This window comes from Rhyacophila brunnea, unplaced genomic scaffold (assembly GCF_057557595.1).
Source record: "Rhyacophila brunnea isolate RB1 unplaced genomic scaffold, BYU_Rbru_1.0 scaffold_12, whole genome shotgun sequence".
Taxonomy (NCBI): Eukaryota; Metazoa; Arthropoda; class Insecta; order Trichoptera; family Rhyacophilidae; genus Rhyacophila; species Rhyacophila brunnea.
This window is the reverse complement of record NW_028232774.1, coordinates 12103856-12392213: the sequence shown is the minus strand read 5'-3', so window position 1 is coordinate 12392213 and position 288358 is coordinate 12103856. Positions and strand designations below refer to the sequence as shown.

General features: G+C 32.3%; 1 protein-coding gene across 1 annotated transcript; it reads right to left on the bottom strand.

Moving 5' to 3' along the window:
* Positions 1-99826: 99826 nt before the first annotated feature.
* Neto (Neuropilin and tolloid-like) lies at positions 99827-247386 on the bottom strand. Its single transcript, XM_085940136.1, has 10 exons — positions 247009-247386; positions 164990-165075; positions 162460-162634; positions 161512-161672; positions 160077-160174; positions 153606-153751; positions 141182-141297; positions 132509-132649; positions 100107-100980; positions 99827-100070 (listed from the first exon to the last, which is right to left on the bottom strand). The coding sequence occupies exons 1-10, from the start codon at positions 247178-247180 to the stop codon at positions 99985-99987; spliced, it is 2055 nt and encodes a 684-aa protein (XP_085796262.1). The 5' UTR covers positions 247181-247386; the 3' UTR covers positions 99827-99984.
* Positions 247387-288358: the final 40972 nt, after the last annotated feature.

The window sequence follows — 288358 nt, the reverse complement described above, 5'->3', positions numbered from 1 at the left end:
CTCTTCGTTAACGCAATCGATTATATATTAATCTACAGTAAAAAAGGGATCACTGAAATTTTCATATATGCCTTTTATCTTTGTAGGATATACCTATATACTGTGAATTCCCTGACAATTGACCTCCCAGAGAAACGCATATAAATGTTCACAAGATTATTGAAAAAACTTTAGAAAGGTCTTAACAGCCAAAATGCGCCACGTAGGTCAAAATGGACGGTTTATGGTATTTTAAGAGCATAACCCTGGACATTCCTTAAACGTTGTAGATAATCTATTTATATAATTTTGAAGCCCTATTATCCTTCATATTTATTTTAAACATTTGATGACTGCATAATGTATTTTTATTACATAAAATAGTATTCTTTTAAACTTCTCGATCTAATGTTTAGAATATAGTCATATTTCAGTACATCCATGTGCAGTGCTGTTAAGATTTTTTAGATTTATTAATTTTTAAACGCATTTATAAAACCATAAGTAAAATTGTTGTTAACATTATAAAGTGAAATATTTACGATAGATCAGATCCCAAGTTTGACAAGAATTAAGCATTTTTTTATTCGAATAATGGGCACGATTAACAAATTTGAAGATAATTATAAAGATACGGTTTATAAGCTAAGTCTCTGGCCATTCAAATGTACTAAAACATCCTACGAATAATGATTGTTTTATAATAATTATTGATCTAAGAATAAGGTAGTATTTTTTTACATTTTGCATTTCATTACAGCAAAAAAGCTTTAAAATTATATAAATAGATTATCTACAACGTTTAAAGAATGTCCAAACTTATGCTCTGAAAATACCATAAAAACTCGATTTTGACCTACGTGGCGCATGTGCGCCCTTAATGTCACCTTTAAATTGACGACAAATGACACGACAAATTTTCAAAATTCAACAAAATAGGCTTCTGTAGCCATCCTGGATGGCCCGATGGGCCCGATGACTATTTGGTTTTCTCTTTCCGTACACATTTAAGAACGTTTATACAGAGGCTGTGGGTTGCATCCTGTATTTATCTACTATACAGACATGTTGGACGGGCGAGTCCAAGCTCATAGAACCTGTCAACAAAGCTACCATGTCCAATCAAGAATTGACTGGTGTGATCGTCCGAAGACAAAACGCATATCTCCATTCAATATTAATATATAATAATATATAATAGCAAAGGTCGGAGATAGGCTATTAGGATTCAACATAAATACACAGAGTGTATGGCAACCTCAGTTTTGGGTAACTGCTCCTGAAACATTTTCAGTCATAAAAATACTGGTGTTTCACATCAAGCTTGGATTTACGTGACACCCGATTAAGACCGGGTGTGTTGCGGTGTGATTTGATGGGGCCAATATCTTCAATGTTCTGTGCCACTGATGATGTTTGTTAGCTGAATGTCGCGGATATGTATTGTTGTATCGGAGAATCGGCACGGAATGTTTTTTTTGCGTACCTAACGAAAGCAGGTAAAAAGTTTAAGTGTTCGCGCCTGAAAATGAACTTTGTGTTGGTACTCACGAAGCTCGGCAGAGTGCCGGATGTAAGCCGTAACGTCGCTCAGTCGAGATTAGGAAGTGGGGTGTACCCAAGAGTTGCGTATCCTGACTTCTCCAGCAATGGGCTTTCCTTTTTTTTAGACTTTTCACTTTTACGCAGGGGTGAATTTGAGCGAATGAAAATATACGTAATGTGAGTTCTTTCATATATCTTGATTTTTATTATCTCAATATACATGGGATTTAGCGCTGTTGAAAACTGAGAGCAGGCAGCAAATTAATACTTTAGGCAAATGATTGAAGATAAGGGCCCATATTAAATTATATTAATATAAAATAAACATAATGCTCTTGTTTCAGGTCAAATTCATAACGTATTTAATTTAAGAGTAAAAACTGTACATATCATTATTAACATCGACTAAATTGACCCTTCATGGATTATGCAGGAACCGGCTTCTGGCAATCTCATAACTAAGATTTAATTCTTAAATGTAAATAAGAATAATCAAATTTTATTTATTTTAGATAATATATTATAGTGAAAATTATATTTGGTTTGACATGCCTCATTTGCACCCGCGACCCGCAATCCGCGCATCGCCTAGCGACGATCTTTTTAGACCGTGTCTCAACTGAGGTATGGCCTTAAGGCTACACTTCAGCTGGGACACGTTCTAAAATTATCGTGAATGCGCGACGCGAAGATTGTGTAAACGACGCGTGCACAACAAAACATAATTTGTCATAAAAAATCAACAAGCGTCCATTTAGTGTTATGTTTATTGTGCTATTTGTAATAATAATAATATATTCATTGACATGTTTTCTTTTTCAAGTAAATGGGTAACGTTTTTAAGTCATCTTTACATGATTAAAGAATTAATTCCCCCGACGCCATCACAAAACAAATTGATGTATTCACAGCTCGACTTTCGCTCTCCGATTGGCAGCCAGTCCGAAATTTTGTCGCACCAATAGTTGAAAATTATTTGCCGTTTCACTGAAGTATGCTCTTAAGTTAATAAATAGTAGAAAGAGTTAAAACAAAAATTATAAATTATATACACGGAAGTACACCGAATGAGCTAAGTAGACCTTATTTTAGGAATTTATGCTCACGTAAGTGGAATATATCATCATCGGATGCGATTTAGTTAAACAAAGTTATTGGCATTAGCAATGGCAAGAAGTTCTGCACCTTGGGAGAACAATCAACTGATGCTCCAGATTTCTAAAATAGTTATTAGGGACACACATTTCAATACTAAAAAGAATGGCAGAATTCTCATTTACACCGCGTGTAAGTCAGAAAAAATACGTGGCCAAATAAATATAAATATCATCTAGTGTTTAAACTACAGTATGCATGTATACAAAAGAGAAAGAGAAAGATAATCATAATCATTATCACCCGCGGTCGATCCACTGCTAGACGAAGGCCTCTTTTAGCTTCCCTACTTATTTTCGGTCCGTAGTAATTCGCTGCCACGTACATCTACCGAACGTTATGAGTTTGTCTGTACAGTAAGTAGTAACCATCATCTGAGGGGCCAGTTTTTTTTATAATTACAAATTTATAAAATCAATTTTTATTTAAATTTGTCTTGTTTTGTGTTTGAGACAGTAAAAAACATATACTGGCCCTCAATCCTCTTTATATCTAGAAGAGTATTATATTTAGCTCCAGTTTTAGTATATATTTCTGTTATCATTTATTTCTATCATAGACTTTTTATCGATGTTATTTTGTACAAAATAAGGTAAAAAAAAAACCAAAAATGTATATTTGACAATACGTTTTCTTCACTTCACTGATACACAAAGTTTTTTTCCGACCATATCCGATCCTAATAGAATCATATGGGTCTCTACAGAGTGAAGGTTTGTATGAACAGATTTTGTTTTTTACGAGAAATGGATGTCAGTCACTCGCTCAACACAGTGACGTCCCTAGATAAAATGCCGCCCCTAGGCAGCGCCAAAATGCCGCCTCATTTGTTAATAGATTATTTTTATCATCCTTTCATGAGTCCAATATCTAAGAAATGTGTTGTATGAATACATTACTAACCAAACATCAGATTAATTTTATTATTCGCAAATCTGCACGTGTCGTTTCTGGTCACCAAGGACGTCGAAGGGCAATGGAAGTAAATTAGATATCGCGAACCCGACAAAACCAGTGAGCTGATTTTTTAATGGAAAGATATTTTCGTTGTTACTGAGTTAAGGTACTTAGCTATTTCCATATATTTCAAATGATTTTCCTTGATTTGCCGCTCTTCGAGTAACTGCCGCCCCCAAGCGACGCTCAATCTGCCTACCCCCACGGGACGTCACTGGCTCAACATATTAGGTCCATACTCTGGCTCATACAATTGAAACACGATATGTGTGGTTGCCAGACCCAGGATTCAAACCTGGGACCCACGACGCTGAATGCCAACGCTTAAATGATAGAAGAATTCAATAGCCATAAACATTTAAAAGATTTATTTGAAATAAATGAATAATAAATGAGTTATATCAATTTAAGTAATCAGTGTGCCTTTTTAAGTGATCCTGAAAAATTCACGCTGTCTTAGGAAAAATATTTTATTTACGATTTTTTTTTCATCGGTAAACACGGCATGAATACAGTCCTGAGACGCCGTCCCGCGTAAAAATATATTTGTACTTTTTCGAAGAAAAAAAAAACGTAACGAGTTCCCACTCCAAGGCACTTTGTGCAATGGAATATGCAATTTAATCATAATCCACCAAGTTGTATCATGCTCGCAAAGCACCCATAAATTCGTGGAAACTTCCAGGTAGGTAAATAATATGTGAGCATTTCGTATTTCGAATGTGTACAATTTAGATGACGAAGAATTCGCGCCATTAGTATCGGTTCACAGAGATGTTCTTTGTTAATGAGTTGTTTAAAAGCAAAAACGCCACTGTCCTTGTCATTTTTTCATGAAAAATCAAATTTGCATGTCATTACATAATTATTATGCACAGTGGTGACGGCATGTAAACCCAATTTTTAAATTATTTTTTTACTGTTTTCTCCTTATTTTGTATTTGATCTGTTGGGTTTTACATGTAGACAAGAATATAAAATTATTTGGTACTGTTCGGTTATCAGGAATACAGCGGAAAACACATTTTAAAAATACCCGATAAACTGGATTATTTGTAAGGTTAACCTAACCAAACCTAACCTAACCCAACCTAACGTAACCTAAACTAACCCAAACTAACAAATAATTCAGTATATCGGGTATTTTCAAAATGTGTTTTCCGCTGTATTCCTGATAACCGAACAGTACCGATTATTTTGTACATGTGTGTCATCTTCGTATTTTTATGGACAGTGGCGTTTTTGCTTTTAAACAACTCAAATTATTCAATAGAAAAATCATTCGGTTCAGTACAATGTTTCATGATGCTGTATTCCGTGTGGTTAATATATTATGTGATAGCACCATTAGGGTTGATTTATAATACTTAAATTATTACATTTATATGTTGTTGTATGTATAGGTATATATTTTTTTATTAATTAAAATAAAACACATTATGTAGTGCTTGTTCAACTTATTCTTATATTAATCAAGACCGGTTTTAACCGCTTTCAAAGGGACATTGTCAACGCGTAAATAAAATACAGTAATACCACAGAACACATTAACAAATAGAAATCCGATAGGCTATATACCAATACATTAAATTTTGACGCAGGATTTTGAATGTGTGTCTTACGAAAATGAACCAGGCGTTATAGACGTGCAATAGTGTGTGTAATACACCAATATTACATGAGCGTCAATGCGTAAACCGAGACCAGTAATAGTCAGTATTCGACGTATGACATAATCTTGACACGTGTTTAAATTTCTCCCATATTCTTACTTACTCGAAATCGATTGCCTGCTTCTCCTTACCCGTTAGGTATTTCAGTTCCCATTATTTCTATACAGATATTTAATAACAAATTTTAAAAAGCAAAATTATTTATTGACTAATAATTAAATGAAATTCTAAGAGTTTCAATGGTTTTACTACGGATTGCTTCGATAATAATGTCATTAAATTAATATAAATCCGAACAGAGAAATAAAAACAACTGGCATTTCGGAATTTAAATGGCTGAATAAAAATTAGCTGACAATGTACAAGATGGATGGATACTGTTGAGTGCAACATTAAGCCGGCTCGCACATTACAACTTACCTTGTGTGCCTGACGGCCATAAATCAAAACCTCTGAGACTGCCGGCGAATGTTGCATGATCACAACCTCGCACATCTGCCTAGCGCTGCTAGCTCTAGCTCTGCCAAACGCGGCGACAGTCTGGAGAGAAATGACCGATCCGCCAATTGTGCGCTTGCGCGGAGTCGACTTTTTTTAGATACAACATGCAGGATGTAGCAAATGCGTCATGTTGCATCTGGGGATCGTCTCGCGTCGCAGTTGAATCGGCCAATCTGCGAAGCTCCATCTGATAACGTTTGTTTCTTGGTTTACGATGACGTCACATCGACGAATTCATCGTAAGACGCATATGGCGAGTTCTGATGTGCGAGCCCACTAAGGCTCTGAGTAGAAAACTGAATAAAAACTGCACAAGATAGGGTTTTTGAAGTTGGATTTTGAAGTTGGCTAAGACCCACCCTGCGATGTGGTTTAGGGAGAGGAGCAAAACAGAAGGACCTCTAACAAAATCGAATTATTATAAAATTATATTTCGGTATTGGTCAAATAACATTATATCAATATCGGCTGATGGATGTTACCAAGTTTGCAACTAACTTTCGATTTTAACCCAATTTTGGTAGTGGAAACAGCTAGTTTTGACAGTTAACGAACTAACACGTAATGCTGGAAAAGTCTACTCAAGAACAACATTCTTAACAGATGTGAAACAAATTAAAGTAATTCTTAACTTTAAAAGTTTAGGTAATTGACTTTGTAACTAATTATTCTCAAATGGCAATTTATTATTTTATTCTTAATCTTGTTTATTGCAATAATAATTATTGTTTTCGATTTTCATAATATTATACTGTAGAATAATAAAATTAGTATCTTGAATTTACCAGTTCAGTAATGTTAATTTAAAATCAATTAATGTTTTGTTTTCTTAAGGTAAACTAACAGGTGATTTCACAGAATTATAAAATATTGTTGAATATAATAAAATTATATATGTTGCAAAATTATTAATATAAAAATATGATAAAAATATCTATTTATTATGAATGATAAGCATGTAGCTTTAGAGTTGTGGCGCATAAACTATTTGAAAGAAGGGCCAATTATTTATCTGTTTTCTAATTTTTCACCAGCCGCAGTGGGTAAAAGTGTTATATAAAGTAATGATGAATTCTAGACGAGACATACATTTTATTATATTACATTTAAGAGTTACACATCAGCTACTCCAATTACTCTACACTCTGCATTACGTACATATTATGTATTTACACGATATAACTTAGTATATAGGAAATTAGAATTTTTTCGTATTCAATGAAAAATTTGGTGATAAAAAATAATGGGAACTGAAATTCCTAATGGGTGTGAAGAAATAGCCAACCGATCTCGAGTGTGGACAAATATGGATACACTTAAAAAACGTGTCAAGAATACGCTTGTATTTCGGTCTGACAACTGGTATCATTTTATGCACTGACGCTCATTGGTGTATTTTAAGGTTGCAACACGCACGTCTATAATGTGTGGTTCATTTTCGTAGGACACTCACACATTCAAAACCCTGCATTAATATGTAGTGTATTTGGGTATAGCCTATCGGAATTCGATTTATTAATTTGTTTGTGGTGATAAAGACTCGCTATATTGGGCCGCATGCGTAATTTATTTTGAAAGAGGTAAGAGAACAAAACAGTTCATCTCGATCAATATGATAATTGTGTCGCTGAGTTTCAAAACCCGCTATGTTAGTGTTATAGCGGGATTTGATAGACACGTTGATTTTGTTTCATAAATGACAGTAAGTAGTAGAACTTTTTATGTTCAACTTTTTTATGTTTAACTTTATGTTCAAAGTTGGCCTTTCCATGCCACGTCGCGCTACTTGTAAAATTTGGATTTCTCTTACATAAAGAATCAACGTTTCACACACATATGTGACCACTGGTAGCACATACTTTTGAAGAATGATGCTATTCACTTCACACCAGATTGGTTCTGTGAGAAATTGACATTATTTGTCCAAGATAAACACAGCTGTTGACTTGATCGATTTAAGTGTCATTGATGAGGATCGCATTTGATTCAGTAAAGTAGTTTATCATTACTTTTGTCTTCGAGACTTTTATCTTTATACCTACCTTGCAGCTTTTGTAAGCTCCTGCATCCTGTTCTGAAGGTCTTTAGGGTCGTTTGCAAAGACAACAATATCGTCTGCAAACCGCTACCATTATATCGAGGGCTTAGTGTCAAACAACACTATCTACAAAAGTGAAACTTTACAGGAGAGCCAAAAATCGTTATTTTAGATTCTTGTAACTCAACAAGGGAAATGTTTATTTAAAACCTAATGTTAATATTTTATAATTTATTGTGTATTGTGTATTGTACATTTAACCTGCTTATAACGATGTTAAAATTTATAGGGATAGTTTTAAAAAAATATAAAAACAAGGGTAACTTATGTAGTAAGCGTTAAACTTTACTGACGATTTAATAAGAAATTAGAAAAGATTGACATAACGTTGTTTGACTATCATGTAGCCGTAAATGTAAAATAACGTTATCTCAAAAAAAAGAAAAAAACACTTTTTTGTAGATAACGTTGTCTGACTTTAAGCACTCGATATGTCTTTAAAAACTTACATAAGCTGGTGCTACAGGCCCAATTTAGATCCATAGCCGACTGCACGATCATCTCTATCCTAAGCTCTATATATATCTCCAGTCAGTTACACTCAGCCTCTCTGCATTTCTATGATAGAGAACTTACGGGGGTTCCTTCACAAACTTTATGGAGAGCTCTAAATTCATCGCATCGAACATGACCGGCCCATCTGAGTCTTCGCACCCTCAAGCCATTGATTATATTGCTCATAAATTGTTCGCAACACTTAGCATTCGTACGGATGCGTCATATTTCGTATTCGTTATGCGTAACTTACATTGAGCTACTTTACGAGCTGTTTGTTGGCGAATTTAAATGCGGGCGATTCAGCTACTGCGATTGTGATGATGACATACAAAACTTTCCATTCGCTGAGAAGCCAACAAGCTAACGACTATTTTGACAGAACGTAGCTCGTTTTTTACGGGGAGGTCGCTACCATCGCTTTACTGCGCAGACGCAGTAGACCCACACGCCAGCGTGTAGCATGTAAAGTTGACCGGCTTTCAACTTTTCTCGGTAGATTGTTTACAATCTGCTTGTTAGCTTGTTAGATGATGACACTGGGCGACTTTACAGGCAGATTGTAAATTCACCAACAAGCAGCTCGTAAAGTAGCTCAATGTCATTGGTCCATTAATCAGCCTAATTATTATTCGGAGAATTTCGTTAAAAAAAAATATTTAAAGTATCTTTTTTAAATATGGCAGCACTGTTCATCGCCAAAAGCGACGTTGCCATATAATTTATTATTCTTCCTGTCAACTATACATAGTGTTATATTATAACGTTAACGTCCTTGAATTTGTCCCTAAGTTTCGTTTCAAATGATTTAATGTTTAAGTATTTCAAGGTGATACTAAGTTATAAACAATCCAGACGTATAAAAAGTCGCAACACACAACCATTGTTTTCTGCCTTCCAAAGTTTGTAATGGAAAGTGTAGATGAAAGTGATGAAATGACTTTCAAAGTAAATACAGCACGTAAGTTTAGTACTATCGCGAACTGGGCGCGAGAATTCAAGCGGAAATTGCGACACTGTGGCAATTAATCGAACACAACGAAGTGTCAACCAATATATTGTGTAACTCTAAAGATACCGATTGTAAAAATTACAATAATTTAAACTATATTATTGATTGAAATATATTTTTTGTGGAAGAACAACGATGTAATTCAACGTGGTTAATTATACCAATCAATTATAATATAACTATTCCAATCTATTCACAACACTATTGTATAGCAACCTAAAGTGCCTACCTACCAACATTTATTATGTTGACCTTTATAAATATATTGTATAGATGATCTATTCTATAGATCATCTAGACCATTCGACCAATAGTTATAGAACAATAATTATTATTAGTTAATTAGAAAAATGTTAATTCATCGCAACAATTCTATAAGTATATTTGAGGGATTTTGTTTTAATATTATTTAACTTTTGTTGGTTTTAGTCAATGTATTTGCATCTTGGTAGCATAAATCTTATACATTAAATTTAATATAAAATATTTAATAGTAAATAATCAAAAACTAACATTAAATTCATTTTTGAAAACCATAAACGTGTAATTGACAGGTGTATTTTCAAAGTGAACTTATTCCACTACTTGACGAAAATGAGTTATGAATGCCAGAATTTAAAAGATAACATTTTGAACAAGTATTTTTTGTATAGAAGAACCTAATAGCATTCAATCCGGTAGAAGAAGCAACTTCAAAATCGGTGTTAGTAACAAAAGTAACTTATTCCAATACAAAAAGCATATATTATTATGTAACATCAAAACCGTAAAGAGTTTTTTGGCTTTTGCCAAAAATTTGTTTAAGTGGAATAAGTTCACTTTGAAAATACACGCTTTAATTATGCTTTCTTAAAACCGAAAATACCGGTATTTTTGAAACCGGTATCGATGAATAATTGAATACTGGTTTGGAAATCCCGGTATGAGCAATCCCTAGTTTGAGGTGCTTCCAATTATGTATATAAAAATTGTGTTGTAATTTACATTTAACTATCCTGACGTTCTAGCAAGAAATAACAATAATTAAAAATTAATAATATAATTATTATTCTTAAAATAATTTGCAAGGGTATAACATACACCTACCTACGGTTATTTATAGATGCCGAAGGTTAAAGTTAGATAAATTATATATCTGTGGAAGACAACTAATTATTATTAAATTCTACGTTATTATAAATAGACTGACAATAATATTATTTTATTTATTATGCTCCTGATTTTATTACGAGATTTTGACAAATGCAAAAATCTCTCGCGACTTTGTTGATTAGGTATATTAGATTTTCATTTCGATTTATATACAGACCGTGAAATTTTCCAATGTTAAAAATCAATTTTGATCAAGTTGGATCCAACACAATATGTCTGTTACTTTTAGTATAAGTAGGTACCTACTTCAGCTAATTGAATAATCGGCTCAAGCTTATTTATTGCAAGATTTATAATAATGTAATTGAATTTAAATCAGGTAAAAAAATCTTTGGTCGAAAGGGTTAAATCGAAAACTGTTTATATTGGTATCGGAAAGCCGGGAAAGTTTTCAAAGTTTGCGTTCATTTGAATCGCATTATTTGAAAACTTTCAAGATGGCGCATGTTATTCCAGATTAGCTATCGGAGGCATTTCAGATAAGTGTTATTCGGAATTAGTTTAATTTGTATTGCGGCTACAAATGGCGTTTAATATTTCAGGACAACTTTGAATGTCAAGCGTAAATTTAGAAAATGTTCAAGAATAACGAATTTATGCTATTGGCAGAGATTTTTAAAAGTTATATTAGGTACCACAGACAATGCTGAATAATGTGGCTGTCATCGGATTCCTGTACCACAGATCTCAATTATAATATTTTTTATTAAATATTTATTTTTCACGTACAATCAGTCAGTACCTATATATTACAATATGATTTCGTAATGTTATGAGATAGCGGATTTGCAATTTCATAATATTGCGAATTAATATTATTTCATAATAATTTCAAAATATTATTTCATAATGTGGCCGGTCAATAAATAGCGGGTCAGAATCGATTGGACATGTCACTCGATTACAAGTTTCCCTTAAAAACACATCGCACCAAATTACCGTTATAATAATGTATTATATTGCATAGATTGTATCCTTAGACTATAGATACATCTCACCCATTGCATTGCTAAATGAAGCTGCGTGCCGTGCGTTTGGGTTGTGGGCGAGCGAACGCATTCGTATACAAATGTTTGAGACCATTTCGCTAATGCTCGCCCAAAGTGCTCGTACGAGACGCTCAGAATTAAGATATATTTTTATATTTTTTTGTACGTTATATAGTATTTTTAAGCGGGCAAAATGCAACCATTGGGTAAAAATATACAACACACTGAACCATCTTTCCTACTTAATTAACTAAAAATATTTACCACTGACTTTATGTTAAACAGAAAAAATATCAATTTAAGCAACACGAGCTCGCAGGCTATCGACGCTTAGTTAAGCAACAAACTAAGATTTGGTGGCAACACCCATAGCAAACGATCTCACATATCTGTATACCTTTTATCTTACTCTAGCGCGTATCGCAGAGATTATAAAGGATGCCGAATACTTTCTCACTCGCACGTATGCATCGTTTTTGTTCATGCCTTGATTGTATCTTTGTATTTTTATTTGAAACAGTAAATAACGTCTCGCCTCTTCCAACATCACGAACGACTACTACCGTCTTTCATCTGCAATACATATCCTCGGCCTAACCACAGAATACTATAGTATTCTATAGATATACTATATTATATAGATATACTATAATCTTTTTTTTTTAATAATATCAGACAATCTTAATTCACTGCATTGATACACCTACTGTCACTACAATATCAAAATATTTTAGGTATCTAATTCACAAGTAACTCACACGAAAGTAAAAGTAGCTTTAGTGGTGTAGTGTGTTAGGCACTAGCCTTTCATCCGGTAGCTCCGGGTTCGACCCGGTGAAGACATAATAAATTTAAATTAAAGTGTAAAAATATTTACGATAGACTCGAGAAATGTGTTGATTTGATAAGTTTTCACAAATATTTATCATTTTCTTATTTCAGATTTTTAAGGGATTTATTTTTTTCCAAAAATAACTGGCCTACAAGCGCCTACCTAGTAAAAATTGGCTGGCAGTAAACAATACGTATCTTAAACATTGAAATAAAAAAACATGTTTGATTTAAAGTCTTACAATTTAAAGTAAACTTTTTTTTCGACCATGTCCGATCCTGATATGATCATATGGGCCTCCATAGAGTGGAGGTTCGTATCGATAGATTTTGTTTTTTACGAGAAATGGATGTCAGCCACTTGCTCAACCTATTAGGTTCATACCCTGACAGACACAAATTGAAAAACAATATGTGTACTTGCCAGACCCAGGATTCTAAGCTGGGACCCACGGCTTTATATTCCAAAAGGGGGGACATGCTCGTCGAAGGTCAAAATTGAGTTTTTATTGTATTTTCAAACCATGATCCTGGACACTCCTTAAACGTTGTAGATAATCTATTTATATAATTTTGAAGCCTTATTATCCTTTATAGTTATTTTAAACATTTGATGACTGCATAAAGTATTTTTGTTACATAAAATAGTATTCTTTTAAACCTCTCGCTCTAATGTTTTAGAATATAGTCATATTTCGGTACATAACTGTGCAGTGGTGTTAAGATTTTTTCCATTTATTAATTTTTAAACGCATTTATAAAACCATTAGTATAATTTATTACGAGATAATTTTTGTAAAATATTCACGATAAAAAATTATATTGATAATCTCTGTGATCCCAAATTTGACAAGAATTAGGCATTTTATTATTCAAAAAATCGGCAAGATTAACACATTTTAAGATGATTCTAAAGATACATATTATAAGCTATGTCTTTGACCATTCAAGTGTGATAAACATGTTATGAATAATGATTGCTTTATAATAATTATTGACCTAAGAATAAGGTAGTGTTTTTTTGAAATACGCCATTTCTTTTGTCATTCACTAGTAGTTAAGCTACAACATACGGCCGTAGCCATAAATTGACAAACTATAATTAAAGTAGGGAGTAAAATTATTTTCAAACGCGCGTGTTTGAACATGTACCTAACCGATTTATTTTTTATTTTTTTTAAACGGTACATGTTCAAACACGCGCGTCAATATTTATTTAAATTATTTATTTAGTAGTATTTATTTAAAAAAATCGATTTTATTAAAAAATAAAAATGTATTTAACTGTAATTATTTATTATTTATATCCAGATTAAGATTTATTTTAATCAATTAAATATTCGAATGGTACTCATTACTTTTCTTTCACTGTAAACATCTGTTCAAATAAATATAATAAAAAATTAATTAAGTTCCATAGGATATGCACATTCTAAACTAAACAGTTAAAATATGTTATTCACGATGGCATCGTTTTGTATAGAAAAGAAACCATTGGCAACGGGAGACTTATTTATTTTGTTCACCATAATATCCAAAGTGTTTTGAACTACACCTATAAGGAAACATTATTATTAACTTTTTGTATTCAAATATTTGAATTTGGAAAAATAGTATAGTTGAATTGATTATAATAATAATTACAAGATAAAAAGAACTATTTATATACAACGTTTTTAAATTTTCTGTTGAATCATATAAATTTGACTTGACTAGCTTAAACGATCAAAAAAATTTGTACTTGATAGAAATAATACTGAAATGTCATTTTGACATTTCATATTGATTTCCATAGTAAGGCACGTATATATTAATAATTTTGTTGCTAGGACCCCAGACCTCTAGCAACCAATAATAGTGGATTAAATTACGGATTTCTTCCGAAATAACTTTTCATACAAGACAGAATAAACTGAAAATGAATTCAATTCTACTTAAAGATGGCTAAAACATATTTAAAAAATGCATTGACATCGTGTTCTGATATATTCTAAAAGTTTCAAATCTCTAGCTAGTCGGGAAGTTAGTTAAAAATCGATTGCAAGATTTGTACTGGATAAACAACCACCGGACAAATAAGAACACGACCTAATAAAAACATTGTAAAATATGATATTCTTCACGTTGACAGCATTGCCTATAAGAAAACCGCAGAAACATGTTTTTACATTTTACTTCGGAATTTGTAAGTCGACGTAGAATAGTGATCTTTTTTTTATATGGACTAAAGGAAACTATTAAGTTGAACCACGAAGCCTCAGTTTGTAATTAATTTTAACATATGTGTTGAATTTATATTATTGCATTCTTGCTTATTGTTAAAATATTCATAAACATAAACACACTCTGGGAAGATAGTCATACGAAGGTAAAATTACGTGCTGGAGATCTAGATTTATAATATAAACAAGGTACTGGTAATTTTATGAATTTGTAATTTGATGCCATTCGCAGAGCCTGATTTAAAAGTTCGTGATATCTTTCGATATGTACCTACTTCCAATAAAAAGACGATCGTGTGGCTTTTCTCATATATCGTAGATTCAATCCGCTTCGCATTGTCTTTTGTAACTTATCTCGTTTTTTTTTGTAAAAATACAAATATACCCACTGTTACTTTTATTGTACGGAGTGACGGGAACATTTAAGGCGATACTTCAGTGAAACGGAAAATAATTTTCAACTATAGGCGTGACGAAATTTTGGACTCGCTGGCATTCGGAGAGAGAACGTCGAGCTGGGAACACGTCAACTTGTTTCGTGATGGCGACGGGGGTATTAATTCTTAAATCGTGTAAAGATGACTAAAAACGTTACCCATGTACTTGAAAAAGAAAACATGTCAATGAATATATTACTATTGTTACTAATATAACAATAAACAGAACATTAAATAGACGCATGTTGGATTTATATGACAAATTATATTTCGGTCGGCATGCGTCATTTGCACCCGTGACCCGCAATCCGCGCACCGCCTAGCAAAGCCTCATTCTGGAATTAATTTTGATTTGTGTTCAATTTGTGTTGTATTCTTTCTTACAGTAAAAAAATATTTGTATAAAAACACGGTTTGGCAGGATCGTCCCACGTTTAAAAAAATACGTATTATATTTTAAAACTCATTCCCTCGTAAAGAGAACCTAACCTAACATTCATAACTTCTAACATTAATCGTCTGTTTAAAAAAGACCTTACGTTATAAGATTTCAATATACTTATAAAGAAATGCGTCTAGAGTTTATTGACAGCATAATATATCATTGTGAGATTGAAGGAAATAGTTATACTATAGTTCTTTTACAATCACATATAAAAATTACATTATTGCGCACTGATTTTATACAAATTATGAATATGCATTTATACGCCAATGGTCAAACTATCATTGCCAAGAAATAGCAAAATTTTTGAAACGGCTTCTTTGTTACATCGCTCGGAATGGCCAAATATTCTGCAGAAGGCGCCTTGTATATCGATAAGTCTGGGTTCAATTCCGACATCGCTCCAAACAAAACAATAATGGTAAAAATTTTAAGATTAAGTTTTCCAATTGAATTAACTCGAATTGCCTCGAATTTCGTGAGGACCACTTGACTTCGTGGTGTTTTCATCATAGAAGACCCAAAAACCCTCTTCTAACAGGGTCGAAGTGTAGATAAGTAGCCATTTACCGTCACAAAAAAGTAAACCTGACTATATAATATCTAAATGTGTTATGTAATCAATGATTGTACTTCCAAGACATTGTGATAATTAGTCTGTATCTCGGTTGTTAATATGAATATAAATTTATACTATTATTTAAGGCGATGTCTTTACCTACCGGAGGCACCTAGCGGAAAAATACGAAGCTTACAATTGAGATATTTATTTGATAATTTACAATTTTAACTGTAAAGCTTTGAGCTTCAATATTGGGACCATACCTAAATAAAATTTTATATAAATAAAAAGGATTTCAAGTTATACACATTTATATTTTTATAAATATCGATGTTTTTTAAAATAAATATAAAAAAATAATACAACTATGAATTAGTCAAAAATCTCTTAGACGATGCTTAGAAAACTTAATAAACTAAATTTTAATAATAAATATGACCATAAAATATAATATGTAATAATAAGATGGGGTCCAATTCAACAAATTCACATTTTATTAAATTTTTTACAATTGTAGTTTATCTTTGACTTAAAATAAAAAATATTTTTCTTTTAATGTTTTCAGATTGTAAATTATCAAAAAAATGTCTCAAATTGCAAGCTTCGTATTTTTCCGCTAGGTGCCTCTGGTAAGTAAAGACATCGCCTTAATGGGTAAAAAGATTATTAATTATGTCAGTATACTTTTTCAGATCATGCAATGCTGGAAAAAAACACATTTATATCAAAGTGAACGATTATCAATGAACGTATTTTGCATTCGTTTATCGATCCACTTATGACTCATGTGGATCGGTTAATAAGTACCTTAAAAGATAAGAACACCCACCCAGACAGTGGAAGATGTGAGTTTGAATTCTATCTAATATTTTTCTATATTTTTTCTAATAAGCCTACCTACATAATTATTATGTTTCGGAAGTTTTCAAAATCCCAAAATCTGGTGTATTTGTATTGAATAAAGAAGTTCAAAATATAATAAATAGCACATTTATAAGGTTGTAGTTAAAATATATATTCTGTATTAATTATTAAGATTATGGGGTAGGAATAAGGACAAGGGCAGTGAGGTTGAAATGACAATAATCAGATAGGATGAGTGTGATTGAGAAAAATACCCAGTTTATTCCTCCAACGAAATATTTTAACAATATTCGTATAATATAATATATCATATTTGTAGTAAAAATATATATTTATTTACTAGATAATCTATTCTGGAGTCATAAAAGACAGAACACCAAAGTGTCAAAGTTATGACATATGATAACAAATATCTTCACAAAAGCAGTCAGCCATTATATAGTGATGACGAAAGGTCCGGAATCTATTCGACTTTCCAGAAGATCTCGCCTATGGCCATGCAATAAAACATCTCTCCGACAATACTCCTACACAGATCTATTTCCCCCCATATAAAACATAAAAAAATATCAGTTATTTTATATCAGAGATATAAAATAAATGGCCGCCCATCATTTCGTTATTTATGGGGGACGTTTTTTTTGTAAAGATATGGGTCGTACGTTTTCAGAAGATATGTCGGTTTTCCCAATACAGCGAGTGTGATTTTCCACAATATATATACGATATATGAATATTGTTATATCTTAATACGTACCTTATAATATTATGACACATTTGTTTTTACGATATTCTTTATTTTTTATAGAGATAATAACGAGAAAGTTGTAAAAAAGGTAAATCTAAAGAGTTTGAACTATGTCTGTAAGGGATAATATGAACATTTTGTAATACAATATAGTAATAATATTATTAAGGGGCTGCATAGCAATGACGAGAGATGGAGGTAGGATGTTAAGATTAGGTATACATAAATAGTACACACTAAACTTCGTAAGTCATACTTATTTGTCATCATTACACTAAGAATACAATTTGCAGATGGTGCACGTTAATTTTAAAAATTTCATTAATAAACCTTGTCTTAACCAGGACATAATAGTTTATGTATGCTAGCTCGTTCCAAGAAAAATAGTGCAAACTTTTTCAGTGATACGTTAGTCACTTTAGTAGGTATTACAGGGATGGCGAACCTTTTTACGAACGCGTGCCAAAATTTCCCAAATAATATTTTTCGACTGTCTGGCGTGCCAAGCAGTTTTTCGCGGCGAAAAAAAGTTTTTAAAAGTAAAAAAAAAAAAAATAGTTTTAAAGAATTCTATTAAAAAAGTTTAAAAATTACAATTAAGTTCTTGATATTCTATTTTTCACCGTATTTCTAGTCGAAGGCATATATTTTATTCTATGAATATTTCTGTCTTGTTTTCAAAATTCTCAAAGAGATCGTGGAAGCATTTGAACCAATCTTCTTTAATATTATATTCTCCATCACTGAACGGTTTTCCATTTTTAGAGATTATCTTTCAGTAAAAATAAAAAGCAGTTTTTACATTTGAATGACTGCCGATAATTAGTTGCATAAGGTTTTTTGATTGAATATTTTTATTTTTAATTGCCGGATCCTAAGGACCGACCTATCCAATTGTATATTTACATTAAACGTAATGATTATCTTGAAAAAGATTTGCCTGCTATTTTTTATACAATGCGATTTTTCATTTATGCATGAATTTTGTCGTTTTCGTTTGCGCATCGATTGGTAAACATAATATATATATATAATATAATATACATAATAAAAAACGAATAAAATACACATGCATATGTCGTCATTATTTTTAAAATATATAATATATAGTAGTAATATATTTTCTCTTCAAAATGAAACATTCGCGTGCCATAGGTTTGCCATCCCTGGGATATTATATGCATGACATGTTTTTAAAAAATGTATCTTAAATATATTGGTAAGTATTTCTATATTTTTTCTAATTTTTGAATTGGTATAAGTAAGCCAGCCCAGAACATTCCAATTAAATACGTAGCGGCGATTTTCTTTGACGCAAATGACGACACCGTTTCATCAGAAAGAATAAAAAGAGGCCTCTTAATTAATAGCTCAAAACAATAATACAGTTATTCAATTATACCATAATCTATACAAATATGCTTAGGTATTTATGACAAATTGAGCATAAAATATTACTCAACACATATAAATTTATGACCAGAAATTTATGCAGCGGTTACAGTACGGTTACTTCTAAAAAAGATTTTTTTCTGTTGAGGATCCTTACAAATTATGTATGTTTAATAAATATAGAATGTTACATTCTCAGAATAGTTTACTAACATATTTTTTTGCATAGGAATAATTATTATATATCATTTGAGAAATAAGCCATATTTACAAAATGTTGCAAACAGTTATTCTATTTACTTGGATCCATTTGATCCTGAAGTTTTAAATTATTATCGATAAAGATTCCATGACATTTTGTACACAAAAGTTCAGTATCATCCAATGGTAATATCTCATAATTTAAAAAAAAAGAAATTACATACTTGAATCCTATTTGGTGCATACATATGTATTTGTTTATGTTTATATATAAACTGTTTCTAACTATTTTTGTATATTTTCAACTAATAATTATTATATTCCTCTAATATAATATCATTTATAATATAAACATATACTTTTATCAAATCAAATTAATTCAAGCATATATTATATGAATTATTATTAAAACAAATTAACCTCAACGCAGCATATTATAATATAACCGCACACAAAATATATAGGTAATTAATTCTTAGATATAATTTACGATATCAATATCATTATTTTGAAGAGCGCCATGTTACATAAACATAGAAGTTTTATTTCTTCATTATGATGAAAACCGATAATAACGATTTACAAAATTATAACGAAGCCAGTAAGCCTTGAGTATTGTGTCAAAATTACACGAAACGATTCACTAAAGGTATAGTTACACCAATAGACTTGCAGATCCAACCAGATCTGACGATCCCCGCCGATCTAAAGTCTTTAATTAGCAATTACATGAAACTATTCAGCAGTGGCGGCCGGTGGTCTTCAGAATAGCATTTTCTGGTAGTGCGCAATGGTTTACCTTCTATAAAGAGAATATCTTCTTCTTTCACCCTGTCACGACCCAGCATTGGGGCATAGGGCAAGCACAAGTTCGCGCCACTTCCCTCGGTCCATCGCCAACTCTCGCGCCTCCCGCCATGTCAGACCTGCAGCACGTAGGTCGCTTTTGTGGCACCGCTGCAGGGTGATGGAGGGCCGGCCATGGCGACGGAACCCTTGAGGCTGTGCCATAAGGGTACGAAGTATCACACTCTTTGGCGGCATCCGGAATACGTGTCTTAGCCACGTAAGGTCGTAAAGTGTCTTATCATGATTACCTCAATCACCGAAGGCTACCGTGTTCTCTTACCGACTTCTCAGAAGGTAAATTAAATATGTCTGTTTATTTATAATATTTCTCAAAAAAGTTTTGAACATCTAGAATGATTTAATATCAATAAAGAAATATAAATGTCACAGTTTATGGCTTTGCGTTCTGAGCGAACAATGCGTTAGCCAAATAAATAACCGCTGTTGTGTTTTTTTAATATTTAGAATGTATTTGAGTGGTTTAGAAATAAATTCGGCAGTGTAACATGTTGGCGATTCATTACATATGTTAACTGTAAAATTGTTAAAAATTATCTCGCCAACATTGTTATAAAACAGAAACTGGCATTTTCATTTCTAGAGTCCTTCGTTTCGTGGGCCGATCTAAAAGTGTTTAAAAAATTCTACACAAAACGCCATTACAGGAACATTCGGTCACCGTTTAAGTAGTATACAATGACCTCATTGTAATCCTGTGCAAACTGAAAATCTATTTGGATCGCAATCGCTTTGCGCTCATGAACGGAGTATTGTTCATAGTACTGCTGCATGTTCTACTTCGCGAAGTGAGTGATACACGTATGAATAACGATGAAAAGTTGAGCGATATCTTCAAAAATGCAGGCAGTGCGTAGCACTTACATGGTATTAGAGGAGCCGCCGCTGCTATTCAGTTACCAACTCGATTGTATTGACGTATCATTTAATTGGTTCATAAGATACGGTCGGTGTTTACACCACATAACAGATTAATACATATAATTATGATAGGCTATAATGCCCCAATACACTACATTTTGACGCAAGGTTTTGAATGTGTGAGCATGACCCCTACACCCTAAAGCAGGCCCCCCGGTCAGGATCTTTGGCGGCCCCCCTACCTATCGTTAAGTTGACTGGCATGTGTGACGCACAACAGAAGCGTTTTGTATTAGAGGTGAAAGTAAGGGCCTTCAGTGTGTTTTAAGTGATTTTTTTGTAATTTTGAAACATCTACATACTTCAATTATAGAGATGTCGAGTATTAACACAAAATAGTCGAAAATTTCACCGCACAACCTCATGTCGTGTAATGCGACTTTTTTTATTATTAGAGCAAATTCGTGATGTGTATCTCACATATTATGTCATCTACCCGCCACGTCGGGCCCCCTGAGACCGGGCCCATAGGATAGAGCCCTGTCAACCCCTTGTGGGGGCCATGTGTGTGAGTGTCTACGAAAATAAACCACACATTATAATATACGTGCAATAGTGTGTGTTGCAACCTTAAAATACACCAATATTGAATGACCGTCAGTGCATAAACCAAAACCAGTTGTCAGAACGAAGGACAAGCGTATTCTTGATACGTGTTTGAGTTTATCCCATATTCTTCCACACTCGAAATCGGTTGGCTGTTACTCCACATCTATTGGATGTTTAAGTTCCCATTATTTCTGAGTTTCCTGGTTAATATTATAATATTATTTAGTATGGTGGCAACATTAAACAGTTATCCGTCATAATATGTTGTTACTTTAAATGTCAATATAAATAATTGAGGTTTACATTTAGACAAGTAACAAGTTGCTGATTGCATTTACTAATGTATTATTATTGTCAGTAAGTTAGTGAGTATGTTTTATTATTGTCTGTTAAAATAATGAATAAGGTGAACCAGCCTGCATTATGTAAACGTCAAATTTGTAGCAGATATTTCAAAAGCAGAATATTTAAAAACTGTATTTCTTCAATGATGGCGAACCTATGGCACGCGAAATGATTTTGCATTTTAAAGAAAAAAAAATGACCTTGTAAAAAATATAAAAGTGTTTTACAAATAAAATTAAAAATAATGACGACATTGCCATGCGTATTTTCTTCGATTTCGATTATTATATTTGTGTCGCTAGATTTCAAAATCAGCCAAGTCCACAATAGATGAATAGGAGAAAAACAGCTTTTTGTTTTCTCAAATACACAGTCACAAGGGTGAAAGTTAATATTATTTCGAGTATAGAATATTTAAAATTAATAAATTACACATTTTGATAATACAAAAATATTAGAAAGCAGTAGTTCTTCAGCAATTCACAAAAAAGTCAAAAATACCTAAAGGTGGACTTGGCTGATTTTGAAATGTAGCGACACATTTACGAATAATATTTATCTATCGATGTGCAAACGGAAACAACGAAATGCGTAAATGACTGATCGCATTGTATAAAAAATAGCATGCAAATACTACAAATTTCAAGAATAAGCGTTACGTTTGAAAAATGAATGTACATATATATATAATTTTATGTCCTTAGGCTTTATGCGTCACACATAATATTATTGCACTGACCTCATCAGGCGGCGGGAGTAGCCGTCTCGTGAAGCTCTGATTTTGATCGATGTACAATGCTATTAAAAATGAAAATATTCAATTAACAAACCTGATGAAATTTATCGACATTCGTTCAAATACAAACAGCTGATAGCTATTTTTCGTCAAACATTATCGCTAAAAATGGAAGGATTTGAGAAGGAAGCGCTTTCACAATCTTTTTGACCATGGAAAAAAATATTCAAAGAATAAAATATATAAAAAGGCTAGAAACACGGCGAAAGATAGAATCTCAAGAACTCAATTGTAATTTTCCAACATTCTTAACAGAATTCTTAAAAATATATTTTTTCATTTCTTCCTTATGAAAAACTGCTCATCACAGTCGAAAAATAATATTTGTGAAATTTTGGCACGCGTGCGTAAAAACGTTCGCCATTCCTGTTCTAGGGGTTCTACATTGTTAATATTAGGTAAATATTTTTAAATATTCAAGAGGTATCACTTGATCACACACCGTATTACTGAATCAATTAGTTACAACAACTTACGTAGGGGATAATATAGAAAATTAATATTAGTTACATTAATATGTTTTTTTTTCTTAGCTTTCCTACATGTAAACGTCTCCGCATGCTACTTGCATTAACACCGTTTATAATTATCATTGCTTCCGATGTCTTACGAATTACAATTTTTACGATTATAAAGTTAGTTCTAACTTTTTTTTCAAAGCTGTCTCTCAAATTATTTTGCTATTTTTCACACCTTTTTCATTGCATTTACAATATTTTTTATTACTTTATATGTCTTACACCAAAAAAATGAAAGTATCTTTTATTATCTACGATTTAATTACTTAGTTTAATATTTTCGTCGCTGTAGAATTGGTTTGTCGAGTAGAACAAATGTCAAATGTTCAGGAGATGAAAAACAAATGTTATTATAATATATTTAAATACATGGAGGTATTTAAATTGTTGTTTTTACAGCATATGAATGCTATATTCATTACAAATTAATTTAAAGAAAAGGATGATTCTGGTCCGTTTAGATACAAAAAATCATTTTGCATTAAAAGGTCGATTTCGACAAAAACGGATATCCAACAAACCAATCCTATAGCGACGTTTAGTATCTGCTATCTCCAACTAAATTACATTATATACATTCCCAAAAATGTAAGTATCTTTCACTCGATATTCATTACATATTATATTTTGTAATATGTGATAAAATGGATTATAAATATGTGAATAAAAAAAGAGAGATTAGCGAAATTGAAAGTTAAGAATAGAGCGTGATTAAGATGTAAGCGTAAATAGTAAAATGGGATGATTAAATTATTCAGGGCATGAGATCGCGCTGACAAATGTATGTGATTATCAGAGAACTAGCATATATAGAATATAATAAAAAAAAGGAATTTAAATAGACTAAGAAAACTATGTATAAACAAGACTTGTAAGTGTATGATAAAATTGATAGATAATAAGGGCGCCAAGTGCTTTTTAAGTGTGTAAATAACGAAATACCATTAAATAAAGAAAACACTAGATTTAGAGTTAACAATAATTGTTTATTATGGGCTAAAAAACATTGAATTTATTTTAACAAGTATAATAATTACAGAGACATGAAATTACGGAGACCTGTGACTTTTTTTACGAGAATAGTACTATTTTACAAAAACATTATAATAAAAGATAATAGGGTACTCATCTGCTGGATGCTCGTTCATTTGAAGTTGAAGACACTGATTTTGGAAATTAATGTTAATAAAAGTTCAATAAAAGTGAAAGAAAAACTGATTTTTATGTGGCCGGCGTCCGACCGGCCATGAACCAAAAGTAGGTTAAGTTGAAAGATCCATCCAGTTGAGAAGTCAGGGTAAAAGTGATCGAAATCGATGAAGGTCCAACCCTCCTGCCCGCCAAAGTACAAGTAGGATCTCGTCCTGCCGCATGGTGGGGGTTTGTATGAAAGACAAACAATCTTGCGAGGATGCATTGCATTCTATCGGTCAGAATTTACCTACTTTGAATATAGGTATAGGTACGTATCCACAACGTGACAATTTGTTTAACGACACGCACACAGAACAGATTAATAAATAGAATTCCGATAAACTATACACCAATATACTAAATTTTGAAGCAGGGTTTTGAATGTGTGAGTGTCCTACGAAAATGAAACACATATTATATACGTGCAATTAATAGTGTGTATTGTAACCTTCAAATATACCAATATTAAAGAGCATCAGTGCATACATCGAGAGCAGTTGTCAGAACGAAGGACAAGTTTAGAATGACGTATTAATTCTTGACTAGGGATTCCAATCCCGGGATCCCGAGCTATTTTAGATACATATGAATCCCGGGATTGATAAACCTAATCCCGGGATTTCGGGATTGATTTTTTTTATCAATTTTTTGGAAAATAAAATAAAAGCGAAAATATAACAGAAAAAATACTTTTAATAAAAAATAACTACATAAGAAATAAACTGAGTTTGAATGAAGTTTGATATATACCTATGTGTAGGTTGCCGATTCATTTAATTTTTTTCACATAAATTATTAATAATGAGAAAGATTGGAACAAAACAATGCTTCGCACTTTTAACAAAGTAATTCCACAATGATATCATACATTTTACGGCAGTTTCATATTTTGCTGACTAATTAGATTTATGAAGCGGAAAGGCCATAAGGCCGGATAAGTACGCCACGATTATTTGCTTTACTATTTTAAATCTCGCTAATCCATTCATTATGTCTTTACTATCAGAAACAGCAATCTCATATTAAATTCACATTATTATTTATATTACAATATTATTTAATCCATTAATCTTATGTACGTCCAAGATTGAACGTATACAATATTAACAATAAATGTCTTAAATGGTATAAATTATACTAGATTTATTTTTGACCGATTTTATCAATGTTATTTGTAAATATAAAAATTTTATATTAACAATGGAAAAAAAATGTCAATCCCGGGACCAGTCCCGGGATCCCGGGATTGTCAAATTGTAATCCCGAAATCCCGGGATCATGATTTTGGCTCGGGATTGGATTCCCTATTCTTGACACGTGTTTAGGTTTATCCTATCCTGGACACGTATTTTACTCACACATTAAGCTATATAATAATTTGTATATTACATTATCAATCGTTAAGAATAAATTTCTATCAAGTTGATGTTGCAACTCTTGAAAAAATATGTCGATGAAATTTATTTCACCATGCGTAATTCATCAACTGACAAGAAGGTCAATTTTCTCAGTACCAAGGTTTTTAATAAAATGAAACTGTTTTTTTTTTTAATTCTACGATTCTTTATCATTATTTTTTTTATTAAGAATTGAATATCTGGTATCATAACAAAGACTTTCCAAGAACTTGTTTTTCTGTTTTTTTTATTTGAATTATATTTAAATAATTATCGGTACTGAAAAATAAGTACCTGCCTGTCCAGAATGCCAAATGCCTGCCTCCCACGCGGAATTGAATTTACCAGGTATTCTTTCTGTTGTTTTCTAATGATAGATAAACATTTTCAATTATAGATAAATACTGGAATTGTTTTATAAGTAGAAAGACAATTCCCCAGCGTATATTATTGTAACAGCTTCTCTGGGCCACTTTTCATAAAAAGAAACATGGAAGCATAAAGGTTTAGACAAGTACGAATTTGTCATTTTGAGCGGCGAAACGTGCTGTACGCATCTAATATTCATAAACGACACAACCATAACCCACCAGCTTTGAGACATATTATTATATACGTCAATATAAAGACATCTTTTCATATATTATAAACCATAATACGCACATTTTAATACACAACGTCAATTTAAGTATAATCTATATTCATATGGCGATAGTAAAAAATAAATAAAAATAATTACAAGATAAAAAGAACATTTTTATATACAACGTTTTTAAATTTTCTGTTGAATCATATAAACTTGATTTGACTAGCTTAAACGATCAAAAAGAATTGTACTTGATAGAAATAAAACTGAAATGTCATTTTTACATGTCATATTGATTTCCATAGTAACGCACATATATATTAATAATTTAGTTGCTAGGACCCCAGACCCCTCTAGCAACCAATAATGGTGTCGAAATAACTTTTCATACAAAGCAGAATTAAATGAAAATGAATTCAATTCTACTTAAAGATGGCTAAAAGTATTAAAAATGCATTGGTATCGTGTTCTGATATATTATAAAGGTTTCAAATGTCTAGTTAGTCGGGAAGTTAGTTGAAAATCGATTGCAAGATTTGTACCGGACAAACAACCACCGGACATATAAGAAGACGAGCTAAGAAAAAGTTGTAAAATAAAATAAGTAAATCATTTTGCTCAAAAAGAAAAAGTCATTTGTAAACAATATCACAAATACAATCTTTTCGTATCTAAGATGGAGCATATGGCCACCACACGACACCTCCTAGAAAACTTGTTGCTTGCCAGTCTTAGTGTCATTGGAATTCATAGAAAAATCATCATCAACAAAGGTTTTTGCTCCTGGGACACTCTATCATGTATGGAGACGTGGCGGGTGGGGGTCTACGACGATTTGGCACCGGACAACTGGACGCCACGAAATTCGAAAATAAAGAGAGGTTAGGTACTTATAGGTACTTTAAAAAAATATTTAATATTATTATTTATATTTAAATGATTATATTATGATTTAATAGTTGGTGACAATGTAAATATGCAGACGTAAATAATGATTTAATCGTGCATATGTTTAAGTTCCGACGAAAAAAGAGTTTTTTATTTTATATAAAGCCTTAGGTATGGTAATTCTCAATCCGCAATAAAGAATACATTATGAAGAATTAAAACTACTAAGTAGTAGATAGAAACTGATTAAAATACCTCGTCTACGTTTTGTATACGTGTCTACGACAGTGCGGCGTCCAATTGTCCGGAGTCCAGTTGTCCTATTCCCGGCGGGTGGTGTAAGGAAAATAAAGAAGAGACTAATAAATATAATTCAGATAGGCTATACCCCAATATCCTACATTTTGAAGCAAGGTTTCGAATGTGTGAGTGTCATACGAAAATGAAACACACATTATAGACGTGCAATAGTTTGTTTGTTGCAACTTTCAAATACACTAATATTAAATAAGCGTCAGTGCATAAACCGAAAGCAGTTGCCAGAACGATAGGCTTAGAATTACGTTATCTTGACACGTGTTTAAATATTCTTCCACACTCGAGATCGGTTGCCTGTTAGGTATTTCAGTTGCAATTAATTCTGTGTTCCCTGAGGGAAAAGCAAGACTTAGTGTTTTCAAATTAGGTTCATATAAATACTAAAATAAATTATTACTATTTTTTATCATCAATTGATTGTTTAAATACGCTGCTTGTATATCTGTTAACTAACTTAACTTAAAAAAACATCTTAATTATATTGTTGAATTGATAGGAACGTATCATGCATTTTATTTATTGTTTCATCGGTTATCGGTTCTATTTCATTAAAAAGTTTTAATGATTTTTTGCACCCACGTACTACACTTTTTTGCGTACTGTATCTTTGTGAAAAGTATTATACATTGTTTATATGCGTCTTCTTCTTATCGTGGTTACAGGATGTTGCTCCAGAAAGTTAGCATAGGCAATACTATTTTCCTCAGCTTATAGAATCTCGAGGTAGTTGGATTTTAGTGGGCATGCATAGCTTGAATGGAAATAACGGTTCAATCCTTTATATTTCACCGCAATTACTAGCTTGGTCATTTATTATAACGTTTTTCGTAGCTCGTATTCTTATTTGTCCGGTACAAATCTTGCAATCGATTTTTAACTACCTTCCCGACTAGATAGATATTTAGAATATGTCAGAACACGATGCCAACGCATTTTTTTAATACTTTTAGCCATCTTTAAGTAGAATTGAATTCATTTTCAGTTAATTCTGTTTTGTATGAAAAGTAATTTCGACACCATTATTGGTTACTAAGCGGGTGGTCCTAGCAACTAAATTATTAATATAAACGTGCGTTACTATGGAAATTAAAATGACGTTTCAGTATTATTTCTATCAAGTACAAATTTTTTTGATCGTTTAAGCTAGCAAGTCACGTTTATATGATTCAACAGAAAATTTAAAAACGTTGTATATAAAAACTTATTTTTATCTTGTAATTATAATTATTTATCTTTTTGTGGTTTATATTTTATTACATTACTTGAGACTGACGCCAGAGGGAGGAAATGCTTTACTAACCGATTCTTCAAAACCGTCAGACACGATTTTCGCTTTCCATACTCTCAGGAGTACCTACGGTTGCTGTCACAAAGCTTCTTGATTTAAGCCTTGTTTTGCATATTATTTGATATCTATGCTTAGCGTATCGCAGATCCTTCTATAGGTCTGCAGTTTGGAATCAAATAAACGTTGGAGAAATTCCATAAAGCGCATGGACTTCAGTGACAAACATGGACTACAGACACCAGCTAGTCACGATCCAGCAGTTTTCGTTGAGCGTGTTGCCAAAGTGTCTCGTCTCCAAAGACTCATACTTTACCAGGCAGGCGCACCCGGCTGTCAAATTAAATAGTGCAAGAGTTGAGTATTGCCAACTCTCGTTGACATAAATACCTCAGACGGGGTAAAAAAAAATAACAACGCTAGATTTCTTGAAAACAAAAATATCGTCTGAACAAAATATATACCATATGGTTGCCAGAAGAAAAATCAATGGTGAAGTAAAATATTTTCTTCTCAAGATAAAATATGAATATATTTTATGATAATATGTTTTTTTCATGATGGAACTGCATTGTATTATTAAATTAATCAATAATAATAATATCTGTGGCTCAGAAGTAAACTATCATCGCATGTCCACATTTTAGGTAAGTATTTTTAATTTTTGGTATATTCTCTATCAGCCGTATTCAATTCTACATGGTGGCAAACTATGGTATGTCTAATATACATAGGAAAGAAGATAACCATTTAGATTATATGGCAAGTTCTCTTTTAGTCTAGAGGTAAAGAATTGTAAGTCCCACATACAATAGTAAATGTTATTGAAAAATCAACATTGAAATTAGAATGTATTGTTTAACAAAAGTTCCTATTCAGGATTGATCGTGAGCCTTTTTTATGTACCAAATAAAAAAAAAATAAACGCTAAATTTATCGCTACTTGTCAAATACTATTTTTGTACACTAGATGGCTACTGAAAAATGCCAGATATGGCAAGAAAACCGGCAATACTGGCTGAGACCCTGAGAGTGTGGGAGTCGGGTTGAGTGTTAAGAATATTATTGATATTTTTGAGGGAGAGAATAAAATAACAGATTCTCACCCAAGTAACGACTTTCTCTCTTAAAGGTAATCGCCTCTGCAGTGAGTTTTAAAATGGCTTCAAATTATTAGGTAAGTATATAATATGCAATAACAGCAAGTATTTTAATAAAAAATCTAGCAAGTATTTTATTAAAAAGGTGGGAATTATTTAACATGAAGAGCAAGTAAAAAAATGATTATTGGTAAGTGTTAAAATAATAAGAATGAAAATATCTAAATTAAAATAGGGAATTATTTAAATAATTATCGGGAATTATTTAAATAATTAATGGTAAGTATAGATATCAATTTGTCAGAATAAAATCTATTTTGGACAGATTTTTTCTTTTACAGAAATAACTTATTTAGTAGCTTCCTTATTATGTTAAATTTAGTAGGATAGTATTGTTCTTTCTATCTGGCTCTCTAGTATAGATTGTACTACCTATTAGAATAGTATTTCTCTATTATTTCATCCTTTACGCCCATTTAGTGTAGCAGCATTTATGTATCTATAAAATGGCTCAATGATGCAATGTGAGTCTCCTGAACAAGCTTCTAGTGCCTTTAAGATACTATTTCATTTTAACTATAAGATCTGCTGTAACTTAACATTCCGAAACATCAGTTGTAGGTAGCTGTTAGGCATACACTCTTGATCTAAGAGCACTTCAAAGATATATGTAACCTTACCTTGTGAGATTCAAACCCTTAATCTCTACTTCATTGCGGAGTTAAATACAATTGTAGTGACTATTATATATATATTTTCAACTTAGCAATAATAACAAGACATACTTCAGACTTATTTAGTGGTTATTAAATATTATTTTCAATATCAGAATTAAATAATAAGACAGACTTCAGTTGTTTACAATAAATATATTTCTTATGTTCATAAATTCACAATAATAATCAATGGTAACAAACATATGACAGAATAGAACGTTTCCTTCAATTACGTATCAATTACATACAACCTATTACTAAAAACGACCAATGTCGATCAATGTGAATGAAAATGATAATCTAGAATACACATCCCTCGAATAAACAATGGGGAACAAATTATTTACAGTCAAACGATAACATAAAAATCTTGTCCTTCAATTTCAACATTCCGATAATCGCAACTTTTGACAGCTCGACTTTTTTGTTCGTTCGTATCAGAGCATAGACAAATCAGATGACTTAAGTTTCATGGTCTTGTTTACATACATACTATAATAAATTGACAATATTAAATTATTATCTGATTTTGTATTTACACCAATAGTAAAAATAATAATATACATATATAAATAATTAATATACTTACTTAAATTAGTAATTTTAAAAGACGTTGAAAAATATCATTTTTGTAGTGATGAGACCAAAACATGTGAAAATATAAAAAATCCACGAACACTAACTAATTCACTTAGCATACAATTTTAATTGAGATACATTTAATATCATACTATTAATTATTGTTGTACCCAAGCTGAGATTCATTTTTTTTTTTATAAAATTAGACAATAATAGGTAATAAAAATGTACTAAGTTTAAAAAAGAAAAATTATTAATATGATTTATGTAATATTTGTAGTAGGTACCTACCTAGATTACCTATATTTTTGATCAATTATTAATTTAATCTTTAAGGTTATTCGCATTTCTTGTGTGAAATGTCCATCTAGGTCTTATTTCTGCACCTGTGCGACTTCTTAGTTGATTTTCTTTAAATAATAATGTAATCATAAATAGTTTGTTCTTACCAATATTCATGAATGCATAGACTAATATACTTTATATGCGATAATGGTAACCCTAAGATACCGTGCGCCCCATTGAAGGTTTTTTACTTTTCATACTATCAAAGTAATAATGGATATTGGTTTTATCTATTGGCCCATGTCATTTAAATAATGAATATTTATTTTTACTACTGATATTTGAATATTATTTCTTGCTGTACCAATATTTTACATTCAACATTAAAACTGGCGGGTTTATACCGATACTTTGAAATAAATACTTACCATTCATTTAAAATTCTGACAGTTGTTATTTAAAAACTTTTCAAAATTGTCTATTAATACTTGCTTCAAAAATGCACGCCTTTTAAAATTCCATTTTAATATGTTTTATTGATATTTTTTAGGTTACAGCCAACACCTAAATATAATTAAAAATAAACACCTACCTAATCATATTTTCCCACTAGTTATTATGAATATTATATGACAACTAATAATGTCATTAATTCAGTAATGGAACCACACATTGACTTAAAAAAAATGTTGACCTATGGCATTTGCGAGATTTCAGTGCACCAGGCAAACTTTCAAAATATAATAATATGTAGTTACTTATATATTTTTTTAAAGTTATGAGAATAAGCTTTATCTAACCAAACACTGACATCACCTGCTGTCGTTTGGAGCATCAAATAATATATAATAATGTTGTTTTCCGTGTGTGAAACATTATTCCCCATTAATGAAAACAATATCATTTTTCATAAAATACATATTGGCACGGTATGCTTTGGCGGGCTCGGTATGTGAACTGTAGCGTATAGACAAAAACGGGGAACGGCCGTTTCATATCCGCTACATTAGGCGCGTGTTTTGGCGGCAAAATCTCGCGCCCCGAAAGCGCTTCCGGCCGAAAAAAGCGCGCGAAAGCATGCGCACTGATAATGGTGTATTATTATAAAATAAGTAAACATGCCAGTAGCTGGGGCGAGTGAGCATTATATAAAAAAAAACGCATTTATTTCATGTATGTATTTACAGTTATCCTCAGGATGTTTCAATCCATTACTGAATAAAGGTCTCGTTAAACTTTCTCCAATTTTATCACTACCATGACGTGATTACACCAAACCATTATGGACAATAAGTTAAATATTAAGCCCAAACTGTTTTGGGTAGATACTAGTGTCAGTAACTAACACTGCTTCACAATAGTTTAAGAAGATATCCATAGAAAATATATTATTTCCTTGAACAGAAATCATAAGTTTATTACGACATACGGAACTAAACCGCATACGGTTTCAGTCTATGGATGGCCTCTAAGTCAAACTCGTTAAAAATTTGGTGGTGGAGACGAGTATGAATGTTTCTATTGTCAACAACCTGAACCAGTGACGTCCCTAGACAAAATGCCGCCACATTTTTTTATACAGTACTTTTTATTATCCTTTCATGACTCCAATATCTAAGAATTGTGTTATATGGATACATTACTAACAAGATATAGGTACCTATACTATTAAATCTAACTTAAATTCCATCTCTGCTTCAATAGACAATATTGCGAGTCTAGGGTTTCAGATAGATACATTTAAAAATACACCTGACAACTTCCATAACTCGCGAGTGACTGTGGATAAGACATCGCGAACCCGACAAAAAAATAAAGTCCTGTTGAAAATTGTATAGTACTTACCTAATTAATAGATAGGTATTGTAATGTTCAAAATGAACATAACCAACATTCCATACCTCTGGCAACCCCGACGATGATCTATGGTAACGTCGATGGAGCAACGCGATTAATAACAGATGTCGCTGTTGGAATTTCCGGCCGCAACGGAGGTCGCAAGGTGCGAACGCAGCAACAGGGCTTTTGATTCTGTCTGTCATCCAGTATAGTCGTGCTCTGCTTTGGTTTTACCCAACACTTATAATGGACGTCACTTAAAGCAGTACGATTGCAGCCGCAGTGCTTTAGGCCTCTGTGTCGTTCCAAGTTTGGTATTTTAAAACTATTATTATTTGATTCACTTATCTTCCAATGTTTCTTTTAAAACTTAGCTGCTTGCCTTTATTATAGTATTTCCTTAATAACCTTTTAATGTAATATTCTTGTTTTTTGCTATAATATAGTTTCGGTCAAGTACATAAATTGCTCTTTCATTTATTATTTCCCCTTTATTCCACACTGTTATAAAATTATTATCTTCCACGGTTTCAATATCGTGTGGCGCCCAGGTACATCTTTAACCATAGATTGCACGTGCCTTCAGCCGTGCAATCCCTTTTTGTATTCTAATTTATTTTTTACAGTTGTCAGTTGCGAGGTTACGGAAGTAATTATTGTTCAGCTTGAAAAGGATGCAGGTAACCCATGGCCTTTGCTTATGTCTCATGCTCAGCTCTTTAACTCTACTTTATTTTCCATCCTACCTGTCGACTTTTCTTCTTTTATTTTGTAGTTGTGACGATAAGGATCACAACTACAAAATATTAATATATCAGTATATTTTGTTTCCAACCAGTGAGCTGATTTTTTTAATGGGAAGATATTTCCGTTATTACTAAGTTTAGGTAGCTTTCTATATATACCTAATGATTCTCCTCGATTTGCCGCCCTTTGAGTAACTGCCGCCCCCAAGCGACGCTCAATCTGCCTACCCCCACGGGACGTCACTGACCTGAGCATTCGCGTTCGATTCTTCACGACTTAAACTTCGATATTTTGTCAAATTTAAGAGGTCAGTGAAGACGATGAAAAACGTTTTTTCAGATGGATTGCCCAAATTAAGAGTGACTGTTCATCGTTAAATACCGACAGAGGTGTAGCTGAGCAGGAAATTGCTAGCTGAGAGCATGCGAATCTGGAAAAGGAGCATCTCAATCATTTCAACCAGTGGTACCCGCACATGCAGGTGTTAAGGCGGGAGAGTGGTGAATCCAATAATCAACAACGGACAATGATCGGTTTATATTTTAAAGATACAATAATTATTATGTAAATGACACTCACGGTGGCCGTGCGGCTTAAGCGTTGGACTATAACGCCGTGGGTCCCAGGTTCGAATCCTGGGTCTGGCAAGTACACATATTGTTTTTCAATTTGTGTCTGTCAGGGTATGAACCTAATAGCTTGATCAAGTGGCTGACATCCATTTCTTGTAAAAAAAATCTGTTAATACAAACCTCTACTTTGTGGAGACCCATATGATCCTATTAGAATCGGACATGGTCGAAAGAAGAAGAAATAAGAGAATTAAAATAAAGCGGCTTACCCGAGGGTTTTCTATAATTCTCAAGTGACCAATAAGTGATGTCAGATATTTAATCATCGATGGCTGATGTCGGTGTGACCTTTTCGGAAATGGCTCACTGGCAAAACATTCAATTTAAGAAATTTTATCATTTTACCACAAAATATAACTAAATATTAATATTATTACATATAAAACTCTTAGTTAGAAGGCCATTAGTAGTTTGTTATGTTATACTAATGGGAACCAATATTATAGTGAATGTTAGAGGCTACTGACTAAATAAAAATGAGAATTATTATTTAACATGACTAGGATTTCCTAAATTAAATTAATATATTAAATTGCTTATGTAAATTCGTTATTTACTGCTGTTAAAACATATTATTATAGCATTGATTTACGCACATTGTAAAGTTTTATTATTTGTGCGCGGCGCATATAATGATGAATATGCACCAAATTGTGAATTTTAAAAATTAGCAGTATTTTTCCGTAGCTGTATTTATTATCTAATATATATATATGCTGTGCGGCCCCGTAAACAATAACTATTATTAATATAAAACGATGAAATGTTAAACTGATTTAAACTTACTTACATGTATATCTACATAATATTTTCTGAAACAGGTTTTTTGTCAAATGAAGATAATGGAATTGTTTAAAACATTTCTGATACCACCTGTCTGAGACACTGTCCAGTGTAAAAGTGTGAATATATTCGTGAAAATAGAATACATAAATGCGATAAAGGTGATTTGTTTGTTGTTTTTAACATTTTTTTTTATTCTCTTTGGTGTTTTTTTTATTCCCGACTCTTTGTTTTTGATGGTAGATTCTTTATGGTCGATTGAACGGCCTTTACAGTATTATGTGATCATAATTTGAACATCGAAGCCTTGACACTGGAAACGACAAAGTCAAATGTTATAGGTATATTACAGTATTTTAACGCGAAGGCGAAAATAAAAATACTGGAACGAAAAACAACAATGAGAGAATTGGAGATAGTATGGGATAAAGTGAACGAACTGAATTCTATCTAAGTACATAACAATAACAGTTTGTTCACTTCTTGTATTCTATAGTGAAATACCTGACAGATATGATGTAATCATACCATTATCAATTCATTATGATGAATACAAATAGGTTGCACTATATTATAATATACTATGAGAGCTCTAAAAATGTTGGGCTTTGTCTTGGGTACTTCCCAAGTTATGGTACTAAAAATTCTTTATAACTCCTTAGTTGGAAGCAGACTTGAGACTGGGTCTACTGTTTGAGCCCCGCACCAGTAGAAGTACGGACTTATGGTGGAGAGGGTACTGGATATTTTTTTGAAACTCCTTTACTTTCGGTTGTATGGATATTATCCGTGGCTCCATCTGACTGACTTTCTTTTAGGTATGCTTATTATTACTGGTTATTGCCCTCCCAATTGGCATTACTAATGGCAGGTTAGTTCTGCACCGTGGGAGAACAAACAACGGATCCCCTCGATTCCTAAGGTAATTATCAGAGACACACAAGCCAAAACCACCAAGAATGGTAGAGTTCACATTTACGCCGCGTATAAGTCTGAAAAAATATGTAGCCAAATAAAGATCCCTTCTAAATTTTAAGCTACAGTATGTAAGCATCCCTAAAAGAAAATCAGTCGGATAGAGCCACGGATAATATCCATACAACCGAAAGTAAAGGAGTCTCAAAAATTTCTGTTGGACTCTCTCCACTACAAGGCCGTACTTCAACTGATGCGGGGCCCAAACGATAGACCCACTCTCAAGTCTGCTTCTAACTAATGAGTTATATAGAAGGATCTTTGGCGGGTCCCCCTCCCTATCTCTAAGGATAAACGCAGTGTGATACTCTACAGTAGCGTTTTATAAATGGTGTACGCGGTAAAATTAATGTGTATATTTAGTGTTTTTTTGTTGTAAGTATATTTTAATACATTCATTTGAATTAAGGAGTTGTCGAGTGTCGATAGACAATTAAAATTTTTATCGTACAACCATATAATTTTAAGCAATAATAGTATTGAAGGAAAATAGCGCCGCAGGCGACTTTATTTTACTATTAAAGCAAATTTGTGCTCTGTGTTTATCTCACTTATCTGGCGACTGGCCTCGCCGGGCCCCACCTGAGCCCGGGCCCCCAGGCTAGAGCCCTGTCAGCCCTCCCCTTGTGGGGGCCATGATTAGTTCTCACCACTCGCATTAATACCACCACGGCACGTGTAAATATATCGAATTAGTAATAAGCATTAGTGTTCGATAGCCCGTATAAACAAGCCGTTATACTAAAGTTTGGGGTTCGCCTTTTTATCATTTTTCTTAATTAGATTCAAGAATTCTAGAATTCAAAAAAAAAAATTCTCAAGAAATATTAAGTATTTTAACTAACCCAGCCCAAATTTTCTGCTAGCAGAATTCATTTGAGATCAAAATTGAGACCCTTTTTAAGTGTTTCTTGTTAAAAAAAAAATCCACAGGCGAATTTAGAAAATTCAGATACTGTTCAAATGTGGTACCGAAGAAACTACGGAATATGACCTTGTCGTTTGCTGCTGACTGTAAATCCAGTTTCTCCAACGATGATATGTTTAAAGTTAATAACGCCATCATCACAGTGACTCAAGCGTGGCTAGAAAGAATCTAGGCGTATCTCTTGTATGGAAACGACAGAAAAAGAAGAAGAAGAATCGATCAGCCATCGTCACAAGCCGTTTAACTCTTTTGTACAATAAATAATTAATTTTAATATTATATTATATTAAAAGCATTTGATAATGACGTATAAATGAGCATTTCCTCAAATAAATCCCTGCCAGCCAGATTATTATATCGTGGTATTTGGAAGCATTCGCAAGATTATGAATAATAATGCTAAATGTGTAACCACGCTTCATTGTTGAAACATTATCTGTAACCCATGTTCAAAGTTCTGATAAGCTATGTTTAGAAATACGGTTTTAACGTGAAATAGAATTGTGGTCATATTTGTGTATGAATACCAAACGGATTAGTATTTATGAGCTCTGGTCAAACCATATTCAATAGTAAAATTATAGACAATTTAAAGCCATGCTTAAAACCGAGTCATTGTAGGTATATCATTCACTAAGACGATTTTAATGATATACCATTATTCAAAAATGGAAATCTGTAATAATCTCTGGAATGTTAGTATTTTGAATACTCAAACAACTTCCGGTAACCGTTCTATCTACTGGCTTATAATAATATTATTATGAATAATGGTGTGTTCGAAAATTTTAAGATATTCTTTTGTTTTTCTCCTCTATCACTCTAGTTATAACGTCAAGAGATTTTTAAGAACTAGCAAATTTTAACGTTAGCGTGTATTTGTTGATTATTTTACCACGTTTTTATTAGCTCGTATTCTTGTTTGTCCGGTAAAGATTTTTTCTTGTGCAGTAGGTACAAATTTTTTCTTGTTTGTCCAAGATTTCCGACTAGCTAGACATTTGGAAATTTTGAATATATCAAAACACGACGACAATGCATTCTTTTAATACTTTTGGCCATCTTTAAGCAGAATTGAATTCATTGTCAGTTAATTCTGTTTTGTATGTTTCGGAAAAATTTGTTAAAAGTAATATTTACTACTCACTATTATTGGTTGCTAAGTGGGTCGTAGCAACTAGATTATTAATATATACGTGCGTTACTATGGAAATCAATATGAAATGTCAAAATAACATTTCTGTATTCTATAATATTTATTCAGTATTTCTATCAAGTACAATAAAAAGTTTTTATTAATACATAGAATTGTCAAGTTTATATGATTCAACAGAAAATTTAAAAAAGTGGTATATAAAAAGTTCTTTTTATCTTGTAATTATTATAATTTCACTTTGATTTTGTCACATCGATGAGATTTCGCTCAATTTGCAAAAAATGAACAAATCAAATAAAAATCGACTTTTTAGTTTAAAGTCGTACTCCTCTGCCGCTGTATACCTAACCACTTGTCAAAAAAATCATAAAAATGTTCAAATATCTATACCAAGCAGAAAAACAATCAATATTTTTGAATGGTAGAAATCTAAATAAATAATAAGTGTTAGTGATTAATAACATTATTAATTCTAATAGCACTTCACTCCTTAATATGCCGTTTACACGTGCATGGATTTATAATATTATATGTTATATTTTTATTATGATCGTTGACTTGAATTGTATTAATTTATTATATAAGTTAGAATAATTGACTGTATTCGTAGTCAGTGTGTATTTATCTTTTGGTGAGTGTACAAATAGTGCCTGAAGATGCCGAAAGGCGAAACCCGGGTCGTAAATAACGACTCAAATGGAATAGTAGAAAACTTAAATCCATTAGAATTTATATGGAAATATTGAATGAAGATCTATACCGTCATTTGCTAGGTCAGAATAATGTGTAGGTGACCTTTCTTTTAGGTCAACATAAAATAAAAATAAGATAATATAATAAAGAAATAAAACTGGAAATAATTTCCCTGAAGATGAGACAACTCAAATTTTTACTTTTTGGTTATAAGTATGAAAAGTCTTTACTTTAAGAGAATAAGTAAAACACTAACATGAGTGGACGAAATGAAATGACAATGAGTTTTTTCCTTCTGGCGTGTGACCAAAAAACAGGGAAACATATTTTAAAACGAAGATATTCTTATGCTTTGCCATTAGCATGCGTCTGATAGTAGGTATATAAAAAGGCGTTGTAATTATTATACCCCATATACCTACACGTGCATGGATTTACTGCTGACAGTACGTATTATCGCGGCCATAACATGAAAATGCATGTGTAAACATATACTTTATTATTATCCTGAAAGTCGCAAGATTACATGCATGATTCAAAAAATTCGGTAGCTTCTGAATTTTCACGCAACAGATTTGTTCGATATCTGCGCCTGTGCATTAGAACGATAGTGGCAAACCTGCCGGGAACATTTTGAGGTTAACCGATTTTCACGACTGTCAAATAGTCATCATCATCATCAGCCGGGGTCAATCCACTGCTGGATGAAGGCTTCCCCAAGCTTTCTCCAACTCTCTCGGTCCTGTGTCGTTCGCTGCCACGTATTTCCGCCGAACTTTACCAGTTCGTCAATCCAGCGGCTTTTAGGGCGACCCTGTGGCCGTTTCGTACCCCTTGGGTACCACTGGATGACAGCATTTGTCCAGCGGCCGTCCTTTCGGCGAGCAATGTGCCCCGCCCATCTCCATTTCAGCTGTTTGGCAACGTCTATTACATCGCGTACTCTTGTCTGCTTTCTAACCCATTCGTTCCTCTTACGGTCCTTTCGCGTGATGCCCAACATGCACCTCTCCATGCCTCGCTGTGTGACTCTTAGCCTTTGGACATCTCTCGTGTTGAGGGTCCACGTCTCGCAGCCATACGTGAGCACGGGTAGCACACATTGGTTGAACACCCTACGCTTAAGACATAATGGTAGGTCACTCTTGAAGATAATATTCAGACGTCCGAAAGCACTCCATCCCAGCTTTGTTCTTCGAGAAATTTCATCGTGCATGCTTCCGTCTATGGACACCTGCTGTCCGAGATAGACGTAGCTGCTGACTTGCTCGAGTTGGGTGCCAGAAATACAGATAATCGCAGGGTCCGAAAAACAGTTCCTCATCACTTTTGTCTTTGAGTCAAATAGTACTACAATAAAATGACAACATCGCGTCTCGCTTACTCTTGAATAATGAAATTAGTGAGACAGTTAGCACTTTTACGTGTAAAAATTTATTATCGCGATAGTTTAAAATACACACTATTAGTGCAAGTAAATCCATGCACGTGTATTATAGTCGCTATCAAGTTTTAATTTAAAATCGGTAATTGTGCCGCAGATGTCCGCATGAGATTTTATGATTTTTTTTAATGAAAACAGTTTATTCCATGTAGACAATTATATTAAATACCTTTTTCTGTCGGCGCAGATGCTTTTCTATCCAATAATTGTTAAATTAAAATTTGAAATTTTCATACATTTAGATTCATCATTATCACAAACTAAGATTATATTAGGTTATATTATGTTGGGGTGGTTTAGGTTAGGTTAGGTTTGGTTTGGTTTGGTCTAAAAAGAAAGTTACAAAATCTCATGCGGGCATCTGCGGCATATTTACTAGGGATTGCAATACCGGTATTTCAAAACCGGTATTCCAGTATTTATTAATACCGAAATACCGGTTTTAATAATCCAAAATACCGGAATTTTCGGTATTAAGAAAGCACACTCGTTTACGTTTTTGAAAATGAATTATAAGTTATGTGCTGCTAAAATGCAAATATATTGAGTGAATCCAACAGAGGTAAAAAAATAATAAAACAAATTTCATCATATTATAATATATTTACATAAGTAATTGTTGCGATGAATTATCATAATATTATTTCGAAATAGAAAACATCCGTGACAAAAATGTTTAATTATTCTATAATTATTGATGACTGTACAAGCGTTGAATTTAAGAAGCTTTTCCTGCATCCCCACTTATTTGAACTTGATGAACTTTTGAGGGCTTTAGTTAAAATTATCAGTACATTCAAATTATTTGTGAAAAATCACTAGTTCTACAATTATGATCAGTACATATTTTTAAATTCTAATGGATTCAAGCTCTGTAATATTCCAATAGTACAGAGCTTGAATCCATTAGAATTTAAATTCAAATTCCATCAAGTACCTTCGGTCGAAAGTGTTAATATTATACATATTTTTAAAATGTTAACATAATAATTCATGTAGGTATGTAGGTTTTTTCTATAAAATAATATTTTAAAAAGATTTTAATAGCTATATTTATTGATACGCACCTAGGTACCTCTGATTTTAAGAAATATTGGTATTAATATCGGTATTCAATAAGAAAAACCGGTATTGACATTTTCATTCGGTATTCCAATCCCTAATATTTACCTTATAATTGATTCCGTTGAAATCGAGTGGAGAGAGAAAAAAAACAACTACTCACCCACTTTATTTCGGAATTCGTCCGTCATATAATTTTATTACGGCGCTACTATCCGCATAGATCTCGACCCGTCACTCCACTATCAATCTGCCGGGGGCTGAAAGTTTGACAATGACACGCGTTTTCCCACACGCCCGAGCGGTACTTACAAGAAAAGTCGCTCTGAAATGCACTAAAATGCGGAAAATCACAGCGCTTTTATTCTCCCTCCAGGCATGCATTACGTGACCCGACTTTCGCATCAGGTAGACAACAACAGGCTGCGGAGAATGAGTTTTCCGACACGTCACGTGGCCATTTGGTCCAGTGGAAGCATTGGGAGTAATGTATCCCGGCCAAGTAGCTGTGCGGTGTAACCTGGCCGCAAAATACGTGATTTAGACTCTATGATTTGACCGGGATTACGCGAATAATATTTGTTCCTGAATGCAAAGCTAAAACTGATAGAAACTAGAGGTGGGAAAACTGGTCGATTTTGAAGACTAAGTATTACTACCAGTATAAAAAAAATACAGTATAGTCTCAATAATCCGCCGCTCGCAGTTGTCCGACAACTTCTATAATCCGTCGTTATTTTTACTGGTTGAAAGCACAAAATCAAGCTCTATGATCCGCCGGTATACGTATGTAAAATTCAGTAGTCCGCCGCTTGCCAATATTATGACTTGCGACTCTTATGAGCTGTCCTCCTTCTAGCCCAGTTCTGTTGACCATTAAATTTAACCCGAGTCAATAATATTATTATCGTTCTCTTTCAGTTAGTCCCATAGGTTAGTCCGCTGTGTATTCTAGCAACTGACGCATGTGTTTCTATTCGTTTATTCTGCTACGTTCTTTATTCGAATAAGTTAATAAAATGGAGTCTTCTCGAAAGCGTACACATGACAAATTAACTTTAAAACAAAAATTGGAAATTTTACGAAAGATAGATAGCGGTGCTTAATTTACTGACATTGCTAAAATGCACGATATTGGTTGGCCGCCCATGGTTTAATACATCTAGGAATAAACTTAGCTTATTTAATATGTATAATTTAATAAATAAGTATTTACAAGTACTTGATTTTGATTATAAAGAAAACCATTACATTGTTGCCAGTACAAATTTCTCAATAAAAATTATTTGTACGAAATATGTACCTGTTTTCATTTTTACCATATTATTTTGTATGTATGCACTATAATCCGCCGTTTTCACTAATTGGACACTTGTCTAGTTTTTGGGATGGCGGATTATTGTGAGTGTACTGTACTTAGTATCGAAATTTGTTCCAAAATACTTACTAGTATTTGGGATATTGGAACTTGTCACCATTTCTGTCCTTCACCATACCAAATTTACAACTGGGTAGAAAGAGAAAGCAATGCCGTCAATGACAGTTGAGTGTATCACGGCTTGACATACGTGTATTATGCTATCTCGCTCGCGCACATTTAATGTCAATAGTATTGAAAATCTACCAACACCAACTAGTGAGTCGCGATGATCTCATCGTATGCATTCTAACAAGTTTCTTGGAACAAGTTTATTGATCCACACGTACTGAGTATGGGTAGTTTCATGCCGAGACTTGAGTACACAAACTGGTGACAGTATTTCCAACTACTTATCTTTAGTAGGAAGCAGTTGAAGATGTTTAGTACGCATGCGCAAATTCGATACAATTTGGAAGATACAAATCGGAGCATATAATTATCATAAACCCTAATGGAGCATTGAGGCCATTGTGTAGTTATTTTTACTTGCTACTAAAATTTCATTAGTCGGGTCACATATCTAACCTAGTTTGACTGCAATACGTCGAATATGTAATGATATAATTTAATATATCTCCGTACACAGCTCGAATGCGACATTTTAGTTAAAAAAAAACAGCTGATGTCGCAAGCACACAATTTCACCTGACATATGGCGCAGGTATAATACATGTTGTACTTAGTTATTCATTTTGGCTATCCGCTTGACGTTACTGTCCCGGCATGGTATCGCCTATGCGCACGGAAGAAAGATTGCGTTTAATTTTGATTTATGGTTATATCATATCCCAGTCGAGACGATTTTCATTGTGCGATTGGGTTTAGATTTACATGGTGGCATCTTTAAATGAATGTAAAAATATTTACAATATAGAGTTCCTATTATATTTCGTAATAATATTATAGATTCTCATGTGGTAAAGAGATTCATGATTTTTTCTGAGGTTTCAATGTTTTAATATCATATATAGGTATATTAGATAAAATCTGTTAATACAAACCTCTACTCTATGGAGTCCCATATGATCCTATTAGGATCGGACATGGTCGGAAAAAAAATAGTGGATAAACTTTTCATAAATATTTTCTTTAAATAAATGGCTGTCACTAAAGTATTTTCAAAATATTTTAAGGAGTTCACTGCTTTACTATATTATCAAGATATACTTTGGTAATGCATCAATGTGATGTATATTTTTAGTGCATTAGTGTATTATTTTGATTTTATAAGTATACAAAAGTATTAAGCTCATACGAAGTTCCTAAACTTACCGCAATTTTACAGTACGGAATTGATTTGTAACTTCAAATGCTTATGTCAAAACTATACTTTTGGATTTAAACACTAAAGTGAAATTTGTTATACGCGACAAGCTGATATTTCTTTTCGACTAAAAATGTCGCACCGAATTAGGCGTTTTGTAGTCGAGATGAGTTTGTATGTAAAACCGGGCTTAGAAGCACCGTATAGTCAAATTATTCAAATAACTAAGAATAAGAAGATGATATCGTCGCCTCAAAAGCAAAAGGCACATGTGCAATTTTTACGGTTTTGAGTTATGAATGCAGTTCTCTTCGTATTTTTTTTTCTCTATATTATAGGCAAAACGGTATTTGTGAAGCAAAACTTATGAATTCACAATTGAGCAAAGAAAATAAAGGTTACTTGTTTATTTGTAAACTGATCTTCATTTAATGTATAGGAAATAGGTAACATGTACACGATTTTAGGAACTATGTGCAATGTTTACAAAAGTAATACAGGAAAAAGGTAACAAGTGTAATTATTTAAAAGTGAGTAAGGGCCTTTATACAAAAAAAATAATTTGGTTGCAGAAAAAGGGCACTTGTGTTGTCAGCGGTTGGCAGCGGACAGATCAGATGTTGGCAGCGGACAAAGATGCCCAAATAAATATTTTGGAAGATCACAATAAGCGTAAAGTGGACGTTCGCAAATCAAAAGATGAAGATAAAGCTATTCATAAATGCATATAGGAAAAAGGTAACATGTGAATTAAAACCTCTTATAAATCAAAAATTGAAAGATTATAAAAAAAATAAAAATTGCATTTAAATCTTGAGTAATTAAGTCACCTGTGTTCTATATTTCATTTCAAAATATTAAGTAATAACTTCTCCACGATTTTTTTTCACTCCAAAAACACTTATAATGCGTTTATCTCAAAATTCAATTTATGCGCAAGTGCCCTTTTGTTTTTGAGGCGACGATATTAAACTGGACAAACTATAAGACTTTTATCAATTATAATAATTTAAATTCAGTACGTACCCTCAGTCAATAGGTTTTTTGGGTTTTTTTTTAATAAGAATGATGCAATTTTCATTACCTAACTCATTTCTTACTTCGTAACTTTTGGATAAAGAAAATATATTATTCTTCCCACGTGATGATAACGCTTTCGATATATATTATGTATGTCTACTTAGCCATAAAAATGAGTAAGAATACAGCGTACAAGACGTAAAACAAATATTAATAATGAAATACCTGGCCGGAATGTATTTCGAGAGATGTTGGAAGAAAGAATGTCATTTCTCTAGTAAGGCACCCACAATTCTGCAGTGGCAAAAGTTAGAATGATTTCACTGTAATGTGACATTTCTGTATTATTATGAGATGCCCAATAATAATATGCTTATCGCAAAAATATTTTGTTATTGTAAAACTTTAATTTCACACTTAAATTAAAATTTATTTTACATTTTGGTGAACTTGTCAAATTACAAACTCATAGCGTTCACAACATAATATTATAAAAAATAAAAAAACAATATTTTTATTTACTTAGGTTTCCCATTGCATATGTAATTTTATTAAGTAGATAAAATTTTTAAATCTATGGTCTGAAAGAAACCGAATAAAAATAATTTATCATTCACAAATCGCTGGATGTTTATAATCAAATTTATTATTTTATTTTAAATAATATTATAATGAACGTAATAATAATAATTATACTAGCTGCCCGGGACTACTCCAGATGATAAAAATTGTAGTGTCGTGTGAGAATTATTGCTGTTTTTTGATGAAAAATAAAATTGGTAAGTATAGTGGAAATTTTAAATTTTGATTTTAATATAACATAAAAATTCAAAAAATATTTTGTAATTAAGTTACATAGTTTTTCCGTTCCACATGCGATTTTTTTAAAAAAATCTGAAAGAAAATTTATCATAAGACACTGGGTATTTAAAATTAAAATTATGAGTAAAAAAAACCATATGGAATTAGGTACACCGAGTGAACTAAGTAGACAATATTTTAAAATTTTATAAAACCACATTCATCTAAATTTACACTCACGTAATTGGAATAAATCAATATCCCAAGCTATATCCGATGCCCGTAGCTTAATTGGAAAAGCACACTGGCGCGAATCCAGCGGATACAGGTTCAAGTCTCTTCGGGTGTCGTATTTTTTCTACAATATTTTTTCTAGTGTTTATATTATGCATGAGATGTTTTCAAATTATGTATGTTCAATATATAGAATAATGAAACACTCTCAAATCTTGTGTCTTATTCGTTGAATAAAAGAAATAGTTCATCAAATTACCAAGAATGGAAGAAATGACTTTTACACCGCGTATAAGTCTGAAAAAAAATATGTAGCTAAATATAGATTTCTTCTAAGCTTAAAACTACAGTATATAAGAATACCTAAGAAGAAGTTAGTCCGATAGAACCACAAATAGTATCCAAAATTGTAACGTCTTTAAGACAAGGCCGTACTCCAACTGATGCAAGACCCAGAAAATAGACTCACTCTCAACTCAAGCCTGCTTCGAAGTAAGGAATTATAAAAAAAATATATCGTAGCATGTAAAAAGACCCGGAGCAAGACGCAATACAGAGCCTAACATTTTTAGCACCTTGTTATAAATGGTAACTAGGTAGGTATATTATTGTTATTAAATGTCATTTTAGAGACCTACAGTGAATCCTACCCCGTTTTCCATCACATCAAGTGTGTAGTGATTTCACTGCAACACAGCGATTTCCAAACTTTCCAAACAAAGAGTCGCGAAAAGTTTAACACAATAATTAATGTAGCCACAGGTTTGCAGTTTGCAAAAGCATAGTTTATAAAACGACCGCTAGTTATAAACTACATAAAAAACAGTCATATAAAAGGCGTTTGCAAACCTGTCTGAAAATATGAAGACTAATTTAATAATACTTCAATTCTATATTATTGTGAAGCGCGCTGGCTATCTCGTGAAAATATTAAATAAAAGGGTCGATGTGAGGCCCATGAAATCCATATGTCAATGAACGATGATAAATTTAGATTGACTACTATTGAAATTGATTGTGCTTATAAACAAGCACATTCATCGCATGAAAAACAAATTAATTTAAAAATGAATATAATATAAGTATGTCGTAAAACCTTGTTTATTTTTATCTATTTTTTTTATTTTTGTATTAAGTAGTACATTGTTGACTATTTAAAAAAGTGTATTAAATAAAGGGTGGGGGGAGGCGCCAAGATAAGATTTTTTTTAAAGGGATGCGTAGTAACATGAAGTTTGGAAATCACTGCTGTAACATGTAAAAAGACCCGGAAAGTACGCAAGACCGAGCCTTACATTTGTGGCACCTTGTTACTTATGTGTCAGCTGAATGCAGAACTATTCTAACTCACATTTCGAAATATTTTGCAGGAGAGTTTTTTGAAACAGCCTTGTACTTTAATTATTTATCATTTATATAAACAAGTTTAGTGTATGCACATTTTTTTCATCAATACTTCAGTGAATCCTATCCCGTTTTACGTCATAAGTCATAATAAATAGTCTCGGAAAACTGAAAAAAATCTTTTATATGTAGGTAATTATAACTATTTCAGATTTCGCATATTTCACTTGAATAAAATAAAAAAATCAAACGTTTTTGACTATGGTAAGGGTGTATTGTATAGGGGTGGGAAAACTGGTCGATTTTGAAGACTAAGTATACATACTACCAGTATAAAAGAATACTTGGTATCAAAACTTGTTCCAAAATACTTACTAGTATTTGGAATACTATATAGAGCGTTTGGCTTGCGTATGCGACATAAGTCACATATTTTTTTTTTTTTGACCATGTCCGATCCTAATAGGATCATATGGGCCTCCACAGAGTAGAGGTTTGTATTAACAGATTTTTGTTTTTACGAGAAATGGATGTCAGCCACTTGTTCAACCTATTAAGTCCATACCCTGACTCACACACAAATTAAAAAACAATATGTGTACTTGCCAGACCCAGGATTCGAACCTGAGACCCACGGTGCGATAGTCCAACGCTCAAGTCTCGCGACCACCGTGGGTGCACATACTTTACTGGAACTAAAACTTAACTCTATATTAGTATTTGAAATATCGGCTTCAATGAAATCGCTAAAAATACACTGAGATGGGCTTTTCGAAATGTCCCATTTATTATAAAATTTTAAACACATTTTAAATTTATGAGTTTTTTTTATTGTAAACTGCGTCACCTCAGTCACCTCACAACATTTCCGAGGGAATTATATGCTGCTACAAAAAATTTATGACCTATCGTTCATACATAAGATGATGTCATTCGCATGCATAGACTAATAAATTAAAATATAATTATTGTATTCAAGTGTTATCTCGCTCGCGCGCATTTAATGTCAGTAGTATTGAAAGTCTACCAACTAGCGAGCGAGACTCGCGATGATATCATCACAAGTTTATTGGGCCACACGTACTGAGTATGGGTAGTTTCATCCGATACTTGAGTACACAAACTGGTGGCAGTATTTCCAATTCACCTCTAGTATTGTATGATATTTTTTATACAAACAGATTATACAACCTGTTTCATGCACGTGTTTTGTAAATCAATGGAAACAAAATACCTATATTATATGAGTGAAAATTTGAAAGTAAGTTAAGTTTATTTAATATAATATTAAAATTCGGTGTGCGCCATCCCTTACTGTATCGAGATATTACTACAGAGGTGTAAGTGATTAAGTCGTTACTCATTAGATAAGCAAAGTTGGTAACGAGCTGAACTTACCTTCGCGAGGAGACATCGTTAGCCACGGCTGCCCAATTAGGTACACGCAGAAAACTGCATTACCGACACGGCGACAAAACTTTGCCGATACTGCCGCCAGGATTGGAAAAACAGGGATATACAAGTAGAGAGTTATGCAATTATACATTATCTACTTCTTTATAATTTAAAAAATAAGTGGTTGAGCTTGACCATAACACCGTAGCAAGTTGACTCTCTCGTTGTCTACTAAAAACTGATTGTTATCAAATCACGGTCGACGGATGACCCGTTGGTTGACATTAATAATAAGGATGTTAGGTGACATAGTTTTGCGGGTTTAATACCTAATGAGATTGGGATCATAATCGGTTCAACCAATACACTAAAATCGGCAATGCTTTTCTAGTAAATTTATTTGGTAACGCTAAATTTTCGTATATCTTTGCACAGAACAGATTAATAAATATAAATTAATATAAAACACAACGCAGTAGATCAATGTTTTGAAACAGGGTATTTTATGGCGGTCAGGCCCTAAAACCCTAATTTAACAAAGCGTTCTGACGTCCCACAATATTGGATGCACGTTGTATTTACGTAATAAACTTTAAAGAGTTTAAAGCATATTATTATCATTTATAGATATTGTAACTTTACTATTAAAAATTACATATTATTTTACACTCGTTTAAGCTTATCTCATATTTTAACACACTTTATTCTGTGGCCTGTTATGCCACACTGAGTAGGGTACGCCAGTTCTCATTAATTTTGTCTTCCTTGATTTTTCGTATACCCAGAGACTTGAAATTCGGTACAAAGGTGTGACAAAGGTGTGTACAAAGGTTGACCCACATGCAGTACACCTCCATAACTTGGGCCGATCGTATCAGATCCCTAACGCATTGGATATTTACCTATATTTGGAGGTCCATAGTCAAGAGAATCCCTTTCAACCTACGTTTGATCTGCTCCTTTCTTTTCTTGCATTATGAGTTGGAACTTACTTCTCATTGCGGAAAATATGGTCGAAGCATGAAGCTTTTCTGAGCTTGGTACCAAGTAATCATAAGTCCTGTTACCTCAGTGATTTGCCTTAAAACCTCCTTATTGGTAATACAAACATGCCAGGATACCTTCTCGTGATCCGGATGATTTAACTGTCAAAAAACCTTCTCAACGGGTTCACTTCACTCCTCTCGGCATTCTATGACATGAATGCCTGTGGCTCGTGGCACTCATAAATTGATGCAAATATCCGGGGCTTTCAATGTTTGATTTAATAGTCTGATACAGAATATCTAAAAGACAACGCAGCGCGGATGACACAAATAGGCACAGACAATCCTAATAATTATGTGACAACTCGCAATAACACGTAGGTGAACACCCTCAGTTATACCTGCAGGTCAGGTGTTTATCGCTAGACTCGATGTGTGGAGTGTCTGGGTATGATAAATGTACATGGACAGTAGTATGTGGGGTAAATGTGGAAGTCCGTGTCCGTTATGAATTATTTTTAACATGGAACACGTTTTACTCATGATCTCAGACGCAAAAGCGTTACAAAAAATAGACGTAGAATAACTATAGACGCGCAACCCACCCACGCAGCCCGCCCGCGGCCTGCGCCCCACCCCGATTACTTACGCGCGTTGATTATTTTCATTTTACGTTCAGTAGCCTACATTCTGTGCGATGTATTGTTCGTCTGTTATCATTACTTCTTTAGTTTTATTAATTGTAATTACATAAATTTCAGAAAAGTAAAATTAGTAAGCAAAGCATGTTCCATGTTTAATAATTTTAGCCGTCAGGGCTTAAGTAACCAACATCTGAGGGGTCCATGGGGGCGGAGATCCCGTGAGGCGCAAAGCGCAGAGGTTTTCGTGCACGCCCATACAGCCACATTTCGAAGCCTTCCAGTCTTCATATTGTCCGTTCCTTTAACGTCCAGAATTTGATACCTGTGAGCAGTACAAGCAATGGTAATACATTCCAATCAAATTTGAGGGCAGTCAGGAACTTCAAACATTGGATCTCTTTACAATGTTTTTCTTATTGCAAATTCCTATAGATGCAGTTTCCCATTCCTTATGTATGGTATGTAATTCAAATAGTATTATTGAAGTGGATAAGCAGCATTTAGTAGTCCTGGTAAATACGTAAACGTTCGGTGATTTGTTGAAGAAATGAAAAAAAGTCCGAGCACGTACTTATTTTTGAAGACACACAAGTGCCAGGACTAAATGTAGCTCCTCTACCGTTCATCCTGTAATAAATTTAACAGCGAGCTTATTACAGTTCGCAGGCCATCGTTTCAAAGCTTCTGCAGTGGAAGCTTTCTGGTGAAAACTTCCAAACTAAAGCTGGCGAAGAAAACTTTTCCGAGAATCTGCAAACGAGAATCGAATGGGAAGGTCTCTGTCTATTCCACCCATTAAGCGTGTTTATAAACTGAGATTTTATAACATAATTATTATGTATTTAAAATAAAATAACGTGTATATTTTCAAGAGAGTATTATGGATATTTTAGATAGTTTGAAACTAATATCAGAAGCATGGCATGTTATTTATAATATCGGTCCCTTGCATCTTCTGTCGCCCGACCAACATCTTCATGTGGTAAACAAGTAACATACGATTCTTTGCCATATTGAAAAAATAACCATTTTATTAGTCAGAAGACACCATAAAAATCTATACGTCAATTATCGTGTCCGGAAGTTTGTACATATAAAATTGACCGTAGGACACTTCTTCGTGAGCCGTTGTTCTTGATACATGTGTTAGTATAGCATTTAATCGAATGGTGAGTTGTACGTTGAATATTTTTACCGTGGAGTATTATTGTATGTATTTTAGTATGTTGTTTGCAAACAGTAATGTTCCAATTAGGTAGATACATGAAGTATTTTCGAGAAATGGGTACAGTTAAGTAGGTACCTATTGGTTAACTGTAAATTATTAAAGTAGATTAAAGATTGTTATTTTCGTTAACCTATAATATTCATGTCAAAATAAAACACTTAAAAATACGTACCATCGAAAAGACAGAAGAAAAAGGTATGTAACTAAATTAGAATAAATTACAATTATATTGTATATATTTTATCCATCAATAAAGTATTTAAAACCAATAAAAACATCTCATAAAATTCGTATTGAATCTATTCGGAAAAGTAGTTTGTAATATACGTACGAGAACAATTGACACTCCACGGTGATATGTTCAACGACCAACTCGTTAATGAGTTGATTAACGACGATTAAATGCTATTATACGAACACATGTTTCAAAGACAACCGCTCACGAGGAAGTGTTCTACGGCCAACTGCATACGTACAGCTTACATGCAACCGTATGTTATCATTTAAGTAAATTAATCATTCGTGATCGGGGAATTTCGAACGGGGAATTTCGATTGCCACAAAAATGATGCTTACGTAAACATTAATGTTCTCTATATTTTTATACGGAGACGAGTCATGGACCATGAAGGCAAGGGAGCGGAAGGCAATTGATGCCTTTGAGATGTGGTGTGGCGCCGAATGCTTCGTATTTCTTGGACAGAATACAGGACGAACCAGTCAATCGTCCAGAGACTGCATATAAAGGGACGGCTCTCGACAATATGTCTGAGACCCATTCTGCAGTTTTTGAGACAACCTGGAGAGATTGGTGGTTTTGGGTGGCCTCCAGGAAAGACGAAACAGACTAAGAGCGTCCGCGCGCTGGAGCGACCAAGTGAAGAAGCTAACTGAGGGCACCATTCATTCTGCCCTGAGAGAAGCGGAAGATCGAGAAAGATGGAAAGTCTTGGTCGCTCAAAGGATGGCAAAATTAAAAAGTGGTCACAATCCTCAGCCACGAGTATACGACAAGAAGAAGAAATCAATCACAATACTATTACATCATAATTATTATATCGCACAATCATAATATATTTTAGCAATATTAGAGCAAATTTGTGTATTTATCTCACTTAGCTGCTTAAGCCCCCCCAAGGGCACAGGATAGAGCCCTGTTTGCCCCCTTATCTTATGGGGGGCCATATCTGTGAACCCGGTGTAATTTTGTAATATTCCTATACGTCAAACATCTTTATAATATAATATATATATATATATATATATATATATATATATATATAACAATAAGTTATGACGTGAACATTATTTGAATAAGTAACATATTCGAAGAACACTAGTCTTGTTTGTAACATGTAACTATGGGATGTACCTATTATATGCAATCTTCCAGTGGCTAAAGGTGGAGATAGGCTGTTAAGATCCGACATAAATAGTGCACAGTACACCTTGTCAGTCAAACGTATTTGTTTTTATTGAACTAAGACTACAATGTGTAGGTTTGCTTTTAAAATTCAATTAAACCTTACCTAAACTCTATCATAGTAGACAATATTATGGTTTAATGGCATAATTTTAGATATTTTATACATATAAGAATATTTTTTATCGATTACTGTATGGTTAGGCAGGGCTTAATGAATTTAAAAAAATCTAACCAATGCCATCTATAATATGTATTTTTAATTCAACGAAAGTAAATAAGTATGATTGAAAAGGTGTGTACTATTTTTGTCGGATTGCCCATAGCGTACCTAAACTATTACGGTTTGTTTAAAGCTGAGTTTATTGAATTTTAAAAAGTAACCAACACAATTTGCAAATTGTATTCTTAGTTCAATGAAAATAAATAAGTATGACTGACAAAGCTTAGTGTGCACTATGTATGCTGAATCTTAATCTTAGTCTACCTCCACCCTTCGTCATTGCAATCTTCTCTACTAAGTACCCCCTTCTCTACTATGTACCTTCTCTAGTAAGTAAGTACTACTAAGTAAGTTGTTTTCATTTAACTAAGAATATAAATTATTGGGATGGTGTTGGATAGTTTTTAAAATTTAGTTAAATACTATTTTATGTAATAAAAATACTTTATGCAGTCATCAAATGTTTAAAGTAAATATAAAGGATAATAAGGCTTCAAAATTACCTATATAAATAGATTATCTACATTGTTTAAGGAATGTCCAGGATCATGGTTTGAAAATACCATAAAAGTTCCATTTTGACCTACGCGGAGCACGTGGGCCGTTAAAGTAGGTGGTTTTACATGTATCGACATTTTTCGATTTTTGCACTTTTTTCGATACGCGAAAACAAAGTTATTGACTTCGTTCTTGGTAGAATATTAAGTAAATTTACTTCCAATTTTATACAAAATTTTGCATTTTTTCATGCCATATAGCTCCTTTCAAATGACACTAACACAGTTACAGCGTGATTTAGTCATAGTCGCAATATCAGAAGAATAATTGTCCGTCCTCCAGCTAAGCGCCTAATTGAAACTAACCATACTAGGTACACGATTACACAAATAAATAAGTTTTATTACTCAAATGATATTAGACTACCCGATCAATATTTCATTTTGTTCGTCCTTGATTTTCTCAAGGAACGATTTATGGTTTGTCTCATAGTAACCTCATGTTTCGCATACAGCTGTCCCAGAATACAACATACATACTGATTTATTGTCTTCATTAAGCATGCCGTACTCATCAGTCCACCAACTTTGAAAGTCTCAGCTGCTTGATTCCAATATTTTTTTAAATTTTCACTAACCATATTGTAATACATAAAATACATGCACTTTTATTCATTGAGCAAGTGTCACTACGGCTAACATCAGCTGGATCTAATAATTATTATTATTGTAACCAATAATAATAATATTGTAATAACAATTAATATAATCTCCAATGATAACTAATAATAAAACAATAAAATACGCATGGTTATGTCCTCAATATTTTTTCATAATATATTATACGTCTTAATATAAGTATGTTATGAAACACGAAAGTCTTTCTCTCTCTATTCCGCTCGGCTGTAGCATGAAACATCCGCTCATTCATGATCATATCATTATGATTATGTAAAAATAAATATCTACAATCTACATTATTCAACAACGATAAATAATTATTTAAACATTATAACTGACCTGTTCTTAGTTAAGTAACTCACAATATAAAGTTTCTTTGGGGGGTGGCATTTTGAAAATATATTATCCATAATATTTTTCTATTGATTATTATGGCGGAGATAACAACATCTAGCATGTGCCATTGACTTCTACATTACCTCGCCCGCGGAATATGGCACTTTTCTGGGTACACTCCCAATACCCAGATACTCCGCAATTTGAGTCTAGCGATAAACACCTGGTCTACGGGTGTATATCGCATATTTATATAAGCAGGCTGTTAGTCTTTTGGTTAGATAGCAAAACTGTTATGAGATTCTGACTAAAAACAATACGTAATATTTTATTTGCCAAAATATATTTTTTCCATTTTGGGGAGGGGGGGGTTCCGGACCCGAAATTTGTCCTGTCGGTATAATTCTTTTTGTATTGTAATACATATTATTGTAATGGTGGTTCATCGCACCTAATATAAATACAATTTATATGTAACCGCGAGAAACATGTCCGCAGTAGGTACCCCGCCAATGAAAATGACTTTAAAAGGTGAATTTTATAACTTATACTAGAAACTGCGAAAGCAAGTTTTTCGAAAGGAGTAGAATTGTGTATGTTTTATTTTATTAATGTTAATAATTATTATGACATTATATCACTGAATTTTAAATGGTATTTTTACAAATAATAATGCAAAGTTTTTTAACATGCCTACTAAATAATTATTAGGAGATAGATGCACTAAGTAATTAGTGAATCATTTTTACATACAAAAAAGAAGACAATCTGTGCCCACCAGTGGCGTGCCGTCCATAGATGCTGCGGATGCGGAACATAATAATTATAATGAAATAGTATGAATTTATTTTCTGATTTCGTAATAAATATTTATTCTTTATTATATTAAAGTATCACAAACACGATCGTTGCCGCTCAATTATGATGCGCACTTAATATGTGGTAGCTTTTCGTTGCGCTCGCGCCGATTACCTACTAAATACTAAGTAAAAACCAGCATGCCCCTAGATATATGGATTGTGCAGTGCTTCCCAATCATTTAACATAATATGCGGAATGATTTCATTAGATAGTATTTAGTTTATTATTATTTTTTAAATCTAATAGCGCCTGTTAGTACACGTGAATGGATTTACTGGCGGCAATAGAGCTTATTTTAAACTATCATGACAATAACTGTTTACACGCAAAAGTGCTGACTGTCTCTCCAATTCAAGAGTGAGCGAGGCGCGATGTTGTCATTTTATAGTACTATTTCGTACTATTTGACAGCTAGTGGAAATCAGTCAACCTGAAAATTCGTTTTTTTTTGCCGGCAGGTTTGCCACTATTGTTCTACTGCGCAGGCGCAGATCGAAAAAAAAATTACTGTCACATGAAAATTCAGAAGCTTCCCAACTTGTTTGATTCATGCATGCAATCTTGCCAACTGCAGGATTATACATGTTTACACATGCATTATCTTACGGTCACAAGTAAACCCATGCACGTGTAAACGGGGTATTATATTAAGGCTATACCTCAGTTGAGGCATGGTCTAAAAAGATCGTGGCTACGCGCAAATGACAATCATGTCAATCAAAGAAAACATGTCAATGAATATATTATTATTGTTACTAATAGAACAATAAACAGAACATTAAATGGACGCATATTGGATTTATATGACAAATTATATTTCGTTCGGCACGCGTCATTTGCACAATCCGCGCATCACCTAGCCACGATCTTTTTAGACCATGCCTCAACTGAGGTATAGCCTTGTAGGGGTCATTATCCTACCATTCGCACGACTCAATTTATAATTACAAGTACCTTGTAACATAATATTGTGAAACAGCAAAACAAGCGATTTATGTGAATAAATCAATTTTTAACAGAAAGCTAATTTAGCAAAATAATTATTTTAAATAATTATTTATAATTTACAAAACACATGATATGCACAAAATTGTTTACATGAAAATCAATCTTGCTAATTATTAAAACTGCTTAATTGACAATTTACAAACAAGCCATGCATTGCAAAATAAACCTAGTAAGCAAGATATCACAATATGCAAATAGTGACAACAGCATTTTCTATTGTATCGAATCTGTATAAAACACTCAATTACATGAAAACAATATGTCAGTCAGTTATCAAAGATTTAACCGTAAGGTTATCGTTCCACTCCGCCCGATCGACTTCGCAATTTCTCATAACGCATAAACTGCTTTCATTCTGCTAAATTATAATCGGTAAACTTATCTGTAATAATTAAATTGATATTATTTTGGAAGGAGATAATAAAACCAGGGTTCATTTCATTCACGCACCAAATTCTGAGTTATTCATTTTGGAGTCAACCTACCCTCTGGTGCCTTATTCCATCTCACTTCCAATAGCCTTAAGGCAATCCTTCATGAGGATCCTGTATGAAATGAATAATGTTTTGAAATAATGCTCTTAAATTTAACATTGACATATTATTATATTTACTGTAACTTACAGTTCATAAATCTTACAAAGGTATAAAAAATTGTCAAAAGCAAAAGGGACAGGTACGCATCCATTTTATTTATATTCAGTATACAAGTATTTATGAAAAATCCATCAAGAGAAATATTATATTGATAATGCTTGGAATTTTTGTCATAGACATTTTAAATTGGTGTTATCATATTATATTTATTTATTTACGGACCGGTAGAAAATCTCTGCGGACCGGACCTGTGGTTGGGAAATACTGGTGAATTAAGAGTCATATTATTACGCAACTTAACTCCCTCTAAAACACTCCGGAGTGGACTTCGGACTCCGGAGTGGACTTCGGACTCCGGAGATGACTTCGGACTCCGGAGATGACTTCGGACTCCGGAGATGACTTCGGACTCCGGAGATGACTTCGGACTCCGGAGATGACTTCGGACTCCGGAGATGACTTCGGACTCCGGAGATAGTAAGGAGATACGACAGTAAGTTATCGTCGTGTCGATTCGTTGATTCGCCTGTGTGCGTGGGTGTGTCTCGGATACATTGTAGACGCGGTTTTTTTGCAACATACAGGTGCTTCGATACGGAATTATTTTTATTGATGACGGCGTCACAATAGCACGGGAGAACGCGCAACAGAGTGAAGTTATATTTTACGTTTTTATTAGCTCGTATTCTTATTTATCCGGTAGTTGTTTGTCCAGTAAAAATCTTGCAATCGATTTTTAACTAACTTCCCGACTAGCTAGACATTTGAAACTTTTAGAATATACCAGAACACGATGCCAATGCATTCTTTTAATACTTTTAGCCATCTTTAAGCAGAATTGAATTCATTTTCAGTTAATTCTGTTTTGTATGAAAAGTTATTTCGGAAGAAATCCGTACTTAATCCAATCCACTATTATACGTGCGTTACTATGGAAATCAATATGAAATGTCAAATGACACTTCAGTATTATTTCATCAAGTTACATTCAGTTCATAATATCAAAGACAATTTGTTTGATCGTTTAAGCTAGTTAAATCAAGTTTATATGATTCAACAGAAAATTTAAAAACTTTGTAGGTATATAAAAAGTTATTTTTATCTTGTAATTATTTCTATTGGTTTCGTTCACACATTTTTTTTTAAATTGCTGTATAAATTTATTTGTGTACTTTATAAAAAAGGTAACTATGTCTTATAAGTTATAAGTGTATATTTTTTCTAAGATTTGAGCAATAAACTTGATTTTATAATCACTCATATCCCCCTGCCAATCAGAGATTTTTTTTTTGTTTCTTTATTAAACACCACAACAGGCCGTGAAGCCCAATAATAGTGGTAAAACACCCAGGCTTGAGGAATTTACATATTAGATTATGTAAATAATATATTTTAACCTCACTGGGAATCGAACCCAGAACTCCGTGATGGAAGGCCAGCGCCTTGCGCACTGCACCACGAGAGCCGCTGACAATTCTAGAAATGAGAAGAGACATATTGACAATTCTACATAACACGATTTGTGGGGAAAAAATAACGCTTTCGATAGAAAAAATGTTTAATAATTTATGTTTTGCAAATAAGTGGCGTATCTCTTTGTACGTACAAATTGCTTTTAAAGCAGTGATTGATAGTATTTGTTTAACTACTGATATGTCGGAGGAAGGCTATAATAAAAAGCATAGAAACAAAGCCACTGATAGAGATCATATAAAAATATAACTTAAATCCATTAGAATTTAAATTGAAATTCCATCAAGTATTAATCGATAGTATTAATATTATATTACCTATAGTTATTTTTAAGCATTATATTTTACACATTGTGTGTTTTTTCATTTACCTACGTATGTAATTACTAAGATAATTAGCATTAAACGTATTTTCATATATTAATAATATGATCTAAACTAGTAAAACTACTAAAAAAATAGTAGGGATTACAGTACGAGTATTTTAAAACCGATATCCCAGTATTTTTTGAAATACCTACTGGTTTTAAAAATCAGACAATACCGAAATGTATACCTATTCTTTATTGAAAGTCGAAACTTTATCAAGACAAACATCAGCATCTCAACCATATTTTACCACTAATTATTTTTAAAGGTTTATATGTACATATTTAGATATTTTTGATTTCAAATATTAATATTTTAAACAGATTTTTATAAGTATCTATGTTTATTGGTAAATAATTCTGTTTTCCGTGTGCCGGTATGAAATACCGGTATTGGTATTTTTATTCGGTATTGCAATCCCTAAATATTAGACATTTCATTCGTAAACTTACTCTTAATGGTAGGTACATACTTACCAAGGCCATACTGTTTTTTTTTATTATTTAATTGACGACGCCGTAGAAAATGTATGACAAAGAAGCAGAGTATTAGGGCAAAGAGTATTAGCTGAGGCATGGTCTAAAAAGATCGTGACTAGGCGATGCGCGGATTGTGCAAATGACGCGAGCCAAATGAAATATAATTTGTCATAAAAATTCAACATGCGTCCTTTTAATGTGATGTTTAATATTATATTCGTAATAATAATAGTATATTCATTGACATGTTTTCTTTTTCAAGTACATGCGGAACATTTTTTAGTCATCTTTACACAATTTAAGAATATATTCCTCCGACGCCATCACAAAGCAGATTGACGTGCTCACATCTCGACTTTCAGTCTTCGATTGGCGACGACTGCGAAATTTCGTTCCACCTACTGTTGAAAATTATTAATTGCCGTTTCACTTATGTATGCTCTTAAGAAACACATAAAATGTTATTGAATTGATTTATATTCGCTGGATTTTATGGAATCACTTTTAAATTTGTATAAAAAAATAAATCTCATGTCGCCCTCACCGCCGTCACCGCATTCGCCGTTGTACCTGGTTCGGTCACATGCTTGAGTAAAGTTAGTACAGGTAGTGAATTAAATGCGATGTATGCAAATGCAAAAGTAAAGCAATGTCTATTGATACTATTTGGTATCATTTTACAATACTGCACATATTTGTGATCACATATGACAATAATTATTAACAAACGTCGATTCTTCTTTATGACAAAATAGGAGTGGAGGAGAAACACATTAACATTTGCATTTTTTATATTACTGTTATATAGGTACCTAGGCAGTAAATTCTTCGTCTTCTTCTTCCACCCTGTCACGTCCCAACATAGGGCAAGCACAAGTTTGCGCCACTTCCCTCGGTCCATCGCCAACTCCTGCGCCTCCCGCCATGTCAGACCTGTAGCACGTAGGTCGCTTTTGTAGCACCGGTGCAGGGTGAGGGAGGGCCGGCCACGGCGACGGAACCCTTGAGGCTGTGCCACAAGGGTACGAAGTGCCGCAGTCTTTGGCGGCATCCGGAATATATATAGATAGTAAATTAATCACAGTATTTATATAAAAATATTTCTATTATACTGTGCCCACAAAGTAAATGTGAAGATATCTAAAATAATACTAGATAATTTTGAGGATTGTATGTAGAAATAGATGCAGATGGCATAAATATATGGACGTGGGGAATATGAAGGAAAAAAATGATACCAGGGAACTATACATAAACATTGTTGTATATTGTTAGGTATTACTTGTCATGTATAAGTTTGATGATATTTTGACAATAATTATTATAAGTACTTAATTTTTTTTTTAATTAATTATTATTAATTACAATAGCACGTAACTATACTTTAAGTATTTTTTTTAAATATATATAATAAATAATCTAATGCATTTAAGTTTTGTACTATTATGTTCAATAATTAGAATGGTACATTCTTATGTGAATTATTCGTTGAATAAAAGAAATAGTTATTCAATGAATGTACCTATATTTATTTTCCAATATCGCCAATCGTTCATTTTTTTACAACGTTTTTCTTAGCTCATATTCTTATTTGTCCGGTACAAATCTTGCAATAGATTTTTAACTAACTTCCCGACTATATAATGTTTGTGGCTTTCACGGTTGTTTTTTATCGTAGTATATTCTTGGGTTTTCACCGTGTCTCCTTCTTCCTTCTTTACTCGACGTTTCGGGCTCGTTGCAGGGACCATTATCAAGAGATATGTTTTATGATTCTAGAACGGTAAAGAAGCGTGTGAGTGAACACGAGAGAGCATACCGACTTAAACATTACACGATGTCGGCAATTGCCGAGCACTCGATGGATACAGAGCACAAATTTGACTTTGAGACCAAGATATTGGGTCGGAATAAAGGATATTTCGCACGATTGGTAAAAGAGGCCATTGAAATCCACAGAAACCCTGAAAATATCAATAGGGATGATGGATTACGGTTAAAAACGTCATGGCTTCCGGCACTATCAGCAAAATCTAATATTCGAGCCAGTATCCCCGGTCGTAATGATTGACAGATTACTCTGAGCAACGTTTGCTCTTAGATAATTGGATTCATTTTGACATTCTTAGAGCAACGTTTACATTCACATACATACACTACATTTCATCATAAAACATATCTCTTGATAATGGCCTCTGCAACGAGCCCGAAACGTCGAGTAAAGAAGGAAAAAGGAGACACGGTGAAAACCCAAGAATATACTACGATAACTTCCCGACTAGCTAGACATTTGAAACTTTTAGAATATATCAGAACACGATGTCAATGCATTTTTTATTACTTTTAGCCATCTTTAAGTAGAATTGAATTCATTTTCAGTTAATGCTGTTTTGTATGAAAAGTTATTTCGACACCATTATTGGTTGCTTGGAGTCTGGGGACCTAGCAACTAAATTATTAATATATACGTGCGCTACTATGGAAATCATTATGACATGTCAAAATGATATTTCAGTATTATGTATATCAAGTACAAAATTTTTTGATCGTTTAAGCTAATCAAGTCAAGTTTATATGATTCAACAGAAAATTTAAAAAGTTGTATATAAAAAGTTCTTCTTAATTCAGATGTATTAAAATAATCAAGACAACATTTTATTTTTTAGTGATTTAATTCACGTTTTATTTTGATAATATTGGACATTAATAAATAGTCCACAATAAACTTTGTCAGTCATACGTATTTGTTTTCATTGAACTAAGCCTACAAATTTATGGATGGTGTTGGTTAGTTTTTTTAAATTTCAATTAAAGACTGCGAAACCCAAGTCATAATAGGAAAAAAAATAATCGTCTATCTATAAAATATCTAAAATTATGCCATACATAGTTTTGGATACAATAATATTTTTTATCTAGTATGGTTTGGTTTAGGCAGGGCTTAATGTATTTAAAAAAACTAACAAAAAACATGTACATATTATAATAATATGTATTCTTGATTCAACGAAAACTAATACGTATGAATAAAAAAGTGTGCACTATTTTGTTGATTCGCCCATAACATACCAAAATTATTATGATTCGGGTTAGACATGGTTTAACACCATCTGTAAATTGTAACTTAGTTCAATAAAAATAAATTTGGAATGTGTGACGAAAGTTATGATTGCGTTAAAACGAGTGCCCGGAGATTTGTACGTATACAGTTAAGATCATATTCATGTCTAAATAAAACACTTAAAAATACGTAATAAAAACTACCGCAATATAATGGAAATATATAAGAAAATAAATAGGTAAGCATATAATAAATATAAGGACATCGTGTACCTATATGTATATACTATTCTGGAAGGTTCTCATATGTATTAAGTCGTAGGTACCTATCAACTATAATAATAATAATGATACCGTTATGGTCAGATATTTGATACGAATCAATATGAAATTAATGTTTTATTTCAATCTAATAAAATTGGTAGAACTTTTAATTGGTAAAATTGGTAGAACCGACGGCGGCCGCGTGGGTCTCAGGTTCGAATCCTGGGTCTGGCAAGTACACATATTGTTTTTCAATTTGTGTCAGGGTATGGACCTAATAGGTTGAGCAAGTGGCTGACATCCATTTCTCTTAAAAAACAGAATCTGTTAATACAAACCTCTACTCTGTGGAGGCCCGTATGATCCTATTAGGATCAGACATGGTCTGAAAAAAATTTGGAATATTTACTGTCTGGAATGATGATGATGAAAGAGAACAACGCGTTATTTTTTTTATCTCAATGCTATACCGCTATATCTTATCGGTAAGCCAGCTCACTACTACTTAATTGTGGTACGGCGAAATGTAATACGTACAATTTACATCTATAAAATATTCATAAAACAGGTAATTAGCTAAACAAATTCAAAAATGAATTATCCTTCCAATAATACCTACTTTGTTATTAATAATTAAATTAAAATGAATTAAATTGGACATTCATGTTATTTCATACTACATCATTAATAAATAAATATGGACTGGTTTCGTCCACCTGTGAGGGATATTTTCAACTGAATAATATTTATAAAACAGGTAATTAAAGTGGTAATATTATGATATATTGAAATGTTATTGTAAGTGCTTATTGCTTCATATTTTGTTATATGTTAATAATTTAGAATATTTTCTTTAGTGTCCCTTAAAATTGGAATAAGTACTAAAAAAAGTTGAAGTTATACTTCTTTTCGCGCGTTTGGGAAAACAGATCAGAGTGTATTTTTGGCGTGTGATGAAGTTGCGCACGCCGATGTAACGCATAATTTATTATTGGCGTGTGACGAAGTTGCGTGCGCCGATGTAACACATAATGTATTATTATGATTATATTCATTTCGGTCTCAAGGGTACATGCACATGCGCATAGTGTCATTTAGTTAGTCGTTCAATACAACCAAGTAAAGAGCACGTGTTGTAAACATAACCAATATTGTGTCATAATAAATATATATGTTTATAAACAAATTTCTGGATACTAAGATTCTATGCTGTTAATTTATATTGATAAAACTTTATTTATATTGGAGTGTATATTTATTTTTCATTGTAAAGATTGTGTATCAAGATTTGAGGCTATATTTATGTATTATTTATGAGTAAAATTATTTTTCAAAAAATAAATAAATTTTGTGAATGTTGAGTTGGTAAATAATTCAAAAAATATAATAAAATTTGATTTTTTATTAATTCATCATAGTTCTGAATCGATTTAATTGCAGTGTGGCAAAGATGAGTTTTGGTCAAATATAATAATGAAATTACAATTATCATGTGTAATGAGACACAGATGAATAGCGTACGTTTTCATCAACCTAATCCACTGTAATATTAATAGACTCGGGTAATGGCTTATTTTGTTTTGTTACGCCAAAGAAGTATAACTTCTAACGCGCGTACATAAGTACACAAACCGATTTTTTAAAAAAATTAAATCAATAATAACTATTACTACCATTGAGGTTTACAGTTTCGTGTCACGGTTTGATTGTTGTGTGCCTTTTGTCACATAGTCATTATCGAAACATATAAGATGATTTGATTCTTATAAAAATGGTTATTTTCTATGTATAATTAAAAACACATAGCACTTCAAAACTGTGCCATACCATTGTTAAAAATTACATCCAAAATGCAATTTTCACGATTCGCCGAGGAAACAATAAAGGCGCAATGGATTGCTAGCCATGTAAGTATTATCTCACCGGAAGCGTTTCTAATAAACATGCCGCCATTTTCTATTTAACTTCAGACAGGTTTGTTAGAAGTTTCCCACTCTAAGGAAAGTTTTATCTTTAGTAGGAACCAATATTATGTATTGCATATTGATATTACAATATTGTTTATATTATAAAGTGGGTACATTATCACCGAACGCAGTAACCTCAGGGAAATTATATGACATACTTATAGGTACCGTTCTCAATAAGGATTCAGATAAAACACATTTGCTTGAATGAAATGCCAATAGAAATGGCGTATTTAAAAAAATACTACCTTATTCTTAGGTCAATAATTATTATAAAACAATCATTCAACAATCGTTATCACATTTGAGTGGTCAAAGACATAGGTTATAATCGGAATCTTTAGAATTATCTTCAAATGTGTTAATCGTGCCCATTTTTTGAATAATAAAATGTTTAATTCTTGTCAAATTTAGGATCAGAGAGATTTCTTTTATTTTGTTAACTGTCAATCCATGGTGGGACTGCATTGTATTGTTGTTTTTATTTAATAAAACGATTTTTTGTAGTACTTATTCCACTTTTAATCAATAGATTAGGACCGGTTTCGTCAGCCTCAGAGGGTCATTTTTAACTGAAAATGTTGAAAAGAGTTGAAAATGTCCCTCTGAGGCGTACGAAACTGGTCCTAATCTATTGATTAAAAGTGGAATAAGTACTACAAAAAAAAAATGCGTTTTATTAAATAAAAACTACAATCAGAGAGATTATAAATATAATTTTTATCGTAAATATTTCGCTATATAACGTTAAAATTAATTTTACTAATGCGTTAATTTTATAAATGCGTTTAAAAATTATAAAAATCTAAAAAAATTTAACACCACTGCACATGGATGTACTGAAATATGACTATATTCTAAAACAGTAGATGGAAAGGTTTAAAAGCATAGTTATATTATATAATAAAAATACTTTATGCAGTCATCAAATGTTTAAAACAAATATAAAGGATAATAAGGCTACAAAATAAATAAATAGATTAACTACGTCCTACGAAGTTTAAGGAATGTCCAGGCTTATGCTCTGAAAATACCACAAGAGCTCCATTTTGACGTACATGGCGCATGTGGGCCCTTAAGATAAGTGAAAGCTCGTCGTTTTTACTTCACCCCCCTGTTTCATGTGATTGCGATTACATCTCATCGGCTGATACAGCCCCGGATTCCGTTCTAGCTTTTGCGATCAGTTAGTAGTTATCTTACTATTATAACATACTACGTACCTTTATTGATTTTGTGTGTGTAATATTTTGATAAATGTTGTTGCTGAAACATTTGCAGTACACTAAGGTACGTCCGATTTGACAAATAGCCTACTTCAGTCAATTGCCAAGTTTTATCGAAACTTTTTTCTTATATTTGCCGAAAACTTTCGCAAAGGGAGAGATTCGATGTTATATTATGTGTGTACCTATCTAACTTAACTTGCTTGTGCGGTGTAATGAAGGAAATGTGAGCTATTGCCGTGTCCACATTGGCAACAATGGCAACATGTCTTTTTTTTCTAGATGCCTTTATGGATACCTCTCATTTACTATCGAGGTTTCTTCTTCTAAGGACTTTGGCACGCAAACTACTCTACTTGATGCTAGTCAAATGAAGATTGTGCCGGCTGAGAAATATGCCTTCTTGAAAACTCTTCATCTACCCGGATCGGGTATTGCTAATTTGAATTCGGCCAGGGCCTATGAAACCGCCTTGCAACTCTGGAAAATTCTTTGTAGCGCAAGGCGGTAGTGATTCTGATGAATATTTTGTCGTATTTTTGGAAACTGAGAATTGCAATTATTTATAACAAACCCTAATTTTTCTGGATAAGAAGTCACACAGGGATAACCGGAAATGAGGAATCTTATTGAGACAGTTGACACGTGCATCACCTCTCTGGAACAGGACTACACACTTGCATATAGTTGCACATAGGAAGCAAGATGAAGACGTGGAATGCATTTAAAGTGCAGTCCTAAGTTATTGGATTCCCGACTCGCATGGCGTTGAAATGGCAAGGCGTTTCATAAACAAGAAACCTTATTTTAATATCTATCATAATATACCTACTGCTTTGTATGTAAATTCTGCGCTGTTTGATTTCAATTGATGTTATATTTAATTATTTTAACCACTCATGTTGCAATATTATTATTGTATTAACTACTATCATAAAAGTTCTACGTATAGTCGAGTCTAGGATGATTTGGTACCATCAACTGGGTGTTGAGACAACTGGGTATCGTACAAATTAATGAAATACGCAAAGAAATACACGTACGTTAGAAGCGGTACCAGAAAATATAAGCCTAAAACTAAGTGTACATATAATATAAACTTTAATAAAGAGACGATTATGATTGTTGCCAAGTCTCAAACGATGGTGTGATTTCACATTCCAATATTACACTGAACTGCAGGTACTTTTGCGCAATAATCGATAGCAAAAAAATAATTGTAATAATTACGTAGTGTAGAGAAGCTGTTTCATAGAGTAGAAGACAGGGATGAGTTCTCACAGTCGATGGAAAACATCAAGGAGATTAAATAATTCACTTAAATATGAACAACATAAAATTAGTTTTTTTTTTCCTTTTCTTACCATCTCCGATCCAAAGAAGGTTATAATATTAATGACCTCCATTGAGTGAAGGTTGTACCCATTAATAGATTTATATTTACGAAAAATGGATGTTAGCCGCTTGCTCACCTATTACCCATACTCTGGGTCCAACCACTTGTGTTTTTTTTGCCAGATTCAACCCGGGGCCCACGACAATATAGGCCGACACATTACCCACACAGCCATCATGCACGTTAAACTAACAAGGTGCAAAAGTAAAGCATAAATCCAGGAGGAGCTTTATGGCAACAACGTCACGTCGTCTAACCGTAGCACCGGGGGAGAACAGACTGTCCGCATGGGAAACTGAATTAGCTTCGAAAACCCTTAACAGACTCCCAACTAAAATAGGGCGTATATGGTGAAACTAGGTAAAACTATCAAGCGGCAGTGCCGTCTGTCAAAATTCTTATCAATAATACTATTATAGGTGTGAACTATATTAGGATCGCCCATAGCATACCTAAACTGTTATGGATTGGTTTTATGCAGGGTTTAATTCAGAGGGTTGGAGTGGACCCTTTTTTTAGTTTCTCCGCTCCAGCTCCGCTCCGAGTAAAAGGTTTTAATAGGTATTGTATGTATACCAACGTTAAAAACGTTATAGGCGTTATAGTCCAACGCTTAAGCCGCGCGGCCACCGTGGGCGATTGTATTCTTAGTTCAATGAAAACCAATGAGTAGGTATGAAAAAAATTAGTGTGCACTATTTATCTCGAATCTTACCAACCTACCTCTACCCCTCGCCACTGCAGTATACATTAATACATTATTGATGTGAATGCGAAAAAAATTGCCAATAATTAAAAAATAGAAACTGGATATAATATACGTAATATTGTTTTAAAAAATATGTGTGAGAGAACAACTTTTTTATCTCTGTCCCACAAAATATAATGAAAATATTATTCAAGAAATATCCAGCAAAACAGGTAAAGGAATTTGCTATTCATTTAGTCTGCAAGTGTCACAGATAAATAAATATCAGAAGTTTGTATTTTGAGACAGATGCTTTCCGCAACTGCTTGGAATTCAGGAGGCTTTTAGGACGATGCTAGGGTATATAGTGTAACTGTGCCATTTATGGCCATTGCCACAGTTTGAAAAAAATATTTGAAAATCCACTCGATTCGCGCCAAAGTTTTTTCTACATTCGTTCTACCTAACTACGATCAAACTAGTATTAAAACAATTGATATATGTTAAAACAAATGAAAACGTCAGGATCTCTTTAAATTACAGTTAAAAGCAAGGCATGAACAAAAACGAACCATAAGTGCGAGTGAGTAAGCATTCGGCACGCTTATATCTCCGCAATGCGTTAGTGTAAGATAGAATTTCTACGGCTGAATTAAAAAAAATGATTTGGCTGATTACATGCATTTAAAAACTGCGAGCACGTATTGCTGAAATTTATTATTTTTGTGTTAAATATAAAGTAAGTGGGAATTATTTTATTATTATTTTAATATAACATTTATGGTTAACTATGTTGTGTTTAAATTTGGTAGTCTTACTGAGAAGCAACACGATGGTATAAAGTTTCATAGTTAAGTTGATAATAATAATATTGTTGTTCTACTGTGCGTTATATGCTAGAAACACGGCTTCAATTTACCTAAAAATAGGCCCTCTCTATACATCATTACTCTGAGGTTAAAACCTTTTTTGCTAAAACATTCATTGAAAACAATAGTTTATCAATACATTTAAATTAAGTATAATGTAAATGTGGGTATAAGTTACCGTTATGCCCCCCATATCCTGAAGCAGGCCCCCCCTACCTATTGCAAATGGAGCAGTGTGATATTTTACAGTAGTGTTCTCCAACTGGTATCCCGTGGAACACCAAGGTTCCGCGAGGTAAAATTAGGGGTATTTTGTTTATTTTTACCGATACTTGTATTTTTAAATAAATCTAGAATTATTGAGTTTTCGGCACTCACATTATAAAGCACTGATCACGACCCTCTTTTGTGGTAGTCAAGTAACATGTGACCCTTCATCATATTGGATAAATAGCCATTTTTATTTGTTAGAAAATACACTATAAATAATTATAAAATCAAATTTTACACATAAATTGATATTTAATTAAGTATATCATTCATCATATAACATGTAATTGCATCGCACAGTCACGTAATTTTAAATGTCAATATTCTTATTAGTAAAATAGCACTGCAGCTGACTTATTTAAAATACTACAACAAAATTGTGGTGTATTTTTATCTCACTTAACTAGTCGAATCACCACACCGGGCCCCCTTTAAGCCTAGCCCCCCAGGCTAGAGCCCTGTCAGCCCACCCCTTGTGGGGGTCATGGTTACTACCTATGGTATGTCAGACCTTGTTAATTGTTATGCATATAATATGTCGCCGAATACCTACATTATTAATAAAACATTTTATTTAAAAAGTCACATAGGTAAGTTGCGCATCCCGAACGTATGTAATACTGAAAGATGAAACTTGAAAAAGATGAAAAAAATATAAAACTTTATGTTATTACCGAATGTTCATTTTTATCATTAATTTCTTGTCATTTTAAAGTCGTTGCAGAGACTATCCTCTGAGTGAGTTTTCGTCAAAATCTATTGTTTTTATTTTATCGTTGTCGATTTTGTGGATCGCATTACGCGCACGCCGTTAGTTAGAAACACCTGTTCGAAATTGAGATATGTCTTGCCAGATCGGACATTGGATTGATCCGGAGGCCATGAAGTTTTCAAACTTACCCCATCGTCCCTATTTATATTGTTGCGATTCCGATGTATTTCAATGGTTTCCTTAGCAACCGCGATAAGAGCCCATTGTTCCGGTCCAGTATCTTGAGTCAGATGTCAAAGTATTCCGAGAATCTCTTGTGAATGACTTGTGCAACGAACCCAAAATATCAAGGAAAGGAAGGAAAATAAAGAATGGGTACAAGGTATCAATCTAAATAATATAAAACGTAACAATATTAGCTGTCTAAGTCTAAAGTCTAGATAAATAATTATACACACATATAATACGGTCTGAATAAAACGCACCTAATGTGCATAAAAGAATGACAATATTATTCATATAATATAAGTAATTTTTAGTTTTATTTTAGAATTGCAATATCCAGCGACTACTTACATTTTTAATACGGAAATAAAACATTGACACAATATAAAAAAAATTAAGAAATAAACTGAAGCGATTTGAATTTATAAAATTCATTAGGATATAAAACGGTTTATATTAATAGCGTCTGTACACGTGCATGAATTTACTGGCGGCAATAGTGTTTATTTTAAACTATCGTGACAACAATTATTTATATGTAAAAGTGCAGACTGTCTCTCCAATTCATTCTTTAAGAATGAGCGAGACGCGATTTTGTCATTGTATGGTACTATTTCGTACTATTTGACAGGTAGTGAAAATTGGTCAACCTGAAAATTCGTTTTTTTGCCGGCAGGTTCGTCACTATCGTTTTACTGCGCAAGCGCAGATAGAAATAATCTTACTGTCCGTTCCATTGATTTAGTCAAAATGTTGATTAAAAAGTAAATATCTCAATATCGCAGGCGGACACTTAAATTGTATGAATAGTATAAGTAATTATTTACAACAAAGAAGTTTCTCTTTTAAAACAGTTGTGTAATCTTAGATGACTTATGGTTTTAGTGAAGTTAAATTCTAAGTTCATTTCTACCAAATATAGTAGCAACGAGGGGGAATTAATCATATACAATTCAGTTACAAAATCATATATCACTGAATGCAACAGTGATATAAATTGAAAAATGTTGATTTTGAGTATGTCAAACGATTGCTGAATGCTATACCTACATAATTTATAACTGAGATTAAAAAAATGGAATACCCCATTTAAAAGAAAAATATTAATGTTTCATTTATCAAATTTAATTAACCGTGGGATAACTGAAATAACCCAGTGGTAATAATGTCATACAAACAATATTACCATTATCATCTATTATAAACCGCAGAAAAAAAAACAAAATAAACATAGGTATAGTAATGTTAACAACTTGATTTGTATGAAACAAACATTAAGGTTCAATCATATCAACTAGTATATTTGACTTATTCCACTGTTGCTTTCAGGTATGAAATTTCACTTATGAAATTTTGGCTTTGTATTCTTTTTACTTAGACACCCACAGACATATTTGTGAAAATAATATTTCTAGAAATATAAATATCGAATATTATTGAAAGAAAATTCAGGACTATTATAAATAGTGTTTTTTTGCGAATATAATTTTTGATCACTGTAATAAGATAATTTTCCATTATAGCCATGTAAACTAGAAATAATTAGATAGGTACATAAAGGTACCTATCAAATATGTTTAAGTCACACTTTTCATTTATCGAGATTCAAGAATATCCGTTTTCTGGAGAAATGAATCGGTATTGTAATATAATTATTATGTCTAAAAAAATCATTAGGAATTTAAAAAATAATTGGGAAATTTTAAAAATTACGTTAAAAATCGAAGTCTCAAAATCGAGAATCGTTTTTTTGCTTTTCCGGTCAATTTTTTTTACCGGTCAAATTCAAATCAATAGCTTTTAATCTTTTATGATACAATTTTTTTATAATAACCATATTTTAAAATTCCGATTGCTGTGGACAGCTTTCTTTTTCTATTTCAACCTTTCCCTTTGGTATTATTGTCTAGTAACAATTTTTTGAATTTCTTGCGATTTTAGATTGATCTTTTCTGATTATTTCTCGAGATTTCTCAATTACATCCCCTAGTTGGAAGTAAATTGATATGTAGGAAAAATTCTACTTGAAATCTGACAGGTATTCGTCTTATGACCAATATAATATGCCAGAGTTAGTCGTTGAGTTTCAAGATATTAAAACTTTTTGACCACTTTGACATGCAAAAGTCAATCAATAATCACAAAGACAGTTGCGAACGGGAAGATGAATATTTCTAGTTTTAAAATCATATAGAATTTTTATACAATAATCTCCATACGCTTTAGTTAGGACATATACTTTTGTGTGACAGACAAAAAGAGGCCTTTAAAGTTAAGAGTTTCCCAAAAAATAATTTCCCAGTATATTGGTTCTGAATAACATGCACTAGAAAATGTAGGATTTATTAGTATGAATATTTTGAACATTATTTTGGTTTCCATTCGCTGTACGATGCAGCAAGTTTACTAATGGTAAGTAATATACAATAAACTTTACTGTACTTAGATATAATATTATAACATCATGAGCGTAAATAATCAAAGAAATACATCGACAACATGCCAACATTTTTTTTTCTTAAAGAAACAATCATGCAATCAGAAAGAATATTATTTAATTTATTGTGATATCAGTGCTTGAAATAGATAATTTTCTGAAAATATTAAGTACTTAACATAGTTGTCTTATTTTATGTATATTTTATAAAAATAAATGTGCTAGATTTTATCTACCTCAGACGGTCAAATTATGGAGTGATAATTTTGCTGATTTCATGAAACGGAACGGCGCTTCGGTTCATTTCGAGCCCTGTATTATATTATACAATTCAATCACACTAAAAACGTCTAATAATCGCTAACAAAGGTTTAAATACGATATAATATATGTGTGTAGGTAGTATTTGTTATTAAAAGCATTTCAAATCAATTTTGAGTAGGCAATAAAATAAAAATTGAAATCGTCCCTCCCTGTTTCTCGTAGAATGCGGACCGGAGTAAGAGAGATTTGTTTGGAACTGTAGAAGTCTTGGCAAGGTGCCAAAGGTATTTGGTTGCTGACTCTCATAAAATCCACCTGTGAAATAAAGGGATACCTCGCATACTAGTAATATAATATAATACGATATCATGTGGCACATTTGCTTCTGAACGAGTCTTGAGAGGAGAACACGGTTCATTAGATTCACATTGTAACGATTACGAAGTTATTACTAACAATTATTATTGTTAGCATACGTATGTTTATTTCTGTAATATTATTTCAAGTGCAGGCATAATATAATAAAAAATAATATAAATATTCATTAGCCCCATTAGGGGGATAGATAACGTGCAGGCCTAATCTAACATATCACTTCAAATAAAATAATTACAAGATAATAAAAACTTTTTATATACCTACCACGTTTTTAAATTTTCTTTTGAATCATATAAACTTGACAATTCTATGTATTAATAATTTAGGACAAATAAAGCAATTCAACAAATATTTTTTTTGCTATTTTGCAACAAACAAACAAATATTAAATGTCATTTTGATTTCCATAGTAATGCACGTATATATTAATAATTTAGTTGCTAGGACCACCATCTTAGTAACCAATAATGGTGGATTGGATTACTGATTTCTTCCGAAATAACTTTTCATACAAAACAGAATTAACTGAAAATGAATTCAATTCTACTTAAAGATGGATAAAAGTATTAAAAGAATGCATTGGCATCGTGTTCTGATATATTCTAAAAGCTTCAAATGTCTAGCTAGTCGGGAAGTTAGTTAAAAATCGATTGCAAGATTTGTACTGGATAAACAACCACCGTAAACCAAGAATACGAGCTAAGAAAAATGTGGTAAAAAGAGCTAACCGTGACAAAAATATATTACATTATCACTTTACGTATTCTGGCGGTTAATTATGTTAAAAGGTTATTAATCGTCTGAACTTCGCCCTTCGCTTAGTCGTGTTAACTTTGAGAATGATATGTCAATTTTACGTATTGAGAATTGAGACGCAAGATCCGAACTGTTTTGCTGCAAACGCAATGACATGAATAATAAAATGTCGTTACGTGAAACGAAGAGTAGAGATAGGCTGTTAACTTTTATGCACTAAAAATTTTCAGTCAAATGTATTTGTATTAATTGAACTAAGACTACAATGTCTGTTAGTTTTTAAAATTCAATTAAACCCTGCCTAATCCATGTTATAGTAGATAATAGTCAAAAAATATTCGTTTATCTATAAAGTATCTACAATTTTTCCATGAAACCATACATAGCATCAAATATTTTATAAATATAAGAATCTATTTTATCGATTATGGTTTGGATAGACAGGGCTTAATGAATTTAAAAAAAAAAACTAACAAATAAGACTTGTTAATATTATGTACTATTTTTGTCGGATCGCCCATAGCATACCTAAACTATTATGGTTTGGTTTAGGCAGGGTTTAAATAAATTTTAAAAACTAACCAGTGCCATTTGCAATTTGTATTCTTAGTTCAATGAAAACAAATAAGTTTGATTGACAAAAAGTTTAGTGTCCACTATTTATGTCGAATGTTAACAGCCTTCCGCCACCCCTCGCCACTGATATAATATTATATATTATGAAAATGTTACCTTTCGTCTATAATTATTCAATATCATCTTTTTTATTTTTCTAACTTTGTATCTTGTTAGGCTTTACTATATTATATTTTATATATGGAAACTTTGCTGGTTGCAATATCTTCTCTCTAATCTATTTTACAATGTTTTTATTAGGTCGTATTCTTATTTTTGTCCGGTGGTTGTTTATCCAGTACAAATCTTGCAATCGATTTTTAACTAACTTCCCGACTAGATAGACATTTGAAACTTTTAGAATATATCAGAACACGATGCCAATGCATTCTTTTAATACTTTTAGCCATCTTTAAGTAGAATTGAATTCATTTTCAGTTAATTCTGTTTTGTATGAAAAGTTATTTCGGAAGAAATCCGTAATCCAATCCACTATTATTGGTTGCTAGAGGGGTCTGGGGTCCTAGCAACTAAAATATTAATATATACGTGCGTTACTATGGAAATCAAATGAAATGTCAAAATGACATTTCAGTATTATTTCTAGTCAAGTTTATATGATTCAACAGGAAATATAAAAACGTTGTACCTATATAAAAAGTTCTATTCATCTTGTAATTATTCATACATTATATTTATAATCAATGTGATCAGTGTTTATTTTCTTTTTATTTTTACTTTATTTCTCTGGAGTGGATTAGTACCGTCTTTGTTATTAAGTGTTGTAAGGTTTCTTTTAGGATTATTTTTAATATATATATTTATTACATTTTAAAATAATATCTTTCCATCTTTACAAATAAATAAATAAATATCTATGGTATCATAATAAAATGCTAAGTACTAGTAGGTACCGTTCACAGGCAGTGTTTGAATATTTCATCCTACGGTGGAGAAAGTTTCGTTTTCTACGTAAAGATAACAATATCTTTGTGGCACTTGAAAATATGCAAAATCGCCGCGAAATATATTAAAATGTATTCAAAATAATACGTAGCTCACTTTTGGCGGGCTTTTTGAGGTAAATTGGCGTGCCATATCCTTTACTTGTTAAAACCGACAGAATTAACACTTGCTCTGCGAAAAATATATAATTTACTTTTACAATATATTTTCATCTAGGCACATTCATAACCGACCTGTATATTATAACTATTAAAATTAATTGTAGGTATGTGTGAATGTGAAATTATTTAGAACAAATATTTTACAATACGCGTTTTCTTCACGTTGTGAACATTATCAAGTACGCCTAACAATATGTATGTTAGTGGTAATGTGATAAGTACGAAGTGATAAACATATATTTTTTTTAAATTATCGTGAATTGCTATAAAAAATATTCATAAATGTGAATTTACCATCGTATGATTGAGGGCCTTGAGCGGAATGCAGAAACATTTGTCATAACTAAAATTTCCTAAGCAGAAAACACTATGCAGAAACATTGTCCTTAGTTAAGATCATTTCTATTGACAATAATATCATATTTAAAAATTCTATTTCCTATAGTTTAGGTAAATTATTTTATAATTGTTAAACGATGACAAAAATATGACAACTGCATTTTATAAATGCAATAACTATAAATACATATTAATATTTAATTATAATACTCTTTTGTTTCCGTTATAAGTCATTATACGTGATTTCACAGGCACCGCAAGATATTTTTTTAACATGGTAACATTAGCGTCAAGTGTCATTCTATCATCTGGCATCATGTATTTCTGCGGGCTGCCGTATAAAAGTAAAATAATATTCTGCAAGTACATGCCAAACGAATTAACACTATCAATATCCATATTGAGATACATAGTTAAATGAATTTGAGAGTATGGACTGTTTTTCTGATCTGTCAGTGGTAAATGGTAATACAGAAGGGGGCGTGTTCATAACAAAAGTAGTCTATGGTTAAGGATTCCTTAACTTTATACTCAGTATAGTGAATAGTCTATAGTTAAGTCATGCTTTTCGGCAACTTATCCTTAAGATCGAAATCTTGGATTCTGCATAGGGCTCCTGGTGATTAAGGGAACTAGAAATGACATGTATGTGAATAAAAATAAAATTAATTGGGAGCAGTTTTCAGATCACTAAGTATTTTTATTTATAAGTAAAAATATTCAATAATATTATATATTTGCTTTGTAAGAAATCTTATAAATATTTAGAACGCATTTTTTGTAGTACTTATTCCATTTTAATAAATAAATTTGTACCGGTTTCGCCCACCTCAGAGGGACATTTTAAACTGCCAACTTCAGTTGAAAATGTCCCTCTGAAGCGGACGAAACCGGTACAAATTTATTTATTAAGGTGGAATAAGTACTACAAAAATGCGTTTTATTAAATCAAACAACAGTACATTTATTTAAGGGGGGACATGCTCAGCGTACGTCAAAATGGAGCTTTTATGCTATTTTCAAAGCATGATCCTGGACATTCCTTAAACGTTGTAGATAATATATTTACATAATTTTGAAGCCTTATTATCTTTTATATTTATTTTAAACATTTGATGATTGCATAAAGTATTTTTATTACATAAAATAGTATTCTTTTAAACCGCTCGCTCTAATGTTTTAGAATATAGTCATATTTCAGTACGTCCATGTGAAGTGGTGTTAAGATTTTTTATATTTATTAATTTTTAAAAGCATTTATAAAACCATTAGTAAAATTTATGTCGACATTATTATAGTGAAATATTTACAATAAAAAAATATATTGATAATCTCTGTGATCCCAAATTTGACAAGAATTAGGCATTTTATTATTCAAAAAATGATTCAAAAAATAAAAATGATTTACACATTTAAAGATATTTTTAAAGATATTGATTATAAGCTATGTTTTTGACCATTTAAATGTGATAAACATTCTACGAATAATGTTTGCTTTATAATAATTATTGACCTAAGAATAAGGTAGTATTTTTTTTGAAATACGCCATTTCTATTGGCATTTCCCAGTGGCTAAGCTACAACATACGGCCGTAACCATAAACTAGCCAACCTGCAAATTGTTGTTTTAGTTTAATGAAAACAAATACGTATGACTGACAAAGTTTATTGTGCACTATTTAAATAGCATCTTAACAGTATACCTCCACCCTTCGCTACTGGCTGTATGTATACCCACGATCGGTCAAAAAGTATAGACAATTTTAGACGGTCTTACGTTATCAAAAGATTATAGAGAATATATTTGGGTATTTCGATCTTTATTGTACGATATAAAAAACCAAACCTTTGACAAAAGTTGATAGATTGTCCTCCCATTTGTAAATCAGTTACAAAATAAATTGGAGCCTACATACAGTACGATAGTTTGGTCTAGAGATCGGCAAACTGAGGCTCTCAAGTCACATGCTATTATTTTGTTATATGCATTTTGAATGTCAAAATTATGGACAAAAAAACACAGACGAAATTAACTAATAATCGCGCGACAGAAGAGTTTATCAAATTTCGGTCAAATACTCGTAATATTGATGACCAGTTTTTATGGTTTGACTCAACGTAACGATAATTGGTATTTAACTTGATTTATAGCCGACGTTAGAATCTCTCCTAATTTTAGTAAAACTAAACTTGCTAATAAATCGATAAACATGAATATTTTTTTTTTACATTTTTATTAAAATTCTCTCTGTTTGTAGCATTGAATCGATTGTTTCTATTTTTTAATATGTAAGTAAATAATGCCATTTTGTCGACATATTGGTTAAGTTTTTATAATAATCCATTACAATAAGATAAGGTAAAATAATATATTATTATTCGAAGGTATTTAGTTGTTATTAACCCTAATTTGATAAATTTAATTTGGATGAAATTCATAGCCTCCACAAGGGGCTGATAGGGCTCGAGCCTGGGGACCCTGGCTTGGGTAGGGTCTGACGTGGTGTGTTGACCAGTTAAGAAACATACACTACAAATTTGCTTTAATAGCAACAAAAATCGCATGTGGCGCACTTTCACGAGTGGAATTTTATTTTATAATTATTTTTACTGTATTTACTGAATTTTAAAGATTACTATTTACTATTACGAAGGGTCGCATGTTACTTGGCTATCACAAAAAGGGGTCACGATCAGTGGTTTATAATATGATGCCGAATGCCGACCATTCAAATGGATTTATTTAAAGATACCAAAAATCGCTAAAAACACAGATTGCCCTTTATTTTACACGGAACCCTCGAGTTCCGCAAAATACCATTTGGAGAACATTACACTTACACATTACTCATGAGCAGTTCCTAGGTTATGAAAAATTTAGTTTCAGTTATCCAAGGATTAGTAGATTGACGATACAAATGAAGATCGTGTTGCATTCTTCTTCTTGTAGAGTTTTTTTTACTGTTAGCTCATATGTGTCAAAAGTTCGTCGACCTCTGTTTTAGTAAAATACAATACAAAATACGAGAAAATAATCCAGATCATTCTGAAAGAATATTCTATTTCCAAGCTGAAAGGGTTGAATCTGAAAGTTATGTAAAAATACTGTTAACAAAATTCAAACTAGTTTAGCACAACTTTATAAAGGGATAAGTATCCCGCTTAAAACTTATCAGAAATGATTCAGATTTTCTTTTAAAGTTTTTTACGGCTTCAAAAGTTTTTTGTTTCTTTTTTTTTACAAAAATTATGAGCCAAAAGTTAATGCGGGACATTGTTTAAAATTGTTTTTTGAAATTTTGTTTAACCTAAATCAGTGGCACACAATCTCCACCATTCATGTCATTTATTGTGATCACATTTATTATCAGTGGATACGTATATCATCATGGAATCGAGCACCATTGTTATCGTAGTCGACATATAGTCGAAAATACATCTGAAGCATATTATATTATGTTAGAAAAAATATAGTACTGCACAGGATTCACACCTGCATCCATCGAATTCCATGCAATTTGCTTAAAAAGTTAGATACCTGCATTACGACAAAATTAACTTGTATCCATGCAAACTGAAACGCTTCTGAAAATAGGTGTTATAGTTTGGCTTAGGTAGGGTTTAGTGAATTGAATTATTATTATTATTATTATTCTTAAATTAACGTAAACAAATAAGTATGGCTGACAAAGTATGTATTATTTTTGTCGAATCTCTACAACTTACAAGATATGAGAATGTAAAATTCTTCATTAAATATACTAATACTATAGTTTCTACCATATATCTTTTGAGGTGTTTGCGAATTATTTACGTTCAATGGAGAATATTGTGAATTATTAGTTGAATAAAAACTTACCATATTTCTCACTTGTGTGTTATATAATATATACGTCATTGGATACCTACGCATATAATATATACAATAACATACTAACATAAACCTTATAATGATGCATGGAGGGTGATTTTCAAGTATTCGCTAACGTTTGTTATGGTAGAAATAATATTTTCATATAGGCGCTTGTCGTTAGTAATTGCCACCCAAATTCTATACATAATGATCCATTTCTCTCCCTTGCATGTGAACAGTATTAAGGGATGAGGAATTTATTGTAAAATCAAATAGAAATTACTATATATATATATAATGACAGGTGAAGTTAGTATTCAACTTGTCGCCATTTAAACATTTCAAACAAATCATTTGAAACAAATACGTCATAAACATACCTATTAGGAAAATAATATTTTTAAGGAATTTGTAAAGTTTCTGGCTGCACAGCAATTTGTCTCGCGTTGGTTTTTAAATCAGGGCGGAGAAAACCAAAGTTTTGACCCACATGTGTCCTGATGCAGATTTTCTCCTGATTAGCGACGGCAAAAACATCGAGATTATTGACATCTTCAAATACCTGGAGGTACACATCACGAGAGATGAAGAGAATGGGCAGAGAGAGCTCGCTATTGGAATAGGAATGACTGTAGCAACATTCAACTCGATGCGGAGTATCTAAGATTCCGCATTGGAGTACCAAACCAAATGCCGCCTATTAGATGTTTGTATTATGACGGTGCTGCTTTACGGTAGCGAATCATGATACCTTACGAAGGCTCAGAATAATCGTATACTGAGGTTTGAGAACAGATGTATCCACGGATGTGTGTGACTTGAGGCACAACGAGAAGATGAGAGAGCAAACCATGCAGTCTTTCATCACGGTGAAAGTGAAGAGGCGATGTTGGACCTGGATAAGTCACGTGCTGCCAACGCCTGAAGAGAACTTCAACCTAGTATGTCTATTCTCCAAGCCAACTGGATTCTGGCATCCTGGAAGGCCGCTAAATACTATGTATAGTGTATACGTCGGAACTAAAGGATGCTGGCATGGTCGAAGAGTGGCGATTGACTGACTTGGAGGCGTCCATATTCTGGTGATATATGTGCGGACATGGTCTAAGAAGAAGAAGATTTTAACAAGGCGGGACTTAAACCTGTGACCATCGGATTTCGGCAAGTGTGCTTAACAAATTAGGTAAATTGTATCATACCTAATCATGCGCACGAACTGTTAGTTAATGTTTATTTTTAACGTAACTACCTAATAGACATGTCTCCGAAGCTTCCAAATGCTATATTAATAATTAATCCGAGGAAAGATTGCTTTGAGTTTTCGTAAGGTACATGCATAAAATGTTTTTTTTTAAATTTATTTATTTAGGTCAACCAACAGGATCAATCACAGAAAATAAATATAACTATAATATATAATAAAATAATATGTGATGGTCCCAATAACAGGCAGACACAACAAGCATAATAAATATTAGGTACAGCTCTAAGCAATATAATTAGAGAGTTATTAAAAATGTTAAAAAAAGAAAAACACATTAGTAGTAATCATAAGAAATAAATACAAGATAAAAAGAACTTTTTATATACAACGTTTTTAAATTTTCTGTTGAATCATATAAAATTGACTTGACTAGCTTAAGCGATCAAAAAAATTTGTACTTGATAGAAATAATACTGAAATGTCATTGTTACACGTCATATTGATTTTCATAGTAACGTACGTATATATTAATAATTTAGTTGCTTGGACCCCAGACCCCTAGCAACCAACAATGGTGTCGAAATAACTTTTTATACAAAACAGAATTAACTGAAAATGAATTCAATTCTGCTTAAAGATGGCTAAAAGTATTAAAAAAATGCATTGGCATCATGTTCTGATATATTCTAAAAGTTTCAAATGTCTAACTAGTCGGGAAGTTAGTTAAAAATCGATTACAAGATTTGTACTGGACAAAGAACCACCGGACAAATAAGAATACGAGATAATAAAAACGTTGTAAAATAGGCAAAAGAACAAAACAGATCCATTCGATCACTGTAAAGATTCAAGGTTCCGCAAAACGAGTTACCGGACAATAATTGTAACTTAGATTGGTTTTATATGTATGCATGTATAAAAAAATGAGATAATGTGAGTACGAATATTCACTCTGGGTACATTCAATTTAATACAACAGACAGTAATTGTGGGGAATCTGAACGGTTATTGATTAATTTGAAGATTGAAATAAGGTTAGAAATCAATGGTACGCCGTGTTTCTAAAGATTCGACTTTGACAATATGTTAAATTTGGGAATATTATAACAGAGAAAATCAGCTTTGAAGTTTTTACCTTTCACATTTTTGTACTGTGATTTTGAAATATGTTTAGATATTGAATGAAGTTTTGACTTGAATTTGATGACTTAGATATATGAAATTTTCGGTACATTTACTATGAACAATAGACAATGAAACGTAGTAATTAACTCAAAACACGTTAATTTGGACTTATGGCGGTTTAGTTGCGAGGGTGCGATAATATTATTGAATGTTACATTCACAAATCTTGTGAATTATTCGTTGAATAAAAGAAATAGTTTATTCAATATTAATGTTGATATAATCAGCTGTAAAATTTTATGAAAATTGAAGATAACAAAGAATAAGAAGAAGAATAAGAACTAAAAAGATTTTATTCCCAGTTTCAACATGACGATGTTTACAAAAATATTGTTTTGTGGTAAATATATTGTATCTTGTCATTTTAGTGTTAATCTATAAGATGAGAAAAGGCATGTTATAATAATGCCATATAATAAAACCTTTTTTAATAAACTATTAAACACAAGATTTGAGAATGTAACATTCTTATATTATTGGAATACATAATTTGAGATCTCATGCATATACACAGACACCTGACGCGACTTGAATCTGTATCTGTGATTTTTCTAGTGTGTATATGCATGAGATGTTTTCAAATTACGTATAGTCAATATATAAAATGTTACATTCTCAAATCTTGTGTCTTACTCGTTGAATAAAAAAATGGGTACTGTTTGGTTATGAGGAATACAGCGGAAAACACATTTTGAAAATACCCGAAATACTGGATTATTTGTTAGTTTGGGTTAGTTTAGGTTAGTTTAGGTTAGGTTAGGTTAGGTTGGGTTGGGTTAGATAAGGTTAGGATTGGTTAGGTTAACCTAACAAATAATTCAGTATATCGGCTATTTTATCCCAATGCTTACGGGCCGCAGAAAATTGTGTTTTTGCTAATTGCTTTTCAAATGCAAATTAACACGTTAATTACAAAATTAATTAAAAAGGCCCGTAAGCATTGGGTTAAAAATATGTTTGCCGCTGTATTCCTCATAACCGAACAGTACAAAAAATTGGTTTATTAAAATTATTAGCATGTCTCAGTACGTTATTAAAACTAAATAGTGGAGTAATCCACGACGTCGGTTAGTAATTAAGGAATTAATTGATACTTGCCTTAATTTACTATATTAAAACTGATAACTAACATTATAACGCAATTTGATAAGTATTACTACTAGTTAAAATCGTCGTAATTAAGCATACTGGCGCGAATCCAGCACATACAGGTTCAAGTCCCGTCGGGTGTCGTATTCTTTTTATACAAAATGATTTTATCTAGTGTGTATATTTATGAGATGTTTTCAAATTATGTGTATTCAATGCCATATACGTTTATCATACAAAGCCTATAGATTATCTAGGCTAAGCTCGCAAAGATACTCCACGTTATTCATTTTCAACCTTCACACAGCACTCAGACCGTTACATATGATTACACTAACACTTACCCATAGCCTACCTCTCTCTAACAGACACTGCTCACTAACGGTATTCAATTGTTGTTTACTGTGTGTATTTAAATACCTAAACGGGCTCGATTACAATATATTATACAATTCACCACCGTGAAATATGCAATGATTTACTAACTGGAATTAATAATATAGAAGCGGCCATCCTTGCTATCGATTATGTGGGTATTGCTCTTCCATAATATTCAGGAGGGTGTTGCCAGGAACGCGAGGAATCCGAGACCTGCAAACGGTCGGGGAGGCATCCCCCTATAACTCCCCCTACGACCCTCTTTCATCATCACCGTTCATATATCACGACGACTATCCGATATTCTCTATTTCTTGGTCACATTTATATAGAAAATACTATAGAGATGTATTCACTTAAGAGCCAGTAATAATTAAAAATAATTACAAGATAAAAAGAATTCTTTCTATACAAAGTTTTTAAATTTTCTGTTATGTTAATTATTATGCTCAATATGCTCAAACTTGTACTTGATATGAAGTAAATAAAAAACAAACAAACAAATATAGAATACTGAAATGTCATTTTGATTTCCATAGTAACGCACGTATAGATTATAATTTAGTTGCTAGGACCACCTTCTTAGCAACCAATAATAGTCTTTTACTTTTTACGGATTTTTCTGAAATAACTTTCATTACAAAATTGAATTTACTTTAAATGAATTCAATTCTGCTTAAAGATGGCTAAAAGTATTAAAATAATGCATTGGGATCGTGTTCTGATATACTCTAAAAGTTTCAAATGTCTAACTAGTCGGGAAGTTAGTTAAAAATCGTTTGCAAGATTTGTACTGGACAAACAAGAATACGAGCTAATAAAAACGTTGTAAAATAGGCAAGAATGTTGTAATAACTACCTACTAGAGATGGGGAAACTGGTCGATTTTGAATACTAAGTATACTTACTACCGGTATACGGTACAAGTCGGTTAAGAGGAATACAGCGGCAAACACATTTTGAAAATAGCCGATATACTGGATCAATTCCACCGACCAATTGATTATCGATCCTATCAATTCCATTTCTGATGAAGAGCCATTTTCTTGAAAATTTTCGACGATACTGGATACTTTTTTCAAAGGCAATTTTATAAATATGATAAAATATCCTACGCGAGTTACCATTTGTCGATTACTGATATGAGGTATAAAGCCTCAGATAATTTTCAAGCAATTCTGATTTAATATTATTGTTTCTTATGATAAATTTTGAGGCGTTAACGGTGTTAAAATGCTAAATTTAACGCCATATATCAGATGTCTATTTTTCAAGTTTGTAAAAAAACAATAAATAGAAACGCCGCATTTCGTGGCTTGTAGCGAGTGCAGCTTCACTGAACTGTTCAGGGTAGCAGATGACAAAGCTACGATCACCCTGATCGCGGCCGACCTCCACTACGGGATGGCACAATAAGAAGAAGAGGTGATTAGACAAGTATATAAGTAGTGATTTCCATATTGTAGATGCCTTCCGAAAACAAGCCAGAACCGACATTTGATGGCTCAATCTCTATTATTAAGTTTGATTTATTTTGTGTATAAAATAACTTTTAGAATTGTAACAAATATTTTACCCACCTACTCGACGAGCTGGACGCGAAAACAAAACACTTTACACACATTCGAACTTTTACCTTCACACGACTGACACCGGGTTGATTGTATTTGAACTACTTACCTACTTACGCCATCTTGATCCTTGATGGTAAAATAAACACCGTTCACCGCAACAATACATTGATAATTCAAACCCTCTCTACTCCAGATACTTTATCAAGGTACGTCAATGGGCGCTTCAAACCTTATAAGTAAATTAAAAAATAAACATAGTAAATAATTATGCAAGTAAAGCCGCTCTATACACTTTTACGTTTACTAACAATTCTGTATAATACTATTATAATATGATACATACATACGTCGTGTTGCTAAAGTAATTATTATCATGTAACGTTTTTCATGCATTGATATTGAGGGAGGAATAGAAAAACCTACAGATAAGTAATAGAAAAACAATTTTGAATAATTACATTTTCATATAATAAATAAACTAGTAGGTATTGCCACCAGATAGAGGAGGTAAAACAGTATGTCACTGGAACTGTCTCTGAACAATTTGAGTTTTATCAAATTCAAAATACGTAATAATAGATGTATGTGTTTTTTTCCAGGCATTTTCACATGTCTTAACGTGCAAAAGTACCATAGTTGTTGAATGTGCATCATGCTATAATACTTTGTAATAAAACCCATCCCTTTCTCTCCGGAAAGTTAAGCTCTATGGTGTTTCTAGCTTTGTATTTACAATGATCATTTGGGACGCGTCCACTACTTCGGTCTTGGTATATTGTATCTGGCTATGGAATTAATAAAATAATTTGTGTAAATAAAATGTCCAAATAAACGTATGCTGTCCAGTCATTTTACACCGTTTCATATCCTCACCAGAGAGACCAAAAATTGTGACCCTTTTCACGTTGGCGCTTTAAAGCCAACTTTTTCATTAATTCTTCAATACCAAGGATTTATTCATTATCTTTCTACTTAATATTCTATTGAAATGTTGAATACCTTCATTCAGGCGCTCAATCACTGCATTTTTTTTGTTATATAGCTTCTCTGTTTTGTTATAATTTAATATGCTGATTTAATTTTAATTATACTTGCCGATAAACTGTATAGTTTTATATTGTTATATTATGAGTGTTTAATAACAAAAACCGACCACAATTAAAAATTATATCGAAAAATTACGTTTTTGTGCGTCGAAAATAACCGAAAGATTTTAACGAGCTTTTTATATCGTAAATATTCATATTTTTTATAATTTAACTAGGTAATCCATTTTGCAATAAATCCATGAAAAATAAAATTGGGTACGGTTTATGTAAATCGTTACGTTTTTATACATTTTTTATGTGAATTTAGGGTGTTGCGTATGTGAAATTGTGCACAGAATTTGAAAGTATTTTTGTTAGATTTAGACTATAATATTATTATATTGCATGATTTTGTTATTAGACGACTCACATATTATGATGGTTACATGTAAATTGTACGTAAAACATTTCACCGTGGCACAGTTCGCCGTGAGCTTTCTATCGGAAAGAGATGACCGTATAGGTACTATGCGGTCTCCAATTTTATTAGATTCAATAACAAACATTAATTCAATTTTCATATGTGATTTTGGCAAAATTTGTGAATTCAAGGATGAAAACCTAACCTGACCTAACAAATAATCCAGTATATCGGCTATTTTCAAAAATTGTTTGCTGCTGGCTTCCTGTAAAGTGTAAACCGACAAGAACCGTGTTTTATTTAGACATAAATTTTATTTCAGTAGGTACTATACAATCCAAAGAGGTTAGACGGTTTTTAATATACGGCCATATATTTCCGATAGGTACAATATTTCACGGTGAAGTGTGATACGGTGAACTGCACACGTATCTACAAGTTTCTAAACAAGGATTATGATACCCGACTGATATATTATATTATTATTTGTTTGTTTGGCTCCGTTTTAATGTTGTATTTTGTATATTATTTTCTCCCAATGCGAGGTTAAATAAATACATAAGTTAATTATGTATAGTGCATTTATTTAAATATACATCAGTAGGTATCTACATCTTCTTTCTCTCTTGTGCCTGTCCTGGCAAAGAGGTATCATCTGTCTGTCCTCTTTCCACTTTAAGGAGTACCACAGATTATGTGGTGACAGTATTTAGTAGCGATGTGCTACGGAAAATGGAAACACACACTCTTACCAAAGCTACTATATGCAGAGCTTTTATCTCGGCTTATGATAGTAGGACTTACAAATTTAATGAACGATAGGTATACTATATTCGGACCAAAGTAACCAGAACCAACTCACGAGGTCTCCTGATGACAGAAATATATTTCTCTCATCGAACATCGTAGTCCGGTACATAAGGCGCTGGTCTTTCATCCGCGGGCTCCCGGTTCAATTCCCAGTGAAGTTAAAATAATTATATTAATATGTATACTTATGGGTATATTCATTGAAAATAAATAAACTAAAAAAGGGTCTTCCAATAATTTGGTGTCGCTTTCGAGCCCTCTTTATGTCATCCCTCTTAAAATATAAATGGTTACCAGCGGCGAAGGGTGGAGGTAGGCTATGGAGATTCGATATAAATACTGCATACTACACTATGTCAGTCATACTTATTTGTTTTCATTTAACTAAGAATACACATTGCATATTTTATTGATTTTTTTTTTAATTGATTAAACCCTGCCTAGGACTAAAACATAATAGTATAAGTAGGCTGTGGAAATCTGAAAAAACATAAAGCACACTTTGGCAGTCATACCTATTTGTTTTCATTGAAATAAGAATACAAATTGCAGATGGTTTTAATTTGATTAAGCCCTGCCTAAATCAAACCCTAAAAGATTAAAAAAAACATGCTTCTATCTATAAAATATCTAAAGTTACGATATTAAATCTTATAGAGAACATCTATCTGATTACAACTATTTATTATGATTTGCTTTAGACAGGGTTTACTTGATTTTTTAAAACTAACCAATACCTACCATAGCCCACGATGGCCGAGCGGCTTAAGCGTCGGGTTATAAGTCGTGGGTCCCGGGTTCGAATCCCGGGTCTGGCAAATACACATATTGTTTTTTCAATTTGTGTTTGGAGTCAGAGTATGGACCTAATAGGTTAAGGACGTGGCTAACACCCGTTTCTCGTAAAAGCAAAAATCTCTTAATACAAACCTCCACTCTATGGAGGCACATAATATGATCCTATTGCGATCGGGCATGGTCAAAAGAACCAATGCCACCTGAAATTTGTATTATTAGTTCAATGAAAAAACAAATAAGTATGACTGTCAACGTTTAGTGTAAACTATTTATGTCGGATTTCCATAGCCTACTTCCACTCTTCGCCACTGATAGATGGTTATGATTATACGACTTCCAGGAAAGCCTGTGAACGTAAGGATTTCTGCTAGTTCGTCAATAATATTATTAACCTTTTCACAGCCTGGTCGTTTTTACTAGGCCAACTAACTGTTTTTAAAATAAATCACTTTAAAATTAATACGAAAAACGCTAATTTAAATTGTAAAATTGACTGAATGAACATTTTTGTATTTTTTTTTATTTAATAATAAATTATTTTAATATCGTTTTAGTGTGTCTTTACATATAAATTTATATTATAATAAAATCCTGTGGAGTATCAAAGGTATGAATGCGCAAGCATCGGGAAAGGAAACTGCGGACCTCTAAGCTACAACCAAATATTCCAATGCTCTCCAAGAAAAAGCAGGCAGAACCCAGTCGTTAAAAGCTTTACATAAAAAAACTGGCAAATTAATAAATAGTTTTAATTAATATTAAATATTTACTATATCCGTGTAAATATATGTATATTATAATGTATGTAAGTATACATTTTAAAGGGTAAACATAAATAAATTTTATTGTTTTCATTTCATTGGTTCACTTTTACGAGGTCGAGAAAAAACAAAAAAAAACGCATTTTTATGTATGTTCCTTAACTGCGGCCTTATTTGATTTAAGATAAATGAATGCGGCCTTCCTATAGAAAAAGGTTGGTCATAACTGGTTTAGTATATACTATGTATGTCGGATTTCTACAGCCTACCTACACTCATCGCCACTGATGGTTACTGACTTTGGTTTATTTTTTATTATTATTTAAGAATGTCAAACAACTGGTAGTAGCCAAAGTAAACGTCTATATTATGTTTGACGTTATTGCAAACATTAAAAATATTTGAAAATTTATATTATGAGAATATTGAATTATACTTGCATGTAGCCCGCTGATCGTTTTTTAATATCGATGCAAATTTTCTCGAAGCTTGAATACTTTATATGATAATTCAGATGGAATGCATGGAAGTAATAACGGATGTTTGCAAAAATAAACGACATACTAAATATTACGCTGATATCGTTAGCGTCCAATATTATTCATGTTAAACTTTGTTATTTGGACCACGTTATACATTAAAGCTATACCTCAGTTGAGGCATGGGTTAAAAAGATCGTGGCTAGGCGATGCGTGGATTGCGGGTCGCGGGTGCAAATATAATTTGTCATATAAATCCAAAATGTCCATTTAATGTTCTGTTTATTGTTCTATTAGTAGATCCATGGCTGTGCATATATGACGGGTGGTAGTGGCCTCCTTAACGTATATTCTATTAGTAACACTAATAATATATTCATTGACATGTTTTCTTTTTCAAGTAAATGGGTAACGTTTTTAGTCATCTTTACAAGATTTAAGAATTAATATCCCCGTCGCCATCACGAAACAAATTGACGTATTCACACCTCGACGTTCCCTCTCCGATTGCCAGCGAGTCCCAAATTTTGTCGCGCCGTTTCACTAAAGTAACGTCTTAACACGCGGGGTTGTACACTCACTGCAAACTATATTGATAAATGAAGCAATTTTCGTATAATATACTATGTATGTCAGTGGTGACGAAGGGTGGAGGTAGGCTTTTTAAGATCCAACATAAATAATTCACACTAAACTTTGTCAGTCATACGTATGTGTTTTCATTGAACTAAGACTACAATGTGTAGTTAGTCTTTGTTAGTTTTTAAAATTCAATTAAACCCTGCCTAACCCAAATCATAGTAGATAATAGTCGTATTATTTATTATTATATTCGTTTATCTATAACATATCTAAAATTATCTATGGTTTAATGACACAATTATTACCGATTTGGTTTGGAATAGGCAGTAACCCAGTGACGTCCCTAGATAAAATACCAGCCCTAGCCAGCTCCAAAATGCCTCCTCGTTTTTCTATACAGTATTTTTATCATCCTTTCTCCAATATCAAAGAAATGTGTTGTAAGGATACATTACTAATAAAATATCAGAATATAATAATACTATACTATAACTCTAATATCATCAAGGACGTCGAAGAGCAACGCAAGTAAACTAGATATCGCGAACCCGATAAAACCAGTTAGCTGATTTTTTTAATGGAAAGATATTATCTTTATTACTAAGTTTAGGTAGCTATTTTTATATAAGTATTCCAAATTATTATCCTCGATTTGCCGCCCGTCGAGTAACTGCCGCCCTCAAGCGACGCTCAATTTTTCTACCCCCACGGGATGTCACTGTAGTAACCAACACAAACTGTTCTTTATTACGTACTCTTAATTCAACGAAAACAATTAACAAGTATGACTGAAAAAGTGTGCACTGTTTTTTTCGGATCATCCATAGCATTTATAAACTATTGTTGTTTCGTATAGGCAGATTTAATTGAATTAAACTGACCATCAACATCTGAAAATTGTATTAATAGTTTAATGAAAACTCATAAGTGTGACTGACAATGTTTAGTGTACACTATTTATGTCGAATCTTAACAGCCTTCCTCCACCCTTCGCCACCGATGTATGTATATTTTGACGTACCTCGTGATGTACAGAGAAAACAAATGAATAGGGAGGAAGCTGAGTTATACACTAGTAGGCAAAATTAGTAAATTATTATCTAATTCGGTACTGTGATGGCAGACGGTTGCAAATGCAGATTTTTTTACTTTTTAAGTTTTCTTCCATAATATGTTCCAAATTTTACATTCTTTGACGAAGAAAAATATTAGAGCTGCAACTTTATAATTGATCACAAAGTAAACGTTAAAAGATATCTGCATCTGACCAAATGTGAAAAAAAATTGATGTAGCAAAAAGAATATAATATATTTGCTTAAAATGCAAGATAAATAAAACCTTATTATTTGTAAAAGAAATGATTTGAGGCTTATATTGGGATGCTGATTTTTCTTATTTTAATATAAAATACTTCAATATATCTTATAAAATAAACTATCTCTTGTCAGTCTGATTTCAAAACTTTGTTTTTGCTCGCCAATAAAATTGTGTAAACAGCAGTTATAACCGTTTGCCATCACAGTACCGCTATATAGAATGGATTGGAAGTATTTTCTGAGTAGCTTTCTTCAAGGCATGCTCACCTTTCACCCTCTTGATTCTTGCAGGTTACTTACTACTGCTCTCTTCTGCTAAAGCTAAAGCATTTTTCCCTGCTCTCACGTGGTATAATTTCCAATCCTGATATTCCGGAAAATTTTAATTTTGATGTCCTCTTCAATTACATGCGTGATGCAATCAAATCACTTTTATGTATGTATGTTGTGTAACATTCTATATTATCATTATTTTTTTCTTGAATTGAGTAGATTAAAAGCAAAACAGCTTTTCTTCATTTTCGAAATGTACAACATTCACTTCTTTTAATATTCAAATCACACCGAATGACTTTATTACTTTTAATTTTAAAATAGTAAAAGTAGCTCAGAACACTATATTAACATATTCGCACATCTATACTCGTCTTTACTGCAACACGTCGAATATGTCAATGTAATTTCACGCGCAGTCGGATTTTGACAAAATTTCGACAGTAGACGAAGGCCATCGAGCCGGAGTGCATGGTGGGGGTCTTGAAGTTCAGATTTAACCCGTTGAACCTCGGGGACAATTTTACGGTTTTTGCGGAAAATGCCGCCGCGTACAGGGCCTTGAAACGCGGAATTTAATGTTGCAATAAAAATATTGCTAGAATGTGTACATTTAAAAATATTGGCGTTTATTTCAGCTTGATCGGAGGTCAAATGGCAAAGTTAGATGCAAATAATTGTGTTATTAGAATCGCTTATCGGCAGGGAGCCAACCAAGCCAGCGCAGCGCGGGCGACGCAGTGCTGCCATATTACCTAGTTCGGAATCTTTATATTTTGGCACCAAATGGAAAAGCCGCAAATATTGTATATCGAAAAACCCTGGAATGATGGATTGGATATTTATATTATGAATAGATATTTACATTATATAGAAAAACCTTAAAATAATAAATTGAATATGTACTACTTTTTAAGATATTTAAATGCAATACATGTATAAAAATATACTATATAATGTAAAAAATAAAAATCTCTAAAGTTATATTTTCTTTTACTTTTTTTAAATTCAATCCTTTGCACTCTACGTATTGCATATTAAATTAAGAATTTTTATTTTTAAATATTAAACCATTCCACTCCTGGGCAGCGCCGGGTGATAATGCTAGTAATTTATATTTTAAAGTGTTTTAAATAGGCTGGCTGACTAGATTGGCTGAATATTGCATAAGACTAAGAGGAATGAGGGAAGAGAACTATTAAAGATGCCATGTATCGATTTGGGACATAAGTACATTAGAAAAAGATAGAATTTTTTTTAAAATCAGTGTATAATTTAAATTTAGCGTATCTAATCAATGCCAGGTTCTGGATAAAAATGTTTTTGGAAGGAAGAGTAAAAAATCAGAAGTACTTTTTTAGGGTTAAAGGTTGGATACTTTATGGATGGTTTTCTATGTTGTAGTGCTATTTTCATTCTGTAAGTTCCTTTCCGTAAAAAAATAAAACTCATTATTCAAAAATCTTACTTATATTTTAATTACAATAATAATATTAATGATACATTGATTTAAAACAAATTAACTCATTCAGCTACAATATTTTATAATAATAATATACATATTTACAGCATTGTTTAAAAACTTACAATTCATTTTTACATAATTTTATTTTACTCATATTTTACAAAATTAAATTTTCTCAAAGACAAAAAGAAAACCAATTTAATTTAAAGTAAGTATGTAAGTAATGTTTCTTTAACCAAAAAATGCGTTATCTTGAAGATTGATAAAACAAAAATATATTAAACTAAACTAATGCCGAATTCACATCTGAGTTTACAAAAAAATTAAAATAATATATCATTTGATTGCAGATTCACAGCAGAATTATTTATTATATTAGATTTTCTAAAGTGAAATTAGTGTCAATTTTAATTACTTATCATTAACGTAATTTGAAAGCCTTGGTTTAAATATGATTATAAAAACCTGAAAGATTCACAAAAATCGTAATTTATCCTATGTTTTTGATTTATTTAGAATTAAACTAAAAACTGTGGGCACTAAGTTGCGAAGTCAGTTATATATATACACTTTTATTTCAAAATACGTACAACAATGTTTTAGTGTACAGAAAATAAATACTACCAAAAGAATATTTTGTAAGTAAGTGAGCAAATAGCAAAAAAACAATTCCCTTAAAAACCTTGTTTTACTATTCTTAAATAATATACTATATTATTTCGTAAAAATAATATATTAGCACTACCGACATTGAGACGAGATATATAATTTTCAATTTAAACCAAATTAATTTTTATTAACAAATGGTAATAGGTAATGATTTATTACGCTGTACAATAAAAAAAATAACAAAGTGTAGATAACTGGATTTGCAACTAAGTTTACGTGTATAGTTTATGATTTTTGTTGAACCATCAAAATATTTATAATAATATTTTATTTTCTATTTTTTGGTGTCTATAAAATGTGTTAAGCTTGATTTAATTCCATTGATAAAATATGAATATGAAGATTTTAATTTTGATCGCATGCGTTCAACGCAACAGGAAAGTTTGCAGTGTGACCCTAGTATTACAATATCTGTGTCACAAAACAGGATTTAATATATCAAAAAAATGAGGTATTGACGTCGTAGCCTGAACTTGAAAAAAAAATATTATATTCATATTATAATCCTGTATTTTTATATATGTATAGAGAGAAGCGATTGGTGAGTGCAATTGCTTGGTATATAAATCAGAATATCTATCCATTATTAATCATTCAGTTACTAAAGCTTAGGTCACCGTCGAAATATTGGAAAATATAATAATTAAGGAATGGGAGAAGAGGCAATGTAAGAATTAAATAACGCTCTTAGTACTGTTACTTAACCCTTAAATTTGGAGCTTGATTCATTTTGAATTTGCGTTATAAAGGGTTATCAAATCATTGGTACTATAGATTTTTAAAACGTCATAGCAGCCATTTTTTGCTGATTCCCACCAACATTGACATTTGTGTTAGGTATTGTTTGAAAAACCATTGCCAATATACAGAATTGTACAGCGTACACAAATTGTTCAAATTTATAACAAATGTAATACGTCCACGGTGGCCGCGCGGCATAAGCGTTGGACTATCATGCCGTGGATCCCAGGTTCGAATCCTGGGTCTGGCAAGTACACATATTGTTTTTCAATATGTGTGTGAGTCAGGGTATGGACCTAATAGGTTGAACAAGTGGCTGACATCCATTTCTCGTAAAAACAAAATCTGTTAATACAAACCTCTACTCTGTGGAGGCCCATAAATGATCCTATTAGGATCGGAAATGGTCGAAAAAAAAAATTCGAGTTACATGAGATGTATGTTCAAAAAAATTGATCTACAGTGCTTACTATTCGTAATTTAAATTGTAAACAAATCAAGTCAAATGGATATGCTTGTGATGTTAAGAATCTAATGAGTCAAACACGTAAACGTGTTGCTGAAATTATCAATGTTGTGAATCAAGATGTGAATGAAAATCCAGAAAATCAATTACACGTCGATCTCAAGAACTTTTTTATGACACATAGAATATTCTTCATAAATTTTTCTATTCGAAGGAGTATAACATACAGTTTTCACAATATTATTAAATCGAATGACCATTTTGTGACAAAGTTTTGCTGATTATGCTTTAGAGCAGCTTGAAACAGACACATTATTTCATGAACAAATCATCTTCAGCGATGAAGCTTATTTTTAGTTAAATGGATTCGTAAATAAGCACAGTTAATTGTCGCATTTTTAGAATTGAAAACTTACATGTTATTCTTGAAACATATTTACATCTACATAAAAATAACCAATTGGTGTGGTTTATGGTCTGAGGTGTAATTTGACCGTATTTTTTTTTAAAACGAAAATGGCAATGAAGTTACTGTTAATAAAGAACGCTACAGAAACATGACTAGGTACTGATTTTTTCTGAAATAAATTAGATGATTTTGATCTGGACAATATGTGGTTCCATCAAGATAGTACAACATGCTATACAGCTCGTGACACAATAAATTTTGTGAGAGAAAAGTTCAGTATATAAATCTCTTATTTGATAACCCTTTATTAAAATGTAAACAATATATACTATAATATATATTATTATATTGACAGTTTGATATACCTGATATAACAATAAATTATATAATGAATTGGGTCTATTGCATGCGTTGAATGCAAGAATAAACTTGGAAATGAGCTGAAGCGCACTCCATAACTGAATGTGTTATTCTATCTTGAACTGATTTTATTTGAGTAATAAATTTTGATGTCTTCAAAATTATGGGAAAGTACTGAAAAGTTCTGAATAGTGTAAACACAAGAAAACTATAGTACCTTGGCCACAATATATCGTCACCGTTCAGGCAAAAGTCACCAACCCTGAAAATGGCAGTTTTGAGTTGAGTATGTCACCCGAAGCGTAAAATTATGTTCTTTAAGATGCAAAACTCACCTCGGTACATTAGTTAGTAAAATTTTGCTTAAATCCGAATTATTTGTTTTTCACTAAATGACTTTCGATAAAATCTTAACAAGCAAAAGTCATTATAGGTGAATAGACATTATTGACTCTATAAAAAAAAAATCCTTCGTTATAAATATACAAGCAAAAGTCACTATACTATGGATGGTGAGTTTTACTGGTGCTTCTTTTGGCTAACATTGTTCAGATTATTAACAAGCAAAAGTCACCAAACCATAATTTGAGCTACCTTGCCTCCTTTAAAACCTTCCAGATGTTTTAATTAGCATCAAAAAGTAAAAATACCTTAAAGAAATTATTAAGAAGACATGAGAAAATAATTTAATGTAGATAAAACCTTAAAAACATTAAAATCTGATTTTTCCTGCATTTTCAAACTTTCAAATTGCGATATCTCAAAACTATGTTTTTAGGGTTGGTGACTTTTGCCTGAACGGTGACGATATGAGAATAAAAGAACAGCATTCTTTAACTCATTGTCTAAAAAAAGATCGAAGGTAAATGTAGAGGAGGACGACGTCATATTTCGTGGTTTATGAACATTTATAATTTGAAGACGTATGGCTCCGCCAAATTGTTTCAGAAAGTAGTGGCTTTGAAGATGGCTGACCTCCAATTGGGGAAATATACGAAAAGAAGAATGTCGAATAATGAATTCTTGGCAATTAATATCGCTTCTGCCTCGTTATATTTTTGCGATCCAAGAAGTTGAGCCATCATCTAGATCTAGCTCAGTTTTCGTGTACGAATTGTAACCCTGACAAATGATCAAAAACACTGAGAGAATTCTCGGAACCTTTCAATAGAGGATGCTGTATGGTGTTTTTAGACCCAATGATAGTCAGTCAGGGTGGAGAAGGAGATACCTACAATAGGCCATGTACAACACACGATGGAGGAGTCACGCTTGGTAAAATATCTGTCATTTTTAGAGGCAAATGGCACCAAGTAGAACACTGTAGAAAACTGGATGACATCACTGTTTAGGACTGCGATTTTAAGAGGAGATCAAGACTTACCCTAATGATAGAAGAAGAGAATGTTATATCATTTTTGAGGTGTTCAAATCTCTGATGTGGCAACATTTGAAATGACAGAAGAAAAGTGCTTCATCGATTCATTGAAACAACAGGCAGTTGAAAGCTCGTTATCATAAAGCTTTACTGCGATGCCTTACGTGTGCGTTGGGCTAAAATTACTGTAAAATTGTCACATCGAGAGTTTTATTAGGTCAACTACCATAATTAATATATCAGTTAAATTTGTTTACAGCTGATATTCATTAAACTATAATATTTAAGAAATAAGAAAATTATGAATGGAAACATCGTATTAAAAATAGTTTATTGTAAGTACTACATAAAAACATACTAGTTTATGCTTTATACCCCGTACATACCTGCGAGTATCAGCCAAGTCAAGCCGAGCATGTAGCGCGGCGTATTCGGAGATGCAAACGGTGCCTCGAACCTGTGCCGCTCCAACCTAAAATCCTCCTCACACATAGCCACCGAACGTGGCCATAGTTTGGTCACTAATGGACGTTGTGGCCAACGTTAGTGTTCGCGCCAGCGTTGCCATGTCTACTGAAATTTCAGTACATTCACTGATATTTTGTGTTTTCCCATATTTGTAAGTTAACTGATGATTATTTGAATAATAAACTTAAAAAATGATTAACGCATGCCTTTATTATGTACGATGCTTCCAAATTGACAAAGAAAGCATTGTAACACTACTCATGAGTGCCATTTTTTCCCACTGATATCATCATCGTTTATAATAAAATAATGTAATTAATTAGGTATTGTTTATATACTTATATAACAATATAATAATCTATGACATATCATCAAATAAAATTGAACAAAGTTTAACAATTATAATGACTCTTGCTATAATAGCAAGAGGCATTATTCAAAGGTTTACAAAGAGCTTATGTCTACTGAATAGTTTATTATTGTTTTTTTTTTCATAATTATTATACGAGCATATTATGAAGTGCATGAAAGTCGTTATCTGCACAATGCGAGTTTTCTCCATATTCTAAAATCATATCTAATATATTGCATTTTCCAAAATCTACTGAAATTTTAAATTTTGACTTAGCAACACTGGTTCGATCACCCTAGGCGGAAACGCCAATTTTCTGTCTACCTCCGAGAGCTGAAAGGCGAGTGCGTGTTTTTTTATGACGTTCTCTTCGTATTCGTAATATTAGTACTACCACTAGTGGCTGGTAATAGAGAATCCAACTCAGATAGTGGCCGTCACAGGTGGCTCGACCCACGCGTTTGTTGCCGCGTTTAGTGGCGGTGTGTATGTAGGCTCTAAATAGATTCATGGCAAACCTCTCGTTGGTCAATTTTTCAAAGAACACAGAGAGATTTGAGGCGGCAGTGTGTCCAAAAAAAAGTTTTTTGCATAAACCATAACAATAATTTGAGACGAAACAATAACGTGACATTTTTATTATTACAATTAAAATAAAATATATATTAATAAAATGCATCTATTTAAAATGAAATTGACTTGAGTAAAGCGTACTATTTTATAGTATTACAAATTAAGCATGTAAACTAATTTAGTTTTGCTATGAAAAATATGACTGTAAAAATGTGATATTTTCCAAAGAGAAAACAGTGTTGTAAAAAAGCTTAAAATCTTGAATTTCATAAGAAATTATAATAAAAACTTAACTTAAGTAGGTAGTAAAAATAGAGATTCATCTATCTAGTATTTACATGAAACTAAAATGACAGAACATCTTCAAATATCACGTATTAAAAAAAAAATCGCAGGCACCATTATTCCCATACATACTCTCAATAGCAAAAAAGTCCTCATCATAAGTTTGAGTCTGACAGTTTCTCACGAAAATAACCGGTGATTTGTAAACAGACAACGGTCCTAAACCATGTCCGGGATTTTTGAGAACACCGCAGCTCCCTTGGTTCATAGTTCTCAAGAAATTCCTCGGCGTTCTTCTTTTGTAAGGTTCCCATTCAGAAATCTCCTCCTGTCAGTGGCTTTTGGTCATGATGATCACATCAGGTGCAGATTTCGTTGTCTCCACACTATAAGGCCTCTTGTCGTGGTGCTTCTTGACTTGTTCCCCTGAGTATAAATCTCCTGGTTTGTTACCGTCTTTTTGATATCTTTTCGCTTGTCTTTCATGATACGAAGGACTCTCTGATCTCATTTTTGTTTCAGTTGGTTGATTTCTATTCTTTCTATCATCTAATGTAAACTGGCTCTGTTCGTTTCTTCTGTTGTCCAAATTTCTGTCCGTATCTGAAAAGTTTCCATTATTTTCTTCACCGAATTGGTCCATTTCTATGACAGCTTCAGCTTTATATTTGGGATCTCTTGTCCTACCACTTAAAGATCTACTATCGACCCTTTGAACTGTGCTACCACTGTATCCAAATGTAGAAAATGGTGTTGATTCAGTTTGGTTATATGGGGTTCTTGCACTTGAAGTTGATGAATTGATATCTCTGTCTCTAGTAGGCTTTCTTGAATAATCTATACTTGGAGGTGGCGGAGAAAAACTGCCATCTGAAGAGTCTCGATGCCCAAAAGCTGAAGTCTGAAATAAACTTTCTCTAGTCTGACATGACATGTCACACATCTCTGGAATATTTCTAGTAGAAGTCATATCATTATTTCCATGATTGTCTGAGCCAGATTTTTCAGAAATATTATCTTGGTTTTGAGTTTCTGCATCTTGTCTGTGTAAACTTTGCTGCCTTACTAATATCTCGTTATCTCTGTTGTTTGCATTGTGTGGAATTGCATCCACGCTGCTTCGTTCTCTTTCTCGATTTCCTTGCAAAATAATAGGGAGAATCTCTCCAATTCCTGGAACGTAGCAGTCAGCGGCATCAAGCTGACGAGACCCTCGGGATGGTAGGCTGTCTTGTTTGATTTGAATCTTGGAGACAGGTTCGGAAATTTTCGTTTGGGTTCGGCCTAATTCATCAAGATCACCTTCGCGGGACTGTCTGATGTGCTCCTGTAAGGAATAAAAAAGAAAATGTTTAAGCTTTTATAAAGATGTCATCATCTTGAAAAATTAAAGAAGATAATTATTACAAAAAATATTTATTTAATTATTTTGTAAAATATCTTTGCACTACAGTTTTGTACCTAATCAAATTAAATAAAAACACAAAATACAGTAACCTTAATAATAAACTGTATAATATTTGCCCTAAGCGTTTATTTGTTTTTATTTAATTTAATTTAATAGTTTTTGAACATAAATCATTTTGAAAACACTTCTGAGAAAATGTATTATAACCAATAGAAAAAATCTTTGAAAAAAGTAAGACACCCCGCAGAAATCGACCCTGCATATCTTGGGCTTCGCGCCCATGCACATTGACCACGATGCTAAAAAGGCGCCGTACTAAATTGCGACAAATTTTAACTTATGGCTCTCCCGGCGGCTCTCGTGGTGCAGTGGGTAAGGCGCTGGCCTTCCATCCGAGAGTTCTGGGTTCGATTCCCGATCATGACAAAAACATTTATGTGTTTTTCTCAAAGCCTGGGTGTTTGTGATTGTTCAAAATTACTAACAACCACCTTGTATGAAAAAGCAAGGACATGGTTATTAATAATTCTAAAAAAAAAAAAAAACTTATAATACTCTCTGAAGCGATTTAACTTTAACCTTAACAGGAAGCCAGCGGCAAACAAATTTAAAAAATAGCCTATATACTGGATTATTTGCTAAGTTAAGTTAGGTTTTCATTCTTAAATTCATGAATTTTGCCAAAATCGGCTAATAAAATTGAATTAATGTTCATATTCATAGAATCTAATAAAATAGGAGACCGTATGGTAATCTCTTTCCGATAAGAGCTCACGGTGAACTGTGCTACGGTTAAATGTAATAAATACAATTTACATGTACCTAACCATGATATTCATAGACACCTTCAATAATTTTCAACTTTATAACATATACATATCATAGGTTGCTGCCAAAAGTTGGTAAGTCGATAATTTACGTATTTAGAGTTAAAAACGGATTAAGTGTCTATATATAAATATGTATGTTAGGAATAAAATCAAGGTCATCCACATAAATCAGAATACGCACATAAATCAGAAAGAGATTATCACTATGGCTGGTTTGAGAGGACGTGTCAAACTTGAAATTACAATTATTACTCCATAACATGATTTTGAGACTTACCAACTTTTGGCAGTAGTACCCCGCGATATATAAATTATTTGATTAATTCTAACCGATTTGATTAGAGTAATATCGTTGCTTTAATTGAATATTAAATTATTTGGTACCTACTACTTAATATGCAGTATAAAATAACGTTACATAATAAGGGGGGTCGTAATAGAATTTGATGTGGACCTGTATACTTTAAGTGCATAATAAGTAGGTACACGATCGTTTAATGGGATCAAATTTGTGCCTTATTTTTATTGCTTACTCGTTCTTGGCTACTTCTTACTTAAACACAGCCCTCCAATTAGGGAAATGGCGCCCGATCTGACAATAACACGGTTAAAAAAGCTTTTAAGTTTGAAATAAAAATGCCAGCTTTTAAATTTTTATCTTTTCACTTGTGAACCCACGCCTCCGCGAAATACCGGGTGACCAACAAATTTTTTGAATATATAAATAAGACGATACATTAAAACCCCCCCTTAAAAGTATATTATGTATAATAAAGTTAAAATTTTAAAATTATAAGAAAAAATCAATATACCTAATATTATTATAATATCGTCGGTGTTTTGTAAAAAGGGCGAATTAACCAAAATTCTATTTTACAGGAGGAGGATTTTTAACTATTGATATTTATTTGTTTATGACCTGTACATGATTATCAATATTTAACAAGTTTATAATAAAGCTTAGAAAAAATACTGTCAGTATAATAGGCATTAATATATAATATTTTAAAAGGCCTAATATGTCACATTCGCTTTTAATTCGTAATTTTAATTAATTTATAGACTGATAATCGACTAAGATTATCGTTTTTAATTACTTTCCTGTGGAGATACAAATTCGCCGTTTTTACACAACAAAGCTAGTGGGGTACATATTATTGTATTTTCATTAAAATCTCGATTTCGCCAAAATGGTTGATTCGCCCTTTTTACAAAACACCGACGATATAGGTAACTCAACGGTATTATAGTAAAATAATGTAACCATTAATAGTATGCCATATCTTTTTGTGCGAATAAATTATACAGTACTAATGTAATTATTGTTGCGGTTACTATTGTCCACTGCACTTACATCAAGCGTATTGTATCGTTTCTCTCGGTCGGCGCATCTTTTACTATGTCTTGTTTCGTGTCAAAACTATCAAACCTCACAGTAATGTGGTAGATGTGTTTATACATAGTAATTAATCATATGGCGGTGTGTCAAAAGGGTTTGACGAGTGATTTTTAATTATTCACGAAGTTTTACTGGATTGAGGACGCCAATAATAATTTATCTTTTTATTGTAAGGGGGCTCTAAAGCATGTCAGTGCGTCGATCATATTAGGATCTCTACTCGTAATATCGGCTCTTCTTATTTGCTGAGTATTGTTTCCCTGTTTTGAAGGTTGTCTCGAAATGTTTTTAATCAGACATTCAATATGGATCAAGGTCGTCGAAATTAAAAGCGATTAAATTCATCAAACCATAAATCCGGTTATTACACGTTCAATCTGGTATCTGGATCACGACCTGACTTGATCGCGATAGAAACTGAACCTCTGACACCTGTCTCAGAGATCGCAAAAGAAAATTATGGTACTGAGTTCATATAAGATACATGGACCAAAATTAATGTGTTAATCTTAATATTTTACAATATTTTTTAGTTTAAAAGACTTTTTTTTATACATATAGCAAAATGTAGAATGCAACACAGAAACTCCAAAAAATATTCACGATATCTCTCGATACGGTTGTCATTATAAACATAATTTTAATCTTAACTACGTTTCTATAAAAATAGTTTTATGTTAATATTGCTTGCAATAATTCTTTTATATAATTCCATCATTGGCGTCATTAATTGAGTAAAACTGGATGAATGTTGAAACTTGAAAACTTCTCCTCAAATCCTTTCAATACACTTGATGAATGATGTGAATAGATCTCAGCATTCGTACAGATGCGTCCGAGTATTCTTCAGAGAATTTTGTATTCAAATACTTGGGTAGCCTTATCTTGTTTCTCCGTTCGGCTCCAGGTTTCACACCTATTTATATAGAGCAATTGGTTTTACGATCACTTTGTATACTGAGAATTTTGGCTTTTTTGATAATAGCTTCGGACCTGAACAGATTCTTTAGTGTGAAAAAATGCTGCATTTCCACTATTCAGTCTGATGGCAAGTTCTAGATTTATCTCTTTCTTTTGGGAGATATTGGTTCCCAAGTACTTAAAAACATCAGTGCTCTCATGATATGTCGAGTTACCCACTAAAAAGTTTCCTGGATATCTATTATTCCTCGTTTTGTCTTTTCAATATCAGCTTTGGCCTACAACCTTTCAACATTGAAAATAATATACAAGTTTTTAAGAATTTTGATTCGTTATTATAGTAATAACATAATTTTGAAAAACCTCAGAAATTTACATACTTATTAGAAAAAATTCCAGAAAAGAAAGGTGCACCGAATTGGATTTAAACTCAAGTCTTACACTTTCCGGGTGAGTGCTTTGATTTGTAAGCTATTAATCCGTCTATAATTCATGAAAATTATCTATGATGTGAGATGTGATGTGATAATACGGTTTAGCGTTTACAGTAAGCGATGCAAAACACAGAGTCAACCGTTTCACTCAGCAGTGAGCTGATTACAATATTTTAATTCGATAAGAATGGTTGGCGAAGAATGATTAAATAACTAGCAGATCAACAATCGAGTAGTAGCGATAGTTATGCGTCAAATACATTATCATAACGTTATGTGATGTCACGTGCTGTCACAGTAAGTTTCCACTACGGTAAAAAGTGTGTAGTGTCATTTTTTTGGTATCTAAAATGTTATTGGACAAAAGCTTCCATCCAGTAGCAAATTTTAAGCCTTTAAACGAACATTGTCAGTTAGCAAAATCTGTCAAAATCGTAGGACAACATTAAGGTAACTTTAACGTACACATACTTAGAAAGTGTACAAATTAATTGAAATTATCGTGAATATCGAATAATAATTCAAATAACTATTAAATTAGTGTTGGCACTTTCCATTATTGAATTTGTAGTTGTAGTGATTATTCAAAATATTCTGCGGAATGACGAAACTATAGACTAAGTTTGTCGCGTACCAGCATGTGATAGCACGTGACGTGATCATAATGTAATCGCAGCATTATTAATTGTATAGAGTAGTGCGCATGAACGATCGCAAAACTGGCCCGATTCAAAAAATTGTGTTCTGTCACAGATCGTCCGGCCAAGTACGTTACGTCATTTTTAGCGCGCGTTTCCAATGATAGAATCGGTTGAATGCTAATACAATGTACGTATCCACAATACATACTGCCAAAATCATTCTATTCCGCAGTGTTTACGTTTATATCGGCTAAGTACGATCCTCCAATTAATTAATTGTTCATACGTGCTTAGCCAAAAGCGCGAATAAAATTGAGGTGCATGTCGCCTACTGTCACGCTGTCGCGGTGACAAATTTGGTCTATGGTTTCGTCATTTTGCAGACTATTTTGAATGATCACCATCTTTGTAAATTCACCGAAGAATGACACCGATAAAGAGTGCCTACTATGATGTATTAGTAATTTGAATTATTATTAATTATTCATGCTAATTTCAATTAATTTTAACAGTTTCTACGTATGCGTGCGTTAAAATTACTTGCAACATGACATCCATAGATAATATTTTGAACAGAACCCAACCTGCAGACCATAGATAATATACAACGTTCTTACATAAAATACATAGTGCCAACCGCTAAAAACGAAAAAACGTGATTTTGACATGAAGAGTGTAGGCAGATAAAAGGTGATAAAAATATTGATTGAATCATGCAGTGTCGATGCAGTGCAGTTCAACGTGAGGTGACCTTATTGTTGTTCTGGTGATTTTGACAGATTTTTCTAATTGAAAATGTTCGTTTAAAAGTTCAAAATGTGCTACGGGATAGGAGAATCAGTCAGTAGGCGACATGCACCTCAATTTGATCGGAACTTACGTGTTTATGTGTGAAAGAGATAGTTTATTTAAGCAATGTACGCAATATGGAAAAGTCTCAAGATTTAATTAAATAATATTTTTTTAGCATTCAATAATATATCAATATTTTTTTAAACACCGTATAAATATTATGGGTGCCATCACTTTTACAGCAAATATAAATCCATGATTAGTGTAAAAAATAATGTAAGCGATTTGCTTGATCCAATTAGCCAGGGAATATTAATTTTTACTCTTGATTACTTTTTTAATAAAAGATTTTTCAATAAACGATACTTGGAATAATAAAACGTGAGTACGTACCTACTAGGAATTTATTGACCCGTAAACATTATTTCGGATGGAATTTCTATTGTAATTGAGAGAAGAAATTTTTCTACTTTAGATTATAGTTTAATTGAATACCAAAAAACCTAAACACTTAAGTATTTATTCATAAAGAATTTAGTGTGTTTTTTATTGCTTAGATACTTGTGGAATACTTGGCATTCATTGCTTTAATAAAACGTTCAACATTTTGTTTGAAATTAATATTATTAATAATATAAACTACTCATTTTAAATAACAATAATCTTCATAATTTAATATCAATCTAACAAGAAAAAAATAAAACTTTGTAAATTTAAGCTAAATATCAATTTGTATTTTACATCGTCACTTAAAAACTACAACTAGGCAACTCTGATTTGGTCATTGTTGGGGAAATGAAATTAAAGCCTTACTCGATTAACATATTAAACCTAGGTTATAATTATTATTTAAAATAAAAAGAGAAAATTGTGTTTGTCTAATTAGAAAGAATTAAATAATGTTCAATTGTATGAAAAAATATTGTAGATATATTATTTTATTTATTTAATGCATATGTTATGTTTTTAAAGTTATCTAATATTTTCAAATGCGGCGCTCGTGGTGCAGTGGGTAACGCACTGGCCTTCCGCCCGAGCATTCTGGGTTCGATTCCCGGTGAGGACACAATATTTATGTATTTTTTATCAAAGCCTGGGTGTTTGTGATTGTCCAAAATTACTAACAACCACCTTGTACGAAAAAGCAAGGACATGGTTATTAATAATTCTAAAAAAAAATGTTTTCAAACACAAAATTAATACAGACCCCATTAACTTATGACTTAGATATTACATAGTCTTATCATGTTGTAGAGAAGGAAACGTAGAATCATACCATTCAATAGATATTTCAAAACTAGTGAAAATCAAGTTATCTAGTTGTAGTATTGAGGTGGCGATATATATTTGTTAAATATACAAATGTTTTCTTGTTATTGATTAGACATGTTTTGTGGGTTTATAGGTATTCCTCATATCTATATTTTTAAATATATTTACATTCCCTTAAAATTATCACTAAGTTGTAAATTATATAATCACCATTTTTAGCCAAAAATAAAAACACGCATATAAATAAAGTAATATTTAATTTATACGGAAACTCAGCTGTTTTCTACCTTTACCTAAGTAACGAGTTCGATTTAATAATTTTTAATATTGCGGAAAATATAACCGAATAACAACAAATTAATTAAAAATAATATACTTTGTGTTGGCAGCATTGGGTGAATGTGTAAATAAAATGAAACTGGCAACCTGTTGTTGTCTCATTTCCTTACTAACATAATTTAATTTGTGATGATATGCAACATTCCATTTAAATTTGAAATTATAATATATTCGTAACAAAAAATCTTAAAATATTATAACAGTAAGTACAAAAATGCAAGTATGGATTTGCAAAATAAATCCCAACGCGCCAATAACAATTATTTTCTTACAAATTAATTTGCCACATACAATGTCTTGTAGCTAACATCATTATGCATCTTAGAAGCAATTTTTCAGCTTCACTTTTGTTTAGAAAACATACATCTCTTTCAACATCATAGCAGTTAAAACGCGACAACGCTGTTGCTTGTAACGCAATGTATCATTTTAGTTGTCGAGTATTATAATAGTCTATGAGTTATCAAAATTGCAGTACCTATTCTTGTTATTTTTTTCGTAGTTTATGTAATTTTATAATCAAATGATTTAATTATTATTAAGTTCGTAAACTACAAGAAATCTTGCTACTTAATCTTATTACAGTAGCTAGAAAACTTTAGAAAAATAGTTAGATTTTTATAAATTATTCAAAAGCAGCGAAAATCAGACATCTCTTGGCCATTCTGTGTATTGTTTGCGGGATTGGGTGTTGTTGTTACAGTAAGTAGCTTTCGTAAGTTTAGGCGTAAGCAAAATTTGTAAAGTGTCCGTAGGATTTTTAGCACAATAAGGCTGAGATATCTTTGCAATTAATCTACCTTTAAGGACCCTTTGAACGTGCTCGCCCTCCTATTTTTGTATAACTCGGTCGCACTAATAATAGGAATTTCACGCGTAATAAGAGATAAAATATGGACAAAGGAAAACAAGCATAGCAAACACATTAAACGAGTGTATTTATAAAAAAATCTTTTCTTAATGGTCACTTAAGACCATTTAATTATTTGGTTTACTGAGGTTATTACTGAAATTCACAGAACAATAATAATGATCATTGTGTACTTTCATGCTTTTGTATTTTTGATTATGCGTTGCTTCATCACTGATGATGTCGTTCACTTTTTCAATAATCTCCTTATTTTTCGCCAGGGTATAAAAACGAGTATTATTTTTTCAATATTCGATACATGGCAGAGTTCGTTCGTGAATACCATCTGTAAGCATTGATATACTACTAGATGAGGAATTCCCATACAAGTGTCATTTTAAAAATGTACCACAATAGATATTACGAATATCGTCTTATAATATTTCCTTGTAGGTATAATGCGTTAAGACCGTTAACATGGATTCCCGAATTTCACCCGTATTGCCCTAGCTGTAAAACTAAATTTGCGTTCTTGGAATAGTGACCCTAAGGGTGTATGCAACAAAGCTTGCAGGCTACCAAAAATTCATGTCTGAGCGGACAGAGCAAGTCGTCATGCGCTGACTATTAGTTAGAGTAAGATGCTAGCTAGATCGGGCTTACTCATAATTATTGCCAGGTCGTTTTCGAGACCAATATTAAGTGAGCTTATATCGAGTTAAGTCCGCTGATATTAAAACAGTAAGTTTTAACACTGGCCGAGTCGCTGAAAATCGGGCGTCATTTTAAGAAGCATATGATTCATCCAGTAGTATATCAATGTCTGTAAGGGATCTTGGCATTACGTTTGACAGTAAACTGATGCTTAGTGGCCATATGAATATTATGTGTAAAAAAAGTGCTACCAATGTTGGGCTACGTCTTGCGCAGTTTAAGGGTGTTTTCGTATTAAAAATTCTTTATAATTTGCTGTATGGATACTATCCGTGGTTTTATCTAACTGATTTTCTCTAAGGTATGCTTACATAATGTAGATATAGATAGATATCTATATTTGTTATGATTATACGCGGTGTAAATGAGTACTCTGCCATTCTTTGTAATTAGAATTGACCTGTTTTCTTTCTATTTATGAAAATGGAAACTGCTTTACATATTTGTTTTCAAAGCCTTAAAATAATGTTAATTTTTTTGACTATGTCCGATCCTAAGAATATCATAATAATATGGGCCTCAATAAAGTGGAGGTTTATATTCACAGATTTTTTTATTTTTAAGTGAAATGGATGATTCCGACATAAATTTAAAAAAAACAATACGTGTATTTGCCAGATTCAGGTTTTGAACCCAAGGATCCACGACATTATAATCCAACGCGTAAGCCGTAATTATTTTGTTTTATCAAAATATATAATATATACATAGATAGGTAAGTAATATAGATAATAATTTATTGAGAATGTTTCAATTAATTTTGAGAAAGAGTTTGAAGAGAGAGTCAAGTTGCGGCTCTAAATTAGATAAGCAAACACGTACCTCATCATCTACTATCTACCTATTTCAAAAATATACGTCGCCAAAGATTTTAATGGCTTATCGAGGATATTAACTCCAAACCAAAATCCAAATTGCTGGTAAATCTAGTTAAAAAAAATGAGGCTTTGTACACAGGATCGTTTTTCAAGTATATTAAATATTCTTCCACTGGTAATGTACCTTCAAACACACATTGAAAAATAATATGTTGATTTTAACATACCTAAATAATATTGAAAACACTTCTGAGAAAATTATATAATATTACCAGTAAAAAAATCTTTTCTGAAAAAAGTAAGACACCCCGCAGAAATCAAATCTGCATCTCTCGAGCTTTGCGCCCATGCACATAGACCACTATGCTAAAGGCGCCATACTTAATTGTAACAAATTTTAACTAATGGCTCATAATAAACTCTCTGAAGCACTTTCCAAATTGAATTACTATTGTAGATTGTAATAATTACTAAGTGTTTTCAATATTTTGTATATTCAATAATTAGAATGTTCTTGCATTCTTAAATCTTGTGAATTATTCGTTGAAAAAAAAAATGTCATGTCATGTTGTGAATTTAGTTTAAGCTAAAGTATTTACTTATTAAATTTACCTTTAAAATAAATCTTAGAGTGTATGAAGCATGCTACAAAAGAATACGCAATGCAAAAGACATTGCAGTTAATTTAATCATTAGCCTCAATAACCTTTTTCAGTTTCACTTTCATACGTTTAGTCTCCATCGTTAACATTCTCGCTATGTAAACATTGTTGTCAGTACATACCTACCATAAGCCCTGTCAAAAGTCGAAGCGTCATGCGTCAAGATTATGGAAGTGTTCAGATAACAAGTCTCAAGTGGATGGCCGTCATCTTCGCAAGACGTTCTGTTGCCATTCAACACATTTCTGACGTCTAGATAAAACAGAAGCCGGGAGGGCAGGGAGGGTGAGGTCCCTAAGCGACCCTCTAACGTGAATTAGTCCCCTGTTCAATGTCTGCTATAGCCAACCATTTTGTGTCAGACGAAAAGGTGTCAAATGTCACGACGTAATATATTATACTGTATCCATGTTATAGCTTGGCCTCGTTATGTCATAAAACTCCTAATAAAATCGACATAATAATAGATAATATTTTGCTAGTTCTTTTCGCTTTTCAAAGAAAACAAATGTGAAAAAAACATATATTTAGCCATTGGTTAGCAACTGTTCAATAAATAATACACACAGAGATTAACTAAATGTGTAGAAATTTTATTTAAAGCAGTTTAAATGTTGGTTATATATATTGACATATTTTGAGATAATCGCATAAAACTGTCAAGCCCATTTGGGATTGGAAATAGAATATTTTATTTTTGCCAGCATGTTAGTAAATACATAATTTTGAAAAACACCTTCTGAGAAAATATATTATAACCAATAGAAAAAGCCATCCCGGCAGGGAATCAAACCCTGCATCTCCCGGGTTCACGCCCCATCCGCGTATTACCTCTATGCTACGCGGTGACATACTAATTGCGACAAATTTTAACTATTGGCCACTTTTAATACCTACTCATCAGCGCTCTTCTAAATCAAGCTACTTTGGCAATCGATTTTTGTTTATTAAATCAAAGTAGATACCTATTACTTCAATTACTAACCGACGTCGTGGATTTCTCCAATATTTTTTATGGTTTACTTGAACTTGCTAATAATTTATAATTAACTATCTCTTTTATTCAACGAATAATTCACAAGATTTAAGAATGTACCATTCTAATAATTATTGAACATACATAATTTTGAAAAACATTTTCTGAGAAAATATACTATAGTATAATATATAGTGTATATATATATTATATATAATATAATATTATAATATATTTTCTCAGAAAGTGTTTTTCAAAATTATGTATGTTCAATAATTAGAATGGTACATTCTTAAATCTTGTGAATTATTCGTTGAATAAAAGAAATAGTTAATTTTGTTAGTAAATAATCAGAAAAAGCAAATAGCTAATGTGAATAACTGGAAACTGGATGTAGTCACGATTTTCGGGGTAGTTAATTGAAAATTATTGACACTTTCTTTATGGTCGCGTTCGACCAAATTTGTGTATTTTGATACTAATTTACATGAAATCGTTATAATATACATATTATGTGTGCTTCATAGGCCAAGTGAACCAAGTTTAATCTGGTTAGTTTTGAGTAAAATAGATTCAAACATAATATTTGAGTATTTCTAATTGATTGCTATTCTGAAGTGTTATGTTGGGTACATTTAAATTATTCTGTTACAGAATTAGAAATACTCAAATATTACTTATATTTGAAGATAATTTACTCAAAACTAACCAGAATGAACTTGGTTCACTAGGCTTATGAACCACTCATATATGGTAATTATACCGGATATAGGATAGACTTTTAAATTTATTGGCCGAGATCATGACATACTCTCTCGGCCCAAAAACAACAAGCCACGGGAAGTTACATTTTTAGATCGGCTACTTATCGACGCAGGCGGATGGTAACTAACCTTTTTCGGGTATCTGCCTGAATTCGGATCGCTTATATTAGGTTTTGCTTTTCCAATGTGAAATCGCATCTTCTTAAAAAACGCGTCAATTTAAAATAAAATCAAACTGGTTCAGTTTTGGTCAAACACAATAATAACAGTAATACATCGATTCACAATATGTACTATCAATATAGTATTGCGATGGTAATACTAAATAAAACTGTATAAAAGTCAATAATAAATATGTTTAAATAGGTCGACAATAAATTATAAAAAATGGATAATGAATATAACCAACTTTTCGTCCACATTTGATGTATTTCTATTGTACCAAAAAATTGAGCTATAAGAACCTATTTGATTGTGTATTAATGTAATTACATACGACGGAAGAGTGCTCAGAAAACGAGAATCAAGAGTAATATGCAGAAAAATCAGAAATAATGGAAACTGAAATACCTAACGGGCAAGGAGTAGCAGGTAACCGATCTCGAGTAAGTAATAATCTGGGATAAACTTAAACACGTGTCAAGAATACGTCGAATACTGACAACTGCTATTGGTGTATGCATTGACGATCATTTAATATCGGCGTATAACACACACTATTGCACTTGCATAATGCGTGTTTCATTTTCGTAGCACACTCACACATTCAAAACCCTGCATCAAAATGTAGTGTTTTGAATATTGCCTATCGAAATTATATTTATTATCTGTTCTGTGGTAATATGGTATTAAAAATGGAACTAACCGTCATTGATACCCATAGGTTTTTTTATGATGTCTTGTGAAATCAGTTAATAATTCGGTGATCCATGCAGAACGCGGAACTAAAACTAAGAACTAAACTTGCTACCACGATATTTTTACCGTCTAAAAAATAGTTCATATATAGAACTTTGTAAAATAATCAATGAAATGTTTATTCTTCCCACTAAGTGGGAATTTAAAACTCTGTCTGGGAAATATGATAGATAAGAAACCAAATCAAAGCTAAATTCATGCGATTTTGTCATTGCAATGGTCGATTTGAGGAATGAGGAATGCAATAAGTCAGAGTTAAGAGTGTTCGTTGTCAGTGTGTGTTTGCCTTTGGCGAGTATACACAGCGCCTGAAGATGCCGAAAGGCGAAAACCGGATTGCAAAAACGACTCAAATGGAATAGTACAAAACTTAAATCCATTAGATTTTTTTTCAAATTTAAATTCAAATTCCATCAAGTACCTACCTTCGGTCAATAGTATTAATATTAATGATTGTTTTATATTTAAGTATGTGGAAATACTTTAATTGATTTGGATAACACATGATTGAAATTATTCATTTACTGCATTACCACAGATTACTGTATTGGATTTAAAAACAATTAATAACTAGTACTACTGTCGTACTCGAAATTCAGTGTCCCAGCGTATCTACAGTCGTTTTTACGCTCCTCATTATACCTTCGTGATTTTATGTATTATATAGGGTCTATTTTCTTTTAACTGAAAAATAGATGTAACAAGAATTATTCGGATAACAGGTCATCCAGATAATCGGCGGTCTTCCGCATATTATAGCTCGCATGTAGATGGTGGGTAAAGTCTGCTCTAAATTATGTCACTAAATTCGCTAGTCCCACTTAATTTAGTTCAGGAGCGAGTCTCGCAAATATAGTGCCAAGTTGTAAATTTAAGGATTTTGCTAAGTACTCTTTTTAAGGGATCGACGTTTTATTGCTGCCAACTTCAGAAAATCAGGATGATTTTACATTTGCAGTTAAATTCGGCGCGTAAAATTCACTTTTAACGACATCCAACCCCTAAATAATAATATTATTTAACTGCTCGCTGTAATTCTTTTATTAAAGGCCTCGTTTTATTAGGGGTCGTTCGGGTGTCTGCTGCAAAAATAAGTATAATGGAAATTCGAGGCTTAATTGAATCATACTGAAATGAGCGCTTTAGTTTGTATTTTCATTTATACGGAAAGATGAAGAATAAACCCTCATTATAATATACAAATAAAACTTTAACATAATGAAAGTGACATGACGTATATAAGTGGGAAACCAGTCGAGTTTTGAAATAATCGCAAAGGGCACTGTCTTTTGTGATTAGAAGACAAGTATTGAACTCTCATGAATATTAATTAATGATTGAGTGAGTTGATTTACATTATTTTTTAAAATACGTAGAATACTCATAAGGTTTCAGACACACAGCACACAATGAGAAATATTACTCCCTGATTGGTTAGAAAGGCCTTAATGACAGAACTCACATTATTCATATGTGAGTTATGACACCAACAGTCAACTTTGTTGTTGTTACACGTGGTTTAAAGTGACCTTTGATAGCGACTATTTTTCTTGATAAAGATTTATGCCTTTAGAATCACTTGGTATATTTAATTAAAAAATTACAAAATTGAAAAATGTTAGTTTATGACTCTAGGCGACTTAATTATGCTAGTTTTTGGTCAACGATGTTGAAGACAACTGATTTGAAAGAAACAATCACAATTAGGACTGCAAATATAATTTTATAAGTAATATGCATATTATAATATAACATACCCAGCGTTGCCAATTTAGCCTTTAGCTTGCAAAAAACATTTTTTGATACCTCCAACAATTTTAAATGTACTGAAAATACGCTAGATATTTAGTTTATTTATTTTCATGCGCATCAAATTTCTGACTATCAGATGTCTATTTAATGCGGGTAGGTCGGTACCTATTTTAGTAGTTTGAGAAATAAAACTACATAATTTAACACGTTGAAAAAATAGGAGCATTCATGGCTTAGTAGTAAAATGGTATCACATAATTTAATGTATGCTTAGGTATGTGACTTCAGTTTGACAATATTATCAGACTAACATAAAACGACACTTGATCGCCGTTGAGACATCTGTTGTCAATTTAAAAATATATTTCTGTTAAAATGTGTAGTTTAATAAGTATGGACATTTTTTCGATTACGGGACTTTTTTCTATAACACGCGAAGGGAAAGAAAGGTATAATTAAATGAATAATTACAAGATAAAAAAAACTTTTTATATAGAACGTTTTTAAATTTTCTGTTGAATCACTTAAACTTGACTTGACTAGCTTAAACGATCAAAAAAAATTGTATTTGATAGAAATAATACTGAAATTTCATTTTGACACTCATATTGATTTCCATAGTAACGTACGTGTGTATATTAATTAATATTTAGTTAGGTTAGCAACCAATAATAGTGGATTAGATTACGGATTTCTTCCGAAATAACTTTTCATACAAAACAGAATTAACTGAAAATGAAATCAATTCTACTTAAAAATGGCTAAAAGTATTATCAAATGCATTGCCATCGTGTTCTGATATATTCCAAAAGTTTCAAATGTCTAGATAGTCGGGAAGTTAGTTAAAAATCGATTGCAAGATTTGTACCGGACAAACAACCACCGGAAAAATAAGAATACGACCTAATAAAAACGTTGTAAAAGGTAAATTTCCTTGCAATTTTATTTTCACAAAATCTAGCTTTTTTTCGTACCCCGTCTGGCATGTTATTGTCAACGACAGTTGGCAACACTAAACATAACATGTCTTCAACGTCATTAAAATAAATTTATATAAAATTTACGTTAAAAATTTGTCGTAAAACATAAAAAAACGGCGGCTAAATGAATATAAACTCTGCAATCAACATTTGCCTTAATTATATTTAACTAACAAACGGAGCTTGATTTGATATTTTATGAATATACCTACATACTATTACGTGTAGTGTCCATGTACATACTTATAGAATCAACTCCAAGAAAAATATTTAATAAATGACAAACAGAGGTTACAAACTTTGAAATTAATACTTAATAATTTACTATTTATAATAATTACAAGAAACGTAAATAATAAAAAACTTGGCTAGCTCCAGACGTTTGTTAATATTAAATCAGTTAAGACATTTACCTTAATTGATCATAAAACAGACTGCCACCTGATTATTGTTATTTGAAGTACATCAGGTAAAACGTAGTTATAAGAAATATGTGTCGCTACATTTCAAAATCAGCCAAGTCCACCTTTAGGTATTTTTGACTTTTTTGTGAATTGCTGAAGAACTACTTCTTTTTAACATCTCTGGATTATTAAAATGTGGAATTTATTAATTTTAAATATTCTTTACTTGAAACCTTTCACCCTTGTGACTGTGTATTTGAGAAAACAAAAAGCTGTTTTTCTCCCATTCATCTATTATGGACTTGGCTGATTTTGAAATCTAGTGACACATATATCGCAGGAATCATAGACAGATCAATAGCTCATATATAGGTGAAAGTAACAACACGGACATTGAAAGACGTGAGTTTGAGTCCCAACTTGGTTAAACTTAGATTTTTTTCTAATACGCATTCTTTTGACGTTGTTTAAAATTATGTTTTTTTTTCAATGAAAAAAGTCATTCCTTTTATTATTATGATAATCCAATCTTATTGCTTATAGTCATTTATACATAAAGCTCGTCTCAATTTGCAGATACGACGTCAACAACAATAATATATAGATCTACCATTATCCTCCACTTCTTTACGTCGTGTGCTATTGTCTATAATTGTCAATCTAACGTAGTTATGGTGTTTTTATGATCTATTTTCTTGTTGTAATTAATTCTTTCTTGACCTTCCTTGCTCGGATATAATCTCGTATTAAGGTGACGCATCAGTGAAACGCCAAATAATTTTCAACTGTAGGCGCGACGAAATTTTGGACTCGCTCGCATTTAGTGAGAGAACGTCGAGCCAGAAACACGTCACTTTGCTGCGTAATGGCGACGGGCCAATTAATTCTAAAATCGTGTAAAGATGACTAAAAACGTAATCCATTTACTTTAAAAAGAAAACATGTCAATGAATATATTATTATTGTTACTAATAGAACAATAAACAGAACATAAAATGGACGTATGTTGGATTTATATGACAAATAATATTTCGTTTGACAGGCGTCATTTGCACCCTCGACCCGCAATCCGCGCATCGCCTAGCAACGATATTTTTAGACCTTGCCTCAACTAATGCAATGCCTTAACATTAATGTGACAAGCCTATTCTCATTGAAGCGTAAATATGTCTACATTAATTTTATATATCAACATTGATAATAACTCTAATATAACAATACAAATTAATACATAAGTGTATATCAGTGGCGAAGGGTGGAGGTAGGTTGTTAAGATCCGCACATTCACTAAACACTAAACTTTGTCAGTCATATATATTTGTTTTCATTGAAATAAGAATACAATTTATAGATGGTGTTGGATAGTTTTTAAAATTCAATTAAACTCTGCGAAAACCAAGCCTTCAAAAGAGATTCTAAGATGTGCACTTTGGTTTGGAAAACTTGTAAAAAAATGTCAGCTCAAAGTTTTTAACCTATGCACTCAAAGGAGCAATGGACTCTGAGAGTTGTACACAGACAATAAAAATGAAATCGACCTCGAAAAATCTCAAAAAATACTAAACAACAAAATAACGCAAAACTACACAAAATATCGAATTCTGGTCATTAAAAAAATTAAAGGAATACGCGGAAAACATTGCAATGACACGGCACTCAATACAGACTATTTCTAAAATCTCCATCGAATAACAGAATCAACTTCAAAATAAAGCAACGGCATACCCTAACCGTAATGAATTAAAAAAAAACTTTGCATTCAGAAATTTTATAAAAAATAGGATGTGATACCAGATTTTTGGTTTGCCTAAATTGATAAAACAATAATCAATTCTTTTCGAACTTGTTTCTCACATGATAAATGTTGATTATAAAAATGCCCTTTAGCGGTATAATAATTTGACGAGTTCATTTATATATGCAGAATATTATTGAATATATAAGCCCTGCCTACTGAAAATCAAAAGTGGATAAAAAATATTCTTCCATAAAATATTTAAAATGATGTATGGTGTAATGGCATAATTTTATTACTGGTATCTACTATGCCATGGATTAGGAAGAGTGTATAAACCAACAAAGACTATCTACACATTGTAGTATTAATTTAATGAAAACAAATGCGTTTGACTGACAAAGTTTAGTGTGCACTATTTATGTCGGATCTTAACAGCTTACCTCCACCCACTGTTATATATTTTAACAAATTTTACTGCTCAAATAAATAATGTTTATGGTTCACTCAAACAATAGAAATAATTACAAGATAAAAAGAACTTTTTATATACGACGTTTTTAAATTTTCTGTTGAATCATATAAACTTGACATGACTAGCTTAAACGATCAAAAAAAATGTATTTGATAGAAATAATACGGATTTCTTCCGAAATAACTTTTCATACAAAACAGAATTTAAAAAATCAAATGAATTTAATTCTACTTAAAATGCCTAAAAGTATTAAAAAAATGCATTAGCGTCGTGTTCTGATATATTTTAAAAGTTTCAAATGTCTAGCTAGTCGGTAAGTTAGTTAAAAATCGATTGCAAGATTTGTACCGGACAAATAAGAATACGACCTAATAAAAACGTTGTAAAAAATAATGGGAACGTTGATCGAGCGGCATTTCCGATTCCTATAAATTTAAGATACAGAAGTGTAGACGTTGAATTATTGTTTATGGTAAGCTAGGCCGTGGCTACAGAAGAACACCCTAGCCATTGCCTACTGAAGAAGGAAGCCGATACATTACACGACTGGTCCTACTTTTCGCCCCTCCCGTTGACTATGGATGACCTGTCATTGTCTATAGAGTGCTCATACTGACGCGTCTGTCGTGTTCACTTGTCGGAGTATTCTTAGTTTCAGATTTCTTTCAGATTATTTTAACGTATCTTGGAGATCTTGGAGTTCATCTGATTTAGTGGTTATGTGTTATTAATAATTGGAAGTGACGAGCAAAGTAAGTAAACTTCTTCTGTGTATAATAATATCATAATACACTAGGACATTTGTCAATGAGACAGTCGATTCTAAATGACAATAACTAATAACTTATTTTTTATACTCTTCAGTCATTATAGAATACCATACTCTGCTTGCAAGTACGTTAGCAATAAATAGCATGGGAGTGGACCACTCATTGCTTGTGAAAAAAATTATGCTCAGGCTTTATTAATCTAAAGATGACGGTACCCTAACTCAACACTACATCTCTATTCAGAGCAGTAACACACAATGAAAATATGTAAGTACGACCAAAATTGTCGCCAATGCAGTGATAACGGATAAGGCACAAAAAGAAGAAGATTAATACAACATTCCAAAGCCTCTATTTGTGACCCCAATAAATTAAAAGACACTTTAAATTTAACCCATTTACGCATAACCAGAACAATGTAATAAACGTGTTTAATATCAGAGAGAGAGAGAGAGAGATTGAGAGTGTGTGTGTGAGAGAGAGAGAGGAATAGGTCACCCTGAATTTATTTCTAAAACTTAATCACTAAGTGAAGCAGGAAAAATTTACGTCCCGAATATGTCAGGGGAGAAGTGAGAGCTAAGTCCATATTGTTCATACGGTCACAAATATATTCCCATTAGGGGTGGAAGCCACAAATTTAAACCGCTATGCATACATTTCCGCAATAAATACATATTTTCGAGGCTTTTTCGCGCAGCCTCGTTAATTATGCAAGGAGCCGCCGGCGACGGGGTGGAGGGATGCTGCGGGACGGGGTGACGGGGAAACCCATTGCGAAAATATTCTTGGGCAGAATCGGGCAACAAATGACTCGTGAAATGAGCGCGGGGAATATTTGGATGGAATAGGTTATGACCCCAACGATACCATGGTAACAAAATATTTTATGAAGAACAAACAGTCTGATTGATGTTTGAAAATTTAAAATTATTTATCAATTAATACGTTCACAATATTATATAAAATATAAACAAAATATAATGTAAAAAAGATTACATGTACATTCAAATATTTTTTTGTAGGTACAAGGAAGTAATCGAAGTGAAGTCAATTAAACCAAAATGGGTGGTTCACAATATTTATGGATCAAGTCCAATGTTCATAAAATTCGATTTTTCGAATTGGATTCGATCAGTCGCTAGATAATACATATTTATATGTTGTGTGTCAATATCACAATCGTAGCTCTACAATTTTCCGCATAAGTGGCAGTACTAGTATTGATAAGACATCAAATTGAACGTGAATCATGTCCATTTAGACAAATCTTTCAGCAGTATAATTTAAAGAGGTATTTGCTAACATTAATTTGCTAATATTAATAAAGCCTGAATATATTTTATGCTACAACTATTTATTTAAATTGATCCATGTACCTACTATCACAATATGGGATACAGTGAAAACATTCCTGAATTTTACAAAAGGAGTTTTAACTTTAGGTCCAAATATTTCAGGTTCCATTTTGATGGACTTGATCCATAATTATTGTGAACCAGCCATATTATAAACGTACCTACCACATAAACGTCAAATTCGATAGTTTTAACAGAAAACATGACGTATTTAGAGCGTTGACGAGTGACAGAAAATGATGCAATAGGCTTCATGTAAGAGCAGTCGGAAATATTGACTGTATCAATAATTACATTTCCTCTGTATAATTCGTGCGCAGTAGTAGAAATTGGAATCTGCGCAATTTCAAGGTTAAGTTGTTCCAATATAAGTATCATAAAAAAACCACGAATACAAACTCGAAGTGATTTATTTGAACACAATTGTTGCCTTCAATTAGAATCACTAATGGGAGGTAATTACTTCTGTTTTTCTTCGACACACACTTCAATACTTGCCAGAGTAAAAATATTTTATGCAGTCATCAAATGTTTAAAATAAATATAAAGGATAATAAGGCTTCAAAATTATATAAATAGATTATCTACAACGTTTAAGGAATGTCTAGGATCATGCTTTGAAAATGCAATAAAAGCTCCATTTTGACTTACGCTGAGCATGTCCGCCCTTAAGCAGAATTGAATTCATTTTCAGTTAATTCTGTTTTGTATGGAAAGTTATTTCAGAAAAATCCGTAAAAAGTAAAAGACTATTATTGGTTGCTAAGGGGGTGGTCTTAGCAACTAAATTATTAATATATACGTGCGATACTATGGAAATCAAAATGACATTTCAGTATTCTATAGTTGTTTGTTTGTTTTTTTTATTTACTTCGTATCAAGTACAAGTTTGAGCATATTGAGCATAATAATTGAACAACAAATTTAAAAACGTTGTATATAAAAAGTTATTTTTTATCTTGTAATTATTATTGTATATTTTTATGTTTAAAACATAAACGCCATTAATTATCTCGTAATCACGTGAAATGAGTAACGGGGTAGTGTAAATAATGAGTATTTAGTGACAGAATAAAAAACATGCAATTTAATAATATAATTTACTATTAATAATATTATGAGAAGAGATGGATTTTTTCTACAGTAGACGCATAAATAACTAAAAGTACATACTGTGACATCTACATTGGTCTAGTAACTAGAATTTATGCGTTATTGCATAGGATTCAAGTTCATGTTAAATTAAAATGTTTCATTATTCAATCAAAACTATTACATATTTGAACATAAACAAAATATATTATTAAGTTTTTTCATACTACAGAGGCCCAATAAAATGTGGTTATATATGTAAGTAGTTTTTAAATAAAAAAATGCGTGACCTACAACTTTTTTGTGTCTACATCCACTTATATATTACATTAAAATATTTTTTTGATTTCATCTGTATATTCGGATTACCCTTTACCTTACAACAAAGAAGTTTTGTAGTGTTAATTTCCATGGAAAAATATGTAGGAATCGTCCCCATTAACCCTAAAGGTCCAAACCGGGGTGTTTTTAGCAGTATTTCGGAATTGCAAAATGTGTATTGAATAATAAAATGTGCACAGTACTTACGTTTTTACTTCAAAATGGATTGAGCATTAGTGTTTGTGGATTAAGATAAGAAAATATATAATATTATTAACATGTGATGACGAAGAACGAAAAACTACGGATAATGAGATATAATTTTTTTTAAAGGAAGATTTTTAACGACCAATGACGGAGGTCGGCAACATTTTTTTCACCGATGGCGCATACGACATAATACAATGGTGTTATTTTAACAGATTTTTTTTATAACAAATCATTACAAATTCTTCAATACGTATGACCAAAAATTAGGGTAAATTTCAAAACCCGCTAAAATGGTTGGGTGTGTTTTTCAAATACCGCTAAAATAGAAAGTCAAAATACTCTTTAGAATGTAACGAAAATAAATACATTAGGTTCACAGATTTAATAGATATGATTTTTTCTCATTTTTCTCAAAACTACCTAAAATCGTTTTTCTCATTTTTCTCAGAACTACTTAAAATCGTTTTAGAGGCTTTTGAAACTAGGCGCTTCAATTATGACGATATGCGGATGATAGGTGACATTCGGTAAGTACAGCTCAGTTTAGCTGACAGAAAAGGTTGCTCAAAGTAAAAAGGAAGAATGTTTATTCTTTTAACTTTTGACAATTACTTCTGCAATGAGCCCGAATTTTGTGGAGAGAAAACGATAATAATATGACACAGTTACAGGTCAAAAGACAAATATAATTTAATTGGACAATTTCACATTATTATTTAAAATTATAATATATTTAATCCGCTTTATTGATATATCTCATTAGTAAGTAACTCTATTATGTCCGCAATATGTTGCCATTGTTTTCCCAGCATTGACGATTTTACACATATTTAATGATCTATTATTAGGGTTTTGACGATTTATACGCCTATTGATTGTATTATTAGTAATAAGGTATGGGTTTTTTACAAACACTTCAACTATTAATAATTTGTTTGTTATATTTTTTATTGTCATCTTTGACTTAATAGGTAGATGATAACGTTTTTATCCATTTTATTGTCACGGTGGTCGCGCGGTTTAAGCGTTGGAATATCACGCCGTGGGTATCAGGTTCAAATCCTGGGTCTGGCAAGTACACATATTGTTTTTCAATTTGTGTGTGAGTTAGGGTATGGACCTAATAGGTCGAGCAAGCGGCTGACATCCATTTCTCGTAAAAAAAACAAAATCTGTTAATACAAATTTCTACTCTGTGGAGACCCATATGATCCTATTCTGCCCTTCTAAGGAAGAAGGCAGTAACTCGCAAAATTTGTGAAATTGAGTTATGAATGCCACCCGTTAGGTAATTTTGAAAGCTACATATTCTGTTCACTTTGAAATCAGAATTATCACTAAAATACCGTTAAAATCCTTAGTGAAAAAATGGACATCTGCTAAAATAATACAAATTTCTTAGCAAAAAGCCAGTAATTGCACCCATTTATTGAAGTTACTGCTTGTTTATTATTAATTTATTTGTATTTTAACATCCTAATAATAAAAATTATCACCGTTTTTTATTAATTCACAGTACTAAAATTGGAAAAAAACCACATTATGTAATTTATCTCGAAAGTGTCTGAGAGTCAGTTACTGCCTTCTTCCTTAGAAAGGCAGTATTAGGATCGGACATAGTCGAAAAAAATTATAAGTTAGAATTAACTGTATTCGTTGTCAGTGTGTATTTAGCTTTTGGTGAGTGCACATAGTGCCTAAAGATGCCGGAAGGCGAAACCCGAGTCGCAAAAATGACTCAAATGGAATAGTACAAAACTTAAATCCCTTAGAATTTAATTCGTTTTGTATTGGTATTGGATCATTTACTCATTGTATTGCTATAGACTTATAGATCCGATACGGTTTATGGTTTGATGGTATGTTCTCTTAAACCTTTTCTATGATATGTATGTATGGACGCTAAACCTAAAGATGTCACGAAGAGTTGAAGCTTCCGAAATGTAGCTGAATAAACACATTATCAAAATTCTTTAGACTGACCGGGCGACAAAACTTTGACGTCTTCACGTATCACGAGGCTTAACGTTTGGATGGGAAGTATCAGCTGTTGTTTACGCCTGGGAATGTCCCAGGAGCAGATACTCAACTCCTGAGATCACCAAGCTCTCAAGTAAACTTATTGAAAGACGTAATTTAATAAAAAGTGCCATGGGAAAGAAATGTACGGTGACTTAACAGAGACAAACAAAACTATGTGAAAAGATCTTCACTCCGCAATAAGACCGCATTTTTTTTAAATGCAATATAATTGATCTTTGTGGCCAATTGATCAGGTAGGACGGCCCCATGGGTCCAACAGCTGGTTATATATTCCCTCTCACCCCATCTCTAGTACAAGCTGTGTAACATAATAAAATTATTAGTAAAAAAAAAATTCATATTCAGTATGAAACGAAAGAAGTCGCATTGCCAATTTTATATGTGCGCCGGGTTGCCGATCACTGCTATGGAAGATACCAAAGAAATAACAATACGATGTGATTGTTTTTATGTCTCACCATTTTCTAGTATGCCGTACTCGTATGCATGAATAGCTTTGATGCGCTACTCCCTGGGAGACCAGAGAGCCATTGCCTTATGAAACCATCACACTGAAGTGAAATAAATGATTTGTACTATCATTTTCATTCATACTCTTGTTTAGTTAGATATTATCGCTTATTTATACTATTACACTATGTTAAGGTTAAGAACGTAAATTTTTTACGCGTATAGACCACTTTGTTGATTGTTTAATACTTTCAATTCTATTTATTTATACACACATATAAACATATTATCCACATGTCGGGGATTACGATATATTGCAACAAGATACTATATTTTTAATGTTAAGACGAGATACTTCAGTGAAACGTCAAATAGTTTTCAACTATAGGCGCGACTCGCGCATTCTCACTCGCTGGCATTCGGAGAGCAAACGTCGAGGTGTGAATACGTCAATTTGTTTCGTGATGGCGACGGGGGTATTAATTCTTAAATCGTGTAAAGATGACTAAAAACGTTACCCATTTACTTGAAAAAAAAATATGTAAATGAATATATTATTATTGTTACTAATAGAACATTAAACGGACGCATGTTGGATTCATATGACAAATTATATTTCGTTCGGCATGCGTCATTTGCACCCGCGACCCGCAATCCGCGCATTGCCTAGCCACGATCTTTTTAGACCATGCCTTAACTGTGATTGCGATGCGCGGATTGTCGCGAGCTGAACGAAATATAATTTGTCATAAAAATTCAACATGCGTCCTTTTTATGTTATGTTTATTATTATACTCGTAATAATAATAGTATATTCATTGACATGTTTTCATTTTTAAGTACATACGTAATTTTCTTTTATCTTTACACGATTTAAGAATATTTTCATCCGACGCCATGACAAAACGAATCGACGTGCGGACACCTCGACTATCGCTCTCCGAACGGCCGAAATTTCGTTCCATATATAGTTGAAAAATATTTGCCCTTTCCCTTATGTACGCTCTTAATATTATCGACCGAGGGTACTTAATGAAATTTGAATTAAAATTCTAAACGATTTATGTTTTGTACCTACTATTCCATTTGAGTATTTTTTTTGAGACCCGGATAAAAACCTTTAGGTATTCTCGGGCACTATGCGCCAGTAGGTGGAGGTAGGCTGTTAAGATTCGTCATAAATAGTGCACATTAAACGTTGTTAGTCATTCGTTTTTGTTTTTATTGAACTAGGACTACAATTTACAGATGGTGTTGGTTAGTTTTAAAAAATCCGTATAGTGGACAGTAATCTCTTTCCGATAAGAAAGCTCACGGCGAACTGTGCCACGGTTAAATATTTTTCGTACAATTTACATGTAACCAAAATTACTTGTGTTTGGAGTATCCTATAAAGTAGAGGAACATGAGATACTTAATATGTTTTTTTAGTCGTAAGCGGCCAATTTATGACTCTATATAATTTAAATATTATGGTGTCATTGATACTATATTTTGTGTACTAAATTTATACCAATAGTAATTTTCGAATTTAGTAATTAATATTCATTGAAATGCTTTCTTTTACGACTGCAAGTATAAAGTTGTTAAGTCATGTTCTTGTAATTTGGCTATTTTCTTTACGATCAAACGGACGAAAAAATGCGACATGAAGGTAATCATGTCTTGGTTGTATGTGAGCGTGCCCTTACTTTTGGATCATGCACAAAAAGAAATGATCCGCTCTAATGGATAGTAGTCCCGTCAAATAATGGTAATGATTAGTAAATCAGTGATTTACTTTCGAAATGAATCATAATATATTAATATATTTTCAGTTATTAATATAATAATACGGTGTATTTGTTATGACAAGATTATACGATAATATATATTAGCTATTCGCTAATGCTGACGACATAGTAATTATAATCAGATTCAAACAGAGAATGATCGACCACTATGAAAATAAAAGCAGAAAAAAGTATATGGTCAGCACACGCGATCAGGTACTGCAGAATATAGACATAAGACAGCATGCATATGAAGGGGTGGACAAGTTCACGTATCTAGGATCCCAAAACCCAAAATAAGACAGCAGAGGAGATAAAATTCCGCTTTATCTGCGGGAATAAATGCTGGCATGCCTGCAAGCGACTGGTGGGTCGAAAATTCTAGGCCGAAGAAGTAAACTTCTAATATATAAAATAATTATAAGGCCAGTGGTCACTTATGGCTGTGAAACTTGGTGCTTAACTCAAAACGAGGGAAAAAAATTAGCTGTCTTCAAGCGCAAAATACTTCGAAAAATCTTTGGACCCACGTTGGAAAATGGGAACTACAGAATAAAAATGAACCACGAGTTGGAAGAGCTGATTGAACAGCTGAACAGCCTGTCAATTACCTACGTGGTCGCAGTCATAATTTATTCTGGATTGGAACCGTTTCCTCGTGTCAAGCCTATCAGGCACCATTAGCGAGGGGTGCAAGACTAGTAAATGCGCTCCCTAAAGATATAGACATTTTCAATGATGTACTTTGCATTTTATTTTTGAAACTGTATTTTTCTATATAAAATTGTATATTTTCCGTTCTCAAAAATTATATTTTTCTGTATTAAATTATACTTAAGTATGTTTTGATTATTTTTTTTTTGTTATTATTATTGTTATTATATATATATTTCTGTTTCTATATTCTCTTCTCTCTTGTGAGGGTAATGTTTGACTTATAATGTAAATCTCATGTTGTGTACGTCTTGAATTTAGATTTGTTATGTCCACAATGTTTTGTATTCCTAAATAAATAAATAAATAAATAAGATACTGTAAGTCCCAAAGACTACGATGGGCGGGACAAGCAGAGAGAATGCTTGAAGTTAGAGCGCCAAGGATCATGACGAAGTGGCCACCCCAACGAAAGAGACCCAGAGGCCGTCCAAGAAATAGATGGGCTGACGCCGTAGAAGGGGACTGGCTTCGTATATGAAGATCCAGTAACTGGAGAAGTGTGGCGAGAGACCGGAGTGAGTGGAGAGCGGTTGTGGATGAGGCCAAATCCCACCCCGGGATGTAGCGCCGTGGAAGAAGAAGAAGAAGAACAAGATTATACAGATGTCGCTTTCATTTCTTTGTTCTTTTAAAGGAAACTTTATAAAATACATCTAAAAATTTGATAAAATCTAAATAATATTTAGTTACAGAAATATATCTATGGATATAATATACGTCTCAATCATGGCCCCTACAAGGGGGGGAGGTTCAGGGCTCTAGCCTAGGGGCTTGGGTTCACGAAGGTCCAGCGTAGCGGGTCGACCACATAATTGAGATAAACACACATCTTAAAAATATGCTCTAATAGTAAAAAAAACCTGCGGCGCTATTTTGTGATGCAATTTTTGGTTATTGCGTGTTTGATACTCGACAACTACATAATTCGATGTGTTAAAAATTGCTAAAAATACACTGAATTTTTATTGACCTCGAATAGCATTTAAAAAAACGCCACTGTAGAGCATCAGACTGCCTTTAACCTTAGTGATAGGTAGGGGGACCCGGTTCAGGATGTGGGGGCCATGGTCTCAATACAATCATACTTTGTTTTAATCATTAGAAGCCATTTTACATAAAAAACTGCTCTAAAAAGCTGCGATTTTTATCGTTTCACTTGGCCTTCTGATACGTCATTAAAATGATTTTTTAGATGTAACATTATCTTCATCGGTTTTTTACATATTTTCCGCGGTCTTGAAATTTGGTACTCATGTGATAATGCGGTGAGTAAGTTACTCTGCGAAACATGTGGATGCTAACCTTCTTAATCTTCTTAGAAAAAAAGTCCATTTTTTGTTACCCTTCCCTTTACGAAGTTAATAAACTCTGTCTGTTCTGGTGATGTCACTTTGGGTTACCGTACGAGATTGCGACTATTCGAGTAGATAAAAGACAATGCCTATTTTAGCATGATACGAGGGTGGTCCCAGAAGTACCCGACCTAACAAAGAAAACACAAAAAAATTGAGTTTTTTTTATTTCTCTACGTAGTCTCCTTTTAGATCGATACACTTTTTTCAGCGATGGTTCAATAGCTTCGATACCCTGTTTATAGTAAGAATCGTCGAGCTCCTCAAAATAGCCATCAGCCGCCGACTCCACCTCTTCATTGTTGAAATGTTGAAACTGAAAATAATCCGAGGGGACTAAATCTGGCGAATAGGGTGCGTGAGAAAGCAATTCGAACTTTAACTCATTGATTTTGGCCATCGCGATATCGGATGTGTGAACTGATGAATTGTCCTGATGAAACGAAACTATCTTTTTCGCCAAATGCGATTTTTTTTTCTTGATTTTATCACTCAAACGCTGCAATAAGTTTGCATAATACACGCCGTTAATTGAGTTTCCTTTCTGAAGATAATCAATGAATATTACCCCACGCGCATCCCAAAAAACTGACGCCATGACCTTGCCTGCAGATGGAACTGTCTTCACCTTCTTTGTAGCCGATTCTCCCCTTCCAGTCGATTGTTTTGACTGTTCTTTCATCTCAGGTGTGAAGTGATGGACCCATGTTTCATCCATGGTTATGAATAGACGCAAAAAATCTGATTTATTGCTGTGAAACTTTGCCAAACACTTGAATTGAAACATCCTCACGATGCTGTTTCTGTTCCATTGTGAGTAATCGCGGCACCCACCTTGCGCACAGCTTTCTCGTGTCAAAATTTTCAGTCAATATGTAATGTACAGCACTTTTTGAAATGCCTACTATATCTACTAGCTCGTGCAATTTCAGTCGACGTTCATCCAGTACCATTTTGTGGATTTTCGTCACCATTTCTGGCATGGTCACCTCATTTGTTCGACCACTGCGATGTGGCAGCTCGTACAGCCTCTCTTAAACTCAGCCACCCAATATGTTACTACTGTAAACAAAGGAGCAGATACCCCCAGAGTAGAATTTAGCGCCGCTTTGATATTGGTTGGACTGAAGCCTATCAAATGAAAGTATTGTATCACATAAATTTGTCCAATTTTTTCCATGTTTACAAATTCACTGAGAGCGTTCACTGTTGATGGCTGACAAATAATTACTGAACAACGTAGTGTCGTCAAACTTCAAACTTAGGCTTTATAAAGTTGGTACTTTCTATCATAGTCACTATTTTCAAACGACAACTTACTGCTATCTATACGTCAGGTCGGGTACTTCTGGGACTACCGGTAAATAAGTCTAATAAGGTTTCAACATAATTATTTACTATTCGTTTTATCTATAAAATTATCAAATAGGCATCAAAACTTTATGAAAATAATACGAGTATTTTTATATATTCTTTCAGCCTAGAACTCATAGTAATATCTTGATCGCATACCTTACATTCATATCTATATCTCACAATAATTGAATATATGCCTTTCTGTCACATTATTATACTTATAGATCTATGTTTTTTGCATTGGATTTTCTATCAATTATATTAGGTACTGTGACAACCCCGTATGGTCCCCATTTGGGGATGTCTTTGTCTATCTTGAGAGGCCCGAATTGGTATCGAAGCCAACAAATAATAATGGCCGATTGCGAAAATAATTAAATAATAATAACAGAGCCGAGCCGGCAATGCCGTAGAGTAGATTATAATAAAACCGTTGAAGATTTACAACGTCGCTTTTTTTTTGACGACGGCTTTCGTTGAAAAAAATCACAAGATGGCGCTCAGAACGCTACAAACAGCTAAATCGCGAGCACGCCACGTATATAGTACGTATTTACTGAAAAATGCCATCGATTTTGAAAATATTAAAATATCAATTTGATTCTAAGAATAGCCAAAATATGAAGATGACTGTATTAAATGAAATATTTGCACTTTAATAAGCTATGTAACCTTAGGTGACATTACAGTAATAGGAGTGTTAATGATTATTTTTAAAATTCGAAGTAAATACATTAAAATAGCAAAATTTTATATCATTATATTGATGATGAGTATGTTGACGTTCTTACGATGTGTTATGATCGTTTTAAATTAAAAATATATCATAATTGATTTACTTATTATAAACTCGTAATATTATCAATTGAATGAGCAAAACTACTTCTGAGTAAAGAGGTTTTTTAACCATCTATTCTTAGACCACAATGTATACTATTTTTATCTTTATTATTTCAATGTGGGAAACATTTCCTAGAGTGAGTAATTTAATATTCATACATATTTTATTAGAATTATTGCACACTTGGTATCATAAAACACCATTGGTCCATGAGGAAGTATTCAAATTTTGGCAATAAAATGTAAAATATGCCATTAAAATAGAGAGCGCTCATTTCGAAAAAGTTGTGAGAGATGACTGTACTATTAAAACTTTCAAAACAACAACTGAACGATACCTACATATTATGAAATTATTGCATAAATAATATTGGAGCGTAGGATGTTAGAAAATTATAATAATTTAAAGTGGAAAAATATTATTTAATGATTACTTTAACAATTAATGTTATATCCATCAACAACATTCGTAGAGATAATCCAAAATATTATTTGGCCATTATGGAGTTCAAAATAAAATGAATCTGACATGAAATTGGATACAAAAATTACCAATGAACCATTGGTGAATCAGCATTGCGAATTTAATGCTTTTATTGCCAGATCTAGCAAAAAACGCATATAGCTTGTGGCGTTTTTACTAGCATTTTTTGAACACTCCAACAGCTTCAATTGTGCAGAAAATACGCTAGATATTTACTTAGTTGAATCATACTGAAATGAGCGCTTTAGTTTGTATTTTCATTTATATGTAAAGATGAATAAAAACCTTCATTATTATACAAATAAACCTTTTACATAATGAAAGTGACATGACGTATATTAGTGGGAGATCAATTATGCTAGTTTTTGGTCAAAGATGTCGAAGACAACTTTTTTGAAAGAATCAAGCTCAATTAAGACTGAAAATATAATATAAGTAATATGAAAATTATACAACATAACCAGCGTTGCCTTTTTTTGCCAGATTTTTGCAAAAAACGCATCTGGCTTGTGGCGTTTTTACTAGCATATTTTATTGATACCTCTAACAGTTTTAAATGTGCTGAAAATACGCTAGATATTTAGTTTATTTATTTTCATGTGCATCAAATATCTGACTATCAGATACATACTTAATGCAGGTGGGTGAGTAGGTACCTATTTTAGTAGCATGAAAAATAAAACAACACAATTTAACACGTTGAAACAATAGAAGCATTCATGGCCTTATAGTGGAATGATATCGTATAATTTAATGAGTGCTTAGGTATGTGATATCAGTTTGACGATTATTTGGAATGAAGGAAAGGTATTGTCTTCATTCTTGGTAGAATAAGTAAATTTACTTGCAATTTTATTTACCGAAAATCTAGCGTTTTTTCCTGCCAGGTAGCTTGTTTTCGTACCCCGTGTGGCATGTTTTTGTCAACGACAGTTGGCAACACTGCTTGGTTTTACTAATATACCCACATTTATATGATTTAAAAGTAAAACAATTTTGGATTTACCTGTATAGTGCGATGGTCACTGATTAGTTTCTTGACACAGTTGAAGACTACAGCTGCACTCAGGCCGAAGAGGATGAGAGAGAAGACGACCAGAATTATGACGATATGATCTGATTGCATCAGCGACGATACAGCATCCGTCTGTCAATTGAAAAAAATCAACATATAAATAATACAATGACACAACATATAGTAACACCAGCAATAGCTTCCGTTAACACGTACTGTACAAGCTATCGTTGGTGCTACTATAGATTAGACAAACTATGCTATACAAAAAACCAAAATGATTTCATTTATAGCACAGTTATAACAATTTATTTCAATAAACAACCAGTAATTATAATCGTCGTTTTGGTTTTGATAGTTTGGTAAAGTATTGGACTAAAAATACATAGACTTTTTAAGTAACATTATTCTGCATTATTTTTATTGAGCATACATAATATCTAACATCCTCAGAAACGTAATTATCGGAAAATTGTTCTTTGTACGAGTGGGACTTATTTAAAAATATTAACATGTATATTCGACCATTTCCGATCCTAATAGAATCATATGGGCCTCCACAGAGTAGAGGTTTGTATTAACAGATGTCAGCCACTTGCTCTAACTATTAGGTCCATACCCTGACTCACACACAAATTGAAAAACAATATGTGTACTTGCCAGACCCAGGATTCGAACCTGGGACCCACGGCGTGATAGTCCAACGCTTAAGCTGCGCGGCCACCGGGGGCCTTATAAGTAGATGTAAATTATTTTACATTGGCACAATAGGCGATTCGTAGGTAATTGGAATTGTTTGATTCAATACAAATCGACAATACCACCAAAACTGCAAGTCACTTTTGCCATATGCATGGTTTCACTGTAGATTGATTTAGCTATACTAAGCAATAACAAACGATTATGTTATTTTACAATTACAACGTTTTTATTAGATCATATTCTTGTTTGTCCGGTGGTGGTTTGTCCAGTACAAATCTTGCAAATGATTATTAACTAACTTCCCGACTACCGAGACATTTGAACTTTTAGAATATATCTAATAGATGCCAAAGCATTCTTTTAATACTTTTAGCCATCTTTTAGCAGAATTGAGTTCATTTTCAGTTAATTCTGTTTTGTATGGAAAGTTATTTCAGAAAAATCCGTATAAAGAATAAGAATTTTATTGGTTGCTAAGGGGGTGGTCCTAGCAACTAAATTATAATATATACGTGCGTTACTATGGAAATCAAAATGACATTTCAGTATTCTATATTAATCGTTTGTTTGTTTTTTATTTACTTCATATCAAGTACAAGTTTGAGCATATTGAGCATAATAATTCAACGGAAAATTTAAAAACGCTAACGTAAATTTAATGTTGTATACTATTTCCATAGTATTATAAACTCTATCACCGATTTCATCCCTACACTATTTTAAATTGGAAATACTTCACAAAAATATGAAAACTAACATAATTAAGCATTAATATATTATCATCATCGGCTGGGGTCGATCTACTGCCGGATGAAGGCCTCCCCTAGCTCTATCCACTCTTATCGGTTGCTATATACAACATTCCATACCTACCTAATTCCAAACGATATCTGAACAGAAGAGTGTGTAATTCTTCAAGAAAAGGTTGTAGAAGATAGTCTAAATTTTGTAAGAATCACACTTATTGCATTGTATGTAGAGTTTAGTTTCAAGTACGTGAAATAATATACTGTTGTTATCGACTACTATGAAATTAACGTACACAAATTAACGCAGTTTGGAAATTAACCCTTATTGAAATGTAGGTAAAGTTCATCTTTCCATCATTTTCATCTATAATTACCTGTATATAACGAAATACCTAATAGGATTTTTATGAAATGATTCTGGCAGAATTAACTTCAGATCATACTAAAATTATATATTCATTTTATTTTTCACACGCCTTGGTTATGTATTAATACTTACGTCAATGAAAATCGGGTACATGTACGTCTTTATAACATATTTTTTCACCAATAAATAACAGTGAAAAAATAATAGTATCTATCAGTACTAAATTTTGCTTCTACGTGCTCCTCTCTTCCATGGGCACTCTTAAATTATATAATTTAAATTCAGTCAAAGAACATTTGAGTGCATGGCGACCTCAATTTTCGGTAACTGCTCATGAGGCATTCCTAGTAATTAATAATGAATATGATTCACATGAAAATGAAGGTTTGCTGAATCATGGCTGGGCGGGTGTGGTCTGATGGGGCCATTAACTTTAAAAAAAGTTGTTGACCCCAACAATTCGCAAGTACGTCAAAAACTTTTTTTTGAGGTTTGGACGATGTATGGGAATCGCATTATAAGTACGTTGATTTAAAATTACAAAAGATGGTCGTCAATATGAACGGAATTAAAAATAAAAAAATGCATAGGGTTGTTGGAAACTTTTCGCGTAATAAACAAAACTCACCCCAAGTAGTGATTGTTTCAAGCCCATTTTATTTTTTTTAATTGGCATGTTTCTGAGGTTGTTTCAAATTATGTAGGTATGCTACATTCAGGATGTTTTATTTTCCATCATGATATCAACTGAAGTCGATTTCCGTAGTTCGGTAGATAACCCACATTTTCAACTGGAGTAAATAATTTTAAATGTCAAAAAAAATAATATACTATTATAGTTAAGTGGTTACTATATTATTTCAATAAAGGTATGTATCGTCCGCTAAAACGTATATGGTAAATAAGTGTTTTTTTTTTGTCTTTAACTTTTCCGTTTCACAGAGCTTTTCGTAAATAAGTCTTTTTTCACGGCGCTTTTAATGGTTTTTTTTGGGAAGCGAAAACTTTTTTTATCCCATCATCAATGTGTTTGCTTCAGAATCACGTCATTTGACATTTTGTTATACCCGAAAAAAATAGCCACCGAAATATACGAAACTATCACTGTGATCGTACATACCCGAGTTATTAATCAATTTTAATTTTATCAAAATCCTGAAGGCACAGGTTTAATAACACTGCTCTAGGCGCGTTTAAAAGATCCACATAATTAAAAGATTGTCAAAATTTTCGGACTACGACACCTTTTTATAGCATATATCTCACCGGCGTCCTCATATGAAGTGAGTCAAGAGTGATATTTGGAAAAAAACTATTTAAATTCGGTATTCGTTCATATACAAGCACATAAAATGAACGTGATTGTAGCAAAAAAAATGTGTGCTCTGTTACATACAAAAACCGTCATGACTTCTTTGGAACTTTTGAGCATCATAATTTTCCCAACTTATCTCTTCGCTTTCATCAATCCCAACCAACCCTTGCTTTACAGCGTCAATATAATCCACTGGGTTTATACGGATATGCTGACACGCCCTGGGAAGGTGCAAGAAGACTGGCGAGAGACAGAGATTCTTGGAGGTACCGTGTCGTGTCCATGTGGTTTAACTGACGAAAGAAAATGGTCACAGAAGAACAAGTATTGTATAGCTAATGTGAACCAATACGCAACATATCATAAGAGGTAAAAATATAAACTACTTATGTAAAAATTAAAAAAAAATTCACAGATCTTAAAATTTTGATATTTTTTGGATCCGAGCGTGCAAAAGAATGCAAATCGAAAAAAAAAACAATATGTAAGCATTGTTTATAGTAAAAATTGCGGAAAATGATATTTTAAGCAATTCAAAAGGTTTTGATAATAAAAACATTCATAATATGATAATTGAAAATGATATGTAACATAGCATCATTAAAATCCTATTTACCATTAAACTGGCTCCAAACAATGCGGTGAAACATGTCAGTATTCGGCAAACACGAAAAGCCATTCATAGAAAATAAAAAATTTCGAGTCTCAACGCATTCATTAGAGCCACTTTTACTAAAGGGTCAAGTCCAATAATATTTGGGACTATAGTAAATTATATAGCAGTAATAATGGACATCAATCCCTTGATGAGATAAAAGACAATTTTACTATAAAAATACCAATAATATATTTTACCATATAGGAATTAATTATGTTTGATGGTAAAATAATCAGGAAGATTTAAATAAATACAGTTATTGCAGATCAATATTTTTGCCATTATGGTATTACCATAGCTCACTGTAGTGAGGCCGTGATACACAGCTATAAACATTCTGGTGGTAGTGCTAGTAATTTCTTATACTTTAAATGCAATATGGTAAAGAAAATGATGATTGTACACGTCCTCTGGGATTGCCCGCTAATGGGATCCGACCGAGCGGAGCTATTTGCCAGGGTCACATTCACGGGCCCGATTGACCACGTCGACTTGATATCTACCAAGGTCAACTTTGTGGCATTTGAAAAATTTGCTGCAGTACACGGGTACTAACAGAGGACACTTCATGTCATTAAAGATAAATGACGGTAGAGCAAGTCAAGATTCTTTTTTATTTTCTAAAACTCTTTCTTTAAGTACCAAGGTGCATGGTTGCTACATCAATCCCGTACAACGTCGTTTCGGGACAAGGAAGTGTGGCACTAATTTTTTTTCATTCTGACACGTTTATAACGTCATGGAAGGCGGCCATGCACCGATCGTGGCTGCATATACATGGCGGGTGGAGATGGGGTAACTCAAATCGTTGTTCCATATTGAAATAAAATGTTAACAATTATAACGAAACATGCAATCGAAAATCTTAATTTATTGTGAATCGGTTACCGAATTGCATCGAATATAAATCATAACTAGCACTAAGTATTATCATAATTCGCAATTCAGTGTCATGGCCTGAATATAGTCGGTCTTGTGGTGTTACCTACAATATCATTTACTTTAATTGTGTTCAATAGTTGAAAGACATTATATTTATATAAATAAACCAATGCATATTCCGGTACTTTATCTACATATTTAAAAAAAATGATAAGGACCGCTTTTGTCCGCTTGTAATGACAAAGGGGGGACATGCTCGTCGAAGGTCAAAATTGAGTTTTTATTGTATATTCAAACCATGATCCTAGACACTCCTTAAACGTTGTAGATGATCTATTTATATAATTTTGAAGCCTTATTATCCTTTATAGTTATTTTAAACATTTGATAACTGCATGAAGTATTTTTGTTACATAAAATAGTATTCTTTTAAACCTCTCGCTCTAATGTTTTAGAATATAGTCATATTTCGGTACATAACTGTGCAGTGGTGTTAAGATTTTTTACATTTATTAATTTTTAAACGCATTTATAAAACCATTAGCATAATTTATTACGAGATAATTTTTGTAAAATATTCACGATAAAAAATTATATTGATAATCTCTGTGATCCCAAATTTGACAAGAATTAGGCATTTTATTATTCAAAAAATCGGCAAGATTAACACATTTCAAGATGATTCTAAAGATATTTATTATAAGCTATGTCTTTGACCATTCAAGTGTGATAAAAATCTTATGAATAATGATTGCTTTATAATAATTATTGACCTAAGAATAAGGTAGTGTTTTTTTGAAATACGCCATTTCTTTTGTCATTCCCTAGTGGTTAAGCTACAACATACGGCCGTAGCCATAAATTCACAAACTATAATTGAAGTAGGGAGTAAAATGATATTGACGCGCGTGTTTGAACATGTACCGTTTAAAAAAAAAAAAAAAAAATCGGTTAGGTACATGTTCAAACACGCGCGTTAACATAATTTTACTTCCTACTTTAATTATAGTTTGTCATTTTATGGCTACGGCCGTATGTTGTAGCTTAACCACTAGGGAATGACAAAAGAAATGGCGTATTTCAAAAAAACACTACCTTCTTCTTAGGTCAATAATTATTATAAAGCAATCATTATTCATAAGATTTTTATCACACTTGAATGGTCAAAGACATAGCTTATAATAAATATCTTTAGAATTATCTTGAAATGTGTTAATCTTGCCGATTTTTTGAATAATAAAATGCCTAATTCTTGTCAAATTAGGGATCACAGAGATTATCAAAATAATTTTTTATCGTGAATATTTTACAAAAATTATCTCGTAATAAATTATACTAATGGTTTTATAAATGCGTTTAAAAATTAATAAACGTAAAAAATCTTAACACCACTGCACAGTTCTGTACCGAAATATGACTATATTCTAAAACATTAGAGCGAGAGGTTTAAAAGAATACTATTTTATGTAACAAAAATACTTCATGCAGTCATCAAATGTTTAAAATAACTATAAAGAATAATAAGGCTTCAAAATTATATAAATAGATTATCTACAACGTTTAAGGAGTGTCCAGGATCATGGTTTGAAAATACAATAAAAACTCAATTTTGACCTTCGACGAGCATGTCCCCCCTTAAAAACCGATAGTAATCATAATATGGAGAATTTTAAATAAATATTATTTTTTGTTTTTCAATTCAATATAAGAATTATATTAATGTAATTGAAAATATTTTGAAAATGGAATTAAAACATATCCATATTAGATTTAAAAAAGGAACGTGGGAATGTCATCAAAATATTTATTTTTTCGAGGCAGAAAAAATACGTTTTTCTCAATAAATATCATTTTGTTTCTATTAACTCTACAGTAACAATCAGATGTGAATTTCGCTACCCGCCTTCCGAAGAAGTATCTTAACAGATTTCTTTTTCAACGCGAGTTGGTTATTAGCCATTTGCTTAATCTACAGACAAATGCCCTGCATCCAAACTTGAAATACATCATGTTAACTTTGTAATTTCATGGCTCGATGTCACGAACCACGGATTCAGAAACTTGTCCATTGCGGACACTAGTTTATTGCATTACATAAATAAGGCATCTATCTTCAAACTACAATTTGATATTTGTACCTATCGAAGAATATGTGTATCAGGCGCGAGTGCTTAGAATAGGTATGCCCATTTTTATTGGACGAGATTGCAATAAATATACAAAAAATAATCCAGTTCAATAAATAAACTATACAATTATGTTTTTTGTCTGGTTTTGTAAATTAAAGACCGTTACATATTATTGTTTGGAATAAAATTAAAAATATAATACGTACGAAAAATTTATTATAGATTATTGCCGCACGTGTACTTATCGGTGTTTGAAAATAAATAACTCAACTCATGTAGTAGTCAGGATATTATATGAGACTATTGGTTTCAAAGTAGGTTACCTCCATTTTTTTGTTATTTTTCTTAAAATATTTTCCATACATACCTAATACTGTCAATAAAATAGCATTACACCAGAGGTCAATTTCATTCTACTGCCGACATTGTTCTATATTCTTGACCAAGTTTAAGCCAAATGTTTTATTGTATGTATGATGTTTAAGGCCATTTGTCTAAATTTGCTTGATTGTTTTTTTATTATTTATTTTGTAGTTCTCAAAATTCGACTGCTATGATTCAACTAAGCAGCCCTTGTGGTTTAGTGCGCAAGGTACTGGCCTATCATCGCAAAGATCGGGTTCGATTCGTGGTGAGGTCACAATAAAATTATGTGATTTTTTCAAAGCCCGGGTGTTTGTGATTATTTCACTTATATTACTAAATACATTGCTGTTTCGCTATACGACTGTCTGAGCCTCTTGGCATGATATAGTTCTATAAAGAATATGGAATTGGAACAAATGGACGCCGCACTGTTAAATGAAATAACGTTTATTAAGTGCGTACTTCAGTGAAACGGCAAATAATTTTCAACAGTAGGTGCGACGAAATTTCTCACTAGTTGCCAATCAGGGACCGACAGTCGAGGTGTCTGCACGTCGATTTGTTTTGTTATGGCGTTGGATGAAAATATTCTTAAATCGTTTAAAGATGACTAAAAACTTTAGATTTGTACTTAAAAAAGAAAACATGTCAATGAATATACTATTATTATTAGTAATATTACAATAAACATAACATTAAATGGACGCATGTTAGATTTTTATGACAAATTATATTTCGTTCGGCACACGTCATTTGTACAATCCGCGCATCGCCTAGCCACGATCTTTTTAAACCATGCCTCAACTGAAGTATAGCCTTAATGAAATAAATAGACGTTTGTTACGATTTGATACATAAAGTAGACGAGGAAGTTCAATAAGTTTCTATCTACTACTAAGTAGTTTTAATTGATTTTGCTCTTAACATAATGTTTTTTTTTTATTGTAGATTGATAATCCTGAAGTTTCATATAAAAATAAAAAAACTGTCTTCTCGTTGGAACTTAAAAAATATTCACAATTAAACAATTATTGACGCTGCATATTTAAATTCTCACCAAGTATTAAATAATATTATAAGTGGTAAATATATATTTTAAAAGTACCTATAATTTATAATAGTCTATTTATTTTCTTTTTGCCTACTGAATATCAATTAATTGCGTAGCGTCCAGTTGTCTCAGCGCCAAATCACCCTAGACTCAAAAATATGTAATATAAAATGGCGAATTATGGGGTAACCGACTTTGAAATTAATAGTCTCACACAATGAGATGTCATATTGTGTTGATTTATTTCTCATTTATATGACACCATACTACCTATTATAATATATTGTCTTAGCACTAAAATTCAACATCAAGGCGTTTTCCACGCCATTGAGATGCTTTACCAAACTGATGCCACGAAGAAAAGAAAACCAAGAAGCGATTACAAAAGCGGTTATTTATGAAAATAAATCATTACTGTCTAGATAGGGAATTGTTCAGTTCTTACACTTACATCGCAGTCATCTTCGTCCCACTTGAGTTTGCAGTTGGGGTGACCATTGCATACCAACGTTTGTGATATACAAGTACTGTCTTCGCAATCATATTCACCTTCAATGCATTCTGGAACAAAACATTAACATAAAAAATAGTAAATGTTATAAGATAGTTTTTATTTATAACAATAACAATACTTTTGGGCCACGTTGGACAACAGTAAAGTTATAGGATGGTTTTATTTATAACTTATAAAAACGTTGGGCCCACGTTCAGGTCAGGTAAGTATCACATTTGAAAACTAGATACCACACTCACCACTAGAAACAAATTTAAATAGTGTAAGGTGCTTAGTCTCAAAATAGAGGACCTGAATGATCAATAGAGTCAGAGCTAATCAGACTAAACTGACTGGCTGTAAGTAATCCGGGAAAGATCTCCGAGAGATGCAAATAATTACGGAGTTTAATCCTTATACCCACGATGGCCGCGTGGCTTAAACGCCGGCCTATAGAGTCGAGGGTCCCAAGTTCGAATCCTGGGTCTGACAAGTACACATATTGTGTTTTTTTTAATTTGTGTATAAGTCAGAGTATGGACCTAATAGGTTGAGCAAGTGGCTAACATCCATTTCTCGTAAAAATAAAATCTGTTAATACAAACCTCCACTCTGTGGAGGCTCATATGATCCTATCAGGATCAGACATGGTCGAAAGAAAAATCCTAATTCGTCTACAAACTGCTTGCGATGTCTAGTCAATAGGCTGCGCCATCTCTCGATCTTTTTCGAAGTTATGTCTGCTATAATATTTAACTACGTAATTAATTACGTAGCTTGTAACTAACTAAATCAGTAGACTAGAAGTACTTTTTACGCTTCATTTACATACATTTAGGTTTCATTTTTATAGAAGAACATTTTTTTAAAATATCTTCAATAAATAATAATAAGTGATACATATGTTAGTAATCGACTGTAAGTGGAATGCTTTTAGTTATTTATAAACAGGTATTTTATTCCTGGGAATATGCAATTAAAATCACAGATCAGGTACTTAATTTCTCGTAAACTTCTGGTTACTAAATATTATTATTATCGAGGGGGGGACATGCTCGTCGAAGGTCAAAATTGAGTTTTTATTGTATATTCAAACCATGATCCTGGACACTCCTTAAACGTTGTAGATGATCTATTTATATACTTTTGAAGCCTTATTATCCTTTATAGTTATTTTAAACATTTGATGACTGCATGAAGTATTTTTGTTACATAAAATAGTATTCTTTTAAACCTCTCGCTCTAATGTTTTAGAATATAGTCATATTTCGGTACATAACTGTGCAGTGGTGTTAAGATTTTTTACATTTATTAATTTTTAAACGCATTTATAAAACCATTAGCATAATTTATTACGAGATAATTTTTGTAAAATATTCACGATAAAAAATTATTTTGATAATCTCTGTGATCCCAAATTTGACAAGAATTAGGCATTTTATTATTCAAAAAATCGGCAAGATTAACACATTTCAAGATGATTCTAAAGATATTTATTATAAACTATGTCTTTGACCATTCAAGTGTGATAAACATCTTATGAATAATGATTGCTTTATAATAATTATTGACCTAAGAATAAGGTAGTGTTTTTTTGAAATACGCCATTTCTTTTGTCATTCCCCAGTGGTTAAGCTACAACATATGGCCGTAGCCATAAATTGACAAACTATAATTGAAGTAAAGAGTAAAATGATATTGACGCGCGTGTTTGAACATGTACCGTTTAAAAAAAAATAAAAAAAAATTCGGTTAACTACATGTTCAAACACGCGCGTTAACATAATTTTACTCCCTACTTTAATTATAGTTTGTCATTTTATGGCTACGGCCGTATGTTGTAGCTTACACACTGGGGAATGACAAAAGAAATGGCGTATTTCAAAAAAACACTACCTTATTCTTAGGTCAATAATTATTATAAAGCAATCATTATTCATAAGATTTTTATCACACTTGAATGGTCAAAGACATAGCTTATAATAAATATCTTTAGAATCATCTTCAAATGTGTTAATCTTGCCGATTTTTTGAATAATAAAATGCCTAATTCTTGTCAAATTTGGGATCACAGAGATTATCAAAATAATTTTTTATCGTGAATATTTTACAAAAATTATCTCGTAATAAATTATACTAATGGTTTTATAAATGCGTTTAAAAATTAATAAATGTAAAAAATCTTAACATCACTGCACAGTTCTGTACCGAAATATGACTATATTCTAAAACATTAGAGCGAGAGGTTTAAAAGAATACTATTTTATGTAACAAAAATACTTCATGCAGTCATCAAATGTTTAAAATAACTATAAAAGATAATAAGGCTTCAAAATTATATAAATAGATTATCTACAACGTTTAAGGAGTGTCCAGGATCATGGTTTGAAAATACAATAAAAACTCAATTTTGACCTTCGACGAGCATGTCCCCCCTTAATAGTTTTAAAAATATGAGCTGTCTGGTAATTTTGTTGTATTGTTTGCAAAAATCAGCGAAAAGTTTTAGTCTTAAATTTAGCTCTTGCTTTGGAAAAACCTAAATAAACAACGCTGACTTTCTCTCCACTGAACGAAGTTAGCGCTTTTTATTTTACTTTGAATCTCATGCTATATCGTCTCAACTTACTTCATCGAGAAAGAAACTTAATAATCAAATCCCATGCTACCCCATTCTTAGGCATATCTTGCGATACACACAATGAAATAATAAGGGATGGGGCCAAAATAAATAATCTTCTTTAAACGCTGTCTCTTTTTATAAAGGTTGGCAAAAATTATAGCCATATTCATATTTTAGACTGTTGACTGCAAGAACGAGGTTATGCTCCTATGGAACCCCTTCTTTAGATTCTTCAGACTTCTGTCCGGACCTCTATTTACTGGAGTTCACTCCCGAATGATAAGTTGTATTAGGTGATATTAATTCATCATCATGATTCTTCATCTTGGTCGTACACTCATGGCTGAGGATCATGACCACTTGTTAATTTTGCCATCCTTTAAGCGACCAAGACTTTCCATCCTTATTGATCTTCCGCTTCTCTCAGGGCAGAATGAATGGTCAGCTCTTTCACTTCAGCACGTCGCTCCAGCGCGCAAACGCTCTTTCTCTGCTTTGCCTTCCGTGCCTACTCTAAACCACCAGTCTCTCGAGGTTTTCCGGTCCGCGCCGGACAATATGTCCAAAAAACTGCAGAATTCGTCTCAGACATATTGTCGAGAGCCGTTCCTTTATCTGCAGTCTCTGGATGATTGACAGGTTTGTCCTGTGCTCTGTCCAAGAGATACAAAGGATTTGACGCCAACATTACATCTCAAAGGCATCAATTCCCACGAAAACCACATGAAATGCAACATCAAAATCATCATGATTAACGTATCCAAAATTGTTCAGCAGTTTTGTATTAGGGTTTGTTAGTAACTACAATTTTTAATTTGGCCTCTACCGTACTCCTCGTTCCCATTCGTACTCTTAATTATTTAAATTAAAATAATGTAAAGTCAGTTAAAGCACACTTGAGTGCATGGCCACCGCAGTCTTGTGTAACAGCTCCTGAGACATTCCCTGTCATAAAAAAATATGCTTAACATTCAAACGTAGGGTCCCATGATACACCCGATTAACTTATTTTAACAATTAATCGCGTCAATAGATAACATATAATAAACTACCATCGATAGCCGTCTATAACCGTCTTTTTTATTGAATGGATGGGATGAAACGGTTACAGTTACGACTCGCTAATGTGTACATTGCTTTATGTGTTTCCTTTTTATTTCAGTATTTCACGCGAACGAGGTCATAAGCGATTGCTAGTACCCAAAAAATACCTACTTAGGTAAATTATTCTACCTATGTATTAATTATTATTGTTTTGATCATGTTAGAGATCCCCCGAAAGAAATTTAATTTTAAAAAGTGCTGCTTAAAAATTAATGCTTATTGAAAGTCTAGATATAATGAGGATCTACATAATATAATTAATCATTTTATGATGGCTTGGCAACAATGGAAAGAAAACTGCGATGGATTGGCCATGACGTAGAAGCTGGAGAATCTGGCAGACAAAGTACTATAAAATACATGGACGGCCAAGACTAATGTGGAAGACGTGGTGCTGGACCTTCCATGGTAGAGAAAAATTCTGAATACCTGTCTTATTAATGCCTTATCCAAGCCATATTAAACAATAGTAAAAAAATAATCGTTTATTTATAAAAAATCTAAAATTATACCATGAAATCATGCACAATATTAAATATAAAAATTAAATGAATTAAAAAAACTAACTAATACCACTTGTAATGTTATGTATTCTTAATTCAACGAAAACAATTTAATAAGTATGGCAGAAAAGGTAGGGACTATTTTTATCGGATCCCTCATAGCAGAAGCGAAGGTTGGAGGTAGGCTGTTAAGATCCACCATAAATAGTGCACACTAAACTTTGTCAGTCATATGTATTTGTTTTCATTAAAATAAGACTACAATTTACAGATGGTATTAGTTAGTTTTTGAAATTCAATTAAACCCTGCGAAAACCATGTCATAATTAATAGATAATAGTAAAAAAATACTCGTCTATCTATAAAACATCTAAAATTATGCAATTAAATCATATATAACTTTGAATATTTTATAGATAGAATAATATTTTTACCTATTATAGTTTGGTTTATGCAGAGCTTAATGGATTAAAAAAAATGAACCAACAATATGTGTAATAAGGTATGTATTCTTAATCCAACGAAAACAAATAAGTCTGAATAAAAAGTGTGTACAATTTTGTCGTATCACCCAAAATATACCAAAACTATTATGGTTTGGTTTAGGTAGGGTATCATTTGAAACTAACCAATACCATCAGCTGTAAACTGTAGCCTTTGTTCAATAAAAATAAATACGTGTGACCAACAATGTGCACTTTTTATGGCGGATCTTAACAGCCTACCTCCACCCGTCGCTACTGTCCCATAGCATACTGACACGGCCCCAAAATGTAGGCCATCAGCCGGCATTTTTCCTTAATGAATTAGTGACGTCACAACTTTTCGATCCGACCGTAATTGTCGATTTTACTTGAAAATACGTGCCCTATCTCTAAACGAAGCTATAGTAATTGTGTATTGAGTCCCAGAGTACAATCTGAGCGACTTATAGCCCCTCAGAATGAACTACGGATGAGTTTTCTTTCAAGGGGACCAAATGGTCTTATAAGGTGAAATGTAAGTAATTGAAAAGTATAGGATTAAGGTTAAAAATAGATAATAAATTGTAAACGACGTATGGGATATCATTTGCTAAACATTGTAAATAAATGTCCATTTCTATTTAATCTGATTTTGAATTTTTTGCGATGTTTTCGCCGCGGCCAAAGTCGAATACCTTAAATAAATAAATTATGATATCAAATATTGTCGTAATTAAAATCTAATGATTACGTTTTGTAAGTACTGATTACGCACACTTAATTTAAATAATAAATTAATATTTCGAATCGTAATAAAAAGGGTACCAATTTAAGTACCTACTTTTGTAAAAGTTAAATGAAGGAATTTCGAAAATGGAAATTCTGATAATGTAAGTCTAAGGACTCGGTTGCTCTTCTAATTTACAAATAAAAATTATTCTTTAGATCTGTCAATTAACCCTGACAGATTGATATTAAATTACCCGAAATAGGTAATTTTCAAACTCAATAAATGAATACTTGTCATAAAAATTTAGACTGACACTAATGTTATACCTTTAAGTTGAAGTGTTCTATAAATGTAATTAAATAAATTTTAATCGTAACCCCTTCGGGCTATCTGTAATTAGCCCGCAAAAGTTCTGCATAAAAGAAACGAACAACTTCGCTTTCTGCCAGTCTTATTATATCCGCGCTCTTGAACAGTAATTTTAATGACTCACGTCGCTACTACGCATTATTTTTAGTGAAAATATTTACATTTTTCCTTTCCGTTAGCTCGATAAACGAACTAACAGATATTTGGACAATTTATGTCGAAAGCACTATAAGGATTTTCACGATTGTTATCAAACTTGTACCGCCTATAGGTATTAACTAATTGTATATTTTTATTCTATTGAATGATCATAATTTTCCGGAAAAGCTGGAAAATAAACGGCTTTTCTGTGATTGGTCCAAAACTTTGGCTATTAGCTCTGTGGAGGAGGTAGAACGATCTCCCATTGGACCATTTTTCAAATGACGTCAAAATCTCGGGGAGTTCCCTTCGTAGTAAAGCTATCAGAGGCCGAAATAGATCAGCCAACAATCAGGATACTGAATTCTTTCCTCACCAATAGACGCTTCGCAGTCAAACTGTATGGAGCAAAATCCTCTATCAGACCAGCAACGGCCGGAGTCCCTCAAGGCTCCGTGCTTGCCCCGACCCTGTATAACCTATACACTCGGGATATCCCAATACCAGTAGATACATCAGCAGATTCCTGCATATTAGCACAATATGCAGATGACACAGCCATCCTGTCAAAATCCATAAACAGAAACAGAGCAACAGAGTTAGTCCAAAGGTCGGCCGACCAGGTTTCCACCTGGTGCGATAAATGGCGTATAAAAATAAATGCAGATAAAAGCAAAGCCGTTTACTTCGCGCGCCGCCATGCAAAGCGAAAGCGCACCATAGATCACCTGGTTATGAACAAGACTAAAATCCCTTGGACCGACTCGGTCAAATACCTAGGTCTTACGCTAGACAGAAGACTCACATTTTTCGAACACATTTGCGATAAAAAACGCCAAGCCAACACAGTATTAGCCATGCTCACACCGATGATAGGACATAGGAGCAAGCTTGCCTATCGCAGCAAGCTGCTATTATACACAGCCATAGTCAGACCGATCATGACTTACGCATGCCCCGTCTGGGCATACGCAGGTCTCAAGTATCTAAACCAGCTACAAATCATACAGAACAAAACACTACGAGCTATCACCAATGCTCCCTGGTTCGTCAGGAACACAACACTACACAGCGATCTTAACATGGAAACCCTCCAAACCCATATCCTCAAGCTCACGAAGCAATTCTACAGCTCCATCTTGAACCATCCCAACACGACAATCTCACACCTATTACAATACGACATACACGCACAGACAGAATTTGACCGGCCAAGAAAGGTTCTTCTACTGATGCCCCTCTAGCTACCCACATCCTTACTTCCCTGCAGACCTTCCATTCTTTCTTAGCGACCGCAATCGGGACCCCATTGTGACACCTGGAGATCGAACTTCCCTCGAGTATAAAATAAACAAAAAAAGATGGTGGCCAGTCTGTCACTTGACTTAAGTGCAAGTCTCAGAACCCACCCACCCTAGGTATTAAAAAATAATAAATACCAAACCACAAAGACAAAGGGCTAAGCAAAAAAGATAAATTGCTACTCGAGGGAATTGCATCAATCATCCTTTAGCCGAGACCCTGAACTCCTGCGACACAAGACCGCAGAAGAAACCAGCCTACCGAGAGGCGAAGACGACGACAACGAAGAGGAAAGACACCCAAACATGTAGGTGCTGAAATCGGACGACAATCGACGGACGGCAAAAGTGAGAATGCGCCAGCAGCTTTTTAAACCACTAGAGACCAATTAACCGAGACCACAAATTGGGCCTCGGCCCGGTCGCGAAGCCACCGAGGCCCAAAGAACTCAACAACGGTATTAAAAACAAATACCTCAAAGCAATCTGAGAGACAGTAACTAGAGATAACGGGGATGACTCCCATTGAGTCGGCGCCCCAGTAAAATAATTGCCATTACCCCAAGCAAGCAGTATGTCGTCAGTCGCCGATTTTCAATTATTGCCGGAAGGTTGTGCCCGGAGGCGGTCCGAATTCGCTAAGTTTTTGGATATTTCTCCGATATTTATTCGGGAGATATTTCTGTCGCGTCATAGTCTGACGTCACGGCGGATGACGTGTGTGATTCGGCTCTTTAAAGTTTACGGTCTGTGACTCATAGTTATAAGAGTGTAATCGTATATAAATTAAATATAAAATAATTATAATTAATTAACTTTACTTACTAATTAAGTTAAATAAGTTTTATAAAATAATTACGCAATTATTTGAAATTAAATTAAAGTGTATAATTGTCAATAAACAATTAATTAATTAAAAAGAAATTAAATTTATTTGTCGAGAATAATTTAATAAATAATTTAAACTGAATTATAACGAGTTTTATTTTGAAAATAATTAACGAAACATTTTACGAAAAACATCTGATACTAAGGAAAGTGACAGATAGTCAGCTGTCTTTGACTTTTACGTAAATATTTACGAAAATAAATTCGATTTGAAAGTCAATCGGATAATTAATAACCCAGACACCAACCTACTGTTAGGTGGTGATCTTAAATATTATAAAGTTAAATAATATTGATTAAGTGTATTCCAAAAGTGTCAATCAAGAACTTTAGTTGATCACCCCCTCCCCGAATAGTACTGAGCTAGCCAAACAAAGGTTCTTAATCGGTCCGAGGGCAGGATCGGTTGAAGATAAAGCACCTTTGAGACTATTCCAGGACCGGGGTGTCGTCAATACCTAAACTCTTATGGTTTGGTCTGGGCAGGGTTTAATTGAATTTTAAAAACTAACCACCACAATTTGCAAATTGTATTCTTAGTTCAATGAAAACAAATACTTAAGTATGATTGACAAAAGTTTCTGAATATGGTCAGAAATTATGATATATATATTTTTTTTAATATTTTTGACCCCACTCTATACAAAATATGTAATAAAAATCATATGATGCAAAGTAAAACATGTATTGATGGTTCTAAAGTAAAATCAAGCTCTCGGGCTGTGCATTAGGAATAATTCAAAATGAATTGAATTATGGTGGTCATACTGGATTAAACTTTGAAATGGCCCGTGTTGTATTTTACTCTATGGTTCATCGGATGATAATATGGAAGCTGTAGGCGGATCTAACAATAAACCTGAGAGATACAGTACAATGCCAGCGTATAAATCCAATTTGAGTTGATACGAATAAAAAAGTTTAATTAGTTACAATTAACTCTTAAATAAAACATGAAAATGCACTTAATGGGTGTAACGTTTACATTGTCGAGATTTTCCTCAGCGTGGGTGTTTTAATGTACATCTAGAAGTGACGTAAACAGACTTTTTTTCATGAAAAATCAAATATTTATTGTATGAACAGCAGAGCATTTCAATTATAATAATAATTAAGAAATATTTAATATAAAACTATATACGCGAGTGGCAAAGGGTAGGGGTAGGCTGTGGAGATCCGACATAAATGATGTACAGTAAATCATGCATACGTATTTGTTTTCATTGAATTATTAATAGTGTAGATTGCAAATGGTGATTGGTGATGGTTAGTTTTTTTAAATCCACATTGTTCCTGCCTAACCAAAGTCGGTAAAATGTATAAAAAATATTTTTCCATCTATAAAATATTGTTTGTCGAATATCTATTATGGCTTGGTTTATGCAAAACTGACAAAATTTTGTGTGCACTATTTATGTTGGATCTCAACAGTCAACCTCCACCCTTCACCACTAATATACGCCATGATTTGTAAAATCAACTCGGCAAGTTTAATTTAATTTTTAATTCCTTTTCTTTCTTTCTTTTCTTAATCAAAATTTTTAGTTCATTACTAATAACCTGCCACTTCTTACACGTGAAACAAAAATGATTTATTATGTTTTAAGAATGAAGAAAATATGGACTGATTTGATTTGATTATTCTCCGTAGTCCTCTCTCCCATGGATACTTTTTGATTAAATTAAGTCTCAGTAAATTCAAGCAAAGTACACTTGAGTGCGTAGCGACCTCAGTCACGGGCATCTGATCCTGAGACACTCCTATGCGTAAAAAACTGCTGATGCTTCACAAGCAAACGTAGAACCTCATGATACGCTTGGTTAAAACCGAGTATGGTACGGGCAGGTTTAGAAGAAACTGCGCCTGGTACACATTTCAAAGACATCAATCAATCATGCACTGTTTTCTCTATGCTAGTTAATGCGAACTTAGTTAATTTTATATTCTATTGATTTTCCATATCTTCTTCTTATTGTGCCATCCCCTAGTGGAGGTCGGCCACCATCAAGGCGATCTTATATTTGTCGTCTGCTACCCGGAACAGTTCGGTGGAGCTGCACTCGTACCAATCACGGAGGTTCTTAAGCCACGAAATGCGGCGTCGTCCCCTGCCACGCTTCCCATTGATCTTTCCTTGAATGACAAGTTGCGGAATGCTGTATTTTTGTCCTCTCATAATGTGGCCGAGGTATTGTAGTTTCCTGGTTTTGATACTACGTAGAACTTCTCGGTCCTTCCCCATTCGATTGAGAACTTCAACATTTGTCACCTGGTCAGTCCAAGGAATTTTGAGGATGCGTCTATACAGCCACATCTCGAAAACTTCAAGTCTCCGTGACATCTCTTGGTTTAGCGTCCATACTTCCATACCATAGAAAAGAGTTGAGAGCACATAACAACGTACCATACGCAGTCTCAGACCTAGGTTAAGATCTCGATTGCTAAGGAGGCGTCTCATTTTGAGAAAGGCGCTCCTTGCGATCTGAATTCTAGTTTTTATTTCCTGAGACTGGTCCCATTTCTCATTGACCCATGTACCTTAATATTTATAATGGGTCACACGTTCGATTGGTTCGCTGCTAATGACAAAATTTGTGTTGGTGTCTGGTGTCGCTGTTTTTGATACTAGTAATAGTTTTGTTTTCTTGAGGTTCATTTTTAAACCATAAGAATTACTGACCTCATTAACCTTTTCTACCAGTTGATGTAAACTCTTTAAACTATCAGCAATCAGCACAGTATCATCGGCATATCGTATATTGTTATTATGTTTGCCATTAACCATAATACCTACAGATTCATCTTGTAAGGCTTCCTTGAAAATAGCTTCCGAGTACATGTTAAATAGCAAAGGTGACAATATACAACCCTGTCTTACACCGCGACGAATTTTTATCTCTCCACTGATTTCGTTTTCAATCTTTATATTCGCTGTTTGATTCCAATATAAGTTAGCTATCAGTTGAATGTCTCTTGCATCGATGCCTTTCTCCTGTAAGAGTTCGAGAAGCTTAGGATGTCTAACAGTATCGAATACTTTCTCGTAATCGATGAAACACATATAAACATCAACATTAACATCTAGGCATCTTTGCACTAGAACATTCAAGCTGAAGAGTGCTTCGCGAGTGCTCAAACCACTTCTGAAGTCAAATTGTGTGTCATCCATGTCTTCTTCGCATTTTCGAAAAATCCTATTACGGATGATTTTTAATAAGACTTTTAACATGTGGCTCATCAAACTTATTGTTCTAAACTCGCTGCACTTCTTTGCATTTGCCTTTTTTGGTAGAGTGATGAATGTCGATTTCAACCAATCATCGGGAATTATACCCGTTTCGTAAATTTTATTAAACAAATTAACGAGAATTTCTAATTGATTTTCCATATATTTCAATATATATATATATTTTATATTTATTAAGAAAAACAACAGAATGTATCAAAATAGATCAAAAAAGATATTTCAACTAGAAAAGTTTCCATATAAAAATTATAATATAGAAAAGCCTAACAAGATAGAAAGTAAGAATAACAGAAAAAGAGAAAAATGAAAAAAAATATATTATATATATATTTGAAATTCTATTAGTGTAAATTATACAAACTTTTGGAGATGGCGCGTTTGCGTTCGGTTTGGTTTCGTTCTGTGTCTGCGTAAGCAGGTGAATTATTGAATAGATCAAGAGTGGAGAAATAAGCATCATAATTTTAAACAAGAACGCGAAACTTAATGAGTTTCGTATGACTAGCATGGTACAAAGCTTGGTTTTGCGTAAATCTTGATGGGCAATGGAAATTCACCCTTTGGAGTAGGTTTGGCATTATTCATAATATATCGTCACCTCAATACTATAACTAGATACCTCTGATTTGGTCATTATTTGGAAAATTAAATTTAAGCTTTATTTGATTAACATGAATCTAAAATAAAATAAAAAATAAATAAAATAAATATTTAAATTGTACTTGTCTAATTGGGAACAATTAAATAATGTCCAATTGTATGAAAAAATATTGTAGATATATTATTTTATTTATTTAATGCATTTATCGTTTTAAAGTTACCTAATATTTTCAAACACATTCAAATACACTTACCTAGTTTTATCATTTTTTGGAGAAGGAAATGTAGAATCATATTCAATAGCTATCTCAAAAATAGTGAAAATCAAGTTATCTAGTGGTAGTATTGAGGTGACGATATTATATTATTTTATTTACCTAATATTAAAGTTAGTAATAGGCATACCTTTATCTTTCTCTCTGTCTCGAACTGCAGTATAAGATGCTTCAAACTTGGACCCCACAGCGTTTGGTTCCACCATAAACCTTACGTGCAGTATATTGCTGGTGGAGTCGACAGGATCTGCCATGGAGCCACAGTAGTTCTTTAATCTGTAACAATATTATATTCTATTATAGTTGTATCAGGCCTCGAAATGGATTGGAACGCACCGGAGCGCCGTTCCGGTTCATAAAATTCCCAAAATTATTGCTCTGTTTCGTGGCAATATTAATTGGACCTAATACGCTATTTCTTTTATTCAACGAATAAGACACCAGATTTTAGAATCTGAATATACATAATTTGAAAACAACTCTAGAAAAAGCATTTCATGTCACCACAACTACCAGTTACAATCGTCGTAGTTCAATAAAATGTCTGTAGCTCAATTGGAAAAGCATAATGACGCGAATCCAGCAAAATCGTCAAATCCTGTCGGGTGTCATTTTTTTTTCTACAAAATGATTTTTTATAGTGTATACATACGATGTTTTTAAATTATGTATATTAATATGACCGCCTGAGCTAGATATGTCATATAATAAAAAATCTAACACACTTCTTTTTATAAAATAAATACAATTAATATAGTTTAAAAATATATAGCTAATATTTTCGTAAGTTATCGAGCGCTCCGGTTCGTAAAATTTTCTATTTCGAGCGCTGAGTTGTATGTAATAATATGATAATATTATATGTGCTAAAATCACATTTTGAAATGTATTTATTTAAAGGTGTTTTGTCACTCGGAAATTTACAATTTTACCCAATTCCAAAATCAGTATTTAAAACAATTACACCCATCTACATTACGCAATGGTGCAAAGTAGGTAAGTTAAATTGTATCATGACGGGACGTAGTACTGTGCAAAGGCAAATGGCTCATCTTTATGCCCTATGCTCTAATGGTGGTAACAGGGCATAATGATAAGTGGGTTGCCTACAGAGTGAGGCTGTAACATGGCTCAATTCTCGAGTGTGAATAACGTGATCGTGATAAACTTAACACGGCGTGTTAAAGAATATGTTATTTTCAATTTTCAATTTATTATGTAAAGCGCATTTGATGTGGTCCATACTCTGACTCATACACAAATTGAAAAACAATATGTGTACTTGCCATACCCAGGATTCGAATCTAGGACCCACGACGCTATAGGCCGACGCTTAAGCTGCACGGCCATCGTGGGTAATTCCGGGTATCGTATCCGAAGATGAATAAACAGGATTTTGTTCGTGTCTTTATATAATGGAGTTAAGATAAAAATATCAAAACCAGCTCCGTTTGTTGGTAAAATATAATTTAACCGGATGTTGATAGAAAAACCGTTTATATATTTTTAGCCGCCATTTTTTTAACAATTTTAATTGTATTTTGCTATTCACCTTTTCTAGTTATTTATTAATATGTTTGATAAAAGAAAAAATATATTTGCAGTCAGTCTTAAAAATGTGCTTAACGATTTTTTACAATCATCTCAAGGCATATGCAATATAGAGGTTACTGACTGATACCAACAGTCTCATAATATGAACTAAGTACCTAAATATTACCTACAAATAATGTAATAATGGTCAGGACTCAGGATACTAGCTTTAATAGTTGATACAAAATATACATTGATCAGTTAAGTAGCTAACAATCAAAATTGGACAAGTCCCATATATATCTAAAATAAGTTAATAGCGGAATATAATTATATCTGGTTGACTTTATTTTGTTGATCAATTTTATTTTGCAAAGGGGGTTTAAAAATGGGGTGACTTTCAAATCAACATTAGACAACGTTAATGACATTCATAATGAGACATGCCATTTAATCCAGCGACGTAAACGTATAACCGACGTATTTAAAAAAATGGAATTATATACTTTTAATAATGTGTAGATCATTTAGAATAATTATTTTTTTATTAAATCATTTAGGGAAAATCGACATCAGAAAAGTTCATTTCTTTCTGAACGGTAAATATTTGACACGTCTAGTTTTGATTTTTAATACCTTTAGTAACAAAATGTATTGTTGTTTATATATTTTTTGTGTGAAAGAAATTTCATTTAAAAACTTATGCATTCGAAAAAGTATGATGACAATTGTTTTTAAATATTTTTATTCACAGGTGCCACTGTTGATTTAAATAATATTAGATATTAAATGTGATCGATTAGCAAAGTAATATGTACCTATTTTAAAGGGTTGTCATCATGTTGGTATTTAAGGGTTAACTACTATTGTTTATTTCGTAGAGCTTTTGAATAATATACTTATACATGAATATTTACATTTTCATACCCGTGGTATTAACCACATAATATGCTACTCATTTATTGAAGATAAATGCTCTGTTGTTGGATTTTTAATACAAAGACCAGAATAGTATCAGATAAGTTAGGAAACTGTTTTATCAACCAAATTAATCCGGACGATGTTCATTGTAGTTTAGATGTCATTTTTGTTGAAGGATGTTGGTAATTCTCAGCCTTCAAGATGTTTCGACATTTAAATACAGGTAAAAAAATATTTTCCTCTAAAATATATATATGCTGAAGTAACTCTTAACTTAACATAGTATTTGTGAAACAACATGAAAAACTGTGTATATTGATCTTTAAAGTATTTTTTATGATACTGTGGGTTTATAGGTTATCATTTTTTTTTGTTTTAAGAGCTTACTGAATATAAAATTTTACATGGCTTTGAACTAACTTTAGATTCTAATGACTCTGACATGGTGAGTGGTTCAGTTTGGGTATCTGAAGAGAAGGATGCATCAGTATTGGAACACAGATAACCACCCATACCTGCAGAAAATCAGCAAGCTGAGCTTGACGTTTGTAGTGACAATAATGACCAACCACTGGCAGAGTATAATTTTCATCGGAGACATTCAAAAGAATTCAACCCCCATCATCGCATTACGATATTATCCCCTTAGAGGCTGATGTGAATGATATCGAATTAAAAAAACCAATGAATATGTTACTAATAATTAAATTTGCATAATAGGTATTCAGAATCCAGAGGTCCAGAGGTATTCAGAGTATTAAAGAGTCCAGTGGGACTCTTTGGAGGAGGACTTCACCCAAAGAGGGGTTCTTACAAACCAAACAAACTAATTACATACCTCTGTCCAATTTATAAACATTATCTAACAGTATTATATACAAAACAATAAAAAAAAATCTTAATATAGGTATATAGGTATGTATTATACGAAAATAGTATTAATTAATTTTATATAAACTAGAAAATAAGTTGATAATACAATCATAGATAGATATATATATAAATATATATATATACATAATATATATTCATAGGTTATATATTAAATATTGATTAGATATAGTCAATTAACTGTCATTTACTTTTGTTTGTAAGAAATAAACAGGCTTTTTTAATTTTTTAATTTTATTTATTTATTTAATATGTTTTCTAAGGAAAGTCTCTGTTACTGAATACTGAGATAGGTATATATTACCTTTTTGACTTCATGAGAAATAGTCAGGGAACTGTGTCAGAAAAGGTGTAAGTATATTACACTACCGACCATTACAATCTTCCCCTGACAAACCCCTAAGACTTATTGTTTTTCACCAGTGACGTGCACCCTGGGGGCGGCTCATGACATCTCTCTTGCGGAAAAGTAAACATAAGACGTCACCTCAGTAACTCAACACACCTAAGTGCGTAGTTTAATCAGCGCAATGACTAAGCCTTTCCGCTTATGGAAAAGTTAGGCCACTATGACTGTGCTAAACGCCACATCTCCACTCTTCGCAAAGCCCTCCCACTCATTTACTTTGCAAGTTTACTCGGAAGAGAATTTATTAGGCAACTAAATTAAATTGTTTTGTTTGGCGAGCTTAAAGCTGGCATACATTACGCCAGTACTCTACGAACATAATGGACTATTTCACCCCTATTTTATTTATTTATTCAAGAATAATTACATAGATTCACAAAAGGCTTTGGCGCCACGTATGGGCTTGTCCATAAATGACGTTGTAAAATTTTCAATGTTTTTTGACCTTTACATTTAATGGTGTTTTTAAACTTCCCATTTAAATTCTGTCACTTTTTTCCTAGATTCACCCCCCCCCTCCCATATCACCTTTGTTATAGCATTGAACAATATGATTACATTATATTAGATCCCTAACCACCGCCTCACCCCGTAGAGCGTGACGTCATATACGAATGACCCATATTGCACGAGATAATATTGCCCATATTTATTACTTTAACTTTCTTTTATTGTGGTAACTGTAAATTCATGGTGTAAATACATTATATTAGTAATTTAAAACATGTTGAAAATATCCTTATGAGGCGGACGAAACCGGTCCAGATATTAATTATAAAAATGGAATAAGTACGATAAAAAAGTTGCGTCTTATTAAATTAAAATAGTAATTAATAATTTAACATTAGTACTCAGCATATGAATGGTAGGGTGCTATGCCTTTTCACTCATATTATATTGAGTGAACAGTATACACTCACAGAAACAAAGCTCAGAGAACTTGGAGCTTTTGAAATGGGTGTACAGTCGCAAACTCTGTATCAGCTGGATAGACAAAGTTATGATCGTTGAAGATGAACAAGTGAAAGAAATAAAAAAATGCAGTTTGCACTCTTTGGCCACATCATAGGCATCCCGAGAAATATTAACTTCGGAATCTTATCATTCAAGGGAAAAAAAAACTCCGGTAAGTGTGGCTCTAAAATGAAAAGAACGTCCTAGCTAAAACTCGGAGACCCGTTGTGCTCAGCACTCCATCCCTATTTAGAGAAACGATGAACAAGGGAAATAATTGAAATCATCGCCGATATGCGATAACGAATATTGCGCAGAAAGAAGTATTTATTATGTATTTAATAATTCATGGACAGTACTACAAAAACGTGCATGTTGAGCGTAACCAGAATAAACCAAAAAAAAAAATAATATAAAAACACAGAAATTAATGCAATACAGTCTGAGGAAAACTTTGGGTAGAAACAAACTTGAAGTATTTAATAAACAATCGCTGACCAAATCTTATTTTCCAGTGATAGATATACTTGTATAGAGACCGTTGGATCGGTAAGATATTTCTTGATAAATACGTGCTGAGACAACGCACTGGTCCGAGAGTAAAATGTTATCGGATTGGTGAGGCCTCCATCAAGAAATAAATTTATCCGGGATAATGATAGTGGCATTAATTATTATCACAAAATTTAATAAAACTGTGATATTATTATAAATTGTTAATAAAAATAATAAATTACGTGTCTATTTATTTAGTATAATTTGAAATTATGTTTACACACCTAAAATCTGTAATAAAATTAGGGAAAAACTGCGAATTAAACAAAACTTAAAGAGATCATTACTGAAAATGTTAATTTAGCTGATATTAATTCAGTTATAGTTTTAAGAGTTGTTTTTTAAATGAACTAATCCTCTTATTAAATAAAAACCCGTCGTTTTGCACGGCCTCGCAGTTCGTAAAACGATCACATTACGCATAGCATAATTGCTGTTTATCTTGTAATATATTATCATTATAATGCTGACAAAAAAATAGCATGTTGAAAATTTTAATTGAGGTATTTTTTAACACCGTGTTTGGTTTTGTGAAGCTTTGGAAAATTTACGCGGATAGAACCAATTACATTTTGTAGCACTCAATAATTATTATTCGATTATATTAGGTAAATGATACGTATTTAATCATTTCAAAGTTAATTAATAAATAATTAATTACACATTCGCCATAATTATCCACGACCTTTTGCAATTCTCTGGAATTATATTATCAGTTTAAAATAATCATGAATAATATATTATTACCGTATAATAAACAATTAACCTAATAAGTGCAATTATTAAAGTTTTATAATATGGTAATGGTACAAACCATAAGGTTGTTCAGTAAAATAGTTGAAGTTCACTGCAATTAGACTAGATTAGTCTTATAGCCATATGCGGAGGCATCGAAGGTGTTGATGTAGATGATATTCAGACGTTGTTAAAATCACACGGCAAACCCTTAATTAATGTAGAGCTGCAGGAAATGGACTGCCATACGTCCCTAGAAAATGATGTCTCCGAACCTGTTCCCGTGCGAAAGTTAAGTATTAAAACCATTGAAAAGGCCCTTTCTCTTCACAATCAATGCATGGAGTTGTTAGAAGAGAACGACGAAGATTACGAGAGAGTGAGTGCTTTAAAACTTGGCTGTAATGCATTACTTGACAGTATTCGCAAATTTTGCATAATATGTAAACGTAGAGAGGCCAAACATGGGAATCCCCCAATTTTCGCTTATTGCGACGATGTCCAGAACGTATCCCCCACGATGAACGGGGAGGGGGGTACCTGTATTAGTTTTAAAATATGATAATCATTTTGCCAAATAATATTATAGTATTAAAAACTCACCTAGATGGTAGATCAGTACGGTTTGTGAAGACGTCAACAAAATTACTGTCACAGTCATTTGGCTTTTGGAGTACGAAATGTGTGAAGTTGAGTTGAATCTGTGTGGAAAAAATAAATAATAAACTTAATTATACGGTAGATATTTTTAAAATTATGTACTCAAATTTGTTCGACATTAAGAAATCAATTATGAATGATAACAAAGCGTAGGAAGAAAGAACTTACTTCTCTTTGCTATGAAATCTCCCTAAGTAGTTCAATGTACAAGGTGCTAGGGATCAGATACAACTGGCCAAGGAAAATGAGGTGTACTGCAAGTTGTACATGTGCATGGATTTACAGTTGACAGTAAGTATTATTGGGACCATTACAAGAAAATGTATGGGTAAACATGTATTATCCTGCAGTCGGCAAGATTGCATGCATGGAGCAAAAAAGTTTGGAAGTTTCTGAATTTTCATGCGACAGTAGGATTGTTCCGATCTGCGCCTTCGCAGTAGAACTTTCCAGCAAAAAAACTAACTAAGAATGAATTTTCAGGTTGACCGATTTTCACTACCTGTCAAATGTACGAATTACTATTAAATAAAAAGACGACATCGAGAAAAATGAATTGGAGAGACAATCGGCATTTTTACGTGTAAACAATTATTGTCATGGTAGTTTAAAATACGCACTATTGCTGGGAATAAATCCATGCACGTATACAGGCGCTATAAAGTTCACTAAGTATATGTAAAAAATATATTATACGTGCACGGATTTATTTGCATCAATAGTGTGTATTTTAAACCATAGCGATAATAACTGTTTACACGTAAACGTGCTGACTGTCTCGTCAAGCTCATTCAGTTAACCTCAAAATGAGTCTCTGCACGGTGTCGCTCGTTTTTTTCTAGCATGTTTATCGTTCTACTGCACAGGCGCAGATGTTGAACGATTCCCAACTGTCGCGTGAAAATTCTGAAGCTTCCGAACTATTTTGAATCTTGCAACTTGCAGGATAATACATGCTTACACGTGAATTTTCTTGTTATGTCCGCGATAATACGTACTATCAGCAGCAAATTCATACACGTGTAAACGGGGTATAATATTACTTCTAATATTAACGCAGTGAAAATGAATCTGACAAAACCTGAGTGGAACGATAATTTTCACCGATGTTAAAAAAATGCAAAAGTATTTAATCTCTAAGTGAATTAAAAAACAAAATAGTGTTGTAAAATAGATAATTCATTACGATGTTGCGGGTACAAAAATTATACGACAATTTTGTATTTGATATTAAGTTTGACATAAGTTAAAAAAAAATCTAGAAGTATTTGAATGAAGAAATACTGCAGATGCTAATTAATATCAAATAAGTAATGGACATTCTTGGCATTATTTATTTTATGATTGATTGTGCTCTCTAAATATTGAGAATTCGTACCTTTTTTGATTTGTCTACAGTGATCACCCACATGCAGTCTAGTGGGATGCCATACTGCACGGTGACCTTCAATCTTTCAGGATCTATGTCTGTTGATTTTATGTGACCTTCTTCTCCGCCCATATCCATTCGGCACACTTCCAATTCTGGCACATAGTAAGCTGTCAAAAAAGAATAACATGTTATTATTTTTGAGTAAGAAACAAGATCGAAAAGTTTGAGGTTAAATACTAAATACTACTAACTCAATTTGGAGAGCGCTTATGAACAGGTATTAAAAAGGCCAATAGTTAAAATCTGTCACAATTAAGTATGGCAGTTGTAGCATAGTGGTAATGCATAGGGAGCGATACCTAAGAGATGCAGGTTCGATACCTGCCGGGTGTCTTACTTTTTTCAAAAAATATTTTTCCTATTGGTTATATTTTCTCATGAGTGTTTTCAGAATTATGTATGTATAGTAATGTCATTATTTTCAAAGCAATGTGTTTATTTTAAGTTTTCATTCTTCAAACGCTAACTACATATCAATTCAAAAGAATAATATATATTTTAAGCGTTAAATTGTCTCCTAGATAAAGACTTCTGTAGTTTCCATGTGGAATTCTTTGAAGTATGTTCCATTTTGATGTGTGTGACGTGTCATTTGAGAGCTTGTCAGAAAATTTATGGTCTCAAAAGTCTTTTTTCTGGCTCATTACAATATATTTAAGCTCTATATCTATAAGGTTTCTTCAATAGTTTCTATTGCTAGCTTGAAATAGTAGATAATAATGGATTATTCTAATAAGACTTTATTTACAGAACATTCAAAGCAGTTATATAGAATTTACAAGCACATACTTTACTTTGAAATCGATTTATTTTAACTTGACCATTAATAAATAGCTCGATAGTTAATATAATATTATCTACTTGTCTTTGTACAAAGTAGATTGTAACACTCACCTGTAGTTGGTTTCGGTATATATTCATAGACTGCTGTAAACCCCCCATACTCTATGCTCTCATCTGATCGGAAATGCAGCCATAAGTAACGACCGGATGACGTAACGATATTGGGGAACTTGTCACCACAAAAATGGCCGATACGTGGTGAGTAGCCGTGAGCTCCGTCGAGTACCTGTGAAGACAATAGTCAGTGACTATATTAATTTATTACTTCATGTGATGACAGTTTGTCATTGACGAGAGAATCGGATGCACTGTGTAAAGCTAATTACAGCTATAGTTGGGTTTCGGGAATTTTGACCGACGGGAATTCTCAAGAAATTTTCGAGATTTTCCATCCCGAATCTCGAGAATTGAAATTTTTAACATTTCGGAAAATCCCGGATTTCGAGAATCTTTTTTCGGGATTCGGGATTTCTTTATTATCAAAAAATATTAATAATTGAAAAATCGATTTTTTATATGAAAAAAGTGGACAGAAAACACAAAACGTTCAAAGACTGATCGGGGCATTTAACACAATTAAGCCAACGTCGACTCAATTGAAGTCGAAATGAGCGCAATTTTTGCAACATCAGGGAATTTTGTGTCTCAAAAGCGTACGCGATTGTCAGACGCAGCGATTGGCAGTCTGTGTTTTTTGAAATTGCATTTTAATAAGTAATGTTTTGAATTATTTTTGTTTTCCTACTTCTATTTTGTTTGTTTTCTTACATAAATAAAAAAAATCATATTTTTTTGAAAATTTGTTTTTACACTGATTTTAGGATTTTTTTTTTAATTTCCAGATATCTCGAGAATTCTTTTCTTGAAATCCTGAATCTCGAGAATTCAAAATTTTCATCATTTCGGGAAATCCCGAATCTCGAGATTGAGATTTTCTCGGGAAATACCCAACTCTAATTACAGCTAATCTTGACGTCACCGTAATATTATAATATTATTGTTTCAGGTGTTATGTGGATATCTCAGCAATATGAATGGATCAATAAAAGGCTTTTGAACATGCTCTTGTACAGGCGGCCTTTCAGACTTTCGTACGTAATTCTTTCCTGGAAATATGCACGAATGTTGAATATACGAAAGTAGTGTAATGTAATGAGATATTTAAAAGTATATTTTAAAATATTTATTTATTAATGGGTATAGAACTTAAGTTGATACTGTGGCAAAGAACAGGATACATAATGGGTAAAAGATTTTATGTCTTCAGGGGAAGAAGCGATTCGCAGCTCTGCGATGAATGTGATGTTTTGGAGGACATTGTACTTATAGCAGTACAGTGCTCTAAATATGAACGATACGTACAGCTGTGAATTGCGGATATCTTTGAAAATGTCGACGATTTATTGAAAGGTAAAAAAAAGAGCTTGGCAGCATTGTAAAGTGATTTAAAACAGAATTGGAGTAAGGGCCTGGATCAGCGAATCTTTTTCTAGATGAGAAGAGGCGATATGCAGCGATTCGCAATTAAAGCATCGGTAAAATCATTAAAAAAAATCAATCAAAATAATAAAGTTAACAAGGTGTATTACAAATGAGGTGTTTACTTCGCAAGAGGTAGTTGAATACCAGCCTTTTTCTTTGTGGAGAAAAGAGTGAATGCATGGAAGCGCGTAGTTTTTACATTATCAATAAAAATTTAATTAAAAAGAAAATGCACAAAATAGCAAATTGTACGAAAGTCGAAGGTTGGTTGTATTTTTATTTGTCTTAAAAGAGATACAAAGTATTGCATTCAGGAAAACAGAGTCAAGAGTAACAGATGGTATTTGAAATGAATCTCCCTTAATAATGGGGTTTACATACTTTAATATATATGTGGCGCTGTAATATACGTATAGATTCAGTGGCGAAGACTCTATACTAGGCGATTATTTAAAGTCTACTTTTAAATTTTAAACTGTACGATGTTTAATTTATATATATTATGCTATAAAAATAATTTAATTTGCCAACGACATCTGTCGTATATGTAGGAATGTATTATAAATAATAATAGTGTACACTTTGTCAGTCATAATTAATTGTTTTAATTGAATCAAGAGTACACATTTCAAGTAATGTTAGTCAGTTTAAAAAAAAATCATGTTGCCCCTGCATAAACCATATTATATTACTAGAAAAATATATTATTGTATCTATAAAATATGTATATAAAAATATTTATGATTTAATGGCATTTTATAGATATACGAATATTTTTTTTACTATTATCTATTATGTATTGATTTACGTTGGATTTAATTGAATTTTAAAAACTGATCAAGCGGATCTACAATCTGTAGTCTTAGTTCAATTAAAAGAAATACGTATAACTGATAAAGTGTGTGGACTATTTTTGTCGAATATTAAGAGCGTAAGAGACTCACAAAATCAATAGATAAAGGATAGTTCAATACGTATCATTTGAAAATAGTCATTTAGTCTACCTCCACCCATCACCATTGCCATGTACCTATACATGTCTACAATATAATAGGGAAATAATAATGCAATAATGTAATATTTAAAAAAGGAAACTTACCTCCAAGTAATCGAATTTGCACCCTTCTGAAGGTTCAATATGAAATTTGTCTCGAAAATCTAACTTGATGAGTTGTCCTTGCCGAGCTGAAACAAAGAAAGGAAAGAATAATTCTTTTATTTAGTTATCAATAATTAAAGAGTGTGCACGAACAACGATAGATGGCACAATTTTGGCATAAGTGAGTTATGAATAGAACATTGGTATATGGCAGCGATTTCCAAACTGGGAGGCGCGGAGTCTTGCAAAGGGAGGCGCGAAAAGTTTAACACAATTAATGTAGACACAGGTTTGCAGTTTGCAAAAGCATAGTTTATACAATGGCCGCTAGTTATAAAATACACAAAAAAACAGTCCTATAAAAGGTTGTTTGCAAACCTCTCTGAAAATATGGGGACTAATTTTATAATACCTCACGTCTTCTATACTATTGTGAAGCGAGCTGGCTAGCTCGTGAAAAAATTAAATAAAAGGGTCAAATCATTATGTTGAAATTTGAGGAAAATTTGTTTAAGAACGATAATTTTGTTGTTTAACTTGTCTATTTGGTTGAAAATTTAAAAAAACTGAGTGAATAAATCAAAGCAAGGACCACTAATGCATTCACTGATTTAAAAAGACAAAGTGAAGGCATTCATAAAAAATTGGAGCTTTGGAAATCAAAATTACGTGGTGATTAAATTAAGTGGTGATTTAAATCGTTTAAATATGAGAAGAAAACGCAAGATAAACATAAACTTTATAAGGATGTTAAAAGAAAAACACTTAAAGATGCTGGTAAATCATATACTTCTAAGAAAGGAGTCGTAATTCCAGGTAAACAGTCGCCAAAAGAAATGAGTGGAATAATGATTAATGTCACAAACACATGACTTATTCTCTACTAAGCTAGACTAAATTCTTAGTTTTGTTGGCATACACAAGAACAACGCTATAAAACATAATATGCTGTTCATCATTATTCTCCTACAGGAATTTTTGTTTATTGATTTTTTAATTAATTTGATTATTTTTATAATAAAATATTAGTTAATTATGTTCCCTGTATAAATAAATACATTTTTGAAATAAAATTCAATAATAAAATCTTTTAACTTGTTGACCGCGGAGCATTTAATTACTGTTTAATCACCGCATTTAAATAACATGCTAATTATATCGAATGACAGATTAATTAGTGTACAACAGATGTTCCGTCCGCGTGGATTTTGGAATTTTATTTACGTTTTATTCATTCCTCAACATTTTGCAAATATGCCATTCATCATTTTTCGTGCACACTCTTCAATAATAATTATAACTAGCGCTTGCATACGTGCATGAATTTAGTACTCATTGTATGGTACTATTAATTTATAGATTGTGAAAATCGGTTTGCCACTATCGTTCTACTGTGAATTCACACGTCATGCAAGTTTTAACTATCGCGTGAAAATTCAGAAACCACTAAACTTTTGATCCATTCATTTTCTTGTTATGGCCGTGATAATACAATATACTGTCAGCAGTAAATCTACGCACGTGTAAAAATGGTATCGCTGATGTTGGAGTAATATAGTAAATATTAAAATAAATATATTTGTTAATATTCATAAAATAGACTAGAAAAAAATCGAATATGTACTGTCATTCCCATAAAACCAGCTAAACAAAGGTAGACAAGATTTGTATTGCGCGCGAGGGGTTTGTTTGTCATTTTCCATACCGAAATACTTACAAAAATACATCTCTATACTTTTGTTTTCAAAAACTTTAGGTGATCTATCAAATATAATCTACCATCCCAAGGGGTTAAAAATACTGTGAATACTAAGGAATTATAAAGAACTAAAGTTAACTGTGAGACGTCTTTCTAACTAGGTAATTTTATCTTTCTCTTTATTGAGTAAAAATAATTGAAAAGTTGTTGGGACGTCTATCGTGTCTATAATAGATTTTTATTACTTAAAAAATAATTTAAAATATTTTGTATTATCTCATTCTTATAGTTTTTTTTTTGCTAATTGCATCTTATATCGTTGGATCCAGACGGAGGTGGAGGAAATAGAAGGTCATTGTTACGTCTTGGTTGTTGAAATGAGAGTTAATTGGTTGATAAAAGAATACATAAGATGATAACCTGAAATTATAAAAGCGGATAATGATGTACTGGTGAGATCGATATGATGAAGAGGTTACTATGTCGAGTGAAGGATTCGTGATAGTAGTAGTACGTCTCGTAACGGACTCGATAAGTTGAGTGAGGAATCATAGATTGTCCTTGTTTATATTAATGCAGTGCATAATATATTACAATTAATTGTCGTAATTACCAATAGAAACAAACACAAGTGATCTAGTTATGATTGAGGAAACACTGTCAATTATTATAGCTCTGTTTTATTTTAATAACAAAACCTGCATATTAAAGTATGATATTCACTTAATACTGAGTAGATCTAATTAACATTGGGTATGTTAATAAAATATTTAATTGAAAAGTAATATAACTACTAGGTACTGATATCTTATAAAATTAATTATGACCGTGGTTTCAATTTTAGAGTGACGTACGAGTATTATGGTATTAATATATATTTTATGTGATTATGATAATCTTATGTTGATTGATTTGATGAAAAAAAACAAGAAATCAGAATAACACATAAACAATTCCTACAAAGTCCACAGTTTTTTCAGACGTAAGGGCGTATGTCTCAAAGACACTACTTTGAATTTAATACGGCACCTGCAAAGCTATTCTTACATAATATCACTTAAAAAGAGCTAGTTACATGTGATAAATATATCACATTTATCACGTTATGTATTCAGGCAGTTTTATTATAATAAGTTAACCGTCTGAAATGTAAAAAAGCACTATATTTTAACAGCCCCTCTCTTGGCTGTGTTAACTTTTAGAGCGAGATGGAGTACGTCAATTTTACATACGCATGCATATGCATTTACGTGAGTAAACGATTAAGTGTAACGCGTATGCGTGGATGCAGCGTGGGTATTATATTTATGCGACAGTGCAACAGACACAAACTCATGTAAATTTACGTGCATCAGAAAGAGACAGTTTATGTGTTACATAATATTATATAGTGGCATATATATATAATAATAATCATATTATAATGTAATTCATTTGTGTCGACTCTCCTTGCTTCTCTTTCACATGGGTATTCTTAACTTAAAGTCATGTAAACTCAGTTAAAGCACACTCAAGTGAGTGGAAAGTTCAGTTTTGGGTAACTGCTCCTGATAAATTCCTAGTGATAAAAAATATGCTTCACGTATAAACGCAGGGTCCCGTGACCGATTAAGACTGGATGTATTGTGGGGCGGGTTTGTTTGAAGAGGACTATATTTGTATTGTCCGTATTTCATCTATCTATCTATCGCTGGTTAATATTATATAAAATAACGCCCGATTTTGAAAGACAATTTAATCGTTTAACAAAGTAAAGTTTTACCCCTCTTACAAACTTTTTGAAAATTCTCGACTTGTTATAACATGATCAAGTTTTGTTTGTCGCCGCAGGCTTTTGGGAAATTATTTCGCACAGGAAAATGTAAGGGATGTGTTGAACTGGGGATTGATCGCCGGCCGAAGTCAAAGATAACTAACTCTTCAAAGGGTAGTTTAAGTACCTACTTACTAAAGCTATCTTGTATCCGAAAATTTCCTGTATACATTTTAAAATAAAGTAATCATTGTATATTATATTATAATAATACAAATTTAAAAAGATTGTTTATTATTTAAGATAATCAAAAATATCAATGAAATAATGTAGTTAAATATAAAGTATTATCAACACTATAGAGCAGTGTCTGTTAAACTGTGTGCTGCGAGAGGTTCAATGTTGCCACGAATAATAATTCTATGATTCTATCCATATTGCGTATTACATTATATTTTTTATTCAAGTATTCGTCGTCGCTAGTATAAACGGATTTAAAGAAAAAATCAGAAGTGAAGAAGACAGTATAAATCCTATCTATATCATTTGCCATCTCTTGATCATCAATATTGTATGAGTGGATCATCAATATTTTTGAAAGATACAACGGTGCACACCTAACAATATTAACAGTGGAAGAAAGTAAAATTTAATAGACTTCAAAACGATCCTGTGTACAAAACTTCATTTTCTGAGCTAGAGTTATCAGCATTTTGGATTTCGGTTTGGAGTCAATATCGTTCATTTACTATTACTGCCATTAAAATCTGTATTGTGCCGTTTAAATTGTCATACTTTTGCGAATTAGTTAGATTGTAGATAAGTAGTTACGTGTTTATTTATGTAATTTAGAGCTACGTCTTGACATAATTTTTCTCAAAATTTATTGCATCCTTCTAACTAAATAATTATTACCTATATAATAATATTATTTTATTATTATCTATACTAAGATTTTTTGTTCAAATTAATACAGTATAATATTTAATTACTTGGTGAGCTATAAAATAAATTCCCCTTCCCCAGTGTGCCACCAGATAAAAAAAAAACTTTGGGAGATACTGGCTATTATAGATAATTTGAATAATTGAAGTATTTAAGGATTGAAGAAATTTAATGCAAATGCAGGAGAGGAAGTTGAATAACTCGACTTCAAAATTAAATATACGATTGTAACTTATACGTAACTGTTTTCAACATTTCGTAAATGAAGAGCGCTCTCAACTAATCCATTATTACTAATGCATAAAAAATATTTATTTAAGTTTGTTAACAATATGTATTAATGGGGACAAGTCAGGCGAAAATATTTATTTTATTGTATTCATAGCTGCACTGGATGAGATTGTTAGTTCACAGTTTTAATATGTGGACAAGAAGCTCTTATTTGATAGTACTTAAAGATCTTTAATACATATTATTAAGCTAGACATTAAGGGTAAGACTTTGAAGGAAATTAGAATAATTATATTATTACTATCGATAGTGTATACCATATAGAATATTTAAACACTACGTAATCGAGTATTCATAATTGTATTATGCCCACTTTGTTTAATGATAATATATCATAATTAGGTTTTAATAGAATCCCTAGGCTCGGCAGATTTGATGATTGAACCATGAACTTGTGATGAGAGTGTAATTATTGAAAAGGTACCTAAACTAAATTCTAGCTGAATTTTTAACTTTTACCGTGTGGCGTCAAGGGAATTTCTCTCGTCGATTCACGACTGCCTTGGTGAAATCGTATGTCTTTCAAACATAATTATAGTGTTTAAACTAATAAAATATATTTTTCATTTGTCACCGTCTTATATCAAAAGTTGGGGTCAAAATTGCAACCCGTCTCCCTATCCTGGACCAGTGGTATCAAATCACCAACGCCTTGGACATTGAGCCACTTACGGAGGTTGCTTAGCCAAGATAACCTCCCATTACCCAAAATATTCTTTTCGATAATACATTAATTTCTCAACTAAACGTCACAATGTTGATTTTTTTAATACTTACATTTAAATTTACACACTATCGATAATTGAGCATATTTTAAAATTATTTGACAATTTCAGAAATGTTTTCTGTTAAAAATTATCTTATTACACAATTCGGTGTGCTTTACAACATTTTACTTGCGATGTCAAAGATTGTTTTCATGCGTTTGTATTGTTTTATAATAACTTTATTCTTCATAGTGTTTAGATGACATTCATGTTATAATCAAACTTTTTTTTAAGGATTAACTTATTGGATAAGAAATAATAATAATTAAACCATCATAATATAAGTTTTATATTACACAAAACGGTTAATCGAAAACTATAAAAGAATTTTTTACCGAGTTAAATTCAATAATGTAAATACATAATGCGCGTGTCGACAAAATAATAATTTATTCTTAAAATTGGGATTGTAAAATGATGAAAACTTTTTATGAGATTTTTTAAAAATAATATACCTAATTGGTATATAAAATATAGTATATTATGTTCATTAATTCTTGATTCGCATGATAAAAAAGATGGCGAATAATAATGAGCCCGAATTCTTCAATTTATATTTTCATTCAGCAGCTGGGATCTTAAATGAGATAATGAGAAGATAAAAAGAACTTTTTATATACAACGTTTTTAAATTCGTTCTTAAACGATCAATAAAAAATGTACTTGACATGTCATATTGATTTAAATAGTAACGCACGTATATATTATTAATTTAGTTGCTAGGACCACAGACCCCTAGCAACCAATTATGGTGTCGAAATAACTTTTCATACAAAACAGAATTAACTGAAAATGAATTCAATTCTACTTAAAGATGGCTAAGAGTATTAAAAAAATGCATTGGCATCGTGTTCTGATATATTCTAAAAGTTTCAAATATCTAGCTAGTCGGGAAGTTAGTTAAAAATCGATTGCAAGATTTGTACCGGACAAATAAGAATACGAGCTAAGAAAAACGTTGTAAAATAAATACATAATGCTATATTTTATATTTAATGTTTTTTGACTATTCGCAGCAGTTTTTTTTAATAAATTATTTATTTTTGTTTATACTTTCAAACACAATTAACTCAATTGAAGTTTGTTTGTTTTCAATACAAAATTCTAAATTGTTCCATATTTATTAAAATCCACCATATTGCATTGGAGTGGCGAAGACTCCATACTAGGCGATTATTTAAAGCCTACCTTCTTAAGAAAATATTTTTTAATTGCATATTGACATATTTATATACTTAATCACTTCATTATTTTATGTTATATAAAAATAAATTATTTTGCCAACGAGAGATGTCGTATATGTAGGAATATATTACAGTATTACACAGTTTACGAAACAACTGCAAAGTATTAAAAAATAAACCACAGCGCGCCGTAAATAAATAATAAACGCCGCGACGTCTCGACGTAAATAAATCTCAGGTTATGTGTGAAATAATTCTGAATTTTTTTCCTATGGACTTTACGTCTCGTAACTTCAGCAAGTCTGATGATTTGTACGAAATAAGGTAAGCTCCTGTCGCAGAGCCTAAAACATTCGCGCATAATTATATTGTCACGACTGCGCACTTTGTCCAAAATCATTAATAATTAGATAATTAAAAAAAAATTTCAACGGCGTTTAATCGAATATTAATAAATAAGTAAGTACAGATTGTTTTTATAAATAAAAATAAATTTTATCTAATGATTTTTGATGGGTTGACACATCGCTCATTTTTATGTCGTCAATGAGTTTTTGAACTTTTATTGAATTAGTGTGTCGTTGTCATTTACTAGTGTGTACCTATTCATTAGTAGTAAATATCGTACTATTCTCGTAAGTATACCTGACAAGTGTGCTCTTTTTATCAGATCTCCACAGCCTACCTCTTTCCAAAAGTCACCCTTCGCCACTGTTGCATTGTATGGATCGGCGTAAATTGATTTGAATTGTTCCAGTGTTGACATTGTAATAGTAATAATGTGCCCTCGAGAAAACTTTCATTTTGAACAGTTCTCCAGCACAATAAAAATATTTTTTGATAAATAGTTAAATAGCAAACAGTCTGTGTAATATACAAAGAGTCATTGGAAAAGGGGTGCTTTGACTTTCATGTAAAGTTGATACACTCTTACTGCTTGCATATCTTCTGAAATAATGAAATTGCTGTAATTCCCACTGTAGGACTCCATGATGGCCGAGCGGCTTAAGAGTGGGTATAACAGGACCAATGTAATTCATATGTCGGTCGAAGAGAGTCCACAGAGCGAGTACCACGTCATTTTAAATCAAATTTACAACAAAATCCCTGGTCATCGAAGATTTTATTTTAAAAACATAATAATAATTATTGTAGGTAGAGCAATTCATTGCAATGATTTATTAGGTTCCGTCACCGTTGTTCGTCGGCCGGCCGAATGTAAAACAATGTGAAAAATAATAAAAGTTTAATGGGGTGCCTCCACGATATTATTTATTTTTAGGCTTTATAAATTATTTCGTGCATTGGCTTTACTCAACCAACAAAATAAAATAATGGTACCTACCTATTGTTTCACTAGTACATATTATAAAAGTAAAGTTGCGTTACTAGTTTGTAAAAGTGTCAGACTAAACTTAAACTTATCACTAGATATTCTACGTTTTTTAAAAATATGCATTAGAATTAAACAATACTTACCTATTTTTTTTTTTAAATAATTATGTAGGTCTTACACATTAAAAATAAATACTAGTCATTAATAATGTATTTTGGATAGCACATGAAATAAAAATGTATGTAGATAATATTATGTATTTCAACATCCTTCGTATGTTTAGTTCTCGTACAATGTCATGTTAAAAAGTTATTAATCTATTTCTAAGTTTCTTAACTACTAAACTAAACTCTAAGTTTAAAAACGTCACAATATCCACCATATTGGTTACAATACTTCCCACCAAACAGCTGATTAACATATTGAATTTAGTAACATTTAAGTATATTAGAAGATACTATTTTTTGGTCACCCCATACTCGCTTAGCTAGAGTGAGTTTGTGTGTTTTAAATTTAATTTAGTGACCATTACTTTTGAGGCACGCATCGGCGGCGAATTTTTAATATTACTAGTAGACCAACTATTTTGAACCACATATAATAATATCATATTTTCAATTCTCAAGGGCATTTCAGTAGAGCGTCCCCTTAAGGCGAAGTCTTCATTGAGTTTTTTTTAAAGAGGCACCTAGCGGAAAAATACGAAGCTTGCAAATTGAGACATTTTTTTGATAATTTACAATTTCAACTGTAATAATGTATAAATATGTATTTGAAAACATTAAAAATAAAAATATTTTTTATTTTAAGTCAAAGACAAACTTACAATTGTAAAAAATGTAATAAAATGTGAATTTGTTCTATCGGTCCGCACCCTATTATTACATATATTTTATGGTCATATTTATTATTAATATTTAGTTTATTAAGTTTTCTAAGCATCACTTAAGCGATTTTTGACAAATTCATAGTTTTAATATTTTTTATATCTATTTTAAAAAACATCGATTTTTATAAAAAATATAAATGTGTATAACTTGAAATCCTTTTTATTTATATCAAATCAATTATTTTTATAAATATAAATAAAATATTTTTATTAATATAAATAAAAAGGATTTCAAGTTATACACATTTATATTTTTTATAAAAATCGATGTTTTTTAAAATAGATATAAAAAATAATAAAACTATGAATTTGTCAAAAATCGCTTAGGTGATGCTTAGAAAACTTAATAAACTAAATTTTAATAATAAATATGACCATAAAATACATGTAATATTAGGGTGCGGATCGATAGAACAAATTCACATTTTATTACATTTTTTACAATTGTAAGTTTGTCTTTGACTTAAAATAAAAAATATTTTTATTTTTAATGTTTTCAGATACATATTTATTTATTAATACAGTTGAAATTGTAAATTATCAAAAAAATGTCTCAAATTGCAAGCTTCGTATTTTTCCGCTAGGTGCCTCTTTAAAAAAGGCTCAGTGAAGACTTCGCCTTAAGCATTGGTTAATAATGTCATGGGTTCCAGGTTCGAATATTGGGTCTGGAAAATATACAATTACATACTGTTTATCAAATTGTGTGTGGAGTCAGAGGAAACAAAATCTGTTAATACAATCCTCTAAGGATCGAACATGATAAAGTAGGATGTAGTAATGGTAATTCTATATTATATCAATATAAGGAATTAACTATTTCTTTTATTCAACGAATAGTTCACAAGATTAAAGAATGTACCGTTCTAATTATTAAACATACATAATTATGATAACACTGATGAGAAAAAATAGCCAATTACGCTTACCGTAACTCAATTTGGAGAGCACTAATGAGCAGGTATTTAAAAAAAGCCAACAATTAAAGTTTGTTGCATTTAAACATGGTAGGCGTAGCATAGTGATAATGCACAGGGCGCGAAACCCAAGAGACGGTGGTTCGATTCCAGCCGGGTGTCTTACTTTTTCGTAAAAAGATTTTGAGTCTAGGACGATTTGGCGCCGGGACAACTGGACGAATTTAATATTATTATTTATATTTAAATTATTATATTATGATTAGATAGTTGGTGAGAATTTAAATATGCACACGTAAATAATGATTTAATCATGCACATGTTTAAGTTCCAACGAAAAAAGAGTTTTTTATTTTATATAAAGCCTTAGGCATGATAATTCTCAATCTGCAATAAAAAACATTATTTTAAGAGTAAAATGAATTAAAACAACTAAGTAGTAGATAGAAACTGATTAAAATTTCTCGCATACGTTCTGTATACGTGTCTACGACAGTGCGGCGTCCAATTGTCCTGGCGTCTAGTTGTCACATTCCCAAAGATTTTTTCTATTGGATATATATTATTTTCTCATGAATATTTTCAGAATTATATTGTATGTTCAATATAAGGAATGATACAATGGGTAAGGTGAATTATAGAAAGCAGATTAGAAGTAATTGAAATTTGTAGAACAAAGAAAGCTATTTAACTGATATTATTTTAAATGCATTTAAATCTCTGTAAAATAGATACGTAGTATTTTCAAATACATTAAAAATATATTTACATTATAATTACATTTAAATAATTGTCAGGGTCCTTTGGTTTATTCTGTATAAGTCTGTGGTTCATCGTCCATGTCTGTAAAACTTACGAGCGAAAAATAATTGGTAATTTACTTTCGATAAATTAAAGACACCTGTCATATTATCATCACTATTTTTTCAGATTGGTCGGTGCCGTCAGTTGAAGATACTGTTGTAAAAGTTTCTGATCTGAACTGTTTTAAACCTGTTTATTTTTGCCTGATTGGATTTGAAGAGTCTCTGTTGATGAAACTTGAAGATGGAGACTTCCGTTTGTTGTTATTCGAAATTGAATGAAGCCTTCCACGTTTGCTGTTGTTTATTTTGTACAACTTCCTTCAGAAGTTTAGATTATTGATTGACGCTTCGCCGGGGTACCTTTAGTAACGTTAGTCCTTCAATTTAACGGGAATCTTTTAACATAATTTGCTCATTAATAGATAAGAAACATAATTTAAAAAAAATGTGACACAATAAACAAGTATATATCTAAGTATTTAAATCTATTAAGTATCATTTTGTTTTACCATTTCAACAATTACAGTTATTTATTTAAACGTTTCTTACACGGTCCCTAGAATGGATTAATCCACCATAAAAAACAGATATTAATTATTTATTTTGTTTTTAGTGTTACTAATGTCAGATCGTGAGTTCTGGGTTCGATCGCCGTGAGGACATAATATCTGTGTTTTTCTCAAAGCCTGTGTGTTTGTGATTATTCAAAAAATATTAACAACCACCTTGTACGAAAAAGCAAGGACATGGTTATTAATAATTCTAAAAGAAATGTCAGATCGTGGGAATTTCCTGTTCTTCGCAGTAAATTTTAAAAATAAATGTAATAAATATGAAAGAATAAAATAAATGTCATTAATACATGATTATTACAACAAGCAAATAGATGTCGTTTTATATATCGGGACGCTGTTGATATATACTCTAAAATAGGGCGGCATATCAGAAAAGTATAAGAAACTATCAAAGATGATTAAACATTTGAAAATAATTACGTGTTTGTATACCCTTTAACCTACATTTACCATGTTCTACTTAAGGTAACCGCACAGCTAAGGTTTTAACGTATGCCTCCTCTCAGCAACGCGTATGTCACTCTCTACACCAGCGTTTTCCAAACTATGTTCCGCTGAACCTGAATAAGTGTTCCCCGACCATTTGGAAAGGTTTTATACACTGCAACACACACAATAAGTAAAACTAAAATAATTAAAGAATCATCTTCATATTGAAAGGCGAGTGATGATCGATCTCCACTGATATTTATGATGTTGAGTATCTAGATAGGTCATGCCTCCCACAAGGGGGGTGGGGGGGCTGACAGGCCTCTAGCCTGGGGCCTGAGCTTACGTGGAGCCCGGCGTGAGAGATCTACCAGCCAAGTGAGATAAACACACATCACAAACATGCACTTATAGTAAAAAAATGTCGCCTGCGGCGCTGTTTGACATCAATCATACTAGTATTTAATAATATGTGGTTTTGCCATACTTGCAACTATAGATCGTCACATTACCTTTAACCTTAGCGATAAGTAGGGGGGCCGCTTCAGGATGTGAGGCCCATGATCTAGGTACAGACGGAGAACCATCTTTCATCATACCGTCCGCATGAAAAAGATGGGGTATATTGTCTTTAACTGACCGGCTGACAAGTTTTGTCAGTTTAACGACAGTTGCCAAAATTGGCAGAACGGTTAGCCGCGCTAATACATAACCTACAAAATAAACTAAGTGTTCCGTTAAATTTTCCGGGCTTGCGAAGTGTTCCATTGCAGAAAAAGTTTGGGAAACAATGGTAACCGCGTACATATTATGGTTTGCCTGGGCCAATATCAAGAGGGGGTATGAAAATAAGCAATTATATTAACTATAGTGGAACTCTTCAACCATGGATATGTGTAGGTGTGATTTTTTCTCGTGTTATTTTGATTATTTTTACGATTGCTATTGTCACTTTTTATTGATCAACACGCGTTCAACTTAATATTTTTTATGCCGAAAACCATCAAACCTTACGATATTATGACATATTTATGTATGTAATTACATACCTAAACTTGTACAAAGCCAGATTTACCATGGGCATAAAGGCCTAAGGGAATAACCCACGGCCCCCGAATTGATAGTGGTCCCGGAGTATGAAAAATAAAATAAAATAATGCTGTTAATAATCCCTCTATGATACTGTTAAACACATACAATTTGTGAGACAATCAAAATATAAAATCTATATTAAGGAATAGTTGTGTTATATTTCAGTGGTTTTTTTACAAATTGAACACACGTAATAAAAATTACTATTATGTACAGTATGTACACAAATATATACTAGTTTTCAGTAGGTTAGCAAATTAATATTTTATTAAGTCATGTATTTAGGAGGCCCAATAAGTAGGTATTAGCCCAAGGTCCCTTCAAGGGAAAGTCCGGCCTTGTGTGCATAAATATAGTAGAGTGCGCTCTCTTATAAATATAGTAGAAGATGGAAAAAAACTATCCCGTCACACCTTTATTGATAATAAATGTATTTTTGTTTTGAAAATAAACAGTTGAAAAACCCTGTTATGGTATTTGATCGGTTTACGCTGAGATTAAAAAAAATGTTATCAAAATCCAAATTCCCAAAATGATGTTTCGAGCGTCCACCATGTTTTGCGTACGGATGAAAAGTGTACCGTTCATTGCCCGTACGTACCTACATAAATCACGAAAGTTGTGTCAATAAATCATTTTAATCAAAAGTTGGGTAATCGAGCGCCATCGTCGGGGAACGCGACAAAAACGGCACCTAATTACTATTATAAAGGGCGCCGAAAGTCACGTGCCTGGGGATTTTAAGTGCAAATTGCTCAGAAACAATCTATTTTTCATATTGAGTAAGCACCCACTTCGTTATCAAAATTTTCACAAAGGAATTATAATAATATTTTACTAACTTTGATAGTGAGATTGCCAACTCAAAATTGACAATTTACAATACAAAATTATTTGGAACTTCTCAGAAACATACTTCACGATTCTTTGAAGTATCCATTTAATATCAAAAATTGCCAGGCCTATAGAAACTTTCAATTTTAATGTATTTTTTTGAATATAAAACACAAAAATATTGGTCAAGAGCGAAGTTTCAACCCGCATCCATTAGATGTAACTAATTAATATTATGTATATGTATTGTATATTGAATGTTTACTGGTACTGGAACTGGTTTAATGGTACTGAAATTATGTTAATATTTATTATTTTCTTTTTTTTTAAATGAAGTTCTACATAAACACAATAAATTGCTTACCATTATTAATAATCAAATCGGTAAGATTAAATCGATGCTCGGGGGGGGGGGGGGCATTCACATAAGTAGAGTTTTAAGATTTTTTTTATATAATTTATTATTATTATTTTACTTGCCTATGATTTTATATTTTTCTAAAAAAATAATGTTGCATAAATCAATGACCTATTTTGAAATCATATTTTTTTTATAAATTAGGGAAAGATTTCTTTGAAAAAAAAAATGTCACCAGACTGCGTCCTGAAAAACATGCAATATTGTCTGATGTGATTTTTCCCCCCGGCCATCGAAATATTACAGCTAATGAGAAGAATAAACATGGTATTCTGCTCCCAATTTGTTTATGGTTTTGTGAGCATAGCTTTGGCCTTGTCTATTTTATGGCGCATGTCTCACCGCGCTTTATGCTCGAGTACCAAATTTATGCTGCGTCCATATAACGCGATTCATTTAGCAGTAAGTAGCAGAAAACTTAAAAGCAAACTCAAAAGTGACATACGGCTCCTTTGCGATTTAATATCTCGCGATATACTGGCAAGATATATTCTCGATATTGTACAACTTAGGTGACGTAATTAATTTTGAAATGGCCATAAAGCTGTCGTTTCAAGCTCTAAGCGGTCGTAATTCATCTTGAAATCGCTATAAAAACATCGCGTTGTCGAGAGTTTGGCGAATGCTTGCGCTTGTCGCGCAACAGGTGACACGTCACGAGTGCATGTGGACGGCTTAATGGAGTCTCATGTAGATGGAATGCGCACGACAAGGCCTTATTGTTCTCAACGCCTATAATATCCCTGCGGCTAGTAACGCCCCGACAGATCCCGTTATTGGACAGTTTAAGAAACCTATACAATCAATAAAAATCATTTACTAACTAATTTCATCAAAATGCCCTAACGCTCTTTTGACTTAGAAACTTGGTATTTTGAAATATGTTTTATTAAATTTAATATCACACTTTACATCAAAGCAAAATTATGATATTCAATATTCTTTCAACTAAAAGATAAACTGATGTTGTGAAGACAAAAAGTATAACTTTTTATTTTAATAGACGGTGTAACACGATAGTTTTACAGTGAAACACTTGATAGCGATTCTTAAACGTTTTTAGTATGTAGTGTAAAGTGTTATTGATAACAATTATTATTTTTTTTAGCAAGTACTAACATTGACACTTCGTAACTGAATATTTTTACAGGAGGAGTAAAATGTTGTAAAAATCCAGAAACGAAATTAAATTAAAAAAAAAAAAATACACTTAGTGTAAAATGTTTTTAACTCAACTATACACTCAGTGTATAGCTGTTTATTTTTAAAGCTAAATTGTATTTTCCTTTTTATTTAAATTGATTAAGATCCTGATATTTTATAACGCCCCCTATGATAGAGTCCAACGTTTCTTTCAACGTTAAACAATGTCAATGTTAAACCATCGTTTGATTACTTGCTTCCATATTGAGCGTCCACCTCAGTAATTATTTATATTGATAGCATTAATCCATGGCGTGTTTTTATATATTAGTAAAATTCTGTTTAATAAATCGCAGAGAATAAATAATAGGATACTTGTGATAAAAATAATTACAAGGTAAAAAGAACTTTGTATATACCACGTTTTTAAATTTTCTGTTGAATCATATAAACTTGACAATTCTATGTATTATTAAATACTTTTTTTTGTACTTGATAAAAATACTGAAGAAATATAGAATACTGAAAGGTCATTTTGACATTTCATATTGATTTCCATTGTAACGCACGTATATATTAATAATTAAGTTGCTAGGATCCCCTTAGCAACCAATAATAGTATTTTACTTTTTACGATTTTTTTACGAAATAACTTTCCATACAAAACAGAATTACCTGAAAATGAATTCAATTCTGCTTAAAGATGAATAAAAGTATAAAAAGAATGCATTGTAATCGTGTTATGATGTATTCTAAAAGTTTCAAATGTCTAGCTAGTCGGGAAGTTAGTTAAAAATCTTTAATTGTCCAATACAAATCTTGGACAAACAAGAAAAAAATTGTACTGGACAAACAAGAATACGAGCTAATAAAAACGTGGTAAAAATAAACACCCATTATCATGCAAGTTGCAATACTGCATGCATGGATCAGAAAAGTTTAGAGGTTTCTAAATTTATGTGATAGTGTGCATGATAGTTGCAAGTAGTATTCCAAATCTGGATGTTGCCTCAACGTCAGGAAAACCGTCATGTGGTGCCCAATCCGTCGATATTTTTTCAATTAATGAGGGCTATGTACTTCAGTTTATTAAAAAACTGAAGAATACTCGCTCTTTGGGACCTGATTATGTTCCTACATTTTTTTTAAAGGGTTGTATTGACTTCGTTAAAGGCACGCTTTCATATATATTTAATCTCGCAATGGAGACAGGTATCTTCCCGGAAACGTGGAAGATGTCGAAGGTTACTCCAATCCATAAGAGTGGTACAGAGTCATCAGTGGAGAATTACAGGCCGGTAGCTGTTCTCTCTGCACCAGCAAAAGTTCTTGAGATGATTATGCACAACATGATTTATCCAAAAATTGAGTCATTCATAATAAATGAACAGCATGGATTTAGAGCAGGCCGATCAACGGAAACTAACCTGATGGTATTTACCGATTATGTGTCATCGGCACTGGATAGAGGCCACCAGGTTGACTGTTCTTACAATGACTTCTCGAAAGCATTTGACAAGGTCGATCATGACATCCTGATGGAAAAACTCCAACTTATTGGATTGTCGGATCGATTTTTGAAACTATTCGGGAGTTATTTTAGGAACCGTCAACAATACGTATCGTACGGCCTTTATCAGTCACAGACCTTTTACACATTTTCTGGTGTCCCCCAGGGCTCAAACTTAGGGCCGTTGCTGTTCACGATTTTTATAAATGACATAGCATTGGTAATAAAAAATGCTATGTTTTTGTTGTTCGCTGATGACTTGAAACTCTTTTTGGAGGTTGTCACCTTGGACGATTGTCGTCAGCTCCAACTTGATATGGATATTGTATTAAATTGGGGCAGGCGTAACAAACTAGAATTCAATATTGATAAATGCAATCTTTTATCGTTTACCAGAGCCTCAAAAGTGTTGTTTTTCCAATACTCGATGCATGGCAGAGTTCTGTCACGAATATCATCTGTAAGGGATCTTGGCATTACGTTTGAGAGTAAACTGACATTTATTAGCCATATAGTTACCATTTGTAACAAAGCGCTTAAAATGTTGGGCTTCGTCATGCGTACTTCCCGGGTCTTTTCAGATGTTACGGTATTAAAACTTTTATTTAATTCTTTAGTTCGAAGCAGACTTGAGAGTAGGTCTATTGTTTGGGCACCGCACCAGTTGAAATATGGCCTTATGGTGGAGAGGGTACAGAAGAAATTCTTGAGACTCCTTTACTTGAGGTTGTATGGATACTATCCGTGGCTTTATCCAACTGACTTTCTCTTAGGCATGCTTACATACTGCAGTCTGCAATTTAGAAGAAATCTTTATTTAGCTACGTATTTTTTTCGACTTATACAAGGTATAAATGAGAACTCTGCCATTCTGGGCAGTGTTGACCTGTGTGTCCCTGATAACTATCTTAGAAATAGAGACCACCAGTTGTTTATTCTCCCAAGGTGCAGAACCAACCTGCCACTGGTAATGCCAATTGGGAGAGTGATAACTATGTTCAACGAAATTGCTTCGGGTGTTGATATATTCCACCTACGTGAGAATGAGTTAAGGTGGATGTTGTTTTATAAAATCTTAAAATAGGGTCTGCTTAGCTCATCCGGTGTACTTCCTTGTACCTATCTAATTCATCTACTGAAATATCTCTTTTTTTATGTAATACTGTTATATTTATATATCTTTGTTTCTAAATGTCATGTTGTGAACGTCTTAAACTTATAATTTGTAATGTCCACAATATGTTAAAAAATAAATGAATTGAATTGAATTGAATTGAATTGAACGTGCGTGACTTATTATGCGCATATGCATGCCGGAAATAATACAAACTATTACAGTCCTACAAACTTATCTAAAGAACGGCAAAAAATGGAACTACGAACTATCATATGGACGTGATTTTAAAAACGTCATTCGAATGTCAGATTCTGTCCAGTTGCGAGTCTTGATTGGGTAGTTTCGACAGTGGCTCCTCATCTATTCTATAGATAAGTTTCTAGGTCTGTAACTGCACAGTTAAGTACTTGATAAACTTGATAAATGATATTGGCAAGACAATCAGTATGTTTGTATATATCTAAAGTAGTTATTGTCGCAAAAATTTAATTAACACTTTATTGCTGGTAGTAAATCCATGCACATGTACAGTTGTGATTATGCTCAATGTCCCATTTATTAGTTATAATATTTAACTTATGCTCTATTTAAAAAATATTTTCTGACAGCTTAAAATTTATTGGTGATTTATGTCCTTGCTGGTGCGAAAAAACGGTATTAAATGGTTATTAAAGCCCATTTTCGACGAAATTGACTTATGTTGTATTACATGAATTCAACAGAAATGCAAACGCTAACGGGCGGAAACACAACCCTTAATGAAAAAATATTTCTCAATTTACATATGTGTAAATGCCTTCGATTTTACCCCGTGTGCAGTATATTAGAGCTTTTTTTAGTCATTGTGTTACATCGGCGCAACCAGAGTCTGCCAATAGATGTTATCCTATATATAGGTACCTAGTATTACCTACATTAGACAGCACCATTAAACTTTTGCACTCCGTTTAACGCGATAGGACGTAAGCAGGTACTTAGGCACGACTAGTAGTGGTTAAAAGCTTCATAAAATCAATGTTACCAAATTTAGTACAAAATTCAGTATTTTTGCAAAAAATGTTCTTTACGAGATTTTTTTTTGGTTTCTTTTCCGTAACAAAAACAGCTATGAGTAATTTTTAAATGTTCCCTTCAGTATCAAATTTGCGAGCTTAAGATATTCCATGATATACATGGCCCCCACATCCTAAACCGGGCCCGCCGGCTAGGATTATTAGCGGGCCCCTTACCTATCGCTGAAGATAAATTTAGTGTGATGCTCTACAGTAGCGTTTTCCAAAATAATGGTGTACGCGGTAAAATTAATGTGTATATTTAGTGTTTTTTGTATATTTTACAACGTTTTTATTAGCTCGTATTCTTGTTTGTCCGGTGGTTGTTTGTCCAGTACAAATCTTGCAATCGATTTTTAACTAACTTCCTGACTAGCTAGACATTTTAAGCTTTTAGATTATATCAGAACACGATGCCAATGCATTCTTTTAATACTTTTAGCCATATTTAAACAGAATTGAATTCATTTTCAGTTAATTCTGTTTTGTATGGAAACTTATTTTGGAAGAAATCCGTAATCCAATCCACTATTGTTGGTTGCAAAGGGGGTGGTCCTAGCAATTGAATTGTTAATATATACGTGCGTTACTATGGAAATCAAAATGAAGCGTCAAAATGACATTTCAGTATTCTATATTTGTTTTTTTTTATTTACTTCAAATCAAGTACAAGTTTGAGCATATTGAGCATAATAATTCAACAGAAAATTTAAAAACGTTGTATATAAAAAGTTCTTTTTATCTTGTAATTATTAATACATCCATTTGAATTATGGAGTTGTCGAGTAAACACAATTAAAAAAATTATCGTACAACCACGTAATAATATTAAATAATAACATTATTGAAGGAAAATAGCGCCGTATGCGACTTTTTTTTACTATTAAAGCAAATTTGTGATGGGTGTTCATCTCACTTGTCTGGTCGACTCGCCACGCCGGGCCCTTCCTGAACCCGGGCCCAGAGGCTAGATCAGATACAAAGACTTTTCTTTGTTTTTCAAAACAATAATATATAATAATAATTATTATCGTACATATTCAGGCACCCATATTATTGTACAAACAATAAATATTATTATAGTATAGCTGGCAACACTTTGTGGACGTAAAACTTTGTATTATATATCATAGTTTACTATTTTATGTAAGTAGATACAATGTATTACATTTGTAAGGGATTTTCTCGAAAACAAAATACTGATACAGGTAGTGAATTTATTTATGTATTTATTAAGAAAACATAATATACAATTATAGCATGATTGTCAATGGCCATGTGTCATAATCATGGCCCTCACAAGGGGGGGTCTGACAAGGCTCTAGCCTGGGGGCCCGGACTCAGGAGGGGCCCGGCGAGACGAGTCACCAGATAAGTGAGATAAAGACACATCACAAATATGCTTTAATAGTAAAAAAGTCGCCTGCTTCCTTCAATAATGTTATTATTTAAAGTTATGTGGTTGTACGATAAAATTTATAATTTTGTATCGATACTCGACAACTCCATGATTCAATAATGAATATATTAAGATATGCAAAAAGAAAACACTAAAATGTACATATTAATTTTACCGCGTACACCATTTAGAAAACGCTACTGTAGAGTGTCACACTCCCTTTATCCTTAACGATAGGGAAGGGGCCCACCAAAGATCCTAGCCTGGGGGCCCGGTTCAGGATGTGGGGGCCATGGTCATAATACATAGTGAAAGTATAAAGTGTGTTTGCATCAACTATTATTAATACTAAGGAAAGACCAAGAAGAGAGATTATGATTTAAGTGTAGAACTATTTTTTTTTATGGCGAGAGTGAGAGGGCAGAATCTAAATTTCGATTATTGCTTCAGTTACTATTCTACAAGTGAGTATAATTCGAGAGCTTAGTGTCAAACAACACTATATACAAAAGTGCAACTTTACAGGAGAGCCAAAAATCGTTATTTTAGATTCTTGTAACTCAACAAGGGAAATGTTTATTTAAAACCTAATAATAATATTTTATAATTTATTGTGTATTGTACATTTATGTTGCTTATGATGATGTTAAAATTTATAGGGATAGTTTAAAAAAAATATGAAAACAAGGGTAACTTATGTAGTTAGCGTTAAACTTTACTGACGATTTAATAAAAAATTAGAAAAGATTGATATAACGTTGTTTGACTATCATGTATCACGTAAATGTAAAATAACGTTATCTCAAAAAAACAAAAAAACACTTTTTTGTAGATAACGTTGTCTGACTTTAAGCACTCGAATTGTGTCGCTACATTTCAAAATCAGCCAAGTCCACCTTTAGGTATTTTTGACTTGTTTGTGAACTGCTGAAAAACTACTGCTTTCTAACATTTCTGCATTATCAAAATGTGAAATTTATTAATTTTAAATATTCTACACTTGAAATAATATAAACTTTCACCCTTGTAACTGTGTATTTGAGAAAACAAAAAGGTGTTTTTCTCCTATTCATATATTATGGAATTGGCTGATTTTGAAATCTAGCGACACAATTATCAAAATTTTGTCATTCTAAATGAGGTCCAAGAAGAATTCAAATAGTGGACAATAATGTAAACTAACATCATTGTAGGAATGTTTTACGATATTACTGCATACTAACCGGTACAAAGTTGTAAGTTCTCAAGTCACATCACTTAAAACTTCGTCACATACTTGCCCAAGTTTCAAACTGTCGCTGTACTAACAAGGTTTCTGCGAAATTCGACAATTTTGCAACTAAATTTAATCATAAATGCACGGCACAATACGATTTTATGTCCATTAGAAGAGAATTAAAATGAGCTGCAAGTAATTCTAGAGAAAATGAACGAGGTCAGCAACATACGAGTATATTATGGAAAAATTTTCCGACCATGTCCGATCCTAACGAGATCATATGGACCTCCACAGAATAGATGTTTGTATTAAGGGGGAGAGGCATGCCAGCAGAGAATCTAGCGGAAAAATACGAAGCTTGCAATTTGAGATTTTTTTTTGATAATTTACAATTAATACAATTCATATTTCAATATTGGGACCATACCTGAAATAAATTTTTGATATAAATAAAAAGGATTTCAAGTTATAGTTTCTATATAGTTTTTTTTTATAAAAATTGATGTTTTTTTTTAAATAAATATAAAAAATATTAAAACAATGAATTAGTCAAAAATTAAAAACTTAATAAACTAAATTTTAATAATAAATATGACTATAATATATAATGTAATAATAAGATATGACCATGCAACGAATTCACATTTTATTACATTTTTTTTACGATAATTGTAAGTTTATATTTGAAATTAAAAAAAATCTTTTTAATGTTTTCAGATACATATTTATCAATTAATACAGTTGAAATTATAAATTATCAAAAAAAAAAATCTCAAATTTCAAGCTTCGTATTTCTCCTCTAGGTTCTCTGCTGGCATGCCTCTCCCCCTTAACAGATGTTTGTTTTTACGAGAAATGGACGTCAGCCACTTGCTCAATCTTTTAGGTCGATACTTTGACTCATACACAAATTGAAAAACGATATATGTCTAATAGCTTGAACCTATGGACCCAATATGTAGAGCAAGTGGCTAACATAGATTTCTCATAAAACAAAAGTCTGTTATTACAAACCTCCACTATGTGAAGACCCAATGATCTTATTAGGATCGGACATGGTTAAACCATTCTGTTGGTTCTCGGAATTTGAAATTCTATGGCTTACATTCACGTACTATTTTTGTATAGAAACACCACACATTTTTTTTATTTAACCTAATCTAATTATGACTAATTATTATATATTAATTATTAGATAATTACTACTTGCATAAAGTTCATTGGTTTTGTTTATTTTATATGTAGCGACCAGTAAATAAATATTTCTGTAATACATGATATAATTGTTAGGAAAATACAATGACATTAATATGGACGAATCATCTGGAAAAAATAATGACACCCACTTTTTCGTCGGGTCTGCCGAATGGCATAATCTGTTCTAACGCCATTACAATAAAGGTGATATTGCTATAAATTCCCAATACTTGTTGTCGGGTCTGCCGAATGGTTCCGTTCGAACGGGTTCGTTCAAATGAACATTGACACTGGAAACACTGTTCTAACGCCATTACAACAAAGGTGATATTGCTATAAATTCCCGATGCGTGATATCGCAAAATATAAATTGCGTGACGTCTACTTATACACGTGCAAATATCGCTATGCAAAGAATACAAGACTAAAATATTCTAACTCAACAGATAATAATTGTCTTATTTGTTAATTAAATATCTGAGAATATGGTGTGTATATATTATATTATCACAAATTTAAATTTTCTATTCTTTTCTCACACAACAAACAAAAAACCATCGAAAGATTTAGAGTGTTTTGAAATGTGGTTGTATCGGCGTATGGTGAATATATTTCCTGGACTGATGACATTACCAATGAGTCGATTTTAAGATTATAAGAGCCAATATAACAAGATAATTTATTAGGTACTATCAAGTAAAAAAGGCTGCATACTTCGGTGAAATTTTACTGAATAATAAGTATCATTTACTCGGCCTCATAATATAAGGAAAGGTGAGGGCAGAAGGAGATTCTTGTGGATACGCAAACTGTATAATTGGCTCAATATTTAAGACATTGATGATCTGACACGAAAAGGGAGATGTACTGCAATTTACTCTATTTTTACAACGTTTTTATTAGGTCGTACTCTTATTTGTCCGGTGGTTGTTTATCCGGTACAAATCTTGCAATCGATTTTTAACGAACTTCCCGACTAGCTAGACATTTAAAACTTTTATAATTTATCAGAACACGATGCCAATGCATTTTTTAATACTTTTAGCCATCTTTAAGTAGAATTGAATTCATTCTCAGTTAATTCTGTTTTGTATGAAAAGTTATTTCGGAAGAAATCCGTAAAAAGTAAAACTATTATTGGTTGCTAAGTGGGTCATAGCAACTTAGTTATTAATATTACCTAATATATACGTGCGTTACTATGGAAATCACTAAGACATTTCAGTATTATTTCTATCAAGTACACATTTTTTTGATCGTTTAAGCTAGTCAAATCAAGTTTATATGATTCAACAGAAAATTTAAAAACGTTGTATTAAAAAAGTTCTTTTTATCTTGTAATTATTTAGATGTAGATAAAAAAAATATATCAAAAATATATTATAAATAAATCACAGAATAAAATTTTATCGTTCGATGATAATAAAATCACCACTTTTCACGTAATTATAATTTGACAAGATTCCATAGAAGACGCAAAACTGATTAAAAATATTGCTAAGTAAAATACATAATTATTAGTTTATAAAGTATGACGTCATGTCTCTTGGAAATGATAATAAATTTTGATCCAAAAACAACCTGTAGTTATTTTAGTCGTGAGTTAATTAATTTCCGATTTAACTTTGAAGTTCAAAACAACCGCATTTGGCAATTTTCAGGTTATTAGTTTTGACTTGATTGAGTTAAATAATATTATAAGTGTATGAATATTGTTAGTTAGCTAATATAAATTATCAATGAATTAAAAGTCAACATTTTGAAACGGAAGTATTATCAATCTGCATCTTAATTAGTCCATAAATTAATTTACGTCACAGAAAATGTAGACAGTTCACAAAAAACACATAATAAATGTATATAAACTCTAGTGCATTCAAGCTCTGTACTATTCCATTTAAGTCGTTTTTTGCGACCCGGGTTTCGCCTTTCGGCATCTTCAGGCGCCGTGTACACTCACCAAAGGAGAGCTCGTTGTCGGTGTGTGTTTACCTTTGGTGAGTGTACATGGCGCCTGAAGATGCCGAAAGGCGAAACCCGGGTCGCAAAAAACGACTTAAATGGAATAGTACAGAGCTTGAATCCATTAGAATTAAAATTAAAATTCCATCAAGTACCTTCAGTCGATAGTACTATTAATATTATAAATGTATATAATTTAGAGATCTCAGAAAACTCAGAAAAAATATTTATATGAGGGGTTAAAAAAACATCCCTTTCTAAAATGTATATTTCTGAGGTTTATAAAATGATGTGTATTCAATAAAGAATACTACATTCTTAAATCTTCTGATGCATAATAATAGATGGAATAAAAAATAGTTCAATTAAAAAAAGGTACTGTTCGGTTATCAGGAATACAGCGGAAAACACATTTTGAAAATAGCCGATAAACTGGATTATTTTTTAGGTTAACTTAACCAAACTTAACCTAACCTAACCCAACCTAAACTAACCCAAACTAACAAATAATCCAAATATCGGGTATTTTCAAAATGTGTTTTCCGCTGTATTCCTGATATCCGAACAGTACCAAAAAAAAATGCTTGGGTTGATATAAGCAGGGTTTAATTGTATTTTAAAACTAACCAACACTAAACTGAAAATTGCAGTCAATGAAAACAAAATACGCATGCCTAACAAAGTTTAGTATGCACTATTTATGTCGGATCTTTACAGCCTACATCCACCTTTCGCCAGTGATAGTTTGTGTATGTAAAAGTAGTATTTATATATTTAAAGTCATCTAAAGTGTCTTTTATTGCTTTCTGATAAATGTTTACAATATCTTGAAAAATATTCCCAATGTAAAATAATATGCAAGAATAATAAAATTAATTAACTAGTTTCAGTCCGTAATGCAAATGACAGCAATTTAAATAGTTACAAGATAAAAATATTTTTTTATATGTAACGTTTTTAAATTTTCTGTTGAATTATTATGCTCAATATGCTCAAACTTGTACTTGATATGAAGTAAATAAAAAACAAACAAATTAAGCGCCTAATTTCAAAAGCCCCTAAAACGGTTTTTGAAAATTTTTGAGTTAGATATGTAGTTAGATGGATATTTTTATGACCTATATGTTGGTTTAAGATTGAACTTTAAAAAACGCCAAAATTCGTCAATACGTATGATCAAAAATAAGGGTAAATTTCATAATCCGCTAAAATGGTTGGGTGTGCTTTTCAAATACCGCTAAAATGGAAAGCCAAAATACTCTTTAGAATGTAACAAATTAAAAAATAAATACATAAAGATCACAAATTTAATAGATATGATTTTTTCCCATTTTTATCAAAACTACCTAAAATCGTTTTTCCCATTTTTCTCAGAACTACCTAAAATCGTTTAGGGGCTTTTGAAATTATGCGCTTCAAATATAGAATGCTGAAATATCATTTCGAATTCCATAGTAACGCACGTATATATCGTCGGTGTTTTGTAAAAAGGGCGAATCAACCATTTTGGCGAAATCGAGATTTTAATGAAAATACAATATGTACCCTGCTAGCTTTATTGTGTAAAAACGGCGAATTTTTATCTCAACAGAAAAGTACTTAAAAACGATAGTCGACTAAAATTAAATTAATTAAAATTACGAAATAAAAAGCAAATGTGACGTATTGGGCCTTTTAAAATATTATATAATAATACCTATTATAATGACAGTATTCTTTCTAAGCTTTATTATAAACTTGTTAGATATTTATAAACATCTACAGGTAAAAAACAAATAAATGTCAAAAGTTAAAAATCCTCCTCCTGTAAAGTAGCATTTTGGTTAATTCACCCTTTTTACAAAACACCGACGATATTAATACTTTAGTTGCTAGGACCACCCAGTTAGCAACCAATAATAGTAGATTGGATTACAGATTTCTTCCTAAATAACTTTAAAAGAATGCATTGGCATCGTGTTCTGATATATTCTAAAAGTTTCAAATGTCTAGCTAGTCGGGAAGTTAGTTAAAAATCGATTGCAAGATTTGTACCGGATAAACAACCACCGGACAAATAAGAATACGAGCTAATAAAAACGTTGTAAAATAGTGTAAATTTTGTTATTTTTTTTAAATTGAATTTCTAAAATAACTATTACACAGTTATAAAATATTATTTATTGTATAATTATTATGAACCGTTTCCCCCAAACATATTATATTTGCTTTTAGTTTTTTCATTGTAATAGTTATGTAAACCAAATAACAGCATTAATTTCATTCATTATTAGTTGGTAATTCAATATTACTAGTAGATGATATGTTGTGAATTTATTTCACAATAAATCATGCATGGAGTTCATTATAAATCATTCAGCAAAGCCGCGGGTAGCGGATAAAATAATATATTATTTTGACACGCCAAAACTAACGTCGCTTATCCTTCCCCTTAAATAATAACAACACCGTGAAACGATGTGACTAATGTTATTTCTACATAGACGTCTTGGGTTACAAAACAATGAGAAATGCGACTTTCTTGTTTAGGCACAACCCGCTCCTTCAGAGTCAGTGATTTGAAAACTTTTTGTCACACGTAATTCACTAATTTTTAAACAAAGAATTTTTATATACCAACAATAAACAGGCTCACCTAGTAGAGGTGAGAAAACTGATCGATTTTGAAGATTAAGTATACTTACTACCAGTATAAAAAAATACTTACTATCGAACCTTATTCTAAAATACTTACTAGTATTTGGAATAATATATAGAGCGTTTGCCGTACAAACCTGTGTCAGTGCTTTTTAAAAGCCATTTTTACACAAATTGTTTATATAATTATTATCCATTTACACAATCACACGTAAAATTTGAATTCAGTTTATAAGTTTCAATTATAATACTAAAAAATCGAGAAACTTGACGTGACGAAACCAGATAAACGCGTAAATACTTAATAGTCTCATACTCAACTGGAACAAAAACTATCTCCATATTATTACTATAGAGTATAGAACGAACTTGTCACCAGTTCTGTCCTTCACTATACAAACTTTAGTTAAATATGTTATTTACATAAATAATCAAACATTTTTAAAACCTTGTGAATATTCAATATTGAATAAAAGAAATATTTCTAAACAATTAGAAAAATAAAATGTCCTTAACGTCATTAAAATTAATAAAACATTTAGATCAAATTAGTTGTAAAATATTATAACGAACTATTTAATGAACAGACGAAGTTAGATTTGACATTTTACATAATATTAGGTACATGATAATATGATAGCAACGTATATACAGAATCAACATAAAAAATATCAAATAAGTAAAAATGGAATCGAGTTTGAAAGAATTGCTTCAAATAAAAAAATGTTCCCTCCAAAGAATTTTGACTACATATTATTATTCCCATTGGTTACCATTGGTAAAACGTGTACCCACAATGGCCGAGCGGCTACCTCGTCGACTTATAATGTCGTGGGTCTTAGGTTCTAATTATAGGTCTGCCAAATATACATATTTTTTTTCGATATGTATTTGCAGTTAGAGTATGGCCTTAATAGATTAAGCAAATGGCTAACATCAATATTTTGTCGTAAAACAAAAATCTGTTAATGCAAATCTTCACTATGTATATAGATGGTTATTAAATAGTTATTTTTTAAATATTTAAAATTGATGAAATATTGCTTTACGTAGGAAATACCTTTTTTGCTTGAAGGGCGAAAATGAAAAAGCCTTCAAACCCCAATACAATTATGACAAATTTACGTACAGATTATTACAACATTTGAACGCCTTTACCTCTTACAGCCTGCCTTTGAACGGACGAAATATGTGACGCTACGCATCTGTAGGGAGATATATTATGAGCACAATTACTTTATATTACGTATCGATAGTTATGTAATGGCCCGAATTCATTACCACCACGTTACGTGCTGTCACGTTCTGGCAATGTGTTCGTGCCATAAGTCTGATACAGAATATTTATAGTATAAGTCAGTGTTATAAAAAATATTTGTATTAATGTAGGCTTTAAATAATCGCCCAGTAAGGAGACTTCGCAACTGACATGTGCAGGTTTATAGCAATGAACTACAAAAAAATAAAAATTCCTAGTTAGGACCATCTGGAAAATTTATTTCCGACAACGGAAATTCCAAAGTATCTTTAAAATGGAAATATTTCACGGCAAAATATTGAGAAGGGTTTTCGAAAACGTCTAAGTGAAGATATGCGTTATACAGTAATCCCTCTATCAATTCATTTTTTAAGGGGGGATATGAAGACAGGTCATCTATCAAGGATGGATGACTTTCCCAACTACCACCTAAAAGGCTCCACTTACTCCAATATACTGGAGGTAAAAAATAAGGGTCGGGAGATTTAAACTGATGTGCAGAAAGCATGCTTAAAGCTCAGTGAAGAAACCTTGCGGTAGACAAAGGATAATGGAAGCGGCCAATACCTAATTGAGTTGTAGTGTCAGTGACGATGATCCATGATCCCCACAAAGGGGGGGCTGACAGGGCTCTAGCCTGGGGTCCCGGGCTTCGACGGGACCTGGCGTGGCAAGTCGACCAGGTAAGTGAAAAAACACACACCATAATTTTTCTCTAGTAGTTAAAAAAGTTGCCTGTGGTGCTATTTTCCTTTATGACATAATTAACATTTTAAAATATGTGGATGTGTGATGTAATTTAAATAGATATAATGATTTATATAAAACACATTGACTGCTGACTAGATAATTACTAATTAATTACCACATTTAATTAGCATGCTAAGTATATCTAATGGCCACATAATCTTCGTCTTTAGCGCTGAAAGACTGAATGATAATTCACTTTTGTATACATTCGTGTACTTAAATTAATATCCTGTTTACATGTGCATGGACTTACTGTTCACAGTAAGAAAATGTATGGATAAACAAGTATTATCCTGCAGTTGGCAAGATTGCGTGCATGAATTAAACAAGTTTGGAAGCTTCTGAATTTTAATGCGCAAGTAAGATCTGCGCCTGCGCAGTAGAACGATAATGGCGAACCTGCTGGTAAAAGAACGAACTACTCATTTTGAGGTCCACCGATTTTCCTGTCAAATAGTAGGTACTATAAAATGACAACATCGCGTCTCGCTTACTCTTGGAGAATGCTATTGGAGAGATAGTCAGCACTTTTACGTGTAAATAGTCATTGTCACGATATTTTAAAATAAGCACTATTGCCGACGGTAAATACATACACTTGTACATGCGCTATAAGTGTGTTTCCTGACTTACAAAATGGCCTTTTATGCAATATGGCGAAGGGTTACATGTGACTTGCTTACGACAAAAGGTCGCAATCAGTGCTTCATGATATTATGCAGAGTGCCGGCAATTCAATAAATCAACTGGATTTATTTAAAAATCAATAAAATTACACGAAATACCCTTAACCCTGGGGTTCCGTTGAAACCACTTGTAGAATACTATTGTAGAAAATCACATTGCCTTTAACCTTAAAGATAGGTAGAGGGACGTAGATCCTGGCCTGGGAGCCCGCTTTAGGAGTTAGGGCCATGCGATTATCAGTAGTGAATCCAATCCCGAGCCAAAATTCTGATCCCGGGATTTCGGGATTACAATTTGACAATCCCGGGATTGGCATTTTTTTCCATTGTTAATAATAACATTGATAAAATCGGTCAAAAATAAATCTAGTATAATTTATACTATTTAAGACATTTATTGTGAATATTGTATACGTTCAATTTTGGAAATACACAAGTTTAATGGAGTAAATAATATTGTAATATAAATAATAATGTGAATTTAATATGAGATTGCTGTTTCTGATAGTAAAGACATAATGAATGGATTAGCGAGATTTCAAATAGTAAAACAAATAATCATGGCGTACCTACTTTCCGCATCATAAATCTAATTAGTCAGCCAAAAATGAAACTGCCGTAAAACGTATGATACTCGTATCATGGTAGAATTACTTTGTTAAAAGTGCGAAGCATTGTTTTTTCCCAATCTTTCTCATTTTTAATAATTCATGTGAAAAAATAAAATGAATCGGCAACCTACACATGGGTATAAATCAAACTTCATTCAAACTCAGTTTATTTCTAATGTAGTTATTTTTTATTAAAAGTATTTTTTCTGTTATATTTTTGCTTTTATTTTATTTTCCATAAAAATTGATAAAAAAATCAATCCCGAAATCCCGGGATTATGTTTATCAATCCCGGGATTCATAGGTATCGAAAACAGCTCGGGATCCCGGGATTGGAATCCCTAATTATCAGTATCATTATTATTGGCCGAGATCAATTCACTGATGGATATAAGCCTGCCCTATTTCTTTTTCTTCTTCTTTTTATGAGTTTGTCAATAGCTTGGCTCTCAAGGCAGTCTTGTGATAGTTCAGATCTTTTGGATACCACTGTAAAACTACGTTAATATCAAGTGGTTATCCACTAGTCAAGTGGCCTTTTAAACTATTTGATTGTTATTGAAGCAACTTGAATACTTGTATTAATTAAGGCGCTAAGTACCAAAAAAATAAAAAAATACATTATTATAGAAAAGTGTTCTACATACCAATGCCAATAATGTCAACTATGGTCTAAGTGCCTCAAGCAAGTCAAAAAAATACAGCAAAATATTTAAATCTGTTGACATTGTAAGTCCGTTGGTATAATGGTGAAAGTACCACTGCAGTGGTCAACGGCATTCAATATAAAATGGCTGACGACGGTGTGTTGATACTTGCCAGTTCTTAATTCCTAACATTATGGAAGCTGCCGAGATTTCTTCACACTGTAAAAACATATTTTTCAAAAGGTCTGCTTCATGCAATTTTACTGCACTGACTCAGTTTTTTGTAACCACAGGCAATACTACTTTTTGGTACTTAGAGCCTTAATTAATACACGTATTCACTTGGTTAGGTCACATTGCGTCGTTTATTCCGATTCGTTATGCTTTTATTATTTTTGTGGTCTTTTCATGGTATGTCCAACATTTCATGTAATATTGGCCTACTACACTACTTAATTTTTGGATACCTAGCAAAATGAGCACTTTTTGGTACATTTTTCTATCCTGCTTAAAAATCGCACATTTTCTATATGCCCAGAGATTTAAAATTCGGTACACCACCCAGGGTCAATATATTTTATAAAATTTTTTAGATCATCCGGGTTTCCTAATACCATACGAAATTCTTTAAAAAAATATATGATTTTCATATAAACATTAATCGTCGATATACTTTTCGAGATATCGTAACTTAACCATTGTATTACAGCACATCGTTGATTTGTGTATGTAGTAAAAGGAAGGCGGGTAAGGAGCTCTCATAGGGAATCGGTGGATGAAGGCGACCAACGGTTAAAACCTCTTCATTGGGAACATCATCACAAAAAAAATATAAACGGTCAAATTTTTATTTGTTTGCTTGGAAACATTTGTTTAGAATATTATGTGCGTACTGCGGATATCTAATATTGTTCTACATTTTCTATAAATAACATATTTCCAGTCGACATCGTGACCCCACCCACATTCATAAGCGTACCTTCGGAACATCTCACAAGAAAACAGCTTTACTTAATTAATTAGGTAAAGTAGAATGGAATTATTCGACGAGAGAGAAAATCACGCACGTGTTGATCCACGCGTCGAGAAGTAAGCATAGTAGCGCCAGCGATGTATTATGTTTGCCGGTATTGAAAGGAACACATATTATAATATTTTGTTCTACGTATGAGAATACGCCATGCTTCTTCTAATTTTTTTGGTGACGTTAGGTTTTTTTCCATATTGTAATAAAAGGATGCTGCTGTTATTAACAAAGTAGCCTGCATTGTTTTTTTTTTTTATATTCTAATATTATCTTCTTCTCGACTATGTCGGATCCTAATAAGATCATAATATATGGGCCTCCACAGAGTGGACGTTTATATTAACAGATTTTGTTTTTACGAGAAATGGATGTCAGCCACTTGCTCAACCTATTAGGTCCATACAAATTGAAAAAAAATATGTGTGCTTGTCAGACCCAGGATTCGATCCTAGAACCCACGACGTTATAGACTGACACTTAAGCCACGCGGCCATCGTGGGTGTATGTATATGTATAATATACCATCATTAACATGATTATTTCTGTTGGTGGTATTTTAAGTATTTGTATGTGTTGTGTAGGTATTAAATATTTCGAGATTTTCATTTTATATATAATTAATAATGTTTTGTTACTCACATTTATATGCGCATATCATTCTACATTTAGATATAGTATGGTATTTGAAATTGGAACAAGTTCCTAGAAAACGATATACAATGTGACAGTGACACCAATACTTCTGTTTTATGTTTGAATTTCAAACTGGTAGCCAGATAGACAAACAAGAATAGGTTATCCAAGTATTCGAAAATAAAATATTGTGAAGAATATAATATGCATCGGTTAAACAAATCAAAGGAGGAACACCCGTATTGTCGCTAAGCTTTTTGAGTTTAAATCCAACATAGTTAACATCATCAGGGGGCGAAGACTCATATGGGTTGGTCACGTTGTTAGATATGATGGTTCAAGCTATCGATATGGTTTATGAAGAAACCCTAGTAGGTACATAGAGATTTCCGGAGGAGATGAGCAGTCAATGCGAAAGGGGATGCAGAGAGGCTGAGTGTGACCAACTGGTACAACTTATTAGGTACATAAGTACTCTGACTCATACACAAATTGAAAAATAATATCGATTTTAGAAAGTAAAAAGGGCGTAGCCCTTAGTGTTTTTTCAAAATAGGGTTGTTTCCATAATACCGTTGTACACGACCAAAAATACACGTTGATGTGAGCTGTAAATGCCGATTTTTTTATTTAAATTTTGTTAGCAATTAAAAAAATGACTTACGTGAGGAAAACGACTTAACCATTATATTAAATTTGTTAATGGTAAAGTCGTTAAAAATTAACTCAATAATTAATATAATAATATTAAGGATATAAAAACCGAATTATTAATTATGATGCACTTCAAGGTTATGTCTATTTTGTATTTCAACTTTGATCGAGAAACATATGTGTACATGCCAGACACAGGATTCGAGCCTAGACCCACGACGTTATAGGCCGACGCTTCAACCAAGCTACCATCGTGGGTGTAAGGTATAGTAGGTAGGTATTACAGAATCGACAACAATATGCTATCGTTGATGTCACTATAAACCTTAGTTTAGTTTCCAAAAGATCCACGTGTCATAAGGGCGCTGCTAGATTATACACTCTCATTGTGACGTTATGATGATTAAGGTTATGTTTACGATGATGGTTTTTTGGGAAAGACAACGTGCTCTGGTTATGGTGGCCATTACAAAACCCGCCATATTGTTCATCTCATTCTTCTGGTGTGCTCAGGATTAATAAAGATCATTTCTTTGAATAATGTACGCACAGCATAGGTTGTGATATTAACTAAATATATTATTTCATAATGTTCAAATATGCAAAATGGACATGTTTTACAAGGCGTCATTATTTTTCGCCTCGTATCCCATGGTGTAGTATTCACGGAAAATTTGGCCACGCAATTAAATAAGACACGTATTTATAGCTCAATGGTACATATGTGTGAATCCCGGAGGGCGCAGTTTCGTATCCCGCTGTGTGTCGTATTTTTTTAAAAGTTTTTTTTAGTTATATATTTTATATCAGAAGTGGTTTGAAATTGTGTATAATATAGTTATAGGTTAATCAAACGATACAGTGCATGAAAAGACAACACATCTGTCCTGCGATGGGATATCATGAAGACTTCAGAGTTACGAGTTTTTAGATAAAACTGCATTTTTTCATCTTTTATTTTGACATCGAATACTTAGATGTGACGTAATCGTTATTCACAAAACGCACGTTATCTTATGGACCTTCGCAAACTTCCGGAGTGAAACACTTTAGTTTGAAAAAAACAACTGGTGTCGCTAGCAACAATTTTCACGCGACTCGCACTGCATGTCGCTCATCACTCCGTGTTGCAGTTACGCGTGCGCAGAAGCTACGAGTTGACCATTTTACCATTTCTATTGAAACGGCAAGCTCGACGGTCGCCTTATCATATCCACGTCCAAAATGGCAGATGAGCGCAACAACATTTACTTCATTCAAGAAATTGAAAAATATGACGATCAGGGAACTCAGAAATAATGGGAACTGAAATACATAACGGGTAAGGCGATAGCAGGTAACCGACTCGAGTAAGGAAGAATCCGGGTTAAACTTACACACGTGTCAAGAATACGTTTTACGTCGAATACTGAAAACTGCTCTCGGTTTATGCATTTACGCTCATTTAATATTGGTGTATTACATACACTATTGCACGTGCATAATGATTGCTTCATTTTCGTAAGACACTCACACATTCAAACCCGGCATCAACATGCGGCGTATTGAATATAGCCTATCGGTATTATATTTATTATCTGTTCTGTGATGAAGATACTAGGAGATGTGCCTAATTGACGGATGAACCGAATATATTAATCTTCTATTTATATTTCTGCGGCTACGAATACATAATACTTCTTATCTCTGCGTCTGATGGCATTTTTGCACAAGGCGTTTGACGACTTTGACGTTTCGAGAGGTTACGTGCGTCACTGTCGCTAATGCTGCAATTACATTATGACCACGTCACGTACTGGCAAATGCTGGTACGGTGACAAATTTCGTCTATGGTTTCTTCATTCTGCAGAATATTTTGAATGATCACTATCTTTATAAATTCAATGATGGAGAGTGCCAACTCTAATGTATTATTATTTTGAATTATTAGTCGTTATTCATGATAATTTCAATTAATTTTAACAGTTTTTACGAGTGCGTACGTTAAAATTACTTACGATATTGCATACATAAATAATATTTTGAACATAACCCAATCAGCAGACCATAGATAATAGATTGTAATTTAATAGAAAATCCATAGAGATAACCATTCAAAACAAAGAACACGCTTTTTTACATGAGTCGAAAATGTGTAGTCACGTAGATAATGATAAAAAAACGTTCATTGAGTTATGCGGTTGTTGATACAGTGCGGTACGCGTGTGCTGACCTCATTGTTGTTCAGGTGATTTCGGCTGATTCTGACAATGTTCGTTTAAAGGTTCAATCTGTGCTAAGGGATGGGAGCATCAGTCTGATAATATTTTAAATACCAATAAAAACGACAATACAAACTTTTCCCCCGTAGTGGTAGCTTACTGTGACAGCACATAAAGTTATCATAATGTATTTGGACCTTAAGCGTCTATGTGTGCAATGATTTGAGTTTCTCCATCTCCACCTGCCATATATATGCAGCCCCAGTTTGTGCACGGCCGCCTTCCATGACGCTATAAACGTATCAGAGTCGAAAATACAACATGTATATGTGACATTCCGAAAGGTTTGATTTATGGCTGCGCCGCAGACGAGATAAGATATGTGAGCCGTTTTAAACTTGTTATTAGTATGCCGATATGAAACAAACACAAAAAAGCGTATTTTTTAGCTTTAAGAATTAACTTTTGGGAGTTTGTCTGTTTATATATGAAGCTACTAAGCACAAAGTACGGAGAGGCCCAAAAATGTAGCACTCTGAAGTGAGCTGACATCAGTATTACACTGACTAATGAAGCTTACATCTTCGCGTTGTTTTCCGAGTGTGAAAACATAAAGTCCCCCACCAACACCCCGGGGGATTACCTCAAACAATTAGGCGCTCTTGTTACATTCGGAGGACAAAGAACTCAGCTTCATACACTCACCCTCGCTTCACGAAATATAGCACTGCATTCCTGCAAACATTAGAGTGCTGTTTATTTTATGACACCATGCAGTAATTTTGTTAATTATTATTTAATTTTCACGCATAGTAAAATTAAATTAAAACACCAAAGATACCTTACAAAATGTACAGTAGAGAGTAGAGAGTGCACCTAAATGTAATATTATGAATATGTTGAGGGGGGACGTGCGCCGCGTAGGTCGTAATGGAGCTTTTATGGTATTTTCAAAGCATGATCCTGGATATTCCTTTAAGTAAAGGCCGTTAAGTAAAAAAAAAAAAAACTATTCTTCTGTCAAGAATGGAGATGGGCTGTTGAGATCTGACATAAATATTGCACACAAAACATTGTCAGTTATACTACTTATTTGTTTTAATTGAACTAAGAATATAAATTGCAGATGGTGTCGGTAAATTATTAAAATTCAATTAAACCCTGCCTCAACTGAACCACAAAAATTCTTATTTTTTGAAATGTTTAAATTATGTATGATTTAATGGCATAATTTTATATATTTTATAGACAGAAAATATATTATTTATTACGGTTTGGTTTAGTCGGAGTTTAATTGAATTTTAAAAACTAACCAACACCATCTGAAATGTTTATAATCTTATAGTAAGTACACACGCTCTTTCTTCCTCGATGGTTTTACGCTGATTCCAACATGTCTCAACGTGTGTACCATCTGACTCGATGGTTTTTTATTTGACATCGAAAAAATTGCGCTATCCAAAAAAGATTGAAGGTCTGTAATTATTGCTCGATCTAATTTGAGTGAGGGAGTCAGGACGCACCGGCAAGGCTAGCGTGGCCTCGCTCTCACTCGTGGTCGAAGTCGTGGCGGTTCGACGGTGGCCTCACAGCGTCTTGTGTCGAGTTGCTCGACTGTGTGGACGCAACAACGAACATGCTTCCAAGCATGTTGCTCGATCGAGCAAAACCGAGTATGTCTGACGTAGTTTCGTGTGTACTAAATATATTAAATCTCACAGTTTACTTCCATTCTTCCTTCGCCACTGCCATGAGCTGTTGTACCAGAAACCGATGGCAGTATAGCATTGATATAAAAAACAACGCAAATTTGACCGCGATGTAGGTAAGGTACGAGTACAAAACCATTCAGAGACGACAATAATTGTTTGCAGACAGTAATGTTTAATTTACGCTCACGGTGGCCGCGCGGCTTAAGCGTTGGACTATCACTCCGTCGGTCCCAGGTTCGAATCCTGGGTCTGGCAAGTACACATATTGTTTTTCAATTTGTGTGTGAGTTATAGGATATGGACCTAATAGGTTGAGCAAGCGGCTGACATCCATTTCTCTTAAAAAACAAAATCTGTTAATACAAACCTCTACTCTGTGGAGGCCCATATGATCTTATTAGAATTGGACATGGTCGAAAGAAAGAAAGAAAGAAAGAAAAGAATGTTTAATTTTATTAGATTCAAAGAACATTGATTTGTCATTGATTTGTATCAAATATCTGATAGTAACACAGTTCTTACAAATATTTGATAGGTATGATTTGATACTTAAGACAATCTTCTTACGAAACATTCAGTATTCTATATACTAAAATATATTAATAAATAAAAATAATTCTATATAAAGATATTATGATTGTATTTCTAATTTACTTACCTAGGTACCTATTTTCTTCTATCTTTATATTGTATTCTAGTAGTGTTTATTATCAAAGAATTAAATGTTTTATTAAGACATGAATTTGATCTCAATGCTATTTATGGCCATCTATTTCCGGTAGAACATCTTGCGGAGAAATGTGATACAGTGAAATATATACATAAAATATTTTCAGGACACTGCCTCCAGCGTCAACGCCTAATTTGGGAAACCTTGACTAGGTTTAGGTTTTGGCAAGGGTTCAGGAATAAGCCAATAAAACTAATATCGTCACCTCAATACTTCAACTAGATAACTTGATTTTTACTGTTTTTTAATATTATTCTACATTTATTTCTCTATAAAATGATAAAACTAGGTAAAACAGAAGCTAATGGGACTGTATTAATTTTGTGTTTGAAAATATTAGATAACTTTATCACCATAAATGCATAGAATAAATGAAATAATGAATAAAATAATATATTTACAATATTTTTTCATACAATTGAACATTATATTTTAACTGTTACCAGTTAAGCACAATTTTCAATTCTCATTTTAAATAATAATTATAGCCTAGATTTATGTTAATCAAGTAAAGTTTAAATTTCAGTTTCCCAACGATGACTAAATCAGAGTTATCTAGTTGTAGTATTGTGGTGACGATACATTTAATGTTGTCACAGGTACCGTAGAAGAAAATTGTCAATGCATATAATATTATTAATATTATTATTATTAGTGGAGTTTTTTCTGCCACATTAAAAATATAATTGCTAGAAGGAACACTGTACTATCCGGTCCACGCCGGTTTACTTAAAACGCCAGTCATATATATATTCGAATATATCTACGCGCTGCCTACCGGATGTGAACCATTAACTTCCTAACCGGTGTGTCGCTTCTGCGATTAAGCGACGGGACGTCGTTTCCGGTACAGCGCCGACCAATCTAAGGGATGTTTTTGTCATACGATTAAAGATATAATTATAACATAAACAATTTTATAGACTTTATCATTAGGTGTGTAACTTTACATTATACGTTTATAACAAGGAACACAACAATAATAGGTTGCATTTTGGATACGGCAGAATCAGGGTTTAGTTCTCGATTGTGGAGAAATATGGGACAAACTTGAAGACATGTTTACGAATATGTGGGATTGGTACTGGTGGGGTATCAGTAGTATGCGTGTAGACTAGAGATGGGAAAACTGGTCGATTTTGAAGACTAAGTATACTTACTACCAGTATAAAAAAATACTTAGTATATATACTCAACTGAAACTAAAACCAACTAAATATTATTAGTATTTTTAAATACGTATCGGCTCAGAGAACTCAGACTGTATCGGCTTCAATATAATCGCTGAAAATACGTTGAGCTCCGCTTGTCAAAAAGTCCAATTTATTATAAAATTTTAAATTCATGAGTTGTTTTTCTGTTAGGTTACAATATTATTGTTAACAAAAATTAATAACAGTAATATTTTTTAATTTTAAACATGTTTTGAGCGGTATATAACAAGTCTAAGCCTGTGCGTCATCTCACCACTGTGCTGCGACACAACATTTATGACCTATTATTATTATTCACAAATTCGAACGAAATAGAATAATAAATTAAAATATACCTATATTCAAGTGCTATTTCGTTCGTGCGCATTGAATGTCAATAGTGTTGAAAGTCTACCAACTGGCGAGTGCACAGAACAGCGACTCGCGATGATATATCATCACAAGTTTTTTGGAATAAGTTTATTGGGCCACAAATACTTAGTATGGGTAGTTTCATGCAAAACTTGAGTACACAAACTGGTGACAGTATTTCCAACTCACCTCTAGTGTAGACACGGTTGGGGATGATGAGGTGAGGAGAGAGAAGGTCGTTGTTGCTTGAATGTTATGAGGAGAGAATTTATTTATCATTATTGTTAAGAATAAATAAATATAATCACAAAAATAACAGCATGAGGTTATACTCGCAAGGGTTTGTGCAAATAGTGTAATAGATACATTTAGTATTTGGAAGTACGATGAGGAGGTGGTAGACAGAAGGTTATTGTTGCTTGTTTGTTGATATGAGAGTTTATTGGTTGATACAAGAATACACTGAATACAATAATAAGCATGATACCTTGAGATTATAATCGCGAGGTAATGATGTAATGGTGAGATCGATGTGATCGAGAGATTGATTATATTCATGAACTGAGAGACTGGACTCGAGTGGAATGCCGGTTGACTATGTCGAGTGACTGGATTCAATGTGAGAGTGGTGCGTCGAGTGACAGACTCGTGACGATAGTAAGAATTTATGGATTGTTCTTCTCATTTATACAAATGCAGTCCATCTATTACAAGATACTTTGTCACAATTACAAATCATAATAGACCCTACTGCTCTAGATATGATTGAGGAAATAATGACGATCATTTCCGCTCTATTGTTTTGTTGTCATATCGTAGCTTTTTAATAATATTTTATACAACGAGCATAGTAAAGTATCCTCCACGTAACTTTGCAATTATACACCGTGAAAAGATTTGTGTTTAATACGCACTGCGTATTAGTGTATTAGTAAATGCCAGGCGATTGGGTGATTTCATCAAATAATTTAAAATAATTCAAAAAAATCTATTCCAAATTGCAAGGTTACGTGGAGGGTAGTTTAAATTGATATGTGGAAATATCATAATAATATTATATGAATATTTGATAATTATTATAATCGTTCGTTGTTTAAAATTTGCATTCGTTGATTTGGTTTTCACAGATTGAGTTTTCATTTATTTTGTCCAACCAAACCAACTATATGTAGACTAATTCACATATAGTTGAACATTAAATTTTGTTACGTAAGTGAAACACGCTTTTAATATAGGTAATAATTAGTGGCGAAGGGTGGAGGTAGGCTGTTAAGATCTGACATAAATAGTGCACATTAAACTTTGTCAGTCATTCGTATTTGTTTTTATTGAACTAAGACTACACTTTACAGATGGTGTTGGTAAGTTTAAAAAAAATAAATAAACCTTACCTAAGCCAAACCATAATAGTTTTTACATGTTATGGGCGATTCAACAAAATAGTGGACACTTTTTCATTCATAACTATTTGTTTTCATTTAATTAAGAATAGGTACATATCACACATGTTATAGGTTAGTTTTTTAATCATTAAGCCCTCCTTAACCAAGCCATAGTAGATAAAAATATTATTATATCTAAAAAATATCCAAAATTATGTATGGTTTACTGAAATAATTGTTGATATTTTATAGATAGCCCTTAATTTATTGTCTATTATCTATTATGGTTTGGTTAGGCAGGTTTTAATTGAATTTTAAAAACTAATCTAAAATTGTATCATTAGTTCAATGAAAATAAATACATATGACTGACAAAGTTTATTGTGGACTATTTATGTCGGATCTTAACAGCTTACCTCCACCCTCGCCACTGGTAATAATAATATTTTGTCTATTATCATTTATTCTAGCATTAATCACATTTTATTTACGAGTAAAGATACACGTTAAATTATTCGCCACAGATGTTCTAAGGTTAATGCTAAATAATAGAGTATAGAGTCAATAGCTGTGTATTTCGTTTGAGGCAATGTGTGTGTTTTTGGTCTGGCGTATTTTCGTCTAAGCCTAAACCAAAATTCTCCGAAAGCAATAATCCCGAAAATGTAACCGAACTTCATGTAACATGCAACCGAATGGATACATGCATACGAAATTACCATCATCCGTGAACAGCATATTGTGGACGTAACACGCTATGCAGATCAAAACCAGTAAAGTGGAAATGTTGCCAGTGATGCGAATAATTGGAAAAACTTTTCCCAACATTTTTGCATACGGTAACGGGTGTTTTCCTGGAAGAGAAAAAGATTATTTTTATAGGTTTTTTTTTCCGAACTGTGCCCTCCAGGTAGACCATTGAGACAGGTGAAAATTTGTCTGTGGCATGTTTAGCCAAGAAGTAAAATGAACGCCAGTACTTTTTATACATTTATTAAGTTCTCTATTTACATTGTGTTATTTTATTAATAATAATTACCTATATTATAATATATGTAAAACTCAAGTAACAATAATTGAGCATTGATGTTAGTGACTTTGAAGAGTCTCATTATGTGTAAAATAGGAGTGTTTACCTGCTTGTTCATTTATTCAGTTATAACTTTTAACTCAAAAACTACTGGAACACAATTGATGAAACTTGCACATTTTAGACTGTTTAGAGAACAACTTGTTGGTAGCAACTTAGCAATATATTATATACTTATAATATCTCAAATGAATCAAAAATAGCGCACATGAAACAATATGAGGTGAAACACTGGTTAGAAGTGTGCGCCTGCAAATCGAATAATTTTAAATTATGAATCAGTCTATTTATTCACTGTATAATATATATATTTATTTATTTATTTAAGAATACAAAACATTGTGGACATAACAAATCTCAATTGAATACGTACACAACATGAGATTTACATTATAACAAATACGAGTATTACCCTCACAAGAGAGAAGAAGAGAATATAGAAAATAATAATATTAATAAGATAAAAAAATTAAATTTTGAAAACAAAAAACATACGGAAAAATAAAGTTTCAAAAACAAAATTCAAAGTGCACCATTGAAAATGTCTATGTCTTTAGAGAGCGCATTTACTAATCTTGCACCCCTCGATAATTGTGCCTGATAGGCTTGACACGAGGAAACGGTTCCGATCCAGAATAAATCATGGTTGCGACCACATAGGTAATTGATTGTAAATTCAAATTCATCAGGACACCATGATTGGAAAACATCCCTCGCGATAACAGGCAAAAGAGTTTGTTTTAAGAGCAGAAGAACCGACGAGATTCCAGAGATTGAAAAGTAAGCATGCCTTGTAGAAAGGCAGTCGGAAAATAATCATTTGACGAATTATTATCGAAAGGAAAATAGTTAAATGTCTTAAAATAAAGACATTGAAGAAAGTTCTTCTGGACGATTTCTTATATAATATGACGTATACTTTTTCTTTGCATGAAAACGCGAATGACGTCGAAAGCAATCGCTAGTTTTAAAATAAATATTTTTTATTTGTCAGGTATGTCCAATGGATTGATCTTTTGGAATTTAGTCATGACAATGTAAAAAGCATGGACAAACTTTCTCAACCAGGTTACGTGGGAGTCTTTTTTAAATTAACCACAAAGAAGTGTAAATTCATCGTATCATTTAATTCTTTTTTTTATCATTCACAGCTTGTCGCAGAAGTGAGAGACACTACGCTTTAAACTGAGGCGTAGTTTCACTTTACCGTTTCGTAGTAGGCTCTTTGCACTTTCGGTAAATAATTTAATGATGAGAGCAATGAGTGCCCAAAAGACTACAATTTATAATTTTATGATTAATGCAAAATTGGGTATTTCTATGTGATGATGAAGGTAACACTGATATTGTTGAATTCATAACTCCCCTGTATTCTCAGCCAAATATAATACGTTAAGAGTGTGATAGATTACTGCCAGTTTTGATAATGGATAGTAAATCACATCCTACTTGAAATTAGACATACCTGCGGGTCTATTCTATACTTATCGACCGCTAAAGTGATAAAGTGATAGATATTATCAAACTTAGGGTAGGTTTGTATCAGCACCAAGAGAGGTGCTGTTAAAATGTAGCGCTTATTGCAATATTTACAACCAACGTATTGTAATTGTTACAATAAGTGCTAATAATTTGATACAAACCTACACCAAGTTTGATAATAATTATCACTTTATCACGTTAGCGGTCGATAAGTATAGAATAGACCCACTGGTGAAAAAAAAAATGTAGTCATGGCCCCCATATCCTGAAGCAGGCCCCATGCCACAATATGAAGCATCCCTCCCCCCAACCTGTCGCTAAAGTTAAGGGCAGTGTAATGTTCTACAGAAGTATTCCCCAATGGTATGGCGTGGAACTCCAGGATTTTGTGAGGTAATATTAAGGTTATTCCGTGTATTTTTAGCAATTGTTTGTCTTTTAAATATATTCACTTAAATTATTGAGTCATCGATACTTAGCATCATTATTTGAAGTACTGATAATGACTCCCTTTTGTGGTAGCCAAGTAATATGCAACCCATTGCCATATCGGATAAATAATTATTTTTATTAGTCAGCAGACACACTAAAAATAATTATGAAATACAATTGTATACGTGAATTATCATTAAATTTAATTATATCACATCGAATTGCATCGCACAGTCTATTTTTTAAAATGTTAATATTCTTTATTGATTAATTTAATAAAACACAATTGTTTTTAGTACTTATTCAACTTTTATTATTTAATAGATTTGGATCAGTTTCATCCGCCTCAAAGGGATATGTTGCGTTTTATTAAATTTATCAATAATATAATGCAGTTCCACCATGAATTGACAGTTAACACAATATAGAAATTAATATTATTCTTTAAGTAAAATAGAGACGCAGGCGATTTTTTTTACTATTATAGCAAAATTATAGTGTGTATTTATATCAGTTAATGATCGAGCCGCCACGCCGGGCCACTTGGCTAGAGCCCTATCAGCCTCCTCCCCTTTGTGGGGACCATGATTGTAGGTATCTATATAATAAATGTTAACATTGACTACCAACTTAAATAATATTATTTAAATAAGAATATTTTGTTATTATTCTATAATCCTAAACCCACTTGATTGTCTTCTTAAGCATAACCGAATAATTGTTCGATATATTGAATGATGCATGTATGTTTAATATCTATATATTGTATTTTCAATAAAGAATTAAATTATTAACAAGTACAAGTACGTTATTCCATAAATTTGGAGAGATCCTGACACGTGTTAGTAATTACTTAGGTAAATTATTAATACTTTGATTTAAAATACAATAACCGATTGCCAAAAAAATCAATAACGCAATCTAGAAAGCGCTTCAGTGCGTATTGTAATAACCACACATTGTTTAGCGGTCAGAGTACATGGATGCGAATTTCAACGGGCGCGGGTTCGAATCCCCTGGGTGTCATATTTTTCCAAGAAGTTTTTTTAATGTTTATATATTTCTCACAGGTATTTAAATTTTTTTTTTTTAATATATTTATTATATATTTCATGACAATAATTGAATGGCATTGTATAACTTTTCATATGCTGTAGAGGTCAATATATTATATTTTTACTATATAATAAATATGGATAAAAAATGACCTCTGTCACAATTTGAGTCGCCGAGTAAATTGGTAGGTAATAGGAAAACTTTCCCTGTCAATTTCTGGATATTTACGTAACGTGAGGAGATAAATGCAAAAAGTTTTAATGAAAGAATCGTATAACTACATTGTGAGTAGGGAATCCAATCCCGAGCAAAAATTCTGATCCCGGGATTTTGGGATTACAATTTGACAATCCCGGGATCCCGGGATTCGTCCCGGGATTGGCATTTTTTTCCATTGTTAATATACAATTTTTATATTTACACATAACATTGATAAAATCGGTCAAAAATAAATCTAGTATAATTTATAATATTTAAGACATTTATTGTTAATATTGTATATCTACGTTCAATCTTGGAAATACATAAGTTTAATGGAGTAAATAATATTAGATATATATATATATATATAAATAATAATGTGAAGTTAATACGAGATTGTTGTTTAAAGACTTAACGAATGGATTAGCGAGATTTAAAATAGTAAAGCAAATAATCATGGCGCACTTATGGCCTTTCCGCTTCATAAATCAGGCAAATATGAAATTGCCGTAAGACGTATGAGATCACGGTGGAATTACTTTGTTAAAAGTGCGAAGCATTGTTTTTTTCCAATCTTTCCCATTTTTTAATAATTTATGTGAAAAAATAAAATAAATCGGCAACTTACACATGGGTATAAATCAAACTTTATTCAAACTCAGTTTATTTCTAATGTAGTTATTTTTTATTAAAAGTATTTTTTCTGTTATATTTTCGCTTTTATTTATGTTCCATAAAAATTGATAAAAAAATCTATTCCAAAATTCCGGGATTATGTTTATCAATCCCGGGATTCATAGGTATCGAAAATAGCTCGGGATCCCGGGATTGGAATCCCTAATAATTGTGAGTACCTAAGTAGGTAGTGCAATGATTTTTGTATGGTTGTTTCATTACTGAGGATTGTGGCTTGTGGCCAGTTGAAAATTATTGACATCAATGAAGATCCTTTCGCATTCTTGATTTGACCGATCCAACATATTATCGTCAGTATTCTTCCTCTTACAATTTTCGCTGCCAAAAATTATCATTTTTTTTAACATGCCATGAGGCCCACTGGTAGTAGTGCTGTGTATCAGTAGCGTAATTAGTAATAAAAGTGAAAGAACACACGGTAAAATGCCCACCACCACCCGTCATATATGCACAACCGTGGATATGCACGGCCGCTTTCTATGACGCTTTAAACGTGTCTGAAAGAAGTGATTTTAAGTGCTCATTCCGTCCCGAGACGGAGCCGCACGGGACTGATGCTGCAACCATGCACCGTAGTGCTTAAAGAAGAAAGTTAGGAAGAAAATGTTTGTTTTTTGGACTGGCTCTGCTGTCCGCTGACGTTAAGCGCTTTGTGTACCCGCATACTGAGTGTCACGAATAACAACCAGCACTGAAACAATTACATGTATAGTGACCTCACCAGGATTGAGCATGGAGACCCCATATGAAAAACCAACGCCTTACGCACTAGACTACGAGGGCCGCCAATCTCTAAAAACTATCAACCTATTAGGTCCATACCCTGACTCACACACAAATTGAAAAACAATATGTGTACTTACCAGACCCAGGATTCGAACCTGGGACCCACGGCGTGATAGTCCAACGCTTAAGCCGCGCGGCCACCATGGGCGTAAATGACTGGGACTAAACATGGTGGCCGTCATCCCTTATTTCTCCACCTACCTCATATTCTTATTTATTATCGTCACACGACCAGACAACCAGCAATTAAGGATCATAAGACGACCGTAATTGCGAATAACATTAAGTTAGCTCAAGACAACGGGTGCGTGTAGGTCTGTTATCGCTTAACCACCGTTTATTGATTAATTCAATTACAGACTGCTTTAAGAGTTAGCTTGAGTGACATCAAGAAAGCAGTCGTGTGCAGGCTTTTTATAGCTTAAACGTCGTTAACTTACCATGGGAATGAATCGCGGATTTTTAGAACAAACTCTGGTGTTCCTCAAGGTTCAAATCTTGGCTCAATTTTGTTTTTAGTTTTTTTTTGATGATATTGTCAAAGATATAACCAATTCTTCTTGTTTGCAATTCGCAGATGATCTTAAACTTTTTCGAACTATTGAAACCCCATTATGTTGTGCCATGATGTAGTCTGATCTAGATGCTATCTCGCAATGGTCTATCTTGAATAAACTTGAATTTGCTACCTCCAAATGTAATATTATTTTATTCGGTCGTTCAAGGCACACCTTATTGTTCCCATACACATTGTCTGGTATAATATTGAGTAGAGTAACGGAGATAAAAGATTTGGGTGTATTGTATGATGCAAAGTTCACTTTCAATCAGCATATTCTTAACATCAGTACTAGATCTAGCAAAATGCTTGGTTTTGTTATGAGGGTTTCAAAATCATTCAAAAACGTCCGAGTACTACGTACATTATACGTATCATTTGTGTTGAGTATTCTTGAATATGCCAGCATTATTTGGAGTCTTAATAGGTCCATCCACACAATTAAGTTGGATCGAGTCCACAATAGATTTCTTAGATTTCTCTACTTAAGAACATACGGGTTCTTTCCTTATGACAATGATAATAAAATGATTTTCCCGACTCGTTTTCTTCTGGGTACGCTATCAATGCAATCCCTGCCTGCTCTTTTAAAGCATTTCTTTTTACTTCTTAGAGGGTTCATTTACAATCCGTATATACTGGCAAATATTAATTTTCATGTTCCCACCAATATCACTCGTAACTCTACGGTCTTCAAGATACCTCGTCGCAGGACAGATGTTATGTTTCATGATGCTGTGTATCGTGGGATTAACTTATTTGATGGCACCATAAAGGATGATTTATTTTTTATTAATTATATTATTTTTGTGGACCTGTTAAATAGGTTAAATTTATAATTATATGTATTATCATGTTTCTTTAATATTTACATAAACACATGCTGTCTTTTCTACTTTCTGGTTATATTAGTTGTTATTTGTAATTAGGATATTTTTATAATTTTGTATTTATTATGTATTTTGTATTTATTATGTAAAACGCAAATCTTCGACCTTCGATGCGCTAAATCTGATACGGTTTGAGCGAACGTCGCGTCTATCATCCATCCTGAACTTGTCATCATCATTCATCCCAAACCCAAGTGAAACCGAGAGAGTGACTTTCCAAACCGTCCGTTTACCAATGCGTGAGTGCGTGATCACCGAACCGGCTCCAGCGCGCGCCAGCCCTCTCAACATAAAAAGGTCAGTCTCTGGCATCCTGGTTAAACCACCCTCCTTTAGATCCGTAATCCACCAACCAGCATCTTCAAATTACAGTCCACTGCTAAAAGCGCAATCATAAATCACTATGTTTTATTCTTTAGATCTATAAACCGATCATATCTAATATATAAGTAGTTTTGTTATAGTTGTCGTAAATTTCAAATAAATTTATTTACTAAAAAAGTTTTTTTAAGTAAATATTTAGACTGGTAAGTACCTACGAACTTTCCGGGATCGGCCTGCTTGTACTAACTACTTCACCGTGTTATACAAAAATATCACTACGATTATACAATTTAAACCAATAGTTAAAAGTGGTGCTTCATTGTTAAGTGGTGATTTTATATGATATATAAATAAATAATTATTGTAATCTACCATTCATTCCACGCCACTTGCACACGCAACTAAAAAAACATTTACATTTCAAAATCCCTCTAGCCGGTAGTGAAAATTGATATTGCAGAAAGTAAAATGTTGACATGAGAGGAAAAAGAAGAAGGAAGAAGACGCGGCATGAGAGAAAAAAAAACGCAAGGGTAAGTGTGGAAAAACTTTTCCCATTTCCCGACTGCCAGAGGAGAAGTTCGGAGGTTACATCTGTCACCGCGAAAATTACTATTTTCACACGTTTTTCCAGGATTTTCATGAAGCGACGACGACGACAACACAGAAAAGCATTTTAAATAAAGAGTGTTTTTTTTAATGGAAAATAATAAAATTTAGGCGTTAAAAAGTTGTGCAATCAGTCAGTAATAGAATGATAATATTGCAAAGACAATTTTAAACCATATATTACTTCGTTACTTCGTGTGTATTATATTATCGTTGTTTACATCGACTTTCATAAATAATTGCTATTATATTTGTCAACAATATTATGCGTACTGACGTATCTGATAATGTTATGTTTTCGGAAATGGATATCCTTACTAACAGGTCCCGATCATTCACATTGTCCAATAGAAGGTGTATGTCAGTAATAAGACTCGATGGATGTTAATCTTCAAATATGTTTATTCGTCATATTTCATTTTACAGTTATATGGTGTAAAAATAAAAATGAAATAACCCTGGAGGGTTCGATCCGAAGTAAAACAACTCGGTGAGCAGAGCTCAGTTATGTTTAAACAAGTTGAATGGTCCGAATTGAATGATATTAGAATCATTTACAATAGTATAAATATGAAAAATAGTAAATAATATTAGTGACGCTTAGGTGCATGTACAAAATTTTATATGTGTGTAGTAATGCATCTAGATAGGGTGGATAAATTGGGGTTGATCAATAATATAACATTGATTAGGTACATTACAATGGTTGAAATTATACCGATCGAATATTCTTAACAATGAGTACATAATTAGTAACCAAGGGTGTCGATGAATTAAGCGAGAGGCAATTTATAACGGGCGGATACATAACAATTTACCCAAATATAAATTTGCCGAAACAACCATTGCGTTGATTCCTAAAAGATAGATAATCATCCAAACCGAATGAAAAATAGTCGACTAGTTCTTATCTAACGTTATAATTTTAAAACAAATGTAGGTATTTATGTATTAGATATAATAATGATTTACTGAAAAATTTCAACACAAGCCAGAGTGTGGAAAATAACAACTAGAAAAATACGTATAACTGTCATTTTTCAATCTGCCAAAACGTGTAATACTATTGTTTATATAAATAACAATTTAATCATACTCGACAAAGGCGTAGAGGTTTTTTTTTTAATATGGACGATTATAGCGGTTCAGTATATTTAAGTAGAAAAGTAAATTTAGAATTGTAGCCGGCACGCCATGACAGTAAATAAAAGTACACGGTCTTACTCATAGATTACTTATGGCTTCAGGTGAGTAGCAAGTGACGACACCCCTTTTCACTATTCGATGGCGTTCTGTTTCCATGAAGTCGTACCGACCTTGTGATCGTTTCGGAAATAGCTCACTGGCACAACATTCAGGTAAAGATAAATATAATAAATTGTACAAATACAACCAAATCTAAATATTTAATGTCACCTAACTCCTAGTTATAATACCCTCAGAAGATTGCCTTAATCTCCGAAGGGAAGTCATAAATATAGTGTCGTAGAGTTGACTACTTAAAAAGTTCAAGACTTGTTATCAAGAAATAATTTTGACACATATTTGTATAGATATAAATTGTACATATAACTAATTGAGAAAATACGTCAACATAAGCCAAATGGTGCGGGAAATAAAAATGCTTAATATTTTATAATAAAAAGATCATTGTTGAATGCGTCAATAAACAGAATTGCCACCAATAATGTTGTAACACTTTGTAACACAAAATTCATCAAAAATAATATTTGGTTCATATAAATAAATTAATTTAAAACACTTACAAACTATTATGCTATTAAATATTCATCCTTAATTCACCCGTTAAATATTCGAGTAGTGTTGCGTTTAGAATCGTTAATCATGTTGGAAACCAACCCGCAGAGGATCCGCTGCACAAAAGGTTGACAATTAGCGGTTATATTATTAGTGTTAAGGGCCTCTCGTAAACAGTGCATTATGTTACTGTATGAAATGTTAACGGGCGAAATAGTTCTCAAACTTCTCAAGTGGTCATTCTCTAAAGTAATTATCGTGACAATAGTCAACATGATTTCAATATTCAAGCATTAAAGCAACCTAATTTAATCAATCTATACATTACGTTTATCGCGTAGTATTCACAACATTTACGAAAGACATCGCTGCCTCAGTACAAGGGTGCACTATTTGACAAAAACCTTTTAAGAGAAAATTCAAAGTCAAAGTTTTTGAATAAAAATAACAGGGTAATTAGCTATATTTATTATTATTATGTAAATATCCCAAAAAATGAACATTTTATCTAAAGTTGTAAAGAAGAACCTTAAATTCCCTCCCATATTTAAATTAAATTAATTTATGTAATATTAAAGTGTAGTATTGCACTAAAACATGTATACTCTTTTGATATTCATCATACAAAATGTATCTGAAATATTATGGTAAAATAAATTTCCACAATAACACTGCAGTCTAGCTCAGAAACATCAACTGATTCTCCATATTTTATAATTCATAAGTAAAAACTGACATTTTGTCAAATATTGTACCCTTGTACTGAGGCAGCGACATAAATTGTCTTTAAGATGTCAGCGACATTAATGAATTAGAATGCAATGACTGTGATCGGGTACATATCGGAAAAACTAAGCGGACCATAATATTACGTCGTTCTTTCTTGTAAGCCTCATAAATCCAAAATAACTTTTTCTTCATTACGGACTAAAAATCGTCCTATCTTCGTTTTAACAATAATTTTGAAATAAATATTCCTTGTACCTATTTACGATTATTTCGATATACGGGAATTTTCCTGTTGAATTGAAGTTTTTAGATATTTATATAACTGATACTATTAATTGACCATGGGTACTTGATGGAATTTGAATTAAAATTTTAATTGATTAAAATTTTGTATTATTCCATTTGAGTTGTTTTTGCAAACAGAGTTTCGTCTTTCAGCATTTTCGGGCTATAAACGCACTCACCAATGATAACTATACACTGACATTTGAATATACAATTATTGGAGTGCGCATTGTGCCAGAAGATGCTGAAAGGCGAAACTTAGCTAATAAAAACAACTCAATTGGAATAGTACAAAATTTAAATCAATTACATTCTAAATAATTTTTATATTATTTATGATCTTTATAAAAATATAATTATAATAATCTACTTAATTCTTAAGCTTTTACTAAACAAATATTTTTAATATTGTGAATATCTCTGAATTGTTTAGGTATGCGTAGCATTCATAACGTAAATGAACCGCACAATTTTTTCTATATACTGACATTTTGTTATTTGTTTGTCTTGTTCATTAGATTTTCCTTTCGAAATTTTGCGATATTTTACGTGTAACTGAGGTTTATTTCCACCGGTAGACATAATTATAAATTTAATAATACTTTCAAACGTATTTTAGGAAATTCGTAGAAGTCTCTTAGTTTGAGATCACCAGGTGTGTAATAGGAAATTGTTCGTATAAACTTTAATGCACTAATTGCTAATATTGTTTAGGTAATACAAACTTGTATGAAGCGAATACAATATGCACCAAGTTTTGCATTCGCTATTACGTACAACTTTGGCTCATAGTATTTTATAGTAAGGTAAATTTTGCACCTAATTGTTGTCAAGAACATTCAGTTAATAATGGCATTTTATGAATATTAGCATTTGTATACTAAATTAAGTGAAATTAATTTCCATGTGTGGTCTTTAGCGGATCATATAGATCACTACACAGCGGATGTTATATTAATATTATATAATTATTATATTAAATACTTATACTATTTTGATTGTATTTTTCTTTTCTTACATTGGCCTGTCTTCTTCATAATATATACTTTGTTATGTTTTTCAGTATTTTTTTTCTATTTTTCATTCTCTCAAGATTACTACGCGTGTGTTTTTGTTTTTTTAGTCATATTCGTTACACCAAACCGTGTTTAATATTTTGATTTAATTTGATTTATTATGCTTTTTGTTTCCGCCTGTTTTTGGGACTATTGTAATATATTCTTTAATCTTTATTAGCATTATACTTATTCTACATGCTTGACTTTGTTGGTTGGACCCAATGACATTATTAATGGACAACGCACTCAATACAGTAGCTAGCTAGTAAATTCGCTCATAGCGACATTCGCACATGTAAAGGTAGACGTCACGCAATTTCCATTATGCGATATCACACATCGGGAATTTATAGCAATATCACCTTTATTGTAATGGCGTTAGAACAGTGTTTTTAGTGTCAATGTTCATTTGAGCGAACCCGTTCGAACCGAACCATTCGGCAGACCCAACAAAAAGCATCGGGAATTTATAGCAATATCACCTTTATTGTAATGGCATTAGAACAGATTATGCCATTCGGCAGACCCGACAAAAAAGTGAGTGTCATTTTTTTTTCCAGATGCTTCGTCCATATTAATGTCATTGGTTGGACCTAAATAAAAAAAAATGCACATTCAAAATACAACTTTACTTTTTTATGCCACGGGATCGAATCTGACCTTCAGTGACGGCCACTGTAGCAACTATAAAAAAGTGTGTGAGAAACACAATATATTCCTCTTTATGGTGCTAATACCCAATATAGATAGTGACCTCCTCCAGCATCTATATCCATCAAAAGGTGCTTCCATACAGCATAGAATGTCTAAAGTTTTAAATTCCAACCCGACAATGGCTCTTACAAGCAGGTTCGATTTAGTTAAACACTTCTGAGAAAACATATTAGCTATAGAATTTTTTTCTCAGAAGTGTTTTCAAAATTATATATCTTCAATAAAAAGAATGTTACATTCTTAATTCTTGTGAATTATTCGTTGAATAAAAAAAATAGTTAATTGAGTGTATTTACAGTAAATGTTTATCATTATTTCCAGCGTCATTATTCCACTGCACAAACTGTGAGTAGAATTTGTCGCGCCGAGATTATTGAGTTGTTTATTAGGTTGGTTACTCTGTGCAATAATTGCCTATCGTAACCAAGTAAGTCAATAATCCCGTTGCGATATATTCCACGAGTCACCATCATGCAGCAGAGCATATTATATTCTTTGAGCAATATTAAACAATTTAATCGATACACCATAATTATTAATATAACCGACTTTATAGTACAGTACGTCAGGTAATGACTTTTTAGCTCAGGGGTTGATTCCTGGTGAAGTCACAATACTTATATGACGTGATTCTTCTCAAAACTTGATTGTTTCTGTCTTTGTTTCATTTATTTTTTTATACCATTTTAGATCCTAAGAAGATCATAGTATGAACCTCCACAAAGTGGATGTTTTATCAATAGATTTATGTTATTTACGAGAAATGAATGTTAGCCACTTACTCAACCTATTAGGTCCATATTTTGCATACAAACACTCATTGATTTTTGTTTTACAGATTTGAGCTTAGAACCCGATACCCTTGACAATATAAGCCATTGCGGTAACATACTTCTTCAATAATATTTCATTGCACTACTCTCATTGGGCCGCATATACTTAAGATAGTTTTTTTTTTTAAATATATATTTCTACCTCAATATCAGATACATTATCACTAATAATTAGGGATTCCAATCCCGGGATCCCGAGCTATTTTCGGTACCTATGAATCCCGAGATTGATAAACATAATCCCGAAGCTTTTGGGATTGATTTTTTTATCAATTTTTATGGAAAATAAAATAAAAACGAAAGTATAACAGAAAAATACTTTTAACAACAAATAACTTAGAAATAGACTGAGAAAATTAGAAATAAACTGAGTTTGGATGAAGTTTGATTTATACCCATGTGTAAGTTGCCGATTCATTTTATTTTTTCACATGAATTATTTAAAATGAGAAAGTTTGGAAAAAAAACAATCCTTCGCACTATTAACAAAGTAATTCCAACATGATCTCATACGTTTTACGGCAGTTTCTTATTTAGCTGACTAATTAGATTTATGAAGCGGAAAGGCCATAAGTACACCATGATTTGCTTTACTATTTTAAATCTCGCTAACCCATTCGTTACGTCTTTACTATCAGAAACAGCAATCTCATATTAAATTCACATTATTATTTGTATTACAATATTATTTACTCCATTAAACTTATGTATTTCCAATATTGAACGTATACAATATTAATAAGAAATGTCTTAAATAGTATAAATTATCCTAGATTTGTTTTTGACCGATTTTATCGATGTTATTTTTAAATATATTTTTTTTATATTAACTATGGAAAAAAATGCCAATCCCGGGATTGTCAAATTGTAATCCCGTGATCAGAATTTTGGCTCGGGATTGGATTCCCTACTAATAATACACTCGATAAGCGTTAAGCAAAACTTAAATCGAATTAGAATTTAAATACAAATTCCATCAAGTACCTTCGGTCGATATTATTATTATACTTCTATCTATAAAACCGAGTATTTTTACTGTTATCTTATATGGCTTGGATTAGGCAGGGAAAAACTAACACTATCTACACATTGTAGTTTTAGTTCAATGAAAACAAAACGAAAGTTTAGTGTACACTATTTATGTTGGATCTTAACAGCCTACCTTCACCCTTCGTCACGCGTTGGTATTTATTATTTTCATAAAAAAAATGATGAACAAAATAAATTTCATTAGCAGTATGTGAAATTTATATACACTGAACTACAAATTCTGACAGGGTAAACTAATCATAATTTGATTGAATTAATAATAAGTATGTGATCAAAAAACTTTGCAGTGGACTTCCAAATAAGTGGTATAATTTTGAAGAAAAAATATCGGTTGGCTAAAGGGAAAATTAAATAATTGGTACTTACGAGTATGTACGTAGATATCACTGAAGGAACGTCTCATGTCTTTGAATATTAAGCTTTTCATTATTCGTTTTAAAAGTTTTGACAGCGTGCTAAATCCAATTCCATAATTTCTTTATATAAGAAATTTTCATTTGTAAAAAATATATTCGGAAAAATTCCAATTTTAAAAATGCCGAGCTTTGTTTTTTTATATCCGGATCCGGTACCTACACCTTCTATTTAAATTGGTTTTCAACTTTGTGTTTGCTCAAAAACCGACGAATTTAATTTGAGAATGAAATTTGCATTAAAATTAAACGGAAATACAATTCATATTCATTCGACAAAACAATAATTACATTACGCCGTTAGTTGTACAAATTATGTTTGACTTTTTAAAAGTTCGGCAAAATCTTTTCAAATTTCAAATTCAAGAATAGCAATGCTTTGAACGAATAAAGTGAAATAATATTCTGCATTCTATCGAATTATTATTAAGATTACTTAAAGTATTTTTATCCATTCTTTTTAATATTATCTTTGTACGAGATGTTGTAAAAGTTAAACAATTATCAGTAAAAATACTTATTAATAATTAATTTATATAATTTTAAAACAGTTTTATAAAAATCTAGTGTCCTTACTGATTAAATAAATTAAGAAACACAGTTTCATTTGTCTTTACTTTTGAATATTATAACATATTGTCTACAAACATTATAATACAATAAAAGGTAATAGATACAATAAAACAATGTTAGATTTCGACAACAATTTTTTTCTTCAACGAATAATTCACAAGATGCGGAATGCAACATTCTTTATTGAAGATAAGACTAAAATTTAGGGAAATTTGGCTAGTATTCAAAGTAAGTATGTAGGTACTTACCAATTATAGGTACCTTGATTCAAAACACAAAACCCAGTCGCCAATACTAGCAAAATTTGTAATAATTAGGTAGGTTATAGGTGGCTAAATTGGTGAATCACGTTTACCGAAATCCGATAGATGCAGGTTCGAGTCCTGTCCAGTGTTATTTTTTTTTTTTTGATAATCAATGCAATTTTGATAAGCATTTTATGTATGACCTACTAGTTGAAGTTGTCGTAATTAGATAGGAGGCTCGTAGCATAATTGGTTAATGCACAGTTGGTGCGACACCAGTAGTAATACGGGTTCAAATCCCGTCGAGCATAGTATTTTTTCAAATATGATTTTTTTAGTGGGTATACCTATATCTGAGGTGTTTTCAAGTTATGTATGTTCAATTACCTAATTGTTGAAATTCAATATTGTTGTATTGTATCAATTTTTTATTATATAAATCTGCTTGTAGATAATAATGTTATAATTAGAAATAATTGCCAGGTAGCAGTGCCACGCCCTGTCAACATTCTTGAATGTGGTTTAGTTCTGAAACATAAATTATTTTGATTATAAGGTTTTCCGAGCATACCATCGCTAAACTCATTGATAGTTCGTCAAGCGGTGACGCTTAGTAAATAGTTGATGGCTCTTCCTCATCCATGATGTTTCCATTGTTTGGTCGATTGTGTATTGGGATAAAATACTAATTTTTTTATCTAAATGCTACTTTGCTGATTTTTAACACATTTGCTTCGATTGGTCGACTCCAGCGCATCTATTCTATACACAAGACTGCTATAATAGGCCGCTATCGTGGGTAGTTTTTCATATGTTTGTATCGAAGTATTATAATTGTTACAATACGTTAGCCGTTGAAACAGTCAAAACTGTCTAACTCGCCGTAAAATTTAGCATACCGGAGAGAGGTGCTGTAAAAACATAGCACTTATTGTAACAATTACAACTAATTTATTGTAATAATTGTTACAATAAGTGCTAATACTTCGATACAAAAATATTAAAAACCACCCTCGATAGCTGCCGATAGCGGCCTATAGTAGTCGTGTGTATAGAATAAATGCGCTGAAGTCCCTTCAATTTGAATCGAGCATAATTTTAGCGCCCAGAATGGCTGAGCGACTTAAGCATCGGCCTATTACGTCGTGTTTCCCAAGTTTGAATCCTGCATACATATATTATTGTTTTTCGATTTGTGTTTGAATCAGAATATGAACCTAATAGCTTGAGTGGCTAATATCCATTTCTCGTAAAAAAATCTGTTAACACAAACCTACACTATGTTGAGGCCCATAATAATATGATCTAATTAGAATCGGACATTGTTTTTAAAATTTAAATTAAATAATCTAACTAATCATATTATAAAGAAAGTGGCATTTTTAGAGATAATTATAATATATACTTCAAAGTCATGTTTTCTATCCGATACAATACTTATTTATACGTTTCCACCAATCTATCACAAATTAATTATTTATTTTTAAAGTATTTGTTATTTATTCATTAAAATATTTTTATGAATAATTGTTCGATGTCTCTCTTTAACTAACATTGGGGTTGAATAGTGAAGTTTGCTAGTAATAAAAAAATAATTTTTAAAATTACAAACTTATAATATAATAATTCGTTAATGGTGGTTATTAAATCAACTTATTCATTTTATAAAGTACAATATTTAAAAAAAAAACATAATATGTATCAATAAACCTCTGAATTGTATTTTGCATAGCTCTTGGTGTTTTGAGGATCAAGTATAAAGCTTTAAGCACTAAAGCTTTCTTAAAAAAACTTGTTATTAAACAATTGTTAATCATTCAGATGTGTGTCAGCACTGTCCCTATTCATTCAAAAGGCTTTTCTATTCACCACCTTCTCATATCTATTTACGCGTAAAATATTTGTAAAATCTGTAGCGTAAAAATAGGTAGTAATGCCAAAGTTCAATTAAATATCTATCAAAAACATGTTTATAGCATAAAAAATAATACTTACAAGATAAAAACAACTTTTTATATACAACGTTTTTAAATTTTCTGTTGAATCATATAAAGTGACTTGACTTACTTAAACGATCAAAAAAAATGTATTTGATAGAAATAATACTGAAATGTCATTTTGACACTCATATTGATTTCCATAGTAACGCACGTATATATTAATAATTTAGTTGTTAGGACCATAGCAAGCAATAATAGTGGATTGGATTACGGATTTCTTCCAAAATAACTTTTCATACAAAACAGAATTAACTGAAAATAAATTTAATTCTACTTAAAAATGACTAAAACTATTTAAAAAATGCATTGGCATCGTGTTCTGATATATTCTAAAAGTTTCAAATGTCTAGCAAGTCGGAAAGTTAGTTAAAAATCGATTGCAAGATTTGTACCGGACAAACAACCACCGGACAAAAAAGAATACGACCTAATAAAAACGTTGTAAAATATTCAAGACTTATTAACTATAATAACATGGTTTTATATAATAAAACCTTTTTTGAAACAACCGAAAAGTTTTTTAGTGTTAGAAAGTAACAATCCATAGGCATCAAAATATAATATTGTATTCGCTTAAATTTTGACAGGTCTTTGAGTTGTTTTGGTGTTGACATGCGAAAAATGATATTAACATTATTAAAAAAATGTGAACTTTGGTTGTGTGAAAATTTGTACTCCATATTCAGTAGTATTCAGAAGTCTACCAATTGTATACATTTCAGAATATTTGAAGCTTTTTACTATCATGCCAGTGTAAGAAATAAAATGTCAATTCAATAAACTGCGCATGTTTATGCTGATTGATTGCATTGTCTTTAAAGTTTCTTTTCAGATAAAGCAAACGAAAAATAACACAGGTGACTAAGCGCAGTGCCATGTACGTGTGGGCGTGTACTTTAGCAAAGTTTCGGAGCACTTAGGAAAGCACATAGAAGAGCTTTCCATTGATGGGTTTAGAGGGCAAATGGTGGAGTGTCGTTAAAAAGTCACGCTTCATCGCATTGAGGCTTGCCGCGCAGTACTAACGTCTAAAAAACAATTTTACGAAGGTACTAGTTCATTAAACCTTTACCGGTTTGAAAAATCGGATTTGTCTGCGCTATTTGTTAGACCCGTGACCTTCTCCGTTATGTTACTTTACGATGAACGGCAGAAAACTATACATAACTTGAAAACATGTCATGCATATATATATATGTACATAGGTACACATATATAAATACGTGTCGTATTTTTTTTATACAAAACGATTTTTCTAGTGAGTATATGCATGAGATGTTTTTAAATTTCGTATATTCAGTATATAGAATGTTCCATTCTGAAATGTTGTGTTTTATTCGTTGAATAAAAGAAATAGTTTATTAAATTTTTTAGCAAGTCTAGTACTTATAAAAATTAAATAATGGAGTAATCCGCAATGTCGGTTAGTAATTCACATATTTCATTCTGGCCAGTTAATTACCACAAATCGGTCACTGCATTAGCATGATAATTAAATGTGGTAATTAACTCGTCAGCAGTGAAAGTATTAGATCTAATCGCATCTGGCGTGTCTTTAGCAGAGAAAGACGTAAGGAATTAATTAATACCTACCTTAATTTAATATACTAAAACCGTTAGCCAATCTTATAACGCAATTAGATAAGCATTTCATGTAACAACTACCAGTTAAAATCGTCGTAATTATCTATGGCGCTCGTAGTTTAATTGGTAAAATATACTGGCGCGAATCCAGCAGATATAGATTCATGTCCCGTCGGGTGTAGTATATTTTTTTTTCTAAAAAACGATTTTTCTAGTGTGCATATGCATGAGATGTTTTCAAATTATGTACATTCAGTATTTATAGAATGTTTCATTTTGAAATCTTGTATCTTATTCGTCGAACAAAAGAAATAGTTTATTAATAGAAAACTATACATCATGAATCTCTTTCGAAGGGATTTTGTGGTAATTGATAACTGGCATTATTTTCATGGTCGGATCCACTTTTAAAACTTTTGACAAAGCACATTTGTAATATTTTGCAATATCGTTATAATGCTCAATTTCCTTATATTATTTGATTGTATATAATAGTAGTAACGATAATACTTCATTTCGCGTTCGTCGCGATCAGTCTTGTATATATTATATTTGTTGATTTTGATAGCTATGGTTTGTTACTCTTATATTTTTGGACTGTCGCCGGTGTTGCCATCTCTGTTGCCACAATAATATGATCGTTTTAGAGAATTATCAAATTAATTTAACCTTCTGAAAATGGGCTTTACAGTAATTATCCAAGTAGTTGGGTTATGTTAATAAACTACATCCATACAATCGGCCGTTGTAGAAAATAATTAATGAAAATCAAACGAGTGAGCATTATCATTTATGGTGTTCAATTCTAAAGTTTAGTAAAGTTAGACATTTATCAGAAGAATCAATAATACGAAATAAAATATTGTTTTCAAATTTCATGATTAAATTTTAATTTTCCCATATGTTTGAAGAAAATTGCAAATCTTTGAATATTTTTATGTGGATTAGTTTCTTTATAATATAAAATAATTACAAGATAAAAAAGAACTTTTTATATACAACATTTTTAAATTTTCTGTTGAATCATATAAACTTGACTTGACTAGCTTAAACGATCAAAAAAAATGTATTTGATAGAAATAATACTGAAATGTCATTTTGACATTCATATTGATTTCCATAGTAACGCACATATATTTTAATAATTTAGTTGCTAGGACAGTCCACTTAGCAAACAATAATGGTGTCGAAATAACTTTTCATACAAAAGAGAATTAACTGAAAATGAATTCAATTATACTTAAAGATGGCTAAAAGTATTTAAAAAATGCATTGGTATCGTGTTCTGATATATAAAAGTTTCAAATGTCTAGATAGTTGGGAAGTTAGTTAAAAATCGATTGCAAGATTTGTACCGGACAAAGAACCAATGGACAAATAAGAATACGAGTTAAGAAAAACGTTGTAAAAAATATAATATAATATAATATATACCTACACGGTGACATCACCATTTCAAAAAAATCAAACTATGCACATACTTGGTTTGTTTCAGAATTGAACTGATAATAAATATATTTATTTTAGACGTCGTATTACGAAACGTATTCATCATGAGCAATACCATGATAATATAATTTTTAACAATCACTTAGGAACACTCGTTAATATAACTTTACTGTCCCAGTGTGTACTTGATGTTCTTATCGGTTTCAAATCGATTACCTTAATTTAACAAGTAGTCTTCGCCATTGTCACAGCATAATGAATATTGAATTATAACAGAAACGTAGCAATGGGCCGTTGCATTCAATTAAGTTAATAATATTATTCTCAAGTGATTACGGAGGGTTGTAATAGGGTTAGCGGATTTCGCTGAATTTGTTGATGAAAAGCGCTGAAGTTTGAAATTTGGCATCAGCTTTATGTCATCTGTCACTGCCTTTCAACCTTTTTCATGTCGTGATGTAGTAAGAATATAAGTGAATAAATGTACATTTTAGCTTTCGAAAATATTAAACAAATTTAATAGCGACAATACTAATAAAAGTACCATTTCACGTGAGAAGTCTATACATAGTTCTCAAACTGGAGATTGCAGTTCAGTATGTGATAGTAATAATTTTTCCAGGGAAACGTGAAATATTTCAGTACTAACACAGCAACTGACAAGGTATATAATATTATATAATTATGTAGTTAGTAAAAAAAGAAAATATTATGTAAGTCAGATTTTTGTGTTAAGTGAAATCGATTCAAGATAAGTGGAATTTAAATTACCTCGCATTTTGCTTACTTCCCGCTCTCATAGATACAAAAAAAAAAAAAAATCAAACATCAGTGAAGTGTTCTCAGATCGTGGGTATGTATAAAGAGGAAATTTAATCCTGGAATGACTCAATTAAGGAGAGAACGATTTTATTCATAAAAAAATTTATTTTACGGTTAAAAAAGTCGCCTTCGGTACAAATATCTATTTTTTCTTTAACCATAATATGTACACCACATGGCGCTTCCAAGAATCATTTTTGCTAATCAGTTTTCTTCCATCATTCTTGATCATCATTGGTTTGAAGATTATGCAATCAAAGTTGAAATTATCTTTAGGCATCTGCAGCACGTGGACGAGCCAGGTCCAATGTTGCCTCTTTACTTTCAGCGTGAAAATAGGCTTTTTGGTTCTCTCTCTTATCTTTTTGTTACTGCTAAAGTCATACCACTGCACATTATTCATCGCAAACAACTTTTTTCGTAGTTCAAGATATGGTTGTTCTGAGCCTTCATAAGGTATCATGACTCGTTACCGTAAAGCAGCAATAAGAACGCAAGTTTCGTATAGACGACATTTTTTTTTACCGAATATAGTCGTGAGTTGAATGTTACTCCGGTCATTCTCATTCAGCTAGCGAGATCTATTATCCGACAACAAGAAATCGGTGATAACAGGAAGTCACTGTACTCGCACGTATAAAACTTCTAGTGACGTACTTGTCATGGCGGCAACGCGTGCTAGAGGCGTATTTAAATAGTGCACCGGCTCTTCTTTTAGATGCAACTTCTTTTCTTCTTCGCAATAAACCAATATTTTACTAATAATAATTCTAACATCACTTCTGATCATTTTAAACATGTTTTTGTTATAAAAATCTTCAAATTACGTAAATTGAAAGATCCGTACACTACGGGAGCGTAAAATGAAATGATAAATTTGGGGGCGTTCTTCAATGGAGGGGATTGTTAGTTCACAGTTTTAATACGTGGACAAGAAATTCTTGTTCGAAAGTGTTTGCAGAGCGCCATCTCCCGTGGTGTGAATACCCGGGTATCTGAAACTGGCCACACTTTCGATCAACGGTGTCGGCGGTACAAATAAACTGCATATTTTATTATGTATAAATAATAGTTTTCGATTATTGTTTATTAATCTTATTTTATTATTTTCACACACAATCATTCACAAATCCAAGGATTGAAACTTCCGTCCATTATTATAATTATTATTGCAATCCCTGGTGATATGCATAAATTATTCTCAACCATTTCCGGTCAATTGAAACCATAAATTATAACTTACAGGCAATTGCGTTTCCTTAATTATTTACAGCCTCTGAGACACAACAAATATACACGTCCCAATAAACAACAGTAATATAATCATTCGGAATGCATTGAATTACTTACTGGCTCGGAAGCTATAAATTGCGTAGCCAGATAGAGGAAAACCGACTCCTAAAATATGTTCTGAAAATAAACGACCCCCGTAAGTAAATAAAGACTGAAATGTCCGAAGGCTTAATCTGTTACGTCTCAGGGTTGAACATTAGGGGTGGATCGGGTTGTTGAGATACTGGGAGGAATCTCGCGAAGAGGTTGATCGCGGAGAATTTTATTTTTTCAAAATTTGTTAAATTATTTTTGGATATTAAAAGACTAATACTTTTTTTTTAGAATTATTAATAACCATGTCCTTGCTTTTTGTACAAGGTGGTTGTTAGTATTTTGAACAATCACAAATACCCAGGCTTTGAGAAAAACACATAAATATTGTGTGTCCTGACCGGGAATCGAACCCAGGAACTCTCGGGTGGAAGGCAAGCGCCTTACGCACTGCACCACGAGAGCCGCCTATAAGACTAAATTATTAGTTATAACATTAAATATCACAACCAGTAATAATATTTTGTAATAACTAGCTACTTACCACTGACAGTAACTCTGTAATCAACCTGAGCTATCGTATACAGACGTCTTTACCTGATCACTACCAGAGCCGAGTTAACTCGTCAAAGCATATTGTATGTCGCGTCAGGCCATTGACGAGTTAACTCATGCGTTATTGTAAACGCCATAACTTATGAATAAACCGTTTGTGCATATTTTCTAAATAATGTTTATCATTTTAGTGTGTGAAAATAAATATGTTGATTTGGTAAATTTTCACAAATATTTATCATTCTGTTCCTATTTTGTATTTTTTTTAAATGGATTTATTTTATTCCGTAAATAGCTGACCTAAAAGTGTCTACCTACTTAGTTAAAATTGGCTGGCAGTGATAAGGTTAAAAAGTTTCCCTTCTAAGTAAAAATATAAATAATTCTATAAACGAATATAACAATATGTTATGTTTCATGTGTAGCCAACTTAGCGTTTTCTTTGACAGATAATAATATGACATATAATTTTTGAATCGGCATCTAGCTTGAAAAAAAAATCTGGTGTATGATATTAAATATATCAATTTCTGCCCTGCAAACAACTTGCAATTTAATATAAAAGCAAAATATAAGACTGGAATTACTTGAAAATCAATATCAGGGTTTTCGTACTCGATATTTAAGTGTTGCTCAAATACCGTTTGAGATCCTCATTTTTAGATATATTTTTTGTTTAATTAATAATATTTAGCAAATTTGAATGTGTTCTGTGATATTACTTATTACAAATTATTAAATCTTTCAGAAAAAAATGGCAAAGATTCAATAGACAGTCAATAATGTATTCGTTCTGGAGAACGGTTAATTCTACTTACTACTAATTATTTTAAAAAAAATGTTGAAATAAAAGGGACGAGACCACGGTGGTTGGAGTGGGTTGGGTGTTGGGTGTTGGGTGTTGGGAGTTGGGTGGCCAGGAGTTGTAGATGGAGAGTCGTCAGAAGGAGAGATGAGAAGTTGTGAGTTGGTGCTTGCTCCGATGGATGGAGAAGCCAGTTTTATTTACAGGAGGTAAACAGTCGGTATAAGAGTATGTTACAATACTTATGATACTGTTTTGAAGTCCGAGTCTCGGTACAATGCGATGCTGTGCGTAACAACACATATGCTGAGATACTAACAGACCGGGATCTGATAATTGAATGACCTGTCCAATCAATAATTATGATCCGCTATTTATCGGCATACTCAGTCAAAATAATATCATGAAAAGAATATATAGGAAATAGTTATTATAATAATTGAGTCATCTATTTTATATGGAGTTTGCAATAATTAAACACTACGGGAAATGGATATTAAGGAATTTGTAATTGCGGTCAGTTATTTAATATAGCTGATCAAAATGCTGATACGGCTTGAGTTGTATATCCCTACAAATGTAATATGTGTGCCTTTACGGAAATATGTCCCACCTGGTGTACCAAGATTACATCATCGCATCCACCCCGTCAAATGGGCGGTTCGCTCCCTCGTGTACTACTTCTTGCCGTCCAAATTTTTAAATAGTGAGCCATAAGGGAAAAGGGTTGAAAAGCACTTAATTAATGGATAAACGAATAGCTATTAACCAACCCTTATCAAAGTATCGTACAAAAACTTTATGTTTCTTGGAAGGCAGGCGATGATAAAATCGATTGGGAAAAATATTCCTTATATTTATTATAAAATCCACTGTTCAACTTTTCAAAGTTTTTCAAAGTCAGCCCTATATTTTCTTTTTAAGCCTAGTTCCGCAAGACACATTTTTTGCCTCGACGAGTCCATATCGTACAATATTTACAGCGGTGAGGGAGTTTTTTTTACCCTTTTTAAATTTATTACCGTGCAACTGTGTGACAGGTAGAGAGGGGGGTGAGGTTTCGTTGCGTCGGGGCTCAGAAATATACTATTTGAAATAGATGGGCTGGGGGCAAAGGTTATAAGAGGCCTAAAGATATGAAACTCAGAAGTCGTGATAATAAAATTACTATTGCAATAAAGGGGGACGAATACAATGGGCTTTTATACGCAGTTTTCTTTTGTTTAAAGAAACGAAGAGTAATAAAAAGATTTTATTTTACTATAACTATTAAATTTGCAGTAAAATAGTATTTACAGCCCACATAAATTTTTCTATATTCATTATTTTCCAGCATAAATAATTTTATTATGTTGATTTTTTAAGTCTGTCTTATTTTGTCATCATATTTTTATTTTTACTTACAACAACTGGCAAAAAATTAAATAAAATATAATTAACTGAAACAGTATAATATTACAAAATTTTACACATTGGTTTATAAGTTGACATCTATTGCGGTTGTCACATTATTATCGATACTACTAAGATAAACAATATGTCTGTGATTAAGTAATTAAATCAGAGACCTCCAACTAAAGATATAATATAAGAAGAAAAGAAATGGTTTATTAAAAATTGTGAGCAAGTTCAAGTAGACGTTATAACTAAATATTTGGCGAGACCGAAAGCAGTAATTCAGGTAATTAATATTCCTTGATTGAAAACGCAAAAACCGATTGTCAATAATAACGAAATTTGATAAGCATTTCATGTAGGACTTACTTGTTTAAATTATCGCAATTTAGTAGGAGGCCCGTGGTTTAATTGGTTATTAAAGCATATTGGCGCGATACCAGTCGATATACGGGTTCAAATCCCGTCAGGTATCGTATTTATTCAAATGTGATTTTTTCTAGTATGTATATAATATCTAAGGTGTTTTGAAGTTATTTATGTTATACTGAAATACATAACGGGTAAGGCGATAGCAAGTAACCGACTCGAGTAAAGAAGAATCCGGGTTAAACTTACACACGTGTCAAGAAAACGTTTTACGTCGAATACTGAAAACTACTCTCGGTATATGAATTTACGCTCATTTAATGTTGGTGTATTACACACAATATTGCACGAGCATAATGCGTGCTTCATTTTCGTAGGACACTCACACATTCAAAACCCTGCATCAAGATGCGGCTTGTTCAATATATAAAAATAATATCCATTGGAAACCGCTTTAAATTTACTTTTACACAGGTTATTAAATATTGTATGGTTTGTTAAAATAATATTACTTTAAAAGCCTACATACATAACAATTAGTAAATAAATAATTATTCAATTAAAAACTAATAGGTACAGGAAAATTATCTTAATATTTTATACCCACTTGATAATAATATTATAATTATTATAATACCCTCACTCACAGCTACATGGCATATATCCACCCCATACTCTTGAAGAAGTAAGTCAAAGAATATGCGCTACAAACATTAGCAGGGAATCATACTTTCCTTAGGTACCAAGTCCAGAAGTGTCAATAGAAAAATAAAGTTTTATCTCCATTATCTTATGCAAGGTGGTGGCGCATGAAATAGGGTCGTGGATACTTGTTGCGAAAACAGCTTGACTCATCAGCACCCTCAAGAAGATAGATTTTACAGTAGAGGTAGGGTAGGGTAGGGTAGGGAGTTGTACCGTATGTAATAGGATTAAAAACTATCCACTGGCTGGTAATTTGATTTTCCCCATCTCCATGCGCCACAGTTGCACTGGGAGGACTGGGAGAAAGAACAACAAGAGATCTTTTCGCAACTAGATGAGAGAAAGGCTGCAGAGGACTGTGGTGATTGAAGGCAGACGGTGGTAAAAGCTTAAGGTTCGATTGCCATCAAAATATGAAAAGGAAGAACTATTTTACAACGTTTTTATTGGCTCGTATTCTTGTTTGTCCAGTAAAAATCTTGCAATCGATTTTTAACTAACTCTCCGACTAGCTAGATATTTGAAACTTTTAGAATATATCAGAACACGATGCCAATGCATTCTTTTAATACTTTTAGCCATCTTTAAGCAGAATTGAATTCATTTTCAGTTAATTCTGTTTTGTGTGAAAAGTTATTTCGGAAGAAATCTGTAATCCAATCCACTATAATTGGTTGCTAAGGAGGTGGTCTTAGAAACTAATTATTAATATATACGTGCGTTACTATGGAAATCAAAATGATATTTCAGTATTCTATATTTGTTTGTTTGTTGCAAAATAACCAAAAAATTATTTATTGACAATTGCCTTGTCCTAAATTATTAATACATAGAATTGTCAAGTTTATATGATTCAACAGAAAATTTAAAAACGTGGTATATAAAAATTTCTTTTTATCTTGTAATTTATTTAAGTTTTAGTCGTTTCATATCAGTTTCAAATAAACTGCCAGTTAATAAATATATCAAATTTCGACTATTTAAATTAGAAAACACTTTAAGTACCTACCTAGTTTCATTATTAAATAAATACTAAGCTATTCATGCGCTTGTTCAATTTAATAGTGGGAATCTACTAGAAAATTTGCACAAATATTTGACATTTCTAACACTAGTTTTATGCTTACTTTTTTACAAAGTATGGATGAGGTATGGTAAGGTGGTGGTCGATGAAAAGTCGTTGTTGCTTGGTTGTTGAGATTATGGTGTATTGGTTGATACAAGAATACACTGAATAGAATAATAAGGATACTGACGTGAGATAATAATCGCGAGGTAATGATGTACTTATGTGAGATCGATATGATCTCTGCACTGAGAGACTTGAAATCAACAAGAGAATCATGTCTGCGAATAAATGCTACGTTGGCTTGTTAAGACATTTTAAGTCCCGCCTACTATCTCGCCGAACTAAAAGCACTCTTTACAAGACACTTGTAAAGCCAGTGCTCACCTACGCATCGGAAACCTGGACATTAACTCTGCAAAATGAACGAGCCCTGAACATCTTTGAAAGAAAAATTCTCCGACGTATATATGGACCGAGCAGGGACAGCACCAATTGGAGGAGAAGATATAATGCTAAGCTCTACGGGCTGTACGAAGATTGCAGCGCAGTTCAATCAATTAAGATTGGGAGACTGCGATGGCTAGGTTATGTGCACCGTATGCATGACAATGAACGGGCAAAGAGAGTGATGGCCAAAGATTCGCTCGTTGGATGGAGCTGCCAGTGACTGCCGTATTCTGAGGGTACCGAATTGGAAAGCGGCCACACTGGATAGGGACAGACGGAGGGAACTGTTGGAGGAGGCCAGGACCCACACCGGGTTTTTGCGCCCCTGATGATGATGATGATTGAAAGACTTGATTCGAGTGGAATAACGGATGTAATATGTCAAGTGAAGAACGAGTGACACTAGCAGTACCTAAACATCGTGACGAACTCTATGATTGGAGTGTTATTTCATAGATTGTTCTTCTTATTGCATTTAAATGCAGTGCATATTATATTATATTGTCGTAATTCTCAATCAAAACAAACAGTTCTAGGTCTAGTTATGATTGAGGAAACACGACAGTTATTATTGCTAATGTTTTCTTTTAATAACAAAACCTACATATTAAAGTGTATTACTAATTTAATTCAGAGTAGTATGATTGGCACTAATTTATTATATAAGACCTAAATGCGAAAAAACTATATTGTGTGTCAGTAAGTATGCCTTTGTCGTTATTGGGTATACATACATAGTGCCCGAAGATAACGAACGGTCGCAAAAATTACTCAAATCCAATAGTCATTATCATTATCAATAGCTTGGATTAATCTACTTCTGTGTGGAGGCCTTCCCTAGTTCTTCGCTATCACGTACATCAACCGGACTTTAGCAGTATGTCTATAAATCAGGTTTTGGAATGTATAGCCGTCTAATATAATAACATAATTAAATATTATAAGTAATAATATAAGAATAAAATAAATACGTGTTTAACTCTAGCACTGGTTGCGCGACGCTGCTAAATACTAATTACTGTTTTATGTTCACTTCTGTGTACGGCGTGATACCAGTTAGTACTCGAAGGTCAATTGTAACGCGCGCATAATAAAATGCAATCTGTTATAATAACTCTGTATATTATTATTCATGAAGTTGATAATAAATAAAGTTATTCATATATATAAAACTACGTTGATAATTTACGATCCTTAAACGATTCACTATTCCCAACATGGAGTATTATTGTGGTCATTTGGTGCCCCTTGGGTACTACTGTATAACAGCATAGAATAGTATAAAACTTAAATCAATTAATATTGAAATTATATTTACTTGTCCTCGTTTTCGATTTATAAATCGAATCAATGATTCTCAAATATACCAGTCGTAGAATAGACACTAAAAGGCCAACGCCCTGACACTTCACTTCAAAGGATTGCCAAGTCCCCGTACCCAGTAACAATGTAAGAATTTACTTGGTTGAATTGATTGGGTGAGTATCAAAGTGACTGGCAGGTACACACTTCTGACGAAGTGTTGAAAGTTTATTGTTATTGACTTTGGAATAATTCTGCAGAGGTGCCACCTATTTCATTCCTTCAGATGTTTGAATCGTCATTGTAATTGGTCGGTGTCTGTGTGGTTTCCCCTTTTGAATAATAATTATTGATGGACTGAGATTGTAATTCAGATAAGTGACTTATAATAAAGTTCTGAAACAATATCCTAAGAGAATAATATATTGAGTCGTATAGTATCAAAAGTAGAACTGTCGCAAATATATCGAAATTTAACTAAAAATGCCAAATTATTCTTCTGACCATAATGTACGACTAGCAATATAATATTCGAATCAAAATCATATCTGTGTGGTATAAAATTGTGATGGAAAATAGGGCTTGTTATCAGAATTAGAACTTTTCAATATTTTGGAAACGAATTTGGACGATTTATTATAATAATATGCTGTCCAGTGTATTGTTATTAATAAGATAGGGTTTTTACTAATTAGGTTTTTTACTGACACTTCAGCTATTCATAATTATTTGTTTATTGTATTTTTTGTTGTAACCTCTGACTAAATAGGTAGGTAATGGAGTTTTTACCTACTTTATTGTATTGATTTACTATATAAGGTAGAGTTAAGGGTGTTCGTTGTCAGTGTGTGTTTGCCTTTGGTGAGTGTACACGACGCCTGAAGATGCCGAAAGGTGAAACCCGGGTCGCAAAAAACGACTTAAATGGAATAGTATAGAGCTTGAATCCATTAGAATTTAAATTCAAATTCCATCAAGTACCTTCGGTCGAAAGTATTAATATTAATATTATAATAGTAGATCTGTTGAATTTGAATTGAATTTCTAAATGTAAAAACATATTTAATGCTATTATAATACTAAAAAACCCAACAAAACGTCTTTCGTCATTTTCTCGAAATTATGAATAACGCACAGATCTACTTTTGATACTACGAGTATATTAAACTTTACACAATAAACTACATGGTAACATAGTAAAGTATCACAAATACTACAGTCACCAAATGAATAAACTGTATTTAAATTGTTTGAGCCGATTTCCTTAAATACCTCTTCAAATAGAAATCATGCTCATCCATGGGCACATTTGGGTTAGTGCCAAATCAATCGCTACCAGGCTAATAATTAACAAATAATTTCAAGTAAACCAATAACCTTAAAGTACAAGAAGACCCACGGCGCGAGTATTCACTAAACTCCACCATAAACATAACAAGTGTGTGAGTGAGTGACAATGAGTCCAGGAGTGCTTTATGAATTCCGCAGTCCCACCATCAAAAGGTTAGTATCTGGAATATCTTCATCTACTCAACTCCACCCAAAATCAATATATTATCCAAATACAGTACATTAATTTTTTTGTTAAAATTGAGCTACGATTGGAAAACTAATTGTTTTCCATAATTTTATAGAGCCGAATTTCAAAATTATAAGTATAAACATGCCACGTTCGATAATTTTGATAGAGAATAAGTCATAGTCGGAGAACGAGCCAAGAGAGAGGAAAACGATGCAATATGCTTCACGTAAATTAAAATTCAATTCGGTCTATGAAATTCGTGCGCACTAGAAGAAAAGGCAACTGCGCACATAAACGTTAAATTGTTTCACTATATTATAAATGTATTTTTAATTAAAGAAAGCTTTTGTAATCATAATTAAAATAATATGTGGGAAAGTATATTATGAAATATATGTCTAAAACAACTGTTTTTTAGACGAGCCAAAAAATAATTGAGTTTGGATAACTTTTAATTTAAAGTTCAATCTTTCTGTGTGAACGTTTCCAATTCAGAGGCGTTGACCGAGGTAATTATTTTTTAAGATTAATTTCGGCATATTCAACTAATTTAATTCAACTAAAATAAGATTTTTAAAGACTTATGCTTCTTTTCTTTCGCAAACATACTTATTGTATTTTTTTCAATTAGTAGATTTTTTGATAATTATATCTTATACCATTACTAAATTAATATTATGATTATAGTAACAACATTTCTTTTCTAATCAGTCAATGTGGAGTAATTGTGTAGTTTATTTCCAAGGTTTAATACTACATTGTATTTGTGGCCCAATAAATGCATGATATTTTCTTTCAATAACAAATAATATTATTCCTTATATTTTTTGTCTGAATAATAATATGTTATTTGAAAACATGGAGTTCTCTCCAGTATGTTTACTAAATATACACGGTTTAATTCATGAGTGCCATACATCATTGATAATACAAAACATTAAATTTATCTTGAATGCAGACGTAATTTGTAACGTTAAAATCATGCACATATTTATTAATTGATATTTACATGCTTAAACTAAATTTTATACATATATTTTCAATCGCAAACATTATCATTTTTTTATATTAAGTTAAAGTATATTATTGTTATATTATAATATGATCACTCATTAGTGTGAAAAATGAATTTTTGAGATAATTTATGAATAACAATATATCTACAAGTATACCTACCTAATTGATTTTTCAACTAGTGCTCTCAAAAAAATATAAAATATGGTCACCTGTCATGTTTAGCAGCTCTTTTGGCTGAGTCCAACAAAGACAAAAAATACGACTGTCCGTCACCAAATTATATCGTTCCCTAGGGACCTCTGCTTTGTTGACAGTGGCTGAGATCGGTCGTTGCGTGACTGATAACACAGGTGAGTGCCAGTCAACTGAGTAACCAAGACAACAAATTAGCATAGAGATCCAAAGAGGTAATGCAGTCGCTGTTTTAGATGGGTACTCTTCAAACCAAATCAAATTTATTTATTTTACATATAATGAACATAAAACAATATAAATTTAAAGCGTTCACGACATGACATAAAATAAGTGTTAATAATTAAAAAAATTAAAACACAGATAAGTGTGAGTTAATAATACAATAAGTAACAAAATAATAAATAACATAAGAAAATAAATAAAATAAAATAACAAAAATAATAAAATAAAAGTAGATGGAAGCACACAGAATGAAATTTGATAGACCATATTTTAAAAACTTATAAAACAACGTCCACCTAAATTCACCCTCACGTAAGTGTAATATATCAATATCCGAAGCGATTTCATTAAACATGGTTATTGCCCCCATAATTGGCATTGCTAATGGTAGGTTAGTTCTCTCTTGTGGTATCAAGGGAACTGGAGGAGGTATTTTATACACTTGGAGAAGCCTAGTATATCAATAGTTTTGTAATTATTAGTTTATTAGTTTATAAATAATAATATAATACTTATTTCGTTTAATTTTACACCACTTTTCACTTATTTTATTACACTTTTTTATAATTATTATTGTTTATCTATATATTACACCCACACACACCCACCTATATATAAGCTTTGTGAGTCCCAGTTTCGAATCCTGGGTCTGGCAAAGTACCTACACATATTGTTTTTAAATTTGCGTATGAGTCTAAGTATGGGTAATAGGTTTAGCAAGTGGCTGACATCCATTTCATGTAAAAAAAAAATCTGTTAATACAAACCTCCAATGATCTTATTAGGATCGGACATGGTCGAGAGAGATATAATATTTATTCTCATTGGAATAAATCGTGTAATTATTTGTTTGCAATAAAATAATATATCACATTCTAATGTTATGTAAAATGAACATATACAACTGTCAATTCATGGTGGAACTGCATTGTATTATTGTTTAATTTAATAAAACGCAATTTTTTCGTAGTACTTATTCCACTTTTAATCAATAAATTTGAACCGGTTTCGTCCGCCTCAGAGGGACGTTAAGAGATGTTGAAAATGTCCCTCTGAGGCGGACGAAGCCAGCCCTAATTTTATTAAATTAAACAACAATTTATTCTGATAAAATATAAATATAAAAAAATTAAAAAATCCATTCACAGGTATTAATTTAAATAATTTAGATAAGGTACTACGTAAAACATTGTTTTATTTATTATTCATATTAAATTTTATAAATTAAATACCTATTTTTAGTGAAAATGTTGTTTTATATAATTTTTAGGGAGTATTCAACTCTACCGAGCTAAGTTAATTTAAATGCTACTGCATGTTGCCTGTCACAATGCAAGAAGCCGAGAATTGTTATTTGATTTAGACTAAACTTGACAGTAATTGCTTGGAAGAGAAGTTGACTTTGAAAATCCGGCAAGAAGTTTAAATATTGCGACACTTTGATAACATTCGTATAAAAAAGAAAAGAGGATTTTTAGCTCGGAGATTTTATATTCTCTTTTTTTTTAAAACATTTAAAGGATTTTTTGGAAAAAGTTAAATAAATTTAACGATTTTAAAAATTAACCTTATTGTAGTATAAACAATAAGTTAGCTTAGGTTGGGATATAATATATTGTTTTTTAATTGAATCAATAACCACGATAACGATCTCAGAATGTGTTAAGTGTTATGATGGCGTATCTTTGGTAACATATTGTCAATTATAAGTACTACATTTCGCCGTAGCACAGTTCACCGTGAAAGAAATGGCCGTACTAAGATCAAAATATTACACGTTGTTTGTAGAGTATAGCAGACAGTAATGTTCCAATTTTATTGGGTGAGTCTTGATTCTTACAATCACATATAAGAATTATATATAAATTATGCAACATGATTGTATTTCCAATTTAACTACTTATTTATTTTTAACTCTTTTCCTTGAATTCCGGTAATTTTTCCGTATTTTACAAGTATCTTATTAATACACGAATTTGAACGAAATACTATACGGCCATATATTTTTGATGCAACATCTTATGATGAACTGAGACTTAACAATTTTCGGCAGTAACCTCATGATATTATATCATCACTTCATTATTATCTTTTTTCTAGAATTTCTTGCCTTCAGAAACGTGGAAAATTAGCAAAAATCCATTATTAGTTGGAATACAAACATATAGGTAGGTATCGACTATGTACATAATAATATAATATATTATTAAATATTATAGAGCTGAAAGTCTGGAAATCACATATTACTCAATATTTTGCAGGAGAGCAGTCTTAACCAAAAACAATCAGTCAAACGTCTCTAAAATAAAACTTTTCAGATATCCTCGATTATTTTGCAAAATTTGTAGATTGAATTGACCATTCGAGGTTAGAATTTTTTTTGATTAGTTCATTCTTGGAAAATTATTAGATTTCAGCACTATTTACTCTAAAGTGTTTATTGTATAATTTCTACACTTTGGACTAGGGATTTAAAATAATATGTAAAAAAATGTTAATTAAAATAAAAATGTTGTAATAATAATCATAAAAGGTATATTTTAAACCGTTACACGTAAAGAAAACATAAAAAAATAATAAAAAACTTGTTTAATATTCTAAAAATTTGATGAATTTTGATTTGCAGATATTTTTTGCATTTATAAGAATTGGTCAAAATAAAGTAGGTAGGTACAGAATAATATAAGTATTATCTATAGATAATACTAACATTATTGGGTACCTACTTAATTACTTTTCACCAATTTTTGATAATATGGCCGAAAAAATATGTTTAACGTAAGCCAACTAAAACTAACTAACTAAACCAACTCATATGTATCAATGTTAGTCATTCATTGTAGAAACAACTTATACCACCAGTTAATCTTTTTGAAGCAAGTTTTCTAGTGGAGTTAAAACAATGTATCCACCTTCCAACCTTGGTGCATAACAATAATTGTTCCCAAGTAAAATCGACCGCGCAGCTAGGGAAATATTTAAATTATTCCACAGTCCAGTGATTTATAACGACCTTAACCCGTCAATGTTCCTCGCGATCTTGACGTGGGTAAGATTCGGTCGGTCTACAAGGTTTGAGAGGGTTGATTTTCAAGCTGTAATGTTATTCCAACAATCTAAGATTGGGCTGCAAGTTTATTAATAACAATTTCAAATCTGGATGTCTAAAGCTAAATGTTTCGATATTTTATGATTATCATCATCATATTCTCCAATCTATTAGTAGAGAATAATTGACTTTGGTGGCATTTTCAAAAAATTACAGCGAACCATGTGGTGAGTCGTATCCATATTTTTCGCGCAAAAATATTATGTCAACATATTATGTGACAAAGAACTTTCTATGCGATGAATTATCGTATCCGAAAATTTGTATGTAAACAGTTCACCGCAGGACACTTATTCGTGCGCCGCAGTACGTGAAACATGAGTTCGTGTAAGATTTAATCAAATAACGAGTTCTTCGTTGAACATTTCACCGTGGAGTATATTTTTACGTATGCTACAACATGTGGCGAATTTTATGAGATGTCTTTACTAGGTTAGGTTAGGTTAGAGTTAATCTAATTGAAACAGTACTATTTTCAAACTACCGCCGCATTTTGTAAGATACGTTCAAATGTATTCCACGGTGAAATGTTCAACGAAGAACTCGTCATTTGATAAAATGTTATACGAACTCATGTTTCACGAACTGCGGTGCACGAATAAGTGTCCCACGATAAGCTGCATACGTACAACTTACATGTAACCATGAATCATAATTCATGGTAAGAATTAAAGGCGCCAAGAATTATGGCAGTTTATATAGAATATCTGTAATATATATAATGTATAACTCAGAGGCAGACGGATGCAACTCCGTTTTTGGGGAAAATGAGTTTTTTTAAGAATCGTCATGCTAAAGGCTTTATCCATTAGTGGCAGAGAGATGAAAGTCCTAGTCCAAGATATGCATAGCATAAAGATGCAAATGCCATACCTACCTTAGAAGCAGAAGGATGCAAATCCAATAATCCACTAAGATAAAATTCTATCAAACCGTCTGCAATATGTACTAGACGAGAACCAGCCAGGAGAACGAGTTTTAGAGGAGGATACAGCACTATGGACCATATTATCTTAGTCATCAGATAAATCAGAGCGGTAACAGGAATACAAGCTGCCGCTATCCATGGGTTTTATAGACTATGAGAAAGCGTTCGATTCCATAAACAAATTTTCAATACTCGATGCACTCAGAAATCAAAGAATCCCCGGGCGCTATATAAATATTTTCAATAATATATACAGTAGCGCAACAACATCTCCATAAACCATCGCGCATTTCCTATCAGCAAAGGAGTCCGACAAGGTGATACAATCTCACCTAAACTATTTACAGCTACATTTGAAGACTTATTTAGACAACTTGACTGGAATGACACAGGTCCCCATAAATGGAGAATACGTGAGTCATCTACGCTTTTTCGATAACAATAAATAGTAGTTTGCAAGACTCAGAAGGCCTCCAAAGCAGAATGCAGTAACTCGCTGGAGTAAGCAACAAAGTAGGCTTGAAAATAAATGTATCAAAGAATAAAGTCATGTTCAACTGCTTTGCGGGCCAAAAAGAGATCCTCATCGATGGCATTCAGCTCGAACAGGTAAAAAACTACATCTATCTGGCACAATAGGTGTCTATAGATGTGTATAGTGTGTATATTTGATGAAATTGTTCGCAGAGTAAAGCTAGGCTGGAGTGCTTTTGGCCGCCTGAATAATTTCTTCGAAAATGCCTAAAGTGCAAAGTGTTCAGCCAGTGTGTACTTCCCGTAACCACATGCGTGTGAACAGCGCTCGAAATGGAAAAGTTTACAAACCGGAGCGCTCGACAAATTTTCTGAAGATATTTACATAGCCATCAAATTGTATGTGTATTTTATAAAAATAAGTGTGTCAGATTTTCTATTCTATGGCTCAGACGGTCAACATATTTTTTCCACAAGACGGAGCGATAATTTTACAAATTTCACGAGCCGGAATGGCGCTCCGGTGCGTTGAGCAATGAAAAATTGAGCCTAAGTAAAAGAGAGATTGAGAGAGAGAAGACCAGAAACTTAGAGTAGCACAACGTGGTATGGAAAGGTGCATGCTGGGCATAACGCAAAAGGACAAAAAAAGGAATGAGTGGATAAGGGAATAGACAAGGATTAATGATGTGATAGAGTTTGCTAAAAACCTCAAATAGAAATGGGCTGGAACATGGCTCGAAGAAAGGACAATCGTTGGACAAATTTAGTCATCCAGTGGTATCTAAGAGGTAAAAAACATCCGCAAGGTAGACCTAGAGGCCGCTGGATCGATGAAATGATAAAGTTCTGCGGAAAAACTTGGCAACGTAACGCACAGGAACGAGAGAAGTGGAATCAGCTTGGAGATTAGCAAGGCCTTCATCCAGCAGTGAATAGATTCAGGCTGGTAATGATGATGATGATTAAATAAAAATTTAAAAAAAAATGTGTTTTGCTTTGTTATATTTATACCTATAAATTTTTTTAACTTACGAATTGTTTTATTTTGGCTAGGTAAATAAGATACAAATCCATTAGAGGCAGAAGTATGCAAATCCACACTACGTTTTTTATTTTATTTTTTTTAGATATAAAATTGTATTATATTTATTCTTTTCTTACATATTCCAGAAAAACTTTAATTGAATTAGAATAAAAAAAATAATTATCATTCTATGTATATTTTCTAAGAAGTTATGAGTATTCGTTTAAAATAAAAATTGTTTTTTGGCTCTCCTGAACAATTGGGTATTTGGATTTGCATCCGTCTGCCTGTGAGGTACAGATATTATAGGTGAAGAATTGTGAGCGAATAATCTCGACGAAATAATTGAAGCCGAGCCATATTAATAGTATTAGTGCTCATTTCTCTTCAAAGGAGACTGACTACAAACCAGGCCACCAAACGTGGGGATGGTGGAATGGACTTACTCCATTTCCTCTTTTCTAGGGATGCTCTGTGGTGAAAATCTATCCACATACTCATTTTCTTTATTGCCTCGTCCATAAACGTTTTTTTAACATTTTATAATTATTTTTATCACAACAAAAGGCTAATGATTGATTGATTTTGGCCATCGCGATAACGGATGTGTGAACTGATGAATTGTCATGATGAAACGAAACTTTCTTTTTCGCCAAATGCGGTTGTTTTTTCTTGATTTCATCACTCAAACGCTGTAATAAGTTTGCATAATACACGCCGTTGATTGATTTTCTTTTCTGAAGATAATCAATGAAAATTACTCCACGCGCATCCAAAAACACTGACGCCATGACCTTGCCTGCAGATGGAACTGTCTTTGCCTTCTTTGGAGCCGATTCTCCCCTTTCAGTCGATTGTTTTGACTGTTTTTTCGTCCCAGATGTGAAGTGATGAACCCATTTTTTATCCATGGTCATGAATATACGCAAAAACTCTGCTTTATTGCTATGAAACTTCGCCAAACATTGATTGAAACATCATCACGATGCTGTTTTTGTTCTATTGTGAGGAATCGCGGCACCCACCTTTCGCACAGCTTTCTCATGTCCAAATTTTCAGTCAATACCTATGTGATATACAGCACTTTTTGAAATGCCTACCATGTTTACTAGGTCGTACAATTTCAGTCGACGTTCATACAATATCATTTTATAGATTTTAGTCACCATTTCTGGCGTGGTCACCTCATTTGGTCGACCACTGCGATGTTCGTCTTGGCAGCTCGTCCGAACTCGTTTAAACTCAACCACCCAATATGTTACTATTGTAAACAAAGTAGCAGACACCCCTTAAGTAGAATCTAGTGCCGCTTTGTTATTGGTTGGACTAAAGCCTTTCAAATGAAAGTATTGTATCACATAACTTTGACCAGTTTTTTCCATGTTTACAAATTCACTGAGAGCGTTCACTGTTGATGGCTGACAAATAGTTACTGAACAACGTAATGTCGTCAAACTTCAAACTTAGGCTTTATAAGATTGCTACTTTCTATCATGGTCATTATTTTTAAACAACAACTGCTATCTATACATCAGGTCGGGTACTTCTGGGACTACCCGGTATTAGTTGAGATTTTCACGGTAGGTAGCTTGTTATTGTATTTGGTTCAGGTATAGAAGGTAATCTCAAGATAAACCTAGAGTATGGTATGTTTAAAGATAGGATACAATAAAGAAAGGCAATATGGTAGTGAAATCTTTTCATTCAGATACATTTATAGTGTCAAATCGCGACTGCATATATGTAAAAGGGTAGAGATGGGGTGAAATAGAGACAAAAATCTCTATTTTACCCCTTCTATCTGCCACTTAAATAATAATGTGCTTACACGCAAGCATTTATTTTTGCTTACTTAGTCTTTCTTCGAAGGGTACTTATCTTGCACACGTTCGAGTGGAAACTCTTATTCCTTCCTTGTCCGCAATCATCCGGGCAATCAATTGCACGTCTACAACTCAGATTTTTAGTTAAGTCACGAAATCGGCTATCGTGATCGGCCTTAAGCTACTTAAGCTGCTTATCAGCCAATGAAGAAAGTAGTTACTAACACAGTGTGAAGTGGGTAAGTGATTATCGAGCAGAAAGTTTGGTAAAAGCTCACAAAGTTTAGCGTCTTCATACTTCGGCATCTGACTATTTGATACATACTTAATGGCTCCTCAGTAGCAATTTTTAAAATCTTTTAAACGTTCTGATATTAATTAATTTAACCATTTCTTTTATTCAACGAATAATTCACAAGATTTTGAGAATGTAAAATTTTATATATTGAACATATTACATAACTTGAAAACACCTCAGATATATATATACCCACTATAAAAAAAATAGTCGAAAAGACGCGATACCAGTGGTTATACGGGTTCAAATCCTGTCGAGCATCGTATTTTCAAAATCAAAATAGCACACTTTTTCAGTCATACCTATTTATTTGTTTTCGTTTAATTAGAAATACATATTACAGATAGTGTTGGTTAGTTTATTTAATTTAATTCATGTAGGCCTATACACAACCATAATCAATAAAAATTATTCTTATATCTATAAAATATCTGAAATTTTATCTAGTTTAATGGCATAATTTTATATATTTTTTAAATAAACATACTTATATATTTTTTTACTATTATCTACATGACTTGGATTAGGCAGGGTTTAACTGAAATTTAAAAACTAATAAACACTATCTACACATTGTAGTCTTAGGTCAATGAAAACAAATACGTTTGACAGACAAAGGTTAGTGTGCACTATTTATATCGGATCTTAACAGCCTACCTCCACCCTTCCATAATGAGAAAAATAGTTTAATAGTCAAGTGTGCTGTAAAAAAACTATGCGAATTACTGTAGTAACAATTAAATGCATTAGATAATAATAGACTCACCTTTTAAAACCGTGACACAATCAGTCTTGTTGGGATAGTTGTCAGGAAAACCAGGACTGTAGAACATCTGCTGTGCAGGATCTCCTTCGGCGAAAGGCTTACACGGACCCTCAATAGTGATGGGATCCGCCACTTCCCTTCTGAACCTCTCAATCATTTTGGCGCGCTCCATCGAGCCGGGGTATATCAGCGAAGTCGCAGCATTGCTCCTGTCTTGCGCCAAACTTTTACTTTTCTGTCTTCTTCCATCACTTTTTAAAACTTCTCTAAATTGTACTTTATTGTCGGATTTATGATGCCAGTATTCACTTGTATCTAAATTGTTATTTAAATTCGGTAATATATTTTTATTCTTTAAAAAATCTTCGTCTGTTTCGATTTCAATTACTTTACTTGGATATGCATCTTTATTTATACGACCTATATTATGATATATTTTCTTTTTTGTATCAATAAAATCGATATTTTTAAGCATTTTTAAAAAAGGATTTTCGTCTTCGTTTAAAACTAAATAAGACACATCGTGTTTATTTTTCTTCTTCCTCCAGTTTCTGACGTCGTCATCACTTGTTCTTACAGTGACTTCGTCGGTTAATATAACATTTTCAGGCGTTTCGTATGCGTCCTGTTTTATTAATTTACCATTATGTTGTCTTAGAGAAAAGTCTTCTAGCTTGGACCACAGGTTTATAGTATCAGGATTACTATTCAAGAATGCTTCATTTAATGTTGGATATGAGTTTCCTTTCTTGTATTTAATAAAATCTGAATTGTACTTGGCATTTTTTTCGACAGTTATCTCAGAAAATACTTCGCTGTTTTTGGTTCGGTCTCTTGAGACTGTATCTAATTGTATTGATGCTTTTGTTGTAGGTATAAAAGAAACACCTGGAAAGAAAAAAAATAGAAATATATTAAATTCAATTTAAAATGAAAATAGCGTGTACATTTTTACATGGGATTATAATAAATTGACAAAAAATAGAGATTGTTTGATTACTTTGGTATAGGTATATAGTTAGCCGTATTGACAATAGATGGCCGTATTATGCCTGAAATATTGTACCATGACGTAAGTTCTACGTCTATTAGATACCTCAAAACAAAATATTTTGTACTTATAAGTAATTGGTGATTTCATGATATCACGTGGTGTACTTTAATGGTTTTAACTGTAATGTGTTGATGGGAAAACAGTATATTTAAGATCGTATTATGTGTGAATTTTGTGTCTGGCAAATACTGTTTTTCAATTTGTGTTTGGAGTCAGAGTACAGACCTAATAGATTAAGCAAGTGACTAACATCCATATCTCGTAAAAAAAATTAAAAAATCTGCTAATACAAAACTCCACTCTGTGAAGGCCCATATATTATGGTACAAGGACATGGTCAAAAGAAGAAGAAAGAATACATTATAGTTAACAAGCTGAAAAGGTCTCGACTTTTGAGCTTTGAGAATCGATGTCTCCGTCGAATCTTATGGGTGATTGGAACATGTGTTTCGGATGCCACCGGAGAGTGCGACACTCCGTAACACATCCTCTGGGATTGCCCGCTTATGGAACTTGAACGAGCGGAGCTGTTTGCCAGGGTCCGTCCTCACACGGGCCCAATTGGTCATGGAGATCTGATAACAACTGAGGCCAACTTTGCGGCATTCGAGAAATTTTCAGCGTCGTATGGGGAGCGGGATAGTTCCGACTCTTCTGTAGACTCATCCATTTCAATTCAAGACACTCAGTATGCGGGTATACAAAGCGCTTAATGTCAGCGGATAGCAGAGCCAGTCCAAAAAAAAAAAAAATTCTTTCTTAACTTTATTCTTTAAGCACTACGGTGCATGGTTGCAGCATCAGTCCCGTGCGGCTCCGTCTTGGGACGGAATGAGCACTTAAAATCACTTCTTTCAGACACGTTTAAAGCGTCATAGAAAGCGGCCGTGCATATCCACGGTTGTGCATATATGACGGGTGGTGGTGGGAACTTTAACTCCGTACTCTTGTGGCACAACCTCAAGGGTTTCGTCGCCATGGCCAACCCTCTCTAATCCTACAGCGGTACTAAAAAAGTGATATATATACATGCTGTAGGTCTCACATAGAGGGAAACGCGAGACGAGAGATGGACTGAGGGAAGAAGCGTGATCTTATGCTTACTCTATGTCTCAACACTGGGTGTGACAGGTTGAAGTAAGTGAGTAAGAAATAGTTTAGGTACATAGTGTTTGTTTATACGTATTCTACAACAAATAATTATTATCTGTTTTTTTATTATAAAAAATAATGCAATCTGAATGCTATACGACCATCTCTGATACCGCAAATTTTTTACATACAATTTACATGCAGCCGAGCTAGGTACATTAACTCATTAGAGACCGAGTGAATTTTTGAGGATCACTTAAAAAGGCACACTGATTACTAAAATTGATATAACTCATATATTATTCATTTAATTCAAATAAATCCTTTGAATATTTGTTTTTATTTAATCATTCTATTATTTATTTATATTTAATTATAAATATATAAGTTAATTTTGCCTAAACACGGAATCAAGAAAACATATAAGGTTAGTTCTGGCGCTCGTGTATTTTCCTAAACAAGTGAGCGTTCGGCGATCGAGCGAACACCAAAATATATAATTTCTTTACATTTTTTAAAGATTTACTCTTGCTGCGTGTGTCCGCCATACACAATGATTAGTTTGGTTAAAAAAATATGAATTGGCAAGAAAAAGGCTTTTAATTTTAGCAATTATTTGATTGCTACGTTTAGAACGCGGAAGGTTTAGCAGTACAGCTTGGGAAAATTTAACTCAATTTTTCGTGTTCAAGAAAAAGCATTCAAAATGAGAAGGGCATCATTGAATATTGAAATTGCGCCTTATTTTTATTGTGCGAATAAACTCAAAGTATTGTTGCTGCCCTGCAGTTTTATCTGTTATTAAATTTGATCCCATATAAATTGTACGTAGAACATTTCACAGTTCACCGTGAGCTTTATTATCGAAAAGAGATGAGCGTATACTATACGGTCTCCAATTTTATTAGTATTAATAAAAACATTATAGCTGGTTTTGACAAAATTAATTAATTCAATAATGAAAACCTAACCTAACCTAACCCAACCTAACAAATAATCCAGTATTTCGGCTATTTTCAAAAATTGTTTGCTGCTGGCTTTCTGTAAAATGTAAACCGACAAGAACCCTGTCTTTAATATACCGATACAACATTTCACGATGAAGTATGATATAATGGCAAACTGCATAAATATGTACAAGTTTCCAGACACGATTAATTTTAATATAAATATAAGAAGCTAATAATTATTTATTTAAGACAAAAGGCAAGAAATATGTGAGTCGTCGAGTCACAAATTTTACATTTAAGTAAAATTTCACGACATTCCTCAAGTATCGTTGTATGCAGTATTTATAGATGTTAGTATCCGGCATTTAATCGAACTAATCGATCGTGTTTTCTCTTTATGAAATATGTATCAAGGACTTGGTAAATCAATATTTTACTCGCAAACCGAGCGATAACGTAATATCGCGTGAGTGTAATCTCAATAAATTACCTATAAGCGCTTATTATGAATTTGACTCCACTTTGTCAATATGAAGGGGTTGTTAAGCACAGCCTCCAGGGGTAGATTTCTATTGAAAAGACGGTCGTTAATTAAACCGTGGGGTTGGATATGCAAGCCTCATGAATGGCGTTACACAACGGAAGATGTCGGGTAGGTACTTAAAACTATACTATTACTCGAAGTTGGGAATATCAATTATTATACAGGAAATTAAAATTCATTCACTTAGCTCTTTACAGTGACGTCTCTAGGTAAAGTTGGAAAAAATATTGGGTCTACTTAATCTCTGTGATCCCAAATTTGACAAGAATTAGACATTTTATTATTCAAAAAATGGGCAAGATTAACACATTTGAAGATAATTCTAAAGGTGCTAATTATAAGCTATGTCTTTGACTATTCAAGTGTGATAAACATCCTACGAATAATGATTGCTTTATAATAATTATTGACCTAAGAATAAGGTAGTGTTTATTTGAAATACGCCATTTCTTTTGGCATTCCTCAGTGGTTAAGCTACAACATACGGCCGTAGTCATAAATTGACAAACTATAATTGAAGTAGGGAGTAAAATGATGTTAACGCGCGTGTTTGAACATGTACCTAACCGATTTTTTTTAAACGGTATTGAGATAAATACTATTGAGGGTACATGACGGAATTAAAATTAAAATTCTAATTGATTTAAATTTTGTGCAATTCGAAATTAGGTACAACACACTATCTTGCGCTGGAAAAAATAAGCCCGAAGAAGTAACATTTTGAATCGGATGCTGCAGGAAGACCATATGCTTCTGAGTTATACAAATGCAAAACCGCACATATCATGTTGGCCGCTTTAACTGGATTTCAAACAAAAATCGAACTGGGTATTCTCTGTTCTATCAATCACCATTATAAAAATACATCGGTTCAAATATGTGTTAGCTCAAAACTCAAAGCTAGTTATCAAATAGCTCAAAGAATACCTGCCGATTCTTGGTAATCTAAACTATTTATATAACATAATATTATTTTGTTTTTAATAAATATTATGTTGTGATATTTATCTCGATAACGTAAACATATTGTTTTGTTGTTTTGTCTATAAATAACAAATAACTAAAAGCATTTTAGTTATCCTATTAGAAAAACAGATTATTCTACAATACATATAATAATGAAAATCAAATTGATTGAACCCATACATATAAGGTTAGGAACGTGTTATAACAAATTTAATGATATTTGTGGAAATAAATCAGTGTTTTTCAAACTTTCTAGCCAAGCGGATAGTTTTTGTCTAAACATATTAATTAAATTATTATTTTTTGATTCGATGCTGAATAGACAGAAGATTTAAAATGTATTTTTTTTTATATCTAGTGAATCAATTAAATTTGAAATATGTACATTAGAAAACATAAGAAAAAACCGTACCAACTAAGGTAGGTCAAATAGAACAAACATTTACATGATAAACAGTTTTGCTCAATAAAAATAAATCCTTAAAATGGTACTTAAATCGAGCAATAAATCCATAACTCCATCCATCTCTGAACATAAATATCAACGGACGGTGGTAAGAGATTACTGTCGTGGGTCGCATTTGGGCGTCTGAATAGTATCTTCAAACGTGTCTTTTGTCTAATGCGTAAATTGTTCAACCAATGTGTGCTATCAATGCACACGTGTCCATGTAAAACATGAACGTTAAGACCACAAGACCAAAAGACCACAAAAGAAGTCAATGTATAAAGAGGCCGACAAAAGCACACAATATGATAGAAATCGCAAAGCAGATGAAATGGCAATGGGGTAGACATGTCGCTCTGTGTCGGACAACCAATGGACAAATGAAGCCTCCCCCTCAATAATGATCTATATTATATATTTGGGCATTTTGAGATAATCAAATAAAACTATTTTATTGTGAAGAAATTATTTATAATTAAAAGGCCTCCCCTGAATTCCTTAATTACATATTTTTATTACTCTTCCAATTTTCTATGTAAATTTTCTGTATGAAGTCTTTTTGCATTCGCAGGGTTAACAAAAACTCTCGTGTCATCCTCCATTTTGACAGTTGCATAGATCGTTATTGTAGGGAGGCCAACATAACAGATAAAAAAGTGACTTAATGTTGCTAGATCAAAAAAATAAATATACAAAAACAGAGGCAATGTGATGTAGATTATTGATATTTAGTTTAAAACTGCCAAAATTTAATATAGATCATTATTGAGGGGGGGTTCAAATGCTGTTATATACGACCACAAGAACATTGCAAAACCCGATATATACTCACATGATATACCTATTATGTATTTTTTGATAATTCCTATGCCAATAAAAAATCAAATAGTACCTACCCAAGTCTTCTTCTGTCGTATTCCTACGAAAAATGTTTAGTTATTTAAAGATAAGGCTTAGGTATTTATATTTTATAGTATAATATAATTTTATTATTTATTAGTTATGTTATGAATAATTTTGATTATAATTTGAGAAACACCGCTATGACTGTTATGAGAGAGGAAAACAGTAAATATTTCAAATGCTAGCGATCACATAACAATGGGTACGTACACTTGGATTAAATCTACATTTAATCGGTACCTACGTACACGTAGAGCAGTGATTCATAACGTTTTTATCGATAAGGTATCCATTTACTAAGTATAATTAATTAGTGTCTTAGGCCAAGCACAGAAATATATTTTCTACGAGTCTTGACATGTTATTTTTTAGGGAACTACCTAGTACTATTATTTTGATTCAAATTTGATGCATATCAATTTACCCTAGTTCTATACGGAAATAACCAAGGCCTGAACAAGAACGAACCATACGTGCGAGTGATAAAGCATTAAGAGAAAGAAAGATAGCAATATCTACGGCTGAATTAAATATTTTTGTAAACGTCGCCGGTAAATATCGATTTGACTGATTACATTCATTTAAAAACTGCGAACACGCATTTATTGTTTTTGTGTTAAATATAACGTTAATGGTGATTAATTTAATTTACTAGAAAATATGATAACCTATGTAGTGTTTAAATTTGGTGGCTGTACTGAGAAAGTAACACGATGTTATGACATTTTATAGTTAAGTTAATAATAATAATAATTAATGTAGGTTCTACTGTGCGTTATAATACGCAAGAAACACGGCTGCATTTTGCCGAACAATAGCCACTCTCTATATTATATTATTACTCTGAGGAAATAACTAATAATTTTGAGTCATTAAGTGATGCCATTTGGTGTAGAAAGATTTATTCTTTATAAATTGGTCGAATGTCTCATAAAGTCGATAAATCTGGATTTAATCAGTAATTCAAAACTGCAAAATTTCGTTGAGTGATTTCTAAAATCTATTCTTCTTATCGTGTCATAATATAACGGAGGTTGCCCACCGTCAAAGTGATCTTTCTTTAATCATCTACTACCCGGAACCGCTACCGATAGAGTTATACACAAGTCCTTATTGAAAATAAATCGTCCACCCGCATCAGGTACTGCTAATTTGGATTCAGCCAGGGTCTATGAAACCACCTTGCAAAAACTCTATATAATTCATTTATAGCACAAGGCGGAAATGATTCTGATGAATATTTTATCGTATTCATTGAGGAAATTAGAACTTTGAAGTTAATGGCCCCACAAAACTATATCCACCCCACACCACACACAATCTTAATCGGGATATGACGAGACCCTACGTTTGATGTGACGCATCATTAGATGAGCACGTAGAGGCAATATTATTAAAAATTGTAGTAAGTAACAAAAGCTAGAAACAAAACTGACGAACATTCTAAATGAAGAGAACTTAACGTTTGCAGTTTGCAGCCTTTGTGGCAACCAGGTCGGACGGTCCGATGAGCTCAACAGCTGGTTGAACCGATTTTAGCAGCTCTTCCCTTTCCGTACACATTTTAGGACATTCCCATAGAATATAGTTTGCATCCTGTATTTCTCCGCCACATGGACATGTTGAACGGGTAACAAGACCAAGCTCAAAGAGCTTGCCAGTGAAGCCACCATGTCCAGTCAAGAATTGACTGATTTATTGATCTGGAGTCGAATTTCCATTCGCCATTTGAAATGAGAACTGTTATTTATAGCCGGTTTTTTCAGCAAAAAGAAATGTTGCATTGCTTGACTTGCATACGGTAGGAAATATTTTATTCGGTAGGCAAAAATGAATGCCACGGATTGTGCATCGCTGCAATAGAGTAAAACACTCACAATTTAAACGCCCACACAAAGTGATCCCTCAAAATGAATTAATTAATATTCGTTTCCCCCCAACTTTAAGATTTACGAATGCGAGTAGGTGCCTAAGTCGAAAGTAATAACTAAGACTTGTTAATACTTCCGCTAAGCTAATTACGCCTCCTTTGCAATATGGGGATTATTAATTCGTAATGAAGCCGTCTCAAGTGACAAAGTTGTGTTCGCGTTACAAAGAAAATGGCATTTACGCCCTCTCGTGTCTATGTCTCATTTCAACAAGAGACATTTCACTCGTCTACATTATTATTAGTTATAATTTTATAACAGAAATAATCCAATAATATTATACAATTCTGAGTTTACATGCTTGGTTTACTTGTTTAGATAATAATATTATCAAGTGTTCCCCAAGGATTAGTTAATCTCGGACCAATTATGTTCCTCATATCTGTCAATGATATTATTCTGAATATTGTCATTGATAGAATTGAATTTTTACTTTTTGTAGATGATTTAAAATTATATGCGCCAATTTGCAATGATTTAGATTGTTAAATATTCACATGAAAGATGGCCAATAAATAATAAACTAGAATTGAATACTGACAGGTGTTTCTGTATTACTTTTTATTGGTCGAAAATCCGAATTAAATATAATTATATAATGTCACAAAGTTCATTAAAGAACCAATCTGACGCGAAAGATCTTGGCATAATTTTTGACTCTTAATTATCTTTTCTTCTCTTGAATATGGGTCTATGATCTGGAGACCTTAATAAGTTGGCTACAAGCTTATTTTAGAGCGCGTCCAGCTTTCGATGTCTTTATTTTAAGACATATAACTATTTTCCTTTTAATAATTCGTCAAACGATTACTTTCCGACTGCCTTTCTACAAATCATGCTCACTTTTCACTCTCTAGAATCTCGTAGGTCACTTCTATTCTTGAAAAAAAAAATCCTGCGAAATGCTTGAAAAATATTGTATCCGCGTAACTATGTTAATCAAAACATTATACATAAGTAGGAATGTAAGAATTTTCTACTCTACAAGAGAACAAACTACAATATTTTCTTCCGATAGTGTCTGCCTCTGAAGGTCAAGAGCCGACGTATAATCGTCAGATCAATGACCTTTTTTCGCCCTGAAGCCGTCGCCGGTGGGGGTGTCATGTGACCTTCTGGGAATCTCGCTAAGTCGATTTTCGGAAGTCTGCTAATATTTGTCTGAGCAGGCATTCGGTTACAATTTATAATTCCTAAAACTAATCAAATTTCTACAGAAACTTAACACAGAATGTAATATTATTATTATTCTTAAATTGCAGCTAATTACTAGTTATCAGACTACCAAAAGCCGGTTTTGGCTAACTTCTAAAGAGACAGTTGATTTTAAAATATATTTTACTAAACGCCCTATGAAAAATCAGTGTATGTATGGCGAGCATATGAAAAATTAAACTTTTATTTTGCTTTTCATTTTCACAATCTTTATTATCATCGTCGTCAATGTATGGCAACTTACTATACGTCATTTGTGATTCTTGTCAACGCTGTAATTTACATGATCAAAGTTGCATTCGTACTCACATAGTTACAATTAGTTACATATGCGTATACATAAAAGACAAAATAGCCTAATCAGGTAACACTGTGATTTATATTTGATGCTTAGAATGGATGGTGTAGGTACTAAATAATTTAAGTGTCATCCAAAAAAAATAATGTCTTATTGATATTGTTGAGATATGGCCGTTTAATAGAATAATATAATAGAATAAAGAAGTACGCGTCGACATCTAGCGCTCGCTCCGCCGAAGCTAGATACAGACTATTGTTTGTAAGAGGGAGACAGATTCTTCTTCCCCCTCTTATGCTGCACCTATGTGTGGCGTGATAGTTGTCATCGGTTATTTAGAGCACACGCGCATATAAAATGTGATCCTTCTGTTTAATAATATTCATGCAGATTAATATAAATAAAGTCAATCGTATATTAAAACTACGTTGCTTATTTACGATCCTCAAAACAATCCACAATTCCCAACAAATATTATTGTCAAAAATGTATTGCCGTGCAAGCTTCGAGCAATTTACTTTGTTGAATCAAAATCAAATCACTCTACCTCATTCATATTTCATGTTCCTAGTTCTCATAGCTATACAACTAACATAACTAAACTTTCAATTTTCGCAATGGTCTCAATGTTGCAGTTGGTAGCGCAGTCGGCTGCTAAATGTACTGATTTAATGCCTATCGTAGCTGGTTTTCGTTTTTCCTTATCTATCAGCCAAATTCTTTATATACGTATTACATAAAATCGTGTCATGTCTTTTGTGACTTTCTAACAAAATAACTTGGTTCCATGAATAAATAGAACAGGAATAAACAGATCATGAAGGAACAGAACAGAACACCGATAAACAGAACTATGACATTTCAGGAAAAATATAATATTTAATATTGAAATGGTCGTATTTCCATAATTATGTTGTATAGATTTTTAATAACACGTGTTTTCAATACGCCATAAAAATCAAATTATATAATTTCTGAATTCCTAATTACTGGAAAGCCTCATATAAACGGGGCTCAACTCAGTGTTGCCAGCAAGCTAGTTATATCCGTATCCGGAATTTGTACCTAAATAGTTCACCGCAGGACACTTATTCGTGCGCCGCAGTACGTGAAACATGAGTTCGTGTAACATTTAATCAAATGACGAGTTCTTCGTTGAACATTTCACCGTGGAATACATTTGTACAAGATGTGGCTAATTTTATGAGATGTCTTTACTAGGTTTGGTTAGGGTTAATCTAATTGGAACAGTACTATTTGCAAACTATCACCGCATTTTGTAATATACGTACAAATGTATTCCACAGTGAAATGTTCAACGGAGAACTCGTCATTTGATAAAATGTTATACGAACTTATATTTCACGTACTGCGGACAACGAATAAGTGTCCCAAAATGAACTGCATACGTACAACTTACATTTAATCAGTTATATCTCGTCTTAATCAATATAATGTTTAAAATGCTGACTAATGAGGACGGATGCGGAATAATGAGTTAAGCAATGCTATGGAGTTGCGCATGATTATCAAAATTAAGCAAATATATTGAGATTTTTACGTGGAATGGCCAACATGAAGTATTTAATTAATAAATAGATACGACAAAAATGAATATTTTATTTTTCCACTAGCTGTTCTGTTTTGTCACTGTTCTGTTTTTTCATGTTTTATTTTATCATATTATGTTTTGTCCGGTTACCCAAGTATCCGGTTTTCAAGGAATTATTAGGATACTAAAATTTTAATTTTGAATAATTACACTCGATATGTCACTATTTTTTGCATCGTATTCTACACTCTATATAATATGATTATTTCGTAATCTCGATTATGGTTATATTTTTTATGGTTCCTATCACTATTAAATTGTGAAATTTTATACCTCCACGTTTGACTTGGGTAATTTAAATATAAAGTATTTATGTACGCCCACAGTATATTTAACATCGTCACAATCTGTTCACTGAAAGTACTGGACTCGAATCTCGTCCGTCATGATTTTAAATCGGAGTGATTTATTTCATCTCTGAAATGTGACGTTTTGCTTTAGTTGAAATACGAAGTCTTCACTCGATAAATCTTATTTGAAGATTTTGAAGACACACCTCTTCTGACACATGGAGCTTTCTATGGTTTTCCAATTAAAGCTCCTGAAGTTTGTTATATGATTTTTCATAATTTCTATATTATGCAACAAACAGCGAGTAATCATATAGTTTGTATGAAAATTATTGGACCATGGTCCTTTTTTTCTTTACTTGCATATTTCGCCTCAAAATGAATACTTCACCTAGGTACCTAGCAGAAAATATGAGGCCTGCAATTTGAAATATTTTTATGAAAATTAACACCTAGCTAAAATGTGAATTCGTTCAAAGATCCCGTCTAATTATTCATATTACTTTATGGAGATGTTTATTATTAAAATTTAGTTTATTTAGTTTTTTTCTAATAGTATAATCCTATTAAATTATCTAATCCTAAATTTTCTAAAAGATTTTGATTATTTAAAAGTTTAATTTTTTTTTTATTTATTAAAAAGTGGATTTATATAAAAATCGTATAACTTAAAATCTTTTTATTTATATCAAATTTTACTCTTTCCATGAGACAACAATACAAACATAGACCCCTCCAAGCCAATCCTCCCCACACCATACTCGGTTTTAATCGAGCGTATCACGAGGCCTTACGTTTGGATGTGAAGCATTAGCAGCTTTTTCGCCTGGGAATATCTCATTAGCAGATACCCAAGTCTTGGTCACTATCAGTCGCTCTCAATTGAGCTTTGACTGAGTTTACTGAAAGACGTAATTTAATAAAAAGTGCCATGGGAGAGAAAGGCACGAAGACTTAAGAGAAATAAATGAATTTAATGATATATAAGATATGTACATTTCAAGTCCGGTCTAGCATATGAGCATGGAGCATGCACATGGTCATGTAACATCCCTGGATCCTTTACCACACCCCGTGCCTTGTAAGTCTTGTACCACATAGGTAGGTCGCTTTTATTGGGTCGCTCAAAATCCATGAAGACTGTCGACTATTGAGGTGTTAAATCGATATTTAAGCCGGTTCTTAGGTATATACTAGTATAATCGCGATACAAATTTTCGACTTCATGAGCTAATATATATCAGTTCGTATTGATTGATTCAATCATGAAGAGGCGTTTCACGTGTCTTGTACATATAATTCGGAATAATGTGATGAGAAATTGTGATAAAAAAATAATGTAATTACAAAAAAATAATATATTCTCTGACCTAATTTGCACGTCCCCAGTTAATCCAATAATTCGTTTCGATGTGGCTAATTAGCTAAGTGTTTATACGAATTTATTATCTCTCATTTTCTAATTTACGTAAATTGCAGCTTTTTTTCAAATAGTGGCATCACTGAGGCGTACTATGCCATTTTAATTAATTGAAAGGTATAACTAATTGGCCAATCCATCAGAGCTGTAAGTGTGTTTTAATCTCCATCACGACACAACGTGGAAAATTATCTCACGATACAGCCCGAAAGTAGAACACCTTTTAATTTAATTTCGTCTATGTAGATGCATCATTTATTATATATTATGAAATTTAAACTGATGAAATCGTACAAGGGCTCAAATGTTTACATTGTCTGAAAACCATTTTATTTTGCAGGTAGTAATATCTAAAATATGTATAGTTATCTAAGACACAGATTCCCAACTAGTGTACAGCAAGATTGTGGTCACGTACATTAAATGATAACCGGACAAAACAGAACGTGACATTTTTTTTTCTATAATCTAAGGTGACAAAACGGAACAATGACAAAACAGAACAGCCAGGGGAAAAATTAAAAAAATCATTTTTGTGGAATCTACTTATTAATTATATACAATTTTGTATGATACGGAAGCTGATGAGCCAGAAAGAATATTGGCAATTAGGAACGGTGATCTGCTCTAAGAATTAAACAACGATGTCATTTATGGAGACGGAACATTTGATAAAGCACCCAGCATGTTTTATCAGCTGTATACATGGCATGCCAAGATTAGAAATTCATATCCTCCATTCATTTATTTTCTTAAGCAAAAAAATAATATGACAGACTTTAATGTATTATTTTTTTTAATGAAAATGATTTATTAAATCAAATTATTTTCAAAATAACGGTTTTACAGTTGATGATTTCACTTAAAATTGAAAAATATTAAACAATTTATGTATATTTTGTTTATAAACTTAAGTACCCTGGCTTTTCTGTTTTGTCAACGTTCTGTTTCTGAACCACATTCAATATCACGCTACTTCTAAATAATGCGTGGTTCAATGCATTTGAGTCTCTTAGTTATAACTCACATTCTACAAAAATCAAGTTTTAAATAAATCATAAAAAAATACAGCACTATTTTTCGTAATCACAAAATAATAATGAAATATCACGAAAATTAACGAGTGACGTTGTTGATTTGATTTTTTAAAGTAAGTTTAAGTATAAGAATCTCATTATGTCACCTACTTGTAAAATACGCCATGACAGTGTGCGAAAAAATACAAATTCCTGATTGGTTATAAAGACCAGATTATAATTTGGGGAATATAATTATATTCGCACAATTTAATAGACAGTTTTTCCTAAGTGCCGACAATATTTAAAAAGGTGAAATTCACATCGAAAATGGATGGTTTCACAAATGATCGACAACTGTCAAATGGTAGATTATCACTATTGAAAGAAATAGTTCTCACTTTTCAATTGATTATTGAAACACTCAAAAATGAATAGGTATATCAACGGAAAATATATTTTGCTCTTCTTTGCGATTAAAATAATTGAAAACATATTTTAACATGAGTGTAATATACTTAATTGTATTATACACATATTATATTATATTCAGATATAATAATATGTAGTATATGAATAATGTCATTCAAAAAGACATGATCAATTTTATGAAAGGTTATAATAAAATTATTATATAGATAAAGATAACAGAATAATAAATACTCAAATATTATATTGGAACAACCTAGCTTACTAAAAAATAAACAGAATGGACTTGGTTTAATATGCTTGTGAACCACTAATTAACAATTAACCATTAATTTAGTATTTTGTATGACTTCAAAATATATTATCTATCCATATTCTATTACAAATCAATAATCGTACTTTATTTGACAGAACTGAGACATGACGTCTCGCGTAATGACGTCACCATAGCCGACCATAATATATACTGACAAGAGACTATGAACTATTTTGCTTGGTGAAATATTGTTTTGCTTTGTGAATTTCTTCCTTTTTCTGTATGAATAGTAGTCAAAACTAAGTTTACTTATATTTTTTAAATGTGATACGTACGTTACTTTTGTTTGGTATTAATTACTCAGTTTATGTGAAAACTATTTTCTAAATGTTTGAATATTTTTTGTTGACAATAATTTTGACTAACGCAATGTGCGATTAATTCACAACCAATAATTTCACCGATGATTGAATTTAGAAAATAGTTCTTAAATAATTAAAAAATATTTTTGTAATTCAACTTTTTTTTATAGATTGATTTATACTCACTCGGTATTATTAACTAAAAAAATAGTAATGTGAGTTATGACTCTAGGCAACTCATTTTGAGAAATATTTATATAATGGTTCTACGCATTGGCCTAATTCAGCTATTTATGACGGATAATTATTAACATGGAATGCTATCGAAGAAATTTAACTATAATCTTCGTCAGAAAAAAACTGTTATTTTTCCAATTTTTAGCATTGTTATGTGAGGAAATTGGTTCAGAAAATCACGCTATTGAATCTTATAGAACACTATTATCATCCTATTACTTTCTTAAGTTTCTAAGGAGTATATTTTTAATACATATAATATAATATGTATTAAATATTGTTGTTACAATAGCAGGGTGTTTTCTCGTGTGAACTATGTAAAGGAAAAATATATCAACAAAGCTATCCGTCTACAATCTACATAGATATAGTGTAGTCAGTTAAGTGGTGCTGTATTCATACCGATCAAAGAGGTTCTTAAGTCACGAAACATGAAGTTGTCATGATGTGTCAGCTCATAAAGTGGCGAAAGTACTGTAATCTGGTTTTGATACCACGTAGAATGTCTCACTCTTAGCCCATTCATTTTAAAGCGTCGATATTTTTCACCTCTTCAGTCTAAGAAATTTCGAAGACAAATTTCTCGCGTTTGAATCTCTATTTTCCGTGATATTTCCTGGTTTAGCTTCCATATCACCATGGCATATGGGAAAAAATAACAGAAAACTCAGATCTAGGTTAAGACTTCGATTATGAAGAAAGCTTTCTCATTTTGCAATAATCTATTCTCTTAAGGGGGGCATGCTCAGCGTACGTCAAAATGGAGCTTTTATGGTATTTTTAAAGCTTGATCCTGGACATTATCTTTAAGTGTGTAAATCTTGCCCATTTTTTGAATACATAATAAAATGCCTAATTCTTGTCAAATTTTGGATCAGAGAGATTATCAATATATTTTTTATCGTAAATATTTCACTATAATAATGTCGATATAAATTATACTGATAGTTTTATAAATGCGTTTAAAAATTAATAAATGTAAAAAATCTTAACACCAATGCACATCTGTGTACTAAAATATGACTATATTCTAAAACATTAGAGCGAAAGGTTTAAAAGAATACTATTTTATGTAATAAAAATACTTTATGCAGTCATCAAATGTTTAAAATAAATATAAAAGATAATAAGGCTTCAAAATTATGTAAATAGATTATCTACAACGTTTAAGGAATGTCCAGGATCATGCTTTGAAAATAGCATAATAGCTCCATTTTGACGTACGCTGAGCATGTGGGCCGTTAACATGTTAAAGATATACATACGGGTTCAAATCCCTTCAGGCGTCGTATTTTTATCAAATATGATTTTTTGGTACTGTTCGGTTAAAGCGGATACAGCGGAAAACGCATTTTGAAAATAGCCGATAAACTGGATTATTTGTTAGTTTGGGTTAGTTTAGGTTAGGTTAGGTTGGGTTAGGTTAGGTTGGGTTAGGTTAGGTTAGGTTTGGTTAGGTTAACCTAACAAACAATCCAGTTTATCGGCTATTTTCAAAATGCGTTTTCCGCTGTATCCGCTTTAACCGAACAGTACCGATTTTTTTAGTAGGCATATATCTGAGGATTTTTCAATTTATGTATGTTGAATACATGGAATGTTATATTTTCAAATATTGCAAATTATTCGTTGAATAAATGAAACGGTTTATTAAACCGTTTACGTTATCTGCAATCCATACTGTATTATCGACATATCGCATATTGTTAATACGTTTCTCATTAACTACTTACTATCACTACCAATGCACTCTGTAAAGCTTTAAAAATGGTTTTAAGTTTATTATGCTAGAGAGTAGATGTGATAGTATTAATATAACCCTGTAGTTGACCGCGATGAATTTCTATCTCCCCACTGATTTAATCTATAATATTTTTATATCGTATAGCTATCACTTGAATATCTCTTGCATCAATACCCTTTTCCTGTAACAGTAAAAAGTAGTTTAAAATATAATATAACTCAGTCGAATACGTTCGTTGAAATAATCTATCAATTTTTTTTTATTCTTTGGGGAGGAGTCCGTCCCGTGAACCATGCCCATAAAATTCTATGATAATACAGTTTTATGCATACTGAAGTTAATATTATATTTATTTAGGAAAACATACTCGTTTTTCAATTAAAATAAATTATGTATAATAATATTCCATCTGTGAGTAAATGCGATAAAATAATATTAAAAATATCTACGTAACCGTAGGCATTATAATGATATAATGTAAGTCTATTAAAATTCATTGTACCTTTCTGAATAATGAAATTGATAATATATCGTATATATAACAAAAGATAATACTTCAGGGGCTAATAATATGTAATAAGGGTGCACCCTTTAATTAATTAAAACAAGACTGTTTCCCGAAACTGTTTTAGATAAAGACTAAAATTTCCCAAAGTAATTCGGATATTTTTTTAATTATCGGAACTCCCCTAAGTAGTTACTTCCAATATCATGTACTTAAGTACTAACGCGCCAATATAGTAACTGTTTTTCTTGCGTGACTAATTATAATAACATTAAATTGTTATAAGTGGGGCCGTCAAAAAACTATTTAAACTTTTTGATACGATACCCATATAGAGTATCTGTACATTTTCTTTCACTTTGAAGACTCTAGTTAGACAAGCTTATAACCCGTGTACACGTACATTAATACACTTCTGGAAGTACGTATTATTGCGGCCATAACAAGAAAATTCAAGGGTAAACAAGTATTATCATGCAAGTTGCAAGACTGCACGTATGGATCAAAAATTTTCAGCGGTTTATGAATTTTCAACACGATAGTTGCAACTCGTGTAGTGGCGAACATGACGGGAAAAAAATAACTCAACTGCTTTGAGCATTTTGACGTTGACCGATTTTCACAACTTGTCCGAAATTGTCAAATAGCACCACAAGACGGCAATAAACGCGTTCACTAATGCTTGAAGAATGAGATTAGCGAGACAGTCAGCACTTTTTTAAGTGTAAACATTTATTGTCGCAATTGTTTTATTTACACGATATTATTACTAGTGAATCCATGTACGTGTACAGGCGCTATTATTTTATTATTTATTTTATTTATTTCTTCGATGTCTTTATTTTATAAAAACCCTGATAAATAAACTGATTATGAAAAATACTAGAAAATAAAAGTTTGGAGCAATTGAAACTCACATCTTTATTTATTTATTTAAAAAAAATACACGTTGAGCACATAACAAATTATTGATTCAGGATGTTTGCAACATGCCATTTAAAATAAAAAGTACAAGTAAATCAATTAGAGAAAAAACAAGGTAGAGAAAAAAAACAAAGCAAAAAATAAATTTATAGAAAAGAAATAAAATTTAAAAAAAAATACAAATTAAACAATAAAATAGAATTTTAAAAACAGAATACATATTGCATCGCTAAAAATGTCTAAATCTCTAGGGAGTGCATTGACCAGCCGCACAGCCTTAGCTATTTGTGCTTGGTAAGCCTGACATGAGGAAACAGCTTTCACCCAAAATAGGTCATGGCTGCGATTGGAAATTATACCAAGTGAGAGCAGGGAAAAATTCTTTAAAAGCAGAAGTGACATAGGAGCTTCAAGAGAATGAAAGACGAGCATGTCTTGAAGAAAGTTAGTCGGAAAATACTCGTTTGAGAAGCTGTCAAAAGGAAAATAATTATAAACTTTAAAATAAAGATGTTAATTTTTTTTTCTGAACACACTCTAAAACAAGCTTATAGGAAACCTCATAAGGACTCTAGATAATGGAGCTATACTCAAGAATACTCCGTACTAACGAAACATAGAGTGTACGTAAAACAATTATTGGATTCTTAAATGGCATTTCGAATGACGCATAACGAAAATCGTTTTTTTTCGGTTAGGTACATGTTCAAACACGCGTGTTAATATAATCTTACTCCCTACTTCAGTTATTGTTTGTCAATTATGGCTACGGCCGTATGTCGTAGCTTAACCACTGTGTAAATGCTAATAGAAATGGCGTATTTCAAAAAAATACTACCATATTCTTAGGTAAATAATTATTATAAAACAATCATTATTCGTAGGATGTTTTATCACATTTGAATGATCAAAGACATAGCTTATAATCAGTATCTTTAAATGTGTAAATTTTGCCCATTTTTTGAATAATAAAATGCCTAATTTTTTTCAAATTTGGGATCACAGTTTTTATAAATATAATTTTTTATCGTAAATATTTCACTATAATAATGTCAACATAAATTTTACTAATGGTTTTATAAATGCGTTTAAAAATTAATAAACCTAATAAATCTTAACACCACTGCACATGGATGTACTGATATATGACTATATTCTAAAACATTACATCGATAAGTTTAAAAGAATACTATTTTATGTAATAAAAATACTTTATGCAGTCATCAATGTTTAAAATAAATATAAAGGATAGTAAGGCTTCAAAATTATATAAATAGATTATCTACAACGTTTAAGGAATGTTCAGGCTAATGCTTTGAAAATAGCATAAAACCTCCATTTTAATCTTTGTAGTGCACGTGGGTCCTATTATTATATCCAATATTGAATAAAAAAAAACTTAATATATTTATATAGGTATAATAATTATAATAATTTATTTCCTACAATTTCTTCAAACGAGTATTTTTCAACTACCTGTCTACAAAACATGCCCGTTTTTCACTCTCAACTTGCAAGTCACTGTTCTTGAAGCAATTTCTCGAGCAAGCAAGCTCTCACGTGGCATGGTTTCCAATATGGATGTTCTGAAAAATGTGATTTTTATGCAGCTGTCAATTACCTGCATGGTCGCAATCTTGACCTCAGGATCAAAACTGTATTCACGTGTCAGATTTCCAGCACCAATATGGAAGACGAGATTAATCAATACGTTACCTAAAGGCATAGACATTTTCAGTGATGTGCTATTTGAAGCGCCAAGTTTCAAAAGCCCCTAAAACGGTTTTTGAAAATTTTTGAGTAAATATGTTTTCAGATGGATATTTTTGTTACCTATATGATGGCCAAAGATTGAACTTTAAAAAACACTAAAAACCGTCAATACGTATGATCAAAAATTTTGGTAAATTTCAAAATCCGCTAAAGTGGTTGGGTGTGCTTTTCAAATACCCCTAAAATGGAAATCCAAAATACTCTTTAGAATGTAACGAATTAAAAAATAAATACATAAAATTCACAGATTTAATAGATATGATTTTTTCTCATTTTTCTCAAAACAACCTAAAATCGTTTTTCTCATTTTTCTCAGAACTACCTGAAATCGTTTTAGGGGCTTTTGAAACTAGGCGCTTCATTTGTTATTTTTGTTATTTGTATTTAAGAGAAACATTATTTTATGTTGTGAATATCTTCAATTAATATTTGGAAGAAAAATAAACATTATAATAATAAAACTAGTTAGGTTGGTTTAATCAATAAGCAGATTTGTAAAGAAAATATGAAAAGAATGGCAAAAAGTATCATTATAATAATATGTGTACTTATTATAACCAAAAAAATACTTTTGACAAAGATAACTAGGTACATAAGTACATAATATAATAATAATAATGAATAAGACACGTCATGATTTGAGAATGTAACATTCTATATACTGAATATATCTACATAATATATCATGCATATACACACTAGAAAAAAATATTTTGTAGAAAAAAATATAACACCTGTCGGGACTTAAACCTGTATCTGTTGGATTCGCGTTAGTATGCTGGGGAAAGAGAACTACATTTTAATATTTATACTAATTTTCTTATTTCGATGTGCTGAGTACATCAATTCGAAGGAAAATCACTATATATAACCAATATTTTCACCTTTTATTTATTTTTCCAGTTCTCGTTTTCGTTCTGACAAAAATATCGGCTTTTTCGGTTTTCAGTTCAGTTCCGGTTCAAAGCCTTAATATTATTTAATCATATATATACCATAAATATATAAATAGATTCATATCAAGTAAATCCAATATCAAAATAACCACTTTGACATAGCAAAGTAATTCAGTAATCTTTTTTTTAATATTTATTATAATGAGAATCAAAAAATCTACATCAGCTGTCATTTATCAAAATTGCTTAAGAGGTAATTATTAATCAAAAAAAGATACAAATAAAATTAAATAAAAATTATGCGATTTTTTTTCGCCAGGTTACTTGCCTTCATCAGTCGGCCCCGGCTCGCTGTCTGACATATCTGTCGCAAAGCTGCCAACTGAAAGGAGAAAAAAAAACAAGAAGAGTTATTCACCATTAATCATTTGGCAAGAATTATTCATTCAGAAATGTGCAGGGCAATATTGTGTATTTAAATCACCAGAATGTTTAATTGCTTTTAAGTTACACAGAAAATCACAGCGTTTCAAGACCTTTCATTTTTAAGAAACGTTTAATAAATGAATAAAAGAAACTATGGAAATTTTAAAACAATATTAATATTATATTTAATATATCCCTCTATGTGCATAGTAACGGAATTGGTAGAGCGCCCGTCTCTATGATACCGTGGATTTGCTGGTACTGTTTTGTGACTGGGTATTTTTTTCATGGGCTCCAGAATCCGATGTGAATCTTGACCGCTTCGCAAAGCTCCTCCTAGTCCAAACAATATTAAATACGACATATCAGTTCACCAGACCAAGGATTTAAATCCGAGACCCATGACATCATAATATGTGGACACTCGCCTATCGCGAGCGCTAAAATGGATATATATATATTTTTTTAAATTATGATTGATCGAGTGTAAGAACCTAATGGAATGAGCATATAAATATGGTAACATGTAAATAATTGTACGTTCGCCGTGAGTTTTCTTATCGGAAAGATATCTCAAATTTCATTAGATTAATAATAATTCAATTTTCATGGCTGATTTTTGCAAAATTCATGAATTCAAGAATGAAAACCTAACCTAACCTAACAATTAATAAGTCAATATATTGGCTATTTTCAAAATTTGTTTGCCGCTGGCTTCCTATAAACCTACAAGAACTGTGTTTTATTTAGACATAAATTTTATCTCGGTACCATACGACCCAAAGAGGTTGGACGGTCTTTATACGACCATATATTTCGTTACAACATTTCACGGTGAAGTGTGATACGGTGAACTGCATACGTACAAATTTCCGGATACCTATAAATATAATATATAATATAATAATAGTAATAAATAAATATTTTCATTTATGGACAGGTGTGCATAAAAATTACGTTGCCAAAAAATGTAATATTGTTATTATCATCATTAATTTACTTCAGCTTACAGCATTGTATGTAGTATTTTTGGAGAGGGGTTTATTAATTCCTAAATACGCCACTGTTTAAGCCGATTATTCCATCTCCGGTAGAAGATGTTGAGTCACAACTGTAAAAATTTAATTATTTTTCTATTTTTTTGGTAAATAGGCGAACGTTTAAAAAAGAAGAGGACAGGTAAGAGATTTATTATTCGAAGACATTTTTTTTATTTTCAGACGTTTTTTTCTGTTCTATTTATTTGAAGTAAATTATTAAAGAGGTCTGCTCCCAGACAAAGGTTAATAAATTAGAAAATAAAAGGTAAAATTCGAGGCGTAGGCAAAATGGCGAGAGAGGATTCATTTTATTTTTTTTTGTTAGTTAATGTGAATTATCTAGGAATTACTCATGGTACATACATGAGTTAGATGTGTGCATATAGAAAAATATCTAGATACTATTGATTTAAATGTAGGTAGGTACTATATAAAAAATATTACTCATTAGATTTGTGGAGGTCAACAACCCCAAGCCGTGTCAACAAATGCTCCGTGGTTATAACAATACGATAATCAATGAATTATCAATTTTCGCATATCACTAATTCATCAAAAGTCAGCACATTATGCAAGTGTGACATACGTCGGTGTGGATAATCCGTGTCAGCAAAACGCTGCGAGGTTGCAGCAAGGCGACAGTATATTACCCAATTGTGACCTACATCCATAATAGCTTGCTGAAATTTATCGAATATTCATTTCAATAAATAGCGGTTAATAGGATTATAGTAATCACTATCAATCAGCACACCTCGGAAGATGGAACTTACTATCAGAATGCCTGGGACTGAGCAGACTTCACCGCGCGTATACATTGCACGGTTAACTCCCTACATGTACTTGTATTTATCTATCAGTAAATAAATACTCTAAAATAAATAATGGTATATTAATAAATCTAGTGTAGGTATGTATATTCAGGCTTAAATAAAAAATAATTGAATCAAAACAATTTAATATTACCATTTGCCTCAAGACCAACGTGAATAATAGGGTTTGAATTTAGTTCTGAAATTTAATTTAAAACTTTTAATTAAACGGTATCTACGTTAAGTAAAATTTAGATTATTCACCAAAGATTAAATAAAACATCATATAAGAAATTAAGGCTATGGTAAAAGAATTAATAATAACTTTGTGTTCAAATAAAATAATATATAACACTAAAAAAACTACAAAATAATATTATTTTGATCCCTTGAGAGCTCAAAGGATCGCCTATCAGACAATATTAAATAAAAAAAAATAATTAAACTGGAAAATTCTTGCATTTTTTCCCAGTAAATATTTATAACCTTCATGTTATAATATACGTTGTAGATAATATTTTTTTGTATATTATTGCGACAGATTAAATGTAAGAAATGACAGTGGTATTCAAAATATATGACGAGATTTTTCTTAGAACCAAATTGGCATAGACTGCATTTGGACGCATGAATAGTATCTTCAAAAGAGACCTTCCGTGCTACCAACGTTCACATATTCATGTGAAACGTGGACTCTTAATGTAAGAGAAATCCAAACTCATAAAGTTCTGTGGATGTACATGGCAGCGAAGAGCTGGGGACCGACAAAAATGGAAGGGAAGATGATGATGATGATGATGATGGAAGATTGAAAATTCAGATATTTTTATTGAATCGTAGATTCGTATACGTCAGAGTTCAGTGAATATTTTTTCAACCGGTAATAAACAGTAAACTCTCTTCCCTTATGTAAATTTTTATTCTTTATTTTAGACGGCAGTCATTTAGATATATTTTTTTCAGAATGTTCATAGTTCCTTTCTGAATCGCTCTAATCGCTCTCGTGGTGCAGTTGGTAAGGCGCTCGCTTTCCACCCGAGAGTTCCTGGGTTCGATTCCCGGTCATGACAAAAACATTTATGTGTTTTTCTCAAAGCCTGGGTGTTTGTGACTGTTCAAAATTACTAACAACCACCTTGTACAAAAAAGCAAGGACATGGTTAATAATAATTCTAAAAAAAAAAAAAAAAACAGTTATGTTCGTTGACATTATAAAATACAGACAATGAATACCCGCATAGCATAGATTGCCACTAGAAAAAAATATCTTACCTAATTCGATAATGACACTTTCAATTGGCAGGTCGGAAAACTAAAAATAAACGCCTTTGAATTTGGTTACAGATTAACAGGAAAATTTTCAATATGCATATTTTCAGGGCGCGTGAAAATATATTTATAATTATTCTAAAGACACAGTTAAATGTATGTTTAGTTAAATGTGTAAAGAAATCTTTGAAATCCACTGGTGTAACAAAAAATCTTATAAAACTATTTTTAATCTTATATATATTTATTTTGTTTATTCATGTTTTTTAAATATATCGTCCCACCAACCTACCCTTCAAATGACATCAAATAAATAATATTAAACGAATTTTCTGATGTGTTCTTTTGAGGCTTTACAGAAATATTATTTGAAGGTAAGTATTTAAATATACGAAGAAAAATAATATACCAAACTGTATAATAAAATAAATTCTAAAAAATATCATGTACGGTTAAACTTAACAAAAAACTTTGGATTTCAATTAAATTTTCAATCACTTAATACACCGGTAAATACCATAACAAGACATAACGATATTTGATATGTATTTCATGGGAACTTCGTCGTAATTAGTTAGAATGCCCGTAGCTCAAGTGGTAAAGTACGTTGGCGCGAATCCAGTGGTTACAGGTTCAAATCCTGTCGGGCGTCATATTTTTTTGAAAAAAAATATATCTGAAGTGTTTTCAAATTAAGTATTATTCAAAACGTCAATTTATTTGGACGAGATGTATAAACAATCTAAAATCTTCATTTACTGCGAATATGACGTTAGTTTATTCAAAAATAATCAATAATTATTAGTACCTGCATAACTTGAAAACACCTCAGATGTATGTTCAATACACAGAATAGATGATAAATAGAATTCAGATGGGCTATTTATACACCAATACAGTAAATGTTGACGCAGGGTTTGGAATGTGTGAGTGTCCAACGAAAATTACCCACGCATTATAGACGTGCAATAGTGAGTGTAACATACCAATACTAAATGAGCGTCAATGCGTAAACCGAGAGCAGTTGTCAGTATTCGACTTATGACGCATTCTTGACACGTGTTTAAATTTATCCCGTATTTTTCCTTACTCGAGATCGGTTACCTGCTTCTCCTTACCCGTTAGGTATTTCAGTTCCCATTATTTCTGAGTTGCCTGGTTCAATATATAGAATGTTAAATTCTCAAATCTTGTGAATTCTTATTCGTTGAATAAAAAAATGGTTAATAAAATTAACATTACCATCGGAAATCGCAATTAGGTGTCTTAGTCTCCCAAATATTACTAAAGTTTTCCTCTTGGTTAGCAGAGTCTTGGACATTTGAACCGAAACAAGTTTACCAACCCCTGTTCTAGATGTTCGACCTTTACACGGTACGTGAATTTTTAAATAATGAGTATTTGCCACTGCTTGATATCAAACCAATGCTAAATTAAGTGAATGGTCTATTATTATTAGAATTACCACAGAAACGCTAAGTTAATACAACTAAAAATAATACAATCATTTCAGCAAATTCATCTTGTTACAAGAATTATATTTTAATGCTCTCATTGTCGGTTTGGATCACATCCAAAGAATTCGAATGAACAATCACTATATTACTATATCTTACTAAGAATCGCATCCTGTTTTTCATTCTGAAATTATTTGTGTGTGTTTTTTTTGTTATTTGGTTGGTCAATGATTTTACGAAAAATTCTTTTGGCCGAATATTTGGCAACACTGTCGATTTTCCAGTAAAAATTTGGCTACTGGTATATCACGCATTCTTTAAAAATGTATTGAGGTCAATGGGAAATTATACGATTAATTTAATATAAAGTTTATGCGGATTTGTTTTTTTCAATTATTACCGCAATTCGAATTGATAATCAAACAAGATTAAATTTGATAGTAAAATTATGGCTTCATCATATTTCTCTCGTCTGTGTGATGAAATTGCGTATATTTTAAATATGATTAAAATTAATTGTAGCTAATTTTTTTTTCTAATACCTACCATGGAAATGTTACTAACCTATGATTATTTTTATACAATTATAGTGGAACAGTTTTGCGAATAAATTTATTATGGTTGCCGATACTATCTCCGACTGCTCTTACACGAAGCATATTGCATCGTTTTCTCTCGCTTAGCGTCATTATATTTTCTGTCAAAACTATCGAATTTCACGTTTATGCGGTATGTTTATAGCCACTTACATTTTTTGAATAATTTAGAAATGGTACTAACTATTCAACGATTATTTATACAACTGAAAATTTATAAAATTATCTTTTGATATACATGATTATAATGGCGAACAATTATTTTCGTCCATGAAACATTGCTGTGGTAGTGGTAAGCCACGTCTTCACTGATCTTTGAAAAGTCTTTAATTTGTACTGCGAAAATATAAATTGGCATCAGAAAACATCAAATATCTCACTCAATTGTTAAAATTGTGTACCTATTATTATAAAAATATAAATTTAGAAAATATTTAATTGTAAATAGAGACAGTAAGCCATTTGCTAGTCGAGCGACTATTTTCTTAAGATCTTTCCATTCAATTAATATATTTATTTACATATTACATATTACGTGTATTTATTTATTTATATTTTATAAACAGTGTATACAATAGTTTAAAAGAAAAATCTATACTAATAAAATAGACAGAACACACAGCACAATAATATTATTTTTCTTCTTCTTCTATTACTAACCATGTCCTTGCCTTTTCGTACAAAGTGGTTGTTAGTAATTTTGAACAATCACAAACAACCAGACTTTGAGAAAATCACATGCTTAAATATATTATTGTGACTTGACCAGGAATCGAACCCAGAGCTCTCGGATGGAAAGCCAGCGCTTTACGCACTGCACCATGAGAGCCGCCTAATTATAAAATATTACACTCAGGTAAATTATACATAATAATAAAATGCAAGCTATCATTAAATTAGAATTAATAACCGAAAAAAGTTAAATAAAATAAAATCAGTAGATATACTTATAATATTATGGAAAAAAAGTATTTATTAATCACAATACATTTAATGCAGTGCTTGAATTACTTAACGAAGGTAATGAACATGTTCTAAAGAGAACGAATTTTTCATAATATTATACAAGAACGAGTAGGGTCTTTTTTTAATTTTTTAAATCTAAATGAAAAGGGTTAAAATTGAACGCACTTTTAGAAAAAGATTCACCAACCCTGATCTAGTGTCATATTGTAATATGTATGTGGTCCAAAATCAAATTTAGAATAAAAGAGTTGACGTGGGCAGTGGTGAAGTATCCGCCTCGCACCGGTTAGTAAATAATTCACGGGGCAGGTATCATTCCTTCTTTTTGGGTTCATGTTTCATTTGAATTTTTAAGTTACGGTTCTTTGTGTTTGTTCACGCAGTGCCAAATTCAAATAACGTACGCATAGCCATTATTATTCTGTTTGGAATAAAAATCTGTACCAAAAACGGTATGTCCACGAGACTGCCATATTATTGGATTGAATTTAGTCGGGCTTTTAAATTTAAATTAACCCTCAATGCGGTTCACAAGTTAAGTCTCTAATAGATAAAACAAAATCATCATAACTATACGCATAAGAATGATATTATATTATGATTGTTTTTTTATTATTACACAATCTAAAATAAATAATTACAAGATAAAAAGAACTTTTTTATATACCTACAACGTTTTTTAAATTTTCTGTTGAATCATATAAACTTGATTTGACTTGACTAGCTTAAACGATCAAAAATATTTGTACTTGATAGAAATAATACTGAAATGTCATTTTGATATGTCATATTGATTTCCATAGTAACGCACGTATATATTAATAATTTAGTTGCTAGGACCCCAGATCCCTAGCAACCAATAATAGTGGATTGGATTACGGATTTCTTCCGAAATAACTTTCCATATAAAACAGAATTAACAGAAAATGAATTCAATTCTACTTAAAGATGGCTAAAAGTATTAAAAAAATGCATTGGCATCGTGTTCTGATGTATTCTAAAAGTTTCAAATGTCTAGCTAGTCGGGAAGTTAGTTAACAATCGATTGCAAGATTTGTACCGGACAAATAATAAGAATACGAGCTAAGAAAAACGTTGTAATAAATGGATTCGATCCACTGCTGGATGAATACTCCATATACTTATACCACAATTTATGAGTTCTTTTACACTTTAGAATCTTTCGGATACTATAATATGATAGGATTTATCGAACGGTTGTCCACTCGTACAGCGACATGTTCTGCTCGTTGTTATGTCATCTGCTTAGCTACTCTCTAGCTCACCACGTATTCTTGTCTGCCTTTTTTCCCGACCATGTCCAATCCTAATAAGAACATAATATGGGCTTCCACAGAATAGAGGATTGTATAAACAGATTTTATTTTTTACGAGAAATGGATGTCAGCCACTTGCTCAAGCTATTAGGTCCATACTTACTTGCCAGATCCAAGATTCAAGCCTGGGACCCAGGACGCAATAGGCTGAAGCTTAAGCTACGCGGCCATCGTGGGGTATCGTGGGTGGCCTTCTTATACATTGGTTTCTTTTGTGGTTTTTTCGCGTCATGCCAAACATGCATCTTTCCATGCATTATTATGCGACTCACTTGTTAATATATTATATAATATATATTACAAAAGATGTTGAAAACCTCCTTCTACAGAGCTGTAGCATAAATGTATAAAATTGAAACAAAATAAAAGACTGTTGATCTAGATATGAAATAAGCTACAAGTGACTTTATTGCAGTTTCGTTTGCAGAGAACCTCGCATTACTGCTAAGACATTTATTTGCCAATTTGTAGAGCGTATAAAAATACAATCCTACACAATGAGTACACAAACCGCTAATAATATCAACTACATTTCAGCATTATTCTTTAGTTGAAAAGTCTAATAAAATGTGTGTACAATCATTTATAACACTTGAGTCAGTAATCACAATGAACATAAAAATGGCCACCATATTGCGTTAATAATGAAATTGGAATAACAACAGAGCGTTGTTTATATTTGTTGAGCTTACCAACTTAACATAGCTTCACGATTTTGCTAAATAATTTTAAATATCAGACAGAAATAATGTATATGACCCTTTATGTATAGTCCAAATTATTTTTATTTTACATAATTGTATTTTTTTTATTGCATACTCATTTTTATCTGAAACTATATAAATTTGCATTTATAATGAAGGATGCGTCGCATATACCTAAATAAATATGAATTCCAAATATATGCATGTAGGTATCTATCCCAATATTTTCAATCAATTCTTATCTTTAAAAAATGATTTTTGATGACAAATATACATCTGTGCGCCAACACATCGATGCTATGAGTAGCATCTTTATAATTATTACTCAACTTGATATGCAAGAGAGCTTTATATATTATATTGATTACAAGATGATTGTAAAGAAACCTATTTAACTACTTGTACGGGATTCACTTTACGTCGATGGGTCCAAAAGGGTCTAGCCAACCCTTGAAAGTGAAACTAGAAACTTTCGTAGGTAAAGTGAAACTGACGCACAACGTAACGAGGGTCCCGCAAACTGTGGACAATATACATGTCATCGAGATGCGTCTACATTCTACAATATGTTGTGGAAATCTCTCTCCCTGTTTTCATATCCGCTTGAAGATAATATAATAACATGAAGGTTCTGTAGAAAAAATACACATTTTGGGTGCAGTACAGATTTGAACAAATGTCATATGTCAAAGTTAATTTAAATAGTTAAATTAAACTAATCTTAATTCTTTCATTGTTCTTCGTTTTATTTTTCAGCATTTTTATTGCGGAAATATACACATTTACATCTGCTAAATATACAACCGTCATTGTTTGTAATATTTCTTCTTTTCTTTCACCACACGGTGTTTGTAAAATTCCCTGTCACCCACAAGTCTTCTTAAGTTTTCCCGAGTATACCAGCTCGTGTAGCTCCACGTGTGGTGATCCTTATATCCATATATTTTTTTTTTATAATAACCGCACCCTTGATTTTTTGTACAAGGTGGTTGGATGGGATAGTTGCATTGATGGGGGCTAATTAGGTGCCTCCATTTATATCTTTAATTTTCTTTATGGCCAGGATTAAATATTTTGTGTAGTGTTCTTGTGTTGTTCTATTGCTTAGTGCTTCGTGAGGCTTTTGGAGGTCAATTTCGTGATTATGTTGTCTACATCGAGTCCTGAGAGTCCATCGCTCCCTTTCTAGTATATATATCCATATATTACACTCTATTTAGTGGCCTAGTAGGATAACGAAATCCGTTAGACTCAACCCTGTCGCACATCGAAAATCGTCTCGACTGGGATATAATGATAAGTCAAAACTTGGCGCAATGTTGCATCTTTCTTTCGTGCGCATATGCAATACAATGTCAAGACAGTGACGTCACGCAGCTTGCCAAAATGAATGACTAAATGCGACATATTAATATTATACCTGCGCTATTTTTCAAACTAAATGTCGCATTTGAACTGTGTAATTAGATGTATTTTGTCAATACCAACAAAATCCAATTTTGTGAATACAAGAAAAGTGGGAGGCTGTTTTATCTGTATTATCTCTTCGTTAAATCTAAAGTTGTACCACCACAAACCTAGTATCCACCGCAAATATATATTTTTGAAAATTAGTATAATATGGTAGATTATAATTAATATTTACTCATAGTTCGTTTATATACATAATATTAAATTATAGTGAAAATACATTACTATTCCTGAATGAAAAAATACCTAGGTAATGGAGAGTATTAAATAATTAGTGAAAGGCAAGTGTAAAAAGTTGAAAATTTTGTACATTGAAGTATGGTCGCTAAAACTGTTTTAATTCAAATAAAAAGTATTTTAGGTACTCACTAAGTGGCCTCAGTAATGTAAGAGCTTTATAAATAGCTTGGCGTCATTTTATTAATTGCATATTATGTCGTTTATAATATAATGTTATGCCAAGATACATAAACTTAAACTATAACAACACATTGTCGTCGACACAGAGTGTCATTTTCCGTACAGATTAAAGTATACTAAACGAAAAGGGATATGCAAAACATAGGTCCATCAGTCAAAGAAAGGTCTATAAATTGAATGTAGACTAGAAAAATGTAGCTTGAAATTTAATGATAGATACTAGTCGTAATAATATGTAAGGACAATTAAACATGTAATAGTTTAAACAGTAAAGAAAAAAAAGAAAGCGGTATAATAGAGTTTGCTAAAAAATATTGAAAATTGGGAGAACTTAGCCAAAATAAGAGTTTCTTGTAGTGCAATATAATATGAACTACTAGATTCTCACTGTCTCTCAGTTCTGGGTTTAATTTCCAGTAATATAACACTAGGGATCAAACCTGGATGTTTAGTTATATGGTTGATCGACTGCTGCTACTTTTACATTATTGTCATTGCATGTTGTAGTATTAAACAAAACAATTCATGAAAATATCTAGTCAACTAGTGATACCTAAGAGATATGCATCCAAAAGGTAACTACAACTAGTGGTTGTTGGATTGACTAGATAATCATACGGAGGTATATGACAATATTAATCACATGCCTGAGAAAATTAGAACCAGGTTGGAGAGGGCTTTATCATATAATAATTATTGTTTTATTGTGTGATCAAGTATTATGATGAATATTAAATATATTATGAACATTACAAGGATTGTTAGATGATATCCATTATGTTTTTCTCTTTAAAAATGAATGGTTAAGGTTTCGAACAGATTATTTTGACATGTTTTTTATAAAATTAAATACAAACATTAATATAATTTCAAAATCAATGTTTTTTTTCTATTTGAGAATTGAATCTTAGATTTTTGTATGAAAGAATAAAGGCATTCAAAATATGGTACTATCGAATAATGCTAAAAATACGCAGCGTTGTTAGAGTCCAAAACAAAGACGTCGTTAAACGCATAAAGAAGTACTCCCATCCATCAAGAGGTGAGAGCTAGCGTACTTTGGGCCTGTAAGGCGCAGGAGGAAATACGAGGTCATACATACTATATTACTGAGAAAGATACAAGAAAGACGCAGTTCGTAAAATGGCGTTCCAATTACCTGACTGAAAAGCTTGCGAGAGTGATTCCATGGTACTAAGAAAAACAATAATTGTTCTCAAGTAAAAAATCGTCATTATAATGAAGAGCTCTCCTAAGGAAAAGAACGGTACAAATTTAAAAGGTTAGGAATAATAAAAATATAATTACAACGTTGGAAAACTTAAAAGAAAAACAGGAAAAATATATATTAACGATTTCCCTCTTTAGCGAAACTAATATGAGGCTTCACGGAGGTAAAGGTTATGGTTATGTGGCTGTCATCGGATTCCTGTTACCCAGATCTCAATCATTATATTATAATTTATTAAATGTTCATTTTTCACGTACAATTAGCCAGTACCTATATGTAATATTATGATTTCGTAATGTTGTGATGGCGGATCTGCAATTTCTTAACATTACGATTTAATATAATTTCATAATAATGTCAACATATTATTTCATAGGGGGGTTATACACACCCTTGTGGCACAGCCTCAAGGATTCCGTCGCCGTGGCCGGCCCTCCCTCACCCTGCAGCGGTGCTACAAAAGCGACATACGTGCTGCAGGTCTGACATGGCGGGAGGCGCAGGAGTTGGCGATGGACCGAGGGAAGTGGCGCCAACTTGTGCTTGCCCTATGCCCCAATGTTGGGATGTGACAGGGTAGAAGAAGAAGATTATTTCATAGTGCGGCGGTTAATAAATAGCGGTTCAGAATCGATTAGACATCTCGCTCGATTACAAGTTTCCGTTGAAGACACATCGCACCGAACTACCGTTGTATTTATTGTATTGCATCGATTGTACCCTTGTAGTTATTTGAAACGGTAAATAAATTTTTGCTTCCTTCATCATCGCGTCACCTTCTACTATCATCATCACCTTCTACTACCGTCTTTCATCTATAATACCTATCCTCCGCTGAACGAAAGAATACTACAGTTATATTAAATACACTTTTCTTTCGAAGCAACCATTATTCGTCCATTCTATGATATTTACCACTAACCGTCGATGAATATCTCAAAAGCAGTTACCGAAGACTTACACATAATAATATATATCAATACCATATTTCAATAGGGAAACAACTCAAAAAACCTTGTTCCAAGATAATGGTGATTGAATTTTTTGCATAAATTCTCATTTTAATTTTAAAGTATTGATTTTGAGAAAACAATAAATGTATTAATCGAGAACACCTTTCTACATAAAATAGCATTATTAACTAAAAACCTTGAAATTTTGAGTTGTTTCCTTAGTCAAATATTTTATTGATATAGAGTATAATATATTCTGCATAACGCTACAACAGGCCAAGAGGTTCGATGACTGTAGTGTAGGCAGTAATAGAAGTGAAACAATCAAACACTTTGATAAAAAAAAAATCACATAAATGTATTGTGACCTCACCGGGATCGAACCCGGAACTCCCGGATGAATCGCCATGCATTCAAATGTGCTTTGACTTAATATACATGTATGGTTAAAGTGCATGCTTATATTATAAACCATTTATGTTCTCCATATTTGTGTACAGTGCAAAGTTGTGAACCCTGAAGATAACAAAATACAAGAAAATTGATGCCGGACCTCGTAGTTCAGTTCGTAAGTCGCTGACATCGAGTGCTTCGGATTTGATTCCCGGTGAGAATACAATCATATTTATGTGATTTTCTCAAAGCTTTAGTGTTTATTATGTAATCCTTTCACTTGTACTACTACAATATTGTTTCAGTACACTACTGTCATTGACCGTCGTGACCTGCTGTACTGTACGTAAACATCTTCTTGGCTACGTTTCCAGGCGCTGTTGTTTACTAAATGGGAGGAGCTTATAGTGCAATTGCGGTTAAAAATGGGCGGAGCATGTTAGTTCACAGTTTTAACACGTAGCCAAGAAAATGTTTTCGTACAGTAGTGTTGAATATTTATACAAGAATGAACAATTAAGTCGGCGTCAATTAAGATGAATTATAAAATTTTCAGATATATTTCTCGTTATATACTGAAGAATTCGGAGCAACCGGCAGATTTGGGTAGTTTTCTGGGACTAAGCAGTGCATTGACGTCAATAAGTGAAAGAGCTTGCTGCGAACAGCATTCACCATTCCCTGAGAGAAGCAGAGGATAAGAGAAAGGCTGCATTTTGAAGTCATCATAATTTCACTTATGTAGGCTGAAATAATGAGTCATTTATAATTTTTAAATGTATGATTTAAACGTCATACATTAGGATAAGTAAAATAATCGTATGGTTATTATTTGAATGAAAATTAACCAACTGTTAAAATTTGTAGATCTGTCAAATATTTGGTGATTTATATGTAAAACTAAAGGTAATAAATAACAACAAATGTTAGAGAACAATAGACCAACTTTTTTAGTGTGGGTAGCCTCCATCAATTAAACACGTTGACTTTGCAACAAAACGGCACATTAAGGGAAACTTTTTAAATTACGCATGGCACCCCGAAGCCGCCTTTTTGGTTTTCCCCTGTGTTCGATATCGGGAGTATTGCCGGTGATAAAACTGAACGCTTTCCACAAAAGAAAAAAAAGTATCCGAATGCTTCTGACCGATATCTGTGCGCCGACAGATCTATCCGCCCTCGGGTTGGGAATAGGGGTGGCAATTTACTTACTTATTCCCATTTCGGCGGTGAAATATTAAGGGCGTTGACCGGTTTGTCGCTTTTTTTTTTGAAAGAGACATCTTGTGTTATTTTTGTAAAGGAAACACATTATATTGCTGAACCACATGGATAATGAATAATGATGATCGAGTGGATTCTATTACCTTACAACTGACGTGACTGTATTTTTTTTATTTATTATATAGGTTTACAACTTCACCAGCTAATGATTGACAGTAATGCTATAGTTTTCAAAATAATCCTTAAGCAAAGATATATCATGTCTATTATGTTACTCTCTTAAAATAAACAACCTTTTTACAACGTTTTTATTAGCTCGTATTATTATTTGTCCGGTGGTTGTTTGTCCGGTACAAATCTCGCAATCAATTTTTAACTAACTTCCCGACTAGCTAGACATTTTAAACTTTTAGAATATATTAGAACACGATGCCAATGCATTTATTAATACTTTTTGGCATGTTTAAGTAGAATTGAATTCATTTTCAGTTAATTCTGTTTTGTATGAAAAGTTATTTCGGAATAAATCCGTAATCCAATCCACTATTATTGGTTGCTAGGGGTCTGGGGTCCTAGCAACTAAATTATTAATATATACGTGCGTTACTATGGAAATCAATATTACATGTCAAAATGACATTTCAGTATTATTTCTATCAAGTACAAATATTTTTGATCGTTTAAGCTAGTCAAGTCAAGTCAAGTTTATATGATTCAACAGAAAATTTGAAAAACGTTGTATATAAAAAAGTTATTTTTATCTTGTAAATATTTTAATATTAATTTGATGATTAATTAAGTGCTAAAAGTTATATACATACATAAAAATTCTCATATATTATTTCTGCAAACACATTAAAACAATGATGAAATATTATGATATAAAAAACTGCTAATAATAAACTTAGCACTTTAAAATATACAGGTACCGTTCATTGTGACACCGGCGAGCGCGAATTCGTTATTATCTGGATAGATTTTTATTATTATACTTTATCCCGAATTTATTTTAACATGTGCCACATGCCATGAATCATAGTAATGAGTGGGATTACGCGACTAAAATCAGATCATTTAAAAGTTATCAACAAATTTTACATAATATTAATGTAAGTTCAGACAGGAGAAAACTATGTAGATTATTTTTTGCAACATGGATTTAAATCAATAGCATTTTCTCAGTTTATTACAAAGTTATGTTACTTATTTTATGCATATACGTTCATTTTGTTTAGTTTATTAATAAAGTGTTAATATTATTTTTAATTCTTTTATTTTTTAAATCTCCAGTTGATAACAAAATTTTGGTCATCACGACCTTATCCATAACGTATCCCCGTGATCAACGGTTTTACCTATATTTTATTAATGATCAGAACCGGTTTCATCAGTTAAAAACAGTTGTCAATTTACCATATTTTAAAAAAGAGTTATGGTAAACATTTAAAAAAAATGGTATCAGAAAATCATGTGTAAGTTAAAAAAATCACAGGTAATGATAACAATATGATTTTTCTGCATTAAATACTGACTGTTTATATACGAAGTAAATAATTTTTAAGGTAATATTATATTCTTTTTCTTTGATGGCGCTACAGCTCAAGTCGAGCCCTGGCCTCCTCCACCGCTGTCCTCCAGCCGGAACGGTCCTCCGCACGTCTTTTCCAGTTCCTGATTTTTAGTATCTGGTTGGCATCTTTTGTAACATTATCACCCCATCATGTGCGTGGCTTTCCCACTGGCCTTTTCCCTCCTGGGTTTCCTTCGAGGATCTTCTTCGGTATCCGTGACTCAGGCATGCGCTGGACATGGCCTGCCCAGTTTAGCCTCTGGAGTTTTATGAAGTTGGAGAGTTTTGAATCTTGGTATAAGCGGTATAGTTCCGTGTTGTACTTAATTCTCCACTCCCAACCATCATTCATGGGTCCGTATATCCGCCTAAGGATCTTTCTCTCAAAGCAATCCACCATTTCAGCTGCTTTCACATTTAGCGTCCATGACTCGCTCCCGTATGCAACGACTGTGCGTATGACGGTTTTATAGAGCCGCGTCTTAGTTTTTCTGTGGACATTTCTGGATTTGAATATGGGCAGCAATGAGAAGTACTAGTAAGGTAATATTATATTATCAGTTAAAATCAACAGTGACGTCAATACGTAACATTATAATAACGTCACTATTCTGGCAGAAGACACTAATTCTAAAAAATGACATATTGAATTAGTTATACCAAAATGTTCCTTATTTCAAACTTTACCCCCTGGAAACCTTCTTAATGAATAAACAGTCTTTATTTTAAAGTCATCCTTTTTACGATTACTTAATAAACTCACATGATAGACCATTTCAAACATTTTAACAACTTCAAAGTCAAATTACTCAAAACTAGTATTCTCCAGTTAGTGTGTTCTGCCAGAACAGAGAAGATAATAATAGTTGCCGCAATATATCTACCTGCGCTGCATCGTATATTAACCATCAATACATGTGCGATCAAATGCTGTAATGTACAATGTACGTAAATTTATTATGTTCTGTATTTTGTTGACAAAATCAGCCTTCAAGCAAATAATCAAAACTTTCAAATTTAATCATGTACATAATATAAGATATTTTATTTAAAATAAAATTGAAATTTTGTCTCTTATGATAGTAAAAGTAATACTAAAAGGATTATGTGCTTATAATAATATTAATCGGTAGTATGTACATTATATTATTAAGTATTATTATCTTCTTAAGCCCCGACGACCTATCTATGCATTATGATCTCCAGAGCCCACTGAATTCTAAAAGTCACTATTCGTTACTTCTATAATATAGATATATCGCCATACGTGTGAATGAATGGATACATTTAATTATTATAAAATTTCCGAATAATTTTGACATCCTTGCAAGGAGGCATAATACAGAATTTCAATATTGTGTGTCTGCTGGTTTGTTGCCCGCACAGTGCGTAGACGTCCAATTTTATGTCACAATTCCTATCCGGCGATAGATTGAAAAATATATCCATACTACATCTGTGTGTACGTAACCAAAAATAAAGGGATTTAGATGACACGGGTCTTTAGAGCGATGACATTTTTTAATCAGATTACAGTATCTAGCTACGTATCTTTACTTACAATAAATGTAGCATAAATCATTGACATTTTAGCAAGCCTTATTTTAATTAAAGTAGATAACATATTTATACTATTGGCGAGGGGTGGAAGTAGGTCATTCTTATTCGAAATAAATAATGCAACTAACGAAATAAACAGTACTTTCTCAATCAAACATATTTGTTTTCATTGAACTAAATGTGTATTAGTTTTTTTTAAATCAATTAAACCCTGCCTATCCAAGCCGTAGTAGATGTTGCGAGTAACATTATAAGTACCTTCAATGCTTATTGATAAAAAAAAAGCCTTGATCAATTTTCAAATATATAACCATCTTGGAAAAAAACATGAACGCTATAGAAATTAATGATAATATTGAAAATATGTAACGATCCATACTGGTTACATAACAAATGGATGCGATGTTTGCAAATTTAAATGCTCGCATCTTCGTGATTTTAAAATACATAAAAAATATCGTCATATAGGTCTGATAACATCTACTGATGAAAATATACATTACTGCGTTCTCCATGTAAGCGAATGCGGTACTTAAGTGACACAATGACAACACTTTAATGCAAAAGTCGATCACAATAACAGTTAAGTTGGTCACTCATATTGCTTTCAAAATTAGTATGGAATACAATAAAAGTGGCAAAGCGTGGTATAGAGAAGTGCATGCTGGACATAAGGCCTTAGGACAAAATCCTAACAATTTATTAATTAAACAAATAATGATATTATGTGATTTAATAAAGTGTGCTAAAAACCTCAAATGGGCTATATAATTATATCCCTAAAGGACTGGTGCAATATTATATTGCTGGAAAAATCTAGTCTTACTCCGCTTTTAAATTATGGTAATTTTTAATTATTAAGAAGTTTGTCGGGATTTAATATATCATAGTGATAGTCAACTGTTCTGAAGGTGGGTTTATAGTCCGAAAAAGCTATCAACGTAAATGACTAATGAATGAAATTAAAGTAGAATAATTAACAAAAATAACTTTGTTACAAAGCAAATGAAATATAATGTTATTAATATACCTATATGATAAGGATTTTTTGTACTATAAAAAATAACACACGCTTTAATATTATGTTAGTAATTCTATTTAATTTATCGTACTTAAATAATTTTATTGGTAATAAAATAACTGTGGAAACAAGTACGATAAATAAAATATAAGTCTCATAATAATAATAAAAAAGTGTTATATAATAAAATACAACATTCACAATGAAACTTGTACATTCAAATGTTATTGATAATAACCGGCATATTTGTATTAAAATATCTAAAAATAAAAAATTAAATATTTTAGCTGATAAATGATATTAAATCTATTGAAAATTTCGTAGTTTTATGACTAAATCATGTTTAGTAGGTATATAAAATATTACATACAATAATGTGTAGTTTTAAATAATATTTCACTAAGGATAGATTGTCAATTTAAATACAATAATTTTATTGTAATGCAAATTAAGCATGCCTGATTGGTTAAATTAGTCATGAATGATCTGATGTAAATCTATAATTTTGAATTCAGGTAGAAGATTTGATTTTAATTAAATTTATGACAATGTATAATATGTATGCATGATTAAATCAAAATTCGCATTTCCTCCATTATATTTAGATATGGTGAATGACGAATGAATTTTCACAACGGTATCACATATCCACAATATTGTATCAAAGCAGAAAATAAACCTTTGAATAATGGCATGAAAAAAAATACACAATATTTTGTTTTTTTTTTATCCTTTTAGGTGTATCAATTTACGTGACGGTGGTTGGTTTTGGTAAAGTAAATAATTTGAAAAACGTATTGAATTTATCTCCAGTATTTGTGAACCACCATCTCCCAAAAGAACGAGATGAACCTAGTACCTACTTGTTAGCAGCTTCAAGAGATTTGTAGCTGTCAATATATTATTGATCAAATATCTATTTTTAATGTATCAAATGATTCGACCGCAATAATAAATTCCCAGCGACTCATATACCGGTAAACAACTGTTTACCTGTGTCAGCAGATTGATTGGCGATATTAAATACTGTATCGCAATGGAAAATTAATCTAATATCCATTCCCATAGTATCATATTATATTATGACTGTAATAATAAATAAAATTCACAGCTACTCGTATTTAAACCGTTGACTTGTTCAATATAATTATGTACTGGAATATAATGTTTAGGTATTACTTTCGACTGTATAAATTACGAATACTGATTTATCAAAATGTCACTCGAATCTAAGTACCTGGCTCGTAACTATCTCAGTATGTTATATGTACTGTCATTGTATTTATAATATTGTACCGACCGTTACGTTGCAAATAAAACTCGCTCCTGCATATATCTTCGACTTCTTCATCATCATCTTCAACACCATAACCCGCACATCGAACACCACAGATTAAATGTGGCATTCTTCGAACTGATGAGTCTATTCAGGTACAAACTATTAATTGTCCATACAAAATTCCGGGTATACGTAGGTACAAAGTGACCATTAAAAATTACTCTATTATGTATGTGAAACCTGAGGCCTAACGAAGAAACAAGAAAAAGCTATTCCAGGATTGAAGAATAGATAGAAGAATAGATAGAAGATCAAAGAATACTTAGATCGGTTAAAGAAAACCAAAGGAGATGAGCGGATTACGTCAAGAGGGACACAGAGAAGCTGAGTGTGACCATCCGGAGAGAGGGAAAGAGCTCAGGATAGAGATCCATTGAGGATAGTTGCGCAGTCGGTTATAAATCTGAATGGTCCATAATGCCAGCTTAATTAAAAAAATGTTGTAAAAAAAATCGTTTAAAATTGAACAAAAAATACAGTTACCAAGTAGATGAATAATGAAAATAATTATACCTGGCTATATTATGGTTTAATATACATAGTTTGAAAATATCTCATGCATACACACACTAGAAAAAATCGTTTTTGTAGAAAAAAAAGCGTTTCATGTAACAACTACAAGTTAAAATCGTCGTAATTAACTAAGATGACCTAGCTTGATTGGAAAAATGTACTGGCGCGAATCCAACAGATACCG

What these genes read in the sequence shown, in the direction of transcription:
- Neto (XM_085940136.1), bottom strand. Translation starts at nt 247,180, where the DNA reads ATGGAGCGCGCCAAAATGATTGAGAGGTTCAGAAGGGAAGTGGCGGAT. An exon ending in AAGATGACTGCGATGTAAGT is followed by an intron (nt 132,650 to 141,181) that starts GTAAGAACTGAA and finishes TTCAATTGACAG; the next exon opens with ACGGATGCTGTATCGTCGCT. An exon ending in GTGACCATCGCACTATACAG is followed by an intron (nt 100,981 to 132,508) that starts GTAAATCCAAAA and finishes TATTCCTTACAG; the next exon opens with GAGCACATCAGACAGTCCCG.